This window comes from Myotis myotis, unplaced genomic scaffold (assembly GCF_014108235.1).
Source record: "Myotis myotis isolate mMyoMyo1 unplaced genomic scaffold, mMyoMyo1.p scaffold_m19_p_10, whole genome shotgun sequence".
Lineage (NCBI taxonomy): Eukaryota > Metazoa > Chordata > Mammalia > Chiroptera > Vespertilionidae > Myotis > Myotis myotis.
The window spans coordinates 68842837-69128090 of record NW_023416314.1 but is presented as its reverse complement, the minus strand read 5'-3'; the positions used below and the strand labels follow the sequence as shown (position 1 = coordinate 69128090).

Here is a 285254-nt window from a genome sequence, read left to right as displayed (position 1 = left end):
TGTGCGGCTTCTTTTTCCACCTCATACTGACTCTCATCTCCAGGGCACATGTACTAGTAAACCTCTCATTCTTTCTAACAGCTGCCTGGCATTCTCTGTTTGGATATTCCATGTTCATTTAGTCCCCTATCGACCGTCACTTGGGTGTTCACAACTTTTTCTTCATGCGGTGGTGTAGTGACTGTTCTTGCTCCTAAGCCTCTTTGCATCAGTGTGGGATTTCCGTAGGAGGAAGTCCCACAGAGGGTTGTGAATGTGGGATTTACCTAAGAACTGCCGAACTACCCTGCGGGAAGGTTGGACAGTTCCCGTTGTCATGAGCCATCTGTTTTTGCTGCATCCTTTTCACCATAGAATATTATCAATTTTTTTAAAATGTTGCCAGTTGCACAATTTTTGCATGAGTGAATGAATTATTATGGTTTTCTCAGCATTTTTTTAATTATTTGAGAAGTTAGGTTGAACATCTTTTAATATGTTTACTGGGTTCCCTTATTTGTTCTTTGGTGAATCGCCTATGCATGTCCTTGGCTGCTGTTCTGCAGGGTAGAGTAGTCCATGTATATATTGATTTCAGAGAGGAAGGGAGAGGGAGGGGGGATAGAAACATCAATGATGAGAGAGAATCATTGCACGCCTCCCACTGAGGATCAAGCCCCCAACCCAGGCATGTGCCCTGACCCAGGAATTGAACAATGACCTCCTGGTTCATAGGTCGATGCTCAACTATACCCGCCGGGCTAGTCTTTTTTTGTATATTCAGGGTAACAATCCTTCGCTTGTCACTTGTTAATATTGCTCCCCATGCTGCTATTCCCAAGTCTATTTGGCTCTGCTGTAGGCCATCTATTAATTATAGCTAGTCGTTTTTGAGAACTTACCAAGTACCAGGTACAGTGGGGCCTTGACTTATGAGTTTAATTCGTTCTGAGACCGAGCTCGTTAAGGAGCTCATTAACTCAAATTACTCTCTCAACTCAATGCAAAAAATTGGTGAAGAGACAGCTGGTATCTCAAAAAACTCGTTAGTCGGGACACTCGGAAGTCAAGGCCCCACTGTACTGTGAAAATTGCTTTTCATGAATTGTCTCATTCAGTCCTTACAACAAACTGCTGAGAGAGGTGCTGTTCTCACCCCCTCGATAGGATAGGCCCCAGGACATGGCCTCCTTTACGTAGTTATTTTAGGTTCCCCCAAAGTGAACCCTGAGGCAAGGATTTGGGTGCAGTTATTTGGGATGTGTCCCAGGAAAGAGTAAGCGGGTGGGGAAGTGAGATAGGGCAGAAGGAAACAGGGCTGGCTGCATGAATGAGCAGGCCACCCCTATGGGCAGCAGGCCTCCATCTTCTGGGAGACTGGGTGGTCAGTGCCTTCATGTCAACCCACAGGATGGACGACAAGCCAGCATTTGTCATCCATTCCCTGTATCGCTGACTGAGGTGGGCTTCTCCAGGGCATTAACTCCCTGGCACTTCTGACCTGCCCCAGACTGGATGAGTGCTTTCCTTGTGGCCACAGGAACCCCGACAGAGAACCACAGAGACTGCCGTGGGAAGCCCCAAGTCCAAAGCCAGGGTGTATGGGATACGGGTAGGAGAGGATGAGATCTGCCACCGTAGCCAAGTTTATTTTTTAAATAGGGACTTTTTTTTTTTTTTTTCTAATCAATGCTTATCCAGTAAAGAACAACGCCTTTCTTCCAATGCAACATTATATGTACCCCTCCCGCTTTTAACCAGCTCCACATTCCCAGCACCCACCACCTACCACCCAGGAGTGTTACATGGGGAGGAATGCATCTTGTTCTCACTCTGGCAGGCTTGCCTTCTGAGCTAAGCTCTGGGACCCTTTGCTCAGCAGCCTCCCCCAGGAGATTCCACAGAGGCCGGGCTGGGAGGGGTGTCACCGGGCGCCTGTGCCTGCAGTCAGTTTGGGGCACGATATTGAGGGAGGTGAGGCTGGCTTTCCTCGGCCAGCCACTCTCCCTGCCCGGGGCACCTTCACGGTCTTCTCCTTCCACCCCCATCGAAACCTCCTCCCTGCATAGGCACTGGAAGGGGAGGGCTATTGTTGCGTCTTGGTCAGTCTGTGGCTTTGGAGGCCTGAGGCAGCCTCGGTTTCCTCATCTGTGATAAGAACACAGATTAGCAATATCAGGAATGGAAGCATGGACATAACTAGAGACCCTACAGACATGAAATGAGGAGGGAATATAATGAACCATTTGATGCCGAGACATGTGAAATTTTAGCTACAAAAAATTCTTTGAAAGACATAAATTGCAAAAGATGGATTCAAGAAGAGATAGAAAACTTGAATTGCCTTAAACTTTATACCGACTTCTTTAAACAAAATACCGACTTCTGCGCATGGGCCACAAAGTTTCAATTGCACTGTACGTGCGCGCCCGCACGTGGTATTTTGTGGAAGAGCCACACTCAAGGTGCCAAAGAGCCGCATGTGGCTTGCGAGCTGCGGTTTGCCGACCATGGCCTTAAAGCAATAGAAATTTTGTTTAATCCACCTTGCAGAAAAGCTGAGAATGAGCAATCACATGTAGAGATTTCCCAGCCCTGTCTTTGGCACATGGTAGGTGTCCAATACACACGCCATCGTGATGCACTTATTCCAAACAGCAATGTGAAGATTTCATGATCCTCGGAACCATCCTTCTTTATAAGAAAAAATGATCCGCATAGCTCTAGCCACTGAAATCTCTCCACCTTCATCTGTCCCTACTAGTCCCTAACATGATCGGCTTTACTCTTAGACTTGATGCAAAGTGACTTTTCCTTGTTACTAAAAATACATTCCATTCTTGCCTTGGGAGAGGACGCCCAGATGACTGTACCTAGGCTGCCTCTAAGTACAAGCCAGAGGTTTGGGTTGCAGAAGCCAGAAGGTTAGGTTATCTTATCCACTGCCCTGCAACTCTATGCCTCCTGGACAGTGACCCAGTAAGACTGTATTCAGCGACACAGCCGGACACGGCTGCAGTCTGGTCTGACCCAGAGTTAGTGGTGTCCAAAAGGACATTTCTCTGTAGGTCTGGCCAAGATATTCATTTCAAAGAAGTCCCTGGCTCCTTCAGGCGTCTTTCCCGTCGGCCACATGCCTCCCCCCGCAGACCGTGTTGCACAATTGGCTTTCCAAGCAGAGGTCAGGTTCTGTCCCTTTCCTGTCACCGCCTTGCCCAACAGGAAAACTGCTCCACGCCAGAGCAGGTGGTGTGCGTCTGCTGGGCTGAGCAGAGGCTGCTGGAAAATGGCCAGGGGCTGCTGTGGCCTCCGGAGGGGTGGTGTGGTGGGGGTGGGAAGAGGGCCTGCAGGTCAGTCTTTGGATCCTCCAGAGCTGGGGTCCAGGGACTTTCGGTCAGAGAGAGACTCAGAGATCTGCAGGGCTGACCCATTTGTCAGATGGGGAAACTGAGGCCAGGGAGAGGAAAGGAGTTGGCCAGAGCAGCTCAGTGAGTTCTTTCCAGCTTCCTCCACAGCTCCCTCTGCCAGAGTTAGCGGGGCTGCCGTCAGCTAGAAGGTGAGCCTGGAACACCGAGTATTATCAAACGTGGACCAATGCAGAGGAGCCTGGCTCCCCCGGAATCTGATTCCAGGCTGGGAGGGCTGTGTGGAGGGAGGGCTTTCCCCGGAACGCCACCCCTAACATTCCTCCTTTGGAGGGATCTCTCTGCTCTTCTGCTTTAAACGCCATGTCCTGGGGAACAGAACACTCCCAGACTCTGTGAGAATTCTTGTCAAAGCAGGGTGACAGGAGACCAGTGTTCCCATCCTGATGATGCCAGCACCCCCTGAATGCTGCCTTCCTGTTTCCTTGTGGGTGGCTGGTGGGCGGGCACTGCCTCTGCCCAGGTGGTTTCAAGGATCATCCAAGATAATGGAAGGAGAGGTGTTTTTGCAGCTCCCCAGTAGGAGGTGGTTCTGGTTCATGACTTTGCCTGGGGCTGTGTTTCCTGGCAGGAAGCTGGGAGGAGGGAAGGAGACCAGAGGGAGAGCTGGGAAAGCCAGGCCGGGGCCTGGCCATTTTCTTAGGAAAGGTCTATCGCTGGCGCCTGGATTTCCAGCTCCATCCACACACCAGGCAGCCTCTGTCTTGTCAGTTGCTTATTTGACAAAGACTTACTGAGCCCTCCCCCACCTCCCCATTCACCAGGCCCCAGCGCAGCCCTGGACTCAATGCTGAGAACAGAGTTAGGAACAAAATCAAGCTCAACCTCTGCCCTCAAGAGGCACAGCCTGGGGGGAGGCACAGGCACACACGAGAACAGAAGCACAAATCGCATATGATCCTCACCATCATCGCCATTGCTGCTCATGTCCAGCTGCCTCCTTACCATCTCCGCTGGGGTGTCCAAAGGCACCTCTGACTCAGCTCAGCGGAAGCGGAGCATTTCATTCCACCCTCCCCAGCCTCATTACATCCACTGGGCTACAAAGCCAGGACCCTGGAGCCGTCCTTGTTTCTCCTTCACTGTCACCGACTCCATCAGCGAGCCGCGTCATTCCTACCACCTGAAGCCCCCTTCAAACATTCGCTTCTTTCGCCGCCAACGCTGCCCCATTCAGGTGACACCGCCTCTCATCCTGACCATTCAGCTTCCTAGCCAGTCTCCCCACGGCCTCTCTTTCATCCTCATCCGCCCTTCATTCAGGGCAAAATATGCTCTTAAAATAACAAGTGATCCCACCAACCCTCTTGCCTTCCCTGGCTGCCTGGTGCTCTCAGAAGACCCAAGCGCCACAGCCTGGTGGGAAAGCCCTGTGTGACCAGGCCCTGGCCAGCCGCACAGACCTCGCTTGGGGCCTTCTATTGGGGACAAGGCCGAGCACTTGTTCATCTCAGGGCCGTGGCCCCTGGCTGTGTCCTCTGCGTGGACAGACCCTTTTCCTAGAGCTTCACCAGGCTGGTTCCTTCTCATTCCACGGGCTCAGCCTAGATGCCACCTCCTCGGAGAGGCAGCGTAGACCCACACCTGGCCCTGCTCCCCACCAGATGCAGCCCAACACTGCTCGCATTGGTCACACAGAGTCCCAGGCGGTCGTCTTGCCTTCCTTGGTGTGCTCGGTGGTTGGTTGTCTCCCCACCTTGTCTGGTTGGCTGGCAGTGCGAATCCGTGTTCAGCGTGCGATGTGCTGCAGTAAACTTTTGTTCACTAACTGCGTTCCCTCACCACCCCCATCGCAGAAGAGGTGAAAGCAACAGCTCCTTAGAAAGCCTGGGGAAGTGTGGTTCCCCAACTCAGGAGAGGAAGTTCTAGCAATGCCTTCACACAAGTACTGGCATGGAGTGGGCACTGCAGACCCGGGCCCTGGCACCGTGTGGGCACGGCAGACCGGGCCCTGGCATGGTGTGGGCACAGCAGACCAGGCCCTGGCACGGTGTGGGCACTGAAGACCCAACCCTGGCATGGAGTGGGCACTGCAGACCCGGGCCCTGGCATGGAGTGGGCACTGCAGACCCGGGCCCTGGCATGGTGTGGGCACTGCAGACCTGGACCCTGGCATGGTGTGGGCACTGCAGACCCGGGCCCTGGCATGGTGTGGGCACTGCAGACCTGGACCCTGCTCCCTCTCCCTGGTGTCTTTAAGAAGAGCTGTTTAATGGATTCTCGACTCTCTTATCACTGATGTAGGGGCACATGCACCAGAATTTTCATTCATTCCTGTATTCATTCACACATTCATTCAGAACTTCTTGAGAGCCTGCTCAGAAAACCCAGGCCTAGGTCACCATCTGTTGTGTAGCTTTGGTCAGGTCTCTGCCCTGTTCTGGGCTATTTGTTTCTGTGTCAAGAAGGTGGGGGCTGGATCTGATGGACTAGCTCCCTGCCCTCCATTAGAAAGTGCTGGGTACGTGGCCCAAGTGGGACCATGTGGGCCGCAGGACGCCCGGCTCAGAGCCAGAGTGAAGCTTGAGCCTTGGCCTCACTCACAGCAAGGAGACAATAGTTGGTTTCCTGCTGGCCTGCAGTCAGTGTCCAGCCCCGGCTAGTGTCTGGGAATGGAGGAAAGCAGGACAGGGAGCAAAATCTGGGTCACGGGCCCACCAAGCCTCCTTCACTCCACCACCCACGTTCCCAGGCTTGCTCTGCCTCCCTCTGAGCCGAGCTTTCTCCAGGCCATGGAGGTCACCCAGGCCTCACACAATAACTGTCCCACCCCTGGATGGGGGGAGGGGGGGAGGGGGAGAAGGGAGAGGCCAGAGCAGGAGGTCCAGCCAACTTCCCAAAATAGGCCCAAATCTCTTCCCAAGTGAACAGAAGGAAAATAACCCAGCATTCTGAAGTTCAAGGCCAAGGCGGAGGCCCTGGCAGAAGTGGTCTGAGGCTGGGAGGTGGCTGGAACAATCATGTGCTTTGGCAGGCAGAAAAGATTTTTCCTCCCGTGCACTTCAAGCGGATGCTTCTCCCCCACCTCTTGAAGGGAATTTCCTCGGGCCAAGGACCAGCCACCCCTGGAAGAATCTGGTTTCCCTGGTTTTTGTCCCAGGGGTCAGATCTGTGACCCCACCCTATCCCAACAAGTCAAAACAGGATGGATGGATTCCCCTGCTGCTCTTCCTCCTGCGGGCCCTGGTCTTCTCACTAGAAAGTGCCCTCCCCTACTTAAGGGCTCAGTAGTTTATGAAACTAATTTATACTAAGGTGTGAACGATGCCCTTCAGGCTTTCCCCTGCTCTAGGCATTTGACTATAAAATTCTGGAGCCGGGGTCCCTGTTTTATTCCTCTTTGTTGCTTCAGTGGCAAGCACAGGACCAAGTACAAAGTTAGTGTTGTGGGATAATAATGATGATGACAATCATGACAGCAATAATAATAACAACGATGACAGCTAACCATTCCACAGTGTCTTCTAAATGGCACACTCTCTGATAAGGGCTTTATGTTACCTTCTCCCACGAGGGAGGTAATATTCTCATTCTGATTTTACAGAGAGGGAAACCGAGGCTCAGGGGGGTTCAATGACTTACCCAGAATCTCACAGTGGTGCAGCCAGGGCTTAAAACAAGGCAATCTGCCTCCACCTCTTACCCGACAAGCTGGGTAAGCTCAGACCAAGATTCATTAGGCTCTCTCTAAAGTTATTTTTTTATATATATATAAGAGAATACTTCATCCCCCCAAAATGTGTCTCCAGTGGTGGAATTTTAGGCATGTTCATAGGCTTCCATGAGTGGGGGCGGGGGTTTCTTCCAGCAAGTCCCCAGACCACGCTTGCAGTGATTCAGGAGAGGGCCAGAAAGAGGCCAGTTCTCCTTCCCACCCTTCCTCCCGCTCCCCGCTGACTGCTGGAACATACAGGGGCCCTAGAATGCCCAGCTGCGCGCTGGGCCCTGGGAAAGGCTCAGGGAAGCCAAGCCTTTGCTGAAGGATGGGTTTGCTCTAAGCCCCCATTTTCAGGAGGCCCCCCATTGTCCCTCCTCGTGGCCCGGTAGCTTCCTTGGGATCATTCAGCACAGGATGTTCACGCATGTCTTGTCTATCTCCCACATGGGACGGTGTGTCCCACAAGACCAGGCTCTGTCTGGTTTATCCAAGGGTCCACAGGCACAGGCACAGGGCTAGGTGCACAGTAGGTCTTCAGAAAATGGCAGCAATTTGGGAAGCTGGCCCTGGAGCCCAGCTGCCTCTCCTGATTCCAACCTCTCTGGGGCCCAGAAGCTGGGAAGAAAGTCATCACTGGGATGGTCATCAACTAGACCTCTCCTTGAAAGAGACACAGCCATAGGGTGTGTGAGCCACAGGCTCCCACCCTCATTCCATCTCCATCACCTGGGTCTTGGCTCTCCTCCTCCAAGAAGCCCTCCGTGGCGAGCCTCACCCATGGGCACTGCTTCTGCAGCTTCTCCAAGGCTCTGGGCAGCCAAACCCTGCGCTCTCCTGCTCTGGGGAGAAGAATAGGGAAAAAGACTTGGCTTCTTTAGGGCTCAGAATGGAGCTGCCAGTTCGAGATCAGTTCCTCTCCCCTTCTCACTTCCCTCTTTCTCACACATAGACCCTCCCTTATCTTTCCTTCTCCCTCTCTTTTCTTCTTTTTTCCTTCTTGTCTCATTTCTTCTTTCTCCCTCCCCTCTATTTCTGTCCCCTACTCCCACTGAGTTCCCTGAAGTACTTGGGCCACCTCTGCCTTCAGCTGCAGGCCCTGCTGTCCAGCCTCCTGGCTGTGGGGCGGCCCCGCTGTGTGGCCTTGGACAAGTCACTTTACTTCCCTGAATCTCCGTTTCCTCCTATTTCAGTGACAATAATCTTGGCCTTGCCCTGCCCCTGTAAGGGTCACAGAAGGAGAACAGGGAGCCTGGCAGGGAGAGGTGCTGGGTGAGTGGTGGGCGCCAGCTTGGCAGCCACGCTGGGCCCTCCCCTCCCCTGCCTCTCTTCCGGAGGGTTGGCAGATGGTGGGAGCAGGGAAATGCCGCAGAGCTGCAGCTCCTGGTCTATTTTGAGAAGCCTCCTGCTTCCTTTCCTGCCTGGGGCCATGTGGTGGCTGCGGGTCTCCACTGCCAGGATGGGCTCCGGGCAGGACCTCGTCCTTCCTCTGCTGCTCACTCCCAGCCCTCCCTTCCTTCTGGCCTGGGCCCTGTGAGCCCCCACATCCTGCTCCCAGCTCAGGTACCCCGGCCTCTACCAGGCAGGGGAGGAGGTCAGGCACCCAGAGGGCCTTCAGGTGTGAGTGGTCATGCGTCTGAAATACTGAGAAAGTGGGGCGCTGGAGCCGGCCCTTCCAGCTCAGACCCCGCTTCTGCCGTCTTGCTCTCAGAGCACTGAGGTTGAGGGTTGGGTGGGGTCGTCTGTATTCCACACACAGCTCCCTTCTCAGCCACCTCGGGCTCCTGCAGAAAGACACGGCCACCAGAATGCTGGCCCAGCAGGAGGGCAGGAGGGCAGGAGGGCAGGAGGGAAGGCAGTCCCCTGGCTTGGGGCCTGGCTCATCTGAATTCCAGGCCAGTGGGGGAAGCAGAGGCCCTACAGTCCTCAGTCACCAACGCCAGAAACCTGGGAGCCACCCTTGCTCCCTCTCTCTCCCTTATTTTTCTCTGCACAGAGCTTGGACCCCGGGTGCCGGCTTTGAATTCCACATCCCTCATTTACTGGGTCTGTGACCTTTTACCTCTCTGTGCCTTGGTTTACTCATCTGTGAAACAGAGATAAGGAGAGTCCCTGCTTTGTGGGCCTGCAGGGAAGAGATATTGCATTAATACTGGTAAAGTGCTTAGGACAGTGCCTGGCACATAGTAATTGCTCAATAAATGTTAGATCTTATTATCTAATTGGTCAACAAAGTCTGCCCACTCCATTTCATTTATGCCACTTCGTTTCCTCTAATGTGTCCTAGTCCAACCTTTCCCAGAGTGCCTCCCAACCCTTCTCACTGGCTTCGCCACCTCTGTTCTCCACCCTGCTAAAGCCAGGGGCATCTTTCTAAATAAAGAGTCTAATTAGTGGCTTACTATGTGCTACAGAATAACATAAACAGAGTAGGAAGCTTTCTTTGCAGTTTGTTCAAGTCCCAGCCCAGCTGCTGGGTGGTGTTGGGAAAGTTCCTAACCTCTCGGACCTTCAACTTTGTCATCTGCAAAATGGGCTCATAGAGAACTTGCCTGGTGGGCGAGCTGTGAGGATGAAGTGAGATATTGTTCATAGAGTGGACAGCATTCTCCAAGTGGCAGATGGAAAATGCCCTCCTCCTCTTCCTCCCCTCCTCCCTTCTTCTTCTTCTTCTCCTTCTTCTTTCTTCTTTCCTCTTCTTCCTCCTCCTCCTCCTCCCCCTCCTCCTCCTCCTCCTCCTCCTCCTCCTCCTCCTCCTCCTCTTCTTCTTCTTCTCCTTCTTCTTTCTTCTCTCCTCCTCCTCCTCCTCCTCCTCCTCCTCCTCCTCCTCCTCCTCCTCCTCCTCCTCCTCCTCTTCTTCTTCTTCTTCTTCTTCCTCTCTCTCTCTCTCTCTCTCTCTCTCTCTCTCTCTCTCTCTCTCTCTCTCTCTTTCTCTCCCTCTCTACCGAACCTGAGACCCTTCAGTCTGCAGGCCAACGCTCTATCCACTCAGCCAAACCAATCTGCGCTCCTCTCCTCTCTACTTTTTCCTTGGAAGAAGGAAAGTGGAAAGGCAGAGGGTTTGGAATCCATACCAAAAGGAGGGATAAACAACTCTACTTGGACACAGAGCAGTCCAAGTAGACCCCAGAGGCTTGAAATAGTGTACAAGTTGGGGAATAATGATGTGTTCCAACCATAAAGTGAAAGAAAGGATGGAAGGAGATGAGGTTGGAGAAAGGGGTCCCAGGCTGTCCTTACATGGAAGTCATTACAAAGCCTCTCTTTCCCACACACCCTCCTCACTCTCTTTCTCCCTTTCACCAGGTTCATCTATTTGCTTTAAAATAACCCCTCAATTGAAAATTGAAAACAATTCAGGAAGAAAGACTTGCAACATAAATGGCATCTGTGAATGCTCTGGAAATCAATCCGTTATATACATCATTCTTTTTGAGATTGTTTTATCTTCCTTCTAAAGATCTCAGAAACTCAGTGGCAACTTGAAACAACCCAATTTAGTCCTGTCATTAAACCAAGAGGGTTTTATTCTCCCTGGTCCTCTGTCAGATTTTAAATGGATGTGGTTTAATTCCCCTTCTCATCTAATACTGGAACATATACATCTACAGCAAGATCTCACTCTCACTTTTAAATGATCTTGTATTTCAGGAGACCTTTTAAAGGGGAAATATAATAGCTCCACTCCAGACAAAGCTCATGGCTGGAAAGTGAGTCTGTTTATCTCCAAAGATTCAACAAATTCTTATGAAGTATTGGGCCCAAATTCTTGGTGGCTAGAGGAGGAGGTGGGGTTCAGAAGGGGAACATGACTTGCTCAGAGTCACATAGCTAAGTTAGTGTGTCACCTGTGTACTTTCTTCTCATAGCTATTGGGTACTTTCCCTCGAAGTGAGACCCAGACTCTGGTTGGAACAAGAATTCCTGTCCTATGCTCTTCTGACAGATAGCACCCTAGAGAATTAAAATGTTCAGCTGTTGCCATTGCCTGGTGTAAATCTCTCTATATTCACCTGTTTCCCTTGGGAGAGAGTGACTCACTGGACCATGGCTGAAAGCCCCACATAGTCCAAACCTTGGCGATCAGTTTGGTTTATTCTCTCAATGGACCTCTTCTCTGTAGCCACACACCCCCTCTGTCCACTCCTTGTACTGTTTATAGTACCTCCCATCACAGGGTCTGTGCATTTATGTATTTCCCACATTCAATCATCCTAGCCCAGTGGTCGGCAAACTCATTAGTCAACAGAGCCAAATATCAACAGTACAACGATTGAAATTTCTTTTGAGAGCCACATTTTTTAAAGTTAAACTATATAGGTAGATACATTGTTATTAACTTAATTAGGGTACTCCTAAGCTGGCCTTTGCTGAAAACGTCCTCAATCTGATTGAGGTACGTTCGCTGAGGTCGACCCCTTCCAACTCTCCCATCCACACTCATCTTGTATACTGGTTTCGTCTATATCCTTTCGTTCATCCTCTCTATATGTCCAAACCATCTCAACATACCTTTCTCAATCTTCGACACTACATCTTCTTTCACTCCACAATGTTCCCTAAAATTAACTTAACAAACTTTACTTAAAGTTTTAAGTCTTAGTTAAAGTATAGGTACGTTGAATAAAACTTGATATCATACTTAATAACAATATTATTTATTGATAAAATTAAATTCCTTACAATTTACCTTACAATATCCATAAAATTAAATCATGACAATGACTGACAAACACTAATGTGAACAATGGCCTTGCATCTCCTTGGACAGTTTGGGTAAGTCAGGGTTGTATGTTGTTGTTTTTAATTTTAGGCACGATTCCAGGTTCTCATCAATAAGACGACTTCTCAATTTACTCTTGATAAGGTTCATGCTTGAAAATGATTGTTCCCATAAATATGTAGACCCGAATAAGGAAAGAACAGCAAACGCTAGTTTTTTCAGTTGATTATATGAGTCAGGAATACTATTCCAGGTGCTAAAAATCAACATATCTTCCTTCTCCAGGTCTTTCAAAGCAGACCACTTGTGCTGTGAACTAAGTTCACATTTGTTTTTCTCCAATATTTCTATATCAGCACAAAGACGTTCAAATTTCGAGCTCCACAGTTCTTTGTTTTTTAAATCCAGCAATTACATTTCAAAGTTGCCAATGTCAATATTAAAGGGAGAAAAATTTAATTCTGTTACAGTAGCATTGAGAGGTTTTTTAACAAAGGCTAACGTCGCTTTGCTGTTTCTGAATTCCTGAAACCTGTTGAGAAAAGCTTCCTTCATATTTAAAAGTGTTGTTTTGAAATAGCAAATGTCAATATCAAAATTATTTTCTTGGCGATGTTTCAACAGGCTTGGAAAGTGAATCAAAGTTTCTCTTTCAAAATCTTGAGCAAAAACAGACAAATTGTTTTCAAATGAAATAACTTCTTCTAACATCGAAAAAACTGTGTTTCCTTTCCCCTGTAGTTTACGATTAAGCTGATTTAGATGAGACGTAATGTCTACCATGAAATAAAATTTTTGGATCCACTGATCGTTCGTTAGTTCTGGATAGTGAACACCCTTCTCAAGGAGAAATGCTTTAATTACTGTTAATAAGGAAGCGAAACGTTTCAAAACGTTTCCTCTTGATAACCAACGTACCTTGTTATGCAGCAGAAGATCTGCGTCCTCACTCTCCATTTCAACTAAAAATTCTTTAAATTGGCAATGATTAAGAGCTCTAGCTATAATGGAGTTGGTAATCTTAATCGCAATTCCATAACTTTGCAAATTTCTTCTGGAAATGTCTGCGCACAAAGCGCTTTTGATGAATGATGCAATGGTAAGTAAGTATCTCGTGATTAATTTTTTCTTTCAAAATAGCAACAAACCCGTTTCTTACACTGGTCATACTTTTCGACCCGTCTGTTGAAATTGAGACAATTTTATTGAGTGGAATATGATGTTGAAGATGCACTCAATTACAGCATTTGCTATATCCTCTCCACGTGTTTGACCTTTGAGTGGCAATAATCCTAAAAGTTCTTCTTTAGGACCTGTAGATGAAATAAATCGTACAAAAAGTGAAACTTGCGCCGTATCATTTATGTCACAAGACTCGTCAACTGCTATTGGTAAAGCTGAAACCAATTTGAGATCTTCGACTTGCTGGTTGGTTATATTAGAAGACATTTTGACTGTTCTATCTTTCACTGTTTTAGCAGACAATGGTAACTCTTTAATATTTTTTTTTTAGAATATCTGCTTTGTTTTTAAGATCCCGAAATAGCTCTTCGGATGCACTTATAAAACAACTTCTTATGTATTCGCCGTCTGTATATGGTTTTCCTCTCTTAGCAATCTCTTGACTAACCACAAAACTTGCAATATTAACATTGTTGGAAGATTGCATCCAGTAATTAAATACAGAACTTGATTTTTCTTGACTCTTCTGAAGTTCCTCAACTGCTTTCTTCCTTGCATCACCGACAGGATATTTAGTACTAAATGACACGTGTTTGGTTGTAAAGTGTCTCTCCAAATTTGATTTCTTGTTATTCGCCAATTTTTCCTGACAAATAAGGCAGGTCGGAAGGCCACTTAAGTTTTGAATAAACGCTAAAGTCTCGGTCCATTCAACTTTAAATTCACGGTTTTCGTCTTCCGTTTTTCTTTGCTTCTTCTTTGTAGCCATGACAAACAGGGCATCTAAAAAAATGTTTCATATTATAATGATAAAGCCACCAACACAAAATAATTACAATTCTTAAATTGATGACAAAAATACCTGTAGGATTTGCAGCTGGTTGGAAAAATACAGGTAACTTTATGCTTCGAGTAGGTACTTTTGTCACCTGCGCGCAATTTGCGGACGCGACTAGCACTAACCACTGCACATGAGACTGCTCACTGACTGGCTCACTCAACTCGTGCGTGAATCGCGCGTGCCTACCCCGAGCTGCATATCCCGCGGCCCGCCTGCACGGTGTCTCCCGTCGCCGACCGACCGACCGACCGACCGACACCCCCCAGTTCTTCTAACGCCACTTCTTCAAAATAGACTCGCCCAGGCTAAAAACCGACTTCTGCACATGGGCCACGAAGTTTCAATTGCACTGTACGTGCGCGCCCGCACGTGGTATTTTGTGGAAGAGCCACACTCAAGGGGCCAAAGTGCCGCATGTGGCTCGCGAGCTGCGGTTTGCTGACCACTGGCTTAGAAAATTGCCATCCCCACTGCCAGCTGCAGCAGATGTGACCCGAGTGTCCTACATGCTAGTGTCGTGGAATGGGTTAGCTAGCGTAGGCTGCAGTGACAAGTAGGCCACGGAATGTATATAATGGTGTGAACACCACAGAAGTTTATTTCTCACTCTCATGAATCCAAGATGAACGTTCCTGGTCTGCGTGTGGCTTTCCTCTGTGCAGTGTTTGGGGATCCTGGCTTTTCATCTTGAGGTCTCGCCATTATTTAGGTCTTTGTCATCTGCATCCAACTGGCAGGAAGGGAAAGTGCGAATGTGGAGGTACAGCTGCTCTTAAAAGCCTTGGCTCACAATTAGTACAAGTTGCTTCTACGCATGTGCCATTGCCCGGAGCTCTGTCACGCGGCCACATCTGAGAGCAACGTAGTGGGAGATGGAGGCTGGCCGTGTGCCTGGAACAAGGGGAGAACGTGGCCTTTGGTGAATATCTCTGCCAATGCGGTCAACTCTCTGACTGTTTTTCTAGCTTTTGTGTCTATGGAGACTGTAGGGCAGACCCCCCAGGCCACAGTGACGGGGTTGAGCTGCTGCCCTGGCTGCCCCCACTTGCCACACCGTGCTGGGTTGAAACAACTTGAGAAATCCATGGGCTCCAGCCCCACCTGGTCTGTTGGGCAGACAGAGCTAGAGAGGCTGACCATTGAGGATGGGGTAGCTCAAGGAAGCCCATTGGTGGTTGGAGGGTCGCTCTAGGTCAAACACTCTTCTTGAGGCCTGAGGCCCTCAGGGTCTGGGACAAACTTTTGCAGCTGGAGGAGCCCAGACCCCTACAGGCTGCAGCCCTTCTTTCCTTGTCAGGGGTGGGGGTAGGGTGACTGGGCTGTGTCCTGAGTAATGTCCTGGCCTCTCAGATGGTCACAGCTGCTTCAAGGAGAAATATCTGCAGCCCAGCGCCCTCCAGTGAGCTGAGGCCAGGTCTGTTTCCATGGCCAAGTGCTCTCAGCTGCAGTTTCAAAGGCTCTTTGAAAGTTGAGCCTCTCTTTCCCCCAACACTTCCGGCCACTGGAAGCAGACACCAGCCCTGCTTGGGGTGAGCTGCATCGCTCAGCCGGAATGCCTGGCACCCCAGCTCCCCAGCTTCCTGCCCCCTCTCAGCCAGTCCTACATCAAGGCCAAGAACCTCCGACAACCGAGCAGGGAGGACAATCGACCACCATGCCCAGTGGTCCTCCGTGGAGATGTTTGGATCGTTAGAGGGGCATCTGGGAGTGCTGCAGTGCCTGGTGGGCGCGCACTGGCCAAGGTTGCTACAGATCCTGGGATGGGAAGAACAGTCCTGCATCCTGCATGGCCTTGACATGCCCCGCTCAGATCCTGCAGGGCGGTGCTTCTCTCACTCAGCATGCAGGGCCTGGAAACCCAGATGGCGCGCTGCACACCGAGCCCTGAGCCATCAGGTCTGCAGCGGCAGGAGCATGAGGGTCCTGACAGCTCCTGGGCGGTGCTGGTGCTGCTGGCCCTGGGACCACACTTTGAGGACCCGCACAGGGAGAAACCTGTTTGGAAGCATCTGAGCCTAGCCTGTAATTCTGTTTTACATCTAATTACTAAGTAGTTTGTGCATGTGTGTAATCACTTAATTTTCTGAATTGCACCCACTGTTTAGAGCAGTCTCTTTTGTTCTGTTCAGAACTTTACCAGGAGTTTTCATTTCAGAAAACAGAGTCCTTCCCGGTGGTGCCCCTGGAGGGTCTGAGTGGCAGCTGCCACGTCCACGGTGACCTCGCCAATGCTGGCCTGTCTCTGACTACTTCCCTGGCCTTCATTGTAGTCATAACATTATTCAGATCAGATAGTGTGGGAAGGATTTTAGTCTACATTATTTTCCTGTTATTGCTCCCTTATATTAGAGTTAAAGCATTGTAGGGTGTGTGTGTGTGTGTGTGTGTGTGTGTGTGTGTGTGTGTGAGAGAGAGAGAGAGAGAGAGAGAGAGAGAGAGAGAGAGAGAGAGAGAGAAAGAGAGAAAGAGAGAAAGAGAGAGAGAGAGATATTTTAGTGGTTGGGTAGTTTCTTGTTCCTAAGAATCTCATTTTGGGAGGTAAAGAGGGTGTGACTAAATGTTTACTATAACAAAGGGGTCATTGCGTCTGTCACAGTTCAGACCCCTGAGTTAGTCCCTCATCAGACAGGAGTGACGAGCACAGAGGCCCAGGGAGCCCCCGCCCCCAGCCTGACTCCTAGTTTCCTACTCTTTCTGGGCAGAGAAGAATGAACTCCATGAGAGCCTGCTGCATGCTGGGCACTGTGCAGGCTGTGTGTGTGTGGAGGGGGAGGGGAGGGGAAGGGAAGTGGTGTTATTTGACCCATTTTTTTTATGAGGACTCTGTGCTCAGGCAGTTTGGGTGACCTGCCCAGTAGACACAGCTGTTAAGGTGTTAGGAATCTGCAGCCACTGAGAAGCCTGCTCTGCCCCCGCCGTGAAGGAGGGCATCTTCAGCGACTGCTCTGCCTACCAAGCAGCTGCCAGTCAGCACACACCGAGAACATGCATGAGACCCTAGGGCACAGCTGTCAGCAGAGTTGATCTACTGTCTGTTTTGAAGAAGCTTACATTCCGGTGGAGAACACAGAGCGTAAATAGTTCATTGCAACACAGATGTTGTAATAAGGTGGAGAGGACAAGAGTTGCGTGTCCTGGAGAATATGACCTGGCCTGGGAGTGAGGGCAGGAGGACTGGGATGGGGAGAGGGAGGAGCTGGGGTGAGGAGACGGACGGAGAGAGTTCTGTGCCCAAGGAGACAGTGGTAGGGAAGTTGCAAGGAACCCAGTGCATTTAAGAGGAAGGTGGCTAGTGAGTTTGGAGCTCAGAGAGCAAGATAGAGAATAAAGCTGGAGAGGCGGCCGGGCATGACCCCCCAGGAACAGGATGGCCATGAGAACACTTTGGTCTTTACCCTAAAAGCAATGGGAAGCCATGCGTTTGGGGTGAATTGTGTCCCCTCGCAAAAAAACGATGTTAAGTCTTAGCGCCTAGTACCTGTGCCTGTGACCTGATTGGGAAATGGGGTCTTTGCAGATGATCGAGTCAAGATGAGGTCATTAGGGTGGGTCCCAATGATGCTGATATTCTTATAAAAAGCAGAAATGTGGACGCAGAGGCAGACACAAACAGGGAACACTGTGTGAAGACACAGGGAGCACCGTCTACAAACAAGGAGTGTCTGAGGCCACCGGAAGCCTGGAGAGGCATGGGACAGACGCTCCCTCGCGGCCCTCAGGGAGCCAGTCCTGCTGAACCTTGACCTCAGACTTATGGCCTCTGGACTGGTGAGACAATACATGTGTGTTGTTTCCGCCCCCCTTTTTGTGGTATTTTGTTATAGCAGCCCCAGGATGCCCTACAACAGGATGGCTTTTAGCAGAGGAATAACATGACTAGATTTGGTGTTTTGAGATGGTCTGGCTTGATGTGGTGTAAAGAATAGACCAGGTGTGGCTCTGTGGTTGAACGTTGACCTATGAACCAGGAGGTCACGGTTTAATTCCTGGTCCAGGCACATGTCCGGGTTGTGGGCTCAGTCCCCAGTAGGGGGCGTGCAGGAGGCTGACGATCGATGATTCTCTCTCATCATTGATGTTTCTCTCTTTCCCTCTCCCTTCCTCTCTGAAATCAATAAAAGTATATTTTAAAAAAAGGAATGGACCAGGGGGACATAAGTCGCTATAGGGAGACCTGTCCGGAGACTGTCACACTCTGATGAGAGCAGATGGTAGCCAGGCACGGCTGGGGCAGATGGAGGTGGACAGAAGTGGACGGATCTGGGGGCTGTTTTGAAGGCAGTTTATAGGGCAGATCAAGGATGACTCCTAGGATGGTGGCTTCTGCTAAGGAGTGGACGGCAGTGCCAGACCCTGGGGTGGGGATGACACGCCAGGCTTGATGGTGAAGATCATGAGTTTGTGTCTGAACCTGAGGTGCTTTTAAGGCAGCCAGCGGAGCTGCAGGGTCTGTCCCTCAGCAAACTTTGGACTAGAGATCAAGTGCGGGCCTTCATCCCAGGTGTTCCCGGAGCCTCTGCCTTGGGGACCTGGCCAGGGCCTCTAGGATGAGCCTCGGTGGGGGAACTCATCTTCCTCCACAGAAGTTCTCAACCTTCGCTTCCCGTCACACTCATGGGGGAGTTTAAAAAGTCCCAGCGTCCCAGATCAGTTAAACGGGAATCTTTGGGGGTGGAACCCGGGCATCAGGGTGGTTTTTGTTTTTGTTTGTTTGTTTAGCTAAACAGAGGGCACCAAGTTGCTGCTTCCCTCTGGTGTGGTCTGAAAACCTGCTTCTTTTGGGCTTCTCTGTCCCAGGAAATGTTCTCCCAATTTCCTTCCATCTTCTCCTTGGGCGGGAGGTCAGGCAGGGGTGAAGGGGGTTGCCAAGTGCAAGGAATAGAAAAGGAGATCTGGGCCTCTAGCTGTTTCTCTAAAATCTTTTCACCTCGACCGCACCCCCCACCCCTTACCCCTCCTCTTGCCCCCCCACCCCCCCGCCTCCGCCCTTCCAGATACCCTGGGAGGGTCAAATACCCTAGTGCAAATCAGGGGGAAGTCCCCTTTTCCCAAGTGCTGGCTTAGGATTCAGCTTTCTGGGGTCTGAGGAGCCCACTGCAGCCTGTTTGGGACAAACTTTCTCGTGTTGTTTTCCCATCCTATCCTCCCTCTCCTTGTAGTTTTGTGCTTTAAAAAGACATCTCTTAACTATTGCTTCAGTGAGGTTTAGGGAAGAATCAAAAGTAGTTGGACATGTTTAAGCTCCACCCAGCCAAGAAACGCGGGTGAACACCTGAGACACGCGGGACCTGCGTGTAGTAGAAAGAGCAGCTGCCAAATAAACGTGCCGTGTTTATCCCACACAAGAGCTGGAATTAGCAGCTGGACACTTTGGTTCCAGGGCTCAGTTGTGCTGGTGGCTGCCACTCTACAGTCCCCTTGGCTTTGCCTCCTGGGAAGAATGTCTCCCTCCTCCAGCTTCTGTGGGGGAGCAGGCAAGGGAGAAGGGGTGGGGAATGGGTGCTGGTTAGCCACCCAATAATCTTTCTAGGTCACCGGATCGCCACCCGCGTTGCATGGTTAAAAGCATGACATTTGGAGTTAGGCAAACCTTGGTCCAAATCCCAGCTCTGCAGCTTCTTAACTGCTTTGGGCCTCAATTCCCCATCCGCGAGGAAGGGACGGCAGCAGACCTCACTGAACAGGGGGTTGTGACGGTTGAATGAGATAAGGTGTGTAACGTGTAACGGTGTAACCAGGGACTGTCACATGGTAGGAACTAATACATGCAGTGCCCCAGTCATCTTTACCGTCATGTACAAATGTTAGCCAAGGTAGAGTTGGTGTGCCACGGTCATTTAATCCTCCATCGACCCTCTGCAGTAAATACTGTCAGCCCATTTCACAGATGAGGAGCCTGAGGCACAGAGAAGTTAAGAAAACTGAGCCTGGATTCAAACCCAGGCAGTGTGATTCTGAGCTCATCCTTATAACTTTACGCTAGCTGCCTCCCTGAGATATGGTGGCCATTACTATTATTCAAACATTCAGCATCCATTTTGTGCCGGTCCAGTCCTGGGCCTGGGGTGTGGAAGATATAGTCCCTACTCCTGGTCACAGGGATGCAGAAGATATAGTCCCTACTCTCACAGCGCTCCCGGTCTTGTGGGGACAGAAACAAACAGACACATGATACTAAACAACGTCAAAACCTGGAACAAGTCACCAGCAGAAACTGGCGAATAAGACTCATTATTTGTATGCAAAATGCAACCACAACCAGGACTTGTGCTTGCATTCAGGAGCAAAGCAAGCTGCCCGGCTCTGAGTGGTGGCTTGTCCCCAAGTGTCCCCACGAGTTTTTTTCTGTTTCTCTTCAGTCCTTTGCTAGCAGACAACAGCAACAGACCACGGTTCTAAAAAAAAAAAAAAAAAAAAAAAAAAGGAGAAAAATCAAAATTATTACAATTGAGAAATTGTACAAGATTTTGGGTCAAGAATGTAGGAAAAGGAATGGGAGTCAGCATCTCTGCTGGTGACTTGCCAGGGGCAAAGTCTAGCCTCAGTTTGTCCATCTGTTAAATGGAGATTCGTTCATGCTTTCCTGTATTCACTCAAGAAAATATGGAAGGGATCCTACCCATCCACCTTCAGAGCTGAATTAAAAAGATAAACTGTAAGTGGACCGGGGGGATTATAGAAAAGGAGGCTCGGCCTCTGCCTTAGAATTATGGCTGGAGTTGGAGGGCAGGAGAGGCAAAGGGGTGAGCATGAGTGTGGGCATGTGCATGTGTGTAAGGAGGCCAGCCCTGCTGCCCCCCCCCCCCCCCCGTGTTGAAAGGGCCTCAGAGTCCCATTTCCCCCAGCACCTCACCCCCTGCACTCTGGTGACAGTCCTCTCAGAGCCAGAACGGCTTGTTCCCAGTATTAATGGCTCAGGGAGGGGGGCCTTGGTGGCAGGCAATCCAAGAGAAGGAAATTGGTTTGCAATTATAGCCTTTGTTTTGTCGGTTTTCTTTACGTGCAGGCAAGGAGGGAAGCCTTGTCCCTGACTCTTTGTCCCTGTTCCTGGGCCAGATGACACAGGCCCTCGTCCCTCCTGTGTTGTGTGGCCCCAGACCACCTGAGGGGGCATTCTGGTAGAGGCAGGAGTGGGGCTAGGACTGAGCCTCCCCACACTGCTCCGGGCTTTGTTGGAGCCTGACTCATCCCTTCAGATCCTCCCCTGGCCCCCCCTAGCTGGCCTGGTTGCACCCCAGTAGAATCCACAGGACCCCTAGGAATGACTCATTCTTAGGAAGAACGTGCACCCTCAGATGAGTCTGGGTTCTGCCAGGGGCCACCTGTTACCCAGGAGATGGTTTTTACCTTACCCTGTAAGAACCACACCCAAGGTCCTCACCCAGGCTGGAGAAAGGTGAGGGTCCTGGGGAGAGGTTGCTGCAGGCCAACCAAAACCAGGCCTCTGTCCTGGGAGATACTGGGGTCAAGGTCACCAGAACAGGCATCAGGGTCCCTGAGCAAAGACTCTCCTAGGGGCTTGCAACCTCTAGTTCTGTGGTCCTGAGGACCAGGGTTGGGGCTGAGCCTACAGGTGGGAGGGGTAAAGTGAAGTCAAACAGCTCCCAGCAGTCAGTCAGGTGAAGGGAGGTAGGAGTGTCAGGCAGTTAGAGCTGCTGCACACAGGCGTGGAGCTGAGGGAACCAGAGCAGAAGGGCCATCAGATTGCAAGTTGGGGAAAGGGCACAGATGGGGTGGTCCTGGGCCAAGCTCTTCTTCTTAGTGTCTGCCCACCATGTGCTCCCTGTGGGGACCCCAAACCACCCACAGACCCGAAGAGCTGGAAGTGAGAGAAGCAGTTTCGCCGGTTCCACAACTGGAGCTCGGTCTGATCCCTTTCCCCATTGGAGCTTTCTGGGCCCAGCTGAGCCAAGAAAGCTTGATGGGCCCGATCCCGACCCATAAAGCCATTCTGCACCTCACCAGGGTGTGATCACAAATGTCCCGTTTCATTCTCAGTACAGCCTGGTGGCACAGGCATGATGCCCCTCTTCTCTGTGTAAGAATAATGAAGCTCTGAGGATTGAGTGTGGGGGTGGGGGTGGGGGTGGGGGTGGGGCTTGCCCAATGTCACAGAGCAAGGATTTCACCTCCCTTCTGCCCACCCCGTCCCCAGTGCAGTAAAACCTCGGTCCTCAAAGTGTGTTCCCAGATGAGGACCTGGGCAGCATCTGGATGGTGGCTGGCAATGCAGAACGCCAGGGCCTTCCCTGCCCCCCCCCCCCCCCCCAGCCTCTTTAGCCACAGCCCGGTATCTGGAGAAGCGGGCTCTAGAGAAGTTCTTTCCCTCTCCGACTGCGAAAGGGCGGAGCCCCAGGGAAGGACACAGCAGGTCTCATTATGGGGCACACTGGGGTGACGAGGGAGAGCTGAGGGAGAGCTTGTCTTCTGCCGTGGCGGTCGGTCTGCCCTGTGCTTCTCCAGCAAGCACCCCACCCCTTCATTCTGCGGCAGCTGGAGGGCGTGGGGTGGCTGTCTCAATGGCTGCCTCCTGGAGACTCCCCATCTTTCCCAGTCCCCTGGACCCCTGCCTGGTGCGGCTGATTGTCCCATTCAGCACCCTCCCCACAGTGGCTGACTGGCTTTCAAACCCCCTTTGCTGCCTAATTACTGCTGATGGGGCTGCACGTGCAGGCCTCTGTGAATAAGTGGTTCTGTGATTACTGCTGGCACACAGCCTGCCTCTGGTGGGGGTGGGGAGGGTTCTGAGGACAAAGGGATTTACTTTGAGGAGGGGACTCCTGGGGGCAGCACCAGGCTTTGTTCTGCTCCTGGGCTGGGGGCTCTGAGGCAAATCTCCCAGGCAGCGAGGGAGGGAGCTGCCACTGAGGAGTGGGCCCCCATGCAGACCCACTGTTCCTGCATCTGCACCGGGCCAGGCGCTGTGCTTCGTGCTCTGTGCTCCGCATACTGGGTCTCACAGGACATTCCCAGTTTTAGCATGTACCCAGAACCCCCAGGCCAATCTCTGGACCACTGTCTGTGGAATTCTCTCAACAGCTGAATTAACCCATTCGACAGATGGGGAAACCAGAGCACAGATGGGTTGAAGGTTTTGCCCAGGGTCAACAGCTGTTAAGCGGCAGAAGTTGGGTTTGGACCCAGTCTATCTGGTTCCAAAGTCCATAGTACAAGTTATCTACACAAATGCCAAAGTGCAGGGGAGGGTGGTCTGTGGGCCCCATGGCCCCCACCCCGCCCCCGGCTGCCCACGGGGTTACCAGGCCCTTCTCTGTGCAGACTGTCTTTCAAGGATCCCAGAACTGGACCAGGCTCAGTCGGGGTGGCTAGACCCTTAGCAGCAGGCGCTCGGGGGAGGGGGCAGAGCTCGGCCCTTGGAGTCTGAGTGATCTAGGCCTGGACCTGCCACCAAAGAGCAGCACGGGAGGCTCTGGCTCCCTGGTGGGGTGGAGGGTTGGCTTGGATGCGGCAGGTGGAGGCCCCTGCAGTGCTGGGTGCCAGCTGAATGCTGCTCATCCTGCGCCAGTGTGCCTGGCTTCGCAGCCCCTCGCTGACTGTGACCTTAGGCAAGCTACCCAACTTCTAGGAAGGTGGTTGGTAGAGAGGGGATAACGATGTGACCCACGCCTGTCTTTAAGGTCTTAAAGAGGCACTGCATGGAAAGCTGTTAGCATGATGCTTGGCAGAAATAATAGCTAGTTGTTGCTATTATTGTTGTTATTATTTTTAGTGATCTCCTCCCTGAGGCTGGGGACTCAAGCTAACCCATCCCACACCCCAGGCTGCATCAAGGGTCTGGCAGGCCTGGCTAATGCTTGAGCCAATGAGAGCTGAGGGGAGACATCGACACTACCCTGGGCCTAAAATAGAGAGAAAGCTGCCTGCAAAGCCAGGCTTGGTAGGACAGTTTTTCCCATACAAGGCCAGAGCTGGTGCCACTGGGCAGCCCCTTGGGGCACGGAGCTGCAGGGCCGGCTGCCTCTGGCCTGCTCTGGGTTCTGCCGGAGCTGCCTGGGCCGCCTGAGGAATGTCACAGGCTCCTTCTTCCTCAGATGGATGGCTCTCCGGGGGCTGCGTCTTATTTAAAATCAGTTTGAGAGAAGCAGCCCAGCTCCAGGCCCCTTCCTGGCTAGAGCCTGGGTAGAAAGAGGCCCCAAGGCCCAAGATTTCCCAGACGCCTCTCTTAGATGTGGAGTTTGGAGCCACTGCTTCTGGGGAATGTCTGGGCCAAGTGGGGGGCTTCAGGATCCCCCTAGGAATAGAGTTCCAGGCAGCTGTGCAGCAATGGGCCACCTAGGTCCTCTTGTTTGTCCCAGAATGAAACTGATTTCACAAACCAAGTCCCTGTTGCCTCAAGGGACAAGGTCTTGCATTCAGTCCAAGAAGAGGCACCTAAGTGTAAAGGGGAAGGGAGCTCTTGAACCTTGCCTCTGCTAAAGAGCTGTGTGACCTTGGGCTGGCACTCAACTTCTCTGAGCCTCAGGCCCATCCTGTGTAAAACGGGGCCAAGCATGCCTTGCTGGTTTGTGGTGGGCATTAAGTGAGGCAACGGAACGATGGGATGACCGCGCCCAGGGCTTGCACGCAGTAGGTGTTCTGTAGACGCTCATTATTCCTTTGGCCACATGACGGTGTGGGTGGGAGTTTGGATGGTGCCATGAGATCCGTCTTGTCTCCTGGAAATGGCACACAGGGTTCAACAATCCCCAGTGGGCCAGGCCTGGAGAGTGGGAAGAGCGTCCTTGCGTGAGCTGACATCCGCCTGCGCTTGTGTGCACAGGTCCAGCCCGGAGCGGGTATGCTGGCTGCTCCTCCCGCCCAGTTCCCAGCCTTCCATCTCACTGACCCCATCAACCTGGACATGCCAATACTTGAGTGCCCACAGGGCATCTCCCAAATGCTTCTCGCACCCCAGGAGGCGTGAGGGACTCTGGCCGCTCACAGAGCACACACCCTAGTTCAGTGATGGCGAACCTTTTGAGCTCAGCGTGTCAGCATTTTGAAAAACCCTAACTTAACTCTGGTGCTGTGTCACATATAGAAATTTTTTGATATTTGCAACCATAGTAAAACAAAGACTTATATTTTTGATATTTATTTTATATATTTAAATGCCATTTAACGAAGAAAAATCAACCAAAAAAATGAGTTCGCGTGTCACCTCTGACACGCGTGTCATAGGTTCGCCATCACTGATCTAGTTATTCTGAAGGGGCAGGTCACCGGCACCAGCCCTCAGCTCTCTCCTCTCTCTGTCCTTCCTGGTCACCACGATCTGCTTTCTAATTAAGTGAGACCAGAGCTGCCTGCTCCAAACAACTGGCTGGTGATGGAAGAACTAGCAGTGGTCTGCAAACTCATTAGTCAACAGAGCCAAGTATCAACAGTACAACGATTGAAATTTCTTTTGAGAGCCAAATTTTTTAAACTTAAACTATATAGGTAAGTACATTGTTATTAACTTAATTAGGGTACTCCTAAGGCTTAGGAAGAGCCACACTCAAGGGACCAAAGAGCCGCATGTGGCTCGCAAGCTGCAGTTTGCCAGCCACGGAACTAGACCGAGGGGACCGATATATAAATGAAAGACAACAAAGCATCCTCGGGTTCATTCATTCAGCAGTTATTTACTGAGCACTTAATACGTGCAGGCGCTGCTCCGGGTGCTGGAGATACAGGGATGAATGTCCCTGAAATGAAGCAAACATAAGGTCCAAGGTCATTCGGGTTTTCAGAAGAGGCTCATGATAGGACTGGCAACATTGAAATCAGCCCCTCTTGTGTCTAAGGCAGCGGTTCTCAACCTGTGGGTCGTGACCCCTTTGGGGGTCGAACGACCCTTTCACAGGGGTCGCCTAAATACATCCTGCGTGTCAGATATTTACATCACGATTCATAACAGTAGCAACATTATAGTTATGAAGTAGCAACGAAAATAATTTTATGGTTGGGGGTCACCACAGCATGAGGAACTGTATTAAAGGGTCGCGGCATTTGGAAGGTTGAGAACCGCTGGCTAAGGGATGACGGGAGAGGAACAACCTCCCTTCTCTCTGGAGTGCTCTGCGGAGGGGTCCTGCCATGCGCACGTGCGGCTCGCTGGAGGCCACAGAGCAGCGACTGCGAGTGCCCAAGTCGCAGGCTGCGGAACGCCAAAACCGAAGCACGCGTGGTATGGGGCTGATCATTGAGAGAAGCTGATCGACTCTGTCATCTAAGCTCAGAGCCCTTGCCTGTGTCTCCCGAGAAGTTGTCTGGTCTGGAAAATGGCAGGAGAAAATGGAAAATTCCCAGGAGGAGCCAGAGGTTCAGACAGCTGAGTGAGGTGCCGCTGACTCGAAAGCCAGGGTTGCGGAGTTTGTACTATATTTTTAACAAGATTCTGTAAACACATCCATGTGAGTTACTCCCATCCCTAGTTGCTGAGGGCGACTCAAGGTAGGCGCATGGCATGCTGGAAAGGCTGGGAAATAACAGTCCAAATAAGTTAAAATATTGTGTTGCATTCAGGGCCCGTAACCCAGGAGCCCCTGCCCCTCCCTCTCTGCCAGCTGTGATTTTACTTCCCAAGTATCTATCAGGTCTGTCCACGTCTGCCCATCTCCCCCGCTACCTCTTCAGTCCCTGCTACCCTCACTTCTTGCCTTGACACCTGCTCCCCTGGCACATCCACCCTGACCTTGTCTCCCAACTCCCAGCCAGTTAGGTCCAGTCGCCCGTCGCTGGCTCGGACACTGGCATTCCCGCGCAGCATTTATCGCTGTCCTGGCCGCGGATTTATTAGGGAACTTGTTTAAGCAATGGCCACCTCCCCCGCTTCATGGTAACGTCAGTGAGCACGGGGACTACATCTGCTTTTGCTCACCATTCTGTCCCCTGCACTTAGCACAGAGCTAGAAAGGAGTTTGAAACATATTTTGACCAAAACGTGTAAACATAGCCATATAAGTTAGCCCTCCTATCTCTCCTTATCCTCAGCCCTGTAAGTGCTCAATAAATATTTGTTGAGTGAGTGGATAAATGAATAAAGGAGTTTTAAACATAAAAAGGAGATAAATAATTTTTATACTGATGAAATCAGTTTTCTCCTCCCCCACCAAACCAATGCTAAAGACACATTTCAAGACTGTCCTCTTGGAGGGACATGCGGGCCTGTTCAGAGCTCACATGTGGGTGGTGACGATCCTGACAAACGCTGGGCGTGTGTGTGGCTGAGATGTGAAAGAGTATTCTTTGGGATTCTATCGATTACCTGTTAGATAATCTATTAGACAATCTATTCAAATACAAATATATCCAACTGAGAGGTCAGGTTTTTAAGTAGAAACCCATTAAATATTTGTGCGATGAGTGAGTGCACATGGGAAGGGATCATTGTCCTGGTGCAAATGCTCAAAGGGGATGCGGCTGACAAGACAGGAGGCTCCTGCCGGAAAGGGCAAGGGGACAACTTCTGGGGAACATGGGCTCTTGGAAGTGGCCTGGGTTCATTTCACTCAAACCAGGGTCCCGCGGGGCTCGCTCTCTGTTTTTGTTTGTTTGCTGTGTTTTGCGTTGCTCTGGATGGATTAGGGGGCTCCTCCGTCTTCCTTGTTTGGTGGCAGGAGGTCTATCAAAGTCTAGTTCCCACCGCTTCCTTTCTCATTCCCAAGCAGCACTTTCTCAGGATTCTCTGGCTCCGTGAATTCGGGGAGTTCTGACCTGACCCTTCCTTCCTCCTCTTCACCAGGAAGTCTCATCTCCCACCTCCCGCTCAGGCCCCACATTGCAGAGCCCACTCCCCCTCCTGTTTCTCAAGGACACAGGCCTCTGGGAACCAAGGTCCCCTCCCCTCCATCGCTCCCCTTCTCTTCCCCAAGCCCCAGAAGGGGCCGCCTTCTGCTTGGCTATTTTTATCCCAGGAGCTTTCTCAAGGAGAAAGCAGCAAGGTCCCTGCGCCAAAGCACGGGACTGTCTCCCTGTGGAAAACCTCCCCTCATGGGGAAAGAATCCAGGGATTCTTTTTTGGGTCCTGGCTTGGAGCCTCCAATCTTTCTGGGTCCCTCACTAATTTATATGGTTTTCTGTTGTTAATGTGCTGCGATTTTTTTTCTATAGGAATAAATACGACACCAGATTATGAATCAGGCCTGGACTTTGGCTTTTGTGCAATTGTGATCAGCGTGGGCTTGGGTTTCTAAAAGTCCTTACCTTGTTTGTGTCCATAGCAGGATGGAAACTGTGCAGTGGAACGGAAAACTGCTGGGACTGGAGGCAGGGGTGGGGGGGTGGGGGGCAGAACTAATAGGTCCCTAGGAAGGAGGGACAATTATTGTCCTCATTTTATACACGGGGACACAGAGAATCAGAGAGGTTAAGAAACTTGCCCAAGGTCTTCTTGGGACATGTGAAAGGACAGGGACTTACACCCAGGATTTGGAAAGCACCTGACCGCACAGCCTCCACCTGGCTCTCAGTATTGGCCCTGCCACATGGTAGCTGTGTGACTCCAGGCAAGTGGCTTCACCTCTCTGAGCCTTGTGTCCTCAATTGTAAAGTGAGGATTGTAATGCTGGCCGTGTGGGCATTTGGGAGGATTCAGTGTGAGACTGTGTGGAAAGGACTTGGACAGAGAAGAAGAAAACCACTGTTAGCGTGCCACCCCCACCCACGCCCACTCCTGTCTGGAGGCTCCTGGGCCCTGTCTGTTCCTGAAGAGCCAGGTGTCTGCCTGTCCCCCCCTCCCCCGCCCCCGTGTGTCTGTGGGGGTTCCTGCCCCTTGTTTACTTGTCCTTGCAGCTTCCTTCTCTGTGGCCTTAGGGACTCTGAGGACTGGGCAGGGGCCACCTTGGGAGATGCCTGCTTTTCCTGAGAGTTAAGATGTTGGAGAGAAACCAAGGCAGCATCAGGCAGGGGCTCCATGGGTTAGCACCTCGGCTTTCTCACTGGCAGTTCATGTCCTCGGATAAGCAGACACTGAGATGGGATTGCAAAGACCTCCTCCTATTTGAGGAAACAGCTGGGAAGGGTGCTGGGCGGGAGTGGGAGGAGGCAGGAGGGTCCGGCCCGCAGGCTTGTGGCCCTGGCTGAGAAGAGAGAAGGAGGGGGGTCAGGCAGGAAGAGCCCTGCACTGCAGCCCATTCCAAAGTGGCTCAGCCTTCAGCTGGGCCCCTGGCTCCTTGAGCCTAAGGAGCTGGCAGGGGAGGGGGAGGTGTCCTGGGAGCAGGCTGGGCTTAGGGCCCCCGCTGGGGAAGATGCTGTGCTGGACCTAGGGAACAGGGGCTGGGGCTGTCAGTCCACGAAGCTGCCCACTGTGCAGTTTCCCAGCCTCCACACTCGCTTCCTCACTGGGCAACCTCAGGGAACGCACTCAAGCTCTCTGAGCTCAGGTTCAGCATCCATGGGATGATGATAGAATCCAGGACATGCGGTTGGTCTCAGTTTTCTCTGGCTGTGTAAGGAATCATCCCCTGAACTTCCTGGCTTAAACGACGATGACTGGCTGTTTCTCTTGAGTCCGTGGTCAGTGGGGCTCAGGAAGGTGGTTGATCAGGGTTGCGTGTTATTGCTGAAGTTACTCCTGTGGCTGAAATCAGGCGCGCTCCACGGGGGCTGGGCTGTGCTAGTCGCCTCTCATTCCTCAGACTCTCCCTCCCCGGGGCCTCTCGTCACTCCACAGTCCAGCATGAGCTGCTTTTCTGCAAGGCAGCTGGCTGCTAAGGGCAAGCATTCCACTAGGACAAACCCAGGGCCTGAGCTCTTCAGGTCACATGACCGAGCCCAGAGCCAGCACGGGAGGAGACCACACAGGGCCTCCGTTGTGGCCACCGGTGTTACTGCTGCCCCGCGGCTGAGAGCGTGGAAGGGTAACGCTGCTAAGCGCTCAGCACAGCGTCTGGAGGACTCAGTGCATGCGCCCCATAAGAGGCCGGGCCGTGGGGAAACAGCTCTCTGAAGGGCTCTGGGGTGCAAGGAGCCTTCTGACTCTGAGGAGAACTTAGCAGAGTGGGCTGGTGGGGTAGCTGGGCCTGCACCTGCCCCAGAATTTCTAGGGAGAAGGGAGGAGGGAGACCAGCTCCGCAGAGCCTGGTTTTGAGGGAAGACCCAGGTCAGCAGAAGCGAGGAAGTCAGAGCAGGGCTCTTGGGGACAAGGAGATTTCCCGTCAGGAGATTTCCAGTGGGAGGAAGTGGTCAATGTGGTGCGACTGGAAGAAAAAGTCCGGTGGAAACTCTCAACTCGTCATCATCTAGGTCTCCTGGGAACGGGTGAGAGGAGTCAGCACCTCCAGAATATTCCCTGAAATGGCCACAGCCCCAGGAGACCCGCGAGCACAGTGGGGGAGGGGGGCGGGAAGGCTCAATGAAAATGGATTGAAAGAATGAGTATTTTAATGATCAGCTGAAGGAGTGGTTTGGCGGATGGCTGGAAAGAATCTGGAAAGAGAGGCTCACATTTATATCCGTTATTTCACATTAATCCTCTGAACCCCTGTTCCCTCGTGTCTCTTCACACATGAGACATTGACCCCGGAGATACCTAAAAACCTACAGCCACACGGTTTGTAAGTGGCTGAGATGGGCCTTCAACTGTGCCTTGACCCTCAGGTGCTTGACAACAGCTCCATACAGAGCACACTGCCCACCCCGCACCCCACACAGAAAGAGAAACTTCTCGGGACCATCGCCATCAGGTCCAGACAAGAAGCAGATGAGCTCAGTGCCCGCCAAAGCCAGACAGCGCTGTCCTCAGGGAGCCAGGCCCTCAGGCACCCCTGCTGCCGTCTCCTGCACGTTCTCCCCAGCACACCCAGGCCCAGGTCGCCTGGCCTTTATCCCAGGACCAGGGCTCTTGAAGGGGCTTCTGGGCTCTGAAGTGTGGGTGACAAGCAGAGATAGTGTCTGTGGAAATGAAACAAAACCCCTTTCTTTGTGTCCTAAGCACTCTACTGAGTCCTGGGTGGGAGGACAGGGTGGTTGGAGCCAACTCCTCTGGGGCAGAAGAAGCAGGAAGACCCTGGGGAAAGCAAACAGAAAGAGCCCAGAAAAGACTGACTGAACGGAGCCTCGGGTCTGGGAGGAGAATGGGTTACTCATATTTGAAGACGTATTGAAGGCCAGCAGCACAGTGAGTGCTGGAAGGAAGGAGATGCTCCATCAAAAGAACTCCAGGCAGAGGGAAGAGATGGAGGAGCCAAAGCAAAGGAATTGGGGGCTGGGGGGAGGGATGGGAGAGCAAAGGAGGCAGGGAGCACCCTGGGTGGTGGGCTCTAATTGAGCTTTCCTTGGAAGAACCCCCTGCCTTAGAATGACGCTGGGTCTCTGAGGGAGTCTGATGAAAGCCATGGACCTTCTCATCCCTTTTACACCAAATACACATACAGATAAAATTAGAGCTGGAATGAGAGGTCCATCCACAGGGCCTCAAAACAGGTTCTTAATAATTGACGTCCATCCCCTGGGTCAGTGGGACCAAGGTCATTCTCCTCCCTGCATTGTTGGGAGGCCCAGTATGTGGAACTCAGGACCCACATCAGCAAAGAAAGCCCCATCATTGGACTCCCAGGTTCTGGCCACACAAAGTGCACTCAGGTAGGGTCCTCTCAGGTAGGCCCCTCAGAAACTCAGTTGCATTGCTGTCTCTCTCTGAGCTGGGTCAGAGGACCATTTGCTGGACCTTCCCCCTTTTACCCTCACACCTGTGTCTGCCAGGCTCCTCCCTCCGAAGTGAATTTGCCTGTGGACAACTGACTACTTAAAAACCCAGGGAACAGTAATCAAGGGGACAAGCATGATGCAAACCAGGGGATGGGGGAGCCGAGGGCAGACAGGCAATGTTCTTTGAGGAGGAACTCTGCATCCCTCCACACCTTCCCACCAGCAAAGAGAACCAAGGCCTTCTGAGTTAGACCAAGGCAGATGCCAGACTTGGAATCTTGCTTTGCCCTTGGAACAGAGAAGCCAAAAGGAACTGGGTTGGAAGGGGAGTGGAGGAGGGAACAAGTATTTGCCAAATCTGGAACCTAATCCTTCCACTGATGATTTCTAGTTGTGCGGCCACTGAGCCTGGGTCCTGCCTGTAAGACCAATATTCCAGAGGCCCTCAGAGTACAGGGGTTGATTTGAGTTAGAACGGGATTCTATTACCTGAGCCCAGCCAGATGCCCAGTACTTTATTGGACATGGTACTTGCAGAAGACACACTGGCGGCTCTAGGAGGGTTCTGGGCCTTCCCTTCCACTCTCACCCTGGCTTCTGAGTCCTGAGCTGTAGCTGCCCTGAGTTTTCTAAGCCAGGAAGGAAAGTTAGGATTCAGCGACCCCTTTTGGCAAATCCATGGGACAGCGCTGTGCTGGGAGGGGGGCCCACTGCTAGGAGACAGCATCAGCTGAGGGAGTGGTGGGAAATGCAGGAGGTTGAGGAACATGAGGGTTTTCCTCTAGGCCCTAGAGTCTAGGCAAATCATTCCACTGTGAGCGTTTACCTGGGGCCAAAAACTGATCAATTCCTCCATTCCCGTCTTCAGTCACTCATTGGTTAGTGACCAGTAACCATCAACAAACCCTAACCAGGAACCCCCTCTGTGCCTTGGAACGATGGCAGAAGCTGAGAAGCTGTGGTCCAGAAGGGGACCCAGACCTCACTGCCCACTCATGGATCCCTTCCCATCAACGGGAAAGCAATGATCTTACATCTATTCCTGGCAGCTGGAGTCCAGTTGGTCTTTCTGTTGTCTGTGCTGGTTTTAGCTCATGCTGTTTGTTCATGTGGCTGGATATTCTGTGTGCTGGACACTGTATTTGAAAAATGAGCCTCTGAGAAATTCGAGGACTAAGGAAACCACTTCCAGAAATTTGTTTGCTCTGTCCAAGGACTCCGAGTCGCCCATAAGACCAGATGACAATATTGTTGGACGTAGTAGTCCAACTTTAGAACCTGAAATCTCTGGGGGAATGTGAGGTGAAGGGAACGGTCCATGCAAGGGCTGGTTGTCTGCTGGTTCTCTCCTCTGTCTGAGAGTTCTGGGTTAACGTGGAGGTCTAAGGCTTAAATCCTGGCTCTACTGGGGAACCATAGAAGTTACTTGTCTTCATTGAGCTTCCGTTTTATTACCTTGACTTGAGGCAAGTATCTCCTCATCTACATATGGAAAAACTGATGCCAGGACAGGGGAAATAGTTCTTCTGACGTCGGACAATTGGTGAATAGTTACTATAGAATAGAATTTAGGCTTCTCCAGGCTGCTTTGGCCTGAGCTTTCAATTTTGCCACTAGTACTTAGGGATCCATATCCCCAAACACCTTGTTTCCCATGCATGTTAAGAAAACTCTATGATCCTTATCGCACTGCCACACTAAGAAGGAAGAATCGACTTAGGTTAGGATACTGAGACACCAGGGGAGGCTCTGAGCAAGGGGAAGGAAGGATGGAGGGCAAGGCAGAGGGAGAGGGTTTGTAGGGCACTAGGAAAAGTGACATTCAAAGTGTCCTGGGTCTGAAGAGTGTACCCATATGCTAGAGATGAATGATCATGAGACCGGCTTGTTGCTGGTTCATTTCCCATGTCCATGTCCCCTTCTTGGCTTCTACTGTTTGTGTGTCCTTCAGCTCTTATCAGAGGGCTGTTGGCACCAGCTGGGCTGGTTCTGAGACACTGCTCTAGCTGCTGTAGAAGACCCCTGCATGTGGCTTGAGAGGTATAGATGGTCGGAAGCTGAGAAATACTGAAACCATAGGTATAAGCAAAAGACTTGAGGAGAGGTTGGTATACCTCAACACTAGACAGTTTAGGGACATTATTGCCTTTATGGAAAGCATCATTCACAATAGACTTTATTTTTTTAATAGAAAGGACTGGTCTTGGCAGAGGCCCACCTGTCAGGTTTCCTTCTGGCCTCTGCATGCTCAGTTTCCTTGTATCAGAAAATACATTTTACCAGGAAAACACTCTTCTTTTGGTTACTTGACCTCAACCCCATTTTCTGCTCCATAAACTTGTTAGTAGAAGTCCTCATTCTAACCGCTTTAAACAACTAGTTATCCACATGCCAGGCACTGTGCTAAGGAAATAACAATATATACAGACACTGAACAAGTAATAGTATTGTCACTTTGAAGTATAGGTTGCTATGGGAACATCACAAGCTGACCAAACATAATTTGGAGAAGTTGGGCATGGTGTCCAGTACTTTGAAGTGTTGGTGCCACAAACCAATAACAGAAGTGACAAGGTTTTTTTCCTCCCTCCCTCCCTCCCTTCCCCCCCTCCCTTCTTTCTCCTTTCTTATAGCAGCAGCATCCCTCTCCTTTCTTAGAACACTATGAAGGGGGAATTGCTCTAGTTGAAGCACAGGGTGGAGAACTCAGCGCCTGTCTGTTCAGTTTCCACTTTTCCTCAAAGTGAGCCCTAAGATTCTTTTTCCCTCAGAAATAAAAAAATATATTTTTGGTTGTCAAATGATCTTTAATTGAAACATTTTCCTTTGTAGTTCTTAACTAGCTGGGCATTTCACTGCACCACTGCTGATGTCATCTGTGATGTCACCAAGGTGTTGGCCATCAGCATTGCAGCCCACAGACTAGGCATCCCCAGAATCTCATTAATAGTTCCAGAGAGTTCTCTAGCTAAAGATCAGTGCCACATCTGTCGGACAATGTTAACAATCTCATCAAAAGTGATAATTCCACTGGGCTTAATGTGTTTTTGTTGTTCTTGTTGTTGTTTTTGCTTCTTTTTATCTTGTGGTGGTAATTTGAGGGCTTTGATGATCAGGGCTTAATGCCAGAAGCACATTGCTCAAGGGTCTGGGCTGGGGCCACTTAGGCATTGCCCTTGAATGAGTAGGTAACTCTTTCACTCTTTCAGAACCACTTCAGTTCTATAACCTAGTGTGTATGAGGGAGGACACAGAGGCCAGGGGGAAGTCTATGTTACTGCAGTACATGGTCTCTCTCTTTCTCTGTAGGTTCAGGAAAGCTTGTTGAGACCACAACCAAGACCCAGACTATGAGTCACCAATCTGACAACCTCCACAAGCCCTGTGGCCAAATGAAGGACCAGGGCCTCAAAACCCAGAAGTCCCACCCCCCATTGATGGAGCTGATCCTGCGCCTGCGACAGCTCATAGATGACTACTCCAGGCAGCTGAAGATCAGGCACCTGCAGGAGGACCTGGAGCAGGAGAAGCAATGGCACAGTCAGGACACCAGGGAGCAGGAAGCCATCCTCGTCCAATTACTTGGTGAGGTGGCCAACCTGTTACAGGCTGGTGCCACAAGTAGCCTGGAGCTCCAACTGCCTCGCCTTCCCCTGGACTCAAGGGGTGGAGGTGGGCAGCAGGCCCAATTGCCCAGGAAGCCTGACCAGCTGAGTCACCAACTGAGTGATTCGAAAGCTGCAGTTGTCAGCTGTGACCTATCCAACCGTGGGATTGACATCTCCGCCTCATACAAGTCCAGCTTCAAGGACTTTATAGCATACCAAGGAGACAAATACCATGAGGACAAGAACACCTTGGTGAGAATGTGGGTGGTGGGAAGGGCACACTAGAGAGCCCTAGTCACTAGGATTTACTGAGTCCTGTGCCAAGTACTGTGCTCTCTTGCTTACTCTTCCCGGTCTTATGAAGTAGGTGGTATTTTCTCCTTATGGATAAGGGAATGGGCACAAAATAGAGTGACATACCCAAAGAAAGGTGAAGGGCTGAGATTGGATTCCCTTCTTCCCCTCTGGTTTCTTTCCCTAACCCCTGCTCTTACCCTCCAGGAGTCACTGTGGTCATAGGTATAAGTGAGCCAGCCCTCATTGAGCTCAATCTAGAGATAATAGTCATCAGCCATTGGGAAAGAAACAATAATGTTGCTGAGAGCACTGAGGGGATGCCAGCTTTGTCTTAAAGGTGGTGGTGGTGGGATAGGAGGTCCTCTGGGGGGGGGGGGGACAACAACATGTGTGAAGCTTTAGGTGGGAAGGACTTGGAGTGAATGGAAAGGAGGTCCATGTGGATAGAGTAGGGGCAATGAGGGCTGTGACAAGAAGTGTGGACCGGGGTAGGACAGGGGTAGGGTATTATCCTAAGGGTGACAGGGGGTCAATGAAAGGCTTCCAGCAAGGGATGTTCATAACAGCTCTCCAGCCAGAGAGTAGAGGACAGCACGAGTATATCATCTCTCTGCTTCTAGCTGAGTGACATGTGCTCAGTGGCCATGTGCTTTTCTGGGGGCCAAGTGAGTCAGATACCCCCTGGGACTCTGAAGAACTATAGCTCCTCTAATAACTTCAAAATCCAGTACATGGAAGTGGAAATAACAGAGATGGGTATGAGGCTGGGTCTGTGGTGCTTCAGGATCCAGATTCTGGGGCAGGCAGGTAAAGTCTACCCATCACCAAGGGCGTATGGCTAGTAGGCTATTCAATCTTTCTTAGTTTCACTCACTTAAAAGTAGGGGCCATATTAGAACTTTATTCTCAGGAATAGTGAAATGAAAAGCAACTCACGTGGAGCACTTAGTCTGGGGCAGTGATGGCGAACCTTTTGAGCTCGGCGTGCCAGCATTTTGAAAAACCCTAACTTAACTCTGGTGCCGTGTCACATAGAGAAATTTTTTGATATTTGCAACCATAGTAAAACAAAGACTTATATTTTTGATATTTATTTTATATATTTCAATGCCATTTAACAAAGAAAAATCAACCAAAAAAATGAGTTCGTGTGTCACCTCTGACACACGTGTCATAGGTTCACCATCACTGGTACTAGTGTCTGGCACATAATAAGAACCCAATGATTGGTCGCTGGTATGTAATATAACTATTATTTATCTCTGTGGCTCTAAAGGGGGATATAGCAAGCTGTATGATTTGGGGGCTGTGAATTGCCTCACGGGACAGTGAGCTCTCGCCTTTGGAAATCATCCGGGAAGAGCACTTTTTGACATGTTTAAAGGGTTCCTCTAGGCTGGGCAGGAGGACTGATCTCAGATTCCTCCATCTGCAGGGCCTCATCAACCTTGGCCTCAGCGAGAACAAGCTCTGCATTGACCTGCTGACTGAAAGGGTGAGCCAAGCTCTGGGCCTGCTGGGCCCATATGCAGGCCCAGCCCCCCCCCCCCCCCCCCCCCCCCCCCCCGGCGCATGTGGGAGCTACAGGAGTGGGACTTAGGCGACTGGGAAAGGGAGTGGGGAAATGGCTTCTAGAATAGCATGTGTCATCTCCTGGATTTTCTGACTGTTCAGAGGTATTCTTTGGATGGGTATATTTTGGGTAGATTGACAAGGGAGCCTCTGGCCCAAGTGTACGGTTGGGGAGGCTGTTAATTCAGCAGTTCTAAGTAAGTTATCCATTGTGTGATCTGATAAGAAGGTCAGGGTCTCCCTTCATTCAGGAGCATGCAGCATGTGTCCCCATTGTGTCCCCTCTGGGAGGCCCTGTGTTGTAGGGCAAATGCCCACCTGCATCCTAGGAGTAGGATGAAGACTGTGGGGCTTCCCTGGTCTGGCTGTCCTCATGCTTTATTTGTCAACAGTTGAGTCGGAGTGACATGAACTACATTGATGATGACCTTCTGCAATATCCTGATTGGAGTGGACATTCATTGTAAGTAACTTCCAGATCTATGGCCTCCTGGTCCACAGGCACCGTGCAGGGAAGGGCTCAAAGTATCAGATTCTTGGTTGGCTACCTCCGTTTCTTTGGGGAACAACTTCTAGAATATGTCTAGAGTTCCACATTCGGAGGTAGCCTGCTGTAGTATAAATGGCATTGCTGATTAATTCCAAAGGCTTGAGATCCTGGCGAGATTTACCATCTGTAACCCAGGGAACTGATAGCCTCTGTCAGAATCCCTATAGCATATCTGGACTCTGCCCTTTGGAAAAGACTGCAGTCTAGACCTGGGAACCACAAGATCTCTCTGGGTTTCTCCGTAGCCTGAGGGAAGAAGTAGCCCGGTTCCTGACCTACTACTGCAAGGCACCTGAGCAGCTTGATCCCGAAAATGTGAGTCAGTTTCCAGGCCTCACTGCTGTCCTAGTGGAGGGCTGTATTCTTGAGGGACTCTGCATTTTCCAGAGGGTACAGGGAGAACCAGCAGAGCCCCATCAGGGTCAAGACAAAGTAAAAGCCAATGGGTACTAGCCCTTCATACATGGGGATTGACTTGTACTTTCTGTGCATCTTCTTCAGGTGGTTGTTCTAAGTGGCTGCTGTGCTATCTTCTCTGCATTGACCTTGGTGCTATGTAATCCAGGCGGTAAGTCAGTGGGCTCTGCTTTCCCTCAGGGGCCTCAGAGAAGAAAAACATCTTGACTCAGGCCCTTCCCCTAATGTGCTAGGACTCTCCTACACTGGTTAGAACATCTTCCTACTATTTCTGTAGGAGTGAGGGATTTGGATCCCCACTTAATGAGGAAGGAAATCATGGGAGAGTCCTCAAGGAGGTATGCCCTAGGGATGGTGATGGCGGGAGCCAAGCCATTATAATATTAGCTGGGACTTGGGGCTCAACTCCAACACAGAGAGCCCTGGTAAACTGGCTTAAACTGTATAGAATTTCTATCACCTCCTCCTAAAAATAATGTCTAATTAATTTTAGATCAAGTAAGGCTGAGAGATCTGTTCTCAATGTCCCTCTTAACAATGTCCAAGCAAGAGTCTCAGACTTTAATGAGCTTTGGCTGCATGGAAAGTAGTTACCAAGGTGGCCAGTTTCATTCAAGTCAGTAGGTCTTTGGTTAGTTCATCAATAAGGCCAAATGATGGTAGGAGAAGAATGCATGAGGCCACTAGTTGCAGATAACCTGAGTCATGTGGAGAAGCAGCCTCTGGTGTTTGCTGTGGAGCTGACCAGAATTTGTGAGTGCCCAGTGCTCACCCTGCTGGGAGGGCTGGCTTGATTTGTGCCCTGGTTTCTGAGCCATTCAGAACAGGGTTCTTTCCTTGTCTCCTTCTCTAGTGTAGCCACAAGGACTACACTAGAGTTTTGTTCCCCAAATATTGTTTATAAGAATAGCTACCTTTTACAGAGCCTGAGCCCCAAAGCATTAATCCCCAAGTAGGAGGGATTGGCCAAGTAAGCTACCCTGTTGGTAGAGTTGCTGCTGGTCTCGGGGTCAGGTGGTGTGTGGTAGGTTCTGAACGAGAGACCCTGGACTGACAGCCTTATCTCCCTGTGCTTCCAGATGCCTTTCTGATCATCACCCCCTTCTATTCTGGCTTCACGTTTGCTTCCAGCCTATATGTGAATGTTGAGCTGATTCGTGTCCACCTGGACAGTGAGGTCAGACTGGGGCTCTTTCCCTGCTCAGCCCACCTAGGCAATGGAATGTTCTGGAAGGCGATTGAAGGCATAGGGTGGGGTGGGGAGGCTTGCTTTCCTCTCATATAAGTGATGTTGGGTGAGGATAAGGAAATCAGAGCAAAGAGGGCCCGTGGGACTGGAACCCTGGGTATGAAGGCCAAGGATTGTTCACGGTTTATGGGAATGAGGGATCAAAGCTTAGAAGCAGTCAGATGGGCGCTCCTCAGGCAGGGTTTGTGTTCCAGATCACTGAGGCGGACACCCAGCCATTCCAGCTGACTGTGGACAAGTTGGAGAAAGCCCTGCTGGAGGCTAGGCTTAAGGTAAGGAGAGGACCATGGGTCAGGGTGGGCACTGCTGCCCTGACGGGGGATCAGTGCTGAGACTCTGCTACAACTTCCTCAACAAGAGCGTGCGGGCTCTTTCTTCAGAAGAAGCAGTGTCCCAGGGGCATGTCCCTCTGGGAGCCCTGAGCCTTCTTAGTGGCAGTCCCCAGTGCTGCTTCCTGCTCTGCCCTGGGGGCAGTAAGATAGGTGCTTCAAGATCAAACCTAGACCTTGGTTATGTGACCTATATTGGGTGTCCTGACTGACATTGGCTGAACATGAAGTAGATGTAAAGTATTTGTGTTCATTGGGTTATGTTTGGTTCTTTCAGGGGAAAAAGGTCAAAGGTCTTGTTCTCATCAACCCCAATAATCCTCTGGGAGACATCTACTCTCGGGACTCACTGATGGAATACCTGGAATTTGCCAAGAGGTAGGAGTTTACCCCTTGAAATTAAACAAATTGCCATCGGTCATGGACACGAAGTCAGAACCAGAAATAACTTCCCCTAACTATGCTTACTGCTTATTGTACTCTGCAAAGTGGTATACAACTAACTGAAATGGGAATGAAGGAAAATGTAGCCACATGCTATAGCTTCCACCATTCTCTTTTCCTCAATTTCTTTCTAGTGTTTGTCCATGTGCAGACACCTATGTAACAATCACTTCTTGTAGCATGAGCACTTTCCCAGAATCCACTTCCAAACTACTTGGCCTGAGGTGCCATGAAAGAGAGACTGTCAAATGATGTGGGATAAAAATGAAGAAATCTCCTATTCCTAAGAACATTTCATATCTGACATGTCTGGAGTCCAGAAACATCCCTGTTAGTGAGGGTAGATAGTCTTCTATTCTCTAGAAGCGATGCACTTGTCCAAGCCTCATATAAGCCAGAGCAATCAATAGCAGAGCATGGGGACAAGAAGAAGAACATTGCAAGTCCTGGGCTAGATACCGTAGAATTTGACAGAATTGGGTTTAAATTCCAGCTCCAAAAGCTGCTAATAGAGGGTTATTAACTTTGTCTCATCTGTGAAATGGAGAGAACAGTACTGTCTCAGAGGGCCAATGGGAGAATAAACACGATATACATCTAAGACTTAACCCACTTAATACCCTGAAGTGGTCTCTGCTTGAGGATTGAAAGGTTCAGTAAGATTTTATCATGTGTGTCTTTTGGGTTCTATGCCTTCAAGTACTCCCTGGCCGTGTATAAGGTCCTTTCTGGTGTACCAGCCCCTCTGCCTTACCATGATTTTTGGTGGATGGGGTTGCTGGGGCAATAGGAGGATCTGATCTGTATTCAGAATTGACCATAAAAGAAAGTGAGTTAAGAGAGAGAACCTTGATGTTTACACTTTTCTGCCTAACTTGCAGGTACAACCTACATGTGATTATTGATGAGATATACATGGGGACTGTGTTTGATGAATCCATCCCATTCCACAGTGTTCTGAGCTTGGAAAGGTGAGTTGGTCTCAGCTGGAGTGGGAATGAGAATCATAAACTGCTTTGCTGGATCAGTTTATGTGCCTTTAATTTAATTGGCTAAGTGCTTGGAACTCAAATAAGTACCAACTGGGATATGAAAATTAGCAAGGCCTCATCCATCCTCTCAAGTGTCTTCTCTTCTAAATGCCATTTTGTACATGAGGAAACCTGAGGGCAAGGTGGAAAGTGCACTATCAAAAGTTAAGATGGCCCTGGCCAGTGTAGCTCAGTTGGTTGGGTGTCCTCCTAAAAGATTGCTGGTTCACTTCCTGGTCAGGGCACATGCCCGGGCTGAAGGCTGGATCCCCAGTAAGGGGTGCGCAGGAGGCAGCTGATTGATGCTCTGTTCTCACATTGATGTTTCTCTTTCTCTCTCTCCTTTCCTCTCTCTCTCTCCTTTCCTCTCTCTCTCTCTCTAAAAATCACTAAAACATCTATTTTAAAAAGTCAAGATGAAGTCCTGCTGAAGTTCCATGTAGGGACCTCTTGATAAGTTCCTAGGGGAAATGTAGACATGGGGCAGAACTTTCTTAAGAACAGTGTTTGGCCCTAGGATAGGGTTCTAACAGCCAAAGCAAGGAAATAGCATTCCCGGAGGAAGTACAAGTATTAACATAGGCGGAGCAGTAGGAAGTGAGCACATTTTAGAAATGGTGGGTGTACCTCATGTGTGAAGAACCGACTGACAGGAGGTGGCTTGGGACCAGCAGGAGACAGGCCCAGACGCCAGGCTGAGGGTCCTGATTTTATTCAATAGGCCCGTGAAAGCTGTCTCATCTTGTTCCCCCAAAATACCTTGTATTCATTTCTTGGCTTAACTGGGGCAATTGTGTTTTGAAATTTTACCCTGTAGGCCCTTCTATTGAGGAAGGACCTCAAGCCCATTTCCTCCTTTTCACACAAAGACCCTGTCTTTATCCTTCAAACATTTCTCCATAACCTTGATTGTACTGTCTCCTCTCCAGTTTGCCTGACCCCAACAGGACCCATGTGATCTGGGGCACCAGTAAGGTGAGTCCCAGTTGCCTGTCCTTGAGTTGGAAGGGAAGAGGAACCAAGAGTAGAAGGCAGACCAACCAGGTTTCCCTCTCTTCCTCTAGGAATTTGGGATCTCTGGCTTCCGTTTTGGCACTCTGTACACCCACAACAAGGAGGTGGTCTCTGCTGTTGGCGCTTTTGGCTTCCTCCATAGCATCTCTGGCATCACCCAGCACAAGCTGTGTCGGCTGCTCCAGGACAGAGGTACTGAGCTCCATCCAGGCATCTCGGTGCTCAGGACCACGGGGGATTCCTGGGTCTGCTTGGGCCTCTGACATACCTTCAGTCCCCTGACATCCTGTTCGTTGTCTCAGGTGTCATGGTGGAGGACAGGAAGTTTGAAGGAAGGCAGGATGCAGCTCAGAGGGGGCACTAAGGTGTAGACAGAAGCGGGAGGCGCTGGTCTAAAAGCCAGGATGGGCTTTAATTTCTGGCTGTCTGGCAGCTCGTGCTCTGCCTGGACAATCATATGCAGACTTCAGGGGGAAGTTCAGAAATCCGTCTTTATGTCAAGGTCTCTTTCCCCTTTCCAATATTCTGCTTGCTCAGGCAAAGATTACAAAGAAATAAGTGTCCTGACTCCTCAAGTCTGACCTAACTTCACCTGCCAAGGTGGCCAAGGAGGCGCTGCCATTTGGGCAAATTGCTGTGGCTACATCTATGGCCCTTGGGTTCTTCTGCCCCTTGGATCTGAGGTGAATGCTGGCGTCAGGGAGAACTTCCCCCTTTAGTGCCATGGCCCAAACATAGAGAAGGGCCCCTTTCTTTAATTCCCTGTACTAGAACAGATCCAGTCTAGCAGATTTAAATTAAAAGCTGGGATATAATTAAATAAATGAAACTAACCAAATAATCTGGTTGAGAAAACAACTTAACTTTCCTCTTTGGTGAGTAAAAGGAGAAATCCAATTACCTGTTTCCCTACATGGTACCAGGCCCTTTGATATTTGGCAGAAACCAGGTTCCCAGCCCCGTGAACATGGCTATCAATTTGGGAATTACATGGGAGCTTAAATGCCAATGTGTGGACTCAACCCCAAAGTTCTGACTTAGGTGATCTGGGGATATGACCTGGCCACGAGGATTTTCACAAGCTCCCCTGGTGGTTCTATGTGCTGCCAATGCTGAGAACAACTGGGCTAAGATCATCGCCAAATATATCAAAGTCCACTGTGTGAGGCTGTAAGGCAGGAGGTATGGGGAGCTGTGAGTTCCTGCTTCTTGCTCATTGGACAACAGCAGCATCAACCCATTACAGGGGGATATCTTGATTCTTAGTGTCAGAGCTGTAAACTTAAACAGAACACTCCTACAGGTTTACTGAGAAGCCTAGTGTCTCCTCCAGAGCTGTAGGTAGGTAGGAGGTGAGTTTTGAATATGGATTCCATCAGCTCAAATATAGTACAGAGTCAGTCTTGGACAGAAATAGCTGCCAGGAAGTCCAGGTAGGGAGCATATGGCAAAGAATTCTTGGCAGTTCTTTGCCATAAGACCTGTGACAGCATTCTCCCCTATCACCATCCAGAGTGGATTGACAACGTGTACCTGCCCACTAATCGCTCCCGGATGCAGGAAGCTCACAGGTACATCACTGACAGGTTGAAGACATTGAAGATCCCTTTTCTCAATCGTGGCTCTGGCCTCTATATCTGGGTCAACTTGAAAGAGGTGAGCTCTGGAAATGAGGACAGGTGTCCTTGGGCAGACCTGCCTGATAGGTCTTGGGCTCAGCTCTGTCACTCTGCCTTCCCTAGTACCTGGACCCATGCACATTTGAGGAAGAGCAGCTCCTTTATCACCGCTTCCTGGACAACAAGCTCCTATTGGCCCCTGGCAAGGCCTACATGTGTAAGGAGCCTGGCTGGTTCCGCCTCACCTTTACGGATAAGCCCCTCCGCCTGAAAGTCGGTGAGTGGTGCTGACTTCCACTCCTGGTGTCTTCCACTCCTGTAGTCCAATAGCTGAGTAGCTATAGCTACAGCTTACCTATACCATAGATGGTTTGCACTTTCATATTTTGATTAAGTTCCTTTGCAAACAGGGATTACATGACCTGCCATTGAGCAGGGCACTAATCAGAAGTGGTCCTCTTCCCTGTGGGGCCTGAGTTAGTAGGTGAGATAGACAGGCAGATGATCATGGATGTCCCTGGATGTTATTCTCTGGAGTCAGATTCTCCTTTGAAGGTTATGAGAACATGACATTCATTTAACAATGATGTGTTGCATTCCACCACATGTTGGACACTGTTCTACCTGCTGGGAATCGAGCAGTGAAGAAAGAGTGTTTATGTTATAAAAATAAATTTTGAGTGACTGAGAAGAACTGACCAAGTGAAGGACACTAAAGGCAATAGAAACCGTGATGAGTCCAAGTCTATTGCCAGGTTATAGGATTTTATATGCGACACGAAGGTGTCTGGCAAGCTGATGCTGTGACAATGAAGCTGAAAAAAAAAACAAAAAACCATTAGGGATGTGGTGGGTAGACTTGGAAATGCATCCCAAAGAAGAGCAGGCTGAAGTTCAACATCCCTGAATGAGAGGCTCCGTGATGGTCTACCATTACCTGCGAACCTACTAAATCTTTCTTTCTCTCTGTCTCCATTTGGATCCTCCAGCCATGAAGCGGTTCTCGCAGGCACTATTGGAGCAGAAGCAGTATTGGGTAGAGAAGCAAATGAAGTGCGTACTGGGGAAATAAGTGGTACCCCCCCCCCGCCCCCTAACCAGAAGCTCCAGCCAATCACATGCTTAGAATGTCCCTGACATCAGCCTCTGGTATAGTATTGACTTGCTGCTGTGACAGAGCAAACAGTGGGGCTCCAGGGATGAGCTCATCTGACGCCATCATCGTCCTCCTTCCACTGAGCACCTGTCATTTCTGGGAGCTTCGATATCTTTAATCTTTGTTAGTGGTTTTGTGGTGTGAAATGATTTTAGGAGATTTTGGTGGGAAAGTCTATGGGAATAAAGAGAGCTTTGGGTGGGTTTTGTTTTGTATCCTATATCTAATAAATTCTATATTCTTCTAAAGTCCATATTATGTCTTTAATATCCAGTGTGTCCCAATTCAGACTACCTATATTGCAAGTGCTCAATAGCCACATGTGGCTAGCAACTTCCGTGTTGGGCAGTGCGTCTGTCTGGGATGGAGGAGAAAGGGAAAAGCTCGAGTTGTATACGAGAGGTTGACTCCCTTTCTTCTTGTCCCACTGCCCAAGGAGTTGGCCTTTCCTTGACATTGTGTGTGTGATGCCCTGGGAGTCACTAATCCAGCACCTGCTCAGGGTGGGATGGTCTAGAAATGGCCACATTTTCCAAAGTGTGAGGTTGAATCAAACCTCCAGGATGACAGTGGCCTGAGTCCCTCCAGAAGGTAGAGCCAAGACCAGGGTGACACCCAATTCCAGAACTTCTTCTTTCACCCCAGGGAGGAGCTGGGTAACACGGACTCCCATCACTGCCTCTGCGAATGCCCCCTCCAGTGTTTTTTTTTTTTAGGTGTCAGTGTTGAATAAAGAGCACTCGACTAAAAGTCAGACATTTTTTTCTCAGCTAGCTCTGTGACCTTGGCTGAGTCACCTCACTTTTTTAACCTCAGCTTCCTCATCAGCAAAACAGGCATGAGAATACTGTCCCCGTGAGCCTCTCTCACAGCTTCTTTGATGAGGAGACCAACCCTTGGCTTTAGTGGGGATTGTAATACTGGCCGTGTGGGCATTTGGGAGGATTCAGTGTGAGACTGTGTGGAAAGGACTTGGGCAGAGAATAAGAAAACCACTGTTAGCGTGCCACCCCCACCCACGCCCACTCCTGTCTGGAGGCTCCTGGGCCCTGTCTGTTCCTGAAGAGCCAGGTGTCTGCCTGTCCCCCCCTCCCCCGCCCCCATGTGTCTGTGGGGGTTCCTGCCCCTTGTTTACTTGTCCTTGCAGCTTCCTTCTCTGTGGCCTTAGGGACTCTGAGGACTGGGCAGGGGCCATCTTGGGAGATGCCTGCTTTTCCTGAGAGTTAAGATGTTGGAGAGAAACCAAGGCAGCATCAGGCAGGGGCTCCATGGGTTAGCACCTCGGCTTTCTCACTGCCAGTTCAGGTCCTCGGACATGCAGACATTGAAATGTCTCACACCTGGGCCCACCAGGCTCCTCCTTCTAGGTCAGTGGCTCTCAACCTTGGCTGCACATTAGAATCATCTGGGAGGGAGTCTTTTTAAAATCCTGATTTCTGGGCCTCATCCTCTGGAAATTCTGTTTCTTTGTTATAGGGTGGGGCCACAACATTAGTAACAAAGAAACAGAATTGCTGGAGGATGAGGCCCAAAAATCAGGATTTTAAAAAGATTCCCAGGTGATTCTAATGTGCAGCCAAGGTTGAGAACCACTGTTCTAGGTGAATTAACCTCCTCCTATTTGAGGAAACAGCTGGGAAAAATAGCGGGCAGGAGCAGGAGGAGGCGGAAGGGCCCACAGGCCTTGGCCCTGGCCAAGAAGAGAGAAGCAAGGGGTTGGGCAGAAAGAGCCCTGCACTGCAGCCCATTCCTAAGTGGCTCAGCTAGGCCCATGGATTCCTTGGGCCTAAGGAGCTGGTGGGGGAGGAAGAGGTGTCCTGGGAGCAGCCAGGGAAGCAGGAAGCTGCTCAGGGAGATGCCATGCTGGACCCAGGGGACAGCGTCTGGGTCTGGAAAGAATTGGAACAAGGGGATCAAATTTATATTTGTTATTTCACATAATCCTCTCAACCCCTGTTCCCTCGTGTCTCTTCACACATGAGACATTGACCCCGGAGATGGTTAATAACCTACAGCCACACGGTTTGTAAGTGGCTGAGATGGGCCTTCAACTGTGCCTTGAACCTCAGGTGCTTGACAACAGCTCCATACAGAGCACACTGCCCACCCCGCACCCCACACAGAAAGAGAAACTTCTCGGGACCATCGCCATCAGGTCTAGACAAGAAGCAGATGAGCTCAGTGCCCACCAAAGCCAGACAGCGCTGTCCTCAGGGAGCCAGGCCCCCAGGCACCCCTGCTGCCATCTCCTGCACATTCTCCCTAGCACACCCAGGCCCAGGTCGCCTGGCCTTTATCCCAGGACCAGGGCTTGAAGGGGCTCCTGGGCTCTGAAGTGTGGGTGACAAGCAGAGATAGTGTCCGTGGAAATGAAACAAAACCCTTTTCTTTGTGGCCAGTCAGTGTTGCTCAGTGGTTAAGCATCAATCTATGAACCAGGAGATCACATGCCCAGTTAGGGCACATGCCCAGGTTGTGGGCTCAATACCCAGGGTGGGGGGTGCAGGAGGCAGCCGATTGATGATTCTCATCATTGATGTTTCTCTCTCTCTCTCCCTCTCCCTCTCCCTTCCTCTCTGAAATCAATAAAAATATATTTAATAAAAGAACAACCAAACCTTCTCTTCGTGTCCTAAGCGCTATACTGAGTCCTGGGTGGGAGGACAGGGTGGTTGGAACCAGCTCCTCTGGGGCAGAAGAAGCAGGAAGACCCTGGCAAAAGCAAACAGAAAGAGCCCAGAAAAGACTGACTGAACGGAGCCTCGGGTCTGGGAGGAGAACAGGTTACTCATATTTGAAGAGGTACTGAAGGCTGGCAGTGGACTAAGTGCTGGAAGGAAGGAGATGCTCCATCAAAAGAAATCCAGGCAGAGGAAAGAGATGGAGGAGCCAAAGCAAAGGAATTGGGGAGGTGAGGGGGAAGGGTGAAGGGAGCAGTGAGCACCCTGGGTGGTGGGCTCTAAATGAGCTTTCTCTGGAAGAACCCCTCTACCTTAGAATATGACTCTGGATCTTTGGAGACATCTGATAAAAGCCATGGATCTTCTCATCCCTTTTATACCAAATGTACATGCAGATAGAAAATGGGGTGGGATGAGAGGTCCATCCACAGGCCCTTGAAACAGTGGTTCTTAATGAGTGATGCTCATCCCCTGCATCAGTGGGGCAGAGGTGGAACTTGGCATTGGTGGGGGGTGGGGCTTCCCAGGCGACTCTGATGTGGCCCTGGTTGAGAATGTTATCCTGCAGCTCCACAGACTTCAGGTGAAGACCTTGGGCTTTCTAGGAGCAGCGGGGATCCATTGTAGCAATAACAAGTGAGTCCAAACCAGAAACACCTCTCCCATTGCCCGGGGTGTCCTGAGTGGCTTGTGAACCCCAGCCAGCCCCACAAGGCAGTTAATCACTCACATAGCAGCTCTGGAAGACCTGTCCTGTCTTCCCTTCATGCTCAGGATAAAAGCCAAAGTCCTTATCAAGCTTCATCACACCTTGTGTGGTCCTTTCCTCAAATACAGCAAATACATGCTGCCACCTCAGGGCCTTTGCATTTGCTGGGCTTTGCCTGGAACACTATTCCCAGAGATCCACATGCTTTGCTCCTTCCCTTCCTGGGGGTCTTTTTTCTAACTACCCTATCTCTATAGCCTTTTCTCTTGGTCTCAATTCCCTACTCAGCATGGGTTTTCTTCACAGAACTTATCCAACTCCATTTATTTATATACTGAGGCTCGGTGCATGAAATTCATGCATGGGAGGGGGAGTCCATCAGTCCAGCCTACACCCTCTCCAATCTGGGACCCCTCGGGGGATATCCGACTGCCTCTCGCAATCCAGGACTGCTGGCTCCTAACCACTCGTCTGCCTGCCTGATCACCCCTAACCACCTCTGCCTTGCCCCACACCTGGGACCCAGGCTTCCCTCCCTCTGGCCAGCCACAGGCACCCAGGACCCAGGCCGGCTTTGCCCAGGCTGGCTGCAGGTGCAGGGGACCGTGGGCAGTTGGCTTTGCCTGGGCCACAGCCTCAGGTGCCCAGGACCATGGGGTGGGGAGTCTGTCCCTCTCCCAGGCTGCAGCCTGGCTGGTCCCAATTCCTTTCTCAAAAGCTCATTTGTGCTGGCTGGTCCCCATTCCTCTCTCCCCAGTGTTGAGTGTCTGAGCAGTTCCAGAGGCAAGGGTATGAGGGTGTGACAGCTATTTGCATATTAGCTCTTTATCATATAGGATGCTGTACATTTTCTGTCACCTGTTTTCCCATCTCAAATGCAAACAAGAAAACCAAAAGCAGCTATTTGACACCCACTTTATGCTCAGGCCCTAAGGATAAAGAGAGGTACAAGCACACAGGTGTTCTCTCTCTGCAAGGTCTTTACAATCTAGTTAGGTATGAGTGCCCAGGTCAAACCACATGCAGGTGGGCAACTAGCAGCTTAGAACCTTTAAGGCAGTGGTTCTCAACCTTGGCTGCACATTAGAATCACCTGGGAATCTTTTTTAAATCCTGATTTCTGGGCCTCATCCTCCAGAAATTCTGTCTGTGTTATGGGGTGGGGCCACAACATTAGTAAGAAAGAAACAGAATTTCCAGAGGATGAGGCTCAGAAATCAGGATTTAAAAAAGATTCCCAGGTGATTCTAATGTGCAGCCAAGGTTGAGAACCACCGCTTTAAGGAGAGTCCAGGGTTTGCATCTGAGTTGAGTCAGAACGGGGTTGTATTGCCTGAGCCCAGCCAGGTGCCCAGTACTTTATTGGACATGGTACTTGCAGAAGACACACTGGCGGCTCTAGGAGGGGTTTTGGGCCTTCCCTTCCACTCTCGCCCTGGCTTTTGAGTCCTGAGCTGTAGCTGCCCTGAGTTTCCTGAGCCAGGAAGGAAAGTTAGGATTCAGTGACCCCTTTTGGCAAATCCATGGGACAGCGCTGTGCTGGGAGGGGGGCCACTGCTAGGAGAGAGCATCAGCTGAGGGAGTGGTGGGAAACGCAGGAGGTTGAGGGACATGAGGGTTTTCCTCTGGGCAAATCTTCGTTCCACCATCAACATTCACCTGGAGCTACGACTGATCAATTCCTCCCATTCCCGTCATCCCTCACTAATTGGTTAGTTACCAATAATCATCAACAAACCCTAACCAAGAACCCCCTCTGTGCCTTGGAACAATGGCAGAAGCTGAGAAACCTGTAGTCCAGAAGGGGACCCAGACCTCAGATAATCGCATTATAGTATCATTCATCCATTCATTCATTTGTTCATTTGTAAATGTTACTGAGCTCCCCAAAAGCCATCATGGTTCTTCGCATTTGAGAAAACAGCAATAAACAAAACCATCTGAGACCCTTGCTCTCATGGAGTTTAGAAGGGGGAACTGAAAAGAAACTGTAACATAATAAATAACTAAAGTTGCCGTTTGAAGAGGGAAAAGGCTATAAAAAAATGAAAGGTAGAATGGGCGGCGGAACTGCTATGTGGGAGGTGGAGCAGCGTGTGGAATTACCTGGGTGGTCAGAGGAGAAGGTGATTTGAGGAAAGACTTGAAGGAGGAGAGGGAGTGAGCCAGGCAGGTGTCTGGGAGCAGAGCAGTACGGGCGTTGCAGCCCAGCTAGAGCAGAGGCCGGAGCCCTCCCACCTAGCCTGCTCTATACTGGAGGCAGTTTCACAGTGCAGCCTCCTGGGCCCAATGATGACCTCCTGACTCAGACCCTGAGTGGAGCCCAGGCACCTGCCTGTTACACAAGCACCCACTGAGGTTGGAGAACAGTCACAAGGTAGGGTATTTTCAGACCACAGGCTGCTTTGGGTCTTGCTTCTGTTTGTCAAGCTCCAGGGAAGGAAGGACAGGAGCTGACCAGGGTGACACAGACTCAGTCATGGGGCAGTCCTACCTGTCATTTTGGCATGTCCTCCCATTTAGCCTTCACAGCACCCTCTGTGAGCTGGATGTCATGGCCTCCCCGCTCTCACAAGGAGAGTCTGAGGACCTGCAAGGCTGGGGAGGTTTGCCAAGGACACAGAGCCAGTTGGGCTGGGGGTTGGGACCGACCCTCCTGGCGATCACTCCAGTGCCTCCTTGTCAGGTTGTCCCTCTGCCCTAGGCTCACCATTTCAGATTGCTCTCAATCTCAGTCTTTTCAGAGACAGAGAAAGTTAGTAGCTCATTTGTGATTTCAGTGAGATTCACTTGGTCCAGTGGTTCTCAAAGGTTGGTAGGTATTCAAAGCACCTGGTGATCTTGAGCTACTTCCCTGGCCCTGGCCCTAGCCTACCTCCAACTGCCTGTAGGGTTTCCTTAGCTCTCCAGGTGGTGCCAATGCCACCAAAGTTTGAGAACCACAGCTCCAAGGTGGGGTGACCTCAGATGTGGCACTGCAGACCCTTTCTCTGTAACCGGTCCAAGGAAGGCCATTTTAGGTGATAGGGAGCTCCTGGAGAGATCCCCTCGAAAGGGAAAAGGTGGATCTCATTGTTGCCCTGAATAGCTCGTTCTTCTTAAAAGCAGAGCTGCTGGCCCAACACAGGAACCAAGCTTAGTGAGAGGAGGAGGATCCTGGAGTGGTGCCTCAGCCCTGGTTGTCAAGGTTGATTTCTTTGGGCGTAAGGATTTGGGACCAAAGAAGAGATGAGTGGAAACGGAGACCCACGTAAGTCTTGGTGGCAGGGTTGGGAGAGCCATGGGATGTGGAGCGAGAGGGTGGCTTTGGACCAGACACTACCTGGGGCTTCCTGGACCCCCTCTGGCCAGTGGGGTTGGGCAGCGATGGACTTATTGGGCTTATGCATCCCAAGGAGTGAATGCCAAGCCTTAAATGCATGTGCATCCTTCCAGAAAGAAGCCTTGAGGAGGGATTTTTAAGAGGGCGGTGGGGTCTGAGGGTAGTGGACTTCGTTTTAAAGCTCCCCTGTCCCAAACTTGTGTTACCTCCTGCTTTTGGGCCTCAGGTCTCTCATCTGTAAAGTGAGGCTGATGGAGGTGCTCTCCTCATAGAGTCGTGTTGAGGATTCAATCACGTGTGTGTACAAAGACCTTAGACCAGAGCCTGCCATTGATGATAATGTGTTTTCAGAGGGTTCCGTGTCCCCCAAAGTAACCTACACCATTCATTCTCATCCTGGATATATTGGGCGACCTCGTTAAATTCAAAGGACTGTAATAAATTATGTCCTTAATTACTCTATCTGAAAGTTGGGGAGAATTCTGGCCTCCCAACATTTAGGACTAAATGAAAACAAAGCTGCCGTTGGCTGGGCAGTCGTTAGGCTCACCAATTAGGTAAATGATCCAGATTGAAAATGGGGATCTAGCATTTACTATTAAATCCTGTCTGGCATATATGTGCCACATAGGTGTAGCTACGTTACAATAATACTGTAATTGCAGAAACATGAGGTGGGCCCCTAGCCTATAACCATACCAGTTTATCTCCTAAATCGGTGGTTCTCAACCGTGGCTGCACATTAGAATTCTGTTTCTTTGTTATGGGCTGGAGCCACAACATTAGTAACAAAGAAACAGAATTTCCGGAGGATGAGGCCCAGAAATCAGGATTTTAAAAAGATTCCCATTTGAGTCTAATGTGCAGCCAAGGTTGAGAACCACTGTTCTAAATCATCTGTTAATTCTGTCTTCCAAGAAGACAGGAACAATCTGCAGAAAACAACAACCAAATTCCCAATCTCTAACCCTGATTTATTTCCTTGCCTAATGTTCTTGGCTGAGACTTCTGGTGCAATGTACGAGTTTGAACACTGACAATGAATGAATGGCCTAATAATTCATTTAGAAGTTCAAACTCTTCAGATTTTCCCAATTAAGTAGGAAGCTGGTGTTTTGGCTAAGACTGTCTTAGGTTAAAGAGGTATCCATTCATCTTAATAAGTTCTCTAAGTCAAGAATCGGTGTCTAATTTTGTCAAATGTCTTTTTAGCATCTATAGGTGAAATGATTTTTATCTTTTTAGGATTTTTTAATGAAGTTAATATAAATGTAGAATTGAACTATTCTTCCATTCTCAATCCCACAAGGTTATCTTATCATGCTGTTGGATTTGTTTTAAGTGCTATTCAGCTTTTAAGTATTGATAATGTAATCACATGTGAGATTCATTCATAGTTCTTCATTTACACTGCATTAAATTTGATGTCACTTTTTTATAGTAAAACTAGAGGCCTACTGCATGGAATTTATGCATGGGTAGGGTCCCTAGGCCTGGCTGGTGATCAAGGCCGATCGGACTTCCTTCCCCCGGCTGCCAGCTGCTGACCATGGCTTTCTTTCACTCTGTGCCGCCCCCTGGTGGTCAGCACACATCATAGCGAGCAGTCGAACTCCCTAGGGGACAATTTGCATATTAGCCTTTTATTATATAAGATGTGGATTCTTTTCCTTTCCTCTAGCACAGTGTAAATAGTATTGGAACAATATATTTTAAATACATGCTAGAATTCCGCTTGCAGGCCTGCACCTGAAGGTCAGGAGAGTTTATATTGCTGCAGTACGTGGTTTCCTTCTTTCTCTGCAGGTTTAGGCCAGCTTCCTAAGGCCAAAACTAAAAGCCAGAATGTGAGTCACCAATCAGACGCCCTTCACAGGCCCCACCCCCAGGTGATGAAAGTGATCCAGCGTCTGCAGAAGATCATAAATGAGTACATCCTGCAGCTGGAGAGCAGGCACCAGCAGGAGGACCTGGAGCAGGAGGAGCAACAGCACAGCCAGAACATCAGGGACCAGGAAGCCATCCTCGTCCATTTAATGTGTGAGGTGGTCAACCTCTTACACTCCGGAGCCTCAAGTAGCGTGGAGCTCCAACTGCCTCGCCTTTCCCTGGACTCAAGGGGTGGTGCTGGAGGTGGGCAGCAGGCCCAGTCATCCAGGGAGCCTGACCAGCTAAGTCACCAACTGAGTGATTCGGAAACTGCATTTATCAGCTGTTACCTATCCAACCGTGGGATTGACGTCTCTGCCTTATACCAGTCCAACTTCCAGGACTTCGTAGCCTACCAAGGAGACAAATACCATGAGGACAGGAACACCTTGGTGAGGATGTGGGTGGTGGGAAGGGCACACTAGAGAGGCCCAGTCACTAGGATTTACTGAGTCCTGTGCCAAGTACTGTGCTCTCTCGCTTACTCTTCCCGGGCTTATGAAGCAGGTGGTATTTTCTCTTTATGGATAAGGGGATGGGCACAAAATAGAGTGACATGCCCAAGAAAGGTGAAGGGCTGAGACTGGGTTCCCTTCTTCCCCTCTGCTTTCCCTAATCCCTGCTCTTACCTTCTAGGAGTCACTGCGGTCACAGTAGAAGTGAGCCTGTTCCCATGGGACCCAGTCTAGAAAAGATAGTCATCAGCCATGAGGATACAAAGATTAATGACGTTTCAAAGAGCACTAAGGGGATACCAAGTTTGGGTGGTCTGGGAAGGTGTCTTAAAGACTGAATTAGCCAGAGGTAGTGGGATGTGGGGTCCTCGGGGGCGGGGGGGGCAAGCAACTACATGTGTGAAGCTTTAGGTGGGAAGGGCTTGGAGTGAATGGAAAGGAGTCCCATGTGGATAGAGTAGGGACAATGAGGGCTGTGACAAGAAGTGTGGACAGGGGTAGGATATTATCCTAAGGGTCAGTCTCTTAGGACAGGGGGTCAATGAAAGTCTTCCAACAAGGGATGTTCACAACAGCTCTCCAGTCAGAGAGTAGAGGACAGTACGAGTATATCATCTCTCTGCTTCTAGCTGAGTGACATGTGCTCAATGGCCATGTGTTTTTCTGGGGGCCAAGTGAGTCAGGTACCTCCTTGGACTCTGAGGAACTGTAGCTCCTCTAATAACTTGAAAGGCCTGCACATGGAAATGGGAATAACAAGAGATGGGCCTGTGGTGCTTAAGGATCCAGATTCTGGGGCAGGCAGGTAGAGTCTGTCCATCACCAAGGTCATATGACAAGGGTAAACTAGAGAGTCAAAGTCACTAGGATTTACTGAGTCCTGTGCCAAGCACTGTGCTCTCTTGCTTACTCTTCCTGGCCCTATAAAGTAGATGGTTTTGATCCTTATAGATAAGGGAATGGGCACAAATAGTGACATGCCTAAGAAAGGTGAAGGGTTCCTCTCTTTCTCTCTGGTTTCTTTCCCTGAGAAAGTGTACTTGTCCTTTCTTAGCTTCACTCCCTTTAAAGCAGGAATCATCATAGAACCCTTTTCTTAGGAGTTGTGAGAAAGAAGGCAATGAACAAGAAGCACTTAGCCTAATGATAGCCTTTTGATTCTAGTCAATAAGAACCAAGTGACTGGTCCAGCGTGGGCAAACTACGGCCCGCGGGCCAATCCTGCCCGTTTGAAATGAATAAAACTAAAAAAAAAAAACCGTACCCTTTTATGTAATGATGTTTACTTTGAATTTATATTAGTTCACACAAACACTCCATCCATGCTTTTGTTCCGGCCCTCCGGTCCAGTTTAAGAACCCACTGTGGCCCTCGAGTCAAAAAGTTTGCCCACCCCTGGACTGGTCACTGGTATGCAACTATCTCTATGGCTCTAAAGGGGGATATTGCAAGCTGTATGATTTTGGGGCTGTGAATTGCCTCACGGGACAGTGAGCTCTCCCCTTTGGAAATCATCCGGGAAGAGCACTTTTTGACATGTTTAAAGGGTTCCTCTAGGCTGGGCAGGAGGACTGATCTCAGATTCCTCCATCTGCAGGGCCTCATCAACCTTGGCCTCAGTGAGAACAAGCTCTGCATTGACCTGCTGACTGAAAGGGTGAGCCAAGCTCCGGGCCTGTGGGGCCCATGTGCAGGCCCGGCCCCCTGCGCATGTGGGAGCTACAGGAGTGGGACTTAGGCGACTGGGAAAGGGAGTGGGGAAATGGCTTCTAGAATAGCATGTGTCATCTCCTGGATTTTCTGACTGTTCAGAGGTATTCTTTGGATGGGTATATTTTGGGTAGATTGACAAGGGAGCCTCTGGCCCAAGTGTACGGTTGGGGAGGCTGTTAATTCAGCAGTTCTAAGTAAGTTATCCATTGTGTGATCTGATAAGAAGGTCAGGGTCTCCCTTCATTCAGGAGCATGCAGCATGTGTCCCCATTGCCCTCTGGGAGGCCCTGTGTTGTAGGGCAAATGCCCACCTGCATTCTAGGAGTAGGATGAAGACTGTGGGGCTTCCCTGGTCTGGCTGTCCTCATGCTTTATTTGTCAACAGTTGAGTCGGAGTGACATGAACTACATTGATGATGACCTTCTGCAATATCCTGATTGGAGAGGACATGCATTGTAAGTAACTTCCAGATCCATGGCCTCCTAGTCCACAGGCACCAGTTCTCAAGCAGGGAAGAACTCAAAGTATCAGATTCTTGGTTGGCTACCTCTGTTTCTTTCAGTGAAACCTCTAGAAAATGTCTAGAACACAATTTAGGAGGCAGCCCGGTAAAATAAAAATAGCCCAAGCTCTCACACTAATTGTCTGTCACCTCGGGAATCAATAATCTCAGTCAGTAACCCTGTAACATGAGATTAGACGCCTTGCTCTTTGGAAAAGACTAAAGTCGAGATACTGAATATGAAAGGGCTCCTGGGCCTGAAACCACAAGATCTCTCTGGGTCTGCCTACAGCCTGAGGGAAGAAGTAGCCCGGTTCCTGACCTACTACTGCAAGGCACCTGACCTGCTTGATCCAGAAAATGTAAGTCAGTTTCCCAGCCTCACTTATCTCCTAGTGGAGAGATGTATTCTTAAGGGGCCCGCCTTTTCTAAAGGGTTCAGGGAGAACCAGCAGAGGCCTTCAGGGCCAAGATGGAATAAAAGCCAATGGATTCCAACTTTGGATGTTCCTGGTCCCTGTCCCTACTGAGGGGGAGGGAGACAGAGGGACATGGAGATTGGGTTTTTACTTCTACCTTCTGTGCATCTTCTTCAGGTGGTTGTTCTCAATAGCTCCCTCTCTGTCTTCTTGACCCTGACCATGGTGCTGTGTGATCCAGGTGGTAAGTTGATGGGCTCTGCTTTCCCTCAGGGAAATAGCAGCACACAGGCACTGGGCCTCGAAGAAGAAGAGCATCTTGACTCAAGGCCCTTGCCCCAAAATGCCGGGACTCTCCTACACTGGTTATATTTTCCTGCTGTTTCTATAGGAGTGAGGGATTTGCATCCCCACTTAATGAGGAAGGAGATCAAGGGAGGGTCCTCGAGGAGGTATGCCCTTGGGAATGGTGAGAACCAACCCATTATATTATTAGCTGGGATTTGGGGCTCAATTCCAATACAGAGAGCCCTGGTAAACTGGCTTAAACTATATAGAATTTCTATCACCTTCTCCTCCTCAAAAACAATGTCTATTGAGTTCTAGATCAAATAAGACTGAAAGATCTGTTCTCAGTGTCCCTCTTAACAATGTCTGAGCAAGAGTCTCAGACTTTAATGAGCTTCGGCTGCTTGGAAGGTAGTTACCAAGGTGGCCAGTTTCATTCAAATCAGTAGGTCCTCGGTTAGTTCATCAATAAGGCCAAATGATGGGAGGAGAAGCATACTTGAGACCTCCAGATGTAGATAACATGAGTCATGTGGAGAGAAAGAGCCCTCCTTGTGCAGGGGCCTCAGCCTCTGGTGTTTGCCCTGGAACTGACCAGACGTTGTAAATGTTCCGTGCTCACCATGCTAGCAAGGTAGGCTTGATTTGCACCTTGGTTTCTGAGCCATTCAGAGCACTGTTCTTCCTTTGTCTCCTTCTATAGTGTAGCCCCAAGGCAAGGACACTTGAGTTTTGTCCCCCAAATATTGTTTATAAGAATGGCTACCTTTTACAGAGCCTGAGCCCCAAAGCATTTCCCCAAGGAGCAGGGATTGCCCAAGTAACCTACCCTGTCAGTAGAGTTGCTGCTGGTCTGGGGGTCAGGTGGGTGTGGTGGTTCTGACCGAGAGACCCTGGACTGACAGCCTTGTCTCCCTGTGCTTCCAGATGCCTTTCTGATCCCCACCCCCTTCTCTTCTGGCTTCACATTAACTGCCCGCCTGTATTCAAAAGTTGAGCTGATTCATGTCCACCTGCTGAGGAAGGTCAGAATGGGGCCCTTTTCCTGCTCAGCCCACCTCGGCAATGAAATGTTCTGGGGGCATTCCAAGGTTTATGGGTGGGGCTAGCTTTCCTGCCATATAAGTGATGATGACAAATCAGCACTAGAGGGCATGTAGTACGGGTACCCTGGGTATGAAGGCCAAGGATTGTTCACGGTTTATGGGAATGAGGGATCAAAGCTTAGAAGCAGTCAGATGGGCGCTCCTCAGGCAGGGTTTGTGTTCCAGATCACTGAGGCGGACACCCAGCCATTCCAGCTGATTGTGGACAAGTTGGAGAAAGCCCTGCTGGAGGCTAAGTTTAAGGTAAGGAGAGGACCATGGGTCAGGGTGGGCACTGCTGCCCTGAAGGGGGTTCAGTGCTGAGCCTCTGCTACAACTTTCTGAGCAAGACTGTGCGGGCTCCTTCTTCAGAAGAGGCAGTGTCCCAGGGGCATGTCCCTCTGGGATCCCTGAGCCTTCTCAGTGGCAGTCCCCAGTGCTGCTTCCATCTCTGCCCTGGGGGCAGTATGGTAGTTGCTTCAGGGTTCTATGTAGACCTTGGTTATGTGACCTATATTGGGTGTTCTGACTGACATTGGCTGAATGTGAAGTATTTGTGTTCATTGGGTTATGTTTGGTTCTTTCAGGGGAAAAAGGTCAGAGGTCTTGTTCTCTTCAACCCCAATAATTTTATGGGAGACATCGACAGTTTGGACTCACTGAAGGAATACCTGGAATTTGCCAAGAGGTAGGGGTTTAACCCTTGAAATTGAACAAATTGCCATCGGTCATGGACAAGAAGTCAGAACCAGAAATAATTTCCCCTAACTATGCTTACTGCTTATTATACTCTGCAAAGTGGTGTACAACTAACTGAAATGGGAACAAAGGAAAATGCAACCACTTGCTTACAGCTTCCACCAATCTTTTTTCCCCCAATTTCTTTCTAGTATTTTCCATGTGCAGACATCTACGTAACAATCATACTATAGTTTTGTTACTCAGCCACTTCCTGTAGCATGAGTGCTTTTCCAGCATCTACTTCCCAAACTACTTGGCCCAGGTGCCAGGAAAGAGAGACTGTTGGACGATGTGGGGTGAAGATAAAGACATATCCCCACAGAACTTTATGTCCCACTCCTAAGAACATGTTCACGTCTGACATGTTTGGAGTCCCTAAATAGCCCTCTTAGGAGTAGATAGTCTTCTATTCTCTAGAAGAGAGGCACTTATCTAAGCCTCATAACTAACCCAGACCAATTAATTAATGGTGAAGCATGGGGACAAAAGAAAGAACATTGCAAGTCCTGGGTTAGAATTTGACAGAATTGGGTTCAAGTCCCCGCTTCAAAACCTGCCGATAGAGGGTATTAACTTTGCCTCAGAAACTAGTTTCCTCATCTGTGAAATGGAGAGAACAGTACTGCCTCAGAGGGCCAATGGGAGAATAAACACGATGTGCATATAAGTCTTAACCCACTTAACACCACGAAGTGGTCTCTGCTTGAGGATTGAAGGGTTCAGTAAGATTTTCTCATGTGTGTCTTTTGTATTCTATGCCTTCCAAGTACTTCCTGGCCATGTGTAAGGTCCTTTCTGGTGCACCAACCCTTCTGCCTTACCATGATCTTTGGTGGATGGGCTGCTGGGGCAATAGGAGGATATGATCTGTATCCAGAATTGACCATAACAGAAAGTGAGTTAAGATTCGAGAGAGAACCTTGATGTTTTCACTTTTCTGCCTAACTTGCAGGCACAACCTACATGTGATTATTGATGAGACTTCTATGCTGTCTGAGTTTCATGCGTCCATCCCATTCCACAGTGTTCTGAACATGAAAAGGTGAGTTGTTCTTATTCCCGCTACAGCTGAGACCATTAGCTTCCTGCTTTTGTACAGTGATTTCATGTGTCATAAATTTACCTGGCTAAGTTTCAGGAATTGAGTTAAATGTGGAAATAAACAAAGTATGATCTTTCCTCCTAAGTACGTTTGATCTAAATACCATGTTGTATATGAGATACTTGAGGGCAAGGTAGAAAGACCACAGTCTAAAATAAAGTTAAACCTCTACAAAAGGTCTGGGTAGTGGACCTCAAGCCAGTTCCCAATTCCCACACACAGACCTTAAGACTTCAGCACTCAAACATTTCTCTATAACCTTGATTGTACTGTCTCCTCTCCAGTTTGCCTGACCCCAACAGGACCCATGTGATCTGGGGCACCAGTAAAGTGAGTCCCAACAGCCTATCCTTGGGTTGGGAAGGAATGGGAGCCAAGAATATAAGGTATTCCCTCCCTTACTCTCTTCCTCTAGAGTTTTGGGATCTCTGGCTTCCGTTTTGGCACTCTGTACACCCACAACAAGGAGGTGGTCTCTGCTGTTGGCGCTTTTGGCTTCCTCCATAGCATCTCTGGCATCACCCAGCACAAGCTGTGTCGGCTGCTCCAGGACAGAGGTACTGAGCTCCATCCAGGCATCTCGGTGCTCAAGGCCACGGGGGATTCCTGGGTCTGCTTGGGCCTCTGACATGCCTTCAGTCCCCTGACATCCTGTTCGTTGTCTCAGGTGTTATGGTGGAGGACAGGAAGTTTGAGGGAAGGCAGGATGCAGCTCAGAGGGGCACTAGGATGTAGACAGAAGCGGGAGGTGCTGGTCTAAAAGCCAGGATGGGCTTTAATTTCTGGCTATCTGATAGCTCGTGCTCTGCCTGGAAAGGGGATAGACAATCATATGCAGACTTCAGAGGGAACTTCAGAAATCCATCCTTATGTCAAGGCCTCTTTCCCCTTTCCAATATTCTGCTTGCTCAGGCAAAGATTACAAAGAAATAAGTGCCCTGACTCCTCAAGTATGACCTAACTACACCTGCCAAGGTGGCCAAGGAGGTGCTGCCATTTGGGCAAATTGCTGTGGCTACAACTATGGCCCTTGGGTTCTTCTGCCCCTTGGATCTGAGGTGAATGCTGGCGTCAGGGAGAACTTCCCCCTTTAGTGCCGTGGCCCAAACATAGAGAAGGGCCCCTTTCTTTAATTCCCTGTAGTAGAACAGATGCCAGTCTAGCAGATTTAAATTAAAAGCTGGGATATCTATAATAAGCTGGGATATCTGTAATAATAAAAGCGTAATATGCTAATTAGACCAGACAGCCGAACGACCTTCTGGATGTCCTTCCGGATGAAGCCACAGTGGCGGGGGCCAAGGCAGAGGCAGTTAGAGGCATCAGGCAGGCAGGAAACTGGTTAGGGGCCACCAGGCAGGCAGGTGAGCGGTTAGCGGCGATGAGGCAGGCAGGTGAGTGGTTATGGGCAATGAGGCAGGCAAGCAGAGGGGTTAGGGGTGATAAGGCAGGCAAGCAGAGGGGTTACGGGTGATCAGGCAGGTAGGCAGAGAGGTTAGGAGTGGTCAGGAAGGCAGGCAGACAAGCAGTTAGAAGCCGGCGGTCCCAGATTGCGAGAGGGTGCAGGCAGGGCTGAGGGACACCCCCCTCCATGCACGGATTTCATGCACCGGGCCTCTAGTAATTAAATAAATGAAAGTAACCAAATAATCTGGTTGAGAAAACAACTTTCATCTTTGGGTGAGTAAAATGGTAGATAGGAGAAATCCAATTACCTGTTTCCCTACATGGTGCCAGGCCCTTTGATATTTGGCAGAAACCAGGTTCCCAGCCCCGTGAACATGGCTATCAATTTGGGAATTACATGGGAGCTTAAATGCCAATGTGTGGACTCCACCCCAAAGTTCTGACTTAGGTGATCTGGGGATATAACCTGGCCACGAGGATTTTCACAAGCTCCCCTGGTGGTTCTATGTGCTGCCAATGCTGAGAACAACTGGGCTAAGATCATCGCTAAATACATCAAAGTCCACTGTGTGAGGCTGTAAGGCAGGAGGTATGGGGAGCTTTGAGTTCCTGCTTCCTGATCATTGGACAACAGCAGCATCAACCCATTATAGGAGGATGCCCTGACTCTTACTGTCAGAGCTATAAACTCAAACAGAACACTCCTACAGGTTTACTGAGAAGCCCAGTGTCTCTTCCAGAGCTGTAGGTAGGTAGGAGGTGAGTTTTGAATATGGATTCCATCAGCTCAAATATAGTACAGAGTCAGTCTTGGACAGAAATAGCTGCCAGGAAGTCCAGGTAGGGAGCATGTGGCAAAGAATTCTTGGCAGTTCTTTGCCACAAGACCTGTGACAGCATTCTCCCCTATCGCCATCCAGAATGGATTGACAACATGTACCTGCCCACTAATCGCTCCCGGATGCAGGAAGCTCACAGATACATCACCAACAAGTTGAAGACATTGAAGGTCCCTTTTCTCAGTCGTGGCTCTGGCCTCTATATCTGGGTCAATTTGAAAGAGGTGAGCTCTGGAAATGAGGACAGGTGTCCTTGGGCAGACCTGCCTGATAGGTCTTGGGCTCAGCTCTGTCACTCTGCCTTCCCTAGTACCTGGACCCATGCACATTTGAGGAAGAGCAGCTCCTTTATCGCCACTTCCTGGACAACAAGCTCCTATTGGCCCCTGGCAAGGCCTACATGTGTAAAGAGCCTGGCTGGTTCCGCCTCACCTTTACGGATAAGCCCCTCCGCCTGAAAGTCGGTGAGTGGTGCTGACTTCCACTCCTGGTGTCTTCCACTCCTGTAGTCCAGTAGCTGAGTCCTCCTTATTGGCCTTGAGTAGCTATAGCTACAGCTCATGTATACCATAGATGGTTTGCACTTTCATGTTTTGATTAAGTTCCTTTGCAAACAGGAATTACATGACCTGCCATTGAGCAGGGCACTAATCAGAAGTGGTCCTCTTCCCTGTGGGTCTTGAGTTAGTAGGTGAGATACATAGGATGTCCTGGATGTTATTCTCTGGAGTCAGATTCTCCTCTGAAGGTTATGAGAACAGAACAATGATCTGTTGCATCTCACCATATGCTGGACACTGTTCTACCTGCTGGGAATCAAGCAGTGAAGAAAGAGCATTTATGTTATAAAATTTTGAGCTACTGAGGAGAATAGACTGTTTGAAGGGACACTAGAGGCAATAGAAACGTTGATGACTCCAAGTCTATCGCCAGGTTATAGGATTTGCTATGAGACAAAGTGTCTTGCAGCACATGCTGTGTCATTGAAGCTAAAAATGAGCTATCAGGGATGTCGTGGGTAGACTTAGAAATGCATCCCAAAGAAGAGTAGGCTGAAGTTCCACATCCCTGAAGAGTGGCTCCGTGATGGTCTACCATGACCTGGGGATTTCTGGGGCCCACCTGAAAACCCACTAATTCTATTTCTATCTCCATTTGGACCCTAAAGCCATGCAGCGGTTCTCTGAGGCGCTAACCGATAGGAAGCAGAATTGGATAGAGAAAAAACTGGAGGATGCACTGGTGGAAGTATCCTCCCCGTCCACCAGGTGTTCCAGCTCATCCCCCAGCTCATCCCCCAGCTCATCCCCCAGCTCATCCCCCAGCTCATCCCCCAGCTCATCCTCCAGCTCATCCTCCTTCGTAAAGGTGGATACCTCTCATTTTTGAGAACTTGATTCTTTTTACTCTTTGCTAGCCATTGTGTGAGAGCAAATGTTTTTATGGGGTTGGGGTTGGAAATCCTAGAGAAACAAAGGGAGCTTTCTGCCTCCCTATTTTATTCATTTATTTATTTTTCCATAATGCAAATTTATTGTTGCACAAATGTACAGTGTTTGAACAGAAAAAGCCTCACTGTCGCGTAGAAAGAGGACTTGAAGCAGCACGTGGGAAGCAGGGTGGCTCCAGGATGTCAGGTGTGTGGTTACTGGCTCTGCTCAATGTATGTGGAGATGTCCCTTTCTTCAGGAAGCTCCGCCACATTGACTTCAAACCTACCCTGACCATCATTGAGGACTTTGGCATCATTCTTATGAGACACAAAAGTGATAGTCAGGCCTTTGGCGCCAAAGCGACCGGCACGGGCCACCCGGTGGATGTAGGTGTCCGATTCCTCAGGCATGTCATAATTGAAGACGATGTTGACTCGCTCAGTGTCCATCCTGCCTCCCTATTTAGATGGGTTTATTTTTGTATTTGAAACCTAATAAAGTTCATATTCTCTTAAATTCCAGGCCTGCTTTATTTCTTCCTCGCTCTTCATAATCACCTTTGGAAACTATTAATTTTTTTGTCCTTTTTATTTTTAAATTCCAAGGCAGGTTATACATGAAGAATAGAGTCTGGGGCAGGCAAGGAGGCAAGGGACAAAAAGATCCCTCATTGAAGGAGGTTTTCTAGGGTTGGATGCAGTGTTCCAGAGAACCCTAACCAGATCACAGCCACCTTCCAGGCTAGTTGCCAAATGGCAGGGTGGTGATATAATTGCAGATGTTCCTGCTTAAATACAAGCTCTTTCCCTTCTTGCCTTTTCAAAAAGCTTTTAAAATGAATCTCTGGTGCCAAGCCTGTATCTTCCATTTTTCTCTCTAGCCTCTTCAGCTGTTCAAATAGCACCACCCCTGAGAGTTTCTGCAAAGCCCTTGCTCGCTTGGGCTTCAGTCAGAGCACTGGTTCTGTGAAACAGACAGAGCAGTGACTACCCTCATTTTATAGACAAAGAGCTTTCAGCACTAATAGATGGTTTTGGTCAGTCCCTTGAGTTTGTGACCATCCTCTCGTTTGGGTCCAGGTTTGGTGGTTATTGTTCCTTGATGACAATCTTCTGATTTTGTGTTGTTTTTAATCAAAAAGCATAAGAAAAAAATCATGATTCTTCCAGTTTTTTTTTTCCTCTACACATGGTTTTTTAGAAATCAACGATGGCTAATAGAAACAGAAAGGAATTCATTGGATGAATGAGGGAGCTCATGGAATCAGAAAAGAAGGTACATGGAAACCAGAGATGCTCTTGGGATCTTTGAAATGGCAGCTTATATACAATCCTCAAAGGCAGTTTGCTATACACGTATTCACATCTACAAGTATATACATACTAGAGGTCTGGTGCACAAAATTTCTGCAGGGGGAGAGGGTGTCCCCTCAGCCCAGCCTGAATCCTTTCCAATCTGGGCTTAAACCGGCAGTCGGGCATCCCTCTCACAATCCGGGACCACTGGCTCCTAACTGTTCGCCTGCCTGCCTGATCGCCCCTAACTGTCCCCACTGTTGGCCTGGTCACCCCCAACTGCCTCCCCTGCCAGCCTGGTTGCCCCACGCAGCCTGTTCGGTCATCCGTTCGGTTGCAACGGTCACTTAGGCTTTTATATATATAAATCATACGTATAATATCTTTGGAAAACATAGCCTAGAACAAAGGCAGTCAGGGCCCCTGCCTGCAAGACAAGCAATAATGTGAGAGACCCAGAAAGAACCATCACCCAACAATACTATGTTCTTGTTAACACTAGATTGCCCAAGGAAGTTATTTTGACTGTTTTTTAATTTCAATTAGAAAAACAATTATGTATATAAGGACACAATGTCTTAGAATTTTGTGAGTTTTTTTTACAACATATGAATGCGTTTATTAATAATTGTAGTTACCTCCCCCTCCTTCATTTCCGGTATATATATATGTGTTATACCTATATTGCCCAAAAGCAGTCATTTTGACTGCTTGGGGGCAGGGGGGGGGGGGGATTATGACTCTTATTATTGAATTGAGTAAATTTCTTATATGACCAGGTCGGCCCTGTATTGAAATAACAGTTTTCTTTTTTTTTCGATTACCGTCACATGATAACATACAAGTACATGATAAATTGTCGATACGTGATAAGTTGCAGTTGCTCAATTAGCTAAACTAGTACTTGTTATTCGAATCTTTCTGCAGTGATACTTGTTCTAATAAGTTGTTTATTGTATTTCTTTTGCGCCCTAAATTCATGAAAGAAATGTCGAATAGAAGTGAGTTATGGAAAAAGCTAAGGAACATAAGTGAAGAGTGCTCCAATATTATTCTTTCACAATGCAGTCATTTTGACTGCTTTTGGGCGATATAGGTATATACTAAATTTCAGTCTTTCTAGTGTTAAATCCACTTATTAGCTCTCATTGTTTTGTGTGTTGTTGTTTTTTGGGTGGGGAGGGGTTTCTTTGAATTTTCAATGTACACAACTATGTTGCTAATAAAGGTCATTGTCCTTTGTTCTTTTTGGTATTTATTTCTCGGCTCCAATTGCATTGCCTAGAACCCCCAGTACAATGTTGAAAAGTGGTGAGAGGGGACGTTCTTGTTTTGTTCTCAGTCTTAGCAGAATTGACTTCAATCTCTCAGTCAAGTGTCATGTTGTTGTATTTTTCCTGTTGCCTTTAGTGAGAATGCCACTGTCCTTACCATGGTTTATGTAAGACCGTGTCTTCACCCCTGCTTGTATCTCTGGCCTTTCTGCCACACCTGTCAGTTCCAGAGGTGCTGGATTTGTACTGTTCACGAATGTTCTACACTGACCCTAACCTTCAAGGCCCTATCAAAATGTTTTTTCTGCTCTAACACCCCACTGTCCAGCTAGCTAACTGGGACTTATCTTTCAGGACCCAATCATCGCTTCCTAAGTGTGTAGGGTGAGTGTGTGTGTCGGGCTTCCTGTGGGGGCCAGAGCATGTGTTTGTGGGGGTAGGATTAAACCTCCCTGCTGTATGCTTCCATTGCACTCAGCAGTCCATCCCAGCACTGGCAGAGATCTGGCACGAAACAGCCCTTCAATAAGACTACTGGTCTGGATTAAATAGAATGGTATGAGGTGAACAGAGAGAAGCGGCTTATTTTACAGAACAAAACACGGAGGACTGAAAAAGCCACGAGAGCTGCTTGAGGTCACGATGCTAATTAGCGGCAAGGCCAACGTGAAGACCAATGGAGTGGTCAGAAGGCCGCCAGGTCTTCCCGCTGTGCTTGCACGGAGGGAACCTGCTGCTGTCCTGTCGCGGCAAAAGGAGACTTTTCTACTCAAGCCTCTGAGCAAGCCGGGGCCCTGGGTAGTGCAGCTCGCCGCCAAAGCCCCGGAACATGCAGGGTCGGTGGCAGGCTCCAGCAAATGTTGCCTAGATCCAAAGGGAGCAACTACAAACTCCAGCGTACAGGCTGGTAGGGAAGGCTGTTTTAACACTAGATTGCCCAAGGAAGCTATTTTGACTGTTTTTTAATTTCAATTAGAAAAACAATTATGTATATAAGGACACAATGTCTTAGAATTTTGTGAGTTTTTTTTACAACATATGAATGTGTTTATTAATAATTGTAGTTACCTCCCCCTCCTTCATTTCCGGTATATATATATGTGTTATACCTATATTGCCCAAAAGCAGTCATTTTGACTGCTGGGGGGGGGGGGGGATTATGACTCTTATTATTGAATTGAGTAAATTTCTTATATGACCAGGTCGGCCCTGTATTGAAATAACAGTTTTCTTTTTTTTTTCGATTACCGTCACATGATAACATACAAGTACATGATAAATTGTCGATACTTGATAAGTTGCAGTTGCTCAATTAGCTAAACTAGTACTTGTTATTCGAATCTTTCTGCAGTGATACTTGTTCTAATAAGTTGTTTATTGTATTTCTTTTGCGCCCTAAATTCATGAAAGAAATGTCGAATAGAAGTGAGTTATTGGAAAAGCTAAGGAACATAAGTGAAGAGTGCTCCAATATTATTCTTTCACGATGCAGTCATTTTGACTGCTTTTGGGCGATATAGGTATATACTAAATTTCAGTCTTTCTAGTGTTAAGGATGCCCTCGCCTTACTCCGGAAACGCTTCTCCCTGGCGGCATGCAGGCTTCAGTTGCCTGGACACTGGGGGGGCTAAACCAGGAGGCAAAGGGAGGCGCCCCAAAGAGCCAGGGGGCGGCGAGTGGCCCGCCCCTTCCTCGCCAAGGTCTGGAGCCCGGCCCTGGGCCCCTTCCCTTCTTCTGCGCCGGCTCCCTGGGCGCCGCAGGATCCCGGAGGGTCAGGAGCCCCAGCCCCTGCGGCGCGAGCGCGCGTGCGCCCCTATCGGTCGGTTGCGAGGGGCGATCTGCGCTCTCCCCGCCCCGAGCCCCGGCCGGTGGGGACGTCCCTGCGGAAGCCCAGGTGCCCGGGCGGTGCGGGCGGAGGGAGCGACGCTGACCCGCGTCCACCGAGCGCCCGTCGCTCCCCCAGCTCGGCCAGGTCCGTGGGGTCCTGCCGTGCACACAGGTAGCCCTCCCGTAGCGACTGGCCCCTGGACTCGGCGAAAGGCTGTGCTTCCGTCCGGAAGCCTGTGCGCGGCCACACTTCCTCCTCCCGGACCCGGGAGCCGAGGGCGCTGGCGCCTTTCCGTCCGCCCCACTGCGGGTCCGAGGCCCGGGCGCGGGGTGGGCTGCGCTGTGGACTCGCCACCGCCTGGACGCCCGAGCCCCCCCAGCGCGGGTGTCCGCCTCCCTCCCGGCCTCCCTCCCGGGCCTGGGCTGGAGGTGGGGGTGGGGGTGGGGGTGGGGTGGGGTGAGCGCTGGGGAGCGCAGCCAAAGGGGGAGGAACCCAGGGGAAACTTCGGGGAGCACAGTTTAGCAGGAGCCCCAGAGTCCCTGAGCTGCTGGCTGGTCCCTCATCATTGGTGTGTCCCCCATGACTTGGCACGTGGGGCTTGTCTGTTAGGACTGGGAAAATCAGCGAAGAGTGACATTGGACTGAAGTTTGACTGTGGGCCAGGATTGAAGCCTGTATCTACATTAACTCCCATACTTCTGTCTGCACTGCTACCGCACGAAGTAGGTGCGGTTATACCCACTGTGCAGTTGGGGAAACTGCCTTGAAAGGGGAGGAGCTGGCATCCGCTCGCAGGGTGAGACCACCAACCCCGGCCCTCGCCTCCCACCACCGAGAGGGAAGGGGGACCTTGGAGCTCTGCCAGGTGCCTGCACTTGCAAAGGTCCCACGAGCAGCCCCTCAGGCCCCACTCAAGGGCGGCTTCAGACCAGCAAACTCCCATCCCACCCTTGACCCCTTTTTACATCAGAGACATCCTACCCCCCACCCCCTCGGACTCCAGGTGCTTTCTGCTTCTCATCAGAGCATTTTCACCTGGCTTTTTGAAAAATGGAAGAAGTCCAGTGGTGACCCCTTAGGCTGCCGAATGAAAAACCCACAGAAGTAAAACAAATTAAAGCAGCTATAGAGTAAAGTTGTATAAAAGTGGCAAGGGCAGACCCCTGGCACGGAAGATACACTTTGCAGAATGTACTCGAAGTAATTGCACACATGGTTGCAACTAGTCAGGGACACAGGATGCGGTTAGTATATAAAATCAAAGAAGAGGCAGGGAGAGAGAGGAGGAGGCCCCGTGACTCCCAGTTCATTTTGAGGCTTGTTCCCGTGGAAAGTCCTTGGTGAGGCATTAAGTGCTTCTGTCTCTTTGCAGATGGCTACCCTCCCTAAGAAGGAGTCCAGGGCACCTAACACCTGTCTGGGCCTGGACACTAACTATGGGGATGGCTTGGAAAGAGAACACTCCAGAAAGCCAGACCACAAGCGGCCAGAGCACTATGGCGTGGGTGATCCTACCACCCCGTTCTCCTCTGACGGCTCCCACCTGTCCTCCAGAGGAAGAATCAGTAAATGGTTCTGGGACTTGGCTGAGGAGGGCTACAGGACCTACCACATGGATGAGTATGATGAGGACAAGAACCCCAATGTGAGTGAGCCCTCCTTCCCACTGGACTGCAGGGTGGGGATACCCTACCTTGACCCACAGGGCAGCATCTAGCTTGCTCTTGCCAGGTTAGACTTATGGTCCTCTGACCTCCAAGAGGGCTTCTGATATAGAACACATAGAGAGAATAGAATAACGAACCCCCAAATATCCATCACACAGCTTCAACAATTATCAACTTATTGCCAATTCTGTTTCATCTATATACTCATTTATCCCACCCTCAGATTATTTTGAATCAAATACCAGTAGTGTCTCGTTTTATCTGTAAAATTTACAGTACACTTCTCTAAAAGATAAGGATAGAAAAACCATAACTGCAGTACCACTTACACCTACAAAACCCCCCAAAAGATTGGGGAGACATGTTTTATTTAAAATTCTGCAAGAATTGGGGAGCACAAACAATATATTTCACTGGTACTCTGAAGAAGGGTGTAGAAAGGCCTCAGTTTATTACCTGGGTTAGAAAATGGCCCAGTTAGGCCCAGCCGGCATGGCTCAGTGGTTGAGCGTCGACCCATGAACCAGGAGGTCACAGTTGATTCCTAGTTGGGCCATATGCCCAGGTTGCGGGCTCGATCCCCATTGTGGGGCGTGCAGGAGGCAGCCGATCAATGATTCTCTCTTATCATTGATATTTCAATCTCCCTCTTCCTCTCTGAAATCAATCAATAAATCAATCTTCATATATATATATGAAGAAAATGACCCAGTTGTAATTAAGGGGAGCTTGATTTGTGAGGGAGGAATTTGAGAACCATGGAATGCTCTAATGTGGATTCTGACCCACAGACCGTCAACTATTTGCCTTGAGAGCTGGGGCAGAACTAGGGTTTGGGCCACAGCTGTGTCACTGTGGGGTGTGTATTCGTGAGCTAATTACTTAACCTCTTTGAGCTTTAGTTCATCTCTAAAATGAGATAATGATACCTGTTCCATAGAAGAGTCCCAATGAAATGAGAGCAGGTGTGCAAAGTTATCAGCACAGTGTTTGCACATGGAGCATTCAGGAAATGGTAGCTGCTGTTATTATGAATGTTATTTGTCCTGGTTGTTGTAAGTTATTCCCAGTAATACTTTCAGAGCTGTCGCAAATAACCTTTAATTATCTTTGTTTGTTGAGCATCTTTCAGATACTGGGCACTGTCCTAGATGCTGAGGGCATAGCAGTGAACAAAAATAAAGTTTCTGCCTTCATGGAGTTTATAGTCTGGGGGCGGGGGGGTGGGGGTGGGACAGATAGTAAACAGTTCTATATATTGAATCAAGTCAAACGGGTGGTTGGAAGGGTGGGATTGCAGAGAGCTCCGCTGTGCTGCTTCCTTGACCTTCCATTGGCCCCCCTCTGCCATGTTCACCCTGCCTCTGTGCCTCTCCTCTCCAGGGCATCATCAACTTGGGCACCAGTGAGAACAAGCTCTGTTTTGACCTTCTGTCCAGTCGGGTGAGTCCCGGCGCACATCTGGGCGGCATCACCAGCTCTGAAGGCCTGGTTCCTCTTGGACTCCCTAGATGCTTCTCTCACCAGAGCCTGCAGCTTACCTCAGTGGCCTTGGCCGGGGAGTCAGGAGTCCAGATTCTAGATCTGCCTCAGGGACAACTTTCTATGTGGTCTTGGGCGAGTCACTTTGCCTACTTTGATACTGCTTCTTTTTCTCTTCACGTCCTGCCCCTCACACAGATCCTCCTGTTGGCTGGGTCCCTGCTCTCAGGGAAAACACTCAGTGAGGGTGGGGGGGTGTCGTTAGTAATGATCAGCTGGCTCTGGGGTTGGGCGTGGTGCTGATTTGTAGCTTTTGCCGATTCCCATACTGTCAATACTCCCACCAGGACCGGTTTCTAGCTACTGATATGACACTATTGTACACAAAATTGGGAAGAGAAGTGCAGTGGCACTCAAATACAGGATGGAGCAAAAAGTAGGTTTACACTTGTGAGTACACAAAACAAGAGTTTATTCTTGTATTATTAATTATTAATTTTTGTATTATTTTCCATATGAACAACTGTAAATCTTCTTTTGTCCCACCCTGTATAGTATTTTCTCTTCTAGACACACAGATAGAAATAACCTCAAGAGCACAGAAGGTAGTAAAATGTAGTAACATAATCAAGAACAATATCGTTTGCGTATTTACTACCTTTGTTTTTAATGTAATTCACTTATATAATTTGTATAATTTAATTTTTGAAATGACTGTCTATTAACACAGCTTGAGCTGGTGCCAGCCATCTCTAGCAAACCACTGGAAATGCCTGTTAAATGTCTCCCAAGGCCTAGCAGTCAGACTTGGGATTGTAGAAAGAGTGATGCTTAACTCAAAGGGACATGTGTCCAAAGGTGACAAATTCACATTCCAAGGGGAGAGGGGTGTAGTGCAGGCAGTGGGCTTGAAAGGCATGCTCTACCTAAAGCCAGCTCCCCACACACCAAGGTTGCCCAGCACCATCCAAAGAAATAAAATTTGAGCCACATATATAATTTTAAACTTTCTATTAAGTGAAAAGAAATGGGTAAAATTCATTTTAATAATATACTTTATTTATCCTTATATATTTAAAATATGACCATTTCAACACATAATCAATGAGGCATTTTATGTACTTTTTTCAGATCAAGTCTTCAATATCCAGTTTTTCTCAATTCAGACTAGCCCCATTCCAAGTACTCAATAGCCACATGTGTCTAGCAACTTCCATATTGGGCAGCGCAGCTCTAAGGGATGAAGGAGAAAGGGGAAGGCTCGAGTCGTATACGAGTGGCTGCCTGCCTTTCTTCTTGTCCCACTGCCCACGGGCCCGGCCTTTCCTTGACATTATGTGTGTGTGATGCCCTGGGTGTCACTACCCCAGCACCTGGTCAGGGTCAGGATGGTCTAAAAATGACCACATTTTCCAACGTGTGAGGTTGAACTGAGCCTGCAGGACGACAGTGGCCTGACTCCCTCCAAAGTTGGCATCATGACCCAATTCCAGGACTTCTTCTTTCACCCCAGGGAGGAGCTGGGTAGCACGGACTCCCATCATGGCCTCTGCAAACCCACCCCTCTGGGTTTTTTCAGGTGTCAGTGTTGAATAAAGAGCTCTCGACTGGAAGGCAAACATTCTAAGATTCTCAGCTCTGACACTTGCTAGCTCCGTGACTTGGCTGAGGCACCTGACTTTTTTAGCCTCTGTTTCCTCATTAGCACATTGGGCCTGAGAATGCTGGCTCCTTGAGCCCCTCTCACAGCTTCTTTGATGAGGAGACCAAGCCCTTGGCTTGAGAGGCCCTGGTGCTGTGTGATGCAGGTGGTAGTGCCGACCGGCCTTACTGTGAGCACGTGTGACCCTTGGCCCTGCTCTTTCCTCTCTGTCCCCAGCTGAGTCAGAGTGACATGCTGCAGGTGAAGCCGTCTCTGTTGCAGTACCCTGACTGGAGGGGACATCTGTTGTAAGTAGTTGCAGAGGCCAGTGGCTCTCCACCCCAGGGCAGTTTTGCTTCCCAGGGGACTCCTGGCAATGTCTGCAGACATTTGTGGTTGTCATAACTGGGAAGTGAGTGCTACTGGCTATTGGGTAGAGGCAAGGGTTGTTGCTAAACCTCCTACAATGCCCAGGATAGTTCCCAGAACAAAGAATCATCTGGCCCCAAATGTCAATAGTGGCAGGTGGAGAAAGCCTGCCTTAGGCCGAGGGCTACTTAGTCCCGGAGACCTGGCGGGTGATCATGGGGTCTCCTAGAGCATTTGCAGGGGCCTGGTGCCTCCTGCCAGTCCCACCCCAGCTCAGGAGCTCCCTAGCTTGGTTTCTCTGGCTCTGAGGCATGGGGAGGGCCTTCATATGAGGGGTCCTTAACCCCACTTTCTCAGTAGCTTTAGAGGAGCCAGAATCAGTTGAAGGGGAGTAGGGTGGGAGATGGTAAATGATACTAGTAAGAGTTTGTACTTATTGAGCATTTACTAGGGGCCAGATGCTGTCCTGGGCATAGTGATTTAGCAGGACTTGATTCCAAGAGTGATTCCAAAGCACATGTTCTGACAGTAATTAGGATGGTGGGCCCAGACCACTGGCCTTGAGTGTGGACTCTGCCAAGTGACCTAATTTTGTCAAATCTCAGTTTCTTTGTCTATAAAATGAGAATAATGATAATAATAGTTACATCATAAGGTTGTTGCAAAATTTAATTAATAAAATTCTCCAAATAACACCTGCATAAGGTAAATGCTCAATAAATATTAGCAATAATAACTATGATAATAGTCATTTTTATAACAATATTATTATTATTATTATTACCTAGATCTACATAGAGTGTTACTTATGATGTCCCTGAGATGTGCTGATTCGGTGGGGTTGGCTGTCCTAGAACTACTGAGAATGAAAGTTTCGATGCCTGTGGATAGTGTTGGGGTGGAAGGGGAGAGGTGGGTGGAGATATTTACTGTTCACATTCTCTTGTGGGAAACATTGCTGGGTAATGGCCATTGCCTGAAGATTCGCCAGAGGAGCTTTGGGATGGACTGTGGGTTGAAGGCCCTTTGACAAGCACTGCCCCTCTGTCTGTCGTACCTGCAGCCTCCGGGAGGAAGTGGCCAGGTTCCTGTCTTTCTACTGCAGGAGCCCTGCACCCCTTAAACCGGAGAATGTGAGTAGCCCTCCTCCTCCCCTCTTTCCTGCTCTTCTGTCCCTCCCCCAGCTTTTGGCTGGCCAGGGATAAGGGTTGGGGGGTGGGGGGTGGGATTGCCTTTCACTTTGTTTTGATTTATTTCCAAGAGGAATTAAGAACACCTCGCTTCGCCCCTCCCTTAGAGTTTGGGTATGCTTTCTGCCCCAGTTTGTCCTGTTGAAACCAACAACCAATGGGTCCAGGCTGCCTGTCACTACTTGAGCCAATTAAGCAGAGACAGGGTAGAATCATATAGGTTGACTCCCATGTCCTGGGGCATACAGCTCTCAGCCAGGGTAGAAGTGCTCTCTCTAGTCAGAATGGAACAATCACAGTTATCAGAGCAGGATTAATATTTCTTATAATTATATCTAGTCCCCACTATTCTATTTCTGCCCCTAACACTGTGGCCCCTCTTTGCCTCCACACCTTTGGACAAGACTCCGAGTGGGCAGCTCCCTCTTCCTTGCTCAGTTGACTTAGAGCAGTGTCCCCACAAATAAGCCACAGGAATGAACTGGGCCATTAGTCAGGAGAGGCCTTCAGAGTCCTGAAAGGCACCGAGTTGCAACCTGGCTCTCCCGCTGCGCTGTGCAGGGACAGAGGCTGCAGGTCCTGGATCCCTCCTAAAATAGACTCACTTTTGTCCCATGGATGTGTCACCCCCAGGTGGTTGTCCTGAACGGCTGTGCCTCTCTTTTCTCTGCCCTGGCCACGGTGCTGTGTGAGGTCGGGGGTAAGTGGACTATGGCCCGCTTTGCACTGGGAGCTGCCCTGTGCCTGCAGTGTCCAGCTGCCTGTCCTCGAGGGCTGCATCAGAATGCTTTTGGCCATAATAGACTACTAGCCTACAGGGGGCTGAAATAAGTCGCTTGGCATGAGCTACCTAGTCATACTGAGAACACATGGACTGTAGTCATGGTCAGGAGTTACTGGTTGCCAGGAACTGAGGCCCACCCATGCTGTCATAATCAGTAATGATAACATTACTAACATTTCCTGCCCATTCTAGGACAATCACGAATCAGGTCAGTGGAACACTATCTCTCACTGGGATATGCAGTCTCCTCCGCCCCTTTTAATGCAGGCCTTTCTCTGGACCTTCCTGGGTCTTGTATGGCCCAGTGGTGCTGGTCCAGCTGCCACTCCACGTGGCCTTTCCATTCAAGTTCACATCCTCACAGGTGTCTGTGCTTCTCAGAGCAAAGTCTTGAGGGAGAAGATGTGGTGGGTTTCTGACCAGCCAGTGGATTGACTGCCTCGGGTCATTAGTCTAGCTCTGGTCCAATCCCTGTGGCTGGGGAAAGGAATGCTTAGGACAAAGGCTGCCCTTTTTAGCGGTGAGCAGAGTGGACTGGGCTAGTGGAAGTTTGGAAAGGGAGAGTAGCTTGACCTCTGTGTTTTCTTCAGAAGTGGAGCAATGCCTTTACCTCTCTGTTAGAGCAGAGCTTACAGTCATCTCATCAACCCCCACCCACAGCTGGAGTCTCTGCGTGACATCCCTCCCCAAATGCTCTCAGCCTTTGTGTGAATGCCCCCACGGGTGGAGAGCCCGTCCTCCTGAAGCAGCATATCATATCTCTGGGCAGTTCTATATGTCGTCAGGTTTTTCCACTTGCTGAGCCCAGATCATCACCCTGCAGCGTCAACTCCTGGGTCCAAGTCTCCTAAGACTGACCGCCCCCCCCCCCCCCGCCCCATGCTGAGTGCCTCAGTGGGATCCTCTAAGCTTTAGTTTCCCCATTGGTAAAGTTAGGGGACAATAGTACTTACTTCACAGAGTGACTATGAGGATCTAAGGAGATGCAATGCAAGTAAATGTTTAGCACACTTCCCAGCACATAGTAAGTGCTCAATAAATATTAGCTCCTGATTTTTAGATGAGGAACTGATCTCAGTGGAGCCCAGCTCTAGAAAGTGTTTTGGGAGTTGAGTGAGGGAGCTCGCCCCGAATGTTCTCCAAGATCATTGCAGGCTTAGAGAGGCTGGGGTGAATGGACAGGGGGTCCATGAGCTCCAGCCAGAGGGTGACGAGCCCTGGCCCACTCCTGCCCCCAGAGGCTTTCCTGATCCCTGCCCCTTACTATGGAGCCATCACACAGCACGTCTATCTCTATGGCAACGTCCAACTGGTCTGTGTCTATCTGGACAGTGAGGTAAGAGTTCCTGGAACCCTAGGTAGGGGTTCCTGCAGGCCAAGGCTTTCCTGCATATGAATCTGAGGGTGGACATGGGAGAAAGTCCAGGCTGAGGGCTCAGGGGCTATGGCTGAAAGGGGAGTAGAGGCTCCTGTTGCCCATGGCCAGTGCCTAGGTTCCCCGGGGCCCCCCATTCTCCCAGCTCTGAGATCCCTGGGATTGATGTAGAGGCCAAGGGAAACCCCAGGGGACCACATAAAGATGGTGGGGTGAGGATGAGGCAGAGCAGACCTCAACATGGAAGTCCTTAGACACCAATCTGAGGACCTTTGGGCCTCTCCCTGAAACCTAGTAGTGATGAGGATGTCCCTGATGTGGCGGTGGGGTGGGGGCGGGTGGCAGTGAGAGGGGAGTGACCCCACCTGCATTTTTCCGGAGACTATTCTAAGGAGGCTGGAGATGACGGGCAGGAGAGGCCCCCGGAGTTCATGGGTTTGAGGAGGGGGTCACTGAGTTTGGCTGTGGATCTTTTTCCAGGTCACTGGGCTGGACACACGCCCCTTCCAGCTCACAGTGGAGAAGCTGGAGGTGGCCCTGCAAGGAGCTAATGCTGAGGTCTGGAGTCAAATCAAACCAAGACTCGGAGTGGGTGGGTCTGAGCCAGGCACAGATCCCGCTTCCTGTGGCTGGTCTACTCCGAGTAGGGGTGGCACTCTGTGATGAGATGGGGGTAGGCACGGAACCATTCTGGGGGCAAAGCAGGAGCCTGCCCATGGAGAGTCTTCCCCCTAGAGCAGGGGTGAGGAAAGGCAGGCCCGAGGGCCGTCTAAGGCCCGTGAAATCATTTGGTCTGGCCCTGCTAAGGCATTAGGGGTGAGTTAATGAAATGTTTGACCAAATACAGCAGGCTAATTTTTAAGTTGATAATTTTGTGTGGCCTGCGAATGATGTTATCAATATCCAAATGGCCCTTGGCAGTAAAAAGTTTCCTCACCCCCGCCCCGGAGGAAGACTGAGACCTCAGTGCACAAATCATCAACCAGGGAACTTGATTAAAAATATTACCCCACGTCGCCTGATTCCAGTTCAGCAGGTCAGTCGGAAGCTCAGCAGCCTCCCTGGCCATTCGAGGAGGTGGTCCTCCCTCTGTGGGGGATCTGAGGCCTCCTGGAGAGAGGCAGAGAGCTGGGATCCTCCAGCGGTTCCTTCTCAGTCCACTTTTCAACCATCTGTCAACTTAGCCTTTTTTACTGTAGTAGTGAAAGCTGTCCGTGCCCACTGAGGGAATTTTAAAAGTGCAACCCCCTCCCACCATTCTACCAACAAAGGCAACCCCTGCTGGCCGTGTGGGCATATTTCCCTCTAGGCCAGTGGTTCTCAACCTGTGGGTCGCGACCCCTTTGGCGGTCGAACGACCCTTTCACAGGGGTCGCCTAAGACCATCCTGCATATCAGATACTTACATTACGATTCATAACAGTAGCAACATTACAGTTATGAAGTAGCAACAGAAACAATTTCATGGTTGGGTCACAACATGAGGAACTGTATTTAAAGGGCCAGAAGGTTGAGAACCACTGCTCTAGGCTGTGTTCTCTGCATATTTTCTTTCATAGCGGACCCGATGCTGCAGATGTAGTTCTCTGCCCTTGTTGGCTTCCTGTTGGGTGGTGAACACGGTCCCATCACATTTCCCTGGGGGCCTGCCCAGCCACCAGCCCCGCCCCGGGGGTCCCTGTGGCTCTGGCCTTTGGGAGGAACTGATGGTGTCCTGCCCCCTGGTGGTTTCAGGGTGTGAAGGTCAAAGGCCTCATCCTCATCAACCCCCAGAACCCTCTGGGTGACATCTACTCCCCGGGAGAGCTGCGGGAGTACCTGGAGTTTGCCAAGAGGTGAGGCACCCCACACGCACCCTACAAAGCATCTGGCACATGAGGGTCCTGGCGAAGGCTTTGGGGCAGGTCCTTTACAAACTCTTTTCTCCGCTGTGGCTCCCACCTGCTTTGGCTTTCCTGGTAGTGGGATGCTAGTTCTTTCTCTCCCGCTTTGTAACAACTATCATTTACTACAGACTCTTGGGGCCAGACACCCTGCTAAGCACTTCCCGTACCCATCTCACCCAGTCCTCCCAACAACCCTGTTAGGTACAGATACTGTTATTACCCTGTTTACTGAGTCTATGGGGGTGGGGGAGTCGGTCTGAATCTAGGTCTGTTTGTATTTAACTGTCTTGCACTTAACTGTGCCCTTCCTCCGTGGGGGTGCCCGAGGGCTCCGCCTCTGCCCCACAGGGCTTCAAAAGCCCCATGTCATCTGCTTTGTGTATGTGGCTTCCTGTGTGTTTGAAAAATAGAGGATGAAACTAGTTTGGGAACCCTGGGCTGGATCCGTCCCTCTGGATTTCTGGGTCACTGCCACTCTGCACTGGGGGATGCATTGAATCCATAAACCAAGCTCTTTCTCCGTTGCCTCTCCCCCCCACCTCTGGCCCCAGGCATGAGCTACACGTGGTGGTGGATGAGGTCTACATGCTGTCCGTGTTCGAGGAGTCACTTGGTTACCACAGTGTCCTGAGCCTGGAAAGGTGAGGCTGCCATAGCAGAGCTGACTCTGCTCTCCCCATGTCCCCCATCCCGCCCCCTGCCCTGGCCCCTCTGTGGCTCAGCCCCAGGGCATGGCCTGCCCCTGGTGATTCCTTCTCCATCCATCTGGTCTCATTGTCCTCAGAGCCCTAATGAGAACAGGGGAGGACTGGGCCAGATGGGTGGTTTTCAAATTGTTCTGTGGGGTTTCTGAGAGCTCCAAGGGGGGGCCTTAGGAGTCCTAAGGGAGGGCTGGGTGGTGGAAAATTGGCCTTTGCTGTTTCCTTCATCAGCAAAGTAGCTCCAGATCCATTCATTCATTCATTCATTCATTCATTCAGCAAATACTCTGGAGCCCCTTGCATATGCCATGCACTTCTGGGTATTTGGACTTTTTCATTAAATTTAGTTTAAGCCCAGAATTTGTGGCCAAAATACCTTTGGAAACACTTGGACCAGATCACCTGTAAAGTCTGTAAATCTGCCGTTCAGAAAATCTAACAGTTTCTGGTCTCTGTTCAGACCTTGCTACGTCCCTTCTCTCAGCCCGTTCTCCCACAGCTCTGCCACGTGCATGGAGGATGGGCTTCAGGTATGGATTAGGAAAGTGAGACACAGGAAAAGCGAGGCGCTGGGGATGCAACAGCGAACAAGAGAGACATGGGCCCTTTCTATGTAGAACTTTTATTTCTAGCCAGAAAACAACATTTCAGCAGCTAAATACACGGCTAGTCATTTGATTAAGTGCTAAAATGGAGAAGCCTGGCAGTCCCGGGAGGATCGCCCGGGCTACCCACTTGGCCAGGTCTACTGGGAGGTGGTCAGAGGAGGTCTGTTTGAGGAAGTGACGCTTGAGCTATGCCCTAGATTAGGTGTTGGCAAGCACTTTGTGATCAAATGGCTATTTCAGGCTTTACAGGCCATGTGGTTACTCATTCAACTCTGCCATTAAGGTGCCACAGCAGCGTAGACGGTACATCCATGAAAGAGTGCGGCTCTTTTCCCAATAACACTATTTGTGAAAACAGGCAGCAGGCCGGAGGTGGCCTGCAGGCTGTAGTTTGCTGACCCCCACTCTAAAGGATGCGTGGGAGTTGGTGATTCAAGAGACGAAACCAGGGCTGGACCCAGAACCAGATTCATCCATCCATCTCCTTCTGTGTTCAGCCGCACATGTGAGCTCCCGCGGGCGGGTCTGTGTTGCCTCCATCCCCACACTGTGCTCTCTGCAGGCTGCCTGACCCTCAGAGGACCCATGTGATGTGGGCCACCAGCAAGGTGGGTCCCTGGCTGGCCTTGGGGTATCAGGGAGGTGGGAAGGCGGAGAGGTGGGTAGAACCGGCTTTCTCTGTGGAGGGCCGGCTACCGCCTAGGGCAGTGGTTCTCAACCTTCTGGCCCTTTAAATACAGTTCCTCATGTTGTGACCCAACCATAAAATTATTTTCGATGCTACTTCATAACTGTAATGTTGCTACTATTATGAATTGTAATGTAAATATCTGATATGCAGGATGGTCTTAGGTGACCCCTGTGAAAGGGTCGTTTGACCCCCAAAGGGGTCGCGACCCACAGGTTGAGAACCGCTGGCCTAGGCTGTCTTTCTCCTTCAGGACTTCGGGATGTCCGGGCTCCGCTTTGGCACGCTGTACACTGAGAATCGGGACGTGGCCACTGCAGTGGCTTCCCTCTGCCGCTACCATGGCCTCAGTGGCTTGGTCCAGCACCAGGTGGCACAGCTGCTCCAGGACCGTGGTGACTGCCTGGGCCTGGCCACCTGAGAAGGGAGGGAGGGTTGTAGTAGGTCTGGGACTGGCCAGGGATCATGGATGCTTCGTGCATGAGAAGGATTTAGGGTGGTGGTTGAGAGTACTGGCTGGGGGCCCAGGCTGGGTTCATACCCTACTCAGTCACTTCCTGGCTGGGAGGCACAGTCCTTCACCTCCTCGAGCCTCAGTTTCCTTATCTGTAAAACAGGGATCATAATGGTAGCCATCTTGTAGGGCTAAAGTGATTTTTCATTCAGTTAGAATAGTAGCTGGCATATACTAGACCAGTGATTGCGAACCTATGACAGGTGTGTCAGAGGTGACACGCAAACTCATTTTTTTGGTTGATTTTTCTTTGTTAAATGGCATTTAAATATATAAAATAAATATCAAAAATATAAGTCTTTGTTTTACTATGGTTGCAAATATCAAAAAATTTCTATATGTGACACAGCACCAGAGTTAAGTTAGGGTTTTTCAAAATGCTGACACGCTGAGCTCAAAAGGTTCGCCATCACTGTATTAGACACTTGGTCAATGTAAACTCATTATTATTAGCTGTGAGCACTTAGAAAAAAGCAGAAGCTACTATGGAAAAATGTTATAATGGAAGTCTCTCTCTGTCTCTACGGGGGTCTGTTCTGTTCCCAGGCTCAGAGAGTGAGTTTAGGTGGTAAAGGGACCTGTAAGTGTCCCCAGGTATTGAGCCCAACTAGATGTTCTCAATCCATCATCTCCGTTGTCTCTCCCAGAATCCTAGGAGGCAGGTATTCCTGTATTTTCCCCACTATTTTATAGATGAGGAAAATGAGGACCAGATAGTGCACACCTGCTTTAATAGCTAAAATTTTAAAAATAGTGGCAGCATCAGTGTTGGTGAGGACACGGACAGCTGGAATGCTCCTGCAGCGCCGGGGGGAATGTAAGATGGTGCGGCCACTTGGGAAACCAATTGGCAGTTGCTTTTAAAGTTCAATACCAAATGGCCCCGCAATCCCATTCCTAGGTATTTCCCCTCATGGTCACGCCAAAAGCTCTGCGTGAATGTTCATAGCTGCTTTCTTCATCATCTCCCAAACTGGAGACAACCCCAATGCCCTCCGCGGGATAGTGGAGGAGCACACAGTGGCCGTCCACACGGCAGGGCGTTACTCTGCCATAAGACCCACGACAGTGCGGCTTAATCTCAAAGGCAGTAGACTGAGCACAAGAAGCCAGTCTCGAAAGATGACACGACTGTGTGACTCCACTGCTATGACATCCTGGAAAAGTGACAGAGAACAGAGCAGTGTTTGTGGGGAAGGGGATGATGGGACTATAAAGGTAGCACGGGGGCGTTCTTTGGGGTGAGGGAACTGCTCGGTATCCTGTCTGTGGGGGTGGTTATTAAAATCTATATGTGTGTTAAAATTCACGGAATGGAATACAAAAAAAAAAAAAAAAAATGAGGATCAGGGAGGGGAACTTGTCCACACCTTGTCAGAGGCCATGCTGGAGTTGAACCTCAGCTGGTGTGACTGGGAGGCATCACTCAGTGGGGTTCACCTTTTGAATAGGGTCTGTATCTTGAAGGACTCTGTCAGCGGGGCCTGGCATTGTCGGGGCCAAGTGTCCTGATTTAAAGTGCTTTATCCCCAAAACTGAATATTCCCATCTCCCCTAATCAACCAGTTAGAGGAGGGGTTCACCCAGTCTTGGCTGCTGGTGACCTTTTCTTTTCAGCATTTTAGCCTCATGGGACAGAGTGGAGGGTTGATGGGGGATTTACCTTTTGGCTTCTCTTTCACCCAAACAGACTGGATCAACCAGGTGTACCTGCCCGAGAACCATGCCCGGCTCAAGGCTGCTCACGCCTATGTCTCCGGAGAGCTCAGGGCCCTGGGGATCCCCTTCCTGAGCCGGGGCGCAGGCTTCTTCATCTGGGTCGACCTGAGGAAGGTAGTGTAGGTGGGGAGGGGACTTAAGCCTCCCTCCAGCAGGTGAGGAGCGGGGAGGTCTCCTCCACATCCTGAGCCCCTCCACCCTCCCAGTACCTGCCCAAGGCCACCTTTGAGGAGGAAAGGCTGCTGTGGCGTCGCTTTTTGGACAAGAAGGTGCTGCTGTCCTTCGGCAAGGCCTTCGAGTGTAAGGAGCCCGGGTGGTTCCGCCTGGTCTTCTCGGACAAGGCCCACCGGCTTCGCCTGGGTGAGCGGTCTGCCCTTGCAGCCCCCTCCTAACTCTATCCTTCCTGCCTCCTTCTGGCCCCACGTGTGACCCAGCAGCCTCAGCTGTTCCTCCCCGCCCACCCGGCCATCAGTGCTGACGCGGCCCTCACTACCCCTTCCCAGGGATGCAGAGGATCCGGAAGGTGCTCACGGGCACACTCCGGGTGGCAGAAGACCCCCCTTCCTCTCGGACCCAGGAGCCAAGGGGCCAGCACATCTGAGCTGGTCATTGCCTTGTGGCCAGTGCTGCCATTCTGAGGTGTTCAGGGATTCCAAGACTGGTCGTGGCTGAGCCGTTGGCCAGGAAGATAGCCCTGCCCCTGAAGAAGAACTGTTCTTGCCTCGCTCAGTGCCAGTGGAGACCTGGTCCATCCCCTTCCCTCTCTATTAAACAAAACGGAGAAACTAGAGGCCTCTGTGTGAGTAATTTATAGAATGGAGGAGTCGTGACTGCCCCCAGCCCCCTGTGGTCGTGAAAAGAAAACAAACAGCCTGTACCTTCTTTTTAGCAGTCTTTTCATTCTTCCTCTTTTGTTGCCAGGGAAACAACTCAAAGGAATGACACATATAAGAGAGAGTACACCCCCCAAATAAAAAAGAGTGATAATTTCCAAACTATAAGGAGAAAGGACTGCATTCTACACGTTCAAATTGTTCTCCACACACTTAGAACCTGTGGACCTGGGGCCTGGGGCCTGGGGCCCAGGACAGCCTGTTTGGGACCAAGTGAATAGGACCCCATGGTGGGAGTCAGGAGGGGCTTCTCTGACTCTGGGATGCTCTTCCTCCTCCTCCTTCCTAAGAAGGAGCCACCTTCACTGATGATCCCCAACCAGAGTGACCTACCCATGACTGGGGGGCAGGGGTGTGGGGTGTGGGGTGTGGGGCTGGACCCTGAATGGAGGCTGCTGTTGAGACAAGCTGACCAAGGCTGGGCTTTCCACTCTATGAGTGCAAAAAGCCACCCACCCTGTCTCCCGTTCAGAGCCCAAATGAGCTTGTGATTGCCCTTAGAGCTAGGTGCTGAGGACCCTTCCTAGTGCTGACACCCCTGTTTGTTTGTTTATTATTTATATATTTATTTATTTTAATTTATTGAAAAAAATTTTTTTTAGAGAGAGAGGAACACTGATTTGTTGTTCCACTTATTTATGCACCCATTGGTTGCTATTCATTGGTATGTACCCTGATCTGGGACCAAACCCCCAACTGTGGTGTATGGGGACAATGCTCCAACCAATGGAGCTATCAAGCCAGGGCCCGCCACTCCTGTTTGGAAAAGCTTTCCTTGTTCTTCTTTTAAGAGAATGTTGGTGAAATCAGCATTTCCTTTCCATCAACAATGCTATTTGGTTTAGGATCCTTCCTCCCCTCCCCTCCCCTTCCCTTCCTCCCTCCCCCTCTCCCTTCCTTCTTTTCTCTTTTCTTTTCTTTACTTTACTTTTCTTTCCTCCCTGTCTTTTCTTAAATGCCTTCAATGTGCCAGAGACTGTGTTGGGTTAATTACATATATTATTTCTAGCTCTAGCATGGTGAGTGCTGGGAAACTGTCATTAATATCCCTCATTGTAGAGATGAGGAAACTGAGTCTCAAAGAGATGCAGTGATGTTCCCAAAGTCACATAGCTAAAAAGTATCAGCCAGGATTCAAAGTCAGTGTGGTTTGATTAAAAATCCTGTGCTCTTTGCACTCTCATGATGCCACTTTCTTTGAGAGCACTCCTTCACAGTTCCTGACTGTCAGTGCGATCTTTGCTTTGTCCTATACCTTCCAAATGAGTCATATAATAGCCTCTCCTCTTTTAACCTCCAACTACTAGGACATTTTACTACCTTCTCAGAGACTTTAGGTCCTGGCTCATATTTTCTTTCCTTCTCTGCAGTCACCCTTGGCTTCTTTAGCTTTGTGTAGCTTCTAATATCACAGCTTCTATACTTTCTCACCTCCAATTACTTGCATGGTTTCCACCCCTAGAAATGTAGCATACTATTTTAACCACAGTGGATTACCCAGACTTGCTCTTTCCAATTGCTTCTCCTTCTCCTCCTCCTCCTCCTTTTTTTAACCTTCTGATTCTTTATTTTTATTTATTGCTTTTTATTTATTTTTATTTTAAAAAAATCTTTATTGTTGAAAGTATTACATAGGTCCTCCTTTCCCCCCATTAACCTCTTCTGGCCCACTCCCATCCTCCCCAGTCCCCCAGGCCCTCACCACCCCATTGTCTGTGTCCGTGGGTTATGCATATATGCATACAAGTTCATTGGTTCATCTCTTCCCACCCACCCTCCTCTGCTTCCCTCTGAGGTTCAACTGTTTATGCTTCTATGACTCTGGGTCTATTTTTGATCATCAGTTTATTTGCTTCTCCCTCTTTATAACATCAGTGCCTTGTTCATGACTTTTTCCTCTGCCTGGAATGCCCTATTGACCTCTCTACTTATCAAAATCCTAAATGTCCTCCAGGACCAGCAAATATGTCAGCAGGAGTCTTCCTACATCTTTCCAACTAGATGTGATTGCTTTCTCTCTTTATTTTTTTTAATCTTCACCAGAGGATATTTTCCCATTGATTTTTAGAGAGAGTGGAAGAGGGAGGGAAAGACAGAGAGAAATATTGATGTGGGAGAAACACATGGATTGGTTGCCTCCTGCATGGGCCGGGGAGGAGCCTGCAACTGAGGTACGTGTTCTTGACTGGAATCGAACCCGGGACCCTTCAGTCCACAGGCCGACGCTCTAGCCACTGAGCCAAGCCAGCTAGGGCTGCTTTCTCTTCTGAACCCCGTAGCATTTTGGTTATATTTCATTAACTCCTATGCCACCTTTCACCCTCTGCTTTGGCTAATCTTACTTGTGCATTTGTCTTCTTGATATGGAGCTCTTCCAACTTGGGGCTCCCTTTACTCATCCAAAAAAGACTCATTGAACATTTACTATGTGCCAGGCATTATGCATGCCTCCATTATAAAGTAAACATGACAGGTTCTCAAAGGCTGTGCCCAACACAGGTCTTTAACACAGAAGGTTCTCATTTAATGAAAAAATGATTAATTAAAACATATATGTATATATTTAATGCAGAGAACGACAGAAGAAAACAAAATGCTCTCCACTTATCCGGTTCTCTATTGGGGGTGTATGTATGTGTGCTAAATTTCCTATTCTTTTAGGGGGGTGTGGATTTGGAATGTTGAGACCTGCTTTCTTGGGTGTGGAGAAGTGGAAGTATTCCATCTCCAGAATACTCTCGTCCCAATCTCCCTAGATCTGTGACAAGCAGGCATTCGTTCCCAAGAATGTTTCTGAAATCACTGTTGCTGCTGGAAGCCCCAGTGAGTCTGGAGTGGAAGTGACAACTTCCACCAGATGGCGCTAAGGTACAGCTGGGACCAGAAATAGATTTGGATTCTGCAGCCAGTATCAGCAAATTGCATAGGCTCAGTGAGTGGGTCATTTCATTAACTTCTCAGTAACATCACTGACTTTTGATTGAATTTTTTAGGCTCCACTTATTACCTTATGACAAGAATTTTACTGGCATGTAGAAGGCTAGATCATAAATAATACAAAAACAAAATGAAAATGAGTTTCTCTCCCCCATTTCTTCCTCCGCAATTGCTCTCCCCCATACTGTTAATTTCTTCTTGGATTCATTCCAGAAAAAAATATTACACATATGCTTTAATATAATCATCTACATATATATTTTATCTCCCAAGTTGTTTTACTTTTTAACATAAAAGGAGTCATACTTGCCCACTGTTTTGGACCATGTTTTTATATGAACATATCTGAAAGATAATTCCATACCAACGCATATATGCATTTTTGTATTATTCTAATCATGCTCCATAATTTATTTTGGTTGAGTCCAATGTTTTTTTCTATTATTAGAAATCGTGTTGTAATGCATATCTTTGATAAACATTATTAAGAATATCCATAAAATTTCCGCATTTTACATTTAATGGATACTGACAGTTGCCTTCCAGGGATGTTGCACGTTCACCAGTATTGATTATAATCAAATATTACATTTTTTCCGGCTTTAGAAGTTTTATAAGTGAAGCATGCTGCCTCGTTGTTTCGGTTTGCAGTGTCTTTAATTATGAGTTAGGCTGCCTGACTGACTTTCACCTTGGAGCCTGAGCTGGACGCGCCGGCCTGGAGAAACCCTAAGCGGTGCCCTGACTCCTCCTGTCCAGCAGGGGGCGCGGGCCGGGCCGCTCCCGCATGCGCAGTGCGGTAGGTGTCAGCCGCCGAGCCCGGTTCTCGGCCCAGCGCTCCTCGCTCGTTCGCGCAGCCCTGGCGCCCGCGGTGGCGGCCGCCCACTCGCCGCGATCCCTCCCGGGCTGCCGTGGCCCCCGCCCTGCGGTATGAGCCGGTGACCGAGCGCGGGGCCGAGCGGGAGGCAGCCGTGGCCGAGGTAAGCGCCGCGCGGAAGGGCCAGCGGGTGCAGCGGCCGGGCTCGGGCCTCCCCAGGCCGCGGCGGAGTCTGGCCGGGCCGCCGGGAAAGCACGGGCGGTGCGGAGGCCCGAGGGCTGCGGGAGGCGCCCCACCCCCGGGGCCGCTCACGACCATTTACCGCTTTGATTTCCGAACTGCCTTCTCCTTCCCCCGCCGGCCCCGCACTGGCTTCCCACCTGTCTCCCCGCCCACTGCTCTCCTGCAGTTCCCTCTCCCACCCGCCGCCGTGGACCTGTCCCGCTCCTCCCCGCGGGCTCCGGGACCTGCTTCCTCCCACGGGGGCTTCTTGTGCTCCGGGCTGTGCGGGCCCGTGGCATCCAGGACAGTGCAGGATGCCGCGGGCAGCACTCGGCGCCCCGTGCCCCACCCCTGTCGGGAGGAGGACCAGGTGGGGAGGGGCCCCGGGGCCTGGGCTCTGGGCGTCCCCTGGAAGCTGAGGGGCATTAGGAGTTCTCCTGCCGGCGGTGGGAGCTGGATCTACGTACTGAGACTCAATTGCTCGGGCCCATTTTAATCCTAGGCCAGTGGAGTGCTCCGAGGACTTGAGCTGGGCTTGGTTTGTCAGTCTCAGAGCTCGAAGGCTGCTCTCGGTCATGGACTATCTGATATCGGTTCTGTCTTTTCTCACTTCCGCTGATTTGAGCCTCCCGGTTGCGTATGCCGGTGTGAATGGATAGATTTTCTGCGGTCAGGCTGTGCTGGCTGTGCTCATGCAGGAGTGAAAAGGGGTTATCCAACCCAGGCTCTGCGAGGGCGGCAGGGGAGGCAGCTTCCCACGTGAAGACCCAGGCTCCAGCGCCAGTCTGCACCCCCCAAATCTGGCCCCGGCGTTTTCTAGTGGGGTGCCCTTGGGGGTCACTTAGCCTTGCCCGGTCTGTAAGCTGAGGATCATAGTAGCCTGTCACATGGCGCTGTTAGGAAGATTACCCATGTTAACTCAGTGCTTAAAACAGATCTTGGCATGTAGTACATTCTCAGTAAAGTTTAGTTATTAGTTACTTAATTGTATGCATTGACTTGATCATTGTATAATCCCACTAACAAAGGCACACAGGTTTGTTTGTGGTTTTTTTAAAAATTGGAAACCATTTTTAGGGCTGGTTAATCACAACGTAACTTTATTATGAAGAACTCGATCGGGTATGGCAGTGAGTTGCGGATTTTTCTGCTTTCACTGCTGTTGGGTTTTTTTGATTCCAGGAACAGTTGGTTCAGTTCTGTCCCGGTGGCCCTGGAAGTTCAGCTCTGAGTGCTTTTCTAAAAAGGTGAAGGGAAGAGAGTGTGACTCAGAGCATTGGACTGAGTGGATTGGTTGTAGCCTACAGCACCAAGGAAAGGTTAGTCAGGCAAATTTTAGGAATCAATAATTCCAGGAACAGAAAGTGCATCTCATCCAGACGGTAGAATGGGGCTAACAGATTTTTCCAGTGACTCAGTGCTTGACAGCCAGCCAGACAGTTCCAGTGTTTTGCAGGGACAGGTTTGATGTGTTTCAAGGAGGGTAAAGTTTGTAGGGCTTTGTTGTGAAATTCCTATTTTGATTCAAGTTACGGCATTATATGGGACAGACATGCATTAGTACGAGATTCCTTTTGGTCTGTCCTCTCTCCTAACAATGAGCTTCCCTGAAGAGGACAGGGTGGACACGGAAAGTTAGGTACCTAGCCATTTTTTCCCCTTTGGAAACTCTAATAAGAAAGAAAAGAATCATTCATCACCATACAATAACTCAAAACGTGGGCCCTAAATAGTGTGTGCACTGATGGACCTGGGAAGGATAGAGACACTCCTTCCTTCAGCAGACTCTGTGGTTATATGAAATGTGTTCTGGACATGGTATTAGATGCTGAGAATACTGGGCAGAAATGAAAAACCCTGACTACAAGGAAACCACAGCCAGTAGAGGGGACAGACTTGCCATTACTTAACTAATTAATGTAATGTAGCAAGTGCTGCAGTGAAGTATGTCACAGGTATGTGGATACTCCCAGAGAAGGTTCTCTATCACTAACCGCTTATGGGCTGTTTTATTCATGTCGCATCCTTCTCTTTTTCATTTGAGACTTTTAACCTTGTCTCTCTTACTGAGTTTTTATTCTACCTCAAGTCCTTGCCACATCTCCCAGCTTGTTGGCACAGACCTGCGGGAGCTTGCTTGGCCTGTGTAGGCAGACCTTTAGAAATGTGAGTGTACATTTCCGGGGATAGCCCTCAATCAGTAGGGGATGGGCCTCGGTGGGTGAATGTCATAGCTCCCTGTCCTTCGGAGGGACAGTTTGAGGGTGCATTTTCCAGAGGGACCCTAGCGGGACTGAGCCCCATTTATCCAGCTTCGTATGGTAACCAGCTCCACAATGCACCCTAATGGCGTTCTGTTCTGCCCTGACTCCACTCTGGCTTTTTCTATTACTTCCCTGAGCTACTTGCACACAAGTCACTTCTTAGTTTGGCAGAACATAAACTAAGACAGTTGGCACTAGAAGTGGCTCTAGAAAGCAGGCTCTGAGAGTAGTTGGTGAAACTGCAATCACTCATCCTCAGATGGCAACAAGGACCCCTTTGCTGATCATGAGATGTTGACAAGCCCTGGTGCTCTCTACCGTCACATTGTAAGACTCACCAGTGGTGGATGGGGATGAGGTTCAGGCAGAAGGGAAAGCACTGGCGAGTGCAGTAGCTCTGGCACTGTGCCAGTATGTGGGAAACGATAATGATAAGGAGAATTGACATTTCCCTTAGAGGCCTGAGGTAAGATCAATTTCAGGTCAGCCAGATACCAACTTAGGACACCCTGTGAGAGACAGAAGGCTGTAGGGCAGCATCTTTTGCAGCTGGAAGGCAGACTGTATTGAAATCAGACCCAAAATTTAATCATAATTGTGGCAGAACTGCAAAGGAAGCTGAATGCACAGCTTACACAGGCTGCTTCTGCTAAAGTCAGGCATGAGACCTGGGATGGAGATATTTGGATGGATAGTCTCTGCTGGGTTGTAAATATTTTATAGGTTTACTTGTACATATAGGTTTGTTTGATAAGTATCTTAAGTTGCGATCTACAAGGGAACTCTGCGTTTTCAGTGGAGGACTAAGAATTTTCTTTGTATCAGTCAGTGTGCTTATTGGCTGTTTCATTTACCGATGGCCGAGTAATAAACCAACTCAGGACTTAGTGGCTTAAAAACAACCTCAGTCATTGTTTGCTCAGGATCCTGCAGTCTGTGTAGCGCTTGGTGAGATGGTCCGTGTCTGCTTCACATAGTCTGCATCGGGGTCTTCCTCAGGTGGCCCTCCCTGGGAGCTCTGCTTCCTCACAGCGTGGCAGCTGGGCTCCAAGAGGACAGCAGCAACTGGAGGGTCTCTTAAGGCGGGGACTCACTACTGCTGACACGTTCTGTCAGTCAAAGCAGGTCACGGGACTAGCCAGGTTCAATGGGAGGGGAAATGGGTTGAACCTTTTGGTTGGAAAAGTGGCGTGCACATGCACTGATGGAAAGTGTTGGCATCACTCCTCCTCCCCATTCCTTTCTCCATTCCTTGCTTCCATCTAAATGTGTCAGCTGCCATCAACTTATATATATATATATTTTTAAAAAATATATTTTATTGATTTTTTACAGAGAGGAAGGGAGAGAGAGATAGAGAGTTAGAAACATTGATGGGAGAGAAACATCGATCAGCCGCCTCCTGCACATCTCCTACTGGGGATGTGCCCGCAACCCAGGTACATGCCCTTGACCGGAATCGAACCTGGGACCTTTCAGTCCGCGGGCCGACGCTCTATCCATTGAGCCAAACCGGTTTCGGCAACTTATATTTTATTAAAGATTAAAGATTAATCTTTTCTTCTCTAATACCCTTGCCACTTTCTTGATATTTTTCTAGTGGTATTTCTGATTTGGCATTTTGTTTCAGTTTGGTTGGTCTTATCTCTCTTACTAGAACCTAAGTTCCTCTAAGATGGGGTCTCTGCTTTCTTCTTTGTTTCCTCACGGTGCATGCTAGCTGCTCAGTAGAGGTTAGGAAGAATAAATGAATGAAAACTGATTTTAGAATTACCAAGATCAGTGTGTCCAGATGAAGCATCAGTTTATGGTGGGCAGTGTTTAAAAACAAAACAAAACGACAGTCTTTAGCTAGTCCACTTTGGATTTCTCTTTCTAGTCAGCGCCCCACTTCCTAGGCCAGCTTCTGCTTTTGGTGAATAAATATTTATAGGCTATAGTTGCATTTTAACATTGTATATCAATATTTATATTAAGTAGTATATGTAGCATTACATTTTTAAGGTATTACATAGCATATATTCATCTAGACAAAGAAGGGTCAAAATTCCTTTTCATTATTTCATCAAACCACTTAGGGAAAGAAATAGTTATATGGAAAGTTAAACAGTCCTTTTTATTGTCATTTGCCTAAATACTTCTTCATTTTTCTCCCTTTTCCACCTGGTAACCAGGAGCGTGAGGAAGAGGCTGTCTGTGTCATTATGTGTGCGTCGGTCAAGTACAATATCCGGGGTCCTGCCCTCATCCCAAGGATGAAGATCAAGCACCGAATCTACTACATCACCCTCTTCTCCGTTGTCCTCCTGGGCCTCATTGCCACTGGCGTGTTTCAGTTCTGGCCTCATTCCATTGAATCCTCCAACGACTGGAGCGTAGAGAAGCGCAGTGTCCGAGATGTGCCTGTGGTCAGGCTGCCAGCCGACAGTCCCATCCCTGAGCGGGGTGACCTCAGTTGCAGAATGCACACGTGTTTTGATGTCTACCGCTGTGGCTTCAACCCAAAAAACAAAATCAAGGTGTTTATCTACTCTCTGAAAAAGTACGTGGATGACTCTGGTGTCCCAGTCAGCAACACCATCTCCCGGGAGTATAATGAGCTGCTCACGGCTATCTCAGACAGTGACTACTATACCGACGACATCACCCGGGCCTGCCTGTTTGTTCCGTCCATCGATGTGCTGAACCAGAACACGCTCCGCATTAAGGAGACAGCGCAAGCACTGGCCCAGCTCTCTAGGTATCTAGCACTTGTGCAGCCTGGAGCCAAGTCCTTCAGGGAACTGAAGGGAAGGAGAGCCGCTTGAGCTGGCTCCCAGCTGCTGTCTCTTTTTCTCATGGGAGGGGATGTGGTGGGCGACTGGCATGAAGCATGAGGCCAGTTCTGTGAGCAGCTGGCTTCTCCCAGTGAAAAGCAGCAGTCTGCCTTTGGGGCTGCTGCTATGGCTCACAACTTCTTAGTGTTTAAAAACTAAGGATGGCTCATCTTCCTGTACTGTTTCTTTTAAATTTAAATACTTTCCCCTCCCCTTTATTACTCACAAGTACATGATTACTGTAAAAGATCTGAAAATACAGATAAACAAAGAGTATAAGACTCATTCCATAATCCCGTTTCTAAGAAATAATCATTATTCATGTTTTGATGTTATTTTACAGTAGTTTTTGTCTAAAAATTACACATATGCATGAATATATATTTTTGTATGAAAATATATACATAGCTCTGGCTGGGTGGATCAGTTGGTGGGAGCATCGTTCTGTACACCAAAAGGTTGTGGGTTCGATCTCCCGTCAGGGCATGTATGGGAGGCAACCAATTGATGTTTCTCTCACATCAATGTTTCTCTCCCTCTTCTCTCTCTAAAATCAGTAAAACATAACCTCTGGTGAGGATAAAGAAAAAATAACACATGTATACATCTTTTTTGTCAAGAATGGGATCACACAATACATACTCTCTTGCTGCTCTTTCCCCTTAAATAATCATGAGTATATTTTCAAATAATGTCATATTCTATTACTATATACTTTTAAGGGCTGTATAGCATTCCATTTTGCACATGTTCCATAATGTTTTTAACTAGCCTTTTATACTTATTTTTGTTTCTTTAACCAAATGGTACACATTTAGAGAGTTTTCATTATCATAAGCAGTTCTGTGGTAGACAAGCTTGGAGTACACATCCACCCATTTTTTCCTCTCGAGGCTCCAGCTAATGCCTGACGTGCTGCTGGGATTGCTAGACGCTCACTTTGCTGCCTACGAAGTGGCTGGTTTCAGGTTGGGGATACTTGCCACTTGTCATCTTATAACTGACTCTTGTTTTTATTTCTTCATCATCGACGTGCTAATTCTCTTACATGTTTAATTTCTTCATAGGTGGGATCGAGGTACAAACCATCTGCTGTTCAACATGTTGCCTGGAGGTCCCCCAGACTATAACACAGCTCTGGATGTCCCCAGAGACAGGTAGGTGCGTTTGGGGTTGTAACTATGACAGGTTTCTGAGGAGTAAGTAAGTACAAGACTCTTGTTCATGTGGAATCATATTTGTAAGCCTTTTGTAATCAGAATTGAGTGTTAAAAAGTTGCCCTATGTATTTCCCACCTCAAACATAGAATTGTTAAGACCTGCTTAAATCCCTTGTGGAGAACCGATGACAGCTTATGTTCTAGCATAACATCTTAAAATACTATCTTTTTTTCCTTAATCTGGGTTATGCTCTTCTGAGTGCATGACCCTCACCTCCCTAAGGCCAGGTTCATGATTGGCTTGTGTCACCTCTGAATTTGTGAGCACTTGCCAAAAGTAGAGCCACAGCTTACTGAGGGAAGAGGCGTGGATGTGTGTAAGTCAAGCACGTCAAACTCGTGGCCTGCAGGCTGCATGCCTCATTTATTGGCCCGTGTTAGCCTTTGAGTTTGACATGCTTGGTGTAAGTGATGCCCAAAATCTATAATGCTTGGAAAGGAGACCACTCTTGTTATCATTTTGTCTCTGTTGTTTCAGCTAATGGGGTTCTTGCCTTTCTTCCTTTTTCTTTCTCTCTTCCTCCTGTTCCCCCCTCTTCCCTCCCTCCCTCTCTCCCTCCCTCCCTCATTAACTTTCCGGACAGCAGATATGGTATGGGGTGGCCATGATTATGTGATTATGATTTTGAGTTCACTTACTATGTTTATCAGCCCTTTTATACATGGACTGACCTACTATGGCTGGAGGCATCGTGTGAAGCTCAGGACTGAAGTGCCTCTTAAGGTTCCTCTCCTGGTACTGGGTTCAAGCTTTAAGGAGAACAGAAAGCTTGGGTCCAAGATAAGAGTCCTGGGCAATACTCGAGGTATAGGATTGTTATAAATTTATGCATGAGCTCATTTATAGCCAGTTTTATTATAGTTGATGTTTAACTCTTAAAATCATTGTTACTGAAAAAGATGAGTTAACAGCTCAAGGCCAGCTGTGTTCTCAATTAGTTAGAGGCCAGTGTTTACATTTATGAAAATCTACACTTAGTACTACTTTCCCCCAGATGATTAAATCTAAGCCCACTTTGCTTTAAGTATTATCTAGAGTCAGTGTTGTGTTTCTATCTGGAAATACAGTTATCACTAGGAGAAATACACAAGGACCACTCCTCAAGTTTGCTGTGGAAACCATTTTGGACAATAGAGGGCAGTCACGCTACACAAATTCTATAGAAACCAGCTAAACCCAAAGTAATCCCTGATTTGGCTCTCAGCCCCGGTGTTCCTGAGTGGACTACTGTTTTATGGTTTTGGATGTTCTGGGAAAGGGAAATACTTTAGTGAATAGAGAAGGGAAGGAAAAGAGCTGTTAGAAATGCAATGTCTTCACCTGCTGTTCTTGGGTTTATTTTGAGAAGGGCTTATTTCTGTTTGAGACATTTCGCTTTTTGCTGACATTTTGGTATATGTAACTGCTTGGGAGAAGGATTTTATTTTTATCAAGTACACATGTTAAATAAGTTTTTATTTCTCTGCAGGAAAGTGTCAAGTAGTGAGGAGAAAGTTTAAGTTCTTACTATTTCTTAGGTGTTAAGGATCAGGAAGGTTAAATTGTTTTCCCTGTGCATGTATTTTTGTAAGTGATTAGAAGCAATCCTGTGGCAAGTAATGAATCACCATATAGTCCTCTATCTTTAAATGTGGGAAATTCATTTGAAACTTAGGTGGTCCCCTGGTTGGGGTAAGGAATAGAAGATTTGTTTGTTAATTTTTCTTATCGTTTGTCCTTATTTCTGGATTCAGAGGAGGCAAGAACCAGGGATATAGAATGGTTTCAGCAGGAGCTGCATATCAGATTATTCGGAAATTAGAAACTAGACGGGCTGGATTAGATTGCGTTTAAGATCTAAAGTCATTGATGTGATTACTTTCCTTTTTTTGATGTGATTACTTTCCTTTTTTTGATGTGATTACTTAATAATTATTTTACTTGGGGGACATGCAAGGACTGGGTCTGAAGGAAATGTCTGCTCAGTGAGTATCTTTTTTTTTTTTAATTTTTTTTTTAAAACATATTTTATTGATTTTTTACAGAGAGGAAGGGAGAGAGATAGTTAGAAACATTGATGAGAGAGAAACATCGATCAGCTGCCTCCCGCACATCTCTTATTGGGGATGTGCCCGCAACCCAGGTACATGCCCTTGACCGGAATCAAACCTGGGACCTTCCAGTCCCCAGGCCGACGCTCTATCCACTGAGCCAAACCAGTTTTGGCTCAGCGAGTATCTTTTATGCTGCTTAAATATGTTTTTATTTTTCTTTCAATGTTCAAAAATCATACACATGGTACACATATACTTTCTTTGTGCAAGGTTGGAACCATATGCAAGTGTATAAAGAATAAAATTTAAAACTATGCTTTCAAACCCTTCTTTATTTTTACCCCCTTACTGAAAGGTAATCACTGTTCTCAAATACTATTTTTCTATGGGTTTATACACAAACTATATAACTTTTTTTCTTAAAATCCTCACCCAAGGATATTTTCTTCATTGATTTATTTTTTTAGAGAGAGTGGAGGGGTGGTAGGAAGTGGGGAGAGAGAGAGAGAGAAACATCGATGTGAGAGAGACACATCGACTGGTTGTTTCCCACACACACCCTGACTAGGGCCGGGGATCGAGCCTGCAGTTGAGATATGTGCCCTTCACTGGGAATCGAACCTGAGACCCGTCAGTCCTCGGGCCGACACTCTAACCACTGAGCAACTGGGCTACACATATATATTAATTTAATTGGGAGCATATTATACTTCTTCAATGCCTTACTTTACTGATCTTTGTTTTCTCAGATCTGCTGTATAATATTACTTCCTTGGATTTTTATTCTTTCTTTGGACATATCTCTCACAAATTTCTACCTTGGGTGTATATTTGTTAATTTAAACTTGTTGTGGAGATTTTCAAATCTATATAGAAGAAGAAATGCTGGTACAGTGAATACCACGTACCCCTGCCCAGCTTCAGTAATCATCAACTTGAGGCCAGTCTCCATTCATCTGTACTCTGACCCAGATTATCTAGAGGCAAACCCCAGATGTTATGTCATTACATCCTATATAATAAAGGCTAATATGCAAATTGACCAAACGGCTGAACGACTGGTCACTATGATGCACACTGACCACCAGGGGGCAGAGCTCAATGCAGGAGCTGCCCCCTGGTGGTCAGTGTGCTCCCACAGGGGGAGCGTTGTTCAGCCAGAAGCCCATTCACGGCTGGTGAGTGCAGCGGTGGTGGCGGGAGCCTCTCCTGCCTCTGTAGCAGTGCTAAGGATGTCCGACTGATGGCTTTGGCCTGCTCCCGGTTAGACATCCCCCAAGGGCTCCGGATTGCGAGAGGGCGCAGGCTGGGCTGAGGGACCCCTCTCCCCTGAGTGCACAAATTTTCGTGCATCAGGCCTCTAGTCTGTAAATATTTTTATTTGAATCTGCATGGTAAGAGCTTTTCGAGAAACCTAACTATAGTACTATTATACCTAAAAATGAATAGTAAATTTTAAAAAATATTTTTATTGATTTCAGAGAAGAGAGAGGGAGAAAGAGATAGAAACATCAATGGTGAGAGAGAATCACTGCCTCCTACGCACTCCCCACTGGGGATTGAGCCCAAAGCCTGGGCATGTGCCCTGACCAGGAACCGAACCATGACCTCCTGGTTCATAGGTCGACACTCAACCACTGAGCCATGCTGGCCGGGCAATAGTAATTTTTTAATGTTACTAAATATTTACCAAATATTTAGCCATTGCTCAAATTTACCTGTCTTATGGGTATTTTTTTTTAATGTTTGTTTGATTCAGTAAATAAATACAGGGTGTGTCAAAAGCAGGTTTACAGTTGTTCACATGAAAAATAATTTAATTGTTACTACGTAATAGTACAAGAATAAATAAACTGATTTGCATACTCACAACTGTAAACCTACTTTTGCCCTACCCTCTATGACCAATAGAATTGGTCAGGTTTTTTTTTTGTTTTGTTTTGTTTTAAACCTGAAGCTTTATATTTGAGGAATTTGCAGGCCTGGTTGGTTGCATGGGTGGGTTAAAAGAAAGCCAAGGAAAGACTCTCAGACCAACTGTTTAGGCACTGTGAATGCTCAGATAGGAGGAGGAGAATTATGGGAACATCCGAGGAAAGATCTGGACTAGGGACCATGGGGAGGGTTCAGTGACAGAGGAGATGACCTAGAGTCAGGAAGTCCTGGAAAGTGCTAAAAACGCCAGAGGACATTTGAGTGATCTAACACTTAGCCTGGCATGAGTCTGATCATCATATTAATAATTTTTTAGCTGTGAGTTTTCTGCCCACTTTCTTGCAGCTTTGGAACTGATCTCTGATTTTGGGATGCATAATGGGAAAACAGAATGTGCTTCTCAGAAGCTCACTTTTCAGTCAATGTAAAACATGTGTTTTTTAAAGCAAGGGGTGCTTACAATTCTTTTCTCCATTGCAATGTTATGGAAACCTTGGCAGAAGAAGATGCAGTGACTTAAAATTGAAGTCTTGTCAGTGACAGGGTTGGTGTGAGGTCTGGGTGCCTAATGGCAGTTGTGGCTGTTTTCAAGATCACAAATGGAGATTGCACGTGTATGATTTGTGACGTTAAGACATGCTTTGGATTGCATGCTTTTTTACTATCAGTGCATAAACTGGAACAGGGTGAAGTTTGGGGCCCCAGGGACAGAATAACAGTAGAAGTTGGTGGTGCTTTTCTCACCACATACACACAACCCTCTCCTCTGGAGCTGTGGGTATAATTATCTAATCTCTCACTACCCTGGCTTACCTAAACTGCCCACTGCCTGTATATTGGCTCTGTGTTTGCTTCTCTGCACAGAGGTCATGGGGGCCCATACAGTCTGCTTGCCATCATGGTCATGGAACCTGCCAAATTCATGTTGGATGTATTCACTGCTGAATGCTAATCAGGAAGAATAAGACAGTATGTTGATACTAAGGATAGTCATTAAGTTTTACAGAGTAGACTGGCAGCTGGAGAGATTTTTAGCCTGCACTTTACCTCACTAACCAATTCTTGGTTTCAGAAAGCTTAAACAAACAGATTGGGATTTCCAGGGTTGGTTTGAAAATCTTTGAACTTTAACTGGTCATGTTAGAAGGAAATGCACACTGTCATCACACAGGGAGGGGATTGGTAGCAATCAATATTGCAAAAAATGTGGTTTCTCAGTTCAGACAATTAGGCCTAGACTGTGCAGTCCAAGGAACTGGCAATGCTCTGCTCCAGTAAGTGATTTTGATGGCTTTGGAACCCCAAAGACAGAATAACAGTAAAAGTTGGTGTGACATACACCTGCTTCCTTTCTCTGATGAAGTGTCATTTTACTACTTGCTGGATCCAATTAAAACAGTGTGTTCCCAGCTTTCTGATTGAGAATAAAAACTAGTGCATGTGGACTGCAAGAGAAGCACTGAAGGTCCAGGTCTGGATTCTGCTTCCTGTACAGGGAATTGGGTTAACAAGATTAACTAGAATGGAAGTTGATTGCTGAGAGAGGCTACATGATTCACATGTAGCTCTGGGATAACAGTGGAAAGAACTGTTTGGGGCAGGATTGGAGAGAAGCTGGGGCATATGCAGTGAGATGTGATGCTTTGCTGTCATCGCTGCTTTCGGTGCCATTGTCTCCTGAGATTCTGGCCAATGAGTAGGTAAGTGACTGTCCCAGCCAGTCTTCCTTTCAGAACTGTTGTTATTCCTGTTATTGTAAATGTGTTTAACACCAGGATATGACTTTTGGGAGAGGTGAATGGGAGCTGAATAAGATAGCAGAGGGTGTCTTCTGGCCTGTCATCTATTTTTAAAAATGGAAAGTAAGGAAAGACTACTAGGACCTTGCAGGAAAGCTGGTAACTCAGGGATGGAATGCAGCTGATGTCCAGGAGATGTAATGTAAAACACTTAGCACCATGTCTTTATGGAAAAATGACTAAGTTAACATTAGCTGTTGTTGACTCAATTATAGCAGCTCCTTGAATAATGCCATTTCATTCAATTTCGTTTCCTTAAAGCATTCATGAGATGCAGTAGGAATTTAACTCTTGTTTATATCAGTTAGCCTGTGGTAAAATTGATTTCGTTCTATGTTGTTTTGCTTAAAGGCGCAGAACCTATCCACAGTGTTAAGTGAAGACTTACTGTATTTCTGTCCCTTTCTACAGAGCTTATTAGCATGAAGACCTTCTTATTGTTTGACAAAATTTTTTGCTTTCAGGGCTCTGTTGGCTGGTGGTGGCTTTTCTACATGGACTTACAGGCAAGGCTACGATGTCAGCATTCCTGTCTATAGTCCGCTGTCAGCTGAGGTGGACCTTCCAGAGAAAGGACCAGGGTAAGGTGCACTCAGCACAGCCAGCTGTGTGTTCTCAGAGCTTCCCCTTAGAAGCCTTCCAAAGTGAAGACATTTCTCTCTTCAGTATGTGTGCTCTGCCATGTGGTCTGGGACCAAATTATGGAAGTTACTTGACATCTTATTCTTTAGACAATGTATAAAAAAGCTCAGATGAGATCGAACCATCTTTTACTCTACCTGTAGGGAAGTGCAAAGAAAGACTGGATCTTTCATGAATGTGTTGCTTAGATAAACTTTCTGAATATTTTTCTGTTCATGGGCTCCCATAATTGACTTTTGTTTTTTTAATTGAGATATAATTTATATACCATAAAATTTTAACATGTACCATTCAGTGAGTTTTTAAAAATTGAGATATAATTGACATATAACACTGTGTAAGCACTAGGTGTATATTGCTTGAATTTGATACAATTCAGTGGTTTTTAGTATATTCACAAAGTTTGTATAACTATCATCATCACTGCTATCTGATTCCAGAACATTTTCATCACCCCCAGAATAAACCCAATACCTACTAGCTGTCACTCTCTATCCCTGCCCCTAAACTTCACACTCTCTGCCCCCAGCAACAACTGCTAATCTGCTTTCGGTCTCTATGGATTTGCCCATTCTGGACATTTCATTTAATGTCGTTATACAATATGTGACCTTTTGTGTCTTTTATCACTTAACATAATGTTTTCAAGGTTTAGTCATCTTGTAGCATGGAGTCAATACTTCATTCCTTTCTTGGCTGAATAATATTTCATCATATCGATGGATATACCACATTTTGTTTATTCCTTCATCACTTGACAGACATTTCAGTTGTTTCCACTTTTAGCAGTTTTAAGTAATGCTGCTGTCAACATCCGTATCCAGGTTTTTGTGTAAACATATGTTTTTAATGCTCTTGGATGTATATCTTGGTGTGGAATTGCTGAGTCATGTGGTTACTCTATGTTTAACTTTTTGAGGATCTGCCAGATTGTATTCCAGAATGGCTGCACCAGCAATGTATGAGTGTTCCAGTTTCTCCATATCCCTGCCAATGCTTGTTATGTCTTTCTTTTTTATTCTAGCCATCAAAGTGGATGTGCAGTGGTATCTTATTGTGGTTTTGATTTGCATAGGTCTAATGATTAATAATGTTGAGTATCTTTTCATGTTCTTATTGATCATTTATTGACCTCTTTAGAGAAATATCTATTTAAATCATTTGCCATTTTTAAGTTGGATTTTGTTTTTATTGTTGTTATGAGAACTTTTTGTATAGTTTAGATCCTTATCAGATATGACTTGAAAATCTTTTTTTTTTTTTTTTTTTTTTAATATATTTTATTGATTTTTTACAGAGAGAAAGGGAGAGAGATAGAAAGTTAGAAACATCGATGAGAGAGAAACATCGATCAGCCGCCTCCTGCACATCCCCACTGGGGAAGTGCCCGCAACCCAGGTACATGCCCTTGACCGGAATCGAACCCGGGACCTTTCAGTCCGCAGGCCGACGCTCTATCCACTGAGCCAAACCGGTTTCGGCAACTTGAAAATCTTTTCTCTCATTCTGTAGGTTGTCTTTTCACTTTCTTGATGGTGTCTTTTGACACACAAAAGTTTCTAATTTTAGTGAACTCCCAATTTATTTTTCCTTTGGTTACTTGTGCTTTTGGTGTCATAGCTAAAAAACCATTGCCTAATTCAAGGTCATAAAGATGTACACTTATGTTTTCTTCTAAGAATTTTGTAGTTTTATCTTTTACATTTTGGTTTTTGATCCATTTTGAGTTAATTTTTCATATAGTGTGAGGTAGGGATCCAACTTCATTCTTTTACTTGTGGATATCCAGTTGTCTTAGCAACACTTGTTGAAAAGACTATTCTTTTCCCATTGAATGATCTTGGCACCATTGTTGAAAATTAGCCGGCCATAGATGTGTGGGTTTATTTCTGGACTCTCAGTTCTGTTCCATTGGTCTCTGTCTTTCCTTATGGCACTACCCTACTCTCTTGACTACTGTAATTTTGTAGTAAGTTTTGAAATTGGTAAATGTGAGTCCTCTATTTTTGTGTTTGTTTTTCAAGATTTCTTTTTGGTAGCTATTCAAGGTTCCTTGATTTTTTTTTTTTTTTTTATCCTCACCCGAGGATATGTTTATTGATTTTAGAGAGAAAGGGAGGGAAAGAGAGAGAGAGAGAGAGACATCGATGTGAGAGAGAAACATCAATCGTTTGCCTCCTGTACATACCCAAACTAGGAATCGAACCTGCCACCTTTTGGTTTGTGGGATAATGCTCCAACCAGCTGAGCCACCCAGCCAGGGCAAGGTTCCTTCACTTTAATTACTTTTAAAATAATGCAACTTGAATAAGTACAAATAAAAAACAACAATCTAAACTCTTTGTGCTTATACAACTACAAAACTAAAACAAATTTACAAATTAAATACAAACAAATCTATAAAACTATCATTAATATCATTCAGATTAACATAATGTGATGGCTGGGGCTTTTTCTTTGAAACTGAGTTGCATTTTCAAGGTGAACATGGAGTTAATAACAGTTTTTTGGGTTTGACTTGCCTATATTGTTATATGCTGGGTGATGCTGTCCTTCTCCATACTGCTTTTTTAGCAATAGGAAGCTTCCCTTTATATAGCATATTATATTATTACTAGAGTCCCGGTGCCCGAATTCATGCACCAGTGGGGTCCCTCAGCCTGGTCTGCGGAATCGGGCCGAAACTGGCTCTCTGACATCCCCTGAGGAGTCCCGGGTAGTGAGAGGGCAATTGGGGCACGATCGGGGCCAGGGAGGGACGCAGGAGGTTAGCTAGCTGGGGAGGGACCGCGGGAGGGCTCCCTCGGTCCCGATAGGCTGGACCCCAGCAGCAAGCTTACCTACTGGTTGGAGCATCTGCTCCCTGATGGTCAGTGCACATCATAGCAACTGGTCGATTGGTCAATTGTCTGCCCCCTGGTGGTCAGTGCACGTCATAGCAAGCAGTTGAGAGGCATTAGCATATGATTAGCATATTACACTTTGATTGGTTGAAAGGCCAACCGGCTGACCGGACACTTAGCATATTAGGCGTTTATTATATAGGATCTTTATCTCGTAGAGATGCACAATTCATATCCCTCCCCACATTTTATTATGAAAATCTTTACTCAGCAAAGTTTAGAAAAATTTTAGTCCACTGAATACAAACTTGAATATTGAAAAATATTTAGCAGTATTCATCGTTAAATATGAGCAAAATATGCCTGTCCTAATTTTTTTGGATCATCATGAGGTGAAAATTAAAAAATAATTTTTACAGAGAATTTATAGACTGGAAAACACGATAGTTCATGTTTTGTTTCAAGGCTGGATTTCCATAAAATGAAAAGGATATTCTGTGTTAGTACAGCTTGTACTCTTTGGGGTGGTACAGTTTCTGTCATCCACTGATATCTTAATTTGGTATATTTATGTAGCACTAGACATGAATAACTGTAATAGGTAGAGAAAAGTCAGTTGAACTTGAAAAAAGTTCACTCCTCTGCTTGCAGCTTCTGTGAACATTTACTGAAATTTAAGTCAGTGGTGTGGTTTCTGAAAGTTTTTTTTAACCCTTTGCTTTATTTTTCCTGAAGTTCTGGAAATTGTTTTAGTCAGTTCAGTTCTCTTAAGCTCAACTCAAACCTTTATTGGAGGCCATTTGGAACAAGTATGGCAAGGCTGCTGGTTCTCAACAGGGGAAGAGGGTTGATTTGCCCCCCTAGAACATTTGTCCCCCTCCAATATATGGAGCCATGTTTACTGTTATCACTGAGGGGTGTGTGTCGGGGTGCCCAATACCAGCTTGAATTTCAGTGATTTGCCAGAAGGACTCAGGAGTCAGCATGTAGTTGTACTCTCGCCATGATTTTTTGCGGAAGGATACAAAACATAGTCAGTAAAGGGAAAAGGCGCCTGCAGTGAAGTCCAGGGAAACAAAGTGCAGGCATGCCAGGGTCCCCTCCCAGTGATGCCACACAGGACTGCTTACTTCCCCAGCACAAGTTGTGACAACATGTGTGAAATATGGCCCACAGGGAAACGCCTTAGAAACTCAGTGCCCCAGCTTTTTATTGAGAGCTAGTCACACGGGCATTCACTGCCTGGCATGTGCCAAACTTCCAGACTCCCAGAAGGAAAGCAGATGCTCAGTATAAGCCATATCACTTGTACAAACAGTTTGGGCACAGTTCTTTTTTAAAAATGATTTTTTTAATCCTCACCTGAGGATATGTTTTTAATTGATGCTAGATAGAGAGGAAGGGAGAGGGGGGTGAGAGAGAGAAACATTGATGTGAGAGAGAAACATTGATCCGTGACCTTCCTTATGTGCTCCAACTGAGGATTGAACCCACAACCTTTTTTTTTTTTTTTTTTTTTTTTTTGGTATACGGGATGACACTAACCAACTGAGCCACCCTGCCGGGGGCTTAGCCCTTTAAAAAAAATAAATAAATAAAAAAAAAAAAAAATATATATATATATATATTTTATTGATTTTTTTACAGAGAGGAAGGGAGAGGGATAGAGAGTTAGAAATATTGATGAGAGAGAAACATCAGTTGCCTCCTGCACACACCCTACTGGGGATGTGCCCGCAACCAAGGTACATGCCCTTGACTGGAATCGAACCTGGAACCCTTCAGTCCGTAGGCCGACGCTCTATTCCAGGGGTCCTCAAACTTTTTAAACAGGGGCCCAGTTCACTGTCCCTCAGACCGTTGGAGGGCCGGACTATAGTTTTAAAAAAAACTATGAACAAATTCCTATGCACACTGCACATATCTTATTTTGAAGTAAAAAAACAAAACGGGAACAAATACAATATTTGTATTTGCATGTGGCCTGCGGGCCGTAGTTTGAGGACACCTGCATTCACTGAGCCAAACCGGTTAGGGCCCGGGGGCTTAGCTCTTATCAGTTCTGGGGATGGTGGGAAATCTCCCAAATCGAAGTTCCCACACACTAGCCAAGGGCCAACCTTTCAAAGGAAAATAGTCAGGCCTGCTGTGTTACCTGGCATCTGCTGGGTGGAGGCCAGGGATCCACTAACCCTCTGCAATGCTCAGAGCAACTCCCCACAAAGAGAGTCATTGGAGCCAAACGTCAGCAGTGCCAGGAGCATCCTGAGAAGCCGGCTGAGGCAGAGAGTGAGCTGTGAGGATCAGGTCTGTCAGGTTGGTTTGGTGGCCTCTGTCTTTCTTTTTTTAAAAAATATATTTTGTTGATTTTAGAGAGAAGGGAGAGGGAGAGAGAGAGAAACATCAATGATGAGAGAGAATCATTGATTGGCTGCCTCCCGCACACCCCCCATTGGGGATCGAGCCCTCAACTCAGGCATGTGCCCTTGGCTGGAATTGAACCTGGGACCCTTCAGTCTGCAGGCGGATGCTCTATCCATTGAGCCAAACCAGCTAGGGCTCTGTCTTTCTTAAGACTGCTTGAGCTAAACTCTCTTTACTATCTGATCTCTCCAGTATAATATCACTCTCTTATGTTGGGTTATGACTCTTAATTCCCTGCAGATTTAATCCAGGACAGAAAACAGACCAAAAAGAGAGGATGTAAAAACAGAGAACAAATCACGCTGAACAGTGAAATTATTTTTAAATAGTTTCAAAGACTTAAACTGCTATATTGGTATTATTTTCTTAGTGAATATCTCTAATTGTTGTATATAATTAGACTCAAATTTAAATCCTTAGATCATTTAAGTTCTCAGTGAGTTTCTGAAATTCTTTGCTTCAATAACTAGATACTGACACGATATATCCTCAAGGGCAGCAGCAGATGTTAATAATATGCGGGAAACGTATTTACACGTTTTACGTATTTATACGTTCTACCAGTGTAGTAGAGCGCGGGACACGTATTAATACGTTTTTTATAGACTAGCGGTAGAATACAAATACGTAAGCTAAAGTTATCGTAATTTTACTGAACGTTGCCATTTGCGCAAAAAATTAGCAAAAATGGCCCGCGCCACCTGTTAGCGCGCGATAAAAACTACCCGCAAACAATGTGTTAAAGGCTGCACTGGGCATGATCCTCCCTCTGCTGGCCAGTTGGTGCATTTCACATCTGAATGTGGACCCACATTTCCCCTCTAGCTCACAGTTTGGCTCTGCAACTGTGGTGTTTCTTTTATAAACACCCCCCATCCCCCACCCCCCCACCCCCCAAAGTAAAAATATAAGGCAAAGATAGGCTCCAGACTCATCCTTTCCAGGGACTTGGGAGGAGGCAGGGTGGGGGACCTCTTGGCTGTGTTTGGTATTTGTTGCTCTTTGTGAGAGTTGCTTTTTAAGGGAATTCCCACATCTCTTGAGGGCTATATAGAGTAGCAAGAACTTTGTTTTTATTTTTATATTAAATCCCTCTCTGTTTTTTCAATAGGAAGCTGAGGGTTGTTGCTATTGATAGTTCCTTCTCACAGCTGTGCTGGCCTCAGCTGGAATTCTTGTCATTTTCTCTCTAAAAGGAACTAAATTGGGAGTTTACAGCTGTTACTGTTGAGGGAGACTTCAAATTCTCAGCATGATTTTACTTAAACTTAGATATCAGCACTGCTGAGAGGAACCATGAAAGTCATAGCCAGTAATTTTAGTCCTTAAAAGAAAAACAAATCCACCTGAACATTTTGTTTGCTTAAAACTAAAATGGGCATGCTCCATTAACCATCTGTCAGGTCAGGGAGAGCCAGCATGACGCAGGGGAACATTTCAGACTCTTGTTCACATCTGCACATTTATGTTGAAAATGGAGCAGTAACAGCAGGGATCCAGTGGTCCTGTGACTGACTGTTCTGGGATTCCCAGCTGCCCCCTCACCTCACTTGGTCTCCAGCATCCCATGGGTTGCCATAACTACCTCTACCCCTGTCCATAGTGCAGAAACCTTAGCCAGTCACCCTTTTAGGGCTCTGACACCTGAGCTGGGCCACCTCCCTGCTATTCCCCAAGTAGAAAGTCTTACTCCACAAGGCCTTCAACACTCCATGTGGGCCACCCTCATGCAGAAACACCCTCTTCCTGCTAGGACTCCAACACTACATCATCCTGCATGGACACCCTCTTGAATGCCAACATGCCTATTCTTGCAGCTAGAGCACCCTTTTTCATTAGCAGCTCTACTGAAATAGAAAGTCTCCAGAAACACCCAGCAAGTACCATGTTCCAGTGTCTTAGGGATTGGAAAGACCCTTAGGGGCCATTTAGCCTTAACTTGATGCATGACTTTTCACTATAATTTTGAAACAAAAAGTTTTCTGATTTGTAATAAGAAAAACTCTTGCAGTCCACATCATTTTCAGATAGCTTTAATTGTTGAGGTGGTTTCCCTGCTTATCTTGTGAATTGGGCTATAGCACTTTCTCCTGTTTAAACAGACAAGATTGATTATGGAAATACTTTGAGGTGAGCTGAGAGTGCTCCCTGTATCTGGTCTTTCCACCACTAAGTCATTCCTCCAAAATGAATGCTTTCACAAAAGAAAAATTGTTGGGGCTCAGAGCTGGGAATAGAAACCAAGAGTCTGTTTCAGTGTCCAGAAGAAACACGTTAGATGTAAATATTCAGCTTATTGTTCAGTAAATTACAATTTAGGGGGACATTGCCTAGGATGAGGGGAACCAGTCTGTGCAGTTGATCCAAATTGTCTCCCTGATGGGATGCTATTCCATGTGGCTCTTATTCCCACTTACCTTTCCCCAGGCCTCTGGGTCTAAGCTACCTTCTGGGGCAGCTCTAGCAAACAGAACCTCCCGTGTTGAGGTGGTGGTCTGCATTTGTGCTGTCAGGCACCCACTAGCCACATAGGGCCCACACTTGAAATGAGGGTGATGTGGCTGAGGAACTGAATTTGAAATTTTAATTAATTTAATGTAAATGGCCCGAGGTGGCTAATTGCTATCGGACAGTGAGGTTCTAGGGAATCGGCTTATTCTTTTCTTTCCTCACTGTGGTGTGAGCAGTGCCTTTTGCTTTTAGTTCAGTTGTACAAAGAAATTACAAAAAAAGTGGTTCTGAAGATTTATAAGTAACCCGGGGCTGTGGTACCCATTGCTCTGTTTTCTGGAGTCTGTGAGCTGATCTGGCTGGCCAGGCCAGTTCACCTTCTCCATCATCGCTCTGTGTGGTCTGGACCTGAAGCTTAGCGCTCAGTAGAAGATGGGCCCTCAGAGAATGATTGATTAGTCTTTGGCAATGGATGTATGAACCTTTAAATAAGAAACTGAAGAAAAGTGAAACGATTACCCTCCCTTTCTTCCCAAAGCAAGGAAAAAAGAGAGCGAGATGGTTCACAGAGCATAGGTTTTTGGTCCTTTCTTACGAACAGACTCATGTTATCATCCAGCCTATGAAATGCACAGCCCTCGTATTTCCTGTGCTCTATACCAGTTAGAGGTAGATTTAAGTGAGCATTCAATCTCACTAGGTGTGATGGGCATTTCATTTCCTCCTGGAACCTGCTTTGTATTACTCTTTTCTAGTGGTCTTTCAACCCATACAGGGTTTATGCTCTGTAACCTCTCTGTTTTCTGGGAATCTTGCCTTCCAGGAGGGAATTATGTACCATATGGTCTCCCCAAAATTTCCCCCTTGACTCTGGCTTACTAGTTTTGTGTCCTCATTTTTATCTCTGATGGAGTTCTAAATGGTACTAGGCCCTTGGGAATCCTTTCTTCACTCCATTTTCTTTTAAGCATCCTTGTTGTCCAGATGTTAAGACTGATTCCATCCTCTGGTAAAGACCTGTTCTTAGTGACCAATTCAGTCTTCCTGATGGCGGCTGACCGCCATGGAGCTGTCTTTCCCTGGAGCTTCTTCATAGCATTAGGTGCCATTCAATAGCCAGAGCAGTCCTCCTCTCTCCTGGTCTTACAGCCAGTGCTGCCCTTCAAGTTTCCCTCTTTTCCCATTTGAAGGATGCAGCCAACTTTCAGTTCCTTTTCAGATCAGAGAATCAGCTATAGATAATGATAGCATGTTGATGTTTCTTTTCCAATCAACCAGTCAGTTTCTCTCTTTTTACACACACACACACACACACACACACACACACACACACACACACACACCTATTTTAGCATGCTAAGCTTGGCTTGGCATATTGTAAGCAGTTCCTCAAAACACTGAGAATTTTTTCCAAATAAAATTTTTACCTATGGCATAATATTTCAGCATGTGAATGAGTCACACCTTACTCTCGTACAGCATATAATATTTTAAACAATCAGCCATGCTAGAGTATTATTTCCCAAAAAGTCAAGAGATGTGGAAACTGATGAGAAAACACTACTGGCATACGTTTAATGTCAGTTTGTCTTACCTTGACTGCCACACCAGCTGCAGCTTTCCAGTCACCTTTTCCCTCCTTTCTAGTCCCCGGCGATACTTCCTCCTGTCATCTCAGATGGCTCTGCATCCCGAGTACCGAGAGGAACTGGGAGCCCTCCAGGCCAAACACGGAGAGTCAGTGTTAGTCCTAGATAAATGCACCAACCTCTCCGAGGACGTCCTTTCCGTCCGCAAGCGCTGCCACGAGCATCAGGTCTTCGACTACCCCCAGGTGCTGCAGGTGAGTGTCATTCATGACCGCTCTCGAGCCGCGGTAGAGATCACTTCCACACAGTGAAATTAGCCCCGACAAACAGCTCTCTCCCCTGGCAGCCAGGAGAACTCCCCCAGGGGAGGAGGAAGCGTAGCTTGGCTCTTTACTGGGTGCGTAGACCTGAAGGTGCTTCGATGCCTGGCATAGTGTTTGTGCAAAGCTGCTTGGCCTGTGAGTGTTCATAGGCCTTTCAAATATTCATTATACTTCAAAAATGCAAATGTGAGAGGTCTACCAAGAAGCCACATAGAGCAGGCAGATGTAGTTTGCTTTTACACCTGTATTCATAAGCCAGTCAGAGAAATGGTCTTCTTAAGCGGCAGCTTGAACCCTCTGACTGCTAACCCACAGCTACAGTCAGCTTTTCCTGGGCGTGGAAGGTCTTTATTTTTAGTCATTGTTTCGTTTTTTGGTGTTTAGCCACTCTTAGCAAGTCCTACTGGTGGCATGTCCTGTACTTAAATTTACATAACCGTGGGCAAAGCAGTCCTTTTGGCCGTGTTTTATAAGCAGGATATTTGACATTCAAAGGGCATGGGGGCTAAGAAAGGAGACGTTGAGTTTTGTTCACTTAAATATTTAAGATGCAGACAGGTTAGTTCAACGGGAAATATCAAGGTGCTGGTATGATTTTTTTTTTTTTAAATCTCCAAAGAGAACCAGCCCATGCTGAGATTGTTAAAATACTTTCTCTCAAAAAGTGCTGCATCTTCTCTGGAATGTCTGACTGATAACAGTGGTGATGTGAACAGGAGTATTTATAGTAACCTTTGTCTAGACAGGAAAAATGGTTATCAGCACGTGTGTCCACATCTGGATGCTGACTCCTCAGGGCGGCGGAGCTGTCCACCTGCGCCTCTGGGCGCCATGACTGATTCTCTTCTCTGACTCTTCCTGCTTCTCTTATTTATCCCCAGAGGAGTTTGGCATATTGAGTTTCTTCACATTTTTTTCTAAATGTTCCTTTTCTCTAGCTTTAAAGATTAAATAGTCTGTCTTTTTTAAAATCTTTTTTTCTCCTGACGAGGCAAAAACTGGGAGAAACTGAGTGTCAGGTCTTTTCTTATTTTGGTTTACCAAATGCAACTATTTTTCTTCCTGTGCATCTCTTATTTTCCCAGATGTTCCCCATGCTGAGGGAGTGAATGAGGAACATCTTTTGAGATTTTTCATTTTGTCCAATTTATTTTTTCTAAATAGAACATTTCTGTCTTAATGTGTTTTCAAAGGTATTGCATTCATGAAGTGACTATCTTCTATATGCAGAGCACACTGCTAGATGCCATGGGGAGTGGAAAGATGAAATGAGATTTGATACCTTTGACTTAGGGGGTCCTCTAGAGAACCCGATATGCCCAGACAAAATAATTCTATTACACGGTAGGCTGCGGTAAGTACACTGTGCCACATGTATTTTCATGGTACCATAGGGCTGAAAGAGACAGTCTGTGCGAAGTCATATTGTTGAGTGTCCAGAGAAGACTTGGACGTGGGTTTTAAACATTTTCAGGGTGCCAACAGAGGAGGCATCGAAGTAACGCTGAAGAGCAGAAGGGTGACTTAATCGTTGCATTTTTGTGTTAGGATGCCTCAGTGTTGCTTGGCTTCAGCCTTTGGGAGAACTTCATGCTCTGCAGGGATCACAAGCGGATCAGTGGAACTAGTTTGTAAATCCCTCCTTCTGCTTCTGTTCCTGCAGGAGGCTACTTTCTGTGTGGTTCTTCGCGGGGCTCGGCTGGGCCAGGCGGTACTGAGTGACGTTCTGCGGGCTGGCTGTGTCCCAGTTGTCATCGCAGACTCCTATATTTTGCCTTTCTCCGAAGTGCTTGACTGGAAAAGGTGGGTGTTACCTTCTAGTAAATTTTACACGAGTGGTTCTGTGTGTATTAGATTTCAGAAGCCTTCAAGTAATTGTGATGTCTTCCTAAGTTGAGAACTACTTCTGTAGATTGTTTGGCTATGTTTTCCTTCAGGAGAGTTAGTTCATTGGCCTGGAGCAGAGATTGTGAGCCAAATATGGTAGATTGCCGGTTTTATAAATAAAGTTTTATCGAAACTCAGCCACACCCTTTCACTTACATATTGTCTTGTGCTACAGTGGCAGAGTTGAGTCGTTATGGCAGAAATTGTATGGCTCACAAAACCTAAAATATTTGCTCTCTGGCCCTTTACAGAAAGCATTTACCAATTCTTGGCCAAAAAGCAGCGGTTTATAGAGACTGCAGGGTATACTTACCTGGAGAACTTTTCAAAATGCCTGAGCTTAGCCTTAAGAATGCTGAATTTTAAAGCTCCCAGGTATAATTTATAAGCCCAGTTGAGAACCATTGCTCTGGAGTCTTTATTGAGTTTGCATAATGTGACTAGCTGGAGGTGGAGTGCCTCCCCATGGATGAAAGCTTAGAAACATTCCCAGTGGACAGATGGGCAGACGGAGGCTCTGCTTGGTTATGGCTGTTAAAAAACAGACTAGCCCGAGAGGCTCATGCTATTTCATTTCCCTAGGACTTTGGAGGTTAAAGATTATTAGAAATTAGTTTCTTTTGTATATGCTTATCAGGCTTGACTTGGTCTTAAATGCTTAATTGCTTTCTTCTCTCCCAGTTTTTTTTGATATTTCTATCCAACTATGATCACTACAGATATTTGAATAATTTAAGTAGCACTCATTCATATGTGTATTCATTCATTCATCTCACATTTATTGGGAAACCTGTGAATAATACAGCCTCTGCTATTAAGGAGGTTAGAATCTAGTGAGGAAGACAAACCAATTATAATATTGTGTGTTAAGGGCTATAATAGATGCATGCACAGGGGGGCGATGAAAGCCCAGAATGTAGCAGGGAGCCTAAATCAGCCTGGAAGAGGAGGGTTTGCAATTCTTTGTACCTAAGAGAAGTGATGAGCCACTTGCAGTCATTTATACATCCATGAAAACATGATTGAGTGTCTTCTATTTGCCAGATACTGTGTTAGGAATGGGGATACAAAGATGATCAAGGTCAAACCTTACCTCCAAGAAGCGCATAGTTTGGTGGTGGCAGATAGACAAGTAAACCAGTAATTACCAAATACTGTGATGAGACTCAGCTCTGGGTGGGGTGCTTGGAGAAGAGTGAGAAGGAGACACATACCATTGCTGGGGTGGAGATGTGAGGGCTTTACAGAGGCAGTGACCCTGAGCCAAGTCTGAAAAGATTCCTATGGAAGCCAGATCTGCTTGGGTAGTTGAATAATGGATAAGTGGGTGAAGGGCTCTGGATTTGGAGTCAGGGAGCCTGGCTTCAGATAACCAGCTAGCTTGGTGATCTTGGCAAATCATTTAATCTTTTCAGAGCTTCGGTTTTCCCATCTGTGTAGTTGAAATCGTGTGTTTATTTAGCAAATATTTATTAAGTGCTAACTGTATGTGCTAAGCAATGTACCAGATGTTCAGGATATGCTGGTGAGTGGAACTAGGTGTGGTTTCCATCCCAGTGGACTAGTCTACTAGTAGTGTGGGGAGAGGGCTTCAGATTTTAGTAAATTAATCTGTGCAAATGTAATTGCAATCTCTGCTCAATGCCACGAAGGGTAAGTCACTGTTGAGTCCTCCCTTTCCCTTACCTACCATATCCAATCTGTTAGCAGATCCCACCGGCTCTCCTCTCTCGTCACTTTCATCAGTTCCTTCCTCCTCAGCAAGTCTTGCCTAGATTTGGCAGTGGCCTCTAGCTGTTCTCCCTGCTTCTGGTCTTGCTGTTGGTGGTTTGTTCTAACACTTTAGGGAGAGTGATCCTGTGGAACATAATCAGATTGTGCCATGCTTGCCTAAAATCTCCCAGTGACTTTCTACCTCAGTAAAAGCCCACGTCCTTACAGTGGCCTATATGCTTTGCTATAACCACCCCCCCCCCCCCCCCCCCGGTTTCTGTTCATCTCCATCTTCGTTACTGTTGTCCAGCCACATGGGCCTCATTGCTGTTGCCGGAACATTCCTGACACGCTGTTTTCCCAGAGCCTTTCACTTGTTAGTCCTTCTGCCTGGAGAGCTCTTCCCTCAGGTATTCTCATGGCTCTCTCACTCCCATTTCTTCCTTGTCTGCTTTGTTCACTGTCGCATTACCAGCACCTGGTTCCTAACAGGGTCTCCATAAATATGTGCTGAGTAAATGAATGGATTGGGTGTGCAGTCCAGCTGAAGTAGAAAAGTCCGTGTGAGTTCAGTGTGGGCACTGGAGAGTGAGGAAGAGTGTGCCACTCTCCAGAAGGAATGCGGAGGGGAGGGGCGGGGGGGGGGGCTGAGGGGGGACGCTGAAGGAGGTTTGTCATTTCTCCTGTGAGACTTAAACAGGCAATGTATGCAGAAGTGCTCTGTGAAAGGACTGTACGTATGTAAATTGTTCTGCTGTTGTTTCCAGAGCCTCCGTGGTTGTGCCAGAAGAAAAGATGGCAGATGTATACAGCATTTTGCAGAGCATCCCCCAAAGACAGATTGAAGAAATGCAGAGGCAGGTAAGAGGCCAAGCAGTAATTAAGGTATCTCTTTTCCTGAACCCTCTAGTCTCGAGGGCCAGTTACCTCCTCTGGTGAATGCCCTACATTATGTCAACCTGCAGAAGAAAGTGGCACTTTGCTGCCTCCCTTTCTGCGTCTCTCTCCTGCTTTCTCATGCCCCCTTTCTCTGTGCTACTTTGAGACCTTCTAAAGCACGCCGCTGCAGTGCCCCTTCTCTGAGTATCCTGTGTTCCAAAAGTGATCTCTTCCCAACCCCATATTTCTAGACTGGACTGATCTCAACTAGAGGTGAGATTATCAGGTTGAAGTAATTCCCAGATAGGTATAAAGGTTTAGCTACTAGATGCCAATAGCACACCCTCATCCCAAGTTGTGACAATCAAAACTATCTAGACATTGCCCAATGTCCCCTGCAGGACAAATTGCTTCGATTGAGAGCCACTGTCCCATTGATAGTTAAGGTCTCAGCTCTCTAAGGTTAGAGAGAGTTCTTTTGTTCTGTAGGACCCTTTCCAGAGTATGCTGGACACTTTGCCCTCTTTTTACTGTCCATCAGTTTAAAACTGACCTTGGCAGGAGTAGCTAAAAAAGATAGCATGCAACTGGTTCTGGGAAGTTTTACACCTCAGTGAATTCTCTTTGGGGAGGTCTCATTTGGATCTTTTTGTAAGACAGGCATAAACCTCTTGCCTCGGTGGTTGATCCATAGAGCCCCTGGTTGGTATGCCAGGGTGACCTGAGGCTGAGGAGCCCAGTGATTTATTTGCTGAGCAACTCAGAACTAGTTGAAGGAGCTGCGAGGACCGTTGTAGCCAGCAGAGGTCTCCATCCACTTTTAAGTGATCATTTTCCTTCTGTGTCAATGTTTCTAAGAAATCCTAAATCCTAAATGCCATGAGCTGCTCTGGTGTTTCACTCTGACATCATCCTCGAAGCCCCTCTCCAGAAACTATTCTTTCATTGAGGAAGAAAGAGTGCTCAGTACAGAATTTTGCTCTCCCTAGATGGGATAGAGCTACCGTTTCTGAGTTGACCCCAAGAATATGGTTTTGGGATCTTGGTGATGAAGGGATTGCAGTAACATTTTGCAACTTAGAGTTCAGTATCAAAAAGGCTATGCTCTGATCAGTGTAGACAATGGCCAAAATCCTTATTGTGCCTTGGGAATTAGCATGTACCGAGACAGAAACATGTTTAGCCTGACAAGAAGAAATTATATGTTCCTCATGACCTTAGATTTGATAGTGAAGCAGCCATAATGTGAAATACAGGGCTAGAGCCTAAAGTAAGTAAGAGCTGTCATTAAGGTAAGGTTTTTGATGAAAAGTACAACTGAGGGCTCTGTTATCTACCCATGAAGGGCAACAAGAGTGCCGGCATACAAGGCATTGGACAAGCTAAGGGTGGCTTATTATTTGTTGTTGTAGTTTTGTGGGTAGGTTAAAAGCCAGTCTCTTCAATTAGTAGAGGATAATAGTTAAAAGAGTATCAATCAGCCTTTTATTGTCCTCTGAGCTAAATTAACTAGTTGATTAATTTAGTGAAACCCTAATTAAGTGTGGGGTTTTTTCAAGGGGAGATGATAGGAGATGATAAAAAAATCTGTGATCCTCACTCTCAAAGGCCTAACAGTCATCTTGTGGACATATGGGTATGACCACAAAGAACGTTGAGGAGATGGTGCAGATTTTCTAAAGTACATTAAGGGTCTGAAGTGGAAGGAAGAAGATATGGGGTAGGGATTGATTTATTGGAGAGGTGGCATTTGTGGAAGGCTTTAAAGATGGGGTGTCCCATCAACCATCTTTCTCACAATGGAAAGCAGGAGGAAGTGTGCAATTAAATACTTTCCTATAGTCAAATGGAACATTCATATCCCCATTCTCTCTTGAATCACAATGAAAAAGAAAGCAATCGAGGATCTTGGAAGGCTGGATAGACACTAGACTGGATAGTTAGAAATGTTTGTGTAGATAGGGAGGAAGGTGTAAATGGATCCCTAGTTTTATCTATTGAGTGGAGTTTCCAAACATTGTTTTATTGGTCAGTGGCTCCACCAGTAGTGACCTCTAACCTCAGCCACACTAGGAGGTGGAAGTCAGGAGCCTGCCTTGCCTTTGAACTCTTCTTTGTACTCAGTTGACTCGGAGCCTTTGAGGTGGCAGAAACATTCAGCATCTTCTTTTCTCTCTCACCTTTAATGCTTGGGTACGTTAAAATATTAGTTTTTCTTCGGCTTGTTGCACTGACTCACTCAGTTTGCCTTCATATTTCCCTACCAGGCATACCAACTATTTGGGCTGCAGAGGCATTCTTGAACATATAATGGGCTGATTAGGAACAAGAAAAAATGCTTCTATTTAAGAGAATAAAACCCCAGGCATGTGGTACCATCACCTACCAGGGCAGAATTAGACCTGGTGGTGGTAAAGGAGAGAGCAGAACAGACCTCAGAACAGCAAGAGTGTGTGCACTTATTCCCAGAAGCATCCCTAAAACTAGGCTCTCATTTTATCTTATTTATACATAATTTCAACACAATGAATTATCCGATTTCCATAGCCATAGTATAAAAATCACAAATTTGAAGGGGTGAGAGACTAAAAGTGAGGGTCTCTGAGATGGCTCGCCTGTCAGTTTAGCATAAACTGAGAAGGTGGAAAACCTATTTTAAAAATATATCTCTTGCCTGGCTGGGGTGGCTCAGCAGTTGAGCATCGACCCAGGAACCAAGAAGTTGTTGGTTTGATTCCCAGTCAGGGCACATGCTGGGGTTTCAGGCTCAATCCCCAGTGGGGGCGCATGCAGGAGGCAACTGATTGATGATGTTCCTATCTCATCGATGTTTCTATCTCTATACCTCTCCCTTTCTCTCTCTCTAAAACACAACAGCACAAGTCAATAAAAACATTTAAAATAATGGATCTCTTTGCACATGGATATACTGCAGGCAGCTTTGCAGGCTTCACTCTATCACTATGCTCGGGGTGTATCATTGTAAGATGGCAGAATCCTTCAATTCAAAGAAGTACATATTTGTTTGTGTTACATATTTTGGATTTCTGACATCCAAATGATTTTCACCCTGAAAACATTGAACATTGTTCTTTTCCTTCCCCCTGAAGCTGTTAATGAGGCAGTATCTTAAAGTGTAGGAAATACAGAAATTGATATTCCTTGTGATGCCCTTGAATCTTTAAGCAGAGGTTTAAATTGTTTAGTATCCTATATAATAAAAGGCTAATATGCAAATAGACCGAACGGCAGAACAACTGAACAACCGCTCACTATGACATGCACTGACCACCCGGGGGCGTGCATGGAACATGGCAGGCGGTGGCTGTGGCGGGATGGTGGAGCAGGTGAGCGGGGGTGCCAGACCAAGGTTGGGTGCCAGTTGCTGTTGTCAGGGCGAGCCTCTGGTGGTTACCGAAAATTCTTTGCTCCTGCGAGCCACGGTCCTGTCCAGAGCTTGCACCTGTTGCCAGCGCCAGCCCCGCTTGCACCCGCAGCCGGTGCCAGAGCCATCACTTGCACCTGCCTCTTGCATCTGCTGCTGGCACCTGGCGCTGGTTCTGATCGCTCAGTGCCATCAGTGGGTCTGAGCGGCAGCTGCTGGCCCTGATTGCCCCTGAGGGCTTCTCCATCTCCCCCTGCTCCTGAGAGGCAATTGGGGCAGAAGCTGCTGCTTGCACCTGCTGATGGTGCAGAGCAATTGGGACTGGTGCCAGGTCCTGCACTGGCTGTGGGTGCGAGCAGAGCTGGCACCATCAGTGCATGGGAGCGGCGGCAGCCAGAGTGGGCCTGCCACCAGGGAGGGGACAGGGGGCCGCCTCAGGAGGAGCCGGGAGGTAGTGCGGAGGATGGGCCGAGACCCACCCCTGTGCCCACCGCAAACTTGCGGCCCAAGTTCCTTTCAAGATGCACAAATTTGTGCACTGGGCCCCTAGTATATATATATTTAAAAATATTGGCTCATGTATTTTATAAAGGTTTCTATCTACATTTTTTTATTTTTTAAGTGTTTTGTGATTTATTTAAAGGTATCTCACTACAGTTTAAACAGAGTAGTGAGATAGCTAGTTGGAAGAGTAAGGTGAAGTTTTCAATGTGAAAAAACAGGATAAAGAGACGTTAAGTAATCCTCCCAAGACCACACAATATGTGAGGGACAGACAGGGAGCCCAACCTATTTTGCTGCCCACAAATTATTCAAATCACTGTGTGGCCAGGATTGAGACTGAAAATCAGGATGAACTTCCCAGTAATTCAGACTAACTGCTTATTAGATAGTCTTTAAAAAGTTATTACTTGAGACATTTAGATTGGACACATCCCTGGAAATATATTGTAAAGACTGTGGAAAAGATTTCACTTCTAATTTCCAGAATCAATATTGTAATGCCTGTCATTCTTATCCCCCCAACTGTGAAAGTGAAAAAATTTTAACTGAACTCTCAGGGCTTTTAAAAAATGCCTAATATTCGTGCCTCCCTTTCTCCCCCATACTCCAGTCCCCACCTGCCACTCCAAGCTGTTTTCCAACCTCTGCTTTCATACTTGCCCTGAAGAAAGGTATTGGATTGCTTACCCTTAAACAAAACACATTGACCTGATCCTGGAGTTCTTCCTGTGAAACAGACAACCATGGTTCAGATACAGAGTCTGCTCCTTGGCCAGTGGGAGAGCCGTGGGGATGAGTGTAACCACTTCATGGGATATTTTGAATTTCGTAGTACTTTTCCAGAGCGCTGTGTACTCTGTGTTTGAGTTTATCTGAAGGCATAAATCCATACTGTGGAGGATGCTGGCCCATGTATGTTGTGGAAAGCAGGATAAAATAAGGACTCATTTAATTGGAACTCTTAAGGAAGAGCATTTTTGTGTGTTTTAACTTTCCCCCCCCCAACTTTAGTATTAAGAACCTATTGGAAAAAGACTTTTGCCAAATATCTGATGGGAAGCCAAGAAAAGCATTTTAATAGAACTGTCTGAAATTTATAGTGCACTAGGGCCTGTAAATAAATTTTCTTGTCTTTAAGGTTTGGGCTGATTTGCAGTTATTTTGTATAGCTTCTGAGATTTAAATCCTCACAGGCCAGATGGAGGGACCATAAAGCTGCTTTCCTTGGCAACCTTCGCCTACCTTGTCCATGGCAAACATGAATGAGTAGTCTATGGAACTTAGTCTGTAAGTGCTCACTCACCTTATTGTGATACCAGCTTTAATTGTTTTTGTGACTTTTCCTAGAGCAGCCTACCTAAATAGTCTCTAAATTTAAGGTAGAGTCCTTAATTTCATAATGCAAACAAATCACATATGTATCAGCCACCTGCTTTGTTCCTAGTTGTACAGGCATGTTGAGGGAGATTTTAAAAGGGGGATTCTGTCTTTAAGAAAGCCCTCAAGAGTGTCGGGACAGTACTTTCAGCAAAATACATTAAAGGCCGGAAGTGCTGTGTAGTTAGTTGGGGGGGCGGGTAGGGGTAGGTGGGGGTGTCAGGGAGGGTGATGCTCTGTTAGTGCACTCACCTTGGGGGGCGGGGTGGTGGCTTCTGTGAGAGGCTTAGTAGGTAAAATGGAGCAGTTGGGGGCTGGGGGGACTTTGAATACCAGTAGGGAACTGAAGGAAATTCTCTGCAGAGAACTGAAGGCAAGGATAGTAATGACAAGTGAAGAGTAATGAAAAGATGTGTGATGAAAGGGGAAAACAGTTGCAATCAAGCAGATTGAAAAAAAAATATCAAAGAGCTGGAAGGGACCTTAGAAAAGATTCAGCCCTTTCCTCATATTTTACAATCACAAGTAAGCCCTGGAGTTTAAGTAAACTTGGGTTGTCAGGGCCAGACCTGAGGTCCGCTGGAACCCAGGTCTGACTCCCAGTCTGATGATTCTTTTTTTTTTCATTGTCACTGCAGTGTTTTCCAAACTGAGGACCATGATTCATTAGTTGCTCATGAAGTTAAATCATTGGTTCAAGACTGGCATTCTATTTTTAAATAATGAAATATGATAGAAAGGAAAATATCATCGTATTACCTAGTAAGGGTAAATATTTCCTGAAACCTTTCAGTTATGTATGTATATATGTAGGGAGTTGCAGAATAAAATGTGTTTATGTGTTTCTTAGTGTGGTTCCTAGTCCAAAAAAATTGAAAAATGCTGGTAGTGGAAAGCTTTTGAGTTGGAGAAACCTGAATTCATAGCCTCAGCTGTGCTGTCTTACCAGCTTTGTGACTTCAGGCAAGTAACCTGACTTTTCCAAGCTTCAATTTTTCTTCACTCAGGCCTGGGACTAACAATACTGTAGAGCAGCTGTATGGTTCAGTGAGTAACTTGCTTGAAGCATGAGATTCTGGTCTGTCTGCTCCATGCTGGCAGTGGTTTGGGAGCGCTCCGCCTGGGTCTGGGTTTGAATATTGGAAGGAGCCTCCTGTTAAGGAGTTTGGGCTTCAGGAACCACAGTGAATTACCAGCGCGGATGCATTATGCATTTGCTTCTGGGCTTGGAAACTGGAAAGATAATTTATTCCTGTGGGTTCTGATACACTCTCTACATCTTGACATTCACCTCGCTGTTTTTCTGTTAGAATCAGAATTGCTTATTAAAATAAGTGGTTTTCTAGCTGGCCTTTAAAAAAAATCATTTGGATAAAGTACTATTACTTTTCCCCCTTTTCAGTGAGAAAAAAATGTTTGAGGCTTTTTCCCCCTCTTCTAAGTGTCTCTGCCAAATCATGATTTTTAAAAAAAATGTATTTTTATTGATTTCAGAGAAGAGAGAGGGAGAGAGAGAGAGAAACATCAGTGATGAGAGAGAATCATTGATGGGCTGCCTCCTGCACGCCCTACACTGGGGGTCAAGCCCACAACCCAGGCATATTCCCTGACCTGGAATCGAACTGTGACCTCGTGGTTCATAGGTTGATGCTCAACCAGCCATGCCAGCTGGTCCAAATCATGATTTTTTTAAAATTTTATTTTATTTTTTTCAGTTGATCAGCATAGCGAGGTTCTCTTGCCAGGTTCTCCCAAATCATGATTTTTGAATTAAAAAATTAAAAAAGATAAACTTATGGAGAGAAATTAAAACTAGAATTGACATTTTGGGTGGTGAGTAGTTGAATCAGAATTTACTGGGTCTGAACTAAAAATAAAGGATTTTCATGTGAATTTAAGTCAGGTATCCTTTAGAATTAGCTGGTCGTCGCCTTCTACTGAAAGGAGAACGAGTTCTTCTATATGATCCTCCTGTACTCGCTTCTTCCCTCCCTCTCCTCCTCCTACCTCTGCCTCCCTGCCCCCGCTCCTTTCTCGCCAGCTCCATCCCATATTTGTAATCCCGCTGGAGAGCAGAGAAGAGAGCCTCATCCCAGATGAATTGGGCCAGGGGCTAAAACACTGCCATAAATCTGCAGCTCATTTTAATGCCACGTTAAAACAGTGTGAGCGGCTGGTTTCCGTGGCCCCTGCCCTCTTTCTTTATGGCCTTCTTTGGCTCTTCTTTTTAAAGAGGCCCTGTGGAGTAATTTTAAAGTTCTTATCAGTTTGCTGACAGCTATATGGGCCTTTCTGCCGAGTCCAGGAGCTCAGGCAGGCGTGTGAAACTTCTGATATTAAAATTGGAGGAAAATGCCAGGCAGAAGGGACTGGGTGGTGCAGCCATGATTTGGAGGTAAAGGACTAGCAAGATCATTAACCTTTGCAGGTCCGGAACTTCGCCATTGCGGGATCCATTTCTCTTGGTTGGTAGGGGCAGGGCAGTAAGGGTCAGGCAAGGGAGGATTTCCCAAGGGCTTTTATATTCATTCTGATTAGAAATGCCCTTCTGTTGACAGTTTGTGCTTTCAAGCTCCCGCAAGTGAGCTGGGCAGCCCTGAAGAGTTAGGGGAGCCAGGTTTACAATGTATTTTTTTCCCTAACGGCCGTCTGGCTGGCTAGACCTTTGCACGCCTGTCTTCGCCAGCTCCGGCTTGTTGTCTCTGTGTCCACAGCATCACTTATCAAATTTAAAGGGACTTTCATCAGTCTGCTTTGCTGCCCTTTTAGACCCGATTGCTAACCCCCAGTAATCCTCCCAGAGTGCTCCCGGGAAACGCCAGGCCCCCTATAAATGTCAGCCTGCCATGGCCCTTTTACTCTCCCTCACAGAGAAGCGACTGGAACCTCTCCCCTACCACTGTTCCTTTCTTTCTTTGCTGGAAAGCTCCGGCAGCAGACAGCTGAGGGGAAGGAAAAACCATTACCTGGATCTAGGCCAGCAGCTTGATGGGAGCTTCAAACTCTCTGGCATCTCCTGACCAGAATGTTTTTCCAGGCATTTCAGAGAGTGCATCCTTACCCTCCTCCCTTTCAGCTTTCCAGCCTCAATTTCCAAAGGGGGGGTGGGGGGGTGGGATATGCCCTCACGATGGGCTTCATCTCTGCCTGTCCTTTTTCTCCTAACTAAAGCTTTTAGGAAGAGGTTAGTAGAGATAAGCAAAATCCAATGGATATATATTTTCAACTGCTCTGCCCCTTTTGGCACAAACCCATTACTTTTCCTTTTTTTAAAATAGTTTTGGACATGAGCAGTTTTGCAAGTGTGTTCAATTTAAAATAGCCATTTAGCTTGAGGTTGGGGCAAAAAGCAAGGAATTTTTGTAGTAAGTTAGTGAAATTATAGCACTGTTGATCTAGGATTGATGATTTTCATTGAGCAGACAATAAAAAAAAATACTGATTTGTTTTATTACTTGTGTAGCTTCTGTGGGGAGGGTAATTAGGTATAAAAACCTAATACAAGCAATAAAACAAAACAAGGCCCCAGACTCCAAAGCAATAGAACTGCTTTTTTATACATTTCTGGGGACTGAATTGATACCCTGTAATTACTAAGAAGTTTAGTGAACTGGGTGCTATTGCTTATGGTATAATTTTAACAAATTTATTAAAATAATAAATAAATATCTTGGAGGTTCTCAATAAAAATGATTATTATACTTCAATACACAGCCTTTTCAAGGGTCAGGGTAGATGCCTCATTTGGCATTGGTTAGGTTAGAGAGCTCTCTCTAAAGAAAACCATGGGTTAATCCCTCGTAGTGAGTTCCAAATATGGGGTGTTGCTCCAAAAACTGGCCTCTGTAATAAAAGTATTAAGTATTAACTTGCAGCCTGTATAAGAATTGTCTAACTCTTTGGGGCTGATTTCCCACAGGGTAGGGCTATTTGTGAAGCATTTCTGAGAAATAATTACTCCCTGCAGGAAAAGTAGTCCAGGCTTTGTGAATTCATTATATACCTACTCAGAAAATATCTAGGTTTGTTTATAAAACAATAACTTGTAAATTATCAAGTGTTGATATGTTTGGTAAAGAATTCATGGTTTCAAATCTTCTGTAAGGATTAAACTGATCTGTAGGATTTCTGCCTTCATTTATAAATATTAATATGTATGACTAGAGGCCCGATGCCTGAAATTTGTGCAAGGGGCTCGGCCCTCGCAACCGCGGTGGCTTGCCTTGGCCCTCACAGCCCCAGCTTCATCTGGAAGGTCTGGTAGTCCAGAAGGATGTTTGGAAGGTCATTTGGCTGTCTGGTCTAATTAGCATATTGTGCTTTTATTATTATAGATTATATATTTATATATTCAGTCTCCCTTAGCATCACAGAGGTTGAGAGAATTTGGAGTTGCTTAATTATTTTTGTCATGGCATAATTTTCAGTTTTATAATAACATTGTCTTATAATTCTGTGCTATTGTTCTTGAGAACATATGGCAACAATCATGTATTCATTTATTTTCACTTTAAAGACCATTAAGCCATGGCCACTGTGGGTCAGTTGGTTGGGCATAGTCCTGTGCACCAAAAGGTTGCCCGTTCAGTTCCCGGTCAGGGCACATGCCTGTATTGCAGGCTCAATCTCCGGTAGGGAGTGTGCAGGAGGCAGCCAATTAATGTTTCACTCTCACATCGATGTTTCTCTCTCTCCCTCTCTCTTCCTCTCTCTTTACAAATCAATAAAAAAATCTAAAAAAAAGTTATTTAATACTGAATCAGATCAGGGTTGGTACGGAAGTAGCTTCACAGAAATCATTTCTGATATTACAGATACCTCTCTCCTTGTAACTTATAAGGGGAGAGGTAACTAAATATAACTTAATTTGTTATATTTAAATATGTACTTCCAATTTTATTAAGGAATTTAATGGTAGGGGAGCAGTTCACTTGCTATCTTTCAGATTCCAATACTGTTTACTAAAAGGAGCAAGTGTTTTCTTGTCAGGTATTTGAAGTCCATATATGTAGTGAAGTGTTTTTAACTTTAGGTTATTTTTACCAGGTCTTGATCTTCTAAATGTACCATTTGTGTTCTAGGAAAAGCTTGCAGTTTTTGGTTTCAGCTGCAGACTGAGGGCTGAGCTCTGCAATGAGGCATTTTGGCATTTGATGTGAACGACTAAAGGTGGTGGCAGACGGAAGGGTCAGAATAGCATCCTGAAGGATTGAGCACAGTGCGGAGGGAGCAGCGGTCCTGACTGTACTCCGATTGGCTTAGAATAACCAGAAATCAGTGTTCTCCCAAACCTCTTTGCTTAGCAGGTTGTAGGTAACTTTACATATGACGTAACAGCAAGCATAATCTTTGGAAATCTTTTCGGCATAACTGGCAGATGGGAAAGTATGGAAGAAGAAGATTTCAACTGTCTAATTAGCTACCATAGCTGTTTTTAACTGTGAGATGAAGGGAGGATCAGAATTCCCTGTGGGATTTTCAAGCTTCACATCTCTCTCTCTCTCACTGTCACTCAAATTCCTGAATGCTTTCTGGGCTAGAGGGTGTGGGTGTGGATTTCTCTCTAGAACCTCTGCCATGATGAACCTGAGTTACTCTTACTTGTGGGTATATTGTTAGCCTTCAGGTGAAAAAAGTGGGGAGGGATTGAGAACCTCTGACTTAGCATGTGGAGCTATTTCAAGCTTCTCTGTCTGTTCAATTTTGGGAGCGTACCTTGGGGTTTCTACTCAGAATCAATAGGAGAGCTCACATGGATGACACTTAATCAGAAGGTGGGGCTTTCCAGCAGCAAACAGCTGGTGGAGGACTCCTGTGTGGCTGTCAGGGGAGCAGTGACACCGTTCTCAATTTCTCCTTTCCTGGGAGTGCACAGGGACAGTGAAGGGCTCTCATGAGCTGACTGCTGACTTAGTGTCCCCAGCCAATTAAAGAACCTGCCAAAGAAATCTCCTTAGCTTCTCTGGAATCGTTACATCATGGGCAACAGTAGAGGAGAGAACGCCCCTAACGTGGCGTGACATGATGACAGCTTTGGGGATGACATAAGTTTCCAAGTTCTGTCTTCTTAGTCCCTTCACATATTGTGTTTGTGTGTGCATCTTAATTAAAAGAGGCAGGCAGGCCTTTCAAGTGTGCCTGGTTGGAGTGAGGCTTGTTTTATATTTGCCTTCTCTAATCAAACAAACGAATGCTTGCTTTCTCCGGGTTTTAACATAGCAAACATGGGAAATCTCACCCCAGGCAGATTCCTTTGCAACAAGTTGACCCAAGTTATGCTCTTATTTATTTATTTTTGATGACAGATCCTGATTAAAGGTTTCCAATCCACCTTTCAGCTCTTTCATGGGAGCCGTCAGGAGAGAGCTGGTCAGCTGCTAATCACTACCCAGGCTCCCCGACTGGACCTAGGGAACAGTGGGGCCCAGAGGCATGGATAACTCAGAAGTCTGGACACAGCAGACATGAGTCCCTTGTCTCTTAGCTGTGAAGGTTTGACCAAACACAATTTTATTGGTCAGTGGCTCCTGCTTTAGTAACCTTTCACCCCTATGGTTCTTGGTGGTGCAAGCCACTGGCCGGCCTTGCCTTTGAACTCCTCATGGCTCCTGCCACCTCAAAGGCTCCCAGTCAGAGGCTCCTGTTTTGCTTGGGATCTCTCCTCACAGCAGGATGTCAGCAGTTGGGAAAACTGATCCATCCTTAGAACATTGACATATCTGAAGGTGATACCCCTGAGACTCGAAACCTATGGCTTTCTATTTCAGGAGCTGTCTGTCATATGTCAGGAAACATGACTCAGGCTCCCCCTTTTCCTCCTCGATCCCTTCTTGTTTCCCATAGGACAGGAGATCATAACATGGGAGCATTCCCTACGAGTATTCACAAAGTCCTCCCCTACCTTCAAGCTCTTTCACCCACTTTCATTCTGACTTGCCCCAAGTAGCATGCATTTTTAAAGAATTTTCCTTTTAAATAGGACTAAAACATGAAAATCATGTTCATCCTTGGTGTCTGGAAGCACAATTATAAAGATGACATACTGAAAAAATAATGGGGTTTACATGTTCCAACACAGGCTTCTAGATCAGAGGAGCCCTTCTTGTGAGATAGCCCTGCAGTACTTTTCACTGCCTTCTTGATTCCATTCTACCTTTTGGGAAAATTAACATCTTGCAAGAAGACAGAAATATCATGGACTGCCCTCCCACATCTGCTTGGCTTCCTGCCTAAGGAACAGGAGTGAGAGCTTTAGTATTGAGAGGCAAACCCAGGGACCCACGGATGTTAGATGACTTCAATATAGCTTCTCTGGCAAGAAATCAAACTTCTCATTCTAAGAATATTGATAGCGAATGCCTCTTCTACTCATGATGCCTTTAGCTTAGAAAAAGAGCAAATGATCTCTGTTGACATCCTCTGCTTTTCTGGAGTTCAAATAGAATATTACTGAAATCTTTTGTAAAAAGGACATGCTGGCAAGGTCTTTTCCTGCCTCTGAGCAAAGGTTGAGTTTTTAGCAGCCCATCCAGGTTTCCGAAGAGCCAGGCCTAATTTTACTGCTGTCTTGCTTAAATTTCCCAGTTGGCAAAGGGAAGGGGGAAATCAACATTTCTCCTGTGTCTGGTGCTCTATTGGGAGCTTCCTCATGAAAATTTGATGAGCTACTTGTTATTCTAATTTTTATAAAGGAGGAAAGCGAAAGTTAGAGGTTAATTGATGGCCTGAGGTTACAAAGTTTATATAGCCGACTTGAGATTGGGTAGAATTTGTGGCATGTGATTAAAAAGTATGAAGTTTATTTATAATGCTCTATTTTTCTTTGTTTTGAGCACCTTTTGAACTTCTATAATCATCTACACTATTTATTAAATGCCCATGTTTGGTAAGACACTGTACATGGTTCAGAACTGTATAAACCATGGTCCTTGTTCTCAAGCGGCCAGCAATCTTGAAGGGGGAGGTATGCAATGTCACTAATGTCTATATTAGTTCGCTAGGGGTGCAGCACAAAACGTCATAGACTGCGTGACTTAAGCAACAGAAACTTATTTTCTCACAGTTCTAGAGGCTGGAAGTCCTAGATCAAGATGTCAGCAGGGTTGGCTGTCCTGAGCCCTCTCTCCTTGGTTTGCTGATGGCCACCCTTTTGCTGCCTCTCTACGTGTCATCCCTCTGTGCATAAGTACCCCGGGGCCTCTCTGTGCGTCCAAGTATCCTCCTCTTAAAAGGACAGCTGTCAGATTGGAGTAGGGTCCACCTACAACCTTATTTTAACGTAATCACCTCTTTAAAGCCCTATCTTCAACTACAGTCAAATTCTGGGTTACAAAGGGTTAGGGCTCCAACATATAAATTTTGAGGGGTCACAGTTCATTCCATACCAATGTCCATATAAGGTACAACAGCCAAAGTCAATAGGTGTCCTTTATTTTTATTTTTTAAAATTTCTTTATTGATTAAGTTATTACATAAGTGTCCTTATCCCCACATTACCCCCTATCCCCCCACTCATGCCCTCACCCCCCTGTTGTCTGTGTCCATTGGTTAGGCCTATATGCTTGCATATAAGTCTTTTGGTTGATCTCTCCCCCTTACTCCCACCCTCACCTAAGTTCCCTCTGAGGTTTGATGGTCTGATCGATGCTTCTCTGTCTCTGGATCTGTGTTTGTTTATCAGTTTATGTTGTTCATTCTATTCCATAAATGAGTGAGATCATGTAAAATTTATCTTTCTCTGACTGGCTTATTTCACTTAGCATAATTCTCTCCAGTTCCCTCCATGCTATTGCAATGGTTAAGAGTTCCTTCTTTTTTTACGGCAGCATAGTATTCCATTGTGTAGATGTACCACAGTTTTTTAATCCACTCATCTGCTGATGGGCACTTAGGCTGTTTCTAAATCTTAGCTATGGTAAACTGTGCTGCTATGAACATAGGGGTGCACATATCCTTTCTGGTTGGTGTTTCTAGTTTCTTGGGATATAGTCTTAGAAGTGGGATCACTGGGTCAAATGGGAGTTCCCTTTTTAGTTTTTTGAGGAAACTCCATACTGCTCTCAATAGGTGTCCTTTAGTGGCTCCTACTGTGGAATCCACTTCTGAGGTGTTTTTTCCTAATCCCATTCTCAGCTTCTTACCAGGTATGAGCAGTAGCAGTAAGGTACACCAAAAAGGCGGGTGGGGTGGAATGGGTAAAGAATAATCTTTTTAAAATATATTTTTATTGATTTCAGAGAGGAAGGGAGAGGAGGAGAGAGATAAAACATCAACGATGAGAGAAAAGCATTGATCTCCTGCCTCCTGCACGCCCCGCTACTGGCGATTGAGCCCGCAACTTGGGCATGTACCCTTGACCAGAATTGAACCTGGGACCCTTCAGTCTGCAGGCTGATGCTCTATCAAAACAATATAAAAACCGAGCTAGGGAAAATGCTCAGTTTTTCTATTGTGTTTTTGGAAAGGTTCTTAGCAATGAGATTTTTTTTTCATTGAAATTTGAAATATCACAATTCATGTTTTAATTAACAGAAAGGGAAAGTTCAAAGTATAGGAATATGCACCAGATTGAGAGCTTTAGGACTTTAAAAATGCTTGAAAATTTAAAAAAGATTTAACAATGCAGAAAGCCTCTTTTTGTGATAAAGATGATTCTTCATTCTTAATCTTGTGTCATTCAGATTGATTTGGGTGCAGGAGAAACGGAGGATAGTAAAAGGAAAAGATATATAAAAATATTGTACTTCTGTTTCTAAAGAGATTATTAACTTAGCCTATAACCATACATGCCTACTATTTGTTGACTCATAAATACATCGTCTGGATCAAACCACACAACACACGCCCCAACTCATACATGTACACTTGGGCCTCACCTTGTCCCATGTTCTAGTTCTTTCTCTGTATCCTTTCTCTGATGATAACTCAGGGTTTTAAACTCTTTATAGGAATCAAGCATGTAGTCCGACGCCATGTGAGTTGTAAAGAGCTTGTAAATACATACTGACGCTTGAAAAAAACACCTGGTCTGATTAAAAACTAACAAACTTAAGCAAGCGCCCTATTTTGCCATTAGAAAGTATCGCCCTAGACTTCATCATTTAGACCTCTTTCTCACATTTTTGTGATGACTAAGGAATATTTGCTGTAGCCATTTTCTCTGTTAAGTAAGTGGAACTAACTGCATATTAAATCTGTAATCACTTCCCATAAATATGAATGCTGAGACTGGAGGTGAACAGAGGAAAGCTTTGCTTCTAAGTGGGTGAAATGTGCTTGTATATGAACCTTTGAGAATTTTCCCACCAGCGCTGTTTCAGAATAGTATTTGGGTACTGGTCCATGTACTTGCTTGTTTTTCTAACCTTTGAGTGACTCATAGTTTGGGATGGAAGAATGAGATCGAGAATTCCTAGGAACTGAGCTATACAAAGGGAAGGTTGTGTCTTCAGCTGTTCACTTGGGATAGGACTGCTCTGATGTTGAGAGTTCTTCAGAAATTCTTGGGACAGTGCTAGGGAGACATTGCCTGGGACACCATGTAAAAATGTCTTCATCGAAGTGCCAGGAGAAGGGGGGAAATGAAGAGGTGGCTAGCAAAATGCTAGGCATGGAGAAAGTTAGATTTAAAGAGGTAAATACCTTGTAGCCAGCCAAGAGACAAGGTTTTGAGCAAGTTCTCAAAGTTCTGAGAAGGGCGAGAAAGAGAAAAATCCATTTACTGTGGCGCAGTTCCATTACAGCATTTGTTAATATTAAGGTGATTTTTTTCTTTTCATTTCCTATGTGCCAACTGGATAAAGACTATTTTAAACAAGACAAAACAACAACAACAAATCTGTGGATTCTAAATTCTAGTATATTTTTAGAAGGCTGAGAATGTGGGAATGAGGTAAAAATAAAATTGAGACTAAATCCTAGGAGTTACTAATTCCTAGTAAGAATCATGGGTTCTGTATGAGATCCTGGGAGAAGAGCAAAACCATGCTCACTAAGGTGTGACACGTTGGGTCTTGCACTGGGCCGTGGCTGCATTTAAACGATTCTCAGCTCTTCCCTCGGAGCAGCACAGCTTAAAATAGAGACCCTACTGGTTAAGCCACGTCTAGTCCTGCGTTGTTGCTGCTGCTGGGAAAAATGAGTGGTGATGTTGACAAGGGCATTCTACCTTAATCCATTCCCGTTTTCCAAGACACTTGAGCCTCACTCTAGAGGGGCTGCAGGACACCAGTGTAAAGAAGTCATGAGAACCCACAGAAACCCACTACCCTAAATCTGTAGTGTTTATGGGCCAATTTCTTGAATCCTTGCCCTTCAGTGGGGGCTAGTAAATTGTTAGTTTGGCTGGGAAGGTAAGTTCCACCCCCTAAAACATCAGGGAGTAGAGAGTACATCCTGATTTTTGTGTTAAAATTGTCAGATGAATTAGAAAAGGAGGTGATGGATGATGGGGAGTCAGCTGACCTCTATCAGAAGGACTAAGAATAATCTGGACTGTGAGAAGTTGGGGTAATACTAATTCGTGTGTGTGTGTGTGTGTGTGTGTGTGTGTGTGTACGTGTGTAATCTTACTGGGTATTGCTGGGATGTGAGAGTTTGGTTTTTTGTATTTAAAAATTATTTTGTAGTTGGTTACTTTATAAATTTTTACTTTTAGCACTGGCACATTTTTAGCTGATTCTCAAGGGTTTTCTTAATAGCAAATCTATGGAAAGCTGTAGGGTTTATTTTCAAATTTCTTTCCTTTCTGTTTTCTTATTACACTAATTTTTTAGATTTATTTTATTCTCTTCCAAATTACAAAATTGGATACTAAATTTTTGTACAGTAATGCGTTGTACATCAGAGTAAAGTTAAAGTATTAGATTAAAAGCATTGAAATTTCAGAAGTATTTGAGGTCTTTAACATATTTCACATCTAATATTTTTAATAAAAATTGGCTATATGTTTTTCTCTTTTAAGTAGATGAGATATGTTATCAGGCTTCAACTTAATGTTATTAATTTTAGTGAAATTATTAATGAGGAAAGAAAATGTTTTAATATTTTCTATCAGCCACAGATCCCCATAGATTTAAGGATTTTAATAGAATGCCATACTGTATATAAATAAACTATGTTGAAAAATTTATAAGACTCAGTGAATTCAACTTCATGGTTTTTATTCCTTTCAAAATACACTAAATATAGTGTGCTAGCCCCAGCTGGTTTGGCTAGTGGATAGAGTATCGGCCTGTGGACTGAACGGTCCTGGTTTCAATTCTGGGCAAGAGCACATACTAGGGTTGAGGGCTCAATCCCCAGTAGGGGGTTATGCTGGAGGTAGCCGATCAATGATTCTCTCTCATCATTGATGTTTTTCTCTCTCCCTCTCCCTTCCTCTCTGAAATCAATAAAAAATGTATTAAAAAAATAGTGTGCTAATTTTTTTGGTACTCCTTCCTCCAGGAGATGGAGCTTAATTATCTTCGCCTTGAATTTGGACTGAACATGTGGTGACATGAATAGAATATGGAATGGGAACAGTAGTAACCTTATAATGGAGAAACCTCACAGACCCCGTCTTAACCAGGTGACCAAGGTTAACTTCACCTGTAATAAGTCATGTTGATATCAGATATCTCCCAATACGATGTGAAGAGAAGGGCATATCACCTCTAGTATTTTCTAATATCCATAACCTCTAATAATTAGAAAACATCAGATCAATCCAAACTGAGGGACAGTCTACAAAATTCCTGACCATTTCAACTCAAAAGTGTCCAGGTGATGAAAGATGATGAGAGACTGAGAAACTGTCACAGATTGGAGGAGACTAAGGAGACATGACAACTAAATGCAATGTGCTGACCTGGGTCAGAGTTCACAGAAAAAGCCCTTAGAAGAAAACTGAGGAAATCTGAAAATCTATGGTTTAGTTAACTTCTTAGTTTTGATCATTATCCCATGGTGAGACAAGAGGCTAACATTGGGGGCAGCTCAGGCTGAGGGGAATCTGGGGGCGCTCTGCACTAAGATTGCACTTGTTCTCTAAGTCTAAAATTATTTCAAAATAAAAAGTTTAAAAAGAAAGCAGTTACAACTTTGCATGGTAAAGAAGTAAAAAACACACACAAATATTTACACTTACCAAAAATTGTGAAATGAACTCTGCTTCCTGTTTTGTGAACAAATGTCTGTGGTTTTGGGTAAAATTCCAGTGAGTGTGATATGTGTGGGTTCCTCAAGTGCCGTGTTCAAGTGATTGAGATGATGGGGCTGGAAACACTGTCCCCGAGGATGGAAAAGGACCTTGAGAGATATCACAGACTTCCAGGGGGAGGATGCATGTGGAGAGGGCAAATAAAGCAGCTTCGTGAGGGAGGAGAGAAAAAAGCACACTCGTATTTTATGTAGTAAGGTATTTTCAATGTTACTAAATTAACAAGATAAATGTTTTAAGAAAAAAATGGTGTACTGATAAATCCCAGGTATTTTAGCCTTTTATGTTTCAGGAATCCCTTTTTATTTTAAAGAAGGCAAGTTCTATTGTTGTTTATTGTATCCTTGAGTAAAGGTGTATCAAATACTTGTGGACTCCTCCTCCAGAAAATCTGGTCACATGGGCATTGTACAGTTTTCTAAACCCTTCGCCACATGAGAAGTGCCTCTGAGTGGTTTTGTTGATATTCTTTCCCCTCATTTTAAGTAAGTTGTCATCTAACTCTTACGTTTATAAAAATGGAGTAAGCAAAAGAAGGAAGAAAACCGGTCTTGTTTGTGGCCATTCTCAGCCAGAAATCAGGGTGCTTGGAAAGTTCCTCATGAAGGGCCTTGGCTCCCTGCTCCTGCGCGCTCGCCCTTATGGCACGGATGCCCGCTGCATAGGAAGCCTGGACAGGCAGGGATGCTCGCGGTCCCATTTGTCACAGCAAACAAAGGAAAGGACGTGGGCGCCTTTCGTACATGTGTTTGGAAAGACTTGGAATCCCTTTGGAAGTTTCAGATTCATCTTCAGACACAGCTTTGAAAAATTAATCCACGAGGTGTGGAAATATTTTCCAGCCCTTCGCCTGAAATAAATGGTTCTGTCAGTGTGAGTGTGTTAAGAGAAAGTTTCCTATAGCTCACATCTCTTGAATTTCCTAGCTGCTCAGAGGCAGAGTACTTTTGCATCTTTAATGGTGCAGCTGTGTGTTTTTTTAAGCTTTTTGAGGGAGAAGGTGAATGTTTTATTTAGTTTCCATCTCTCTACTGAAAACCCCCACCTAGTCATGCAAGTTGCTTACCTTTTTCATTAGAGTCTTTAACTTACTACTAATAATTATTTTTAAAGTCCCTGTCGGATAGTTCTACCATCTTGGTCCTCTTTGGGTCTGGTTCTTTAGACAGCTTTGTATTATGGCAGTGGGTTGTTTACTCTTGTTTTTTGTTGTTGTTGTTGTTTATTTGTTCCTGATAAATTTTGGTGGAATGATGGACACTCTCTGTAGAGAAACAGGAGACTACGGTAAATGTCGTGTCCAGAAACAGACACACCGCTTCTTCTGTCAGGCCATGCGTGTGGGAGGTTACTCACTCTGGTCATTGGGCTGGGTTTGGGTTTTCCTGTGGCTAGACTTCCTTCAGCACACCCCAGACTCAGATGCCGCCAGCGGTCAGCTGCTGCTACTGTGTTATTAGTGTGGGGCCCGAGGACAGGTTTTTCTCAGACTTCCCACCTCACCCTGCGCTTCCACAGGCCCTGCTGCCTGTGCCGCCAGGAGGTCTTCCCCCTCAGCGGGAGACTTTCACTGCTTGTGTGAGGTGCTGGCTCTTGATGGGGGCAGTAGGGTTCTCCCTACCCACCGGCAGGCCCATTTGTGGAGCCTTCTCAGAGTTCCTGCTTCTGCCCGTGGCAGCTGTCTGCTGCAGGGAATCTTGGGTTGGAGAGTGCCCTGCCCCTCTCTTACTAGTAGCTGACCTCTGCGTGGTGTCAGAGCAGGATCCTGACCTGCATAAGTTTTCTTACTTGTCCTCCAGGGACCGGTGGCTTTTGCTTCTGCTCCCACAGGGTGTGTAGCCTAGTCTGGGATTCCTGGTGGGAGGTGGCTTCCTCAGTGCTTGGCTTAGGGTGTAGCTCGCAGGGGCTGTGGCTTCAACCCTCCCCAGTGGCAGGCTGCCTTTCCTTCCTCTCCCAGAGGCAGTGCCTCTGTGCTTGACCTTGGGTTGGGAGCATTTTCTGCTCCTCCCGCAGCAGTTGAAAAGCCTTTGCTTTGGGTAAGAAAAAACTCCAAGAAATGGGCAGGGATTTTAGGTGTGTGCTGTTCAGGACTCTCTTTGGTTTCCTTCCCTTCTGCAGTCTTTCTCAAAAACACCCAGTAGAATAGAACTTGCAAATGAATGCAGACTACCCTGTGTTTGGAGCTTCCACAGTGTTTTACTAGCCCACTCAGTTTTAAGAATTCGTTAAAATTTTAGTTGCCTTCTTTGGCTGCTTTTATGGTAGCCACCTCTCCCTTCCATAGTCTTCCAAAGCTGAAATCATGTGTGTCCCATCTCTCCTGGAGGAGCTTGTCACCTTCTGAAATTTTGTTTTTCTCCCTCAAATCCACGTCCCTCATCTTTCATCTTTTAAAATTCTGTATACAAGATGCAGTCATTATTATTAAATGATTATTTGCCCCTTTAACTTCGTGGGTTGGAACTTAGAAGATTCGGAAAGTTCCGTGAGTTGCCTGTGCCTCCTTGTGCCGATGAGGCAGTATTGTTGGGTGGGTTTGTTCTTTCAACAAACACTTGACTGACTGCTCTTTGACAGGCACTGTGCTAGAGGCTGGGAATTCAGTGTGAGCAAAGCCAGATGCATTCCCACACCCATGGTTTCTGCAGAAGTACTGTCCTCTTCCTTAAAAGCATAGAGAGTCGGCTACAAGGCACATGTTATTGGTTGCTGTACTTGTCATTATAAAGTTCTGTCACACTCCCATTTGATGTATTTTTATTATTTCTAACTCTACTGTCTGATCAGTTGGATTTCTTTACTGTCTATAAGAATTGAGATGGCTGGAGTGTAATATTGAGATCCTACTCTGTCTCTCTTCTTTCTTCTTCCATTCCCAAAACAAAAAGTGTTAACGGCATTCTAATGTAAGTGATGAAGACCCTAAGAGGACAGGATGAATGTAAATTTTGAGGAGAGATCTAACATTTTCTGATTGTCTGTTTTGCATTAGGACTTTATAAGAAAGAAGCTTCATAAACCTCATCTCATCAATCATTAAAGCTTCATGAGATAGGTGTTAGGATCTTCATCTCACAGATTTCAAACTTGAAATTGTGCAAGATGCTCATAGCCATGGCTCTTTATACTATACTACACTGGCTTCCTTTAAACTTGTATTATCGCTGTTAGTTTTATGGTGTTGAAAATCAGAGACATTAAGTACATTTAATTGATGTATAAATGTAATTTCAATTTGAAGTACCTATTTGCTTATGGTCATTTTAAGTTGGCCTAATCCTTGCCCTTGAGGAACTTTATTATTCTCGTGCTTGAAAGGATTCTAGGAACTTTGTAATTTATATACTTTGGAGTATGCATGTTTTATAAAATTATGGTGGTATTTGTTTAATGAAGAAAGATTAAACACTGTGTCCACCGTTATGTTGGTATGCCAGTTCACATGTGACTTAACTCTGCAGCTGTGTAGCTCGCACAGTGTAGGGTGACTGGGGCTTTTGCATAGCTGGAAAGAATCCCTCATTTAAACTTTCCAGATAGAGATAAATGTGGCTCATGTTTTAAGGGGGAAAACCCACCCAAACATAAGCTTCTGCATTTGGATATGGCCAGGATAGCTGCAAACTTCTTTCTACCGACAAGTGGCTGCCATTGCGTTCTGGAGGGGCTGTAAATTATAATGCTCCTAAATACTTCAAGGTGGTACAGAGGTCCTGCAGAAACAGTTAAGCCTGAGAAGTTCACTTACCCTCAGGTTGAAACACTTGCGCTATGATTATTGGCAAAGCTTGCTTCCGTAGAGTGACTGCCATTTGGTGTACAGAAGGAGATGATTTGAGACATCTTAAATGAGAAGCTCTGTCCTACAATTGTGCCTTTGGCTGATATTCTAGGTGGATTTGTTACCAATCATTGTTTCCTATAAATCCCAAAGGCTGCTGTCTCCACTGTGATTAAATATGATCATAAAGCTTGAAATTCTTAAGTTTGAGCATGGTTTAATTTGAATATGATTTAAAATAAAAAGAACATATGATGATGGACCCATCTAGGTAGAAAGGAAAGTAAATTTTAGGATGTGAGTATTAATGTGTGGGCTCATGCTTCTTAGTGCATTTTTATACCTCTCAGTTTCTTGAAAAAGAACTATTTCCTAAAACTTACCATGTGCTGATACTCTGAATTCTCTGGAATGGAATAGGGAAAGGTCTGAGTTTAGAGTTAGAGTTAAGATTCATGGATTTTAGTTGTGACTCTGCCACGTAACATCTTTGTATCTCACATATGAAATGAAACTTGTACGTATCTGCTCCGAATAAGGGACAAGCTGGTTATAAAGAGCAGAGGTGATCATGGATACAAAAGTGCTTTGCAGCAGGTAAAACATTTTTACATTTGTACGGATGCTAATAAAAAAAAGAAAAGAAAGCCTATTTCTACACCCAGGGAACTCATAATCTAGCTGGAGAGAGAAAAGTGATCATCTGAAATAACAGTAAAACAATTATAGGACAGTATATAACAGGACTAACCTGTAAGGTAAAGGCTTTAAGTGCTGCGGAATTTCATTAACGGGAGATTGTTGATATTTGGGGTGATCAATTAAGGTTTCATAGAGAAGACAGATTCTTTCAGGTCTCATAAATTGTAAATATTTTGACTGGATGATGGCAGGCTGGGGGAGGGGGAAGCAGCAACGTGAATTTACACAGGAATGAGGTTGGAGAAGCAGCTGCAGGCAGCCAGCCGGCCCCCAGGCTGTACCCAGATGGGAAACTACAAGACAGCTTAAGTCAGATGCCTTTGGAAGCTAAATCTGTTTCAGCTTTTCATTGAATAGGAGAAATTCTCATTGTGATGCTTTTACCTTTTTCACATAATTAGTGGAGAGGATAGTCACATAACTCAGAAGTTATCCTGGGCTTTAACTGATGAATTGAGGACTTGCTCAGCAACAGAACTAAAGATGACAAGTCTAGACTAGAAAGTATTTTTTTCCTTCACTTCTTTTGGTTATGCTTCCAATTTCCTCATGTTAAATTTTCATAGTTCACCCCTGTGTAAATCCTAATGGTCTCTGATTTTGAGTGGAATCGTAGGTCTCAATGAAGTTGAGATCATCTAGACCAGCATCCTGCTTTGTTAATAACTTGAGTTTAAACTCTGCTTGGCAAAGAAACTGTCTTCTTTCAGAACACTATATTGGACGATGACAGAGTAGCTGGTATTGAAGTAACCACTCCTACCAAAAGAAGAAAAAAGTATAAAAGCTTATTAAAATAGATAAAACAACAGTGTAGGGACTTTGAAGAGCAACCAATGCAGTCAGTATTTGAGGGACTGGGATCCCTGACAGGAAGGAAGCACACTCAGGTGAGCTACCTTGTCACTCTAGTCTTTTCCCTTAGGGCACATTCTAATTCACAACATAGGGGTATAGAGTCATAGCGGAAAGCAGTAGTACCACAGGGCTGAGAGCTGGAGTTAGGGCTTATGAAGGTATTTGAAATTTAAAAGACAGAATCCAAGGGAAAAGGGGACCACAGGGAAGTAAGATAAAATGGGCATGCAATGTCCCTTGAGGTGTTTGCCAACTTCCAAGGTGCACATGATCAGAGCAAGACTCCAAGAATCTCTTTAGAAAGAAGCAGCTGGGTGCTTAACAAGCTGTATAAATCATATATAGTGCTGACAAGATAAAGGTGTGTTCAGGCCTGCCAAGATGGAAGCGTCCTGGTAATTAACCAGGCTTTAACTGAAAGCTCCAAAAGGCCATACTTTAAGAGTAAGAAAAAGCTGAAAAAAGTGGGGCCTAATAAAACTTAAAACCAACCACTAACAGGATTAAAGTGTTCTGACTGCATTTGCTGTGCCTGACAGAATATATTACACTCTTAGAAGGAAGATAATCTGGATCATCCAGAACCTCAACAGTTTTTAATACACAGAATATCTAGCAAATGAAAAATTAAGAGGCATGCTAGAATTTGAAACCAAATGACAAAATGAAAAGATAAAACAGATAGTAGAAAGAGACTTACAGGTGATTCGGATATTGGTGTTATCTGTCAGGAACTGTGTTCAATAAAATAGAAGAATTTCAACAAAGATATGAAATCTGTTTTTAAAAAGTCAAATGAAAATGCTAGGAGTGAACAATGTAAGAATTGAAAGTAAGAATTTAACACATGAGTTTAATAGCAGTTTAGACACACACAAAAAGAAGAGAGAATGATTGGACCATGAGAAAATCGGTAGAAAATATCCAGATTGGAGCACAGAGAGAAAAAATACAGAACAGAGAATAAGAGACACGGGATGCAGTAAAAACATTTCATATGTGTGTATTTAGAGCCCTAGAAGAAGAGGAAAGGGACAGAACCAATATTTAAAGAAACATTGTCTGAGAGTTTTCTAAAAGCAGTGAAAGACATCCAACCACAGATTGTAGAAAGCTCTGCACTCTTTAGTAGGGTAAATGCAAAGAGCCAAACTTAGGCATGTCATGTTGAACTGCTGTAAGCCAAAGACAGTGAAAGCTTAACTGCAGTTAGAATTAAAAGTCATGTTGTCTTCAAAGGAGCACCAGTAAGTCCAACAGCTTTGATTTATTAGCAAAAATTGCATGAAGCCAGAAGACAATGAAATTGTATTTATAATGTGCTGAGGAAAAAAGATTCCTAGCCTAAAATTCTCTATCCAGCAAAGATATGCTTCCAAAGCCAATGTGGGGGGGGGAAAGGAATTTTCAAACAAATAAAAATTAAGAGAATTTGCTGTTAGCTGACCTGCAGCAAAAACAAACAAACAAACAAACAAAACACCAAACCAAAAAACCCCCACAAAAACAAGCTCTTCAAGCAGCAGGAAGATAATTTGAGATGGACGCTCAAATGTGCATGAAGAAATGAAGAATATCAGAAAGGGAAAATATATGGTAAATGTAAATGAAAATTTACTTTTAAAATCAATGATAATGTCTTATGCTATTGAAAATATGTAGAAGAAAAATATTTGGCACTGATAGCACAACAGATGCGAGAGAATAAACAGGTTTTCTTACATTGTCGGTAAGTTGTGAAGTTACTAATTTGAAGTATAATATCATACATAAATCAATGATGCTTACTTTAATTGCTAGGATAGCTACTAAAAGAATAACAGAAGACTAAAAAACCAGCAATCTAATGAAGAAGAAAAACATGGAATAATAATTAAATTTGTTTGATCAATTTTAAAGGCAAGAAAGGAGAAATAAAGGACCAAAGAACAAATGAATCAAACTGAATGATCACACTGTAAATGGGACTTATGTACAATTGGAAGGTTGAAGATTTTTGGATGGAATAAATATTAAATCTATTTATATTCTTTTTACAAGAGACAATTTTGAAACAAGCCTTGAGAACACAAATTTGAAAGAGTGTGGAAATAAACACATATACATGTACATATGTGTACCCACAAGTAGAAAAGAATCAGTAAGGATATTGAATAATTAAACAGCACTGATAATCAACTTACTCTACTTGATAATTATAAAACACTAGAGGGCCCGGAGCATGAAATTCATGCACTGGGGTGGGGGTGGGGAGTCTCAGTCCAGGACCACTTGTGGGAAGTCTGCCTGCTGGCTTAGGCCTGATCCCCGTCCCTCTCGCATTCCAGTGCTTTTGCAGTCCAGGACCCCTTGCTCCTTACCACCCGCCTGCAGTGGAGGTGGGAGAGGCTCCCGCCACTGCTGCTGCGCTTGCCAGCCGTGAGTCTGGCTTCTGGCTGAGTGGCGCTCCCCCTTTTGGAGTGCAGTGACCACCAGGGGGCAGCTCCTGCGTTGAGCATCTGCCCCCTGGTGGTCAGTATGCATCATAGCGACTGGTCGTTCCACCATTTGGTTGATTTGCATATTAGAGTTTTATTATATAGAATTATAGTCATCAACTGCAGAATATACTTTTTTATAGATTATTTGAAAGAATAAAGTGCTTAGGCCACAAATCAAGTTTAAATAAATTACAGAGTATTGAAAGAACACTTATATTCTCTGATCTCAGTGCAGTCAAAGTAGAAATCAGTAACAGAGAAATAGAAAATCCCAAAATGTTTGGAAATTAAACAATATATTTCTAAAATGACTCATGGCCAAAGAAGACATCACAATGGAAATTAGACAATTTTAACCTAAAATATAATGAAAACGAGATACAAATGTCTGGTATGCATTTAAAATAGTGGATAGAAGTAAATGCACATATTAAAAACAAATATTGAAATCAGTTATCTCAACTTCAGTCTTAAGAAACTAAATACCAGTGAACTCAAGTCCTCCAAAATGAAAGAAAGGAAATGATAAAAATAAGAGCAGAAAAGAAAAAGTAGAGAAAATTATATGATAAAAAAAATCAAAACCAAATTTTTTAAAGATTAAAATTGATAAACCTTAGTAAGATTCACATGCAAAGAGAAAACACATATTCTCAATATCATGAACAAAATGTGTATTACTGCAGATTCTCTAGGCATTAAAAAGATGTTAACACATACTTTTAGTCTAATAAATTTAACAATTTATTTGAACTGAACATAGTCCTTGAAAAATACTACTTACAAAACTGACCCACACATGAAGATACACACAATTATATGTCTATGAAAGAAAATTAATCCATGATTTAAAACCACACACAAGGAACACCTAGCCCAGATGGCTTTTTTGATGAATTCTTCTAAACCTTTCAAGGAAGAAATAATGCCAATCTTATATAAAATTTCTCAAGGAATAGAAAAAGAAGGAATATTTTTCAACTCATTTTATGAGTCCAGCATAATCTTAATACCAAAATCTGACTTAAATATTATAAGTGTTGAGCAAAAGTAGTTAGAAAAGAGTAAATATTTGATTCCACTTATATGAAATTTAGTAGTGGACACATTAGACATCAAAAGAAGGATTCACTCTTAGAGGGGTGACTGGGGCACAGCAGAAGAGGATCCTCTGGGGTGCTGGAATGTTCTCTGTATTTACCTGGGTAATAGTTATAAGTATGTACATACATGTAAATTCAGTGAGCTGTGCACTTAAGGTTTTTGCACTTTGTCATATCTTTAAAAAGACTATAAACTTGCTCTGGTGTAACCATGATATTTTCATCATCACAAAATTTCTCTTATATCTAAATTGAATCCAGTGTATGGGTCCCTTGCTCACATTCTGTTTTGATTGCATTTGATAAATGCACACTTCTGATGGAGCTGGTGTAAACAGCAGGGAGCACTTGCCATAGGCTCCCCCCTTTTTGGGAATAAAGGAATTACCCAGACCCAGCGTCGGGTGCGATAGAGCAGCTAATTCTTCCGCTCTCACTTGTTTGCTCACTTAAAACAGTGTTGTTTTCTTTGCAGGCACGGTGGTTCTGGGAAGCATACTTCCAGTCAATTAAAGCCATTGCCCTGGCCACCCTGCAGATTATCAATGACCGGATCTACCCCTATGCTGCCATCTCCTATGAAGAATGGAATGACCCTCCGACTGTGGTAAGTGAATGCCAGTGCTAGCCATGTGGGGCACGGTCCAGCTGTTGGGATGGGACAAAGGAAAATGTACTGAATTTGTAAAGGTTATTTAAATTCTAGCTTTCTAAGATGAAAGTGTGCTGTTATACTTGGGGTCTGATAAGGCCAGCTTAATTCTAAAATGATGATAAAAGTAAGAAATACAAAAGCAGCAGCTTCTAGTTTATTTTAAATGTGCTTAGGAAGACAGTATGCTTATTGCAGAGATCAGCGGGGAGGCTTGGGTCTTGTTGGGAATGAAGCCTTCCTGATGACTTGTAGCAGCAGTGCTTAGAACTCTAGAAGAGATTCTGTAAATTAATAATAATAGTTTCTATCTTAAGTGCTTACTCTCTGCCTGGGACTGTGCTAAATGCTTTACATGGATTATTTCAATTCTAACACCCTGTGAGGAAAATAGCCAGCAAAGTTGATCTAGAGGCAGCATGGATTGCCACGTCACTTGCAGAGGTCCCTGGGTATTTCCGGCAGAGAGGTGAGATGATCAGAAGCTGTCCTCACGGCTTCTTCCTTGCTTGAAGGAGTCACAAGGCCCTTGTGGCATTGTGGGGATTGTGGAGTGGCCACACCTTCTTTCACATGGAATATGCCTGAGGCTGAGGGGCTGGCAGTTATTGCTTCCTAGCTGCTTTGGAGCACCTGGCTGTCTAGTTCACAGACCCCAAGCTTTCATGTAAGATAACTCCATTCCTCATTCTAATCATTGCTCTCTTTCCGGCCAGCCCTCCTTGTCTCCTGATACGACCTTCTCAATAGTGCTGTATACTGCTGCCTTGTTAATCTTCATATAGGACTCTTCTTTTCTTCCTCCCTCCCTCCTTCCCTCTTTCCCTCCTCCAATCTTTACTAAGCAGTTGCTATGTGTCAGGCACTCCACCAGGTGCTGAAAATGTAGAAAGAGAAGCTAGTCCTTGCCCTCAAAAGAATGCTCCACTAACTTGAGAAGCCAGTGAGTAAGACTACAAGTGGATGTGAAGTGCTCTCATAGTGGTGTACAGAATGCCGTGGGAGCACAGGGGGAGGCAGCCCTTCTCGGCGGGAGGGGTCACAACATTTCCTGAAGGGATGCCTGAGAGGAAGTAAATATAGGCTTTAGGATAAAAATGAACAAAACAAAACCTTTCTGTTCTGCTTGAGGTAAAGTTTACTTCTGTTCATCTCCTTCCTTGAATCCATTACCAAAGGTAAACTTATAGAATGTTTGTAGTCACACATAAGCATCTATATATATAAAAGCCTAAGCGACCATCCGACTGGTAGCTATGATGCGCACTGACCACCCGATGCTCAGCTGAGCTGCGGTGACTTGGCAACTTCGGTGTTTGGGTGACGCACCTGGAACCAGAGAGGAGGGAGCCCGATTCTGGGGTGTGTCATCCAAAAAACACCCTCTTGCAATGCAGGACCCCTTGGGGCATGTTAGAGAGCCGGTTTCGACCTGATCCCTGCAGGCCAGGCCAAGGGACCCCACCAGTGCAGGAATCCGTGCACCGGGCCTCTAGTAGTTATATAATTTCAGAACAAAAATGGGATTATATGACACACATTGTTCTCACTTTGTCTTTTTTGCTTTAATAGACCATTGACTTATTTCCATTTCATTCTGTATTGTATACAATTGACTGTCTATGTCCACTGGTTTCAATTTTCTGAGTTTTGCATTTGTGGATTCAACCAATTACAGATCAAAATTATTTTTTAAAAATCCCAGAAAGTTTCAAAAAGCAAAACTTGAATTTGCCACATGCTGAGCACTATACTGAATCCACAGGAATGAAGTGATATGTAGGGCATACCCTGCCATCGTCTATCTGCAAATATAGATTATATGCAAACAATATGCTATTTTTTATAAGGGACTGGAGCATTTTCAGATTTTGGACCCTTCCCCAGGGGAGGGTCCTAGAATCAATCCCCTGCTATACCAGCAGGTGATTGTACTTCAGTTTTAAGGATGTCTATATAGTATTCCAGTTAGGTGTATTTTACATAACAGATCTGTTATTGATAGAAATTTAGATTGCCGCCCCCCCCCCCCGCCCTCCATTTTCAAACAGTAATACAACAGACATACTTCCATATATGTTTGCCCATAAATGTGTGAATATAGTTATGGAATTAATTTTAGCTGAGAAATTGCTTAAAGAATAAACACATTTTGATGTTGATAGATATTAAGAAATTGTCCTTTCAAATGACTATACCAGTGGTCAGCAAACTCATTAGTCAACAGAGCCAAATATCAACAGTACAACGATTGAAATTTCTTTTGAGAGCCCAATTTTTTAAACTTAAACTATATAGGTAGGTACATTGTTATTAACTTAATTAGGGTACTCCTAAGGCTTAGGAAGAGCCACACTCAAGGGGCCAAAGAGCCGCATGTGGCTTTCGAACCACAGTTTGCCACCCACGGGACTATACCAACTTATAGTTCACCAATAACATTTTGATTATTCTGGTTCTCCTTGACTTCTGTAACCCTGAATACTTGAATTTTTGCTCATATTCTAGATAAAAATGATCTTACATGTATTTTTTAAGTGGAAGGTTGATATTTCTGTCAGTTCCCCTCAGAATACACATATAAATCCAATTTGTATTTTGACTTGTCACATTGAATTTTTAGATTTTTAGGTATTTCTGTAGGTATCCTGTAGGTATTTATTGAGTGCCTGCCATATTCCAGACAGTGTTCCTAGTACTTGAAATGTATCAGTGAACAAAGCAGAGAAAGGTCCATGCCTCTGGGGAGTTTACATGCTATCTGGAAGCAAGATTTGTTTTTCTAGTAGAATTTTAACATTTTCCTTCATAAGTCTGGAAACATTTTCTTAGATATTATCTTTCTTATGCTCTTATAAAGAAATACTTTCTGACATTATAATTTCTTACTAGCTACCATTTGTATAAAGATACCTTATTGGCTTTTAAAAATAATATATTTTTATTGATTTCAGAGAGGAAGGGAGTGGGAGAAAGAGATAGAAACATCAATGATGAGAGAGAATCATTGATTAGCTACCTCCTGCACACCCCACACTGGGAATGGAGCCTGCAACCCAGGCATGTGCCCTTGACTGGAATTGAACGTGGGACCCTTCAGTCCACAGGCCGACGCTCTATCCACTGAGCCAAACTGGCCAGGTCACCTTATTGGCTTTTGTATATAAATTGTGTATTCTTTTACTGAATTCTGCAATTGTCTCATTTTTTAAATTTGATTCTCTTATATTTTCTAGATTTATAATCATATCTACAAATGCTAATTTTTGCTTCTATTTCCCAACATTTGAACCTTTTACTTTTTTTTTTAATCTAATTGCATTGGCTAGTACTTGTAGAACAATGTTAAATGTAATATGAGTGTTAAAAGAGAAGAGTAGATATTATCTAGTCAGAGGAAGAGGGAAAGTTAGGTTTTATCCAGAAGGAACAGCAAATTCAGAGGTGCAGAGAGGTGAAGAGAGCATGGTATTTTAAGGAATTTCAAGGTCAGTGTGGCAGAAGTGAAGGAGACTTGTGAGGGAGCAGCAGAGGATGAAGCTTGGAGAAATCACCAAATACCTTGTGTCTTACTGAAGGTGTTGGAGCGTTATCTGCAGGTAACAGGAAATCACTGAAACATTTAAACAGGAGTAATGTGGTGAGATTGTGTTTTAGGTCAGTCTTACATCAGTGTGGAGAATGGATCAATTTTAGTGGGACAAGACTGGGGACAGGAGACTATTTCGGGAATCTAGGTGAGACCTAATAGAGGATAAATTTGAGAAATATCCTGGAGAACTGACTATCTGAATTGGCAAAAGGTGTTTAGGAAAATTGAGGCATATGGTGTAGTTTATCCAGATAGAGAATGTGGGCACATGGGGTGTTCGGTGAGGATGGCACTGGAGTCCAAACTCAGTCTGACAGCAGGGCCGTCCTCAGTCTGCCTCCAGTCTGCCTTTTTAGCTTCATTTCCTTCTGTTCTCTTGAACAGAGTTCTAGATTTCTTTGTTCTTCCTGAGAATACTCTGTGCTTTTCCTTCTATGTTCCTGTGACTGTTGGTCCTTTTGCTAAGATGCCTTTCATCACCGTTGCCTTTAATTGTCCACATTTGATCTGGATTTCAGTGGCCCGCTCATATACCCCTTCCTCCGTGAGGTTTTCCTGGACCCCTAAGCAGGAAGTAACCTTTCCTCTTCGTAATTCTTAGAGCATATTATCTGTATTTCTTTCCTATCACTTAACATGCATAGAAGCATAATTCCCTGTATAGTTTTAAGGGGACTTCTGGGTTATCTTTGTATTCCTCACAGTACCTAGGACAATTTAATTCAGACAGGAAGCCCTTGATATATAAAGAAGAGGAGGAGGAGTCAGATTGGGATCTCAGGATTTGAGCCATCCAAGCCCTCACTCACACACTGATGTGACATCCATTATTTTATTGGACCTTTACCCATGGGAAGGTGGGGAAGTGATCAGTTCTTTCTCTGCTATAAAGCTGATGTAATGAGACTCACGGTGCCTAATTACTTATCTGAGGTCATGTAATTGGCAAGTTGTGTAAGCAAGTGAGAACACAGGTTTTCCACCTGTAGATTATTTTGAATTGCTTATGGAATTTTATGGGAGCCATTGAGCCTCCTCAGGGCTGAAGCATTTCCACTATTTCAAGCATGTGGTACAGGTTTGAGACAAAAAATATCACATCTGTTCCTCTGCTTGAGAATTCCTGCAGGTGGGATGGTCATGACCCAGCCGGAAAGTGTGGGCACAGTGGGGCTTGATTCTATACTTTTATCTAAAGCACTAAGAAAAGTGTAATAAGAATAAATGGTTGGAATTTTGGTTCTGTCTTTCATGAGAATATATACTAGAAGAAAATAGTACATGAAATTTTGCAGTTTTGAAATAGATGTGCTTTAATTTAGGACAAAATAGTCAAATTTGGGAAAGAACATAGGTTTAAAAAGCATAAATCCTGATTTGCAGTTGGAAAATATATGCCAAATCTTTATGTTGATCTCTTTCTTAAATAGTCCTTTTCAGGAAAATTTAGTGTTTATCACATTTCTAGGTTCTCAGGTGGGTTTTACATTCTGCATCTTCAGTGAAAGCAACTGGCCTGAGTAGTGATGATTTATTTATAGTTAACTTTGCTTCTCCCCTTCAGAAATACTTAACCTACTCTAGGTATGATTACTAGGAACCCAACTTTCAGGAGAGTCTCCCTTCTGATTCCATCAACTTTACAATATCAGAGACCCTGAGGTGAGTGTAGGCATGGATCTTGGTCACTAAATCAAGGGAGGTCTGATTTTTTCAAACATATGCTATCATGGCCTACAGCCATGCACTGAGCTTGCTCAGGCTGGAGAGAAAGGGGTGAGAGTGGAGCCCTATTTTGGCCAGATGCTGCTGCCTTAATCTAATGTTATAAAAAACAAACAAATAGCCTGGCTCGTGTGACTCAGTGGTTGAGCGTTGACCAAGGAAACAAGAGGCCACAGTTCCATTCCCATCAGGGCACATGCCCGGGTTGCTGGCTCAATCCCCAGTAGGGGGCGTGCAGGAGGCAGTCAATGGATCGAGGATGTTTCTTTCTCATTGATGTTTCTATCTCTCCATCTCCCTTCCTCTCTCTCTAAAAGTCAATAAGACATATTTTAAAAAAATAAACAACAAAACCCATTGTATGGATTATGAAGACGGTGTGGGGTGGCCTTGCAGAAACCAAGTATTTGCGTCACCAGAGGCCCTGTCATTCTTTCCTTTAACCAAGTAAGAGACTGATCACATTATGCATATTGTGTCACGCTCTCAAAACTTGAAAAAGTCTGACAAAATAATTCTTGAGCAGCTCTGTTGGTTAGAGACATTGGCTCTTTGTTTTGAATCTCTTCTTTGGGAGGAATTCTCACCAAGCTAAGGTTCTTTATGAGGGGATGGCTTTGTTTTTGTCATTAATTTTCTTAGCTCCTCATGTCAAGGCTGTCTGTATTTTACTGCCTTTCCAGTCTTCATGCTTTCATTTCTCTCCCCTTTTTGCACATATCAGCAAACTTTATCATCTCCCCAAATACTCCATACCTGTATCACTCCAAATGTTAATGTTATTTCTGGTCTTGCTCCTTGGCAGGCCTCATCCCTACACCTGGGCCTCGCCTCTGTAGCTGGGAATCTCCTTGGACCCCCTCCCTCGCCTTGCCTCTGGTTCTCTGCCAGATGTAAGCATGTCTAGAGGACAGAGACTGAAATGTGATACGGGGATGGAGTAGGCAGGAACTGTGAAATTTTGGATTCCTGGCATATGCCACCCAAACCGTATTTTCTCAGCAATAATTTTTAAAAAACTAAATGTAATATAGCCCTAAAATCATGTTGTAGAGTGGAATATTTCCCCATGTTATTTTTCTACAATGTAATTTAAAAGATTATTCCCTACCTTTTCAATGTCATAATTTTATTTACCCAGCCCTTTGACAGACAATTGTTTCCAAATTTGCTATTATACTAGTAGATAACACTAGCAATTCCACATTTGTTTATTTTCTTCCTTGGCCATAAGACCTAGAACAGAAAGGGGAGAAGGTAGGGGTCCCATGACCATTAATAAAAATTGATGTGGAAAATGGGGAAGTGACTTAAAATGGATTATTGTATTCAGCATAGGAATAAGGTTGAGAAAGAAGAGCTTGTTCCTATGAAATCTAGCCAGAGTGGCGATTTAGCTGCAGGAAAGGCCTCAGAGGAGGATTACATACTTACCTGCACTTCCTGTTAGCCTCAGTCCAAGTCCAGTTTTTGAAGACAGAAAGGGAAGGGATCAGTAGGCGGGATATAGCATAAGAGTACTTGATTGGCAGTTACCACCCGTGAGGAGCAGGAATCCCAGTTGTGGGTAAAATGTGGCAGTTTGCTGTAGTCCCCTAAGATCTTAGGGAAGTGGTTTTCCACTTTAGTATGCATCAGAAACTCCCGAAAGGCTTGTGACAACACAGATTGCTGCCACTTTACCCCAAGTTTTAGATTGAGTAGGTCTGGGTGGGGTCCTAGAATTTGCATTTCTAGGGCGTTCCCAAGTGGTGTTGATGCTGCTGGTCCAGGGACCATACTTTGATGAGGGATTGATTCACTGTGTGTGTCCTAACATGATGACCAGAGAGGGCTCGCCCTCTCTCCCCAGCCAGTTCCTCCTCTGGACCCTCAGGGCTTGGATTAGAAGCATCTAGACTGGGTTCAGACTACATCTGTGTCAGCCGCATGAAAAACGCAGAGGGCTGCTTGTACTTAGTAGATGTCCAGACAGCGGCTCTCACTCACAAAGGTTATAGTTGTACAAGCAGCTGAAAATATCACTCAACTGTAAACACTAACAAGCAATAAATCACTCCGCAGGCTGAAGAGGCACCAGCTCAGATACATGAAGCAGTGCTCTGAGTTGAAAAGATACCAGGTTAGCAGCCTGTTTAACTCAACCCAGTGCCCTTTAACTTCCAGGTTGTGGAATGTTTCTCTGGAATTTGAAAGCCTACTCTGCCCCCCAGGAGGCCTTCTGGGCTTATTCTCCCCTTCTTCCTCCCACTGCCTAGATATGACTAAAGTATGTATGGAATTTAGAAATTTTAACTTGAATTTTAAGTAAGTTTTAGCTTTTTGAAGTCTTTGTTTTTAGAGGTATCACACTGATAGGATCACAGTTGCACAAGCAATCCATTATATTCCCCCGAATTCCAAATCTTGCTTTGAGTAGCTTTTGCCTTTGAATTGTCTGCTGTCTGCAGTTACTTCTGTGGAAACAAGCTATTCCCTGGTCATCAGCAGCTAGGGAATAAAGAAAGCCGAGTTGGGTCTGCAGATGGAGAGGTGCAGGACGATCCTAAGAGCTTGATCCAGCGTCCCAAGCAAAGAATTTGGCCGGTTCTGGTGGTCAGAAAGAAAAAGGAAAAAAAGACTAGCTCACTAGCCAGATCCAGATTGGGGGTGGGGTGGGGGGAGGCATCCAAGACCCTTCCTAGCAGAGAGAGATGGGTATGCCTGTGTAGCACACATCTGCACGGCAACTCCAGTAGTGGTGGGTGAATCTGTACACAATGTTTCCCTGGATGCAGTCCTTCCCCTGCTGTTTGCTTGAGAGTCCACTTTTATGGCTCCAGTGGTCATGAATCAAAACCTGGCTGCTTCCTTACAGCACACAGCTTGTAGGAGGGCAGTGAGTAGAATACTTTTTCGGAGTCTGTGGGAGCTTGATCTGGCAGCAGAGTAATTAAGAACATATTGAATGTTTGGCAAAGTCATCCTTCATGCCCCAGCTCTCACTTATTAGCGCATCAAATTCCCTTTCTCCTTGTTTCAGGGGCCATTTTAATTCTCCCTCAAAGTCTGCTAAAATGATCCAGTAGCAGAAGTTACCAGGAAAATGTAGTTGTTGGGTATTTCGACTAATGAATTTTGTTTCTATTTCTGATATCCTATTCTAGATACTTGGCTCCCAAATAATTAACATTTAAGTGTAATTTTCTAATAAACAGTCATTACAGTTTCAGAGTAGAAAAATTTCCATATTTCTCCATCTAGAAGTGAATTCTTCATTTTTGGTTCTCTTTATTTTTTTATCTCAGCTATATTTCTTAATTTTATATTTGAAAAATAGTACAGCTTAACACTCGTATGGTTTTAAAATTCAAATAGTAAATAAAGCATTTAACCAGAAGTAAGGCTTTTCCTACAGGGCAGCTGCTTTCAACTGTTTAGGTCTCCCTCTGCTGCTTATCTTCCTGTCTTCCAATAAAGCTTTCATGCTACTCTGATTCCTCAGTCATAGACATTACCTTTTTGCTTCCTTTGAGTTAGCACTTTTTCTCCTGTTCTCCCTTCTTCCTCTACACATTTCTCTTTCTCCCATCTTACCAGTAGGGCTGAATTGTTATTTTTTATTAAAGCAGTACTTATTATGTACATTATTAGGACTGTATAAATATTGTTTTCAACTGAACCAAGCAGTAAACAGTGATTATGTTTCCTATATAACTTTTCATTTTCCAGGTAGTTAATAACTGCCTCTTTTTTCCTCCTAGCTTTTCATATTCCTATCACTAATTAATTTTTATTAAATTCTTCAACAAAAGAATAAATGGTCAAGCACAGGTAAACTATAGGACTTTTCTTTCTGGGTTGACTGCTCTCTAGGTCTCCTCTACAGTGGTCATCCTGAACTCAGTGTACCATGCTTCTGGGAATTCCCTTTTTTTCTCTTTTTTTGTTGGATTCTGTTTCCAGGTTCTAACATCATCCTCATTTTTGGTTTATCTTTTTCCAATAGCTTCCTAAGAAGGGGACTATAGGGAAATAAATTTTTTGTCACCTTGCATGTCTGAAAATGTATTCCATTTCACATTTGATTGATAGTTGGGCTAGTGTACTTTTCTGATTGGGTGAGTTTTCTTCAGAATTTTGACAGGATTGTTCCATTGACTTCTAAGCTTCCATTTTAATATCAAAAAGTGAGATGTCATTCTAATTCTTGATCCTTAAATGTGACATTTTAATCTTCCTGGGGAATTTTATGTTCTGAAATTTTATGATGGTATGTATCCCTTGGTATGAGTTCTTTTTTGGTGTTGTTCATTAGATACCAATTTGGAGATTCATGTCTACTTGTGAGAAATTTATGTGTTTAATATTTTTTACTAGAGGCCCAGTGCACGAAATTTGTGCATGGGTAGGGTCCCTAGGCCTGACTGGCAATCAGGGCCAATCAGGTTCCCCGCCTCCCCACCTTTTTGCCTCCCCGCCTCCTTCCCTGGCCACTCACACACTGCCACCACATGATCCCCCCCTCCCACCTCCCTGCCTCCTCCTTCCCTTGCTCCCTCAGTGCCCAGCTGCCACCACTGGTCGCCTGCTGTGTTCCACGCTGCCCCTGGTGGTCAGCGCATGTCATAGCAAGCGATCAAACTCTCGTTCTCCCAGTTGAACTCCTAAGGGGACACTTTGGATATTAGCTTTTATATATGTAGATATAGGTTACTTTCTTCCCCTGTTTTTTCTTTCCTCTCTTTATGGAACTTCCATTGTCTAAATGATGAATGTACTAGATTGATCCTTATTTTTCTTATCTCTTCTGTCTTATTTATTACCTCTTTTTGTTTTAATGGGTTTTTTGTTTAATTTCTTAGATATTTTCTCAATTTTATCTAATGACTTTTCTTTTGATTTTTTAAAATTTTGTGCATTTTTAATTTCTAAGATTTTTTTCATCTTTTTTTATAGGTTCCTAGTCTTATTTTTTTTAAGGATACAATACTTTCTCTCTCTGAATATATATGGTTTTAATTTTTCTTTAGCTTCTTATATTGTTTGTTTCCTTTGATTCCTTTTTCATTTTGTTAGTTTCTATCTTTCTTTTTTTAAAAAGTATATTTTATTGATTTTTTTACAGAGAGGAAGGGAGAGGGATAGAGAGTTAGAAACATTGATGAGAGAGAAACATCGATCAGCTGCTTCCTGCACACCCCCAACTGGGGATGTGCCCGCAACCAAGGTACATGCCCTTGACTGGAATCGAACCTGGGACCTTTCAGTCCGCAGGCTGACACTCTATCCACTGAGTCAAACCAGTTAGGGCTTATTTTCTATCTTTCATATTGGAAACTTAATTCAATAGCCTGATGTTTCTCAGCAGACTGTTCTTATTTAAGAGTGAGGCACTCAAAGCTGATTAGAAGCTCTTTGTACACAGATAAGGTTTGTGAACTGATAGGCCTTCTTAGGTTTAGAGGATGGGGACCTGGTTGTTTGCCCAAATGTTGACATTCATGGGTTATTTCTGTTGGATTGGTTCATTGATCCAGAGAATAATCTTTCTGCCTTGGATGTGTGGGAGAGGAGGGATAAGTCTGGGCTACAAGCATTTTGGGAGCTGAATGGAGGAAGGAGATGGGTGCTCTTTCATTTTATAGATGAATACTTGGTCTGCTCTGTTCAGTATAGTGTCTCACCCTGCCTTTCATGCCTAGTGTCTCTGAGTATGGAATCTTTCTAACTCATTTTCTCCAGAGAGTAAACTGCCCTCCACCTGCTAAGCAGGACAGCAAGAGGGTTGGCCTGCTTGTGCATGTCAGTTAAGGGATCTTGGGGCCAACTGTTCCTTATTCCTGTTTTCAGAGTTCCTCTTCCTGAACACCTAATACCTCTAATTTCTGAGTCGTTTTATTTTCATACTTGGAAAGTTCAGCTTTTTTTTTGCTTTGCTGGTAACTTATGTTCTTCTATCTGCATTTTGTTGTTTGATTAACTAGAACTAAAATTCTCTGTATTTTTTTATTTTAACATAATTTCAGACTTAAAATTCCAAAATAGTAGAGTTCTGTACACATTTCATCCATATTCCTTGTGTTAATATTTTGCCGCATTTCCTTTATTCTTTTCTCTCTCTCTCTCTCTCTCTCTCTCTCTCTCTCTCTCTCTCTATATATATATATATATATATATATATATATATATATATGTATATGCACACACTAGAGGCCTGATGCACGAAATTCGTAGAAGAATAGGCCTTCCTTCCCCCAGCTGCCGGCACCAGCTTCCCTCTGGCACCTGGGACCCAGGCTTCCCTCACAGCCCCGGCTTCATCCAGAAGGTCATCTGGAGGACGTCTGGTCTAATTAGCATATTATGCTTTTATTATGATAGATGTTGTGTGTATGTATATACTGGGGTGGGCAAAAGTGGGTTTATAGTTGTGAGTATGCAAAACAGTTTATTCTTGTATTATTTCCCATACGAATAACTGTAAACCTACTTTTGCCAACCCCTGTATATATACATTTTTTCTTTTGACTCATTTGGAAGTTGCAGATATGAGGTACCTTTACCCCCAAATACTTCTTGTATGGAATCACCAGTGGGGAAATACTTTGAGACTATAAATATCCTGTCACTCCTCAAACTTTCACTCACTAGTTGTAGCATCCACTGATGATTTCTTGCCTGAATCAATTGTTATAATGGTTGCCAAATGGTGATTTTCTAATTCCCATTCTCTAGCTGCTTTTGAGAGTGATTTTTCCTTAAGGTTGGGGCTCATGTCTTTAATCAGTTTTGGAAAATTCTTAGTCATTTTCTTTTTGAATATTACATAGCTGTCACTCTCACTAATCTTTCCTTTTGGAATCCTATTTAATGTATGTAGACCTCTTTCATTCTGTTGTTATGTCTCTCAGATTTTTTGTTTTTTTTTCTTATGTTTTCCACATTTTTATCTCTCTGCATGCTGGATAATTTTTCACATCTAATTTGCTGTTTTCTTCAGCTATGACCAGTGTGATTTTTACCCATCCATTGAAATTTTAATTTCAGTGGATATTTCTAGAAGCTCTATTATTTTTCAAATCTGCCTGCCCCAGTTTTTTTCATTGTCTTTTTTTTTTTTATGTTTAGTTCATTCTTCTGTATCTTTAATTATTTGAGATATTTACTTTATATTCTCCAATTTTTAACTTTCTTTTAAGGTCTCTAATCCTGTCATTTGTGTACTGCCTATTGCTCTTGTTGCATTGTTTTCTTATATGTTTTATAATTTTGGAATGTAAATTCATCTTCCATAGGTTTTCTGTGCAAATCTTTGCCACTGGGGATAAGGCGGTATTTCTTCAGAGAGTTTATCTGTTCTTGTGGTTTTTGTTTGTTTGTTTTGTTTTTTGCTTCTGCCACGTGTTCCAGAGCTAGTGCAGAGATAAATCACTTTTTTTAACATTAATTTTTCATAGGAGGTTTCCATACTACACAGAGTTCATTTAACCCCCAGGTAGAGTTTCCTCCAGTGAAGTCTTTCTCCATACCATAGCTGACCTCTATAATACAGTCAGTGGCTGCCAGCAAACATTTTTATACCCAGGCCAGAGAACAAGCCTCTATTTCATACTGTCATAGTAGTTCAAGTATGGGATAGTCAGATGAAACTTAAAAATTTTTTTTACCTCTCATGAGAAATAGTAGTTTAAGTCACCATTAATGTTTTCAGACACTTTGGATTGTAGATTGCCTTGTTTGTTTAAATCAAATAAGTTCAAGTCTTTTCATTGAAGCATTTCTTTTAAGTGTTTGCAGTGTACATATTAAGCAACAGATCCAGGGATGATGATTGTGTATTTCAAGGCCATGTTCTAAGAATAATCCAGATCTTTTGCACTATCAAAGAGCTGAATTATTATTTTTAACATATCAAAATATAAATCAATGATGTGTTTTTGGAGCTCCTGCTTTATTGTATTCACCCATTTAATTGATTAGACAGTATCTTAAACCATCTTACCATAGATAAACTTAGTGAAATTTATTACTTGCAGACTGATATAACTCATGAATTATTAAAAGCATCAGCATATGGAACCTGCTCTTTTCTCATTCCAAATTCTTTTAATATGGCTTATGTTGAGCCATTTAACTGGCTTCTGTCCATCCCACTGATGGAAGCCAAGCCAGACCAGAGTTCTTATAAATGATTGGTTTGTCTTCCAGCGAGGAGGATGAAATGTCAACTTTTTCCTTCACTACCTGAAAAGCAATCAGTGGCAACCCTTCCTGCTCTTCTTGACAGTAGTTTGGCTTTACAAAAGAAGGGTAGGCATCAAGCCAAATGTGAATTTCAGTGCTATATAAAGAAAAAATTTAAGTAGCTGAGCCTCAGATAATAACTGGAATTTTCAGAGAGGCATTCAGATGGGTTTAACCTGTGAGCCTTCAGTAAGCTAACTATAGCTCAGAAATTCCTGAACTGCATGTTTTAATCCCTTCTTTCCTGGGGGTGATCTGAGTAACCTACAGTTACTTACCAAATCTCTCTTTGTAGCAGTTTGCTCATCTGTAGGACTGGGTTTAGGTAAGAACAGAGTGACTGATTTCCAATTACTAATCAAGGTCATTGAAAAGGACATTTTAGATTCAAACTGGAGTTCAAAACCATCTATTTGCTTGACCTTGTGCTTTTTTTATCTCTTTGAAATTCATTTTCCTTACCTGTAAAATGGGGGTATTACTTATTTCACAGAGTTACTATGAAATAATACTTGTGGAACCATTTTGTAAGAGGTATAGTGCTATAAAAAGTTAAGTGTTGTTAACGTAAGGCTGCTAGTTTAATGCTTTATTACATGGAAACATAGAGCTTAGAATTGGTGGGACTCTGGAGGGGAAATTTGGAATGTACTTACTAGAGCAGCGGTCGCCAACCGGTGGTCTGCAGACCACTAGTCGTCTATGAGGTCTAAAAGGTTGGTGACTGCTGTACTAGAGGGCATTTTTTGAACCCAAATAGCCTCTATTTTTTATGTTCTGTTGTTCAATCCTCACAACCACAAGAGTAGCATTCTGTTAGCTCTATTCTTACAGAGTAAGAAAGTGAGACTGATTTATTTTTGAGATCTACCTCCCCATCATCCTGTTTTATAAAGAGGAAGTGGAGGTCTGGAGAAGTATGGTGACTTGTCTAAAGCAGAGATTCTCAGTTGATCATGCCACCTATTATACTGCCATATTTTCTTTCTTTAATTTTTTTTTATTTTATTGTTTAAAGTATTATAAATAGTAGTACATATGTCTCCTTTTTTTCCCTATTGACCTTCTCCCGGCCTCCCCTACCCCCTGGCACATGCCCTCCCCCCCCCTCCCGCCCCCCCGCGCAGTGTCTTGTGTCCATTGGTTATGCTTATATGCATGCATACAAGTCCTTCAATTGATCTCTTATCCCCCTCCCCCAACACTCCCCAGCCTTCCCGCTGTAATTTGACAGTCTGTTTGATGCTTCTCTGCCTCTGTATCTATCTTTTTGATCATCAGGTTATAATGTTCTTTATTATCCATAAATGAGTGAGATCATGTGGTATTTTTCTTTCACTGCCTGGTTTATTTCACTTAGCATAATGCTCTCCAATTCCATCCATGCTGCTGCAAATGGTAAGAATTCCTTCTTTTTTATAGCAGCATAGTATTCCATTGTGTAGATGTACCACAGTTTTCTAATCCACTCACCTGCTGATGGGCATTTAGGCTGTTTCCAAATCTTAGCTACAGTGAATTGTGCTGCTATGAACATAGGGGTGCATATATCCTTTCTGATTGGTGTTTCTAGTTTATTGGGATATATTCCTAGAAGTGGGATTACTGGGTCAAATGGGAGTTCTACTTTTAGTTTTTTGAGGAAACTCCATACTGTTCTCCACAGTGGCTGCACCAGTCTGCATTCCCACCAGCAGTGCATGAGGGTTTCTTTTTCTCCACATCCTCGCCAGCACTTGTTGTTTGTTGATTTGTTTCTGGTAGCCATTCTGACCAGTGTGAGATGATACCACATTGTTGTTTTGATTTGCATCTCTTGGATAATTAGTGACTTTGAGCATGTTTTCATATGTTTCTTGGTCTTCCTTCTATCTTCTTTCGAAAAGTATCTATTTAGCTCCATTGCCCATTTTTTGATTGGGTTGTTTATCTTCCTTTTGTTAAGTTGTATGAGTTCCCTGTAAATGTTGGAGATTAAACCCTTACTGGTGATAACATTGGCAAATATATTCTCCCATGCAGTGTGCTTTCTTGTTGTTTTGTTGATGGTTTCCTTTGCTGTGCAAAAGCTTCTTATTTTGATGTAGTCCCATTTGTTTATTTTCTCTTTAGTTTCCATTGCCCTAGACCAGTAATGGCGAACCTTTTGAGCTCGGCGTGTCAGCATTTTGAAAAACCCTAACTTAACTCTGGTGCCATGTCACATATAGAAATTTTTTGATATTTGCAACCATAGTAAAACAAAGAATTATTCTTGATATCTATTTTATATATTTAAATGCCATTTAGCAAATAAAAATCAACCAAAAAAATGAGTTCACGTGTCACCTCTGGCACGTGTGTCATAGGTTCGCCATCACTGCCCTAGACAGTGGTCGGCAAACTCATTAGTCAACAGAGCTACCAACAGTAGTTCTTCAAAATAGACTCGCCCAGGCCGAAAACTGACTTCTGCGCATGGGCCACGAAGTTTCAGTCGCACTGTGCACACGCCCGCATGTGGTATTTTGTGGAAGAGCCACACTCAAGGGGCCGAAGAGCCGCATGTGGCTCACGAGCCGCAGTTTGCCGACCACGGACCTAGGAGCAGTATCAGTAAAGAAATTGCTTCGGCATATGTCTGAGATTTTGCTGCCTGTGGATTCCTCTAGTATTTTTATGGTTTCCCGTCTTATGTTTAAGTCCTTTATCCATTTTGAGTTTATTTTTGTGTATGGTGTAGGTTGGTGGTCTAGTTTCATTTTTTTGCATGTATCTGTCCAATTTTCCCAACACCATTTATTGAAGAGACTGTCTTGACTCCATTGTATGTTCATGCCTCCTTTGTTGAATATTAATTGAGCATAGTGGTTTGGGTCGATTTCTGGGCTCTCTATTCTATTCCATTGATCTATATGTCTGTTCTTGTGCCAGTACCAGGCAGTTTTAAGAACAGTGGCTTTTTAATACAGCTTGATATCTGGTATTGAGATCCCTCCTACTTTGTTCTTCTTTCTCAGGATTGCTGCAGCTATTTGGGGTCGTTTTTTTATTTCAGATGAATTTTTGGAAAGTTCGTTCTAGGTCTGTGAAATATGCCGTTGGTATTTTAATGGGGAGTGCATTGAATCTATAGATTGCTTTGGGTAGTATGGACATTTTGATGATGTTGATTCTACCAATCCATGAACATGGTATGTTCTTCCATCTGTTTATGTCTTCCTCTACCTTTTTTTCAGTGTCATGTAGTTTCCGCATATAGGTCTTTTACCTCCTTAGTTAAGTTTATTCCTAGGTGTCTTAATTTTTTTGGTGCAATGGTAAATGGGATTGCTTTTTTAGTCTCTTTCTGTAAGTTCACTATTGGTGTATAGAAATGCCATAGATTTCTGGGCATTAATTTTGTATCCTGCTACATTGCCGAATTCATTTATTAAGTCTAATAATTTTTGATGAAGTCTTTGCCATATTTTCTTAGTAATTGTTTTTATCTTGACCCCAGAATTAAGTAGAAAACACAACAGTACACAATTAGATTGACAGTATAAATATAAGAAGACTCTGTCACTGGCTTTATGATAGATTAGATGACCTTCCCAACAGAACTAAAATACTGAATGAAGTATTATAAAGCAGCTTTAGCCTATTGCTAAGCTTGTATGAAAGGATGACATTTGTTGGTTCCCTAAACAAAGTGAAACGAGGTATTCTGGGAGGTGATTTTGAGCCAAAGCCAGCTTTTGCTGTGGAGATTTTTGCAAGTTTGATGACCTGGAGCTTCTACCTGATAATTGTATGAAGCAGAGGACAGGGGACCAGGATTAAAGCCTGTGAGCTGGAGGATCTAACCCAGGCTTCCTGGATGGCAACTAAAAGATTGTATCGTCAAAGAAAGAGTAAAGAACAGTAAGTCTGTATTGACCAAGATGTTGAGAACTGAAGTCATAAGCCACCTTCGTGGCTTTGTGGTCCAAATTCATACTACATGTGTGGCCCAAATAAGCCTTGAGAGGAGAATTTGATTAAAAGTGGCCTGAGGTGATAGGGACCAGCAGAAGTAGACACAAACTCTTTGAGGAACTCTTCTTTAACCTGGGTCCTAAATAATTTTTACAGACAAAGGGTCTAAGGAAAATGAGCAGCTCACAGTTAAAAACCACACAACCATAAATAAGGCAGACACCTGCAAGGATCTTCAGATTATAAGATTAGATTATTAGGTTCCAATAAATTATTCAGAATACAGCCCACGGAGACAAAGAGATGTGAGGGAGTCATGGAGTGAAGTGGGGAACAGAACAATTCCAGCACATGTGTAATCAGAGTTCCAGAAGGAGAGAGAAAAAGAAAAGATGTTAAACACACCTAGAAGAAAGAGACTAATAATAGAGCTATTTGGCCTGCTCCTGTGACCCTGATTTAGACTCTATGGCTCAGTTTCTTGGGATGTCAGAGAGTTGCAGCACCTGTGACTACAGTAAAATGTGGTTAGATACATTCCAGCTCCACCAATGAAAAAACTTATTTATGAACAGATTACTGCAAATAGTTGTAGGAATTCTAAGTTGATAATTTATTCTCTCCCGTAGTTGAGTCTGCAGCACTAAGGGGATTTCTAGCCTGCGATTTCATCGTCTTTCATATGTCTGTTTAATGTGAAGTCAGTGAGATTTAGCCATCAGTGTTATTCTTGTTTTTCAGAACAGTCCGTTATTTTTTGTTGGTGGAATGAATTAAGGACATCATGCAGCAAGTAGACTTCAGACTTGTTCCGAATCTTTTCTCTCTTGATCCTCCTTGAAGACATTGTTAGATCTCTACAGTTCTGCAGTTTCCCAAGTCAGTGCACGCCCAGAAGAGTGTGCTGCGGAGTCATTGGGGCTGCAAGGGGTTTAATGGTTAAGGCAGCACGGGCCACATTACTGACTGCCCCTTTCAAATCTCCCAGTAACCATTAACATAAATATCATCTCACCCTTTTGGACAGGGGACACCACCCCTGTGCACGTTAGTAACATGATGCTAATGCTTAACCCCTTCATTGCTCTGTTTGCTTCAAAGGCCCTGCCTTACAGCCATTGATAAGGAGTCTGTTTGAACCTAGAGGAGAAATGAAAGGGTTAGCTCTTTTTGGTTTTGCCCTCTGACCACTTCAGGATGAGAGGCATGATGAAATACTTTTCAAAGTCTTCAGTGGAAACACATCATGCATAATTGGAGCAAAAAAGAATAAATCAAAGCTTTTTCCCCCCTTTTAGTCTGGTAATTCATAATTGAAACCACATTGAGGTAAGGGTTGATAACTTCAAAACAACCAAGAAAACTGCCCTTTCTATCAAGGTAGGGATAGGTAAGGCTACTCATTACCAGGGACTCAAAAGCTTCTGTGCAACAGGCCTGTCTTCTCTTTCTTCTCACTTTTCTGCTCAGGCAAAATACCTTTATTTAAGTCAAATATGGGTTGACTCAAATATCTGCTTGCTTCTCTTCTTGTCACATAAAGTTATACATAGTGACATTTAAAAAATCTCTGATATGGTGAGTAATGGGAATTAAAGTTTGCATCATCTTGCTTTGAGCTTCATTTCTCCTGCCTGGAATTGGCTTGGTTTAGACTGAAAGAGTCCTTTGGTTGGTAATGAAATGTGGTTTTCCTCACTCTTGATTTTATAATCCTCAAGTAGTTCCAGTAGGAACATTTCAGAATGGTTAGCAAAGGCCGTTTGCTCTCCACCTTCCTCTAAGTTTTGTGTGGTAGGTAACCTTGGCTAGAATGGCTTTGGTTAGTCATATGGGGCTACCATGACCTTTCCGCTAAAAGAAAGCACACTGGGACTTGAGGAAGGGCTCGGACAACTTGCTTCGTGTGAGATTGCCAAAAGACACACCTGGTTGTTGGAGTTTGAATCTCTTTCTTGAAGGAGAAAAATCCCTTTGCCTCATCTCCCAAGGCCTTCTTTGGAGGCATCCTGAAAACCGAACCTACAACTCCCTCTCGCTAGTCTGTCTGCTCACCACTAGCTCATTCACCAGGGCTTTCCGAATAAGCGATAGGAAAGAACTTTTTTAAAGCGAGCACTGTGACCTGACTGTTGCCATGGCTATTATGGATTACTTTTATGCGCTTGCAGTTTAACCATCTGGATTTCTTACTGAAGCTTCTACAATGAATATTTGTTGCAGGAGTGAGAAGCAAAGGGTGGGCAAGAGAGAATATGGTATTTTGGCGAAATGCCGGTACTCTGTCAAGATGATACACACTTCTCCTCTTGGTACCTCCTTCCATTTTTGAGTGAACAGCTTATTGAGTATATTTGAGAGGAGTATTGATAACCACGATTCCAAAGGTGCAGCTGCAATAGATGGGCTTCGCTTTTTTTTTAGGTCTCTACTCCCAAGCGCCTGGCTCCATGCCCTATCTTGCCATGATGGAAATTTAATCAGGCAACAGAGTTAATTGCCAGCATTGTTTCCTTTTTCCTGGCAGAAGTCAGAGTCTTGAGTAAATTATGGAGGTTTAAATTTGCTTGATTTCCTGCAGAAAGTGGGGTCAAGAGGTCCCAGACTGTAGACACTCTCTTTGGTCAGCCAGCAGGGGGTTAGGTCTTAAAGGTATTTCAGAGGTGACTAAATGCCGTTTTCAAATGTCCTTCTCCAGTATGGTTTTTTCCTCTGGGGGTTAGTTTGTTGACCTTACCCCAGTGGAGCGGAGTGCCTCTGTGAAGGCATACACCCCAATTAAAGCTGCCTTTCTCCACGCCGTCACTGGGCTCCAGAGGCAAATGGGATTATGTTTGAGGAGGGAAAAAGCAATTGACAGAAGCTTAGTTGCAGATCAGTGTTTCCTATTTCTGACCTTTTGAAATAGAACATAAAGGTAGCAATGTTAAATTTATCAAACAGTACTCAGGAAAAGAAAATTTCAAAAGCTAATCATGTGACTTAAAAACAACTTCTGTCATACAAGGCTTTGCATGATGTGGCTGTATCCTGCCTGACTGAGTTTCTCTCATTTCTGCTCTCCCTCCTGCCTCCTCCCAACTGCGCAACAAGGTGGAATCTTCCCCGTCTTGTACGCATGTCTCAGAGTTCGGCACAGTTTGCCTTTCGGCTTCTTTGGCCAGCACTCTCCTGCTTGTCCTTGAAGACTACTTAGGAGTTCCCTCCTCAGAGGTGATTGGGGAGACCTTTATGTCCCCACAGGACTTTAGTCCTTGCTTTAGTACTTGTTCTTTTACACTGTAATCTATCTTTTTACCGGCTGTCTTTCCCACTACGTTATGAACATTTTGAAGGGAAGGAATTTGTTCATTTTTGCATCTCTAACATTATTCTAGGCTTACAGTATGTGCTCAGGAAACGTTGCCGGAATGAATGAGCACCAGAAATAACATTGGCAGGAATGATTGCTGTGAATGGCTAATACCGTTGTTTTAGCAGACAAGGAGAATACAAACTGGGGAGAGCTGGATGTTTTCTGTGTTTGTTTTAACTGCCATTCATGGAGGTCTATGTTGAACCCTCTGTTAAGTGTATTTATGCATAATCTCATTTAATCATTAAAACCCTAAGAGGTGGATGCTACCACACTTCCCATTTTATTTTATTTATTTATTTTTTATTGCTTAAAGTATTACAAAGGGTATTACATATGTCTCCTTTCCCCCCCCCCCCATTTTATTGATGAGGAAATTAATACTCACAGAAGTAGCTTTACACATTACTAGAACTAGTCAATGGCAGGGCCCAAGTCGAACTCTGTTAAATATCCTAATCCTACACTTCTTCAGAATAGTTAGCAAATAAGATTCTTGGTAAGTACTTTCAAATGAATGAACTGAGTTGGAAATCATTTCAGAATTCATGATGCCACTCATTTGAGTGTACATCAGCTGTTCACATCCGTACATAAGAACAGAAAGAACATGACCTGCATCATGTGGGTTTAATTTACTAACTCTAAACAAGGTTTTATTCAGTAGCACTAGGCACTGGGCTAGGTACTGGGTGTTAGAACATTTATGACTCCTGCTTTCATGGAGCTTTCCAGATAGTAAAAGTATAAAAAATAGGAAGGAAAAGAGAAAATCGTAAAGAAAAGCAGTTATTTGGAGAAGGTGAGGTAGAAAAGCCAGGTAAACCATGACCCAAAAGCATTATAACATAAAGGCAGCGAAGGATTCAGAATTCTTGGTGCTGGGATATACTTCACGATTGCTTAGGCTACTGCGCACCCCACTTTTGAGACATTAAGCCCAGAAAATTAAGCCCAGAGAAATTGTTACTCGCACAAGATCAGTACTAGCTATCACTTATCGAATGTTTGTACATGCCAGGGACTTTACATGTACACCTATTTACTTTTATTAACAACCTCTGGATTGTGAAATAATAATTAAGAAATGATTAATATAAGTAATTATTACAATGTCAAGTCATACCGTCTAGAAAACGAGTCATGTTATCATGATTTTATAGATACAGAAACTGAGGTGTAAGGAAGGCTGAGTACATTGCCCAGGTCACACTGCTGATGTAAGTGAAAGAACCTGGATCCAGATTAAGGACTCATGACTCCAAAACCGACTCTGCGCTTGCTGACCCCCTTTTTTAAGTCATTTGCATCAACCCTGGGGCGTATCCTGCAGTAAAGCATCGGAGCCTGTATCAGAGCAAATGTGTGCTCAGCAGCTAGATGTCGCCTCCACGTTCATCTCAGTGTCTGTATTTTATGGGAGTGATGGCAAGATTTCAGTCCTTGTTATGCTCCTTCACATGCTCTGTCTCCTCAGTGGGTGGCCTTTTCCTGCTTCTCGTTTTCAAGCTCTGTTTGGTATGCAAGTGAGTAGTGTGGAAAAATTGAACACCAAGACGAGTAACTGTCTGCTTCTCACCCACCCGTACCTTCCTCTCCTCCTCTCTTCGTAACTATCCTCTTCCGAGGGAGCTGGCATACGGGATGAGATGAGATCTGTGGTCTCGCTAGAGACTTCGGCTCTGCCTGGCGGGGCCTTGAAATCAGAGCTGCAGTGCCTTTCAGGGGTGCCTCAGTTTCAGTCCCAGGGGATTCCTTGTCTGAAACCAAGCTTTTCCTCTCCCAGGGAATTTCCCTCTCCTTTTAACGTCACAAAGGCATCCAAGTGTTAGCATTCCCTGCTGCTCCCCAAGAACAGACCTTATTTTGTTGGTTTTTAAATGGTTTTTCCTGTGTCAGAGGTGTATGTGCCTTTTAAAATGTATGTGCTCCCTTTGTGTCAGTGTTATATCGTTGGTGTGTTTTATACCCTCTGAAATCATAGTTGTAGGGTGGGCTATTGCTAACTGGCGCAGATTTATTATCAAGGATAAAGAATTTCTAGCATTTTTTTCTCAGAGAAGAGCTAGAAATAATGAACTCTGGAATAACCCACAGTTCCTGTTTCCAAAGTCTGTAAAATGGTGATGCTGTACCCCGGGCTCAGAGTAGGAGGGCGGGGGGAAGGGCCGTGAACCACCACCATTTGGTGTTCTGGAGTCAGACGGCTTGGGCTGTTTCCAACATCTGTCACATAGAGGTTATGTAACCCTGAACATCACCTATTCTTTCTCCCTCCCTCCCTCCCTCCCTCTCTCCTTCCTCCCCTTCCTTCCTTCCTTCCCTTCCTTTGACTGGTAAAGCAAATGAGACATCATTCACTTTTCTGATTTTATAATTTCATCATCTATAGACTGAGGATAATGACTATATCTGTCTTGGGGGTTGTTGTCAGACTCAAATAAGATAATACATGTAAAGCATGGTGCTTAATACTCCGTAAATATGTGCTCAGTAAATCTTAACTCTTTGAACATCACACATTAAATTATTTTACACACTTCTTTAAAAAATATATTTTCTGCCCTGGCTGGTGGCTCAGTTGGTTGGAGCATTGTCCTGTACACCAAAAGGTTGTGGGTTCGATTCCTGGTCGGGGCACAGGCCTAGGTTGCATATTTGATTCTTGATCAGGGCATGTATGGAAGGCAACAAATTGATGTTTGTCCCTCACATCCATGTTCCTCTCTCTCTCGCTCTCTCTTTCTCCCTCCCTCCCTCTTTACTCCTCCCCCCTCTCTCCATCTATCTCTCTCTCTCCCTCCCTTCTTCTCTCTCTAAAATCAATAAACATATCCTTGGATGAGGATTAAAAAAAAACATGTATCTTTTTTTTCCATTTAAGTGGTGTTTTTGAAGCATAAGAGAGTATTGTTTTTGGAGTAGTAGATGAGTTGGTTGGGATGGTGATGGCAGAGGGTAAACCTTGAGGATTAATTATGACTTGAGCACAGGGCAGCTTTACTGACTTCAGTTCCCATAAAAGTCAGGAAGATATGAAGAATAAGGTTTGGGGAAGAAAACTAAAAGGGGTTCCTACAAATGAATCAGATGCTAGGGCATAAATACTAAAATCCAGGCACCTTCCTAAGCCTACAGCTTAATTCAACGTGTGATGTCATGGAAACAAAGTCAGCGTTAAGAAGGTAGCCTTTCCAATTGTGTCTCTCAGCTATGCAGACTAATTATGGTCTGTTGTGGACATTTTGGCTTTAATATCCTGATTACATTAGGACTCCGGGAAAACCATCCAGTCTCCTTGAGTTCCCATCCCATGTGTATTCCATATGCTTGTGTACGTTTCCTGTCCTACATGGCTCCATCTGGCAGACAGCTGTTGTCATATACATGGTGATGGGTGTCCATCAGTGATATGGATGAGGTTGACGAGGAACTTGGGAATCCCAGATTATAAAAGACATTAGGGAAGTGTAAGCAGCCAGAATAACAGGCAGGACATTTCAGATTCAACTGCCTTCTGGCAGAAATGAAGTTAGGTCCTGGGGTTTTCCATAATAACATATGAATGTGAATGTATTAATTCCATTGAATTGTACTTACAAATGGTTACAGTGCTACATTTCATGTTATATTTTACCACAGTTAAAAAACTATAATATATTAAAAACTATTATATACTTTAAATGAGTAGATTTTATAGGATGAGTTATTTCAATAGAGCTGTTTTAAAATGTAATGTTTTAATATTTTCCAATTATCAGTACAAAAATACTTTTGTTTACTTTGCTGCAATAAAAATTACTTATTTTAATGGTAGCAAAGAAGTTGAATGTCCTTCATTACTTTTTAAATATACTTTTTAAAAATTTCAAACTTACAGAGCTATAACCTGCAAGAATTGTCCAGCGAACTCCCATGCTCATCACCTGGATTCACACACTTTATTTATTTATTTTTTTACACTTTATTCCCAGTACTCAGAAGTGATGTGCTTTGATATAGCTGTGTTTTTTGATTCATTGTTCTGTTCTGGGTTTTGTCTTTTTTTAAAATCACTTTACTATTACTTATTGGACCCTTTCAATTTGAATAATTTGTGTGTCTCGTGTCATTTGTTCCAAGAACTTATTTAATTTCTTTGATAGTTTTGTTTTTTCCTTATTCTGTGGTTTGTTTTTTTAGGAACCTCCTGTTAGATGGATGCTGGACCTCCTAGATTTTGTCGTATTTTCTATCCTGTTTTTCATCTGACTTTTTGTTCACCATACTGGAATATGTTATCATCTTTATCTTTCAATTCTGCCTTTTACATAGTTATAAGCTATCAAATTCTAAGAGTTCTCTCCTGTTCTTATAGATCTTTTAAAATGAAAATAACAGTTCATTCTTTCATGGAGGAAAATCTCTCGCTGAGGATATAATTTGTTGCTTTTGTTTTCATTTCCTTCTGCTTCTATCGTCTCTGTTTCTCCTGAGTTCCTATTCTTCTATTTGTTCATTTGGTTTCTTTTGTTCATGCTGAAGATGTTCTTGAAATGTCTGTGATTCTAGGATCTGCTCATGGTTATGAGAGAAGCACTAAAAACTGAATCAGAAGTTCTTTGTATGAGGGCAGCTTACTGCCTGGAAGGCTTTGCTGTAAGATGACGAGTGGCAAGCTCACCACACAGCTGCCTGCGGTTTAGGAACTGCAGGGGAAGAAGGCTGTAGTGCTCATCATTCAGAATATAGATTTTCACCTGCATTTTCCTCTCAGCTGTGCCTGTGTTTCCATGTCTGGAGCTTCCGTTTCCTCAGAGAATAAACCTCCTTGTCGAGCGGGCGTGGGGAGAAGAGTAGAGTTCTGGCTGAGTGGTGGGTGAAGGAAAAGCTTGTGAATCTGGGTCTCTCACTGCTTCTATCTGTGTCTTGTGTGTGTGTTGTTTTCCAATTGAAACTTTTAAAAAATCATTCTTTATTTTTCAGTTACTCCTGTGATTTTTAACCAGTCCTCCTATTTTCAACCCTATCCCTCCTCTTACCCTCACAACGTACCCACTGAGCTTAACTCCTGAGCCTTTGTGGGGTTCAACACTTTGACCTTGAACCTTGTTGGCTTCCCCTTTGTAGGTCCTTAGGTTTCAGTTCTCACTCTCCTACTCTGTTGCCACTTCTCTGGCCCCTTTGAGAAACATGTTAATATTGCTCATCAGCAGCTCTCCTTTCTCCTGTCTCATTGTCAATGTAGATTCGTATGTTATATTTATTAACTGTCATTTCAGTGGATTTGGGGAGGGGATAGAGATAAATGCATGGGTTTAATCTGCCATGTTTAGCTAGAAACCTCTCCTCAGCTGCAACAATTCTCTGCTCTGTTTTTAATAGTATCAGAACCAAACTGAATGACAGAGAGTCAGTATGAATGTTGAGGAAGGGAAGACTTTGAAAAATTGCTTAGCTCTTGGATTGGTCATGGTAGAAGCCACCAAACCTCCCATGTTCGGGTTTATTGATGATGTTGGGAAAGAGACCAGCCCGTTGTTAGTAGATCCTTCTCTGACCCTCACTAATCTATTCTCTTGCAGAAGTGGGGTAGTGTGAGCAACCCACTCTTCCTCCCACTGATCCCACCACAGTCTCAAGGTTTTACCGCCATTGTCCTCACCTACGACCGAGTGGAGAGTCTCTTCCGGGTCATCACAGAAGTGTCCAAGGTGCCCAGTCTATCCAAGCTGCTAGTCGTCTGGAATAATCAGAATAAAAGCCCCCCAGAAGGTAAGAAGAGTGGGGAGGTGGTGTATTCAGGAAAAGGCCTGGTGGTTTGGGTGTTAGCACAACTTTCAGCTGGATCCATTATGGCTAGCCAAGTTAATTGCCTCCTTTGTTTTAAATGAATTTTTCCACTTTGTCAGCAATAATGCCATTTCTGAGGCAGCTTGACCCCAGTTATCAATCATTTCATTCTTGTTCTAGAATGGCCCATTTAACTCCAAGCCCATGGCTTGTTCTGTAGCCACAGTGGTAGGGCTTAGGAGTCAGTAGGATCAAAGCCCATCGGCCTTGGGAAAACAGATCTCAGCTTCCCTCAGCCCTCTCAGCTGATTTGTTTACATGAAAACTCGGTTTAAAAGGCATTTGTTTTCTCCTTCCTTATCTCAGCTCTGATACTGTGCTCTTCAAAAAAAAAAAAAAGGATGGCCTCACCTCTGTTGGGGAAGTCAGCAAAGCATGCCCTCCCAGACTGCGAAGCAGTTCCTTAAGTGAGCACTTGCTGCAGTTCCCATTGGTTCATCCTTAATCACTTTGTTCCTCGCCTTGGCCACCCTTGCAATCTGCTGGCTGGCAGCTAGGGCCCAGGACGATTTGATTAATTGGATTTGTTTTTAATTCAGAATGCATAGGGTATGTCCCACCTCCATTTAGTTTCTCATTCAGTCCGTCTATTACTGATCCTAATCCCAGGGACTTCAAAGCTCCTGCCCTTTATAGCCTATTAAAGCCAGGAAGTTTCTGATGGATTAGAGCACGGAGTCAGTTTGGAGTTTGTAATGTGCACCACTATCACCGATAAGGTCTAGTTTATTGCCTGACAGTAGCATCTGCACTTTGTATGGCTAGTCCCTTTTAATTGGTTATACTGGAGTCGGGACAGTCGACTCTGGAAACTCCCAGTAGTGGATGTGTAGTCTAGGCTGGAAGAAGACTATGCTTCTGTCTGTTAGGCAAATCAGAAATTGCTTCACAAAAATTCTTTAGTTCCTCCTGAGACACTTAAAATGTTTCACTGAGTGGTATTTTTGTTCTCTGAGAGAATCGTGTACTTTCTTTTTAGATTTAGGGAGCCAAGGTGTGTGTGAGTTAACAAAGTAGCATTTTAAATGAAGGTCCTGCATTTTGTCCTGAGGCGCACTGCTTTTTTTAAAACATGTTTTTATTGTCTTCAGAGAGGGAGGGAGAGATAGAAACATCAATGATGAGAATCATTGATTGGCTGCCTCCTGTACGCCCCTTACTGGTGATGGAGCCCACAACCTGGGCATGTGCCCTGACTGGGAATCAAGCCTGACCTCTTGGTTCATAGCAGCGGTTCTCAACCTGTGGGTCGCGACCCCTTTGGGGATTGAACGACCCTTTCACAGGGGTCGCCTAAGACCATCGGAAAACACATATATAATTACATATTGTTTTTGTGATTAATCACTATGCTTTAATTATGTTCAATTTGTAACAATGAAAATACATCCTGCATATCAGATATTTACATTATGATTCATAACAGTAGCAAAATTACAGTTATGAAGTAGCAACGAAAATAATTTTATGGTTGGGGGTCACTACAGCATGAGGAACTGTATTAAAGGGTCGCGGCATTAGGAAGGTTGAGAACCACTGGTTCATAGGTAGATGCTCAACCACTGAGCAACACTGGCTGGGCAAACACATTGCTTTTTTTAAAAAATTTTGTTAACTATATTTTTATGTCCATCTTTTTTCTTCTCAGCTTCTAATTTTGTTTTGTTTTGTTTAATGCTCAATAAAGGGGAAAAGGGGGTAGAACAAAAAGGGAGATGGTGTCATCATGTAAGGAGGAAGGAGGAGACTGATAGGCAGGAACAGGTAGAGAAGACAAAAAAGGAGTGTCAAGGGAGGGGCATGGGAGGGCCTCTAACAGCTGCCTTGGATTCATCAGTACAGTTGTTCCCTTTCCCCCCAAGATGAAGTGGATTGGATGGTGCTGTATTGCTAATTAGTCTCTTCATTGATAAAGGATGGGCCATGCTTTTGTTTTTCAAATATATTTTTATTGATTTCAGAGAGGAAAGAGAGGAAGAGAGAGATAGAAACATCAAAGATGAGAATCATTTCTCGGCTGCCTCCTACACATCCCCCACTAGGGATTGAGCCCACAACCTGGGCATGTGCCCCTGCCAGGAATTGAACCCAGGACCCTTCAGTCCACAGGCCGATGCTCTTTCCACTGAGCCAAACCAGCCAGGGCAGGACGGGCCATGTTTAAGAAGGAGGGCTGTGTATGCCTCGGCTCTAGAAAGCAGGTGGTGTCGTTCACAATCAGCTCATGCACTTGCTCCTGCTCACAAAGGCCACCAGCTTTCAGAGGGCCTCTCAGCCCCCCTTCCTGCCCAGAGGCAGAGTTGCAAAGTCCAGTGCTAAATGTAAAAGGGACTTCTTGGAAATCTTGCTTAGCCACTTTGGGCTTGAGGTAAATTATTTATTGTGAATTTGAGTCCCTTCTTTTGGGCAGATATTCATTGCAAACTATGCAAAAGGAGAGATCTTTTTCGTCCTTCTTGGTCCAAGCCCCCACGTTGACAGAGCTAAATGCAATAGCATGAAGCTAGGTTTCGGAGCAGGGTGTTCAGTTTGAGTTTTGGTAGACCCTACTAAAATGTACTGGTTAATTTTATGACCAAGAGTTTAGTTTATTTTTGAAATATTTTGGCTCCTAATTTTGACACGTTTAGAGACTGGACCAGCCTTTTTCTAACAGTAGTTTTTAGGTCAGGGCTCTGGCCCTGGCAGTGTGGTTGTTTGGGGAGAGCATGAACCATGTTTAATCTTCTGGGGGGTGTTTGTTCAGTTGGTAAATGGGGCTGTCAGCTCTGGCTCTCGTGCCAGCAAAGTCATCTGATTTTTGTGTGTGTATAGCATTAGTAACATATATGTATTTTAAAAAACAAATCCACGGCTTTGAAATATTAGAGGCAGAAGTGATGTTTTTCACTTTCTCTACATTTACTAAGATAAATATTGTGGTTAGCATGTCTGCTGCTGGGAGGATTAGTGTAGTCAGAACTCCCCCCCGCCCCACACCTTTTTTTTTCTTCACTTTCCAATCCAACCAAATACTTTTTTTCTTTTTGGTTATATATAAGTCTAAATTGCTTGGTTTGAAGTTTAAATAAATACTTAGACAAGGCAACAGAAGTTTCCAGTGAGCTTTCGTCACGTTGGTTTTGAGCCTTGTCAGAACAAAAAGGCAGCCCCTGCCTTCCTGCTCCCCAACTCTTCAGTTCCCCGCTTGATGGATCCAGGAGTTATTTGGCTTGGCCCTTGGCCTCAGTTTGAAGGAAGCCGTTCCATTGTCCATTTCAGTCAAGTTGATCTCAGCCTTCTTTTTTAACTGATTTCAGTTTAAAATTTGAATTGATCTCAAGAGCTCCCAGCTTTTTAACCTTGCAACTTTCATAGTTCTTAGCAGGAGGGATGGGATTGGCTGCGTCTGTCAGGATGGTCAGCTCCGAGGAGGCAACAGGAAGTGGAAGCAGCAGCTACCTTCCTTTAGAGCTAAATTCTGCAACTGTGGGGATTAGGATCCTGGGGGCCAGGTGGACACCAAGCAGCCAAGCCCTCCTGAAGTGAGCTCCAGGTTTGCGCAGAGATAGTCCCACCACTCGTTCATGGACCTGTGGTTGTGTTTGTGACAGTGACCGCCAGGATGGGCTGCGGTCATCCTCACTCAGCCTGAACATTTGGTGGTACCTTTGCCAAGCTGGAGAAAAATTCTCTTTGCTCACATCTCCCTTGGCATCCAACATGGAGAAAACGGTTAATCAAGACACATTTTTTAAAAATCCTTAACACAAGGAGGTTTTTTCCTGCTTTGAGCTGGACTAAAACTCATAACTGAAGTTACCGGGTCAGCTAGTTCAGCTGTGTGTTTTTCATCAATTTAGTGTGTGTGAAAATCCTATTTTTCAGACTTCTTTGATGGTGAATGGAAGGGGACATTTTTATTTTGCCAGCTACAGAGCCACAGGATGAGACACAGGATACAGGGCCAACTGTTCCATTTAGAATTTAAAGGTGTAAGGAAAAATACCCCATCTGAGCTAAATGACGGAATTATGGCCTGAGTACTTCTGGCCATGACACTGTTTCCTTCTGCATCCTAAGAGGTCACCACATGTCCTCTGTCTACACCTCTTCGGGTTGTCAGTAGAGAAGTAAAGATCATAAGACTGTGTAAGAATCCACTTGTGAAGATAGTGATACGATGTTATTATAACCATGTATTGTATGCCTTTTCTATCCCAGGAACAGGAACTGTGCTAAGTGCTTTACATATATTATCTCTGGTTCTATGAGAAAGCTGTTATTCTCCCTACTTTTCTAGGATGAAATTCAGATTAGTTGAGTAATTTGCCTGAACCACAACACTGCAAATCGTGGAGTCAGAAATAAACACAGGCTTCTCTGGATCTTAAAGTTCATGCCCTTTGCACTAAGCCCCATTGGGTGCAAAGATCACCCTTGAGCAGTAGGAAAATCATCACGTCTTCTCAGTTCTCCGATTTGGGATTATGTAAAAGAACTAGGTCCTTTTCAGGGACTCAAAAAGAAACAGAGAAGTGCAGTCAAACCTCATTTCTCCAATGCCTCCCATCGTGAACAATTTGGTTCTCGACCAAGATATTCACTGAAAAAATGTCTTGGTGGTCGAACCAGACTTGGATTTTCAAGCTGATACCTCAGCATGACAAAAAGTGTCTGCTAATGTTGCTAAGGGCCTGAAAAAAACAATGATCACAGGCAATTGAAGAGGTAAAAAAAACCAAAAACTGTTGTTGATTTGGATAAAGGAAAAGCAGTTAGCTAGTAAGAGCCATTTGGGAGGCAGTGGTATATGAATGAGCAAAAATGCTGCATTCTGACCTGAAAGACATCCCTGAACCGAGTGCTGAAAGTGATTCATTTAAGGCTGGTAGAGGGTAGTTTGATAAATTTAAGAAAAGAAGTGTTTGTTTATAGGTTAAACAGTACATTAAGCATGTAGTGTATATAAGAAAGGTTAAAACAGGGAATTCTTTGGGGGTCTGGAATGAATGAATTCAATTTACATTATATCTAATGGGAAAAAATAACTCAGTTTTTTAACATTAGCTTCTTGAACAGCCCTCAGAAACAAAGTAAGTTCGAGAACCAAGGTTCCACTGTAAATCTATTCTTTGGAAAATACCAGTGGAAGAAAAAAAGAAGCAAACTTTCCCACCAATTTTTTCTTTCCTACCTCATGCTTTTGTCCTGATTTTATAAACAGAATCAAAATCCCATATTGTTGCTGAAGGCATTTAATTCCATCTTAAACAGTTTATGCCATGAGAAAGTTCTTACCTATTTTGAGTCTAAATTTTCCTGTTGGTCATGGATCTAACTTTAGAGGCCATAGAGAACAATTCCCTTTTCATCTGATAGCCTCTCTGATAAGAACTGGTGTATAGCTAAGGCCCAGGGAGGAGACAGAAACCTCACAGTAACTTGAACAGGAGAAGTTTAATGTAAAGAACTGATAACTAGTAACAGGACATTGGTGACTAAGGGGTAAGAAGAACTCTAACGATTACAGAAAATAAATTGGGGAGCCTCCCTTCTCCAGCTGGGTCTGAGATTCAGACCATGCAGCTCACTGCATGGTGAGGTTTGCTGAGGCGTGCCACAGGCCAGGTCTGGCCAGCAAGAAACTAACCGTCTCCTTTGATACCCCTGGAGCTCAACTGGAACCTGCCCAGGGGGTATCATTGACCTTGTTAGGAAACTGGTGAGGGCTTCAGGGCAGCTCACTGGGAACCACGTGGGCAGAGCCTCAGCTGCGTTGCTCTTGGAGGTATCCCTAGGACTTTCTGGGAAGCTGCCTACAGAGGGGCTGTTGAACTCACTGGGTAGCTGGTTGGGCTGTCTGCAGAACCTGCTGGGAAGCTGCCTCTGGGGGGCGGGGCAGTTAAACTTGCTGGCAATAAATGCCCCTGCCTGTCTATCAGCTGGCCAAGTACAGAAGGAACAAGAAGTGACAAAGCACCCAGAGCCGGAAGAAAAGCCCGGTTCCTCCTGCAGTGTCCCTCCAGCACCCTCTACTGCCAGAGCTTAGCACGGTGCCAGCTGGCAAAGGAAACTGTTTGCAGGCCCCAGTTCCAGCATCGCAGTTAGGGCAGTGAAGGGTGAAACTGAAGCTGAGACCAGTGGCACATTTTGTTTCTTAAGCGTTCTTATAGAAATCCTGGATTCAGGTGCCTGCACTATTCTTGTAACTCCTCCCAAACTGTCTTCCAGTTTGTTCAGACTTTCCCTGGATTGTGCTACCCAAACCAGAACAGTCTAGCACAGAGGTTTTCAAAGTGTGGTCCTGGGACCATGGACATCACTGAGACCCTTTCAGGGGTCTGTGAGGCTGAAATTATTTTCATAATAATACTAAGTCACCTCCCTTCCCCACTCTTATTCTTTCACAAGTGGACAAGCTCCGTGACATGGGTGACATCATCACTCTCACGGCAGATGGAATGTGTTCTTGTGTTTTCAGATTTCCTCAGTTTTAATTTCTGATACAATAAATTGTGTGTGTATCCCACATAAACAATCTTCTTTGGGGTTCTCAACTGTTTTTAAGAGCACAAAGAAATCCTAACACCAAAAAGTTTGAGAGCTGCTGGTCTAGTTGGTTGGACTATAACTTTTTTCATTTTAGATATTACAGGTATAATCCTTTATATGGATTTGGACAGTGGGTTTATGACAGCAATTTTATTTATCTGAAAGAGGGTGTAGGAAACAAGCAAGAATGATTGCTGGAGAAAATTATTGAACTTTAGTGTTTTGTTCCAGATCTAGAGAAACATGAGATTTTCAAGCTGCAATAGACAGTATAGGTCCTATTTGGTCTTTGATTCTAAACAGACTTAAACTCAAGTACTTGCCTTATCATTTATTAGCTTGTAACCACAGCCAAGTTACTTCACGTCTCTGAGCCTTGTAAAGATTGGTTAGTAAATAATTTCTGCCCCATAGGGTTCTCAGGAGGCTCAAATGACACTGCATCTCTTAGGTGTCTGGCATATACTAGTTGCTAAAGGTCCCCTTCTCCCTCTGCTTATTCTTACCCTAAGAAGAAGGGACTTGCCTAAGATCCCATAGATAATGCAGCACCCAGGTCTCTGGTCTCTCAGTCTTATGCCAATTCACTTGTTCCAGAGATATTATTAATGATGTAATTCTGTGCCAAGAATGAAGCTACAATTAACCGTTGTTATTGCTTAAAAGACAGTGATCCATAGGATCATTTTTGGTCTCCAGTTCAGTCCTTTTCCAGGCACGCTTCTTTTGGAGTTGACCTCCTTTTTAGGCTCTGTGCTTATTTGAGACTGAATATCGTCCTTAATTACAGGGCCTCTTGATTGCACAGGCTTCTCCCAAGGCCCTGTAATGGCCCAGCAAGGTGGTGAATGGATTTACTGTAGAATACACAGAAGTAAGATATTTTATTGCAGCCTATAAAGACAGCCTTTTCCCCTTCTGACTTTCCCTCTGTCATACTTCTCTCCAGTGTAGTGACTGTGGAATGGCATTTGGGGCTCAGTACTCAAAAGCTAGATGGTCCCACAGTTACGTGAGAACTTTCGGGAAGCAGTTTAACGCCTAGCTTTCCTATTCTAATTTAACAAATGTGTGAAGAACAAACTGCCCTCGTGTAAAGTCCCCTGAGGTGTGTAGAGATGGGTACTGTACCAAAGAAGGATTAATTTCATGCTATGCTAAACGCAGCAGTTTAAAATAAGGAACCTGCGGTTGAATTGCTTCTCTCATTTCAAAGTGGAATGGGGAAAATGTAAGGCAAGTCATGGGTTGGTGTTTCTTCACTATACTAGAAAATCCCACATAATTGAACCTAGAAATTTGATATTTACTCTGTAAATTGTACATGATGAGAATCTAAAGACAGTAAATCATGGGGAAGGGCTGTTGAGGGGATAAAGTGCTCAGTTAAGGAAGATATGCCCGTTCAGTGAAACAGTTGGGTGAGGGGCGGATTTTCACGGCCTTGATGGCTGTTTGTGGTTGCATTTTGGAGGTGGGCACATTGGAGCAGACATCTTCAGCACATGCATTGTGCTGTCTAACAGAGGCACAGGCAAGCTTTGAGCTGGGGTGGGCCAACCGGAATGTATTCTGCAAAGGTGGTAGGGTTCTGATGTTAAAACCATGGGCCCGAGAAAGCCAGTCCAGACTCCATTTCTCTTCTTATCATGTGATCGTGGTCATTTGGCTTCCCCATCTCAGCTATGAGCAGAAGCCAATTTGTGCATTCTGGTGGAGACAGCAATGAGAATTAGTAGTGTTGTAGGACTTAGGATAGACGGAAAGGCGGTGCCAGCAGCCAGGGGAAGGAAGGCCGATTCTTGCACGAATCTTTGTGCATCGGGCTGTGTGTGTGTGTGTCTCTGTGTGTGTGTGTATAAATATACATATATATGCCTAAGCTGCCATCTGGCTGGTAGCTATGATGTGCAATGACAACCAGGAGGCAGGCACTCTGACCGGTAGCTATGATGCACACTGACCACCAGGGAGCAGACGCTCAACACAGGAGCTGCTGAGCTGTGGTGACTTGGCAGCTGTGGTTCTCTGGTGACGCACCTGGAACCAGAGAGGAGGGAGCCCGATTCCAGGCTGTATCACCTGAGAACCACCCTCTTGCAATCCAGGACCCCTCGGGGGATGTAGGAGAGCCGGTTTTGGCCCTGTGGGACCAAACTGAGGGACCCCACCGGTGCACAAATCCATGCACCAGGCCTCTAGTATAAAATATTATAAAATTGCATTTGTAAGAACTGCCCTTGCACACCGTGTGTGTGGATTTGATTCTTCCAACTCATTTGTGATATGCTGCTGTCACCACCTTTTTTTTTTTTTTTTTTAAGATAAATACCTTGTGTTTTCTTTTTCCAGAGTCTCTGTGGCCCAAAATCCGGGTTCCATTAAAGGTCGTGAGGACGGCTGAAAACAAGCTGAGTAACCGTTTCTTCCCTTACGACGAAATCGAGACGGAGGCTGTCCTGGCTATTGATGATGACATCATTATGCTGACCTCTGATGAGCTACAGTTTGGTTATGAGGTAAGGAGATTTTAAGCAGTATATTTACATACTTAATATTTATTGCCTATTATTGCTTACTTTTCGTAATAAAGACTATTATATTTCATTCTCCAAAGTCATAATAATTAAGTTCAAATAGATCCAAAGCTGTGCATAGGGTTATGAAGCTGTTCTTTAAAACTTTGGGGAAACCCTATTCCAAAATGACAACTGTCCCTCCACCAGTTTGGGGAACTCCCAAGGAGAGTCCCAGGGGACATTTTCAAAAGAGCATCTATAGCATTTAACAAGCACTTAATTGATGTCTCCTTTTGAATAGCGCTCCCCTGACTCCAGCAGCTGGGCGCTGCAACAATAAAAACATCAGTAAGTGAAGAAGCTGGCGACGCTGACAAACAGAAAGCAGACCCTGTTGATGGCTTTCTTTCTGAGTTTTAAGTGGGGAGGCTGGCTGCTTGTCTGAAGGGAGAAACATTCTCTATCACTGTTCATTCGATGCGGCTGATGGATTAGGCAGGGTTCAAGGGTTAAGTATGGAGACCAGTAAAGGTCTCCCCAGGGGAAAGTGCCCTGAGCTGAGGCCTGGTGAAAAGCAATAGGAATTGATGAGCTCTGTCGGGGAGGATGTACGAGAGATGCACGATGGCGACAGGAGAGGCCCGTGGCTGCAGGGGCGTAATGGTGGATCAGACCTAAGCAAAACAGAGTGTATAAATCAATTAGCTACAGCTGGCATGTTCGAAGGTGGTGACATTGATCCCCTGGAGTCATCCTGCCTTTGGGAGAGAGGGAACCATCTTCTTTAGTTGACTTGGGATTTGTTGAATTTGGGGCTCTAAGAAATCGTGAAGTTTTATTAAATGAAGCCATATTTGGTACACGTATTTATTATAGAAATTTATTTCCTAGCCCTTAAGTAAAAAGTGAATTTTAACGGGAAGAAATAGGAATAGAGGGCTAACACCACTATCCCCAAAAATTAAAAGCTCAAGTTTTCCATGGTTATTTTTTAAAATATTTATGTATGTAGCTCTATTTGGGTGTAAAAGAAATTATGGAATAGGTGAGTGATAGCCTGGTCACTATAGTTACTGACCAGTGAAAGGCTTGAGAGTAGCTAATCACACACACATTCATCTTTTTGGACTTATTTTCATTCATAGAGATGTCTTTTACATCATCACATTTAGGGTGTTGAATGATTTTTAGTAAATCTCATTCCCATTTTTTTTAAAAAGCAAATTACTTACTTGTTTCTCTAGCCAGCTCAGGGCAAAAGACCAATTGTTTCTGCAGGTTTTCTCTCTTTATTGTCTATATGGCTTCAAACTATACCCATGTATCTATTTCTGTGAAAAAGGGAAAATTCAGAGTGATGTAGCCCAGACGGACATATTCTTGTGGAGTCTCAGCCCCAGCATTCCAAGCAGGGGTGCGGCTGGGAGACAGTAATTATTAACTAGCACAGTCTGCCCCTACTGTGAAAGGTAAGAGATGTAGGAGGAATGATGGGGGAAGAGCTACCTGGACTGTTAGTCTGAAAATGATAGCCCTAGAATCTCTTTCCAGGAAGAAGTTCTTAGAGCCACAACAGTGCTTTCCCAGCATTTGTCAAAACATAACACAAGCCCTAACCGGTTTGGCTCAGTGGATAGAGTGTCGGCCTGCAGACTGTAAGGTCCCAGGTTCGATTCCGGTCAAGGGCTTGTACCTTGGTTGCAGGCACATCCCCAGGTGTGCAGGAGGCAGCTGATCAATGTTTCTCTCTCATCGATGTTTCTAACTTCTATCCCTCTCCCTTCCTCTCTGTAAAAAATCAATGAAATATATTTATTTAAAAAAAACACAAACCGGTGATGTTAATGCTGTGCACTGTGGCACATAGACAAGGCTGCTGCGCTAGACAGGACCCATCCTCAGGCCTCCCTGCTGATCTGGCCGAAAGGATCAGAATCTTAGCTTGCCTGTTAAGCATCCAAAAGAACATAGAGGGAACTAGAGATAACCTGATGCTTCGTTCCTGAGGAAACTGAGGTGCAAAGAAGTTAAATCCCTTCTTCTTTTAATCCTCACATGAGGATGTATATATATAGAATATATATATATACACTGACTCTAGAGAGGGAGGAATATAGAAGGGGAGAGAGAGAGAGAGAGAGACATCGATTGGTTGGTTGCCTCCTGCCTGAGCCCTGACTAGGGATCAAACCAACAATCTGGGTTTGTGCCTGACCAGGAATTGAACCCACGACCCTTCGGTGCATGGGACAGCGCTCAACCAACTGAGCCACACCAGCCAGGGTTAAATTCCTTCTTTAAAGTGTTAAATGTTCATTTAATATAGCCATTAAAGGTATACCACAGCAAGTTTTTGAGAATGAAAGGCCGGTCCATGTAGGAAAGGCCTCTTTTCTTCCACTGTCTGTGACTTGAGCACACAGACATTAGGATTAGCGACCTAATGCTGGGTATCATTATTTATTTTATTGGAAGAAAACACAGGGGTCATTGCCTGTTTAAATGGGTCATATTCCCTGTTGGAAGGCAAAGAGCTTTGGGAAATGTTACATTCCCTCTCCAGCCCCAAAATCAGGAGCTAAGAATGATCTTCCCTGGCCCCGCGTGCTTCTGACTTGTTTGACAAGCTCTAGCGAGCTGCCAGATGTTGAAATTCTTTTCAGCCTGGAATAATTTATTTATCTGTTTATGTATTTTACCAGGAAAGTATCTATTGAGTTCTTGATACTCATTTGCAAGGAACTCCTGGGGGAACAGTAGCAGTGTATAGTGTTACTCGAATGTTTGATTTTTTTTTCCCCTCCACGTCTGTCTGCTTTTATTTCAGACCTAAAGAGTGGGGAAATAAAATGCAACTTTTCCTCCTCCCTTCCCCCGCCTTTTAGAGAGACCATTTAAAACATGTGGCAGAAAATGAGCCATGCAGACTTGGCTGAATGTATGAACCCGTGAATTTATTTTTCCTTTCATACTTTGATCCTCATTTCCAACCATAAAAATTATTAGTAGCACTTAAGTGTTGAACATTTTTCACCTGAGAGATGTGAAACACTCTGGGCTAGTAATACTGGCTATAAAGTCAGTACTTCACGTGGTGAATGGACTTCACTAAGAGCCAACTGCATGTTGTTAGGTGCACAAAATGCCTAACATTTTACTTTCTCTTACTGCCTGGGTATCCCATGGGTGGTAGAGGCTGGTCAAACCTCTTGGGTGCTAATAAATTTTGAGAATTTATTTGTATTGTTTTGTTCACAACAACCCAAGGTAATGGCAAGTATATACTCTCAAAGAATCATGGGAAGACAGCAAAGTATCTTGGAATGCCCCACTTTTTTTTATGAGAACATAAAACCATCTTTGAGTGTTCCTGGTGTAGGAAACTGCGGGGAGCCGGTCCATCCTTGCTGTTTCAAGGGACCTGGCATATATGGCATACTGTTCTTAATATGTTTGCTCACCTTCTTGGCACTATGTGTTTTAACCAAGGTCTCTGAGAAAGGTTGTTTCCCCAGGTAGGGATTTTCCCCTGAAGTTAGGGAGGGAATAAAACCCCTTAACTAAGTGCCAGGCGGGTAATTAATCACTTTAACTACGAACAATCATGCTTAAGCTACATAATCTTTACTCCCTGGAATGGAGATAAGAAACGCCCTAACCTTTGGAATAGAGATTGATAGAATTGGAATCAACTGGTATAAATATAGATGTAACAAGACAACAGGACACAGAACCTAGACACAGAACCTAAACAGAACCTAGAGACAGAAGAACTTCGCTGGAGAGAACATGGCAAAAGATCCTGGACAGAAACTGGCCACAGAACCTAGAGACAGAACCTAGCGAGAGAACATGGCAAAAGATCCTGGACAGAAACTGGCCACAGAGCCTAGAGACAGAACCTAGCGAGAGAACCTGGCTGAAGAACCTAGAGGCAGAACCTGGCTACAGAACCTGGATAGAACATGGCAAGAGAACCTGACTAGAACCTGGTGACCGAACCTAGCGAGGGAACATGGCTACAGAACCTGGCTGGAAAACCTGGATAACCTGGCTGGAGAACCTAGCAAGAGAACATGGACACAGAACCTGGCTGGAGATCCTAACCAGAACTTCGCTGGAGATCCTGACCGGAACTTGGCTAGAGATCCTGGCTAGGCTGCTGATCAACTGAATGCTGTCTCCGTGTCATTCCTTCTTCGCCGACTCCGTCCACACCTTTGGGGACCCCTGGACCTGCTGGGGTTGGACCCCAACAGTAAACATTGAGGGGAAAGACACCAAAGTGAGAATGAGCCTGGTATGTGTGGTCACACAGATTGATGTGCTGAGGGTGGGACTTGTGTTTTGGTTAACAATGGACATGAGGTTGGTTAGGCAGTAGAGGCCCAGCTGACAGATAGGCTCAGAGGCCAGCTGAGAAGGTTCAGGTGGTAAAGAGGGACTGTCGGTTTGTAGGGAGGTATATGGGGAAAGCAGTCAAATCACAGAATGGAGTGGAGATGACTGAGAGTGAAGACAGGGACAGGCAGTGGTAGTCGAAAATCTATCAACTGGACGTTCAAATGGATTGAAGAACCAAGGAGAAGAAAAAGGCTTACACATAGCTTATATTTAGTTTGTGATGAGGAGAATTGGAGAATTGCGCTAACTGGAGAATTCCAGAGCTGGGGCGCTATATAACAGTCACATTTTAAACATAATTAGTGAAATTTATAGCTATCCGTACATTCATCCAGGAAGAGGGTGAGAGATGATAAAATCTGTGGTCCTAAATAAACCATCCCACGTTTTCCCTTCTTACTAGAAGAGATAAAAGATGGAAACAACCTATCATGGAATTAAACTTCATAATAATCTCTTTTTAAAGCTAGCAGGCCGATAACTTTTTAAAAAATAGACTCTCTGCCCTTCTGTTCGTTTCTCTCTGAGCTCCCTGCCACAGATACCAGGTCTGGGGAATAAACAGATGCACATGCAGCCGTGGCCTGGGTCTAAGATTGCTCCTCACAGGCTCATGGTCATGATCCTTCTCTCAGAAAGTTGACTGCTTTCCTCCCTGAATTTTAAGCCTCAGAGGCCTAACTGTGAAAATGCGCTCAGTTTTGTTGGGAATCCAGGAGGCTTTTCTTTGTGATTCATGGAACCACCTATCATCCTGCCATGGACTCTAGAGCAGACTTTCCCTTGGAGCTCATCCAGGGCATGAACAAACTCAGTTCTTGCATAACCAAGACCAATAAAAAGGGAACTTCCCTGAGGGGGGCCCATAAATGAAGGGACATCCCTGGATAGGTGCATAATCCAGTTATTGGAAGTGTGTCAGCCTTCATGAGAGCCAGTACCTTAGAGTCCCATTCCTTGACCTCTTGGCTGACTCGGGTCCTTGAGCCTCCACAGGCTCTGACCCGATGGGTGACTGGAAAGACTGGGATTCTAGTATTTCCTTCTCTTACTTGGCTGATGGACTGTAGCTGGAGTGCCCAATGGGGCCAGTCCAGCAGGAAGTACACGTGGCGCTGGGGAGCTGAGGGTGCTGAGAGCTGGGCCCGTTTGGGGCACACACATGGTCAGACCTCGCCGACATTGTCCTGAATCAGCATTTGCCGGGTCTGACACTAAAGCTTTACAGTGCAGTTAGAACCACTGTGCCCAAATTGCACTTTTTGAAAACTCTCCCTTTCTTAGGATTTGTGGTGCACCCTCTTCACTAAGTATCTGAAGAAGCTGATGGCTGTAGGTGCTCTTGGAGCCTGCGTATTACACATGAGTGACAGTCCCCCTCTGAGTACCTTTCCTGGGCCTGGGCATAATATCAGTACAATAATAAAGATCAAAAAGAACATCTGTCTGTCTTCATTTTTCACTTTCCTTACTTACCTGAAGAGTTGCCCTTAATAGAGATTGTCATCTTTGGAAGAGGGAATGGGCCAAATAGCTCATTTCTGTGAGTGACCCCGCCCCCGCCCCCTGCCGGTCCTGTGTAGTCAGAGCTTCCCTCAGAGGAGACTGGAAGGCTGTGGCAGAGGTGAGCCGTTCTTCCTGAGAGACTCCTCTCCCTGCGTATGCTTCATGTTGCTTCAGGCTCCCTGTTTTCAGCCTGTGGGGGAACTGAGGAATCTGTTCGGTCTGTCCTCCGTCCAGCTTGCTCTGATTTACACCCCCAGACCCAGGGGACCTGGCGGGAACATAGCTGGTGTGTGTGGTTGCTGCAGCGAGAACTGCTGAAAGAAGAGCCGGGGCCGCGGCCAGGAGCCCACGGAGGTGCTGAGAGAGGCTGCGGGAAGGCTGACCTCGCGGAGCTTTTCTAAAGCACCCAGTCCCCATCGGAGAATAAGTCAAACAAATATTAAGGGAAGGAAACCGAGTATGTATGCTGAACCGTGAAATAACATCTGAGCGGTTAAAAAGCACCCAGTTGGGAATTACAATACAGTGACACTTTTTTCCTCCCCACTGAGCACATTAAAAGTAACAAGCTCAGAATTTGTTTACATAGCCATGAACGAAGCATCCCATGTAGGGCGAGGGGCTCAGGCTCCCAAAGTGAAGGGAGCACGTTTCTTGCTGGCACAACCTTCCGTCGAGGGGTGTCTCTTCAGACTCCCATGCAAAGTGAGTCGGGGAGCTGGTTTCAGTATGTTTTCCATAAGTGCCTACTTTGTGCCAGGCAGTGCTGGCGAGGAGAGCGCTCTCCTGACTCTGCCACTCCTCGCCCCGTGTGCTCCTCCGGGGCCTCAGCATCTTTCCTGCCTCAGGGCCATCAGGGCCACCTGGCTTTACTAGTGTAGCTTAGTGCTTGTCCTGTGGGGGGTTCCTTTAAAGAGGTGTCGCTACAGCTGATGGTTTAAAGAATGCACACGTCCCCTCCCCCGCCCATCACAGAGGTAACTGCAATGATATTCCAACACTGAAAGGATCCATGTGTTTGAGGGTTATTGTTCCAGAAGCTGCCTGTTGTCTCTATGGGGTTGATTACAGGCTTTTCTCCAGGAATTCAGGCTTCAGGAATTCAGGCTTCAGGATTTGGGTTCTGATTTGGGGATAGGGGGAATTTGTCTTGCATGGGCTGCTTATCTGCCTTGATTTTGATAGAGATGCTTACAGGAGTGTGGGCAGGCTTGGCATGGGGCCAGGGGAAAGCCACAGCAGCACCCAGGCCCTGAACTCTCCCAGCTACACTCAGGAAAATAGCTTTCTGAGGAAAATTCTCTGTTGTTCCCAAACGTGAAGCTGAGCTATGCATTGCCTGTTGTAAACTGCTTACAAACTGTGAGTTTGAGGCCATGCTTGGTGATTGCTAATGCATTAGATGTAGCATTATTTGTAAGAATAAAAAGAAAAAAACTTAAAAGATCAGAATAGTCCCCTGACCTTAGAAACGTCATGATTGGGAAAGCGAGTCTAGAAAGCAAGGTGATGGTCAGTGTGATATTTACAGCTCTTAGATCACATCCATTGCTTTGTGCTCAAAAATTGGTGCCTGGGATTCACATTAATTGTGCACTATATGTGCTACTGTCTGTTGGCTCATTTAGCTCAAGTGTTGGCAACCTTTAAAATTAATATTTCTAAATTCTCAGCCAGCCTGTGTGTTACACTGAAGATTTGAGGGGTGGGCCAGAAGTCTTGATGAAATGTTGACACACTGCTCTGAGAAAAGGAAGGAAGGGGCTAACTTACAAGCAGGACCATCATGAAATCCACAGCGTAGATCTGGGACTAGACTGGAAAACTCCCCTTTAGAGCTGTACATTCAGACAAGATTTTGTCTGCCTTGTTTACTACCGTGTGCCTAGTGCTTGACACACAGTAGTTGCTCAGTAAATATTTATTGACTAAAGAGCGAACCTAATGTGCTTGGACATTGAATTTTCTCCTATATAGTTCCTATGAGTAAAATTATAAGGAGCTGTTCAAAGTTAAATACTCTCCTATTCTATATTAGGTAGGGAATCCTGGTCTTCCATTTCTTGGCCTCCTAGACAGACAGCAAAGAGTAATTTTGTGCCCTAGCCAGTTTGGCTCTGTGGATAGAGCGTCGGCCTGCAGACTGAAGGTTCCCGGGTTCGATTCTGGTCAAGGGCACCTGCCTGGGTTGCAGGCTTGGTCCCCAGTAGGGGGTATGCAGGAGGCAGCCGGTCAGTGATTCTTTCTCATCAATGATGTTTCTATCTCCCTCTCCCTTCCTCTCTGAAAACAATAAAAATATATTTATTAAAAAGAGTAATTTTGTGCTATTTACCTAGCTGGTTGTGAGTAATGAGAATCTCAGTCCTAACGTTGCAAACTAACTTTCTTTTCTTCCCTTGAAATGAAATCCATAAATCTTTTTCCTTATTCCCTGCTTTCCCACCCCCAATCCAGAAGTAATCCTACTTTCCTCTTAATTCTGTTTTGTACTTTTTCTTGTACCCTTGCTTTGTTTCATCTCTAACTTCTTATGCACATGTCATTAGCTTTTCTGAATGATAAGCTCCTTAGTAACAAGATATATGCTTTACTTTTGTATTCACTTTTTGAAGCATAAGACAGTCCCTAAAAATAGTTGGGGCAACTGATTTTTGACAAAAGGTGCAAATGCAGTTCAGTGAAGGAAAGATAGCCTTTTCAACAAATGGCGATGGATCAGTTGGATATCCATAGACAAAAATTTAACCTTGATCTAAACCTCACATCTTATAGAAAAATTAACTGAAAGTGAATCATGGATTTAAATGTAAACATGAAGCTTTAAAGCTTTTAGGAAAAAAAACTTAAGGAGAAAATTTTTCAGGTCTCAGGTTAAACAGAGTCTTAGACTTAAGACCAAAAGCATAATCCTAAAAGGAAAAATTGATAAATTGGACCTCATTAAAATTTAAAACTTCTCTGTGAAAGACCTTTTGAAGAGGATGAAAAGAGAGCGAAAATATTTGCAAACTGCATGTCCAACAAAGGACTGAGCATGTAGGATCTATAAGGAACTCTCAAAACTCAACAGTTAAAAAACAAACAGTCCAATCAGAACATGGGCAAAAACACAAACAGACATTTCACGGAAGAGGATATGCAGATGGCAAGTCGCACCTGAAGAGGTGTTCAACATTGTTAGCCGAGTTGGAGCAACTAAGATGGCGGCATAGGTAAACACCGGGAAATTATTGCCTCACACAACAATTGAAAATTACCCCAAAGGACTGAGCAAACATCATCCAGAACAACAGGAAGGCTGGCTGAGTGTAAAGTCCACAACTAGAAGGAAAGAAAAGCACGCTGAGAGCCAGAGGCGCTGCGGAAGTGAAGTGCAGAGGTACGGCGGCTCGCACGCGCACACGTGCGCGAGTAAAGGGGGTGGCGCCTGAGGACGCGGCTGTCTTTTTGAATCACAAACTCCCGACGGCTCTGAACTCCGGTTCCGGGAAGTCTCTGGGGACCCAGGTCTCACACGGGGAGAAGCTGGTCTGTCCGGCAGCGAGCGAACTTGAGGGCGGCTTTCCCTCAGAGGTGCTTGCAGCCGTTACCGGAACACTGAGACGCGCTACTCCGGGTGGAGAATCGGCCATGGCCACTTTCTCCGCCCTCTGACTCCCTGAGACCCCGCCCCACCCAGGCTGCGGCAGAGGCTTTTGCATGTGAATGTACCTAACTGCAGCCGAACCAGGCAGACCTGGAACTTCCAAGAGAAGGCCCAAGGCCCCGCAGCGGCTTGCATTGCTTCACAGCTGAGCCTCTTCGTGGCTCCTGCTGTGTGGCCTCAGGCAGAGGCTGAATTAGCACCTCCTTAGATCCAGGAGCCACTGTACCCAGTGGTCAGAGGGGGTCCATCCAGACTGCAACTCCTCAGATCCATAAGGGACGCACTCAGGGAGCAGACTCAGTGAGCACCAAAGCCCCACTGAAGCAAGTCTTGCCCCAGAAGGGTGTCTTCAGCACAGAAGTTCTCCCACTTTAGACACAGCTGATTCTCACAGCCAATTGGCCTGGAGTTCAATTCCTCCCAGTGATTCTACAACAACCAAGGCACCAAGAGTGCACCAAGAGTGTCCACCCCAGGTAACTGGGGAGGCTGAGCTACTGGGCCCTACAGGACACCTGGCGCACAGGGCCACTCTATCAACACAGGGAAGCTGCCAAAATGCGGAGACAAAGAAACAGGTCACAAATGGCAGAAATGGAGGAAAGCAAACGATTGGATATAGAGTTTAAGGCCACGGTTATAAGGTTTTTCAAGAATTTTATGGAAACCGCCGATAAATTTAATGAATCCCTCAATAAGTATAGGGAGACCATGGAGGACATGAAAAAGGACCAACTAGAAATTAAGCATACACTGACTGAAATAAAGAATAATTTACAGAGATCCAGCAGCAGAAAAGAGGATCCCAAGAATCAAGTCAAAGATTTGAAATACAAAGAAACAAAAAATACCCAACCGAAAAAGAAAAAAGAAAAGAGATTCCAAAAATATGAAGATAGTGTAAGGAACCTCTGGGACAACTTCAAGCGTACCAACATCAGAATTATAGGGGTACCAGAAGGAGAGAGAGGGCAAGATATTGAAAACCTTTTTGAAGAAATAATGACAGAAAACTTCCCCTACCTGGTGAAAGAAATGGACTTACAAGTCCAGGAAGCGCAGAGAACCCCAAACAAAAGGAATCCAAGGAGGACCACACCAAGACACATCATAATTAAAATGCCAAGAGCAAAAGATAAAGAGAGAATCTTAAAAGCAGCAAGAGAAAGACAGTCAGTTACCTACAAGGGAGTACCCATACGACTGTCAGCTGATTTCTCAACAGAAACCATGCAGGCCAGAAGAGACTGGCAAGAAATATTCAAAGTGATGAATAGCAAGAACCTGCAACCAAGATTACTTTATCCAGCAAAGCTATCATTCAGAATAGAAGGTCAGATAAAGAGCTTCACGGATAAGAAAAAGCTAAAGGAGTTCATCACCACCAAACCAGCATTATATGAAATGCTGAAAGGTATTCTTTAAGAAGAGGAAGAAGAAAAAGGAACTCTTACCATTTGCCACAGCATGGATGGAACTTGAGAGCGGATAAATACCACAGGATCTCACTCATTTGTGGAATATAATGAACAACATAAGCTGATGAACAAGGACTGATCCAGAGACGGAGAGGCATTGATTGGACTGTCGGGACTTGGAGGGAAGGTAGGGGAGGGTGGGGGTAAGGGGGAAAGATCAACCAAAGGACTTATATGCAAGCATATAGGCCTAACCAATGGACATGGACAACAGGGGGGTGAGGGCATGAGCGGGGGTGGGGGGGGGTGGGGGGTAGAGGGTAACGTGGGGACAAGGACACATATGTAATATCTTAATCAATAAAAATATATTAAAAAAAATAAATAAATAAATAAATAAAACATTGTTAGCCATTAGGAAATGCAAATTAAAACCATAATTTATATATCACTATACACCTATTAGAATGGCTAAAATAGAAAATAAATAGTGACAATGCCAAATGCTGATAAAGATGCCGAGAAACTGGATGACTTGTACGTTGCTGGTGGGAATGTAAAATGGTGAGGCCACTCTGGAGAAACAGTTTTGGCAGTTTCTTATAAAACTAAACACGCAACTACCATGACCCAGCAGTTGTACTCTTGGGCATGTATCCCAAAGGAGTGAAAATTTATGCACACACAAATTCGTAATAGCTTTACTTGCACTGGCCAAAAATGAATCAGCCCAGATGTCCTTCAGTGGGTAAACTAGTACATGTACACTGTGGACTATTACTCAGCAATAAAAGGGAACAAATGTAGATGGGTCTTCAGGGAATTGTGCTGCGTGAAAACAGCCAATCCCAAAAGATTACATACTGTGTCATTCCATTTATGTAGCCTTTTTGAAATTACAAAATTATATAGAGATGGAGAACAGATTAGTGGTTGCCAGCGGGAACCTGAATGGGGGAGGGTGTCTGGAAAAGATTGACAGGAGGGACCCTTGTGATAGAAATGCTCTGTATCTTGACTGTGTTGATGGTATGCATCACATTATCGTTTCACAAGATGTTGCCCTTGTAGAAAACTGTAAAGAGGACACAGGATGTCTGCATTTTTCTCACAACTTCTTTTTAATCTGTAGTTGTCTCATAATAAGATGTTTAATTTAAAAATAGTGGTAACTCAAGTAACTCAAGTTGAATGCATAAATGAATTAATAGGGATACTCAGATCTCTCCATCGCCATGGCTTGAGCTTGCTGTTGGATTGCCATTCTAGAACTTGATATCAGGATTAATATTTTTTTAAGTAGATGGAAATTTCTGGATTTTAAAAATTTTTTTACCCAAGGATATGTTTTATTGATTTTAGAGAAAGGAAGGGAGGGGGAGAGAGAGAGCCACGGAGGTGAGAGAGAAATATCTATTGGTTGCCTCCCATACATGTCCCAACTGGGATTGAACCTGCAACCTTTTGGTGTATGGGAGGATGCTCCAACCAACTGAGCCACCTGGTCAGGGCGGGTTTTTGTTTTTTTTAAATTTTTATTAATGCTGTTGAGGACATCATCTGTTTTGACAGTTTGGACTTTATTGTAGTTTTTATCTTTTATTGTGAGCCATTCCAAGTCATTTGGGGGGTGGGGGTGGGGGATGGAATAGATGGGATATAAAGAAATAATTTGAAAGAGTCCCTCTGCTGTTTGATTATTCACCAAGGGATTCTGGGGTTTACATACACATACAGGGCACTGTGATGAATTTACTCATTAAGAAATTATTTTGAACCACATTTATGCTTTGAATTCAGCCAGGATTACAGGGTTTATGGTCAGTGCCACTTCCTCCTTTTCTACAATGAGAAGAAAACAAAATCCACTTGATATTTTAAAGACTTGATAATGGTTATTTATAAAACTAACATCTCTTTTTCCACTCGTGCAGGATTTAAAGAGAATAGCCATTGGCTTATGATTACTCTTCTTTTAACTTCATTAAGCAATCCCCTGGGACTAGACTTAGATTAGTATGGCCCCCATTGGAGTTGAGCTTATGGAAATAAAGATGATTTCATGTTTAGTGGGTCTTAAGGAGCACAAAATTAGAAAATCCATGGCCCTATCCTGACCTATCTCTTCCTCCTCCCATACCCTCAATTTCATGTCTCCTCTTTCCTTCTTTATTATCACTCAAGGGATTCATTGCCTCATGAAAAATAGTAGTTGAGTTTAATCTTTTGTTCAGCTGCTTTTTGCTTGTATTTCCTTCTCTGCCCCAGAGCCTCACAGATTACAAGGTTCCAGTAGGCCTGGGGATGTCATATGTGGAATCTCTCTGGTTTGCTACATAGCTGACGGGAGTTCCTTCTTTTAATGGTGTCAGCATGTGGCGCTCTTTGCTAAATGGAAACCACATTCATGAAGAGCCTTCAGCTTTTAGAAGATGAGTACTGCTGAGAGCACAGGGTTTTGTCACTTTCCCCACCTCCTCCCGTTCTATTTTCAGCTTGGCCATCAGCATGCATGTGTGACTTTACCATCTCTACCCTGATGACAGTGTATGATTTAAGACAACATCTGACTTCTTTGTTTATGAGTGAGGATGGAGCATGGGGAGATGAGGTGCTTTTTAGAATCAGAAGGGTGGGAAATCATGACGTCATGAAGAGACGACTGGACTGGCAGTTAGGACCCATCTTGAACTAGCAGTGTCACCTTGGGACAGCCACTTCCTCTCCAGCTCTCAGTTTTCTCATTGTGTAGTGAGGGAACTGGGTCAGAGGATCTCTGCCTTCCAGATGACCTCTGCCTGAGAGAGTGTTGGCAGGGGTCAGCAACTTAGACCATCAAAGTGAGCCTCTTCTCCTTACCACCCACAGAAGGCACAAGTTCTAAAGCCACCTTCTTCGGCTGTGCCTTCCTCCCAGTGGTAAGTGGTGCAGGTTTAGTAGCACACATTCCTCTGTCAGCTGTGGCCAACTCCAGACGGCCTCTTTGCCTCGTCACTGCCCCAGGCTTCCTGAAGCAGGAGCATGAAGGGATTGGAGATCGTGTCCCCCATCACCAAGGCACTAACCTCCAGCCAGGCTGAGCAAAGTAGGATTGCGGCCAGATCCCAGAAGCCTTCCTGTGATACTGTTTTTCTCACGTGGTTTTTTGTTTTATTTTGTTTTGTGTGCTTTTTAGAGGAGAACGAAGAGAGAGAAAGAGAAACATTGATGTGAGAGACAAACATTGATTGGTTGCCTCCTGTATGCGCCCTGACCAGGGATCGAACCCACAACCCAGGTATGTGCCTTGACCAGGAATCAAACCAGCCAGGGCTCTGCTTGGCTTATTTGAAGCAGGATCCTGTCTTGAGTTGGAAAGGTCTCTCAGGTAGGTTGGTGTGATCCAACAGGTAGATCTTAATTCATAACACAGCATGCACATGTATTTGTCAGAACCAGTCAGCATGAGAGAACTCCAGGTGATAACTTCTGGGCTCCTTTCCTCTAAGATGTCTGACATTAGCATTTCATTGTGTCTCAGGCACCCCCTTGACAAAAACTACCAACCACCAGTGTAATGAAAAGCATGAGCTGGAAATGAAGCCAATCAGTCCTCCATTCTCATTTCAGGAAATTCCAAATATAAAAGGTGAGCTTTGTTCCCAGAGGGCTGAGAGTGAATCCGATCACTGGCTCCTCTGTGGAAACCAGCTAGGAATTGGAATCCAGCCAGCTACCCCTTTCCCATCTGGGCAGCATGCAGCACAAGCCTGAAGGGCCAGTAATTCAAAGACGTTTGCAAGTTGGGTTCCTTGCAACTCTGCCCTGGCCGAGCCCAGCATGTGACCACAGGGCTGGCCTGGTTCATAGAGCTCTGTTCCACTTTGATGGTTAGGTATTCCAACACTCAGGGGCGTGTGCAAGGAGAGAAATGAAACCCTGCCTGGTTTGGTGCACCTTGGATCCATACTTACCTCACCACTTCTCCTTCCCTCTCCTAATACATGTGGCATCTTCTCACCCAGTAGCAATATCCCTGTGGAGCTGTGCCTTTGAAAGTGTGGTAACTGTAGCAGCCACTTCAGAGAGTTACTTTTCTCCTGGAGCTGACCCGTGATTTCCTAATTGAATATCCCACATGGGCACCACCTGTGGCTGTACCGTCCCCCTCTCCCCCCCAGTCAGCTTCCTGAATGTGACTGTGGTTAGCACACACCCTGAGTTTAAAATGCGCTCTCTAAGCTGGCTTAGAATACAGTGCATTATCCTTTTTTCAGGAACATTTATTAGGTACCCATATGTGTATGGCATTTTAAACAAAGTTAAATAATGCAGGCCATGCTATTTAGAAACCTATATCTTGCAACTGATTGCAATTAATGGGTTAGTTTCCTTGGGAATAGCTTAGTAAAGGAGGAGATATATGATTTTAGCTCTAAAAGGACATCAGAGGTCACTTAATCCAGCCCCTCATTTGGCAAAATGAAAGGACAACTTGAATAGGTCACTTGCACGACTGCGGCGGAGCCAGTTCTGGATCTGCTTTAACCATGGCTCCCATTGTCTTTTCTGTAGGAAGTAATCTAGGCTGCCCCTGTGCCTTTTAAACAAAGGTAGAGCTTAGTTTGATCCTCTGGTGATGGGAAGCCATAAGGACCTCAGAAGCTTAAAAATTAAAAAACAAAATCGGTAACTCTGAAAGCAGCCGCGTGATCACAGCTGGGAGTCCAGAAGAGGAAGTTTTCATAATCCTGGGAAGAGGTGGTTAGGACCAAATGTATAAAAATTAGGTTGGAAGGAAACAGTTGGAGGATGGTATTATGTTATTATAATCTCTGGCCTCAAATGTAAGGACTGTTCAAATTATTGCTGAGCCCCTAACCGAGCCGTGGAATTTATTATAAGAGACATTGGCTTTTGTCTTCAAAGATGTGTGCGATTAAACATAGAGGAGGACACAGTAAGTGGAGCGCTGCAGCAGGCTGGGCCAACAGTGGAGCCATGGCTCTGTGACTTGAGAGAGCTATGGAAGCACTATTACTAGACCCGCAGGGGTAGAGTGTGCAGACTGAAATGCCTGCACTGTACAGTATATAAAGGCATTTGCTGGTAATGTCAAAGGCTGACCCCAGAGCAGTCTCCTGAGGTAAAAAGAAAAGAGTTGAATTAGAGTAGGAGGTGGGTAGCCAAGAGGAGAGGGGGGTAGAGTTTGAGTTCTCACTCTGCTGGCTGGGAAAATGCTTTACTATGTACATAATCGACTCTGTGCTACACTGGGGCTCGATTAGAGAGGGCCCATCCCCTTCTGCTCCACTCCGTTTTGATCCTGTAGTCAGCTGCAGAGTTATAGATGAAGTGACAAGGATGGTATCTTGATTGTATCCAGCTGCCTGGAATAAGTCAAGGGCAGAGAGGCCCCACGTGAGGAGCAGCGCTCACTACAGGCTCCAAAGGAATCTGAAACTGGGGACACCTCGATGCTTTCAGAGCAGCACAGTTTAGCACTCTGCGACCCAGTGTCACCAATTAAGTCCCTCTGGAGAGAATGCTGATAAGTGGCTTCAGCTAACAGGAAGAGGACTGAAATCTTAACAGCGTTCGACCCTAAAACTGAGCCTGTATTACTGTTATTGCTGGAAACGGGCTTGAAAAGAAGAATCCCTTGGGAAAGTGATTTCAACTTCCTTTGCATGGATTACAGAGCTCTGCTGACTCAGAGTAAATGGGGGTGCAATTTCCATCTAGCAGAGGTTCCCACTGAATGGGTACCTCCCTCTCGCCCCACCTCACCCCTTTTCCTCCACCTTGTCCATCCTGGTGTTTACTTACTTGTGCTTGGAGCCCTTCAGAAATCTCTCTAATTCCATTGAAGTGAATCAGTGAGTGTTGTGCTGGTGTGACTTGCATAGACAGGTGCTGGGTGCTGGGAAGAGGAAACTGGCTGTGCGTTTTAATGGAGCCTGCCCAGGCCCACAAACCAAACAGAAGTTATGGCTCACGTACTATGTTGTTGCTCTGGGCTCTATAAAACTGTAATAGTATCATATTATTTTAATCTGCTGAAATACAAACCCCAGAGTAGGGAACACAGCAGCAGCATTACACATCTGAGGAAATGTTTGACACGGATTCATTTGTCTGCAGCTATTAGGATGATGCCTGTGGCCAGTTAACTCTGTTGGTTACAACATGGTGTTAATGAGGCCAAGGTTGTGGGTTGGAGTGCCTGTTAGGTGAGCTGGTTTTACACAAAGGAAAGTTCTTTTCACAGCTCCAGACCACGCTCAAGACCCGGGGCAGGCATCACATAAAAAGCATGTAGTAGATGATCACAAGGAGGACTGGGCAAGAGAGTGTAATGACTCAGCAAATCTCCCTTTACCCGCTTCTGGAAAAGCAATTTGAACCATGTGCTTTAGTGATGGTGAATTATTACTGTGATCTTCACACACAAAGGATATCACGTTATTATTAATGGTGCCGGTTGATCAATACTGTTGCAGACATCCTTTCTGAATTAAGGAATATAATGGCTCCGGCTGTGAAGAACAGAGAAAGGCTCTCTGGTTCTGTTCTTTCATTCTCAGCAATTGCCTGCTGAGATTCTGCCCGTTCATGCATTCAACACGTGTGCATGGAATGCTGGCGTGTGCCGGCCCTTTTCTTTGTGCTTCAGACACCACAGTGAATAAGACAAATTCTCTGTCCTCACAGACTTTAAATTCTGTGGGAGGAAAATAGATAATAAATAAGAAACAATAAATAACCAGAACAATTTTGAAAAATGATAGTTTGGTGAAGAAAAGCATGGGTGAGGGGAAGTGATGAAGACTGGCTGGTTGGGGGACAGTGTTTTCCTTAGGAAGGTGTGAAAATGCCTTTCATAGGAGGTACGTAAGCAGAAAACTGACTGGTGAGCAGGAGCCAGCCTTCTGAAGAGCTGGGAGAACATTGCAGTCGGAAGGAAGAGCAAGCACAAAGGGCTTGGGGTCCGGTTGTGGTTAAGGAACAGAAAGCCACACAGCAGTCTGAGGGAGGTGGTGAAAGAAGAGGTTGAAAAGTGGCAGATCCTGTAGAACAGGCTGAACAGTTTGGATGTTCTTAGTCAACGGAAAGCCATTTTTTGTTTTGTTTTGGGGTGAAACATTTAAAGATTTTCGGGGGATGCTATGGGTTGAAGTGTGCCCCTCTAAAAAAACGTATGTTGAAATTCTAACTCTTAGTAATTTTATTTGGAAACTAGAGGCCCAGTGCATGACATTTGTGCTCTGGGTGTTGGGGGAGGTTCCCTCAGCCCGGCCTGTGTCCTCTTGCAGTCCAGGACCCCCGAGGGGTCCTTACCACTGCTGCTGCTGTGCTCGCCAGCTGTGAGCCTGGCTTCTGGCTGAGTGGTGCTTCCCCTTTGGGAGCGCACTGACCACCAGGGGGCAGCTCCTGCGATTAGCACCTGCCCCCTGGTGGTCAGCGCATGTCATAGCGACCAGTCGTTCTGCTGTTTGGTCCATTTGCATATTAGCCTTTTATTATATAGGACAGGGTCTTTTCAGAGGTAATCCAGTTAAACTAAGGTCATTGGGTGGGCCCTAATCCATTTTGACTGGTATCCTTATTAAAGGAGAATTGGCTACAGAGACATGGAGGGAAGAAGGCCACGTGAAGACAGGTTTGGGGGGATGCATGTACAAGCAAAGGAATGCCAAAGACTGCCAGCCAGCCACCAGAACTCAGAGGAGGCAGGGAAGGATCCTTCCCCCACAGGTTTCAGAGGGAGCATGGCCCTGCCAACACCTTGATCTTGGACTTGTAGGTTCCTGTTATTTTCAGCCACTGGTTTGTGTTACTGTGTTACAGCAGTCCTAGCAAACTAGAAAAGAGAAGTGCTAGCTCACTGGCTCTGTCCTTGGGAAAGCAAGGAGCATCCTCCCTTGCTCAGGGGCTCAGGGGCACTTGGGAGTTGGGGAAGCCTCCAGTTGCTGTAGCAATATGACCATAGGACATATCTACAGGGTGGGGCAAAAGTAGGTTTACAGTTGTGAGTATGCAAAACAGTTTATTCTTATATTGTTATTTATTAATTTTTGCATTTTCCATATGAACAACTATTAAGGATAGAGCCATTGGTTGAATTATCCTGTACAGCATACTCTCATATTACTTTAGGAATGATCTTCTTAGGAATGCTCTTTAATAATTTGGAAGAGCAAGAGTGGAAGCAAGGAGATAAGGAAGAAGCCTGTGACAGTCCAGGTGAGAGATGAGGGTGGTTTGAAGTAGAGAGAGGTAGTACAGATGGTAACAGGTAGTCAGAAGTAGAGCCAGAGGATTTGTAATGGGTTGGATATGGGAAAAGTAGAGAAAGAAAAGGAAGGAATAAAGGCTGACTCCTAGCTCTTGGGTTTGGACAGTGGGTAGATGGTTTATTGAGATGGAGATGATTGAGAGAATGGCTTATCTGAAGATATGGAATCAAGAGTTATGCTTTGGACATGTTAAGTTTGAGGTGTCTATTGTTTATTCAGTTGAAGATACTAAGTAGTTGGTTATCTCAGGAACTTTCAGGATCAAACATAAATTTATAAGGCATCCTATACTAATAAAAGACAAACGTGTAAATTGACTGTACTTTCGCTACACCTTAAGCCATGCCCACCAGCCAGTCAGCAACTATATGCAAATTAACCCAACCAAGATGGCGGCCAGCAGCCACGGAGCTGGAGCGAGCAGGAGGCTTGCTTGCTCCAGTGATGGAGGAAGCCAAGGTTCCCCACCTGCCGCGGCCCAGCTCTGAGCTCCACTGAAAGCAACAAAATTTCAGTTATAGATTGTAAATAAACCCCAGATACCTGCTTTCAGCCAGCCGTGGCCACCGTGGCCACGGAACTGGAGCAAGCAGGAGCCGGCTCTGAGCTCCACTGAAAGCAACAAAGTTTCAATTATAGAAGGTAAACAAACCCCAGATACCTGCTTTCAGCCAGCTGTGGCCACGGAGCTGGAGCAAGCAGGAGTGGGTTGCCCCTGGCGATGGAGGAAGCCAAGCTTTCCGCAGGCCTCTGCTAAAGGCAACAAAGTTTCAATTATAGAAGGTAAATAAATCCCAGAATAAAATAAAAAATGAAAGAAAAAAAGGAGAGGCTGGGAGCTTATGTCGCCAGGGTGCTTGGCCAGCCTGAAAACGGCTCTCAGCCCCTCACCCAGACTGGCCAGGCACCCCAGTGGGGACCCCCCACCCTAAAGGGGGTGTGGCCAGCCTGAAAACAGCCATCAGCCCCTCTCCCAGGCTGGCCAAACCTCCATGGGTTGAGGGTCCCCACTGGGGTGGACATCCTCCAAGGGGTCCCACACTGCAAGAGGGCATAGGCCGGGCTGAGGGACCCCCTGAGTTCACAAATTTTTGTGCACTGGACCTCTAGTCAGATTATAGGTGGTTTTTAAAGTGTTTGAAGCTAGATGAGATTACTTAGAGAGTTTAAGGAAGATCAGAGAGCCCAGGGCTGGGTCCTCAGGAACTCTGCTGACTAGAGGTTTGGGAAAGGGTAAGGAATCCTAATGCTGAAAAGCCAGCGCCCCATGAATAGCGGGCAAATTGTCAGTACTCATTAATGGTTAAACTAAATTACACAGAAATACATGGGAAAGGTATTGGCAGTACCTCATCCCCAAATTACCAAATTCTTTTTAACAGAACTGAACCTAAGAACATTTTTGTTTTCAATATGTCACAGATTATAGAATCAGACAAATTGCCTATACTTAAATTATGGCTTCTAAAAGATCATAAGAATGGCTGGCTGTGTGCTCCGGAGAAATAGTTTTTTGGTTTTTGTTTTCTTTTTAATTTAATTTTAATTTCTTTTAGAAACAGAGACTTTACAAGTTTTCACAATTGCCAAAGTTTAATATAAATCAGGACAGGTGAGTTAGTTGCAGGATTCCATTTAGTCTTCATTTGTATGTTCTTTAAGGATGGAACCTATTTCATTAATCATATGTAAAGAGATTACCTACCTTGACTCAATTCGGTAAATTATTTCTCCACATTATTTGAAGTTGCTAAGCAAGCACGGGCAGTGCTGGAAGAAATCAGAATCAACATCTGTCTTTGAATATTGGCAGAAGAGCTAGCACCTGTTCAAATAAACATCTTCAGAAGCACATTCTGACCTTAGTTTGTGAAAACTTGAACCTCCAGAGTCTGTTTGTTGATACCTGTTTGGATTACTTCACACTCACTCTCTGTGCTTGGCTGTGTGTGAACTGGGAATGGACTGTTGATGTGCTTCTGTCCTTAGGTCTGGCGGGAGTTTCCTGACCGGTTGGTGGGTTACCCAGGTCGTCTGCATCTCTGGGACCATGAGATGAGTAAGTGGAAGTATGAGTCCGAGTGGACCAATGAGGTGTCCATGGTGCTTACGGGAGCAGCTTTTTATCACAAGGTAAGGTGTGGGGCAGGCTTGGGGCAGGTGGGTCTGAGTTGACAAAACAGAGTATGATACTCTTTTTTATTTGGCCCAATGTAATTTTTGCAGAGTTTATGAATAATGTTCTACTCAGAGATCTTAGAAAGGCCATGTTGTATGATACTTTTTAAAGAATAAAGTTATTATTTTTCTACTTGTGAAATAATAAATGCTTATAATAGAAAATGTGGAAAATTCAGAGCAATTTTATTATATAAAAAAATCTCTTGTATATCACTTAGAAACATTGTTGTTTAGATGTTTTCCCACTTTGTCTTTTATTTACTTAGTTATGCATATGTACACACATACCATTACAAATATTTGCATTAGCCTGCTATTTTTATGTATTATGTTGTGAGCATTTTCTCATGTCATTAACATTCCTCCATAATTTTTTCTTAACAGAATTGCTAATATACCATTATATTGGTATTCCGTAAATTATGTGTAACTATTATTCTGTCATTGTTTGTTTAGATTGTTTTTAACTTTTTTGCTATTTTAAATAATGCTTAATATCTAATGTTTAAATAATGATTAATATCCATTTTCATAACTGTTTATACTTTTGAGCATTATGATAGATTCTATCACAGGGACTGAACATTTTGGGAAGGTTTTGATATATATTTTTGTCTATTGCTTTCCGTATTGTTTGTGTCAGTAGACACTCCCAACCAGCAAAATATAAAACTATCTTACCATAGCCTCCCTTGCATGAAATGTACATGAAAATGGATCTCAGTGTTTTAACTGATTTGATTATTAGTGGGATTGAAATTCCTTTTGCTTATTTATGAGCCTTTTGTATTTCCCTTGTCTAAGAATTATCACTTCCTGTTTTTGACTCTTAATTAGGGAGTGGTTGAAGGTTATGCACTAGACTTCAGAATATTCGGTTTGTAAATAGAGTGTTCCCTGGAAGTGTATGGTTTAGTTAAATAGTAACAACTGTCCACTGTCAGCAGAGGTGTAAGGCATGATGCAGGAGCAAGGTCTGTTTAGCTGGCCCAGTTCAGGTAGCTTGGCCGTGTCTGCACAAATTGCTGTCATTATCTTGGCGCTGCTGCCCTCGTAGTTTTCAGGGCTCTAGGTGCAGAAAGGTTTTTTGCTCTTAGCAACAGATAATAAATAAGGTTTATAATTTGGGAGGTGTGTGGTAGTAGATTATATATACTTTATTTTTGGATGTGAATTTCTATACTATTTCATACGTAGGTAGGTTATGGTGGTTTCAGAATTGCCTCATTTTTGTTTTACTGTAAAAAGCATATACCTTTGCAATGTCAACCCACTTTAATTTATCTCTGTTTCCCTTTGCAATCTATGGGAAGAATAGAGAAAACATGATTTGGCATTGTGACTCCAGGGAAAGATTTAGTAAAGATGAATGTACAGTATGTCTCTGAACAATATTTGTAAAACACTTCATCAGTCCAGTGGGCCTGCATCCTGCAAGGGTTTCACGTTGTACCTCTCCTCTGCTCTCAGTGGATGTTTTGAAAAGAGTGACAATATTAAAGATTTTGGTCACTTGGCCAACAGCATTCTAATACTTCCTTTGCCCTTCCTGTGGATACAGCCTTGTGATTAATCTTATGAGAGAAAGCTGTCCCCGTGCCTTGACTGAGTTGTACTTTATGTATCAGCAGGAGGAAACTGCTATTTGAATGTTTCTTCTTTTTGTTTCTTCACCTGCTAGTATTTTAATTACCTGTATACCTACAAAATGCCTGGGGACATCAAGAACTGGGTGGACGCTCATATGAACTGTGAAGACATTGCCATGAATTTCCTGGTGGCTAATGTCACGGGGAAAGCTGTCATCAAGGTAGGAGGCATCCTGGTCCAGCTCTGCCGCGGACTTGCTCTACAATCTTGAGCAAGTCTCTTTTCCCTGAGCCTGAGACGTACTCATAACTAGATGAAGTATGGCACTAGCTGAAATGAAGTATTGGACTAGATGAACTTGGAGCTCCCTTTTCACTTTTTAAGATTCTATGATTAACATTGTTACCTTGTAAAATTGAAGGGTAGGCTTTGGTAATTTAAACATACTTTCTTTTTTTATGCAATTTCTTTGGTTACTGGTTTTAAACTTCAGTATCAGAGGTAAAAGCTGTGATGGTCCATCTACAAATCATGTTTTTAAAAAAAATAATTTTAATCTCAAAGCTGATTTGAAATCTAGTTCTGTTAGGTAAAAGATACAGTTTACATCTTAAGGTAGCCAATCTTTTTTTTTATATATAGACATTGAAAAGATAGTACACTTTGTAAATTATAACTATAGTTGCCCTAAACGATGTTTTTATGGTCGGAACTACGACAGTATCTGATCGTCTTCGAACCGGCGGGTCATGGGAATAACGCCGCCGCATCGCCAGTCGGCATCGTTTATAGTCAGAATGATGTTTTTAAATATTGATTACCGGATGTTAAAAATTTCCTTTCCTATAATATATTAATGATCCCCTGAGGCTAGATATCTATTCTTGAAATGTATATTTTTCTCAAATTAGATCCCTAGATATGTAGAGAGCACACACTTTTTTATATAAGTGGAGTCATCTCAACCTTCTTTCATTCTGGGTCAGAATTCTGTGTATGACAATGGGCACTACTTCTAGGAAGATTCCTGATGCTGGAATCTTCCGATACTGGAAGCTTATATTGGAAATACAGTATGACATTCCTGGCTGACTCCTCATACTATTAATGGATGAGAGAAGCCACATTAAACCACAGTGACTAAGGAAAGAGGAAGAGCCACTACTGGTGCTCTCTAACCCTGCAGTCCTCACCCTCTCCCCCGGCTCTAAATAACTCCATGGGCACCTCACTGCAAGGAAAGTGAAAGAATGTGAATTGTGAAATTCATTTTAAAGGAAGTTTATCTCCAAATCTGCTTTTTGACAAGATGTTTGGCTGTGCCTGCTTACTCTGGACAGTAATTCCTGGTGTCCTCTGCTTCTTAATCTGGCCTAGTCAGTCATCTAGCTTCCCCCCCTCAGTCTCTCTGCTGTTTGCTTATCTTCACTAGGTTAGGATAGTAGCTTCCCCTGAGTGTGCTAGAAAAGCACTGGAAGTTTAAGGTTTGGGAGGGTAGGGGAGAATCAGGGAAAAGGATTCAGAGGCTGAGGGACCATTGGATTATTTTTTTCTGATTCAAGGATATTGCAAAATAACCTGGCATCTTCTAGAGCCGGTGTGGCTCAAAGCATTTGCCATGAGCTGGAAGAAGGAGAAAGAGCGCCTGTTGGAACTAAGGTTACGGTGAAAGTTATGGGAAGCTGTATTTCATCGCCCTTATGGCTGCAAGAACAAATGGTGTTTATACAAGGACCTTGGCAGTGAGAAAACAGTCATTAAACAGGAATTAAGGAGCTTGTCATCACCACTTCTTTCCAGCTACAGAAGGCAAAAGCCCTCCAAGCCTTTTTTATTGGGCCCTTGTGAGTTTGCCGTTGGCCGAGCCAGACAAAATTGAATGGAGAAATGGTGAGGTGTGTGAGTGTGTGTATGGAGGGAACAGGCATCTCCACTTACAGAACAGAAGCATGCAGAGTGGTGTCACAGCGTGGTTTTATTGTCCTGGGTGCTGACAACCAGGTATTTTTGTGTTCCTCTGGTAGGTGACACCGCGGAAGAAATTCAAATGTCCAGAGTGCACAGCCATTGACGGGCTTTCTCTGGACCAGACGCACATGGTGGAGAGGTGAGTGAGCCTCTTACCAAAAGTCTACCCTGGCTTCTGATCCCCATTTCCTGCCTTGGGCCTGTTTATGGGACTTTTTTGAAAATATAAGGACAGCAGCTGGTAGCCATAGTCACCTCCTTTTGCACTGTGGGAGTTGGGCTAGTTCAAGCCCAGGTCACCCAAAGAATTAATTTGGAATGCTACTTACTCAATTTGTAATGGCTGGAAGGGTCTTAAAAATATCGCTGGCCTTAAGCTCCAGAAGCCAGATTCTCCATTTAGACTAAGCAGTTAACCATCCACAGTCATTTGAATGGAAGGTAGTTAATTCTAAGGAAATACTGGATTGTTTTCAGGGTAATATCTCCATGTTACAGTAGAAGTTTGATCAGAAAGAATTAAACCAAACCCACCAGGGACACATTACCTGTGCTGACACTACTACAACACCTACCAAGAACAGCCCTGAAAGCACAGCTCTACATTACAGAGAGGGCAGCAGGCAGCTCTGAAATACTCCCTTATTTCCATGCAGGCAGCTCCTCAACAAGCACACCTTTGTGCGGAGTGTAACACCAGGCCTTGTAGGTGCATGTAAAAGGAGTGGAGATGCATGTCTTCCCTGGAGACCGTTATAATCTTACAGTAAACCTAGGAGTTCTCACTTGTAACCCACAGGTACCCAAGCGTCGAATCTCTTGAATCAAACCCAGTTCTTCCAAAAGGCAGCTCCTTATGTAAGACAGCAGGCTCTGGCATCCAGTAGCGCTGTTTTCAAGGGACCAAAATTCACTCGGAGAATGCTGCAGTGGTAGAATGAGATATCTAGTTCAAGTTTCCACAGGTCTCATGCTTCTGCTTGCAGCATTCATTTCTGAAATCTGTCAGCCATATTAGCATCCTTCAAGCCTGGAGGATTTTTCTGTACAGAGCAGTGTTTCTTTTCAGTTGACCTGGATTCTTCTATATAATTCTTTACTCCTTACTCTTCTTATTCTTACTCTCTAAATAATTTATCTCTTTCCTATATAAATATCTTACCCAAATGACAGGACTTTTATCAACTGTTAATACATTATTGTGATTTTGGAAATATCTATCACTGGTATAAATATTACACTGTCAAAGGCAGTGACATTAACTGTTAAAGCTCATTTGGAAGAGAGACCCCAACTATAATTCTATTTGAAGTACATGAAATTGTTCTTCAAACCTACCACTATTCTCTATGTCTGGGAGAATTTATAGCATTAAGCAATTGGTTGTTGATTGGGTTAAGTTAAAGTGGTGGGATTATATGGTCCAAGAAATGAATTGTAGGGAGAAAAGTTGACCTGATAATGGCCTTGAAACATGCGCTAAGGCTAAACATCTCTCCTCTAGCACCACTGAGATCATTGCAAATGCAAAGCAACTTAAAATGCAGTGAGAAACTATTGATCATTGCAAATGCAAAGCAACTTAAAATGCAATGAGAAACTATTGATCATTGCAAATGTAAAGCAACCTAAAATGCAGTGAGAGAGATTTAAGTTGGATGCACTTATTACTACACACTGAAGAAAGTAAATAAGGGAGATGTATGTGAAGACTTCCAATCAGAAAAAGGCTTTGGAAAATAGAAAGGCTACACCCCAGATATTGTTAGGCTTGAATCAAATTACATCAGACTTTACAATTAACAACAACAAATGCGTGCACACACACACATCAAAGTTAATCCAAAACTATATGTAATAAGTAACATAAGGGAGGCTCAAATGTTATAATTGAGCCCTGGCCTGTATGTTCAGTGGTTAGAGTATTGGCTTACACACCGAAGGTTGCGGGTTCAATCCCCAGTTGGGGTGTGTGCAGGAGGCAAACAATTGATGTGTCTCTTTCGAATCGATGCTTCTCTCTCACTTTCTTTCTCCCCAACCCTCTCTCCCTTCCACTTTCTCCAAAAATTAATGGAAAAAATATCAAGTGAGATTTAAAAAAAAAAAAAAAAAAAAAGTTCTAATTGATCAGAGGAAAGAGAAGTGACGTCTTGCTAGGTCAATTTTTAGGAATAATTTTGAAAAAGAGATGGCATTTGAAGTGAGTCTTCAAAGACCACTAGGATCCCAACCAATGATGCGCTAGGCAAGAGGAGATCCCAGGCAGGGGAACTGTAATTAAAAGTGCCCACCAGCAAGTTCAAGGTGTATTTGGCCAGCAGTTAAGTTCATTCTAATATCAACTGTACTTCAGGCATTCAAATAGTTCATGAAGGGATTTTAGTCTTTATAGAAGTCCGGCTAATTAGGGGGAAAAAGATAGGACTAGAATATCACTGTAATACAAACTCTGGAAAAGTAATAGATCTAGGCAATGATTGTCAATGGCTGCTAACAGCCAAAAGAGACATGACAATTACACATTTTGTGTCTCCTGATAAATGTTCACCTCTGAAGTATTCTTATCCCCAAATCAAACCTGATGAAGACTCCAAATGTAGCTACTGATAGACAAGACATACAAGGGACACATGAACATATCAAAGGACACCATGGGATGCAGTCAGCGAAGTCCACATGTGGGGACGGGATGAACAACTCCGTTTCTTCAACAAATGAATAGCTGGAGGAAAATAAGAGGAGGGGTAACCTACAGACTAAATCAGCCAAGTGCAACATATGGAACTCATTTGGATCCTGAATCGAATTGTAGAAGAAATAAAATTAGGAGTTAACCTAGGGGGAAGAAGTTCACTTTGGCTAGAGCATCGAGTTCTGGCCTGTTAGTTCCAAACTGCCTTGAATCCCCAATTAAGGAGCCTGGACATTTTTCTCCAGGCTCTGGCAAGCCATAGAAGGTTTTTGAACAGGGGGTAGCTTTTTCTTCTTCTACATTCCCAGTCTGTTCTTTACATGCAACAGGGCAGTAGCTTGATCTAAGTATTGTTTTGAGAATTAATTTGGAAGTAGTACATAGGATGGAATGAAGTAAAGAGATCGAAGAAAGAGCAGTTAGAAGGCTTTAACTAAAGTGAGTGTGGAAAGCAAAGAAGGAATTAAATTGCAAGAGATTCACCCCTCCCCCAAAGGAAGATAAACTAGAACTTATTTCTAGCTGGATAGGTGTGAGAAGGTTATGGAGAAGGAGTTGAGAAAGATAACTTCTAGATTTCTAGTCCAGAAGAGTGGTAGTACCTTAACAGTGTAACTAATACATTTAGGAGGAGACACTAATTAGCAGAGAGGATGGGGTGAGCAGTCGTACCTTTAATTGTGTTATCAATGAGGAGTTGGAGAGCCGTAAGGTATGTGATTTGGGGCCTTTTGTCCTCTCTGTGTGCAGGTGTAGATATCGGTCATCCACTTATAAATATAAAACTAGAACTCTAGAAAGAAGATTGAAACAAAGCTATTTGAAGGCATCTGCCCAGAGGTGGCAGCTGACTGAAGAAAGGCCAAGAGCAGAATCTTGAGAAATTCTGACATTTAGGAGAAAGAAAGAATAACCGAAAGCAGAGAAGTGACCACTGGAGAGGTCAGGAGAGAACCGGGACCTGCAGTGCTCAGAAGCAGGGGAGGAGCAGGGACCATGCAGACCGTGAAAAGGCCTTTGAAATGAATGGTCATTGGTGACTTTGAAAAAAATAATGCCATAGAGAGGTGGGGCCCCAGGGCGTAGGGTGTGCGCCCGTGGTGAGGAAGTAGGGTTAGGGAATCTTGATAGAGAAATTTGATAGGGAATCAGTCTTGAAATCAGTTAGAAACTGGGAATAAAAGTATTTGGATTAAAGACTGGATCACCAGATTATTAAATAAGGTCCTTAGATAATGAGGGAAGACGACATGATTTAAGCCTCTTGTGTAAACCAAGAGGTGTACTGTAGAGTATTAATTGGTGTTTTATTATTTGTAATCGTTCCCTTTGCAGAATCACATTTTGCACACAATAGTGAAAGGGGTTAACCACTTTGCAAGTTATGAACCTTGTGTTGGGTTTTGTGGTTCAATGAGCTTATTTATTCTATCTTTGAGTTCTAGAATCAGAAATCTCAGTTGCACTACCCCGCATCCATTTCTTCCAGGATCTGCTATTACTTCTTTAAGCTGCTCGTTTTGACCAATCGCTTTAAAGAGGTCAAGGCAGTATGGCAGACAGACAGTGTTGATTTAAGGAAAAGAATGTAGTATTTTGATTCAGGCCAATCTTTGTTCAGATTATGAGCTTGCCACTTGTTAGCTGTCTGATTTAAGGAAAATGACTTACCTCATCTAAACTTCCATCTTTCACCTCCTAAAATGGGGGTATTAATATCTATCAAATTACAGTGTCTATTCATTGGTTCAACAAATAGTTATTGACCATCTTTGTACCAAACACCGTATTACATGCTGGTAAATAAAATAATAAGACAAGAAAGCTTGTTGGCATAGTGCCGGGCAGAATTCGTTTCCTTCCCGATTTCCCCAGCCTTAGTCCTAAAGGCTCCTGGTTGTTTAGGTAATTGTATGTGTTTGAAAGGAAAACAGAACACCATTAGTCCTTTATCCCTCTCTCCCCCTCCCCCCCTCCACCCACCAGATGCTTCCAGACTTTAGAGGTAGACATTGGCAGTTCTTAGCCTGTTTATACCCAATTAAAAAACCGACCCAGGGAACACCTGGGGGTAGCTGGACACCTGACAGAACAACTCAGAGGGGTGACCAGCAGTAAGCCAAGCTTCTGTTCACCCTAACCTGTTCCCCAAACCAGATGCCCTGAAAAGAAAGGAAGAAGTGTTGTCAGTTCCTGGCGGGAGAGTTCAGGACCTTTACCATTCAGAGTGGCCTGCCACTTCTCCAGTGCAGGCTGTGTGGAGAGAAAGAAGTACACAGGGAGCCTGAGTTAGCCAGGGGCAGCTGTCAGCAAGTCAGGCTGGCCGGAGCCCCGGTGGCCTCTTGCCGGTGGCTGGGCCCTGTTGGCAGATCTAGTTACAAAGGAGACATTGTCCTCAGTGCGCCCCAGGGGGCCGTGGAGCCTCTCTGCTCTGCCAAGAGCCATGGTTCTTCTTTAATACATGCTCGCTGGTACCTATCATGGCACCGCTGGGCTTTGCTAGCCAGACTCTACAGGCCTAATAACTGAAACCGCAGAGTCGGTACATAATTACAGGCAGAACTGTCACAAGTAAGGCCTTGCAGAGATTGACTTTGCCATTGCCTTGACCCCATTATTTGAGGAGTTGGAAGCTGTTGTCCAGTGCTCGCTTCATACCATTTTGTTGAAAATGCTCAGTCTTTTTGCCCAATTTCTCCTCAATTTGGAACCTATGACTGCCTCCTGAGTCTTAAAAGACTGCCAGCAAAAGGGAAGCTCCGTTCCTTGCGAGTTGTGGTTGAGGATGGTGAAGAGTGAAGGCTCTGTTGCCGGTGCAAGCCTGGTTTGAAACCCCCCCACCACTCCAGCTCTTGGTCTGTGGCCAAGTTATTTAAGCTCTGGGTCCTGATGTCTCATTTGCATCACACAGTTATGAAAGCCCTGCTCTTGGGTGCATAGAAGGGGAATACTTTAAGGAAGTGGTAAGAGCATGGATGTAAATTACTTGGCATGTACTAGGTGCTTAACAGTTATTTATTCCCAGCTCCTCCCCTTGGACCCTAGAATTGTGTTAATAAATAAATTTGTGTCATTTCATCATTAAGACTTTAGCTTTAGCAGCCAGAATGCCTGGTTTTGGCCCTGCCTCTTACTAGTTACTTGATGTTTGGACGTGTTACTGAGTTTCTCTGTGTCCCAACCTTCCCAATGTGAAATTGGGGATGAATTAGGACCTGCCCTATAGGGTTGTTGTGAGGATGAAATGGGTTACTACTACATGAAAGCACGCTTTAAAAAATATATATATACCCATATACCTATATATATATATATATATATATATATATATATATACATACATATATATATATATATATATATATATATATATATATATATATATATTGATTGATTCCAGAGAGGAAGGGAGTGGGAGAGAGAAAGAGATAGAAACATCATTGATGAGAGAGAATCATTGATTGGCTGCCTCCTGCCTGCCCCCTACAACCTGGGCATGTGCCCTGACTGGGAATTGAACTGTGACCTCCTGGTTCATAGGTTGATGCTCAACCACTGAGCCATGCCAGCTGGGCTGTATGAAAGCACTCTTAACACAGTAAGTATTGGCTGTTGATTTGTGGTGCTGGTGGACACGGTGATGTTATTAGTCAGAAGAGCTCAAATGTAGTAGTAACACATTTTTCTAGAAACATAATGACCAAGTCAAAAGAATTGATAACGACGGGCTTCTTTATTAATTGATTTCTTCGTAAAGCTCAGAGTGCTCCAATAAAAACTTATTGATTAAAATACTTTGAAATAAATCTGACAGTACCTCTGAGGACAGAAGAGACTCCTGGTCTGTGTCCTGAAATTTAGCCCGTTCTTGTAATGGTCCTGCCTCTGATTAGTTTGTTCTTGTTGTAGCTCCCAGGTGCCAGGGGCCTAACTGAGGAGAGAGCATGTTGACCTTTCTGAAATCCATCTTGGAGCTCCCCTCAACTTCAAAAGCGGTTTTTACAGGCTTGGTATTCCCCCTGGTCTGAGGCTGAAGTGTCCTCATTGCCAGCTGTCACACTCAGTTGGCCTGATGGGCCAGAACCTTTTCCCCGCCAGCCTGCCTGACCCACTCACCTCCTAGGAGGTTGCTCGCCAGGCTGGGGAGTGGGGGTGATGAGGAAATTGACTCCCCTCCTCCAGGGCTGGGCTGTCCTGTCACCCAGTGGGCTGTGGGCCGCTGGTTCTCACATGGCTGTGGCTCCCATCATGGAAGCTGTTCTGTGGGAACTTCAGCTTGTAGAAGTTGACTGGTAGTTCCCAGAGATTGCCACTTAGAGCCTTCAGCCAGTGATGGTTGAATGAGTAAAGTGTTTATTGTTTGAAATTGAGGTTCACCATTCCCATTAGCTTCTTTTGCCTTCTGTTGCTCCTCTCTGCCTGTTAAACTTCAGTGAGCTCAGATCCGAGTGGCTTTTTCCTCTCCACTGGTTGCCTTCTCTTTAGCTGGCAGAGACGGGGTTAAGATTGCTGGCAGCTAATCCACCTTGGTTTGAGGCCTGCTGGTGCTGATCTGGAAGAATGACTGGAATGTAGGGGGAGGGGAAGAGATAGTCTGACCTCTGCAGGCCCTCCAGACAGCATTCCCTGCTCACTTTCTCTTCGGAGCTGATAGAGCACAGCCACATCACTGTATCCACACCCCTCCAACCTCTTTCGAACCTGGGAGCAGGCTGGGCCTCCTTGGATTTCTTCTGTTGATGTTGAAAATTATGTATTTTGCTATCGTCTCTCAGGCTCTTGAATATTTTCTCTTTTTCCCCCACCCCCATCTCTCATCTGCTCACCTGCCCTCCTGCTGCCCGAACCCCACAGGTCTGAGTGCATCAACAAGTTTGCTTCTGTCTTTGGGACGATGCCTCTCAAGGTGGTGGAGCACCGAGCCGACCCTGTCCTGTACAAAGACGACTTTCCTGAGAAACTGAAGAGCTTCCCCAACATCGGCAGCTTATAACCCGCCACAGGCGGGGGTCTGAACACTAAGCTTGGACCAAGGGAGAGAACAAGCCCCCCCCCCAGCACTTCTGATGGGGGGGGGGGGCGTCAGAGTGGAAGATTGACATACTGACCCGCTTCCTCAAGAACGGGAAGCGCAGGAGGATGCCTGCACATTGGGGGGCACCCTCTGTTCCTGTTTCCATGGTTTCCAGTGGCTTTTCTTTGAAGATGCGGAAGGGAAGCCTTGGTGGCACTCCAGGTTCAGGTCCAGCTCAGGCTCCTTGGTCTCCAGTTCCTACAGAACCACCCGAAAGGGCTTCACTGACTGAAGACTGCTGAGGAGAGAGCCTACCAGCCCACTTTAGATTCTCGGAATCGTGGAAAAGATACCCTATCTCACTTTCAGTCACTTCAGATCAGTGAGTTTTTTGGAGGAAAAGCCAAGCCCGGAATTCGGTGCGAAATCCAGACATCGTAGTGGGATTTGATATACAGGGTGGGCAAAAGTTGGTTTACAGTTGTTCGAATGGAAAATAATACAATAATTAATAAAGTACAAGAATAAACTGTTTCACGTACTCACAACTGCAGACCTACTCTTGCCCCACCCTGTGTGCCTGGCCCTGGGGTGCTGGACTCACGAACAGAAGACCATCAGCTGCTGAGTGGGGATCTTATAAGCACCATAACTATTCCTGTTTGATTTGGCTTTTTAATGTGATTAAAATAATTTTTATTCCTTTTTCTACTATGTCTAACGCATTGATTACCGGTGGTCTAAGGAGCATCTTTCTTCTTTTGTGTTTAACTGCGTCTTCTCCTAACTCCCGTCTACGTCCATGTCTGGGAAGACACAGCCAGGAGAAATACGTGGTGCCATGTGTACCAAGCAGAGTAAGATCCCCAAACTAAACACTGTAAGAGAAGATGTCTCCCAAACCTCCAAAGGTTTTGTTTTGTTTTTTCCCTTATTAGGTCCAATCAGTCTTTCGTAGGTTTTCTCAGGGAAAAACAGGGGCCTCTACTAGCCGTGCACTGAGTTGCTCCAGCAAGTACCATACTGTGAAAGTTGAGGGAGTTGCGACCCCACCCCTAGGGGATACCAAACTTCCCTCATTCTCTTGGCATAAATGTAACATTAGCCAGGGAGGTTCTGGCTAATGTTAAATGCTGCTGTAACAACTGCTTTGCAGTGGTTGCTGGTATATTTAAATCATTAAATTTCAGCATTTAGTAATACTGCACATGTGTGAATTATACCTCTTTAAGCCCAGTTGATGAACAAATCTACTCTGGCAAATGTTAGATGTTACGGATTCGAAACAGATTTATCTGGCTCTAATATTAAGATTAGCCACAGTTTGGGCTTTAGCCATAACATATGTCCCCAGAACACAAAATATATAACAATTTGCCTGGAATATGGATATAATTACTGAAGCCTAGTTGTGTGCCAGTCGAAGTCACTAATACATCCCACTGTTCTGTTGAGTGACACAGAGGTGAGTGGTGATTACGCTGTCGTGTAACCTGGTTGTTTTCACGAGTCCCTTCACGAGTGTTCGGACAGACTTTTGAGAGATGGGAGAAATTTCAGGAGAAGTAAAATTGGAAGTGGAAGTCGAGAGAGCTTTGTCTTGCATGTGAAGGAGTGAAAGAGTCGTGGACTCTCACAGGTGGGAGGGATGAGCGCAGAGGCAGAGGCTGCGGCTAGGGCTTGCTTAATGCATACTTTTGATTCATTACATACCAGTCAGTAGGGCGCATGGAAGGCATTTTGGTCTCATATTCCTAATACTGGAGATGGCATGATAAAAACCAAGAGAAAGTGATGTCTTTTGTCACCCAGATGCTAGGAGCTGACACAGACAGTGAGTACCTTCAAGTTCGGGGCAGGTAGAGGGGAGAGCCTCACACCACGTCCCTGCTAAAGGCGAGAACTGTGCTAACGTCACGTCTGGTCCGTCTGCCTGTGTCCTGCTCTCGTCCCGCTCCTCCAAGTGTCTGCCCTTTTCCCATCACCGAATGCACTGCCTCAGCGGCGGGTTTCTCATCCGGGCTCCCTCCCCATGGGTACATTTTTTCTTTTTTTCCAACCTTGTTAGCCCTGCGATTTTGGAAGAGGAACTCTTTAATCTGAGGTCATGGGAGCCCCAGGGAGCTGTGTTAGTGTGATTTTATCACCTTCGTAGGAGTCACTGGCCTTCTAAGGATGTTAAGCCCTCATTTAAAGTACCTCACTACTCTCAGAAATAACGGGGTTAGGTCTTACAACACAGCATAAAAGGATGTGTATTACAGAATGAGTATTATATCCCAGGCACTTGAAACTAATCTCAAAGGCTCTCTCCTGCGACTAGACAGGTTGTCCAGGTCACAGGGAAACTCAGGACAGGCAAACAGGCGGTGACCGTGATTCGGGGACTCAGCAGAGCTAGCTCCACCCCCTCGAGAGCGGATTTCTGAGCTGCTCACCAGCAAGCCTCACCCATGAGCCCGGGTCGGGATCATCTGCCCTTGGATGCCATTGGGCCTGGTTTCAGAAGCGGAGCAATAATGCTGATTCAAATGTCATGTCCTGGCCTACAGCAGGCAACAGCTGGTTTTAGATTAAGAAATCTTTTTTAAGAAAGTGCATCCTCCCGGCCTATACAGAAGATAAGCCTGAGCTGGCCCCGGCCCACGTGTGCCCTCGGCCACTGCCTTTGCCCCTCGGAGAGCCGGCTTGGAGAGCAAGGTTGAGAGCACGTTTTCACTGGCGAATGTTAGATAAGTGTTAATGTTTCTTACTCATGTATGTTACCAAACCTCACACACGTGTAGACAGGAACCTCCATTTCTGGGAAAATACATATTTTTGTTCTCAGAATGTCTGGTTCTTTCTTGTACACGATGCCGCGCTGTCTCCCCTTGGTACTGTGTCATGATGTTCAAAACGGACTGCTCTGGCTTCTGCACCACAGCCGGCATGCTTCCCGCTGGGCTGCAAACCTTCCCATCAACCACCCATTCTGAGCCTGGGGGTTTCTTTAGCTTCGGGACGGTAGCTGCTTTTTGAGTAGGCTGCTTTTTCCATTTCCCTTGGCCGAGGTAATCTGCTGCAGCGAAAGACGCTGGGCAGGCAGTTCCCCAAGCAGCCCTGGCACAGAGGCCGGGACAGAGCTCCCTCTCCCAGCCACGTCCCGAGGGAGGCGCAGTGCTGGCAGCAGCGCTGAGGCTGGCAGGCAGCTGCCGTCCAGGGAGGCTGTGGAAGCCCTCGAGCTTTCCACTGTGGGCAGGGCTTCCACCGCGGGCCGAGGCAGTGAGACTGCGGGCCTGTCTGCTTACCTCGCCCAGAGCTCTGTTCCAGGCCCTGGGCTCCCGTCCCAGGCCAGCGTTTGATCCTCACCTTTCTCCTGAGTAACGTCCAGGATCGCTTCTGGCCCCGTTAGGCCGACTGTGCCTAGTCTGAGCATCCGACAGGCTTCCTGGGCTGCTCCCGGCCGTGGGAAGTAGGCAGGCAGAGCTCCACTCTCAATCTAGGATTCCCCTCTTCTCTCTAGGACAGCGCAACTCACAGCCTCTCCTCCACCTCCATTAGTGGACTCTCAGGGACTCCCAGCTTCAGGTTTTGTGACATCCAGGTGCCCAGGAGGGTGTATGGGTCTGCATGGGCAGCTTTGGGCCATGGAATTTTAATGTCAGGCTCACCTCCTGGCAACCCAGGGAAGGTGACAGGAGAGTTTGACCCCTCTCCCAGCTTTCCAAGCTTCCTTTCAAGAAAAGGGTGACTGTCCGATCAGCATGGCTCAGTGGTTGAGCGTCAACCTATGAACCAGGAGGTCCTGGTTCAATTCCCAGTCAGGGCACATGCCAGGGTTTGTAGGCTCGATCCCCAGTGTGGGACATGTAGGAGGCAGCCGATCAATTATTCTCTCATCATTGATGTTTCTCTCTCTCTCTCTCTCTCTCTCTCTCTCTCTCTCTCTCTCTCTCTCTCTCTCTCTCTCCCTTCCTCTCTAAAATCAATAAAAATATATTTTAAAAATAAATAAAAAGAAAAGGGTGACCAACTATCATCTTTGCCATTTTTGTTTCTTCCTAGTTTACAACCTTTTGGGGAGAGAGCTTTTTCCTTTCTCCTCCCAACTGGTTGGGCCTCAGATTGCATTTCTTCCCGTTCCCCTGAGGGCACAGGCGTTCGGGTAGAAGACAGGGAAGGGAAAGATGTAGGTGGTTTTCGAGAGGTACCAGGCAGCTGTGCCTGCTGGACGTTTCCTCAGCAAAACACCAGTTTGTCTACAACCTCAGGAGCTGCAGAGGGTGAGAGCTGCCCGCGGAGCAGGGACTGGAACTATCATCTCAGACCCAGGCCCCCGGCCAGGTCACAGAGCCGCACCTTCAGAATACAGACTTTGACCTACGATTTTTCAACTTCACCTGGTGTGGAGTTTATACCCACTCAGTAGAAACCATAGTTCACGTTTTGAATTTTGATCTTCTCCCGGGCTCGCAATATGTGGTACGATACTCCCTTGTGATGCTGGGCAGCAGCAAGCTGATTTTGCCCTGTGCAGGCTATATTGTAAGTGCTCTGAGCACCTGTAAGGTAGGCAAAGCTAACCTCTGATAGTCACTAGGCTATATGATTTAAATGCATTTTCAACTTACCGTACTTTCAAATTCCCATCGTTTATCAGCACGTAACCCCACTGTAAGTCAAGGATCATTGGCATATCTATTTGGGCTTTTATATATAACTGCCAACATGACAGCATTAGCTCCTAAACCCAAGGATATGCTCAACGGACGTCTGGTTTTTTGGTCATCACAGCTGAAGAACAGCCAACTAGGTACTGATCCAGGTGAGATAAGAGCATTTATTCAGTCATTCATCAACATAGACTCTGGGCCAGGCTCTGTACTAGATCTAGGAGGTAGGATTGAACAAGACTGCTGATCGCAAGGAGCTCCGATTCTAGCGCAGCTCTTGAGTTCTGTAGGATGATGTGAGCCTGTTAGTGGTTGAGGACTCTACACACATACGTTTTAGTCCCACTGTACATGAGTATTAACACCATCTCCTTTGGTGCCCGGAGGATTAAGGATTTTTCATTTTTTTAAAGAAGAAATGTTTATTTTTAAATTAGTTTTTTGTTGGTAATCCTCACCTGAGGATATTTTTTTCCACTTTTTTAGAGAGAGTGGAAGGCAGGGAGAGACAGAAACATCGATGTGAGAGAGACACAGTAATTGGTTGCCTTCCGCATGTACCCTGACAGGGCCTGGGATGAGCCTGCAACCAAGGCACATACCTTTGACTTGAACCCGAGACCCTTTAGTCCACGGACCAATGCTCTATCTACTGAGCCAAACCAGCTAGGGCTCAAGGATTTTTTAATTTCCTCTTCTCATAGCACCTGCCCTTGAGTTGTACCCTTGCCCTTCCCTGACCTTGAGAGAGCCCACTCAGGGCCTTAGCTTCCTCAACCAGAAATTGGACACAGCAAGAGCACTTCGATCTGGTTGATGAGATGGGATGGCGTATCAGATCGCTTCTCCGTCTCTTAGCCGGGACCTTTACCAGATTGTACCTGATGATGCTGGCAGCCAGCCCTCTTCCGGCCCCGATTTCTGTTACCAGAGAGCGTGGGGGTCTGGATCCTATCTGGCCCCGTCAGGGTGGATTACCGAACGAGCAGTTCTTTTGCCCCAGTCCCTTTCCTGTGCTATAAATAAGCCCATGTTTATTTTCTTATGTTATTGAAATGAGAACTTGGGATTTGGGCCTCTTGACGAGTCAGGAGAGCGTCCATCCGGTGCCTGGTGAGGGCCCTGCCTGGCTGGCTGCTGTCTGAAGCTATTTGGAGTCCTCCCCTATGTTTTGGATGTGGCTTAATTTCAATAGTAAGGGCTGTATGTAGTCCTGGATCTGCTGATTTTCAGGTTTCAGCTTTCTTCCAGCCTCAGTGCCTGCTTAGAAGTGAAGTTGTGTTTCTCATTAAGGGGATAACAGCCACAATTGAGGTAATTAACAAAAATTGTGCATTGGTGGCAGCAGCGCCTATAAGATTTCCAATAGCCTTTCTCTAGTAGATCCTGAGGGGCTTGCCTTCACCTCCTTCCTTCTGCCTACCCTGCACCCCATCTCTGTCCTGGTTTTCTGGAGGTAGTCCCAATAATTTCTCTCCCAACAGCCTGAGGCTTGTTCTTGTTACCAGGTTAGTTTGGTATACTGACAACTTGGGCAAATGAGGACTCCATTAACTCCACCTTCTCCAATGCCTGAAAGATACAAGGATTTTTCCCCCTCTCTCATAGCAACTTCCAGTTGCCAGTTGTACCTTGGCCCTTTTTTAGAAGTCTCAAGGGGGAATATCCATTAATAACAGATAGATGCTCCTTTGGTCCCATGGCTACACCACCTCAATGGAGAAGGTGACCTAAGGCAACCTTGGGAGGAAAGGGAAGCATCTGACCGCCCAGTGCCATGTATTATAAACTGTGTGAAAGTCTGGACATTGGGAAATGCTCCAAATTAGGACTTCCTACGGAGTGATTTCTGGCTTCTCCAGGCTTTGGGAACACATCGAGAGTGTCCAGTGAGACTATGAGCTGGACACAGCATTCGCTGTCTATTTGAACTTGGGCTAGGGATCACTATATTCTCAGGATGGGTTAGCCTGGTAAGTCACTCAGTAGCGAAATCTTTGTGGACACAACCTGAGCCTGAAGTCTATTAATGAAGAGAAGTAAAATGAACAACCAGGTTTAGATCGCTTAGAGAAGGGACCAGGCGAAAGTAAATTTTCACTCATCAAAATTTTAGTCTGTTGACTCACAAAACCTGATGTAATGGATTCACTTAATAAATATTTATTGAGCACTTACTGAATGCCAGATATGGTCTTAGTGTGAGGATATTGCCTTGAACAAAACAAAGTACTTGCTCTCATCAAATACACATTCTAAGAAGGAAGACAAGCAAAACAAGTGACTATAACTTCAAAGGGTAATCGCCGCCACAGAGAAGGTGAAGCAGAGTAAGGGGAGGCAGGTGTTGACTTGGGCAGGAGTAGGTATTTCGGATGGGTCGGCCAGAAGTGACATTTCAGCACAGATCTAAATGTTAGAGTGGATCGTGAGGATTCCAGGCAGAGGGAAGAGCTAGCATGAAGGCTTTCGGGCACGCACACGCTCAGCTTGTTTTCAGAACAGCAAGAACCCCTGTGTGGCTGCAGTGTCCTGAGTGTGGAGAGCCTGGTAAAGATGGTGGCAGAAAAGTAGGCCAAGACCAAATTGCGTTAGGACTGTGTAGCCAGAGGCTTCTAGATTTTTATTGTGAGTGAGATGGAAAGACGCTGAAAGATCTTAAGCAAAGGAATGACATCTGATTGTGTTTTTTTTAAAAGATCATTTCAGCCACTGTGTAGAGAATAGGCTGTGAGGAGTAAGAATGAAAGGAGAGGAATCAGGAGGCTGTTTTAGGGAATCTAAGAGACAGTGGTGGCTGAGGATGGTAGCAGCAGAGGCGGTGAGAAGTTACACTGGGAGTCGAATCTATTGGGTTTGCTGATGAATATAGTTTAAAACTATAGAGGATTCACAGCTAACTGAGTGATCCCATTCACTGAAATATAGCAGGCTGGCAGGGATGAGGGCAGGGAAGATCAAGACCTCTACTTTAGACATGCTAGGCTTGAGGTGTCTATTGAATATGTAAGGGGTAGAGTAATTTAAACATATCTAGAGCTCACAGTAAAAGTTAAGACTGGAAATGTAGGTGGGATATAGAATCACAGGACTAGATTAGATTACCCAGAGAGTCAGTCTGAGTGGAGAAGAGAAGAGGGACTGGGCCTGATTATTGGGCCTACTCTGTCATTTACAAGTAGAGACGAAAAGGAAGAACGAGAAAGGAAGCCTGAGGAGTTGTCAGTGAGTTAGGAAGATATCTGTAAAGTAGACACTAAACATTTTTTAAAAGGCATAGCTAATAAGACGATACTGGAGACGGAATACTAGAAAAATATTTTCATTTTATTATTCTGAATAAAACAGCAAGAGCAGTTATATGTGACCTACAAGGAAAACACTCTAAAGACATCCACATCAGCATAAGTCTCAATAGTTTTAGAGGAAATGAAATCACAAGAATGCGCTCTGATCACAATGGCATTCAATCAGAAATCAATAACAGATATCTGGGGAAATTCCCAATAGTTGGAAATTAAGTAACATTTCTAAATAGTACATGGGTTATTAAAGACACAAAAGAAATTACAAAATATTTTGCACTGTTGAAATGAAAATGCAATATATTTAAGTGTGTGGGATGGAGTACCTGGAGATGTGTAGCTTGAAGTGCTTAATTAGAAGTGAAGAAAGAACTAAAATCAGTGATTTCAGCTTCTACCTTAAACTTGAGCAAATTAAATCCGAAATAAGTAGAAGATACAAAGAATAAAAATAAGAGTGGACATAAATGGAATAGAAAAGGGACAGGGAGAAAAATCAAACAAAAACTGGTTCTTTGAAAAGATCAATAAATACTGTAGACTAGTGATGGCGAACCTTTTGAGCTCGGCGTGTCAGCATTTTGAAAAACCCTAACTTAACCCTGGTGCCGTGTCACATAGAAATTTTTTGATATTTGCAACCATAGTAAGACAAAGATGTATATTTTTGATATTTATTTTACATATTTAAGTGCCATTTAACAAAGAAAATCAACCAAAAAAATGAGTTCACGTGTCACCTCTGACACGCGTGTCATAGGTTCGCCAACACTGCAGACCAAGCATGTCAAACTCAAAGGCTAACACGGGCCAAATAAACACGGTTTAAGTTTATGTGGGCCGCAAAAATTCAAAAGCTTCAATTTTCATAGAAACGTAGGTTTATTTCAAAAAGTATAGTATATATATATATATATATATATATATATATAAAAAGAACAAGAACAATGATAAAATTAATGTTTTCTACCTGACACTTGGCATCTCTTCTCTGCTACTATCTTTCCTACTTTGGGGAAAATCTTGTTCATAGTGATTACTTTCAAAACTGACTCAAGGTGAATGTCAGTAATTCTGGATCTGACAGGAGACTTATTTCCTTTCATAATTGTAAATACCTGCTCATACAGTTATTGTTATATTGGGTGGACCGCAAAAATATTTGTTGTGGGCTGCATGCAGCCCTTGGGCCGTGAGTTTGACATGCTTGCTCTAGACTTAAGGGGCAAAAAAGAAAAGATATAAATTATCAGTATTGGGAATCACAGAGGGGACATTGGTACAGATTCCACAAATATGAAAAGGGGAATAAATATGAACAATTTATACTAGTAAATTCTACAACATAGGAGAAATGGACACAATTCTTGAAGACACAAGAAGAAACAAAATCTGAATAGCCCTGTATCTGTTAAAGCAATCAAGTCTATAATTTAAGACTTTTCGCAAAGAAAGCCAAGTCATATAGCTTCACTAGCAAATTCTATCCAACCATTAAGGGAGATATAATACCAATGTTATACAAACTCTTCAGAAAATTGGAAAGAAAGAAATATGTCCCAACTCATTTGATGTGGTCATTATTACCCTGATACTAAAGTCAGACAAAAATATCACAACAAAAGAAAACTGCAGACCCTCCTGAACATAAATGCAAAATCCTTAGCAAAATATTAGCAAACTGAATCCACCAATATATGGAAAGGGTGATACCACATTACTACAGAATACAAGGTTGGTCTAACATTTGAAAATCAATCAATGTAATTCAGTGTTAGCAGAATAAAGGAGAATAACCATATGATTATTTCAATATATCTAGAAAAGGCCATTGACAAAATTCAATACCCCTTCAACGCAGCTTTATTCATAACAGCCAAAAACTGGAAACAACTCAAATGTTCAACAACAGATAAATGGATAGACAAATAGTGGCACATCCACTCAATGGAATATAAATAAGCAATAAAAATAACCAACTACTGAGACACACGACATGGGTGAGTTTCCAATATAGGTGAGCAAAAGGAGGCAGGTACAAGAGAGGATATACCGTATGGACCTACGCATGGACTCTTACGAAAATAGATTCCACTCGGATGAAGTTTTACAACAGACAAACTAGACTAGCCTCAGAAAGTAGATCAGCAGTTGCCTGGGGCCGGGGATCGACTGGGATGAGGCCCAGGGTACTTTTGGGGATGAGGGGGATGTTCTACATTTTTATGGAGGTGATGGTTACATGTGCATATACACCTGTCCAAACTCATCCAACTCTAAACTTGAAATTGGTGCGTTTAATGTTATGTAAATTATTCCTCAATACTGATGATTATTTTTTAAGTGGTGGTTAAAATCTGTCATCTTTCGGAATTTCTCAGTTTTGTTATGGGCCTGCATCTCTTTCCCTCCTTAACCTGGATGATGGCTTGGGGTTTCAGGATCTTGGCTGCCTCTTGTCACAGTGTCTTAATTTAATATTTTTGGCTGTGTTTTTAATGTGGGAGGCAGACTGGCCAGCCACCTAGCTGGCATCTATTATGTGCTTGCTGTGATACTGTGCCAGGTGGTACAAATAGGTGAAGAAGACACCATTTCCGCCTTCAAGGAGCTTGTAACTGAACTGATAAGTCATCAATAGTCCTATCTACTGTATAAGACAGCACATGACTAAGGGTGAATTGCACACACTAAGGGTGAATTGCTATGACACGATCACTTCTGACTAGTGAGGGAGGTGGCACTCGAGGTGGGCTTTGGAGAATTAACAGGTGGGGGCGAGCATGAGGTGGACAGGGGTGTGGGGAGGCTGGGGCAGGCACGTGGAACTGAGAGGAGTGACAGGAAAGGGATGGGAAAATATAATGATGTCCTGATTGGCAGGAGCATGGAGTCCAGTTTGGGAATTAGGAAGGGTGGGGCTGGACAGGAGTTTGGGACCCAACAGAGAGCTGGAATGTCCGTCTGTCGGCAGTGTGAAGGCTTTTCAGATGATGGTTCGGGTTGGAGTGTGATGGGCTGGTCTTTGGCTATGTCACATTGGCATCAGCAGTGATGGAGTGGAGCAGGGCAGGACTAGGGTGGTGTGTAACCACCTGGCAGAGTCCAGGTAGAAGGTGACACGGCACTGAACCAAGTGGTTGCTGGGCCCATTCAGGAACTTGCTGGACCCACCGAGACCCTTTGGGATAAGGGAAGGGAAGGGCAGCCACTTGTCCATTTCCGTGTCTTCCCGTAAACTTTATAACACATCCCAGCCCACGCCACCTGCTGCAGACTGAATTGCTCATCCTCACAAAGTTCATATAGTGCAGCCCTAACCCCCGGTAGGCCCTATAAGGATAGTAATGAAGGTCAAGTGAGGTCATAAGGGTGAGTCTTCATTGGATAGAACTGGTGTCCTTCTAAGAAGAGGAAGAGATACCAGATTGTGCGCCTCTGGGTGAGCACAGAGGAAAGGCCATGTGAGGAGGCCGCGAGGAGGCAGCGTCTGCAGGCCAGAGAGGCCTCCCAGAAACTGATCCGCCAGCACCTTGACCACGGGCTTCAGTCTCCAGGACTGTGAGAAAATAAATGTCTGTCCCTTAAGCCACCCAGTGTGTGGTCGTTTGCTCTGGCAGCCTGAGCAGACTAATACGCTGCTCACCATCAGATCCCTTGCCAATCCCATGGGTGTAATATTGGGGTTCCCAGTGCTTCATGGTAAGAATGGTGACACTCTGTGACCAGTACCCCAGCCTTTGACGTCCTGCCTTCAGCCACTTGGATAGAAGTCAACCCCATGGCCCTTCCCAATCACCTGGGTGCATGATTCCTCCCGTTTGTACAGCTCTTCACGAGTTGCAAATAGGTTAAACTCTTGGACTTCATAACCAACTTGCAAGGTAAGCAGGAGAGTTGGGATCCCCATTTTACAGACGAAGATATTGAAAATCCGAGAATTTTAGTGGCTTACCTAAGATAAGCAAGCTAATAAGTTGCAATCCATTTTTTTAATGGATTTTTAATTCTTTATTGTTTAAAGTATTACATATAGTATTACATATGTCTCCTTTCCCCCCATTGACTTCTCCCCGGCCATCCCCCACCACCGCACATGCCCTCTCCCCACTCGTGTCTGTGTCCATTGGTTATGCTTATATGTATGCATACAAGTCCTTCGGTTGATTTCTTACCCGCCCTCCCTTCCCCTGCCTTCCCCCTGAAGTTTGATGGTCTGTTTGATGCTTCTCTGTCTCTGAATCTATTTATGTTCATCAGTTTATGTTGTGTATTATATTCCACAAATGAGTGAGATCATGTGATATTTATCTTTCTCTGACTGGCTTATTTCGCTTAGCATAATGTTCTCTATGTCCATCTAAGCCAGCCGTGGGCAAACTACGGCCCGTGGGCCGGATCCGGCCCATTTGAAATGAATAAAACTAAAAAAAAAAAAAAGACCGTACCCTTTTATGTAATGATGTTTACTTTGAATTTATATTAGTTCACACAAACACTCCATCCATGCTTTTGTTCCGGCCCTCCGGTCCAGTTTAAGAACCCATTGTGGCCCTCGAGTCAAGAAGTTTGCCCACCCCTGATCTAAGCTGTTGTGAATGGTAAGAGTTCTTTCCTTTTTACAGCAGCATAGTATTCCATTGTTTAGATTCCACTGTTTTTTAATCCACTCATCTGCTGATGATCACTTAGGCTGTTTCTAAATCTTAGCTAAGGAAAATTGTGCTGCTATGAACATAGGGGTGCATATGTCCTTTCTGATTGGTGTTTCTGATTTCTTGGGATATATTCCAGAAGTGGGATCACTGGGTCAAATGGGAGTTCCATTTTTAGTTGTTTGAGGAAACCCCATACTGTTTTCCACAGTGGCTGCACCAGTCTGCATTCCCACCAGCAGTGCACGAGGGTTCCTTTTTCTCCACATCCTCACCAGCATTTGTCATTTGTTGATTTGTTGATGATAGCCATTCTGACAGGTGTGAGACGGTACCTCATTGTTGTTTTGATTTTCATCTCTTGGATGATTAGTGACTTTGAACATGTTTTCATTTGTCTCTGTGCCTTCTGTATGTCCTCTTTCGAAAAGTATCTATTTAGATCTGTTGCCCATTTTTTGATTGGGTTGTTTATCTTCCTTTTGTTAAGATGTATGAATTCCCTATAAATTTTGGAGATTAGGCACATATCGAATATAACATTGGCAAATATGTTCTTCCATGCAGTGGGCTTCCTTGTTGTTTTGTTGATGGGTTCTTTTGCTGTGCAGAAGCTTTTTATTTTGATGTAGTCCCATTTGTTTATTTTCTCCTTAGTTTGCATTGCCCTAGGTAGGAGCTGTATCGATAAAGATATTGCCACAACATATGTCTGATATTTTGCTGCTTATGGATTCTTCTAAGATTTTTTATGGTTTCCTGTCTTACATGTAACTCCTTTATCCATTTTGAGTTTATTTTTGTGCATGGTGTAAGTTGTTGGTCTAGTGCAGGAAGCTGTCCATTGTCAAACACTATGCAAAAAAAGTGCAAAAAGGAACTCAGAAGGCTAATGAACCTTGAGTTTTAGCAAGGGCTAAAGCTATGCACCGATTGTTCTGTCAAGATAGTGGTGGCTCGAAGCAATTTCCTGACTTAATAGTCTCAAACTAAATTCTTTACTAATATGTACTGACCTTTGAGATAGTCTGCCCGCTACCAGATTGTTATGCCTAACTGAGGGCAAGATGTGTATCTAAAATTGAATAAAGGCTAACAAGTCTAGGGCTTCAGAGAGCTTCCCCACTAGAGGGAAATTTCCACCTGGCTCCCCCATGCCTTCTAAATTTATATTTCTTGTCTAGTGTTTTCATTTGTGCACAGCCCCTTCTTCAGATCCTGAACCCTAGCCGCAAATGGATGCAGCATTCACAGTCTAGTTTCATTTTTTTGCATGTATCTGTCCAATTTTCCCAACACTGTTTGTTGAAGAGACTGTCTTGCTCCATTGTATGCTCTTGCCTCCTTTGTCAAATATTAATTGAGCATAATGGCTTGGGTCGATTTCTGGGTTCTCTGTTCTGTTCCATTGGTCTATATATCTGTTCTTGTGCCAGTACCAGGCAGTTTTGAGAATAGTGGCTTTGTAATATAGCTTGATATCTGGTATTGTGATCCCTCCAACTTTGTTCTTCTTTCTCAAGATTGCTACAGATATTCGAGGTCTTTTTTTGTTCCACATGGATTTTTGGAGCGTTTTATCTAGGTCTGTGAAATATGCCATTGGCATTTTAATGGGGATTGCATTAAATGTATAGATTGCTTTGGATAGTATGGACATTATAATGATGTTGATTCTACCATTCCATGAACAAGGTATATTCTATTTGTTTATGTCTTCCTCTGTCTCTTTTTCAATGTCCTGTAGTTTTCTGAGTACAGATCTTTTACCTCCTTAGTTAAATTTATTCCTAGGTATCTTAATTTTTTTTGGTGCGATGGTAAATGGGATTTTTTGTTGTTGTTGTTGTTTTTCTTTCTGTGAGTTCATTGTTGGTGTATAAAAATGTCATAGATTTCTGGGTGTTAATTTTGTATCCTAGTTGCAATCCATTCTTAAACCCAGGGTTCTTGTCTCTCACTTCAACACCTGGCATCCCGACTGGTCCTTGTCCATGCTCTCATCTGAACAGAGCTGCCTTCATGACTCCTTCCTCTGCTCAATCCCCTTCCCTTGTCCCCCAACACACACACACCCATTGATTTTCATTCTCTCTCCACATTGCATCGTGGCCTGAATGCCACCGCCACAGCGAGCTCCTCCTTCCCCCCAGAGCTTGGAAATTAGGGGAATGGTGCGGGTAGAGGACAGAGAAGGGCTGGAGAGGGGGCTTGTGGGACAGCCAAAAGAGGGGCCCCAGGAGGCATGGCAAGAGCATTGCAGCCAGGATGCCAGGGAGACCTCACGCAGGCCCCACAGAGGGTTTGCTCCCAACTAGTTAAGGCAACACCTTAACACATGGTTTGCACATGGTCCTAAATTGAAGCTCTTTTCAGTAGTTTGCCCTTCCTCAAGCCTGTTGGTCTGTGTTGAGCTAAAAAAGAAAAAAAAATCTGTTTGGAATCAGAATTCCTGGGGAAAACGTCAGCTCTCACACTCATTGTCCCTGGTGCTGGCACTAGACACTCTGAGAAAGCAGACAGTGTGCAGCAGCCCTGTGTCGGGGAGTGGGCTGTCTGTGGAGGGCCTATTGTTCCTTAGCTGCTGAGTCTGCGAGTCTGGGCCTGTGTGAGGAGACGGACCATCACTGCTGCCCCTCCCAGCCCTGCCAGCAAATTGAAGATCTCTGCCCATTCGTGGACCAGTGAGTGCATGTGTATGGCCTGTAATCCTCCGCTAGTTGGTCACCCAGGCAGGGCTTACTCCCCTCCTTCAGGTTGTTTGGTGAACGAAGATGGCCCCTTGGAGCTAACTGCCTCTCCCTGGGTCACCTTCGTGCGGAAGGCGAGAGAGCGCTTGTCTGCAGTAGAGCCTGGGCCCCTCCTGCTTGATCATTTGTTTCTAGAGCTTTGCTTTAAAAGTCATGTGGCTGGACCTCCGGCAAGTTCCCTCAGCCACCAAGTAGGAGACCAGATCCGGGACCTGCCTGTGCTGGAGGCCTGTCCTGTGCTCTGTGCGAAGCAACCAGGCCTCCTGCCCCAGACGTGCGTGTCCTGGCCCCAGCTTACTTCCAGAACAGCCCGTGGAGACACAGCCTGGCACTCAGTGACTTGGAGGGAGCCCATGTGGCTGGGAAGACCCCAGGCATGGGCTGTGCTGAGCGTGGGTGCCAAAGAACTGCTGCTGGGACCCCCTTTTGCTGCCTGAGAAGTGGACTGTGGTAGCCCTGCTTCTCCCCACACCCAGCCGCGCAGGCGGATCCCCTGGGATAAAGGGGGACCGTCCCAGACCCTCGCAGGCCACGCACCCCTCCTGGCGCAGGAGCCCGGGCGGCCACCTGTTGTTAATCTAGGCCTCATAATCCACCCTGCACTGTGTCAGCAGTTCAAAAGGGCACTGTTAGTATTTTTTGCCGACTTCAATTAACGTGAGATTTCAGAGGCCCCTCTGATCACATTTCATCTGTCACAAGTCAGGAACAAAACAGACAGGTTCCAGTTGAGAGGAAGAAGGAGAAGGAGTTTATTGCAAACAACAACCAAACAGACAGTTTGGGCTGTGCCCAGCCAGGTGCTCGGGGGCGACCAGGGCTCGTCTCTCCAGCGGCCCCGGGCCTGGGCCCCCAGGTCTCCTTCTCCTCCATGTTGCTCCCCTCCCCAAAAAGATGTAAGTGCAATAACTTACTTTAAAGGCAAGAACGTTTCTATTAATATTTTGCTGTAATGTAGTTACTTGGTGGTATAGGCAGTAAAACTTTATGGAACCGACCTCATTTTTTATACATTTTTTTTCTGAATTTTTAATGTATTTTTAATATATATTTTTAATATCCACCCCAGGCCATTAAGCTAAAGGAAAAGTTGCGTTTATACAGGGTTAAAATATCTTACAATGAGAACAGTCAGTATTGGTTGAGGTTCATGTTCCTTCTAGCACTCAGCCCCTTTTCCAACCACTGCACCCCCAGATCGTTAGACATTGAAAACTGTCCTTCAAAATCAGTAGTATAAAGGCCTAGCTCTGTGAACGTAAGCTTGGGGGCGGGGGGGGGGGGGGGCGGAGAATTAGGTCGTGTGTTTACTGGGACACCTCTCCTGCCGCCAGCATCCTTCATGAAGGGAGGCGGGCGGCGCGACTTGGAGAAGTAGGGTTCGTGTGGTCTCCTCATTTTTCTCTTTTATGTTCGTGGAATATTACCCTGGGGGCCAGCTTGCCAGCCGTCCTCCCAGCCGGCCTGAGTCAGGGCCATCACGCCGAGCAGAAGCCCCAGCCTGTCTCCCAAGGTGGCCTCCCCACCATCCAGCCCAGAGGGAGACTCATGCGGAAGCAGGACTCATGGTTGTTTTCATGGGACAGTTCCTCTGGTCCACCCGGCGGAATCGAGGGCAGAAAGGGTGCTGGAGCTGGGCCCAGCGTGGCCGCGGCTATGTGTGCCGGGCCCCACCTCACAATCGCGGAGTCTGTGAGCCAGCCTGGCCGCCGTGCTTCCCCAGGCTGGGGGCTCGGCAGCGAGCGCTGAGAATCAAGTATCGTGGGAAGAACTCAAGGAACCTTACAAAGCCCGTGTGCCCAAGCCCAGTGAAGACTGTGGACAAGCCCCTCCGCGTGCCTCCGCGTCCGGCCCCCAGGCCCTCTCCTCCTCCCCTGCCCCGAGCGGTGACAGCAGGAGGGGGCAGCACCTTAGTGTCAAGCCTTGGCCGCAGGGGCACCCCCAGCAGGATGAGGCTCTCGGCATGGGGGGCTGCCCCCCACGTCAGGTCTGCATCGCCACCTCTGTGAGATCCTAGGCAAATGGCCAAAGGAAATCACCTCTTCAGCTTCTCCGCTTCGCAGCGACCCCCGAGCAGGGCTGTTCCTGCTCCTCCCGCCTGCCTTCCCCAGGAGCCCCCGGCCAGGAGAGCCCTCAGGCCGCTGAGCTGTCCCAGGTGGAGCGGCTTCAGGGAGGCCTCCGGCCTGGAACACGGAGGCCGGGGCCTAGCCCCCCGCCTGGGGAAGAACCCGGGAGGAAGAAGCGGAGGAGAGGGAGGCACTGGAGCAGACAGCTGAGCGCTGGCCCTTCGGGGGGTCGAGGGGGGGGGCAGGGGGAGGATCATGCAGCAGCAGCTGCCCCCTAAGGCCCAGTGGACAAAGCCCGGGCAGCACGTCAGCTGCTCTCAGCTTTCTTGGCCTCTGGTTAAACCTGTCAGGACAGTCACTTCTCCCCCCAACTCCCCAGCTCCGCGATGTGGTTCTCAGCGTGTCAGGCAGGCCCTAGCGGGCAGGACAGGGAGCACAGGCCTGGGGGCAGTAGCCACCCGTGGGGAGATGAGCAGGGACGTGTTAACCGTGAACACCGGGCTCCGGGCGTGGGACAGGCGGCCAGAGCCACAGAGCGACTTCTCCTACGAGGCCTTCTCTTAAAGCAGACGCACAGGGAGTTGGGTGCCAGGCCCCCTTCCAGAAGGATCCAGCGCAAGCCCGCCTCCCTCCTTGGGGCTTTCTCTGTGCACTGACTCTCTCCTGGTGAAAACGTGCCTTGGCGAACGTTCTCGAATTTAGGAGGAAGCGGGTTGCTCCCAGCCTTAGGCAGTTTGCCCTTCCCTCGCCAGGGCTGGGGGGTCTGGGTTATTTCAGTGACCCCCCGGAACTGGAACGGCTTCCCAAGAGCCTCAAGCAATGAAATCCGGAAAGCCACGCCTTCAAGGACGTCCAATCCCATGTCCGAGACCCTGTGGCTCTAGCAGAGCGACCTCAGAGCTACGGTTCACAGAGGCCGACTCGCAGGAGGGAGGCAAAGCCTGATGCTCCCCGTTCTGACCGGGAGCCGATGAGAACTCCAGGCCGAGGTGGACACTGCGGTTTCCTGTAAACCCGGAGCGGCTCTGGGGCAGGGGATCTGACGCCCGTCCGCCCAACCCAAGAGGCTGGCCTGCGTCCAGGCCCCGCGGCTGACAGGCCTGGCCCTCCTCACTGGCAGGATCAAGGGAGAAAGTAAAAAAGACCAGCCCTTCAGGGGGTGGGGCGCCTGCCAGGGACCTCCCGGAGGACGGGGGACGGGCACTGTGGGCCACGGCTTTGGTGGCGGCTGGGGCCAAGCTGCAGGTCTCTAGTCAGGCAGACGTGGAGTGCCCTCCCCCCACCCCCCAAACTCCCCCAGAAAGAGGCTCCTTCCTACAGGCAGGGAAAGGCTGCATCCTGCCGCCACAGCCAGGACAGAGCGAGTGGCTCGGGGAGCTCGGCCCCAGGAGCCTCCCAGAGGCCAGAGAGAGGGGCTGGGACTTCCGATCCCTTAGGAAGAAGCGTGAGGTGGGCTCTGTCTGCCCTGTGCCTGGAAGACCACGGAGCCCCACCCCCCTGGAAGGCTCTGGAAGGTGTGCCAGAGATGGCGGAGGAGGGGAAGGCAGCCTGGAGACCGAGCGTGGGCACAGGTCCTCCAGCAGATCCTGCACGCCCTCCTGACCCTGTGCCGCCCCCAGGCCCTGGCTCCAGTGTCCCGGGTGTAAGTCCTTCCACGCCAAGTCACTGCTCAGCAGCCCCAGTGAGTGCCCAGGTGGGACAGGAGGGAGGAAGACCCTCCCGGAGGGGCCTGATGGGACAGAGAACAGACCTGCCCCACCTGCCACGGTCGATGTCACCCTGCCCACAACCGGACGTCAGGGGCCAGAGGCCGAAGTGTGTGTGCGAGCCCCGGCCCCCACCGACACCTTCCTGTGGCCCTCTCTCTCCGGAAGCTTTTCTCCCCTGAGCACCGTGGGTACCGTGCGGTCTGTATCCGCCCCCTGCAGTTCACCCAGATCCAGAGTTTCCGGGGTGCGTCCCCCGCCTGCGTGTCAGCATTGCTGGTGACAGCTGGATTCTTTGGCTCCGGCTCCTCTGCCCATTCATTCCCTCTGGGCGTGTGCAGCCTGGGGACAGTCAGGACGGGGACTCCTCCATTCTGGGTGATGGTGAGGCAGGTGCCTGGGGTCCAGGAGGTCCGGTTTCATTGGGTGTTAGGAAGAGAAAAGGAGCCGGGAGGGCGGGAGGCTGACCCTGCAGGGCAGCCTGTTCTTCAGACAGTCTTGGGCCCGGTGACCGGGGACCACACAGAAGGATGGACGGACGTGACTGCACTGTGGCTGCCACTGGGTCTTGGCGGGAATTTAAACTTGACGCAGTGGTCACACCAGGCGGGATGGAGGAGCCGGACTGGGGAGAGGGTCTTCAGCTTATAATGGATGCGAAGCCGCAACCCCGGCCTCGGCTTCCTCCGCTGCCCCTGGCCAGGAGCAGGGGTCTCGGCCTCGGTGCAGGGAGGGGCAGGGGCCTGCTGTCCCCTCCCTCCCAGCCGTCCGGGGCCTCCGACCTGGGGTGGCTGAAAGTGCTGAGGGTCAGGCCCCTGGCCCGGGCCAGGTTCCTAAGAGGAAAGTCGGGCGCGAGGCTGGGGGCCTGGGAAGCATGGGCGTGGCCAGTGCCCCGAGGTGGGGGAGGGTGCGGGATGGGGCGGGAGGGGCCCTGTCATGTGGCCCAGGAGATGGCCGCACTGTGCTCCTTGGCCTTCATGCGGAGGGCCGCGATGCTCGAGGTCTTGCGGTCCGGCTCCCCGTTGAGCTCGTAGCCGTTGAGGCCTGGGCTGAGGCCCGCTCCAAACAGGCCGCCCATGTGCGTCTGGCCCACGTGGCTGCCAGCCCCAGAGACACTCAGGAAGTCGGTGACGCCGCCGGCCCCGGAGCCAGGGGGGTGGGCGTGAGGGGACATGCAGGCTGGCACCGGGTCGCAGGGGACCACGCAGGCAGGCACTGGTGAGGCTGCCCCATTGTTGCCGATCCAGGACGGGTTCTGAATCTGGGGAGGAGGAGGGAGAGATGTCACCAGCTGCCTGGGGCGGGGGAGTACATAGGAGTACCCCCTGAGTGACCTCTCCCCACAATGACCTCTCCCCACTTAGGAGCCCAGCATCCTGATGAGCCGTTCTCGAGTGTTTGCTTGGGAGCCTCTCTAAGCATTAAGGTCCCCCAGGCGCCCCCAGAACAGCCTGGGCTGCATGCTTTGGCGGCTGTTCCCGGGGCCAGGCCTGCAGCAGACAGAAGTTCTGTCTGCTTCAAACTTCAGACTTCATCAGGGGTCCAGTGAGAGGCTGGGCCACAGCTAAGCCGATGGCAGCCCGCCTCAGCCGCTGCCTTCCTGAACGGAGACACAGCTGCGGACTTTGTCTCTCTGTCCGTGGGCCCCTTGAGGTCAGCGACTGGATTTACCTCCGGGTCCTCCCAGGCCAGGGCCTCCTAGGTACCCGATCAGTGGAGAGCTTGGTGTTGGGAACATGGGCTCTGGGCTGGGAGGCTGTGGTGTGGAGGGGGTGCGCGTGGGCAGTGGGGACCTACATCTCCCAGAAACCAAAGTCAGTGGCTGAGGATCTCAGAGCTGACGCCCTTGAGGTCTCAGAACTCAAACAGATATGCAGCCTCAGGAGGTGAGCGCAGCGACTGAGTGGGTGGAGCCAGCTGGGCACCCACATGTCCGGGGGGAAGGGGTGGAGGGTGCCCAGGCAGCGGTGGGGGCTGGGCTGGATGCAGCTGTGATCCCTCTCCTCTCCCCAGCTTCCACCTCCGGGCCCCACTCCCCTCTAAGCATTTATGGGAGGTGGCGCTGGGACTCAGCCAAGCCTGGGGCAACACTCATGTGGGACAGAAACGCTCTGGCCTCCCACGTTCTGGTGTAAAGGGCACACAGCTGCACTGGGCCTGAGGGACCTGGAAGCCATGAGCCCCATCTCAGGGGACCTGAGTCCTTCTCCGAAGTGCGGGTTCAGAGTTCGCGGGTGGGGGTCGGAGCGGGCAGCTGGGGCAGGGACTTACCTGGGCATAGTTCTCAGCGCGGGTGAGGAGGGGCAGCTCGTAGGCCGTGGAGAAGTGGGTTCGAACCTGCTGCATCTGCCCAAAACGCTCCCTCTTCCGCCACTTAGCCCTCCGGTTCTGGAACCAGACCTGCAGGGCAGAGCGGGTGTCGTAGGGTCAGAGGCCTAGCCCTTAGCAGTGACCGTGAGCCCAGCAGGCCATGGGGCTGCCGGGAAGCGCTGCTTCAGTGTGCATCCCCAAGGGCTTACCATCTAGAATGATCGAAGCTGAGAGTCAAGGAGGCAGCTTGTTTACCCCCAACCAACCATGGGCGTGACCCTGGCCCGGAACTTCATTTTTGCTACATTTCAGGATCTAGAGCAAGCAAGTGTCACACACACGAAACGTGTCTCGGTCATGAGCATTTATGGGGAGGTGTGGCTCAATCTGCCGTGGAAAAGCTGATAAAAGTACGAATCCCCCTCCAGAAAATGGTCCTGCTTAGACCACCACACACGTGGTTTTCTGAACAGCCTGTGGCTCCCTGTGGCCTACCAGCCAGATGCAGCCCCCTCCTGACTCCGCCTCCGTCATTCTTGTGGGAAACAGCCTCCCAGCTCTGAAACCCCCATGTTAAAGGGCCTGTGGATTACAGGGCTCAGCTGGTCAGGGACGGCTTCTTGGAGGGGAGGGCTGGAGCGGGGCCTTGAGTGCTGGCTAGTGGGAGGAGAGTCCAGGCCTGAGTTTAGAGACACCAGGCAGGCTGCCCTGTTTGGGGAGTGGTGGGAGAAAAGAACCAGGAAGCAGAAGTCAGACTGGGGGGGCTTCGGGTGCCAAGTGGAGGGGTTTGCCCTGGTGCTGTCAGCAGAGGCAGACGCGGCCATTGTAAGCTCTCACTCAGAAGGGGGGCCTGATGTGAGGAGGGCCGGCTGGCACTGAGCATGGGTGGTGGAACGCTGGCCTGACAGGGGCCTAGGAGGAGGGTGGTCTCCGAGGCAGGTGAAGGGGCTGGAACCTCTGGCGGTGGCTGGGGCACTCCTGGCAGCTGAGAACTTTCCCAAGGCTCATGGGCAAGAGCTCACCTCGGGGCCTGTGACCCCTGCCTGGCTTGGAGTCACCAGGTGGAAGAGGGGGTGAGGAGGGATCCGCTTCCAGACCAGGGATGGCCTGGGGCCGAGTCAGAGGCGGTAGATGGGCTCCCAAGGGGCAGTCTGTACAGCAAGCACATCAAACTCAAATAAATGAGGCATGCAGCCTGCAGGCTGCAAGTTTGACATGCTTGCTGTACAGGCTTGCAGTGTCGCCCGGGAATGGGGTGCCCACTGGAGCGCTGGCACTGCCAACAGCCTCCGTTTCCGCATCTGGAAAATGGGCCAATATCTGTATTGACATCTCCCAGGGGTGATGCCTCATACGTGAGACAGATGGGAAACTCTGTCCATTTTTTGAGTGCTCCACATTTGCTTATTTATAGTTCCTGACCTTTCTTAGTCTTTCGCTAGAGAAAAGGCTCAAGAAAGATGGAGTATATGTATCTCATGTGAGAGTGGGAAGGGTGGGGTGAGGAGGTAGTGTGCGCTGCACCTCCCTTCCCCCCAGTTCCAAGTGTGCATGTGCACAAGTATACACACACGCACCATGCGCGCACACACACACGCACACGTATGCACATGCACATGTGCATGTACACACACACGCCTGCCGACGTCTCTTTCAGTCACTCCTTTCCCCCTCTTGACTGGTACAGGAGAAGCTGTCTTCCTGTGTCCTCCCTGGAGACCGGCCCTCTCCTGGGCTTGGGGTCTCAGCCCTGCCCCAGAGCCTGCTGGGAGCCAAGGGCGGGTCAGATCTCCTCTCTGCGCCACTGAAACGGGATCCCCCTTTATCAGCGGCCTGGAATGGGGGGCTGGGGGCAGGATGAGCGAGTGCATCAGAGGAGCTTGTTTTCATTTCATGTTTAATTTCCTGCAGGCTTAGCCCCGTCTTTCCGCTCCTTCCGCCACCTCTCGGGGCTTTCTGTGGGGGGAGCCAGGGGGAGGGGAGAAGCCCACTGGAGGCATCAAGATATATGGCTCCGTTCTTTCGTTGGGGGCGGGGAGAAGGCAAGAAGAGGTTTAGTTGCCGCCGCTGGGGTTTCCCGGAGTCTGAGGACTCGGGTCTCTGTGTGGGGACGCAGAGGGAGAGGTGCTGGTGAAGCCTCAGCAGGCCTGGATGGGCTGGGAGGGACGCGGAGCGAGGAGGGAGGAGGCCAGTGTCCCTAAAGGAGCCTGGGATTGAGGGGAGGAGCAGAGTGTTGGGGGATGGAATGTGGGGGAGCTGAGTGTGGGGGAGGAAGAGGCCGGGAGAGGGGAGACCTGGTTATCGGGGAAGATAGATGAGCAGGCGAGGGAGAGGCAGCAGAGAGAGCACTGGCTTGGGGAGGGGAGGGGATCGGGGTCAGGCTGAGGGCTGGAGATGGAGATGGTGGGAGGTGGCCGGCTGTGGGGGAGCAGACTGCTGGGAGCAGACCTGCCACCTCCCCCTGCAATTCCTTCCTCCCTGGGCCCCACCCCGTGCGCGCGAGGCTGGAGCTTTCTGCCCAGATCGGGGCTTAAGCTAAGTTAGCCTCTCTGGTCTGCAACCTCCTCACACATAAATGGGGTGGTGGCGGAGCATCCTCACGGGCCCCTCCTGTGCAGACATTCGTGGGTCCTGAGGCTCTGTGTCCTTCTATTTCTGACCCCTAGAGCCTGGCGCTCTGAGAGCCACACGCCCCGCCCCCCCTCCCCCCCCATTCTCTGTGCCCCAGGGTGTCTCCATTGCACACCACCAGGAGAGCAGGCGACAAGGTTCTGTGTGTCTCACCCCAGGACCACCCCATTCCCAGGCCCCCCAGCATGGGCCCACTCGGCACAGACCTCTCCCCAAGGAACCAACCTTCTTGGCAGAGGCCTTGCTAACCGCAGCCCATCTGGGGCCCTGGCGGGGTGGCCCAGGGCGGGGAAGGCCTCTGTCTTATTGTCTTCAGACACCAGCTGTGCAGCTTGGAATCCCAGACACAGAGAGCGGCCCCTGCAGCCCCCTGGAGCAGGGCCAAACCCCGGCTTCTTCCCAGGAAGGGTCCATCTCGGCACCCCCATCACCTCCTCCTGTCCCACCACCACTCTGCCCCAGGCACCTGGCTTCCCACCAGCTGGCTGTGGGCCCCAAACAGACTGAGCGGAGGCAGGCAGGGGGTTCCATCACCATCCCCCCTGCCCCCAGGGCACTGCCAGGCTCGGGGCTCAACCCAGAGGTCTGACGCACATGAACATCCCACCCACCCTGCGGCCTTTATACAAAGACGTCTCGGAACAACCTGGCCCGTGTCCTAGTGCAGCAAACTAAGGCAAAATAGGCCCTGGGAGTCTCAGGTCCTAGTCTCAACACTGCCACCGCGTCGCGTTCCTGCGTCCCCTGATCACAGGCAGTCACTCCCCTGCTGGCCTCTTGTTCCTTGTTATCAAATGAGAGGACCAGGTGGTCCTCTCCAGCACTAATAGCCTATAATTCTATGATCGCCCCCTTAGATCAGAAAACATGCAACACTTCAGAGTTTCCCTTTCTGCCTTGGCTGCCAGGAAGCTCAGAGGCGAACTTTGTGCTCAGCGGCAACTATGATCCTAAGCCTAGATTTTTGACGTAATTACCTTCCCATTTTATGAAATTGTTCTTAGGTGAAAATAATAAATCTTCAATTATAAGCTACCTCAATTCCTTTTTGGGGGCAGGCATAGATGTGTGTGTGTGTGTGTGTGTGTGCGCGCGCGCAGAAAGAACACTATTTTAGCTGGATGGTGGTGACCAAAAAATGTTAGGCGTGCCCCAGTGTCATTTCCATGTTTTGTACTGGAAGGGCCATCCTTCTTTCAATACTAAGTGAATTCTACCCCTGGGTACTCCCATCCATTGTTAGGAACACATACAGCACACATATATGTACACACATCCTACACAGAAAATGAACCGGTTAATCCCACACCAACACAGCACCTACAGGAATGTCCCACATCCAGCCCACCCCTTCTCCACTCCTGCCAAATCCATTGGCTGAGCTGAGGCCAGATTCTGGGGTTCCTGTCCAGACTCTGAGCACGTGAGGTCATGTGGTTGGTTATCCCTGGACAGTGGGTGTGAGAGGGCTTTTGGAATCCCAGTAAAGCCGGCCCTGTCTTCCTTCCCCAAACATTCACTTGGGGCCAGAGCGAACAACAGACAGCCTGCCCTCGGGAACTTAAGGCTTAAACAACCCCACTGTTCACAATCACTGTGGTACAGAACCACTTCTGGATGGCTACGTATTTACTGAAACTGCCAGTCCTTTTCCACATTAGCCATCGTACATAACGATTCTGGACTAAATGACAAATGCCTGTCCCTCCACAAGGTAAGACTGATGAAGCCTGTATTGCCTTAGAAGAGCTCTGCTAAGACTCCTTAGTGAACTAATGCAACAGGGGGCGCCCTTGGGTCTGCTGAGTAAGGAAGGGTTCTTTGTCCCAGCACTGAAAGTCCTTCTGAGCTGAGCTGAGCTGTGCTGCTAAAAAAAAAAAAAAAAAAAAAAGCAAAAACAATTCCCTTTTCCTCAAGCTGTTGATTTCCCTAAGCACACTGAGGGGGAAACCTGCTATCTGACAACACCTTATTTGCTATTTCTAACAAGCTCTGGGGTGGGAAGCAGGCTGAGCATGATACTCACTCTGTGTGAAGCTGACGCCTGAGCTTTAGTGTCTAAGTGTTGTCACCTGGTTGGGGTACTCAGAGGTCTTGGCTTCCCGTCTGGTTCTTTCTTTGCTGTAATTTCATGCAGGGAGGCAGGGACACCCTCTCTGGACAAATGAGGCCCACTGGTCCACAAATATTTACTTTTTGCCTTTGTTTCTCTGATTTTGGCCTTCTCTAGTTGGTAGGAATACAGGGATGAACAATCACACAGTGCTTGCCCTCAAAGGCTCATATTCTAGTGCAGCAGTTCTCTCGAACGACCCTTTCACGGGGGTCGCCTAAGACCATCGGAAAACACACATATAATTACATATTGTTTTTGTGATTAATCACTATGCTTTAATTATGTTCAATTTGTAAAATGAAAATACATCCTGCATATCAGGTATTTACAATATGATTCATAACAGTAGCAAAATTACAGTTATGAGGTAGCAACGAAAATAATTTTATGGTTGGGGGTCACCACAACATGAGGAACTGTATTAAAGGGTCGTGGCATTAGGAAGGTTGAGAACCACTGTTCTAGTGGGAGGAGACAAACATAAAATAATTTAAGCCAGTAATTTCTACAAAGAAGATAAAATAGGATAATGTGGCAGTAAGCAACCTTGTTTGGTTGTGTTGTGTTGTGTTGTGTTGAGTTGACTTGGTTTGGGTTGAGTTGCATTGTGTTGATTAAGTTGGATTGTACTGAATTGAGTTGTGTTGGATTTTGTTGGGTTGGGATAGGTTGAGTTGTGTTGCATTGTGTTGGTTTGGGTTGAGTTGGGTTGTACTGGATTAAGCTGTGCTGGATTTTGTTGTGTTGTGTTGTGTTGAGTTGTGTTGGGTGGTATTGTGTTGAGTTGTGTTGTGTTTTGTTGGTTTGGGTTGAGTTGGGTTGTATTGGATTGAGCTGTGCTGGATTTTGTTGTGTTGTGTTGTGTTGTGTTGAGTTGTGTTGGGTGGTATTGTGTTGAGTTGTGTTGTTTTTTGTTGGTTTGGGTTGAGTTGGGTTGTATTGGATTGAGCTGTGCTGGATTTTGTTGTGTTGTGTTGTGTTGAGTTGTGTTGGGTGGTATTGTGTTGAGTTGTGTTGTGTTTTGTTGGTTTGAGTTGAGTTGGGTTGTATTGGATTGAGCTGTGCTGGATGTTGTTGTGTTGTGTTGGGCGGTGGAGAGGGCCACTGCTATCACCATAATGGTCAAGAAGATTTCTCAAAAGAGGCGTATACAGTGGGACCTGAAAGACAGAGAAGTAGGTGGCCGTCCTGGGCAGAAGGAAGAGCTGGATTGTTCTCGGTCTCTGCCCACGGGGCTGCTGTGATGTCTAAGTTTACCCTGTTTCCTTCCTAAGAGACAGTCTTCCATAGCAGAGACTAGTCATTTACTCCTTTATGAAACCACGTAGACTCTCATACCACTTAGAGCCTAAATAGAGATAACAGGCTTCCTGCGTCCCTGCAGGGCCCTGCTTCTCCCACTCCTGCTCCAACCAGAGGGAGAGGCCAATGTTAAAGTGGACAAAAGCAGACTTGGAGCAGGGGCCGGAGGGGCGGGCTGGGAGCCTCTGGGGCTCTCCTTGGACGAGGAGAAGACAGGGTAGTTGAGAGGCAGTCCGTCAGTCTCAGCTCCAGCCACCAGCCCAAGGGCAGGCCCTGCTCTCCCACCCCACCCAGGCACCTCACTGACCTGCACGCGGGCCTCGGTGAGGTCCGTCCGCATGGCCAGCTGCTCCCGCGCGTACACGTCGGGGTAGTGGGTCTTCTGGAAGACCTTCTCCAGCTCCTCCAGCTGGTAGCTGGTGAAGGTGGTTCGGTTCCGCCGCTTCTTGCCCTTGTTGCTCTCCGACTCAGCCTTCTCCAGCGGGCTGGGGAGGTCGGCGCTGGCCCGGTCCTGGGGCCCCTTCACCCCAGCCTCCTTCACACTGAGGTAGCTGCTGTCCATCCCCACGGGGTCAGAGTCGGGCGGCAACTCTGGCTCACTCAGGGAGCTCTCTTTGGCTGAGGGGGAAGGAAACAAGGTCAGAAACCAGTGGCTGAATCAAGAAAGAGAGGAGGGAGGGACAGGGGTGCCATCCCCTGCCTTGTCTCATTGGATGTGAGGTCGGGAGGCCTGGGTTCTGATCTTGGCTTGCCATTACCATGCTGGGTGACCTTGGGCAAGTTCCTTTCCCTCTCTGAGACTTTATCCTCATCTCAAAATGGTCCCCTTTCAGCATCAATGTTATGTGACTCTGGATCAGTCAATTATGGCCTCTATGACCTTTAATTCCCACCCTACTGAGCCCAGTCTCCTCCCTCTAGAAGGCCCCCCTTTGCCAGAACTTCTCCTTTGGGCATGGAGGATGTGTCAGTGCCTTGGACCCCTGAGATGGAAGGGAAAACTCATTCAGCGGTCATTTCTGGCTCAACTGAGCTTGGGGTGAGGAGGAGAGGCCAACATCAAGGCAGGCAGAAATGCCCTTCTTTTCCCGGCCTGGTCCTTTTGGAGGTTCAGCAGGAATTGCGGAGATTCCTCTCCAAAAATCCGCATCCCCTTGCCCTCCACACTGGTCTCACCAATTGGCCAAGCAGCGTCCTGCCCCCTCCAGGTGAGCCCTGGTAGATTTACATAAAGCTGGAGGCCCAGGCCCACAGCCACTGCTGTCTGTCTGTCAGAATGGGGCTCTGGCCACCGGTTCTTGGAAGCTGGAAAGGACCAGTCAACCCATGCAGGTCAAGGATGAGGAGGCAGAGGCCGGGGTGGGAGGGTGGGGTGGGGAGTAGCTTGTCTGCATCCAAAGAGCCAGTTAGCAGCTGGGCAGACACAGGGGCCTCAGGGGTTGGAGCGAGGGCTCTGGAGCCCAACCCTCAGTATGAATCCCACAGGGATGACTCTCCAGCTGTGTGCTTTGGACACTTCACCGAGCCTCTTTGTGCCTCAGTTTCCTCCTCTGTAAAATGGGGCTGAAGATGCCAGGAGGATAGGTATCCTCACAGGGTAGTTGCCGGATTAAAGAGGCCACCATTTAAAGCACGCGGCACAGAACCGGCTGCGAACGCTTCTGCCAGTGTCCTTACTCCCAGTGCGGTCTGGGCTTGCAAACAGCAGAGGACTGACCCTGGAGAAGTCCTCCCAGTGGGCAGACCCTCACTGGAGCCCCTGAGTGCGTCAGCACGCGCGGCACCGTGGGGAGGGAGCGGGATGGCGTCTGCAGACAGGGGTGTGAGCCCCTCTCGGAGCCGCAGTCCCGGTCCGTAACTCTGTGCAGTTAGATAGCGTAACAGATTAATGAGGCACATGTGTGCAGCGTCTGACAAGACCTTTCACACACAAGCTCTGATCGCCACAAGCATGAGGGTCACTCTGACCCTCGGTTTCCTCTTCTGGGACCAGGTCCAAGCAGTGGGCAGTACGTGTTGGGACGATGCCTCTGGCCCAGGTCTCCTGACCCTGCCCAGGTCCTGAGGCTCCAGGTTCACGCCAGGCTTTGTGGGTGCACTGGGGCTCTCCTCACGCCGGGGGAGCTTCGAGGGACATGTCGTCTGTCATTCTCACCTCCCTCTCCAAGGCACTGAAGACCAGGGGGTGGAGGTGAGGGAGCCTGGAAGCTGCTCCAGGAAGACATTTCGGGGTCACGGCCAGCGCTGACGCCACCAGGGGGTGGGCCGGCCCACGGGATCACACGTGGCACCATGTGAGCCCGGCACACACTGCCAGGCCTCAGTGACAGCTTCATGTGAACTGCAGCTGGCAGCTGGGCCAAGAGCTTTCAGCAAAGATATTTATCTTCCTGGCAGACAAATACATTTTATATTTTGGGGTTTTTTTTTTAAAGAGAAGAATTCCCACTCAGCCTCACCAAAAATAAACATCTCTGTTATGCAACTTCCTGTAGGCTAGACTGGCAGGGGCAGCCCCTAGCCCTCCTTCCCTCGCCCTGCTCCCTGGGCCCCATCCTGGGACCCCATGGACCCTTAGAGCGCCCTCTGGCCCCAGGGCTAGGGTTGGGACCGCCCCGCACAGCCTCATGGGCTGAGCAGAAGGAACTCCATGTTATAGAAATGGAGGGTTGGTAGGCACCTGCCCAAAGTCCTGGTTTTAACTGGGGGGAATGTGTGCTCACCCTCTCGGCTCCTGGGGCCTTCCCTGAGGAGAGCGTAGGGGCAGTGGAACCCCGGGCCTCCCACAGCCAAGGAGCCCTGCTCAGCTTGTCCTGGGGCAGAAGGGCCGCCTAAGGATGAGGGAGCAAGGATGAGGCCTCTGAGAGAAACCCCTCCGCGCTGTGCTGGGCTGGGCTTAGCTGGGGGGAGGCGGCAGAACAGCCAGTCTTCTGGGTGAGGAGTCAGAGCTCAGTTTCCCCACCTCCAGCCACCCGCTGAGAGGGAGCGAGGGGCGGAGAGGGGGAGACAGCACTGTCTGTGTGCAGACACCACACCAAGGGCTGGGAGGTCTGCGCTCCACCCCAGTCCCAGCCCCGTCTGCCCATGACTTCATGGGGACTTGTTTCATATCAGTCTCGTCTGCAGATGGGGCAGGCATGCCCCCTCGGGAGTGGGGGGAGCAGGGAGAGGGGGTGTCACGCCTCAGTGGGGTGGAGAATCCTTCCCACCCTGGGACTATGGACCTTCCCCTTGGGATCTGGATGGGGAGGGGGGTGTGGTAGGCATGTCTGTGTCCAGGCAAATGTCAGCTGACTTGAAAGGCCAGGAGATGCCGGGACTCTGGCAAGTTGGTGCTTCCGGTGCTCAAAGAGGAAGAAGAGCCTCCCAATCTCAGTCCTGATGGGTGGTCGCCTTGCTTTCCGTCCTTAGACAGCAAAGGAGCTTTCCCCGAGCTTCTGTGGCCACCCAGCTGGGAGCATGAGAAGCCAAGGCCTCTCCGGTCCTCGGTCCAAATGTCCCAGACTCGGGGCATCTAGCTCAGCCTCCTTCCACCCCCAGCATCTCCACCAGGTGCTGCTGCCCTGGCTTTGGTGACAGAGAGCTCACTGCCCCCAGGGCAGCTGGACACCCGTCCTGAGGTCCAGCCCCTGTCTGTCTCCTGTAGATCTGGCGCATTGGTCCTGGTTCTACACCTCCAGGCTTCCCCAGGACAGCCCTGTGGGCACTGAGAGCCGGCTGCCCCTCCTCCAAGTCTTCCAGCTCCTGACTGTAAAGGTTCAGTTCCCGACGCTGCTCCTCAGGTGGCCCTGAGAGTATGGAGCCTGAGATGGGCAGATGCCAGGGATGGTGCCAGCAAATTGTTCTCTGACTAGATGATCCCACGGGGCTGGTGGAATCGGCATGGCATCCTGAGGCCTGGGTGCCCTTCTCAGTGAGGTGGCCCTGAAAACAGAGCTCCTGCAACTCCCCCGTCTCCCGGGGGGCCCGGAGGCCGAGGCTCAGAGACGGACTTAGGCGTTTCAATGTCCAGGAACCCCAGCCGGGCATCTGCCAGGAGCGGCTCCGCACCCACCGTGCTGCTGTGGCGGGTGGAGAAAAGTCCCTGGGAGTCCGCCCGCTGGCCAGGCTGCAGGGCCGCCGCCTTCAGGACGATGGCACCCGGCACCGGCACGAGGCCGAGGAGCCGCAAGCCCTACCCGGGGCCAGGTCACCGGCCTGCAGTTGGGCGCCTCCCCAGCCCTCCCTGAGGCAGGTCTTCGAAGGGCGCTGTGCTGACACCCCATCCACGGTGGGCTTTGCCCGGCCTTGGGGCCCAATACATTGAAATCCTGATCTGCATCTTCCCTGTGGAATGTCCCGATGTGGAAATGACCCCCAGGCCACCCAGGAGAATCACTAAGGTGGTTAAGACGGAGTGTGAGCACCGCGGGCCCCACGGAAGGTGTGCAGGCCCTGGTGGCCATGGCGGTACCGCCTGCCCTGCAGACACTCCTAGGTAAATGCTACTTCCAGCGCCCGCTTCTGATGAAGTGGGAACTTTCGGTTCAAGGTTCTGTCCTTAATCCGCAGCCCCTAGGGCCCTGGGGCCTCTGCCTGAGCTCCTTCAGGCCGGAGCCTCTCCTGGGAGCCGCCTGGTCCACCGCCGGACCGTCCTGGCTGTGGGCTTTCTTCATCCCCTTACCCTCTGCCCACTTGTCCTGGTTCAACCCAGACGCGTCACTCTAATCTAGCCTGACCTTTGTCTGACGTGAAAGCCTTTGAGAGGTTTCCAAAGGTGACTGCAAATCTTTTTTATGATTATGATTTAAAAAGAATGTTTTACGACTGTGGTTTCAGGAGAAGGGACATCTGAACCCGTTTGGGGAGAGGGTGCCGGACGCCCCTGCGTGGTTCTCCTTCCGTGTGCCCGGGGTGCGCCCTCGGGCGTGTGGCACGGCCGCCGTGGTGAATGGGTGAGGACCTATGTGTACTTGCCTGCGGAGCGCGCGTGCTTGTGCGGGCAAGTGGGATGTGTGTGCTGTTGCGTGTGGGTGCGTGTAGGCAAACATCCTGCAAATACACATGGGTGGGTATGGACATGGGTGGTGTGTGTGTGTGTGTGTGTGTGTGTGTGTAGCTGTGCCCAGGCCCTGCATATGGAGTGTGTGCCTCAGAGGCCTGAGTAATTGTACCCTCCCTGGCTTTGATTACAGCTATTTTTCCTCCAAACATCTGCTTTGAGGGGACATGCCGCTCGTTCTGCTCCCTCTGCTCTCGGGTGAGCCGGCCTCACACCCCCTGTGGCAGAGTGCACAGCGCCGATGTAATCTCCTTAAACAAAACAGGCCAGCGTGAGCCCTTTCATGCTATTTAAAGGAGAGTGACTAAACCCACTGCTGTCCAAACAGTCGTGTGGGGGTGGGGTGGAGGTCAAAGGTTACCCATCGATCACGTCCCGGCCCACCTCCTCTGCCACCGCGCTCTGCCCGGAGCTCAGCTCCACGGCCCTAGTTTAGCTCCAGGCCCGGTAAGGAAGGCGGAAGGAGCGACATTTCAGCGAGCACGCGTGGAGCCTGTCCGTGTGCACCGATGGGGGCAGTGTCCGTGCCCCATGGAGCTGCCCGCCTGCAGAGGACCGTGGGCGGAGGCGCAGGTGCTCGGGCCGGCCCGCCACCAGGTGACGCCGCGCTCCTGGTCACCTACACGCACCAGCCCCAGCCCTAAACACGCTTCTCTGGACAAGGGCCGTCCGAGGAACTGTCACCAGCCACAGGGGCTAAGGACGCCAGAGGACTCAGGGCCAGGGGTCTCCTCGATGGGCCTGGAACAGTAAGAGGACGTTAGGGGAAGCTGGTGACACCTGAGTGAGCTGTGGAGTTCAGGTGACAGTGCTGTTTAAAGAAAACAGAAACAGTGGGCAGAGCACGTGAACAGACAGTCCATGAAGTGCAGACGAAAAGCCCCATTGAGGTGTCACTACACACCCACCGCAATGGAAATGCAAAACCTGACGATACCAAGTGTTGGCGAGGACACGGAGCAACTGGAACTCTCACGTCACTGGTGGGCACAGTGTGGCCGTGTCAGAGCCATACGCTGACCACACGACCCAGCAGTCTCACTGCCAGGCATTTGCCCGAAAGAAACGAAGACATTTTCGGTGGGCGGGAAGGGGGGGGCACCAAATCTGCAGGCAACGTTTAGAGCAGCTTTGCTCATAATCGCACCAAAACTGGAAACAACCTGAATGTGGATGGCTGAGCAAACTGTGGTGCAGCTATGGGATGGGGCACTGGTCAGGGATCAAAGGAACACGTGTTGATACAGGCCATGGCATGCCTGACTCGCAAAGGCAGGTTATGGTCTTTAAGAGAAGCCAGTCTCAAAATGAAGGCAATGTATCACTGTACTTATTGATCGTATGGCATTCAGGGGAGGCAACAGTGTTAGGACGAAGAACAGACCGCTGGTGGCCGGGGTCGAGGGAGGGGATGGGTTTGACCACAAAAGGTGACACTGGTGTGTGGACCCATCCGGTATCCCAATCTGTACAGGAATGTGTTAAAATTCATAAAACTTACACCTCCCCCCCAAATTTAAATTTTACAGTATCTTATTTTAAAAATAAAAGAGATGTGAGTAAAGAAAGTACAGAATTGTGTTTAAATATACTAAGGGAAACTAAGCAAGTAAAAAGTTTGTATGTCTTCACCCAGTAATCCCACCTCTAGGAATTTATCCTAGAGGAATGATTATGATGAACGCAAAGAATTAACTAGAGAGAAAGCTGATCATGGCATTATTATACAGAAACCCTGAAAATAACCGGGATGTCTGGGAAAGGACATTGGTTAAATTAAGGACGATGGTTCTATAAATGGAAGATCTTTCCCCTGCAGACTGTTTCTTTCTTGGCATTTGACACATATTATTACGTATTTACTAGTGTCAACATATGTGTAACTCCACCTGTTGAAAAAAATCGGCATTATTAACCGGTACACCTCGTATTTGTTTTTTTCCCCTTTGTTTATTGTCTCTCTGTCCCTTCCATAAAATAAGGGAGTATATCTGAATATATTTGTTTTGTTTACCTTCATTCTATTGCCTAGCATTGTGGCTGGCATGTAGGTGTTCACTAAACATTTGATGAACAAATGAAAGAAACCGACATTATAGAAGAATAGCATTTTAGTACTTGGAAAAATGTTCATAATATATTAGTAAATCTCATTTGAGAGATGGGGAAAGGGGGTGGGTGGGTGGAGTATCTGTCCTTAGAAAATACTAAAAGTTTCCAGAGGCAAGAACACAGGTATATGGGTTAATTTTGTTCCTTTTTTTGTTTGTTTCTGGTTTGAATTAATTTCTGTTTATCCTACCATGAACAGGAATTGCCTTTATCACTTTAAAATGCTATTTGAAAGCAGCCATCAGTGATGCCTGCTCTGGGTAGATGATGGGCACCGCTTGGGAGGAGGGGCATGAGCGCCACTTGGAATGGGGTGGAGGAAGGGGAGAAGCTTCAGAGAAAGCCCCCTTTTGCAGTGGGCACTGGCCACATCCTCACAAACTGGGCCCCTCTGTGACTCCGAGGCCTCTTGGATAACACACACACTCACACACACACACACTCACACACACTCACACACACACACTCACACACACTCATACACACAGACCCTATTTTCTGTAAGTCTCTTTTAACCTAAGACTATCCTGTACATCTTTCCATGCTGTTCTATATTCTTCCACCACATCATTTTTCATGGCCGCATAGTATTTCACCACGTAGACAAACTCTATTTTATCTTATCAATCCGCTGCTGCTAGGTTTCTGACTCTCTGAAATTATCGCAGGCCTGTAATGACCATCCTTATCATTAAAGCCCTCAGTACCCTCATGGTTTCCTTAGAAGCAGCTCCAAGCACTAGCAATACCGAGTTAAATCATGCACACACCTTCAGACCTAGGACGACACGGCCAAACTGTCTTCTAAAGACGTGCCCACTTCCTCAGTGACCAGCAGCGTGCCTGCTGCTGCAGGGCCATACTGTTTTTAAATCTTTGCCAGTGTGATGGATAAAAGCAAAATTGTGTTTGAATTCACGTCTGAAATAACCAGTGAAGTTAAACCTTTCATTTGCTGTGAACGGCCTCGGTTGGGTTTATTTTTGTGAATTGCTTCTATTGGGTTTCCAAGGTGGCCCTTCTCCCAACCTGACTCCAGGGTGGGCTCCCCTCTTCAGCACTGAATTCCCTGCCTTTGAGGCTGATTCATGGGGCTGCGCCCCCAGCAGACTCTCAGGAGCTCAGAGCCGGGCCTCTCTGATGTGCTGCTGGGTCCTGAGCCAGCGCCTGGGCTCCTGCCCTTGGGGGCACTGGGGCAGCTTGGTCCGCCCTGCTGAGGGTAACTAGGGCTCCATAGAACAGCGACCCAGGCCTTGTCCCTCGGCACACTCTGCTTGGGGGGGGGGGGGGGGGGGGGGGGCTGCAGCATCGGGTGAGAGAGCAGACCGTGTGGAATGGGGGGGCGCAAGGAAACCAGCCACAGGGCAGGCCATGAAGACCAAAGGTGGCCCCGCAGCTTCTGTGGCCGGGGACAGAACGCTTGGCTTTTCCGTTTCCTCAGTTCAATCAGTATTGTTCAAATCTCAGCCAGGGAGCGGGGGGCAAGGGAGGGTTGTGGAGAGGGATCGGCCTCTACAGGAAGCTAAGAGGAGGCGTCACTGGGTCTTGGGATGCTCTGCTCACCCCAGGGTGGGGTCCCTGGCCCCTGCCAGAAGGTGGTAGAGCCACACTCCCAGGTGACCAGAATCAAGGCTGCAGTTGCTCACACTGGCCACTAGGAGGCACTGCCGTCCCAATAAAGTTTCTCTGGGCAAAGGTGGTGCCTCAGGGCCCCAGTCCCCGATGAAGTTTCTATAACTTTGGTTGAAGACCCAGGCCCTACCTGGGAGGGTTTGCCACGCAAGCAGTTACTCAGTCCTGCTATGTGTCTGCTGTTGTCCTGGCACCACAAGGGACACAGCTGGGTGAGGTGGGTCCCTGCTCCTCCCCACGGAGCCATTTCCTCCTCTAGTTCTGAGGGTTTTCACATTCTTGACTCATTTTGATCCTCTCGAAATGCCCCCATGGTGGTCTGAGCATCCTCATTTGAGGTAGGAAAACAGGCTCAGAGAGAGGGAGCCTGCGCATGGCACCCGCGCGAGTAGCAGCCTGCCTGGAACTCCCTCTATTCCGGAGCTGCTTCCCTTGCAGAGCCTGGGAGTCCTGCCCCTCCAGCTACTTGCAAATGAGCTGAGAAACGCACCCCTCCCCAGGGCCCCTGGTGTTTTGCCTAGTTGGCTTTCCATGTGGCTGGCAGATTGGATGCCAACTCTTCTGTGGGTTCTTCCCAAGGGAGACTCAGCAGAGACCCGGCTGCAGACAGAAGCGCTCTCTGTTCTTCCTGCCCAGGCAGGTGGGGGTCTTTTTCTGGTCGAGAGGGTGGAGGGGGTTTCCCATTGCCAAGGAAGGAAACCGAATGAGCACTGAGCTCTCCCTAAAAACCAGGAGCTGTGCTTCATGCTCTGCCCAGTCCTAGGACGTCTATCACCCATCACGGTCACGGTTACTGACTCTTTACAACTTTGTGAAATATGCCCATTCCACAGGCCCAGAAACTGAGGCCAGAGGGAGTAAATGACTTGTTTAAGAACATTCAACTGATAAGAGACAGATCTAGGGTCTGAACCCAAAGCCCGGGCATTTCCTCTGGACCTTCCTGGGGTGGGTATCCTGTGTGGGACTGGGACAGGGCACCAGGACACAGGTCAAGGAGGAAGCGGAAATGGTTGGGACTCAGGAAAATGGCTTCCCCAGATGCCTCTATGTCAGCCCCATCACAGCCCACCTTCAGTGCTGGCCCCGATAGAACCTGTGACACCTGGGACCGCCAGTGTGGACCAGTGCCTTTTCTCAGGACTTGTTTTCAGGGTCTCCAACTTCCCCCAGCTTATACCCAACTATCTCTTTCTTGTTCTCTCCCTGACATTATGTCTTGGTTTGCATTCATTTTCTTCCAAATACTGAAGTACTGAGAGGTAAAGAGGCATACGTTTGCAACTTTCTCTTAAGTTCGTAAAGAAATAATATGGATATGTTATGTTCATATGCATATTATGAACATAGATACAATATATACATAGAGAGAATGCAAGAGAGATTGATACCGCAAATATGATGAAATATTAACATTTGGAGAATTGGCATAAAGGGCATCTGGGGATTCTTTGTACTTGTAAACCTTTTCTTAAAGTCTGAAATTAACTTAATATAATAATTTGTTTTAAAGAAGAATGTGGATAAATGGGGGAAAACCACTTTATCCAGGAATCCTACTTCGGAACCTGTATTTGTAATCCTTTGAACAGCACCCAGACTGGAGTTCAGTTAGCAACCTCCCACCTACCCCTCACCGGCCACGGCCTCTTGTGATTTTGTCATTAAAATCACAAGGTAGATGCCAACTCTGGGAACAAGCCTTCCTTCCCGGCCCTTCGGAGACCTTCACTTTCACTCAGAGCACATGGTCCCCATACAGCTCCTCTGAGGCCTGTAGGAGGCAGTATTTTGTTCGGTGAGGTCCAGCTACTGTTGGAACTTAGTTAAAAAAAAATATTTTATTTTTTGAGCCTATTATAATTTCAGCTTTCTACAGTTAGAGTAAATGAGTGAGGTTTCCTTGTATAAAAAAAAAAAAAGTGGTGAGATAGAAAACCTACCGACAACTAATACACGGGGACAACCCAGGTGTCCATCAGTGGGTGAATGGACAAGCAAACTGTGGCGTATGCAGTGCATTGGAGTATTATTCAGCCTCAAAGAAGGAAGTTCTGGCACATGGATAAATCGTCAGGATATCACGCTGAGTGAAAGAAGCCAGTCACCAAAAGACAAATCCTGCAGGACTCCACTGCTATGGGGTACCTCGAGTAGTCAAGTTCATGGAGACAGAAAGCAGCACGGGGTTGCTGGGTGATGGGGGCGGGGACTTGTGGTTTAATGGGGTACAGAGTTTTAGTTTTACAAGATGAAAAGAGCTATGGAGATGGATGGTGGTGATGGTTGCACAACATTATTAGTACACTTAATACCACTGACCTCACACTTAAAAATGACGAAGGTGGTAAATTTGTTATGTGTATTTTAGCACAATAAAAAACTGGGCAGCCCGGCCAGCAGGGCTCAGTGGTTGAGCATCGACCTATGAACCAGGAGGTCAGGGTTCAATTCCCCGTCAGGGCACATGCCGGGTTGCAGGCTCCATCCCCAGGAGGGGGCGTGCAGGAGGCAGCCAATCAATGATCTCTCCCTCTCCTTTCCTCTCTGAAATCAATAAAAAATATTTTTAAGAAATTGTGGTGGGGGCGGGGGGAGAAAGTCCACTAGCCAGTGTCCCTTAGGCCCTCTGTCCTGCCTGCAGCCTGCCCAGCCTGCTCCATCCGGTCCTAGGTCCCCTCCACCCCCAGCTTATGCCCTGAATTCTTTTTTCCCTGTCTTCTCCCACATGCTATGTCTAGATTTCATTTATCAAATCCTTGGGTCACCTGCTTGTTCATTCACTGAACACCTCCCCAGGGCCTCCCCTTAGTCATGGCCTCATGGAGGGGACAGACAGGTCAAGGGTTATCAGGCCCGATGGGCAAGAGCATCCTGGGCACAGCAGGTCCACAGAGAGGAAGGAGCAGGCAGTCCTGGTGGGAAAGGTGGGGAGACGTTTCAGCCATGCATGGCCTTGAACTGAGTGCTGAAAAACCAGAGAGGTCTTGGCAAGGCATGTTCCATTTCTGGTAAAACAGGACACTCCCAACTCCCCAAATTGGTCATAAATGACCCAGTGAGAAGCCTTCGGGGCCTCCCACCGGGGCTGCTGACAATAACAGAAACAACAATAATGTAATCCCTTGTGTCTGAGCGGTGCTGAACCATCCACTGCTGTGCAAGATCCTCCCCAGATGCCCAGGAGGTCAGTGTTGTTGCCCATTTAGCAGAGGAAGAAACTGAGGTCAGACTAGTTGAATAACTTGCCTGAGATCACAGAGCTCGGAGGGGGCAGAGCTGGGGCTGAAGCCCAGCGGTCCAGCTGCAAGCCCAGCGTGGTGCCCGTTGCCTCTCAGGGCGGCAACGAGGTGTCTTTCTTTCAGAGCCGGGCTCTTGGGAGGAGCAGACAGGCTTCATCGGGCCCCGGGGAGATACGATGGAGTCCCAGCAGAGATTTCCATCGCAGAGGGCTACACTGAGCTTTAGGGTCACCATGAGAAGCCCCCTTTATGGCTAAACTTGAATATCACTTCCTGATGCTCACTGGGGTGGGGCTCCTGACCTCAGTCTAAGGGACTCTAACTGCCCTTAGCTGCTCTCCTCTCACACACTGCAGGTTTCCCAGCTCCCACCTTCCAGGCCCGTCCAGGGCCCCTCCCCCAGCCCTGCCTCCAGTCCCCGCAGGAGATCCTGGCACCTGGCAGGGGAAGGGGAGCTGACCCACACGGGGTCCACTCTCAGAGGGGCAGAGGGAGCCTCCCACAGTCTCCCTTCACCCCCACAATAAGTCCCAGAGCTCAGCTCCACCCCACACCTCACAGGCAGGATATGGAGACGAGACCCCTTGCCCCCCAGTGCTCACATGGACCCTCAGGACTGCGCCTCCCAATGGGAATTGGCTGTGATGTATTAATAGTTATTACTTGGGGGCAAGTTAGGCCAGTGTAGCTGTAAGAACTGAGCAAAATCACTCCACCTGTAAACGTCTCACCCACGCGTGCCTCCTTCCCCAGGTGCACTCTCCTCAGCTCAGGGTCCCCCTCCAGTCCAGCTGCCATGGACACTTACAGCCATCTGTCCAAAGTAGCCGCCAGGGCCCCCTCAATCAGGGCCCATTGCGCATCGATACAACGAAGACTACATGGGGCGAAGCCTTTGTCACCACTGTACAAATCAGATGTTAACTTCATTTTAAGTATTTTTTTTTTAAAAAACTTCCTGTTTAATCTAATGAACCAAATAAACTGATGAACAAAAATAGACCCAGAGACACGGAAGCATGAACAGACTGTTGAACCTCAGAGGGAAGGCAGGGGAGGGTGGGTGGGTGGGAAGGGATCAACCAATGAACTTGTCTGCATATCTGCATAACCTGTGGACACAGACAGTGGGGTGGTGAGGGCCTCGGGGGAGGGCGGGGAGGAGACGGGAGCAGGCTGGGAGAGGTTAATGGGGGGAGGGGGGGAGGAGGACCTATGTAATACTTTCAACAAGTAAATAAATATTAAAAACAAACAAGCAACTTCTGGTTTATGTTTAAGGAAGACCCGCACATAAACACACTTGGACTGACTGAGGCGGCAACTCGAAGACACAACCACGCGATGGAAACTGTCGTTTTCGTCGCTGCACTGAGCTCCGTGCGGCTCACGGGCCAGCAGACCGCGCTCAGGCCACTGTGAATGACTTACAGGAACCTCGCTCCTACTTAGACTCCTGGTGACACCTGGGCCACTTTCTTACGTGGGCGTGTGAACGTTCAAGTGCTCAAGGACAAGTTTCTCCGTGGGCGCGTCCTGTGGCTCCTTCAGACCACCTGAGACTGGGGGTGGGGAGTGGCCATTCCAGAAACTGACCGCAGTGACTCAGGGCCATGTCGGCTCAGGCAGTGCCTCTCCAAGTCGGTCCAGATGCTGATGCGGAGCTGACCAGGAGGCCATTTCACGTGGTCAGTGATCAGGAGTTTGGGGCGGGGTTTGTTGGTTCCTCCCACGCGTGGGAGCAGCCCTGGGCTGGTTCTGAGGAAGGCTCTGGAAGGAGGGGGAGGTGGGGCCTGGGCAGTCAGGATGCGTGGCCATGTCAGCGGCAGAGGGAGGCGGTGGGCTGTGTACTGACAACCCCTCCCAACTGCGTCCTGTGCTTGGTCCTGTCTGATGGGCACAGGCGTGAGGCCACCCAGGCAGCAGGCATCAGCCCCCGGGGCAGAGGCGTGGGGAGGAAAGGCCTGACTTTGGCTAGGGGGCCTGAGCCGAGTTCACAGCAGGGACAGTGGCCCTGGGTGGCTCTCCCCTTCTTCACCTGTAAATCCGGGCTGCTAGCACCTCCCAAAAGGCTTCAGTGAGAGATCCCAGTCAGGCCTGGCCCCTGGGCGACACTGAATAGATGCTCCCTATCACAGGGGGGCCAGCCGGAGCCCAGAGAAGGTGCAGAACCCCCTGCCATTCTCTGTGCCCAGCTGTGCCCACACAGAGATGAACAGCGCACAAGCCTCGCCCTTGGGGGCCTCCTGGTCTGAAGGTGGAGGCCAGATGAACACAGAGAACAGACATTCGCTCACGCTGCCTGGGTACAAGGTGCAGCAGCGGGGAGATGAGGGGGTCTATAGGATCTGAGGGGCCTAGGGGTGCCCCTCCCCGGATTTGGATGCCTCCTGCCCTCATGCGAGGCAGAGAGCCAGCCTCATTCCTCTCATCACTCATCCATATTTGAAAAGATTTTGTTAACCACACAGTGTAGCTCAAGTAATAATTTTCCAATTTTGTGCATTGAGGTCAGCGATAACCGTCTGTTACAGTTTTGACCAGACCGACACAGTCAGAGTTCCCACAAAACCCCCTCGACAGTGACAGCTAACGTTGACCTGTTTTAGGAACTGTCCTGAGTTCCTTGCCCACGTCCCCTTACGAATCCTCACAATATTCCTGAAAGGTAGGTATTCTTACCCCCACCTTAGGGATAAGGAAACTAAGGGGAAAAGTTCAACCAATGTGCCAAGTGCACAGCGGAGATCTGTTTCCAGGTCCCGGCTACACCAGCCTCCCCAGACCGGAGGCACCTGAAGTTTTAGGCAGCCTTCCAGCCCAACTGGGGAAAGAACGAAGTTTCTAGAAGATTCTAGGAATACTAGAAACTGTGACTGAAGCTTGCCTTTGACACCCGCTGGGTGACAGGCTCAAGCAGTCCTGTCTATCACCAGCCCCTTTATCCACGGCCCCTCTTTCCACACTTCCAGTTACCCGTGGGCAGCAGAGGCCCAAAAATATTTAATGGAAAATTCCAGAAATAATTCATACGTTTTAAATGGTGCACCCTTCTGAGCAGTGTGATAAAATCTTGTGCTGTGACCTTCATTTTACTTAATAATGGCCCCCGAGCCATTCACATAACTTTTATGACAGCATATTGTTATTATTGTTCTATTTTATTGTTGTTGTTAGTCTTTTACTGTGCCTAATTTATAAGCTTCATCATAGGTGTGTGTGTATAGGACAAAACATAGTGTAAGTAGGGTTCAGGGCTATCTGCAGTTTCAGGCATCCTGCTGGGGGTCTCGGAATGTACCCTCCATGGATAAGAGGGGGCGACTGTATTCACAGGGCAACATGCCGGAGTGAAGGGGGGTGGCGTGGACAGAGGCCTTCCCTCCTGGAGCTCCTCCAGCTCCACAGAGCGGGCCTCTGGGGTCATCTTACCTAAGGAAGTAGGTCCCAGATGTGGGCCTGTCAGGTGTGTGGACCCTAAGAGCCCCTGAGAATTTCCCCCAGAAGCAGGTTCTCACAGGAGGGTCAGCGGATGTACATGGAGGCTCCGAACTGGCTGGGGCCCAGCCAGAGGCCTGGGGTCTGTCCTCCACCCCTTCTCACCAACCCGGTTCCTGGGAAATACATGTGTCTCTGAACTGAATCTCTTTGACCTGTCAGTCACTGGCCTGGAGGGGAAGGGAGGGGCGGGTTGACTTGCAAGGTTCCCTATTTTCTGGGATTCTGGACTTTACTTAAGAAGGCACGCAAGGGACAGACAGGCAGACCAGTGGGACAGGACAGAGAGCCTAGAAATAAGCTCTCAGATATATGGTCAATTGGTCTTTGACAAAGGTGCCAAGGTCATTCGATGGAGAAAGGGCAGTCTTTTCAACAAATGGTTCTGGGAAAACCAAATATCCACATGCGAAAGAATGATGTTGGACCCTTATCTCATACTATCGGCAAAAATTAACTCAAAATGGATCAAAGACCTCAACTTTAGAGGCAAAACTATAAAACTCTTAGAAGAAAACCGAGGGGAACTTCTTCATGATGCTGGAGTGAGCACTGATTTCTTGGCCATAACACAGAAAGCATGGGAAACTAAATGAACACTAATGAACTGCATTTCATCAAATTTAGTAAAAACTTTTTGCAACAAAAGGACACCATCTGGAGAGTTAAAGACAACCCACAGAATGAGTGGAAAAATTTGCAAATCTCGTATCTGATAAGGGATTAATATCCAGAACAGAACTCCTGCCACTCAACAACACCCACCAGCACAACAAAACAACCCCATCCAAAAACGGGCAAAGAACTTGAATAGACTTTTCTCCAAAGAAGATATACAAATGGCCGGACACAAAAGGACAAGCATGGCTGTGGATCCCACGTCTATGAGATACCTAAAGCGGGAAAATTCATAGGGACGGAAAGTGGAACAGAGCTTTTCGGGGGAGAGGAGATGTCAGGTTCTCACCCCAGGCCTTGATTCCAAGGAAGGACGAAGGAAGAGAGGATAGAAATATTTTTAGTTCACTTATATGTGGAAGCTAATGAACAAAATAAACTAACAAACAAAGTAGAGACAGACTCATGTATACTGAGAACAGACTGACAGCTTCAGAGGGGAGGGGACAGATAACGAGAGGGAGTGGGGCCCTTCGTCCTCCTCCCCAAAGCACTTGACCTTGCAGGATGCACCTGAGGGGGTTAACTGAGGCCACCTGACTGACCTCCTCCGCTCTCATGGCATCAGGCACTTCAGTCCCCTTCTGTGAAGATGCTGCAGGCACAGTACCTCTCTGCACCAACACCACTCGCTCCCCTTCCTCATAGGACAGGCCCGAACAGTCCCGTTTTACAAATGAAAAAATGGGAGTGAAATCAGAGAAATAAGGGGATTGTTCCAAAGACACATGTCTATTTCCATGGAAAAGTCAGGACTTGAACTTGGATCTCTTGATCTCCAGAGAAGGCATGGGGGCGGGGGGATGGGGGGAGGAGAAAGGAGAGAAGCAGCAAGGGCTTTTCAGCTACCGGAGAAGATCTGGGCCTGTGGCAACTCCCAGCTTCCCTCAACTTCTCTGAGACCTCCCCTTCCTGGGCAAGGGGATGCCCACCTGGAGGGGGGCTTCTAAGGAGCTACACGCCTGGTGGACAGCCTTTCCCACCACTACACACCCAAGCTGCCCTCCTCTGCCAGCCTGAGTCAGGACAACCCATTCCAGCACTGCCCGATGCACTGGAATCGCCAAGTTACTATCCTGTGCCCGCCCCGGACCTGAAGGCAGGGCTGTGTCCAGTGCTTCTCGGAATCCCCCACAAGGCCTGGCACGGTGACGGGCTAAGTTTGGTGAGCAATGAGTGAGTGGAATCAGGCACTTCAGTCCCCTCCTCTGTGAAACAGGACATCTGGGCCAGCAGACGTCTGGTGCCTCTTCCAACACTAAGTGGGACACCCCACCTGACACCAGGACCCATTGTGTGTGGGTGGGCAGGACCAGGGCTCCTGGACGCCACTGAGGCTCCGGGCCTGGCACATGGTCAACTGAGAGAGGAGGAGGTCAGTCATGGGGCCTCAGTTAAACCCCCAGGCACAAACCCTAGTGGTTTCTACCCTTTAGGAAAGAAATCCTGGCCCAGGGAGCCAGGCAGAGAGCAGGGGTCCAGCCCTGCCCGGTCACCGGTAGGATGAGGACCTGCAATCCCACAGGGACTCCATGGCTGCTCTCCTGTTGCCACTGCAATCTCCAGGAACTGGTGGTGGGGTTGCCCTATTTCTAAAAAGGGAGGAACAAGCATCTACGGTATTTGGTGCACAGAGAGTGTGTCCTGTACAGGAGGGGTTACAAGGAAGGAAGTAGGTGAGCCTGAGCAGATTATTTCCCAAGTCCTTCCTCCTCCACCCCCAGCAGTGGAAGGAAGAGAACCTAGCAGTCGTTCCCTCCTTTCCATTAACCTGTTTACAGGGTCCCACTTCTCTTTGGGCCTCAGTTTGCTCATCTGCTAAATGGTTCTGCAACATGCAAAAAGACGGTGCAGACGATGGTTTCTCTCCAGAGTGAGCCACATAGGGCAGAGGGTATACGCAGGAGCTGGGGGTCAAGGGGAGGCCTCGCTGCAGTGTGGGTGGGCTAGGGGGACCCTGTGGAGGGCCCTGGAAGATGCTGGGGACTGGATGCCACCCCCATGGGCCACAGCGAGACTTTGCCTGCCGCTGGATGAGTCAGCCTCCAGGAGGAGCCCCAACCAGGGGCAGGGAAGGCCACTGGCAGCGAAGCACAGGCGCTTAGTACTGTTTCCCTGGCATCGTATGTAGATACTTGCCCTCGAACACACGACGCTCATGTACACTGGGGATCGTGCCCTTCTGCCACACAGGAGTGCACACAGATGAGTACACCCGAACACCCACCTGTGTTCATGCTGTGGACGTGTTTACACAAACACCAGGCCCCCACTCACGACAAAGGTCCTGGGATATGCTCACGGGAGACCCTACCCATGCTCCAGCCACACTGTGAATGAGACACAATTCTTCATTCACCCTTCCAGTCAGTAAGCGCTTACTATGCCCAAACATATGCCCTGGAAGGACGTAAGCCAGAGGGTAGCAGGCAGGTGCTCGGCTTGTCCTCCCAGGACCAGGTCTGCGCGTAGGTGCTCAGTGGATGCGGAGCAGGGAAGATGAGTGGAGACAGCACTTGAGTGGCCGGGAGGGGCCAGGAACTCCAGAGCCTCGGCTTGAGCCTGGCCACTTGTGAGCATGAAGACACCCATAGCTCCCCCCTCCACATTTAAGCCCCAGCCTGGCATCTAGAGCCTGCACCCCACTGCAGCCCTCCCCCCAAGACTGTAGCCCACTTGGTCCCTGTGCCTTTAGCACACCCTAGGGCAGTGATGGCGAACCTATGACACGCATGTCAGAGGTGACACGTGAACTCATTTTTTGGGTTGATTTTTCTTTGTTAAATGGCATTTAAATATATAAAATAAATATCAAAAATATGTCTTCGTTTTACTATAGTTGCAAATATCAAAAAATTTCTATATGTGACACGGCACCAGAGTTAAGTTAGGGTTTTTCAAAATGCTGACACACCGAGCTCAAAAGGTTCACCATCACTGCCCTAGGGAGCCCCCAGGGCCCATCTTCTGTCCACTCTGTCCGATTTCTCCTGGACACAAATGTATGTACGGGTGGGAAGAGGAGGGAAACATGGGGAAGGCGGGTCCAAACTGGTCCAGGCACAGAAAACCCCCTGCCCTGAGGGTCTTTGAAACTTGTCCAAGCTCCAACGTTTCACAGCTACAATCCAGACCAGGACGGGAAGAGGAAGGGACTCTCCCAAGGCCATGCTGACCGCCCTGACCGGCGCTTGTGTCGAGCTGGACCTTGGTGTCGCGGACCAAACCTTCCACAGCCTCTTGGTCTTCTCCAGCACAGCCGAGGAGCGCGCCGCGGGCCGGCCGCTTTGCCCAACTGGGTTGCCGGCAGTCCGCATGTGAGGCGCCCAGCATGGACACCCATGATGCGTGGCCCGTTTGGAAGGAGAATCCCCTCCAAGGCCATCTGCTCTCTGAACCCCAAGAAGCACGCAGGGCTTCGCACAGGCACCCAGCGGCCTCTCTCTGGAGGTCCCAAGTACAAGCAGCGGGTCACAGGGACAGCCTGATACTTGAAGGACTATGGCGCCTCTTTCACCCCCACCCCCACCCCCACCCCCCACGCCAGTATCTCCCAGTCATCCTGCTCTCCTAAAAGGCATTTTGGATGCTATGGATGCCACGGTGACCCGCCCCCCTCAACTGCCTCCGCTTGGAATTGGAATCTGCCTGCTGCCCCAATCACTACTGGGCGCCCCAGCCTTTCCCTCCTGAGTCTCCCCTTTGCCTGTCTCTTCTCTCCACGAAGCTTCTCCCTCCTCCTCCTCCTCCTCCTCCTCCTCCTTGATGTTGGCAGTCTAGGGTGGGAGGGGGTAGAGAAGTGGGTCTTTGCTAAGGAGACAGATCGCACTGGGGATAGGTGGTGGGCGCGGGTCTGGTGTGCCCGGTGGCCTGGAGGCAGCACCCTGGACACACGGGGGCGGGGGGCAGGGGGCAGGGGGCAGCTTCTGCTTTCTGGGGATACCAGCTTCCCAGTGGCACAGTGTTTGCTGCTCCCAGGCCCCTGCACCCCAGTACTGGGCGAGGAAGGAGTGTCTTGCATGGAGGTGGGGGCGTGGCTCATTTGCACACCTGCAGACCAGAGGAGAAGGTAGGGGCTGCACCTCTGAGGGGAGTCCCCTGGGGGCATCAGTCCCCTGAGAGGCACCAGCCTGCGGTTGGGGGCTTGTTGACTAGAGAGAAGTGCCTCCTCTTTCTGCAAAAGGGCCCCGTCTGGAAGAGGGGCCTCGTCTCACTGTCCAGGGCAAACCAGCCAATGGAGTGAGGTGCCCAGGGCCCCGGACTGAGACCAAGGGTGGCTTTCATTTTTAACACATCGGTTGGTTAGCCGATGTCACTTCTTCATGTAGCCGGGACCTCGCTGTCTTGGTTTCCTAGTCTGGTGGCTCCCCAGTCCCCTTAGCGATTCCCGGGCACCCGCAGCTGTTGCGGGAAGGACGAGGGCAGGTGGCGCCTGGCAGGCGGGCCCAGGCACAGACTGGGATCTCACTATCCCAAGACAGTGAGATCTTGGGCCAAGGTCCCTGGGGGTCGTGGGAGCTGAGGATGCTGAAGCGCCTAGCGGAGGAAACATCTCCTGCCAAGCTTTCTCCCAGCTCCCCCTGCTCGCAGGGAACGGCGCACGGTGCACTCAACCGTTCCCGCTTCATGCCCGCGGTGCCGTGGGCGCTTCCAGCAGCCTCCCCTTTCTTTCCCCGCTTGCGGCTTCCAGCACCTGGTCCAGGGGGCAGCGGAGAAGCCAAACACGCGGGAGCCCAACCTCCCTTCACCCCCGTATCTGCAAAGATTGCAGTATTTCCAGTTCGAATTTCAATGTGTCCATGTGCCACCCAAACAAAGCCGTGCGCGCGCAGAGCTGCGGGAAGAGAGAAGAGGGCTGAGGCCAAGATAACGAGAGGGATGTCCCCTGGGAGAGTGCGCCCAGCCTCTCTCCAAAGCGAAAGTCCTCGGGGACTCTGGCTGGATTGGATGCGTGTATTTTAACTAGTTTTCCTACGGCGGCTCCGGGCCGCGGCGTGCACCGCTCGGGGTTTGGCATCCCCGCGGTAGCCCGACAGCGGTGGCGGCTGCGGCGGAGGCGGCGAGGTTCGGGCCGCAGCGGCGTCGGGACCTCGCAAACGCGGGACAAAGTCATCCAACTAAGAAAACGCCACCGACGGGCACAGGCGTGGTCCCCAGCTCACCGAGGTCTCTTCTGCAATTTTCTTAGAACAACTTACCCAAAATGTCCCCCAAAAGTTTCCGTGTGTATATACACAACACAGACAGGGGCGCTGGGTCCAGGTGGTGGTTACAACACTGTGCACACTCGCAGCCGTTCTCCCAACGGACTCCCCACTTAGCCGCGCGGACTTCACTGTGCGTCCACTATTCGTAAGAAAGAAAACTTCGTCCAAACCGATCGATTTAAAATAATACTAGCTCTTTAACCCAGGCCTTCTGTTTTTCTCTTTAAGAAGGTAAGTGCTTAAGCGGGATTTTTGGTGCAGGCTGGCGGCTATCGAAATTATAAAACTAGAAAATTAAAAGCATCTTCCTTCGCTCCCTCTCCTCCAAAATTGACGGGGGTCGGGATGTCACCGCTTCCAGGCGCCAGCGCTCCCTGGCCCACCCCTCACCACCAGCGAGCTGACTGCTCCCGCCAGCATCTCCTTTCCCCACGTCTTTGGGGACCCATTCAAGAACCCATGCTGGTTCTTTGACTAAATTCAAATACCACCCGACTGGGGCAGAGCTGACAATTTTGTGGTGTGTGATTGTGTCCGTGCGGGGAAACCAATACCCCGAGCTTCGAACATTGCGTCTGATTCCACAAACCAGGACCGGCCCTCAGTGCGCCCCAGCGGCCTCGGGCGGGACCTCTGCGCAGAGAGCGCTGCCTTCGCCGGTGGATGGGAGGGTGGCGATCCGCGAGCAACGAAAACCTGCGTGCACCGAATCGAAAGCGAAAGAGAGAGGAAGCGGGGCTGCTCCCAGAAGAGTCGGGGGCGCACGGCAGAGCCTGGCGCGCCTGGGGCGGCCCGGGGATCTGGCTCTGGGTTTGAGGGCGAAGTGCCTGAGCCCCCACCCCGGCGGCGGCGGCGGCGGCGAGGAATGTCGGGTCTCCAACCTGGCGTGTCTCCTGGGGCCCATGCGCTCAAACACGGGCCAAAGATAGGCAGGGACGTCGGAAGGTCGAAGTGCTGACCGAGGAGCCCGGCGCCCCAGAGCCTGGCGAGGTCGGGACCGCAGCCGGCCAAACCCCGGTGGGACTCTCGGTGAAAACGCGAAGGTGTCCGCGCTGCAGGGGACCGCCTGCGCCTGGAGCCCTCGCCCGTTCAGTGCTGATCGGAAAACCGAGGCCAGGTTAGGGGTAGAGAGGGCCAGGGTGTCTCACCTCTACTCCTGGCGACTCGGAGGAAATCCCGCTGACGGAGACCAAGGCGGCTGCCCTGCCGCGCGCTCCCTCCGCACATGCAGGCGGCGGCTCCCACCCCCAGGCTCGCACCTCTGTAGCGGAAGGCCCCTCGATCTCGCGGAGTGGCTCCCAGGGCTGAGAGCCGGGAGGGAACTTCGGTGTAGTTACTGGCTTCCGCCCCGACCAACAGAGCTGGGAAGGAGGCTGCGAGGTGGAAGCTACCTGAGGTCAGGCCCGAGGTCTGCCAAGCCCAGCGCCGGGGCCCTGTCTGTCCCCATTTTCCCCGAGCTCCTGGGAACATCCCAAGGCTTTTTCCTCCAACCTCATTTCTCCCCTTTTGAACATACAGTCTGACAAGTGAGGGAGGGAACACGCCTCAGTTCCCCTCCTGCTGGCGGTCTCTAGAGTCTACCCCAGAGGCTCATCTGGGGCGCCTCTGGAAAGGGCAGAGCCTCACCTCTTGGTGCCTGGGGCTCCTGATCTTGTACCTCGTGTGCCTAATCACTTCTGTACAAGGACCAGAGATCTCCTCCGGGGCAGGGAAACTTGGTGCTGAGAGGAGGGAAAGAGGAAACAGAGCTGCTGGTTGTTTGTGGCTTTGCCCTGAGTAGTGCCTCCACCTGGGGCAGCCAGGGAGTGGGGCCCTGTCTGCCTGCCTTTTGTCCCAACCTTCAGCTTATGGCTTTGCCCACAGCGGGGGCAGGCGCCTGTCCTGTCCTCAGAATTGGGTGCCTTGAGATTCCCAACAGCACTGAGCCCCCCTCCCTCGGCGATGGAAATGTGGAAGAGGGTAGGCTAGACTCCTGCTCTCTCCTCTCTCCCTGGGGGACATTTACCACCCAATAAGCCTTACTATTGGGGACTGGGGTGTGGGGGAGTTACTTGCTGTCAGGTCACACTGTGGGCAGCCCCAATGGCTAACAGAGAAAAGGCCAAGCTGGCATGTGAAGGAAGGCCCAGAGGGGCTCAGAGGGGGTGCTTGGAGGGGGCCAGCCCTTATCCCTTTTCCTCTGGACCTGAAGGCATTTTCCAAAGAAGAATGTGGAAGCAACGTGGGATCTCCCTTTGCCTAAAGTGTAAGCCTCTTCTGCAGCCTCACCGGCGCATTTCTTTACTAGTAAAGCATGAAAACCCAGTGCAGTGGAAGAGAAAGCACGCAGTCCTGGGGGTGCACAGTGCGCCTCCATGGGGCCCCCAGTTTGTGACTTGCTCTCACTTAACAATCCCAACTGTCATGGATGAGGAGGGCCCTGGGCGAGGCCAGGAGGCAGGCCGGTGCATGGGGTGCATGGGGACAGGGCCAAAAGCCGGCTGCGGAGAGTGGAAGGAGCACCTGTGTGCGCTGTGAGCCGCTGTGATCTGAATGCATCTGATCTCATTCCAACAGGAAGGTGGAGGAAGTGGGGAAAGGCTGCCGGATCCTTCTAAATCTGCTCTCAGTCCTGCCCTATGGGTTTGGGAGTGTGTGACTATGTGTGCCGAGGCCACACGAGTGAGTGTATCTGATGTGTGACCACGAGTGAGTGTATCTGATGTGTGACCACGTTGGCTCATGAGGAAGAGGTTATGTGTGTGTGTGTGTGTGTGTGTGTGTGTGTGTAGAATGCAAGTGTAGACAGGGGTATGATGGTGCGATTTTTTGTGCGTGTCAACAACCACCTAATGAACTAGTTCTGAGCCTGAGGGAGAGCCCGTTTGAGTGCAAGAAAGTGCTCGCCTTGGGCTGCTTTCCTAAGGTTATCCCACTGCCAAGGCCTCCACCATGTCCCACTTCTGTCCCTAGGCCTGGTGCCTCTCCATCTGGCCTGGGTCGGCTCAGACGAAGCCACTGCCCTGTCAGCACCGGCCCATCTCCAGGGCCCTGCCCGAGGCCTCAGGGGGAGACTGTGTACCTAGAGTTCCTAGTCCAGAGAAGACTTCCCCTCCCCTCTCCATTTCCCTGGTTCCCAGCTCGGGGCTCACCAATTCCCAGTCTGTGGAAGACAGGGTTTAGGCTTCACACTGCTCTGGCTCAGGCCGCCCTTGAGAGAGGCCCCTTCTCCACCATGGTCGCTGAGCTCTGGGGCCCAGGCCTGCGTTCCAGGGGCCAGAGGTCATTCAGGCCTCGGTTCCCTGTGGGCCCAAGTCCATACAGAGAAACTTTTCTCTTCTTCCCGCACTGAGTCCCTCCTGATCTTCGGCTTTCTGCCTGCCTGCGGTCACCCCTAAACCATTGTTCCGCGGCTGGCCTAGAGAGAAACGCTCCGGATCCCTGGCCGGCCCACCGCCCGGCGGCGAGCCGCGCTCGGGTGGCCACTGGACTCGGGTCTTCCGCGGCCCCAGGCGACTCCGGACCCGAATCCTTGCGGCGTCCCTGTTCCACGGCATCCCGGGCGCGCTCCGACGGCTGCGCTCCAACCGCGCTCCGCACCTGCGACGCTCCCACCTGTGGCGCCGCCAGAGGAGCCTCCAGGCCGGCGGGGAGCGAGGCCTTGGCCGCCGGGGACCCTGCGCCCGAGCGCTGAGCCGCAACTGTTTCCCGCCGGGAGCCGGGAGCCGGGAGCCGGGAGCCGGGAGCCGGGAGCCGGGAGCCGGGAGCCGGGAGCCGGGCGGAACAGCCGCTTCCGAGCCGGCCCGAAGGCAGCGCAAAGCGAGTGGTCGGGGAAACAGCACAGAAGGGGGGACACAAACTCCAAGTCGGGCTCAACAGCTCAAACGCTCCTGGCCTTGGCGAAGGGAGAGATGAAGGGGCAAGACGGCGCCTTGGGAGCAGCGGATCCCCATTTCTCTACCGGGAGTCGCCGCTGCTCGGCCCCGCACCTCCTCAGCCCAACAGCTCCTGCCACCCGCAAGCCCGATAGGTTTCCAGGGCGCCGAAGCCACGGGCCCCGGGGTCCCCCGCCTCGAGGGACCCGCACGTGCACTCACCGTAGCAGGGGACCTGCAGGGCCGCGTTGTGGCCACCGCTGCCTTCCTGGAGCTTGAGGCTGCCGTCCGGGGGCGTCTTGCAGGCGCCTCGTGGCAAGTAGAGGTGCGGCTGCGGCGCCGGCGGCTGGGGCTGCGGCTGCGGCGCCGGCGGCGGCTGCGGGGCGGGGGGCTGGGGCTGGAACTTGTTAAAAGAGCCCCGCGCCCCGGCGCCGCTCTCCAGGGGCGTCACCAGGTCCGGCTGCCCCGCGCTGTAGCGAGCCCGGCTCTTGGCGTCCCCGAAGCCCTGCCCTTTGGCGGCGGCGGACAGGAAAGTGGTACCGAACTTGTCGCCGCCGGGGTACGCCCGGAAAGGTGACGAGCCCTCCCGACTCTGCGACACCGGGCTGTAGTAGGCGTCCATGGCCGCGGCCGGAGACTCGCTGTAAGAGACGCAAGTCTCCGCGTTCATGCCGGGCGAGCGCGGGCGGCGGGCGGGGGCGCGAGCGAGAGCGCGAGGACGCCACCGCGCGCCCTGGCCGGGAGTTTGGAGAAGCGAGGAGGCTGTGGCTGTGCGCTCCGGGCGGGCCTGCGCCCTCTCCCTCCTCCCTCCTCTCTCTCTCTCTCTCTCTCTCTCTCTCTCTCTCTCTCTCTCTCTCTCTCTCTCTCTCTCTCTTCCTCTCGCCTCTCCCTCCTCCCCTCCACAGCTGGCCCAGGAAAAGAACCAAGTGCTGTAAAAAGATTCAGCTGTTTCAGAAAGTTGACCAGATCTCCCAAAACCCTCTTAAGGTTTTTTGAAGGGGTGAGGGGGCGGGGGGAATAGAGAGTGAATTTCCCCCTCGGAATCCCTTCTTTCTCCCTCACCCCCCCCTCCCCTTCTCCCTCTTCTCCCTCCACTGCCCCTGCGCTTTCTTTCCTCTCTCCGGTGGTGGAGAATCTTAAGGATTCTACCCGAGGCGCGGGGCCGCGGAGGTGTCAGGACCCTTAGGGCTCCCGAGGCTGCGCTGAAGTGATCTGGTCCCAGCTTTGGCCTAGGGGAGGGGGGCATGCAAAACTTGAGCGACAGATTAAAAAACAAACAAGCAAACAAACAAAACCCCAAAACACCTAACAGGTTTTGACATTCGGAATCAGATGGGCCGCTAGCCTGGGGTGCAGGCGTTCGTTTGCACACTTTCTGCGCGAATTGGGCGGCGCAGCTGCCGGCTTCCCCGTTGGTGCCTTTTCCTCTGTGTTTCCAGCCTGTGTCCCCCACGGTCGGTTCCTCCGTGAAATTAACACACACGCCGCTGCCGGCCTGTGCGCGGCCCCTTTCACGTCTGGCTGTTTCCCTCCTCGGTGAGGGCGCGGGGTAGGGGCGCCGAGGGCCTTGTGCTCACTCAGCCACGGGAGAAGCCCTCCGCTGGGCCGGGGGTCAGAAGCTTCAGAGCGCGGCCTCTTGCCCTGCTCGCCCCTCCTCGCCGCGAACAGACGCCCGCACCTCAGGTCTGCGCCCAGCCCAGGGGACTCTCTGGCTGGCCGGGTGGAGAGCGTGGGGTTTGGAGACCCGCTGGCATCGCCCGGTCGCTGCGCTGTCACCTGCTCACTGCTGGGGTGGGGGTGAGGCGGTCTGTAATCTCTGGTTTGATGGGTTGTGGTTTCCTTTACCGACGCGTGCCTCGGGCCCTGGGACCAGCCACAGCCCCTTCCACACTTAACAGGGAGTGGTGGAGATCGGGGTCCCCAACTTTCCGACGAGCAGATGGAGGCTCAGAGAGGTGCGATCACCTGGACGAGGTCACACAGCTCGGAGGTAGCCTGGGAGCCCAGGCTGAAGCTAGCCCCTTCACCAACCTGGGAGGACCTTTTGGACAGAGAAAATGCAAAGAACAGGGGAAACGGATCTCCCCTCTGTGGAACGACTCCGTTGAAGGAGACCGGTTAGAGAAGCTCTCCATAAAGTGCAGGGAAAATCCCCGGATGGAGGCGGTACCTAGCTCAGGGTGCTTGGCGCGCGATTGCACAGTTCTGCACAGAACTCCTCAAAGGAGACTGGGAGTGGGGTCAGAGTTGAGGGGGCAAAGGAGAATGAGGGCCTGAGCGCCCTGAACCCAGGACTGCAGGCCAGAAAGCAATCTTCTGCACCTAAGGTCTCTCAAAGAAAAATAACGGGGTGGTGGGGGCGGGGATTGTGCTTCTCCCCTCAACATCATCCCCACTTATGCCTCAGTGTGACTGTGTGATCCCACATCTGGTCTCCATCGCCGCTTACCTTGAAGTGCATGTTAATAAAGATGCTCCTCAAACAGTGGCCAGGGGTGCCCAGTCCTGAGCCCCTCTCCTGCTGCCCGTCCACCCACCTTTCTGGCTCCCAGATCTAAGCCCCAGGAGGATCTTGTATTTGTTGAGCACCTATTGTGTGGAAGCCATCCACAGGCCGTCCTCCTGGACACCCCCAACAATCTGGAGGTGCTTGCCTTGTCAAGCCCATTTGGCAGATGGGTAAACTGATACTCAGAGACACCAATTCACTTTCCAAACTCAGATAGCAAAAAGGGGGTGAGCTGAGCCTGCCATCGTCCCAACTGGCTGCTGTCCAGCCAGTTTCTTTCAGTTCTTGGATCCTGCCAAGTTCTGGATCCCCCCCCCCCCCATCTTACTGCTGCACTTAAAAAATAATTTGTATTGATGAGAGAGAGAGAGAGAGAGAGAGAGAGAGAGAGAGAGAGAGAGAGAGAGGAAGGGAAAGAGAGAGAGGAAAACATAGATTGGTTGCCTTTCACACCCATCCTGACCTGGAATCTAACCTGGGTGTACCCTGACCAGGAATCCAACCAGTGACCCTTGGGTGCATGGGGCAATGCTCAACCAATGAGCCATACCAGCCAGGGCCCTGCTGCACTTTTGTCTCAACAATGATTGGGGTTCTGCCTAGAGTCTCTTCCTCCAGGAAGCCTTCCCATCTGTCCCAGTTTGCTTTGGTGCTTCAATTTGCAGCATCTACGCCCTGGGCTTCATGGTTGTCTGGTTGCCAGGGTGGGTGTTCATCTCGATCTCACTAGTTGGAGGTTCCCCAGGGGCAGTCTCTGCCATGCCAAATATTTGTGGAAAAATATTAAAACCAGGGCTCAGACCTCGGTCTTTCCACTGCCCAGCAAAGGCACCAGTTCCCAACATCTTTGGTTTCTTCTCGCTGTGGATGGCGAGTTGCTCTCCCTCTCCCTCTTCATGAATCAAACAACAAAATTAAGGGCTCGCTGGCTGGCCTCTTCGAAGCTGCGTGGCAACAGTGAGTTCGCTCAGAGCAGTGCAGTGCTTGCCACTTAGTAGGCACTCGTAAAATGTGCGTTGGATGAATGAATGAATGAATGAATGAATGAAAGCACCATGTGACCTGGGGGCTGAGAGGTGCACTTTTGCCGAGGAATTCCAAGCGAGCAGGCTGCTTCTATCCCTGTGCCTAGAAGCTGCCTGCAAACACCCAGATGGGGCAGCAACCCCTCCACTCTCCCCACCCCCAATTTCAGGCCTAGACCCAGGGGAAGACGATATGAAGTGAGACACGTGGGGTGGGATCAGAGGAGGAATGACCCCAAGACGGGTATAATTGCACTTACGCAATATTCTCTGTAACCTTTGCGCTGTGTGCACTCGACACAAAAAATTGCCTCCTGCTTTCTTTGGGTGCTGCCTCTGACCATCTACTCACACACACCTTTAAAAAATTATATATCTATCTATATCTATCTATCTATATATAGATAGATATAGATAGATATATAATATGTATATATTAGAGAGGAAGGGAGAGGGAGAGAGAGAGAGAAACATCAATGATGAGAACCGCCAATTGGCTGCCTCCTGCACGCCCCACACTGGGGATCTAGCTGCAACCAGGGCATGTGCCCTGACCAGAAATCAAACTGGGACCTCCCTGTTTGTAGGTTGATGGCCAACCACTGAGCCACACTGGTAATTACTTGTTTAATTACTGCCTCATTGTTCAGCCTTTCCCCAGCCTCCAAGGGATTTCAGACCCAGAGCACTGGGGCTCAGCATTTGAAGTCCTCGGCCAGAATCCGCCTGTGTCCTTGGAACCTGCTCTCCTACGTTGTACCTTAGAGTTGGACTCAGAAAGAGGGAGTGTGTGCCTGCGATGGAGGCAGTGCCAGTGGGTTTGCCTGCAACCACGTGAGAATATTCTGGGCAAGTCTTCTGCCTCAAGAAAAATGCCACCTGAGCCCATCTCCTAGTCTCTTCAGACACACCTTTCTGAGGAGAACGCTAACAAGTGTAGCTGATTATTTCTGTGTGCTGTGCCTTCCGTCCTTTGTTCGTCTATGGGCTGGCCCATCCGTCCACCCACCCACCCATCCATCCACAGCTGAAAGCTGAGCCACCCCCACTCAGTTCCTCCCAAAGACACAGGGCACCCTTGCAGCCATCTGGCAACTTCCAGGGCGCGGAAGGCTGGTTCTGGCCCTGGCCTCTGCGTGTTATTTCTCCTGCAGCTAAGGCTCCCTTGGTTTACTGTTTTTCTCCAATCTTCTCCCACTGCCCTTGACATGCCAGGACCTTCCTTGCACTTCGGATTACTCCACTGGGAACCCGGAATGGTGGGGGTCAGCAGAGCCCTCCGCTTCAAGTCTTTCTTTGTCTCAGTAAATATCTGTTGAGTGAATAACTAAAGGCCGAAGGAGTCAATAAATGAATGAATGAACCAACGAATATCAGAGGAGCATCGCCCCATCGGGACTGGCGGACTGTCGAGTAACTGCTCCTGTGAGAGTCGGTTAAAAGGTCCCTGAAGGGGGAGGCACAGCAGATACTCTTTCCTTTCAAAGGGGAGGACACATTTGGAATTACCTTCTTTGGTCTGAGCTCTCTCCCCGCTGCCCCCGCGGGGCCCTCTGCCCGAGCCTTGGACAAACAGCGGAGATGGGGTGCGGGCACTCCGGCTCCCCGCAGCAGCTGCCTTTGGCACCAATGGCTCTGTGACCTCGCCTGACATCCTGTGCGGGTAAAATGGGACCACGCCAACCTCAGCGAGTGGGACACTACTCGGCTGGGAGTTGCCACTCCAAGTGCCGGGGCACAAAGGCTGCTCGGGGGTTTGGGGACACTGAAAGGACACTTCGGACAAGCGCAGCGGGGGCAGGGATCTCGCAGCAGGAACCCTCCAGCCCTGCAGACCCCGGCACACAAATCTCACACTCCGGGCGTAACATATCAGCAAGTATGTGTCAGACAACTGTTACATCAGCGTTTGCTCACCGAGACCTTTGCAGTCCTCACAAAAGCCCCGCGGTGGTTCCACTGCCCTTATTCTACAATGATTACAAGTCGAACAAGAAAGTGGAACCTCAGAGAAGTGAAGCATTGCTTAGGGTTACCCAGCAGAGCAGGGACTTGGGATTCCCACACTAGCGAGCCGACCTCAGAAGCCACGCTTCGCACCACTGAGCGTCCTAGCAACCCAGGCGGCGCTCAGCGATCTCGGGGAGCGGCGGGTTGGAAGGTTCCAGGTCCCTCCTGGCGGGAGGGCGCGCAGAGACACTACCTCCCAGGGCCGCGGGCGCGGGAGCGGGCGCCATGGAGGCGAATCGGGACAGCCACTTGCTGGAGCCACCGTGCCCTCCGCGGGTAGGGAACGCGGCGGCGACGACAGAGCCCGGGGCCTCCCGCACCCGGCCTTCGCGACGCTGCTTCCGTTCCCCCCACTTCCCCCCCCCCGCACCCCGAGTCGGCGCAGGGGCACCTCCCCGCGCTCCGCTCCCGCGCCCACGCTGCCCGGGGGCCCCGCGCCGAGTGTGGGAGGAAGGGAAGGAGGGAGACGTTCCCACCGAGGTTCCCAGGGGCCCTGCGAGGGTCCCCCTTTTGGGGGTGGCTTAGGCGCTCAGGGCCCCGCGGGAGGACTCGCAGGCGTGGTCTCGGGACTAGGTCCCCACGTGCCTAGCCAGGCCCGGGGAGCCCGCGTCGCTCCCTTCCTCCTCGCCCACGGAACCCCAAGTCCCCAGCTCTGCTGGGTAACCCTGGGCAATCGCTTCACTTCTCTGCGGTTCCAGTTTTTTGTTCGATTTTATAATCGTTGTAAAATAAGGGCAATGGAACCGCTGCGCGCTCCGCGAGGGGGCGGGGGGAAGTCTGCGTTCAGGGGCGCGTCTTCCTTCACCTGGGAATAGCGCTAACTCCCGAGATGCCGGGTGATCCAAGCATTCCAGAGAATTCTTCGTCTCACAGTGGTGAGCGTCCGTGACGTCTAAAGCGGGAGGGACGGAGGTTTCAGAAAATAACCAACCCCGCCGTCCACGCCCGGAAATACACACCTTTGCCCCCTCCCCCGCCCCCGCCCTCCCAAGGGCTTCAGGGATCCGCCTCCAGGCTCGCGGCGGGGAGGGCAGTGGGGGGGGGGGCGAGCGGGGGGGGGGGGCGCCCGGTACTTTTGCGCGTGGGTCTGGGGTTCCAGTCTGAAGGCGCAGGCCAGGCACCAGCAGAGCGGGGTGCCCTGCCCTCCGCCCCTCCTTGCGCAGGAGCGAGCTCCCGGGCGGTGGTTTGCGGGTGAGCCTCGCGGGAGAAAAAAAATCCAACTCAAAAGCTTGTGAGACCTGGTCTCCATTCTGCCCAGGCGATTTTCTCAGGGATAGAGCTTGGCTGGGGAGTCTGTCTGTGGCAGTGAGGAGGCCTATGGGGCTGGAAAAGGGAGGGGAACGGAGGAAGTAGCAAAATGCCCAGAAGGCAATTCCATTCGTGGTCAAGAGCCCAGCTTTAGATTCAGATTTGAACCCCAGGTCTGCCACTTTTCGGCTGTGTAATATGGGCAAAGTGACTTCCTTCCTGGGCCTCGGTTTCCTCATCTGTAAAATGGGGCCAAAAAATAACTGCTCCATTAAAATAGCTACAAGGATCAAATGAGACTGTGCTCAGTTAAGGTATTTTCCAGTAACAGCAATAGTGACCTCCAGAGATTTTGCTATTTAACTACCATAGTCCAGCCTTAAAGAATAAGAAAAGACCAATTAAGGGTCCTGCCCTTCATGGTTTGGAAAATGGATCCTATTCATTCTTCTCTTCTGACTCCAACTATTTGGTCCTTTCAAAGCTTTGGGAGTGAAGAGGCCAGAAGAATGGAACCTCCAGGCCTGGCGGGACTGCCCTTCGCATCAGCTGGCGCAGGCAGGAGGTGGGGCATGTGAGTGTTCTGCGAGGGGTTGAGTGTGTATGTGTGGGGCGGGGCTAGGGGAGAAGGTGTCCGCTGCCCTCCAGCTCCTGGCTCCAGCCCACCTCCCACTTAAAGCAGCAGCACCTTCGCATCGCTGATTCTCTCTGTGAGCTCACCAATACCTTGTGGAGTAGAGTCCACGTTCCTGTTTTACAGCCTGGAAAATGGAAGCCCGGAGAGGGACACCCTTTGCCCAGTTTCATTGCAAGCTAGAGGTCAGGCCTCATATCTTTGCCCCTGCAGCCATGGTATCCCCACGATCTCACCCAAGGGGAGCGAGGGTTGGGCATTAGCACCCCCTGCCTGCACCCCCTCTGCTGCCAGCTGCCAGCCTCAGCAGGGAGGGGTCCTGGCCCTGCACCTGTCGTGGGAAGCAGCCCAGTGCACATTCTGTTCGCATGATCCCAAGGCTTGTGATTGGCAGGGAGGAAGGCAGAGAGGAGGAGGGTTGGGGGGGGGGAGGAGGGGGGGGAGGGCAGGGCGGAGGAGAATGCCGGAGAGATGTTCTTGAATAACCTGAGGCACCAGAGACAGAGGAGAGACAGATACAATCAGCTCTGGCACACAGTAGGTGCTTAATAAGTGGGGGTGGTTACATTTTTTTTGCTTCCTGCTTTCACTGCCTCCCAGCCTTCCCAGCCCCCTCCGAAGGGCCAGCAGTAGCTGAGGACGCCATTGGCCTGACCTCCGCGTTCTCTTTCCCACCCGCCTGCAGTCCTTCCCTCCCCGGGACCTGTAGGCGCACAGCTGGCCTGGTCGCATCCCCTGGCCCGCGGGGAGCCCGGCCCAGAACGCACAGGTGCGGGGAGACTGTGGACACTTCTCGAGCCCACCTGTCCACCCCGAGCAAAGGGGTGTGTGTGGCGATGTCGGGCCTGGGGAGCAGGGGCGTTGACTGGCGAATTAAGGGGGAAGCTCAGCACCCGGCGCGATTCATCAACCCCGAGCGCTGGGGGGAAACTAAGATGCGCTCTCCGGGTCTGACGTGACGGATGGAGTGAATCTACTTGGAAAACCAAGCCGGTGGCTGCAGAGATTAAAGAAACAATCAAATCGACTGGGGACAGAGGCGGGGCCCAGGAGCTGGGCTGCAGGTGTCCCTTCGCGGTGCGTATTCTGGGCGCTAGTTCAGGGCCCCCGCGCACCTCTGCAAATCCGTGCAACGCATCCGCCTTCGGTTCTCGCCCAAGGAGGCAGGTCCTGGCCACGGAGAGGAGCCGCCCGCCAGCAACAGGGAAAAGCAGATCCCGCAGAGCTGGCGGCGGACCCAGACGGATTGTGGCTGGAGAGCCGAGCGCTGGTGTCCTCCTGCTTCCGCGCGGAGACGCGCAGTGGGGCCTCCCTTGGACACTCAGCTTCCTCTCTCAGCCGATGACCCCCCAACTGCTCCACCACCCCCAGGAGCGTGGGAACTCCTAGCTGCTTCCTCTAAATTGAATTCGTTTCCGGGTCCGGTTGTATTTTCCGAGGGGTGTTTGAAAACGCAGGCTCTAGAGCCAGGCAGCGCGGGGTGCGAGCCCCGGCCTGCAGTGAGGCGACCTGGGGCAAAGCTTTCTCCTTTCTGTGCCGCCGTCCTCATCTGTGAAGTGCCCCATTGGGATTGTTTGATGTCCTAGGAAAGTTGGTGGGCTCAGAGATCCGCGGGGCAGGGCTCCCCTCGCTCCAGTCTTTCCGCTTATTGGGACAGAGCAGGATTTGCAGGGCTTGGAGGAATGGCAGTTCGTGCAGCCACACGGTCTTTCCCGTCCAGTGGTGTTCAGGTGACCAGTCTCCAGGTTTCCCAGCTCCTCATCCTCCCTGGGCCCTGGGGCCGTGGCTCACTCTCTAGTGTGGCCAATCCAGTCATCTCAGGATTTGCCTCCTTTGCAATACCTTGCCAGTCTACCTGTGGCACTGAACACATTCTCCATGTTGGACAACCACCACCTCTAGTTCCGAGACATGTTCACTGCCCCGGAAGGACCTGCTTTCCCTTTTCAGCTGTTCCGGGAACCGAGCTGTGTGCAGGCAGACAACTTAGACCACCAGGGCTCCATGCCCTTTCGACTCCTCTTTTCGATGCTTTTAAAAGGAGCTCAGTTTCCAAAATGATTTGCAAAGTTGATCCCAGGGACAAGGGCACCACGGAGGTGGGTGGGAGTGAAAGGAAGGCGGGACCCAGGAGTCAGTGTGTGTGAGAGCAGCGGCTGGGGTGATGGGACAGGGAGCTGGGGGACCAGGCCCAGGGAGGGTCTCTGATGGCCCCACCCATCCGGATGCTGGGACCGATTCTCACTGTGCAGGAGCGAGGGCTCCACACATACAATGTCGCCCAAGCATTTGCATCCGTGACAGCTACTCCCTCTCGGAGAGCCACTTCTGAACCACCAGCTGAAGGCTGAGGACTCCTCCTGGAGAGAGGCAGGCAGATAGGGGCTCTCTGAGTTTCCCAGGGCTGTTGTAACCGATGACCCCAAACTCGGTGGCTTCCACCAACGGGCATGTATTCTCTCGCAGCTCTGGGGGCCAGAAGTCTGAGGTCTAGGAGGACCTTTCCTTGCCTTTTCCAGCTCTTGGTGGTTCCAGGCTTTCCCAGGGGAAGGGGGGTGTGGGGCTTCATTACTCCCATCTCCGCCTTGATCTTCACCTGGCCTTCTTCTGCGTCTCCTTTTCTGTGTCTTATTAAGGGCACCTCATCAGACCTAGGGCCCACCTGGAGAGCCCAGGCCGATCTCCTCTGGAGGTCCTTCACTTAACTGGACTATAAATATTTGTTGCTTCCAAATAAGGTCACCTTCGCAGGTACTGGGGGTTAGGACCTGGACATACCATTTTTGGGGGGGCTACCACTTAACTCAGCACAAATGCATACCTCCAAGTCTAGATACCCCTTCAGGGGCCCCTAAACGCAGGTCCAAGCCAGGAATCCGATTTACCGCCACTGTCAGGAAGGTGGACCCTTCTCTTTAAGGAAGGACACACCCACATGTGCTTAAGGGGAGAAGATGAAACCACCGTTCTGCCCCCTGTGGTAGCATCTACCCCTCTGAAGAAGGACACTCACAGCAGAAGCCTAGGGGCAGACACGGGTTGCCTTTTTTTACTTTAAGCTCTCAAAAAATGCAGCATCAGCCAGAATCTCCATTTGTGAAAATGGACCAACAGGAAATGTCGCCCTGTCAGACAAACTTCATAAAGGCCCTGTAGGGGCCCCACGGCTCAGAGAGGCCTTTTAAGAAAATTGCAACTTTTAGCCAGACGCCAGGGAAGTGTGGCAAAGATCTTTACGCCCCTTCCTGGCTTCTCCTCCTGGGGGGTGGGGGCGGTGTGGGAAGAGCTAGCTCTTTTCCAGGGAAGGAGAGAGGTGTGGAGGAGGAGGAGAGCGAGCAGGGCTGGGGAGAGGCTACTCCCAGAGCTGGAGAACAGGACCAGGGTGGGCCCCAAAGATAGAAGCGACAGCTTCCTCAGCTGGGTCCCCGAGTCGCCACCTGTGTCCTTCCCGCGGATCGGATTTATAGAGTGTAACATTTTAATAAAAAACACACACACCTTCCCATTTTGGTACATTAAGAGATTTCTAACAAAACACTGTAATGTTGCTATAAATTTTTCTCCCAGCACCCTCACAAGTAATAACTCAGCTTGGGCATTTTGCATTTAATGTTTATTTTGATGGCTACATTCCAGCTGGAGTTGGGGAGGGGGCGCGGAGCTCAGGGTGGGGAGAGAGAAGGCAAAAATGCCTCCTCTTTCCTGGCCATTAACTGTGTGTTTTTAATAAAATCCCCACAAATTGGGGAGCCAATCCTTGGAAAGGAAGGAGGGAAATCATGACACCTTATCAGGAAGTGCCAGTGGCCTCAGTTCTAGGAAGGAGCTGGGGTGAGGCCTTGGCTGGGCCCTGCCAAGATGGGTCCCCAGAGGGTTTCTGGGATGTCTCCTTTGCCCATGCCATGCATTCAGCCTGAAATGCCCTCTCTCTGCTCCCCAGCAGCTTCTGGGGTGCAGCTCAAGCCTCATCTTCTAGACTCTAGCATTTTCCCCATACCCTGGCTCTACTAGAGTGATGGGCCCTCCCCTCAACAATATTCATTCTAACCTCTTATCACCTATAATGTCATCTTAGGCTGGAATGGGCTTAGGCAAAGAATGTCCAATGAATGGATGAATGAACAAATGGACTAAGTAGAATTGGTTGGGAAACTATTTCACTGCATTTGAGTTACCTCCATGAAGGCAGCTATTTTGGGAATGATTAATTATTTTCCCCTTTCAAAAGGATCCAGGTGGTTCCAAATCATGTGGAAACCAGTTCACACCCCCCTTTTCCTTTGAAGGTGCCCTATTTCAGTGGTCTTACACCCAGGACACAGGCTAAAAGGTTAAAAGAGAGGTCAGTTAGGCCTTCTAGTCCATTCCTTTGCCTCCAGGTAAGAATGGAAGGTGGGAATGTATCCAAACTGTCACATGTGGGGGCTGCTTCCCGGAGGCTGAGGCTAAGGGTCCCGGTGCCTGACGGCTGATTAAGGTTCAGCCTCCCCAGGCCCGAGCTGTGGGACTTCCCATATCCTCCTGCCACCTGTGTCTGCTCCTTAGGCCCTCACAGCCACCGAGGGGCTGCTGATGGAAGCCTCGCTCCTGGGTCGTCCTATTCCAGAGGCTCGCTCAGATCCTCAGTGGAGATGATGAACGGAAAAAGTGCACATGAACTGCGGAGTGCCTGGGACACGGAGGGTGGCACTTGACCTGGTGTGTGTCTCAGTGATTGCGAGTCACGTGGGTCGAGAGCAGGTCAAACACTGGATGCAGAATGATTTGGACTGAGTCACCATTGACTGCAAACTGGGAATAACTTTAGTAACTGGGTTCTGGGGAGGAGGAGAGGATTATTTGAGAAAGTCCACGGGAAGTGCTTGGCATAGGGCAGTGTCCACTCTCACTGTCCAGGGTGGGAGAGGGCCTGGTTGCACATCTGCCACTCCCTGGTCTCTGGGCAGGGCTCCCTTCTTCCCCCCACCTCTCCCCCCCCCTCCCCAAAAGGGAAGAACAGCTTCTTCCAAGCTGCTTTGCTTCACCCTCTCTACGGGTATAAACTGTTCTCCCATCAAGAGTTTGAGTCCTGCCTCTGCCACATATTCGCTGGTCCACCTTGGGTGAGTTACTAAACTTCTCTGAGCCTCTGTTTTCTTATCTGATCAATGAGGATGGTAATGCCTGCCTTGATCCATTGCTGTGAAGACTGAAGGAAAAGATGGGAAGGAGGCCTGGTACCTAGCAGACACTTGACAAGTGAATTTTATTTCTTCTCCTTCCTCAAGTAGATGATAAGCAGATACTGTATCTGCTACTCTTGGTGCCTTTCCTGCCACCCCCCCCCCCCCCCCCACACACACAGTGCCTACTAGCTGCAGTGGAGGGCTGGACTGGCAGGAAGCTGCATTGCCCATCCTGGGGAGCTCTCAGGGAGACACCCTCACTCATCCTGGCTCTGAGAATCATATGTACTTTCCCCTTTACAAACTCTCAGCCTGGCCCATGGCATTTTAAAGCTGAGATTAAACAGTTCCAGGGCAAAGCCAGGGATCGGGGCTGATTTTGGCTCTTTCCAAAGTGTTTCTGAGCCTTTTAGGCAGGTTCCCAGCCCCCACCCTGCAGCCGTTCTAGCTTTAATGGGTGCTGAGCACTTTACACCCCGTGAAACCAGCGGCAAATGATCCCAGGCTCTGATGTGCCGGCCTGGCCGGCAGCAGGGCGCTGGCACTCAGCCTCCGCCTGAGGAAATGAAAGCCTGATGGGGGCTGGAGAAGGAGGTGGCGCAGGAGCTTCCAGAAACAGCATGGCAGCCAGCACTGGCCAGGCCTTCCCTCCGGCGGGGCCACCCCCAGACATCTCTCCCTCTCCTTCCCAAAGACCTGCTCCTGCTCTGCAGCTCCCAGAAACCCTTCCTGGTCAAGCTGTGCATCTGTGTATAGTGATAATAACCAACAATTAGCACTATTTATTGAGCACCTATTACAAGCCAGGCCCACTTCCTGGCTTGTTCTGTAGATTCTCTCTTCTGGGCCACCCAATCCAAGTTAGCTCTCTCCCCGTCTTTTAATTCTTCAGAGCACTCATCCTTAGCTGTAATGTCTGGGTAATTTATTTATTTACTTGTCTACTGTCTGTCTCCCCATTATAATGCCAGGAACCTTGTATGTTTCTTCATGCTCCATCTCCAGGGCCTGGAAAAGTGCTTGGCACAGAACAGATGTCCAGCCAATATTTAATATTTTGTCTGAACAATGGATAATTTTCAGAGCAATCTTCTAGGAGGGGACTATGATAATCCCCATTTTGCAGGTAAGAAAACTGAGGCAGGGCACACTGTCAGGAAGGGCAGCACTGGGATTTCAACCTCAGAATGTTGGGCTGAAATCTTTATGGTTCTCCTACTCCACATCACCTCCCCTTGCCCACTTGACTCCCTTTCGGGCAGCAGAAGACCTTGTCAAAAATGAAGACTTGTGGCCCTTATGTTTGAAGAAACATTTCCCAAATAATTGTGTTCACAACCAGACAATATCTTGTTTTCACAGAAATCAGTCAGGTTGTTATCATTAGATGCCATTTCATGATGAAGCAATCAAAGCTCAGAGAGGTTGTGCACCTGCCTAAAGACACACAGCAAGGAAGTGGCAGAGCTGGCATTTGAATCTGGATCTGGCTAGCAAGGCTGTACACTTCTTGCCTCTTAGACTCATGGCCTCTCGGGGAATTTGAGCGACTCCTCTTGGGCTCATACAGCCAGAAAGTGGCAAAGCAGAAATGGGGCTAGGAGTTCCTGGGATGCCACCCCCAGTTCACTCCCCCAACTCAGTACTGCAGCCTGGAAGCCAGGTGGGCAGGAAGAAGGTATGAGGTTCTGACTGAATACATGGTCTGCATGCCCTGAGGCCCAGGATCTGGCAAAGAGTGATGGGCCCTTTATCGATTTGTGTGTGCATTTACTTGTGTGTGTGTAAAATGCTAAGGCCTGAGTATTCATAGCCTCTCGCCCCACCCGCACCCCACTTCACCATGGAACAGAGTAATTGTGGAGGGAGGGATAGCTAGGGGCTGAGAAGCTAGAAAACCTGACCATATTTACATGGGAAAGGCTGCAGAGACCTGGGATGCAGGTAAAGTGCAGGTGGGATTAGGAGAGTGAGGTTTTGAGGATCTGGAGTTAGAGAGAAGGAGCCTGGGGTGCGGGACCAGAGGGGAGAGCGAGTGTCTTCAAGGAGTTTTCGGTGTTACATATTATGAATATAATCTTTGTTTTCCTGTGAGTCTGCAGTAAACATTTTTTGAAAATATTTTTTTTTATTGATTTCAGAGAGGCAGGGAGCGGGAGAGAGATATAGAAACATCACTGATGAGAGAAAATCATTGATCGGCTGCCTTCTGCACATCCCCTACTGGGGATCAAGCCTGCAACCCCGGGCATGTGCCCTGACCAGGAATCAAACTGTGACCTCTTGGTTCATAGGTCAATGCTCAACCACTGAGCCAAGCGGTCGGGCTGCAACAAACATTTGAGTGGAATGTCAAGGTACTTCTGGAGGCTGGCTGATGTTTCTTGAATTGAACCTCTGTGTCTAGAGGGGCTATGAGCTGGCTTGGCTTTTGAGGCTTCATGTGTCTATGCATGTGTGCACATGTCTGCGTTTACATGTTCATGTGCATGTAGGAGGTTGTTCTAACTGAAGGCATGTGCGCATGTGTGTGCGTGTGGCGGGGGGTACCAACAGCCTGTCCATCCCCACTGTTCAGTCCCAGTTGTGAAGACAGCCCCGACAGGGATGGAGTCCGATAATGGGGTGGGAGCATGTGGAAGGTTTGAATCAGGACAGCCTCCCACCTTCGATTCTGGGGAATTGGCATTGGCCATGGGATAGAATAGAATATGGGGGGACAGGCTCACTGGGCCAGAACACACAAAATGGCCTTTAGGGGGATTTAGCCGAGAAAGGGCCAGAGGGCAGAGAGGGAAGGAGCCATGGCAAGGGGGTGGGGAGACTCTAGAGGTGGTGAGGTGCACCCAGGGAGGTTGTCTTCACCTTTCCTCTGTCCCCCTCTCCCCCCACAGTTCCCCAGAGCGAGTGGCGCTGGGCCCTCTGGGAAATGACAGCGTGGCTTCTGCATCCAAGGTGATGGGATAGGGAGAAAGTCTTGAACTTGGAACCAGGAAGCGGGGTTCTCATCCTGGCTCTGTTCACACTGACAGGCTGTGCAACCTTGGGCAAGTCACTTGGCCTCTCTGAACCCAGCTTCCCCACAGGGACATCCACCTCAGACCGCACTGCTGTGCCAATGATGACGTTATTTGCCAACCGCCTCAAACATAAATCATCACCAGCTTACTTCACTGACTGCACTTGTTAAACTTGTATTTCTGGCTGATGGATGCACACTGTTCTGAAACCCATACACACGACCAGCTCCGGGGCCTCGGAGCAAGCAGATTCCATCACCACCGTCTTGTAGGGGCGGGTATAACGGTACCTCAAGCCTTGCTCCTTCCTGCATTTTTTTTTAATGTTGTTTCCTCCCATCTCTTGTTCTACTTCTTCTTGGACTCTCCCTCTCTCCCCAGTTCCCTCTCCACCCACCCACCCACTTTCAACCTGGTTGCCCCCGCCTCTGCCTCTCCCCCAGGCCAGCCTCTGAAGCCAGAGCCCGGATGAAAGCTGCTGGCCAGGCCCATAAATCAGCGGCCAGTGCCCCTTAACCTTCCCCATTAACCTCTCACACTGGCAGGCATTAGGTGTTACACTTGGCTGCCATAAATTACTTGCCAATGAATTTATGAGCGCTCACCCCTGAGGCCTGCTTCCTCGTCCTCCCCGCTTTCCCTCAGGCCTTCCCCACATCAAGGTCACTGTGCCTGGTTCTGGCCCGACTCCCAGACTCCCCAGCTGGTGCTCTGCACCCAACCCCTTATCACAGAAAGGGACTAGAAGGTGGAAGGGACTGAGGGGAGGGGCAGGGCATGTGTGGAAGTGACCCCCTAACTCCACTCCCCAGAATTTCCCTCCTCAGGGGCCAGGGCCTCCAGCTTCCACACGTTTACCTGGGGAGGGGCCCTGGTCCTGACCAACAACAACATCCACCATCATGTACTGCCTTTCTCCCGTGTGCCGGACACCCATGTGCTCACTGCCTCTGATTCTTTAGCAACTGTGTGAGGGATGACTTATCGCCCCATTTCACAGGTGAGGAAAGGCGATGCCAAGAGGCTCCCGGGTGGACAGTGACAGATGGTGACAACTGCTACCCTTGCCTGTCTTCTGGACCTCAACCTGTGATGGGAGGAGGCCACTATAGAGGAGAAAACCCAAGCCCCGGAGGTCAGCTGACTGGCCGGCCACACAGCTCTATGAGTTTATAAAAGGCAGGTCTGGGAACCACTGGCCTGAGAGCTAGGGGATCACATCATATCCTACTCTATAGAAATCTAATTCTGCAAAACAATCCCATGTATGGAGACCATGACAACGGAACCAGAGGCCCAGTCTCACTCCCCGTTGTGCTGCAAGTCAGTTTACAGTAGGAACAGCCATTCTGTGGCCGAGATGACGACGCAGACCGTGATGGCTGACACACACGGGTGTCGCCAGGTCCCTGTTCCTATGCCAGGTGTCTTGCCTGCAGAAACTTGCTGAATTCTCATGACATGACCCTATGAGGTAGATACTATTTTTTTTTTAACATATTTTATTTATTTTTTACAGAGAGGAAGGGAGAGAGATAGAGAGTTAGAAACATCGATGAGAGAGAAACATCGATCAGCTGCCTCCTGCACATCTCCCACTGGGAATATGCCCGCAACCCAGGTACACGCCCCTGACCGGAATCGAACCTGGGACCTTTCAGTCCGCAGGCCGACGCTCTATCCACTGAGCCAAACCGGTTTTGGCGGTAGATACTATTGTTAAGCCCATTTTACAGAAGAGGAAACTGAGGCAAAGAGAGGTCAACTCATTTGTTGAAGGTCACCAGCTAACAAGTGCCGGCCCAGGAGTCAGACCAGCGTTAGCCTCCAGGACACTGGCTCTTCATGCTGCACCTGAGATACTGATAATGATGTGATGACGTCACAGATAATTAGAGCGGCAGGAATTGAAGAGGCATCTGCAGTGGCCAATGGCTGCCAGTCCGCTGGCACCTTCTAGGGCAGCGGTTCTCAACCTGTGGGTTGCGGGCCCTTTGGAGGTCGAACAACCCTTTCACAGGGGTCGCCTAAGACCATCGGAAAAACACATCTATAATAACATATTGTTTTTGTGATTAATCACTATGCTTTAATTATTTTCCATTTGTAACAACGACATTGGGGGTCACCACAACATGAGGAACTATATTAAAGGGTCGAGGCATTAGGAAGGTTGAGAACTACTGTTCTAGGGGGTGGGACAGGAGAGTTACTGCGGGGATGAGGCCCGCCTGATTTTCATGCTTCCCCTCTTCCCAGGGGGCATCTGGGGCAGGAGCGTCAAGCTTTCCCTAGGTGAGCGCCCAGGTCCATGGGAGGTGCCTGACCCTACGTGTGGCTTCAGCGCTGACCCCCGACTCCTGAAGCCGTGGGGCCTCCACTGCGGCCTCCTGAATGCAGTAGGAGGGCAGGAGAGCACGTGTCTGGGATGATAGGGGTAGATCTGTGGAGAGGAAGCTGTTTCCTGGGGCCCCAGGGACAGCAGACTGAGAGGGACATGGTCTCAGAAGTCTCAGAAGAGGCCTCTGGGCCAGCTGCCACCAAGGGCCATACGCCTACCCCCCTCCTGCTTCCCCAGAGCTCTGGCATCTGCAGATGCCCCCTGTGCAACTTGTGTATGCTGGCGTAGAGGGCACAGGGCAGGGGAGCCAGAGGGCACTGCCGCCACCTGCCACCTGCCACCCGCCACCTTGCAATGGAAGGCCTGGGCTCCGTTCTACCGTGGAAAGGGCAGGCGTGTTGGAGTCACACAGACTTGGTGTGAATCCAAACTGAACTGGGTCCAATAGTGACCCCTCCGCCCCAAGCTCAGCCCCACCTGGACCTTGTGAGTGACCTCATTCACAAAGAAGGTCTTTGCAGATGTAATCTGTTCAAATGGGTCAGGCTGGACTCGGGTGGGCTCTCGTCCCAGGACTGGCATCCTTATAAAAAGAGGGAGATGTGGACCCAGACACTCAGGGGTGAAGGTGCTGAGAAGATGGGGGCAGGGAGTGAGTGAGGCATCTACAAATCAGGGAATAGCAGAGGTTGCTGGCCAACACCACAAGCCAGGAGAGGCAAAGGGGGATTCCTTCCTTAGAGCCTTTGAATGGCCCCGAGACACCTTGATTTGGACTCGTGGCCTCTAGAACTGGGAGAACATAGATTTCTGTTGCTTAAGTCACCCAGTGGGTTGTACTGGGTTATGGCTTCCCAGGCCTCTTGTGTCCCAGGAAACTAACACGTGAGACCCATCACTTAGGAGCTGGATCACCTGTGCTGGTCACTAGCCTCTCCAGTACCCCTACAGCCAGGAGGACTGTCACTCAGGGCGTGTTGTGAGGATCCAATGAAGTGATGTACACAAGCCCAGAGCAGGTCAGTACACGGCAGTGGGGTCTGACATCAGTTCTCCAGAGCTGGGCTCCCAGTTGCTTCTGGAGGGACTGACAGCCCCCTGTTATTTCTTATGGTTACTTTTGGAAATTCCAAGTTAACAAGTAGGCAAAGCTGATCATATTTATGCAATCTTTATTAAAAGTATCACCAGTTGTATATTCAACATGTTGAAGAAAAGGGGGGAAAAAACAGCCATTTTTTTTCACTCGGTGCACACAGATGACATGTTTGTAACCAAGTGAATGAACAGTTAGTTTATACCAGATGCCAGCTGACTGCCTGATGCCAACGGGAAATAAAGTTATGTATGTATATACACTCCCATAAACGGACCTCTAACCTTGTATACAAAACCATATGTGTCTATCTATTCATGCACATTGGACACATATCTATTCATCACAGATGCATGCATATATATCTTCAACAATTCCTTCCAGCAAATATTTACTCAGTGTGCACTCTGCAGGGCGTGTGTGTGTGTGTGCAGTTGGAGAGGGGTATGTGTTTGTAGATAAATAATACATGCAACAGGGCTGATTATACCAGAAGCCAACCAAATACTCGATGAGGGAGTGGGAACTGTTGCCAACGCCTGGAGGTGGACGTGAGCACCCAGGCTTGTGTACATCCTTTCACTTCATCCTCACAGCATCCCCCGGAACGACAGTCCTCCTGGCTGTAGGGCTGCTCAGGGGCTTGGGGAGGCTAGTGATCAGCACAGGTGACCCAGCTCCTAAATGATGGATCTCGCGTGTTAGTTTCCCGGGGCTGCCATAACCCCGAGAGAGGAGGCCGCACAGAGCATGGTGGGTGCGGGAGGGCAGGCCTGGGTCTGCTCTAACGTGAGCAGGGTCAGGTTCAAGCTACCAGCCCCTTCAGGTCAGTTGTACCCAGGCTCTGCAGTCTCATCTTGGCGGGGACATGGAATAAAAAACCTTTTGAAGAGTAGCCTCTGGGATGCGTGGCTACCTGCTCCTGCCTCCCACACGGAGCATCTCAGGATACAGGTGCACCAGTGCTCCCTGGCGATGGCCTCCATGTCCCATGCCTCCCGTGTGTCCCCCAAGCTCCATTCCCTCCTCTAAGGCTCCTGTCTCCACGTGGGGCCAGGCCAGGCCAGGCTGAGTCAGACTCGCTGGGGGCCCCTGTGCTCTCAGCCTTGCTCTCAACCGAAGGGATTCATCCTTCCCCTGCCTTCCCTACTAGACTCAGAGGGGGCTGTGGGGGTCTTGCTGGCTGCCCTGTCCCTAGAGTCCAGCACAGAGCCTGCCCCCGAGGAAGCCCTGGATAAAATGCTGGGAACACGGAGGCTTAGAGAGGGCTAGGGGCTTGTCCAAGGGCAGCAGGACAGTGGAGGGGGGCGTGTGTGCCCACACCCCCGACTCAGCAGACTCATGCTAAAGAAATACAGCAGCTCTTTGTCCCAGTGAACCCCACTTTTGTGTCTTGATCTGACCCCGCCTACCAGCCCATGAGCTCCAGGGGGCAGGCCCTTGTCTGGCTCAGTCACACATACATTCCCCCAAGTCCACTAACTTGTACACAGTAGTTACTCAGCAGGTGTTTGTTGAATGAATGAATGACTTAGGGGCCTGGTACGGAGCTCTGGGCTGCAAGGGCACAGAGGGACAGTGTTTCCGTCCAGGTGATCTGGGAATTGTCCCGCTAAGGCCCTGGGAGCCCAGGCTTCGTCCTGGGGAGAGGGAGGTGGGCAATCACTGGGGGCAGTAGTTGGCTGCAGGGTTGCCTGAAGACGAGGGGGATTTGCCTGTGACAAAGGGGCCCCAGTCAAGGACACTTCCCATAATAACTAAACATTTCTGAAAGGACTAAAGTGAAACACAGTGATTGAGTCTATGTACAGGAGGGCAGTTCAGGGTGGGGATTGTTTCCAGGTGAATTTGGGGATGGGAAGGGAGGGGCAGTCTTTCTTTTTTTTAAATATATTTTTATTGATTTCAGAGAAGAAGGGAGAAGGGATAGAGAGATAGAAACATCATTGATGAGAGAGAATTATTGGCTGCTTCCTGCACTCCCCACTCTGGGGATTGAGCCCACAACCTGGGCATATGCCCTGACTGGGAATCGAACCGTGACCTCCTGGTTCAGAGGTCGATGCTCAACCACTGAGCCACGCTGGCCGGGCAGAGGGGCAGTCTTTTTTTAAGCCCCATGAAGACTGACCACTAGGGACCTAGGGACTGAACATACTTTGTCCTATGAAAGGTAGATAGTTAATGACCTCCGTTTAACAGATGAGGGAACTGAGGTTCAGAGAGGTAAAGCAACTTGCCCAAGGTCACACAGCCTGGTATGAATCAACTCCCACACTGGGCCTTAGGGGAAACCCCTGCTGGTCTTGCTACTGAATCTAGCATAATGGTTATTGCCTGCTTTCCTCCTTCCCTCTGTTTTCTTTTTCTGTGAGGAATTTTGCTTTTTCTCCCTAGCAGAAAGGATACATTTGGGGCATGAAAATTTTGGGGATATCCCCATCCCTGCGGGTATACCATCTAGGAAGGACACTGGTTTTGGTCTCTTCATCAGAGACAAGGGCTACATGAGGACATGGGCTTCTGGCAGTGTACCCTCCCCCTCAAGCCCACCTCCCAGTCCTCTCGGGGAGCTCCCTGATGCTGGGATGAGTGAGAGGGACAGTTTCTATGGGTGGCCACTAGTCCCCGTCAGCTGGCCCCAAAATAAAACATTTGCAAACTTAGGTGCTGGGTAAATGAATAAAGGGACTTAAAGTGGGCCCCTCATCACTAATAACACACACCCATGGATCCACACAGACCTGTACAGGTGGACCAAGCCTGTGCCAGTGGCCGCGGCGTCCACACGGGTGTGCCCCACCCTGCCACCCCAATTCTAGCTTAGTGGCCAAGCACCTGGGCAAGCAGCATCCTTGACTGGAGACCCTTTGTCACAACCGAATTCCACTAAGCTTGGGAGCTCAGGGACCTGT

At 47.5% G+C, this 285254-nt stretch overlaps 5 protein-coding genes across 9 annotated transcripts; 4 read left to right on the top strand and 1 right to left on the bottom strand.

The window, feature by feature from the left end:
• The first annotated feature begins 34754 nt into the window (after nucleotides 1-34754).
• LOC118664011 (probable inactive 1-aminocyclopropane-1-carboxylate synthase-like protein 2) lies at nucleotides 34755-44973 on the top strand. Its single transcript, XM_036323918.1, has 14 exons — nucleotides 34755-35299; nucleotides 36780-36839; nucleotides 37309-37379; nucleotides 37712-37781; nucleotides 37968-38034; nucleotides 38963-39060; nucleotides 39327-39404; nucleotides 39739-39839; nucleotides 40787-40876; nucleotides 41866-41911; nucleotides 42001-42142; nucleotides 43464-43606; nucleotides 43693-43846; nucleotides 44559-44973. Exons 1-14 carry the CDS (start codon nucleotides 34790-34792, stop codon nucleotides 44639-44641), a joined length of 1713 nt encoding a protein of 570 aa, XP_036179811.1. The 5' UTR covers nucleotides 34755-34789; the 3' UTR covers nucleotides 44642-44973.
• Nucleotides 44974-51343: 6370 nt separating this feature from the next.
• On the top strand, nucleotides 51344-62396 carry LOC118665500 (probable inactive 1-aminocyclopropane-1-carboxylate synthase-like protein 2). The gene is made up of 14 exons (XM_036326946.1): nucleotides 51344-51365; nucleotides 53244-53758; nucleotides 55419-55478; nucleotides 55920-55990; nucleotides 56330-56399; nucleotides 56634-56700; nucleotides 57672-57769; nucleotides 58016-58093; nucleotides 58417-58517; nucleotides 59523-59612; nucleotides 59957-60002; nucleotides 60088-60229; nucleotides 62000-62142; nucleotides 62229-62396. Exons 1-14 carry the CDS (start codon nucleotides 51344-51346, stop codon nucleotides 62394-62396), a joined length of 1671 nt encoding a protein of 556 aa, XP_036182839.1.
• Nucleotides 62397-67756: 5360 nt separating this feature from the next.
• ACCS (1-aminocyclopropane-1-carboxylate synthase homolog (inactive)) lies at nucleotides 67757-83154 on the top strand. Of its 3 annotated transcripts, none has more exons than XM_036326123.1 (15): nucleotides 67757-67920; nucleotides 69122-69394; nucleotides 70800-70859; nucleotides 72778-72848; nucleotides 73973-74042; nucleotides 74733-74799; nucleotides 76122-76219; nucleotides 76739-76816; nucleotides 77993-78093; nucleotides 78696-78785; nucleotides 80016-80061; nucleotides 80395-80536; nucleotides 82346-82488; nucleotides 82581-82734; nucleotides 82878-83154. In XM_036326123.1, the coding sequence occupies exons 2-15, from the start codon at nucleotides 69122-69124 to the stop codon at nucleotides 82973-82975; spliced, it is 1491 nt and encodes a 496-aa protein (XP_036182016.1). In that variant the 5' UTR covers nucleotides 67757-67920; the 3' UTR covers nucleotides 82976-83154. The 3 variants fall into 3 exon arrangements, with proteins under 3 accessions (XP_036182016.1, XP_036182018.1, XP_036182017.1); XM_036326124.1 differs by having other exon boundaries at nucleotides 67763-67893; XM_036326125.1 differs by lacking the exons at nucleotides 74733-74799; nucleotides 76122-76219; nucleotides 76739-76816.
• Nucleotides 83155-87038: 3884 nt separating this feature from the next.
• Nucleotides 87039-211242, top strand: EXT2 (exostosin glycosyltransferase 2). 3 transcript variants are annotated; one of them, XM_036326121.1, is made up of 15 exons: nucleotides 87039-87184; nucleotides 91682-92247; nucleotides 93391-93480; nucleotides 99776-99892; nucleotides 109319-109514; nucleotides 111247-111386; nucleotides 113951-114044; nucleotides 141929-142060; nucleotides 168507-168696; nucleotides 177661-177827; nucleotides 199073-199216; nucleotides 200946-201074; nucleotides 202879-202961; nucleotides 209058-209115; nucleotides 210372-210506. In XM_036326121.1, the coding sequence occupies exons 2-14, from the start codon at nucleotides 91712-91714 to the stop codon at nucleotides 209074-209076; spliced, it is 2037 nt and encodes a 678-aa protein (XP_036182014.1). In that variant the 5' UTR covers nucleotides 87039-87184; nucleotides 91682-91711; the 3' UTR covers nucleotides 209077-209115; nucleotides 210372-210506. The 3 variants fall into 3 exon arrangements, with proteins under 3 accessions (XP_036182014.1, XP_036182012.1, XP_036182013.1); XM_036326119.1 differs by lacking the exon at nucleotides 209058-209115 and having other exon boundaries at nucleotides 210372-211242; XM_036326120.1 differs by lacking the exons at nucleotides 99776-99892; nucleotides 209058-209115 and having other exon boundaries at nucleotides 210372-211242.
• Nucleotides 211243-230602: 19360 nt separating this feature from the next.
• ALX4 (ALX homeobox 4) lies at nucleotides 230603-263961 on the bottom strand. Its single transcript, XM_036323917.1, has 4 exons — nucleotides 263514-263961; nucleotides 238335-238645; nucleotides 231940-232068; nucleotides 230603-230929 (listed from the first exon to the last, which is right to left on the bottom strand). The coding sequence occupies exons 1-4, from the start codon at nucleotides 263959-263961 to the stop codon at nucleotides 230603-230605; spliced, it is 1215 nt and encodes a 404-aa protein (XP_036179810.1).
• Between the last annotated feature and the right edge of the window lie 21293 nt (nucleotides 263962-285254).

Coding starts and splice junctions, on each gene's coding strand:
- LOC118665500 (XM_036326946.1), top strand. CDS start 51,344: ATGAGTGGAAACGGAGACCCAC. Junction 59,613..59,956: donor AGTGTTCTGAACATGAAAAG/GTGAGTTGTTCT, acceptor TCTCCTCTCCAG/TTTGCCTGACCCCAACAGGA. Junction 60,230..61,999: donor TCGGCTGCTCCAGGACAGAG/GTACTGAGCTCC, acceptor ATCGCCATCCAG/AATGGATTGACAACATGTAC.
- LOC118664011 (XM_036323918.1), top strand. CDS start 34,790: ATGAGTCACCAATCTGACAACCTCCACAAGCCCTGTGGCCAAATGAAG. Junction 37,380..37,711: donor GATTGGAGTGGACATTCATT/GTAAGTAACTTC, acceptor GTTTCTCCGTAG/CCTGAGGGAAGAAGTAGCCC. Junction 41,912..42,000: donor TGATCTGGGGCACCAGTAAG/GTGAGTCCCAGT, acceptor CTCTTCCTCTAG/GAATTTGGGATCTCTGGCTT.
- ALX4 (XM_036323917.1), bottom strand. CDS start 263,961: ATGAACGCGGAGACTTGCGTCTCTTACAGCGAGTCTCCGGCCGCGGCC. Junction 232,069..238,334: donor TCACCGAGGCCCGCGTGCAG/GTCAGTGAGGTG, acceptor TCTGCCCTGCAG/GTCTGGTTCCAGAACCGGAG. Junction 230,930..231,939: donor GCGCTGAGAACTATGCCCAG/GTAAGTCCCTGC, acceptor CCTCCTCCCCAG/ATTCAGAACCCGTCCTGGAT.
- ACCS (XM_036326123.1), top strand. CDS start 69,122: ATGGCTACCCTCCCTAAGAAGGAGTCCAGGGCACCTAACACCTGTCTG. Junction 78,094..78,695: donor TACCTGGAGTTTGCCAAGAG/GTGAGGCACCCC, acceptor CTCTGGCCCCAG/GCATGAGCTACACGTGGTGG. Junction 78,786..80,015: donor AGTGTCCTGAGCCTGGAAAG/GTGAGGCTGCCA, acceptor TGCTCTCTGCAG/GCTGCCTGACCCTCAGAGGA.
- EXT2 (XM_036326119.1), top strand. CDS start 91,712: ATGTGTGCGTCGGTCAAGTACAATATCCGGGGTCCTGCCCTCATCCCA. Junction 177,828..199,072: donor AGCTACAGTTTGGTTATGAG/GTAAGGAGATTT, acceptor TTCTGTCCTTAG/GTCTGGCGGGAGTTTCCTGA. Junction 199,217..200,945: donor GAGCAGCTTTTTATCACAAG/GTAAGGTGTGGG, acceptor TTCACCTGCTAG/TATTTTAATTACCTGTATAC.